Genomic DNA, 273306 nt, shown 5'->3' with positions numbered 1-273306 from the left:
TTTTGAGGATTCTCTCTTGCTCTTGTTCAGTTGTTTATTCTGAGTAATTTCTGCACCATTAGTTTGTATTTCCAGATAGGTCCTGGGTCGAGTTAGTGTGGCTTACACTCCCTCCTTCACCTTCCTCTGTTGTTGTCTGTTTGTGGTTTCTTTGTTGGTGGTTTTCCTCTTCCAGCAGGTATCCTAGTGTTCACAGCTTCCACCTACTCTTTTTTATGATCAGTTGGAGGGGAAGGCAAAATTGTTTAAGACAGCAGGAGTGTATTCTATAATATTTAAAGTATCAGCCCATAGAGGAGAGATAGGGGATCCTTTGGCTATGTATAGTGTTAACTGTGATAATTCACCTAACTAGCCACTTTTTAGAAAGGGTGGAAAGAAGATAAGACTCTTATTGTGGGGAGAGGATTGTGAGTTGAATCTAGGAAGCAGTGAGGTAAAGTGAGATGAAAGGGTGGAAAATAGGTGTAGTGTGTGAGAGAATAGAGTTACCCACAAAAATAATAAAATTTAGGAAACAGTGAAGTGGGCTAAGATCTAGGAGGCTGTGTAGTATTTACAATTGTATAGAACAGTAATTATTTACAATAATAATGCAGCAACAATCATATTACAGAATTTATGTGATTTGAATAGCAAGAATAGGAAGTATAGGACCTAGAATTGTTTGCTAAAGGAATGCAAGTGAAGCGAAAGACAGGAAATTAACAATACACTAGGAAAGAGAGAACAAGGGAAACCAGTCAAACAATGCGATTTAACCAGCCAAGTGAAGACTAAACAGAAAGAACAGAAATACAAAAATACCAATAAAATGAAAGATGTAGGAGTAATAAAACAATAATAAGCAAATATACAATAACTTGCAAGTTCTCAGGAGTAGCAAAGTGAAATTTGTCTCTCTGTCTCAGCTGTTGGGATGCCCCCTGTTTGGTTCCAACTCTGGTCTTTTCACAGTTCCAGATTTAATTGTCTCACTTGTGGGAATTTTTTTTAAAAAAGAAGGAAGAAAGAGATAAAAAAGGGGAAGACAGGAAAGAAGGAAGACAGGAAGAAGGAGTCAAAAAAAATTTACTTAAAAAAAGAAGCCTCCTGCTGGCTTCAAACTGGCCAAGTCAGTTCTGCTGGTTTTCCTGGCTGCTGCAGGCTGAGGGTGGATTGGTTTTGCTTTTCTCCCTTCCTGGGAGACACTTGGCCAGCCTCCAGCTCAGTTCTCCAGTTCACACTGGGCTCTCCCCGCCTTGCCCCTCTGCACCCACCCTAGGCCTTCAGACCACCAGTTTCATTGTCTCTGAGGTACACCAATTAGGGGCAATTCACATCCCCTCCTTCTTGCTCTTTGCTGTCCTAGATGCTAGGGACTCTCAGTGCCCCTTCAGGCCAGTTCAGCCTGAACTGGGAGAGGGGAGTCCACCCCCCCCATTGAGTGAAGTCCCTCTGGGGATTGCTGATTCCCTGAGTCCTGTACAGGGACATCTCCTCTACAGGGGCATCTCTGCCTTCCTCCCAGACAGCCAGTCAGCCCTACAGGGCAGGAGCACAACCATGGCTGCCACTACAGATGCAAGTGCACACCTCCTCTGCTGTTTTCCCAGTGGCACAAGGGTTGGGTGCACTGTACCTCTTTGTGGCATGGTCAGGTACACTCTCCTGAGCCTGCGGGTGTGGCCAGAGGAGCAGTCACTGTCCTGCAGGTGCAGGTTTGGGTGCACACACTTTCCCTGGGGCTATGAGTGTGAGCACACAGGACCTTCCCAGGTGTGTGCACTCCCCAAGGCTACGGGTATGGGCATGGGGCCTTCTGTGCCACTGCAGGAGCACCATGGAGCTGGGTGGGGAGGAGGTGGGAGCAGCTACGACAGGAGAATTCCACAAACAACTGCGGAGTGTCTCTTTTTTTCACTTTTTCTTTTTGAAAAATTTCTCTTTCTCAAGCCTGCCACTCCATATAAGGGCCTGGCCTCTCATGCAACCAACCTCTCATCTGGGGACTATCCAGCTCAGGGCCCACCCATCATTGCCCAACTCTCAATTCTCCCCAGCCGGTGTCCATAGTCTCAGTGGGTGCTCACATCCCCCCGAGTGTTTTCCACTTTATCCTTATTCCCCTTGCTGCAACTTCAAGCAACCAGGTCTTTCCTGCTGCTGCTCAAACCTTGTTTGGCAGGGGAGAGAGCCATTGACCTCGCTCTCTCCCAAGAATCCTGCAGTGGACCTGGCAGAGGCTGGACCTGGGGAGAAGGTTCCTGAGCTGGCCCCAGGGACCTTCTTGTACTTAAGCACTCTCCTTATTGTCTGATTTTTCAATGTCCTCCATAATTTTTGGTCTCCAATCTTTATATACACTGGAGTACTGTTGGCTGTTCACTCTGTTCCTCAGAAGATCCACTACGTGTTTCAACCATATGCAGGAGGAGGTAGACTCCGCTCACACCTGTCTCCCCGCCATCTTCAGGTCCCTCTTTTTCACGTCTTTTTATGCATTTGTCATATCATTGGAACATTTAATCCATTTCCATTCAAAGTAATTGTTGATAGATATGTAGTTATTGCCATTTAATTAATTGTTTTCAGTTTGTTTTGTATTTCTCTATTTCTCTATTTCTATATTTCTCACATCCAGAATCACCAAATGAATGCTTCAAAAAGTGAGAAACCAGATTGGTATTTCTCTCTCTGTCTCACCACCCCCTCCCCTTGTTCTCTTTCTTCATCTTCCTCTTTACATCTAGATCAATACATAAAATTTTTGAAAGAAATATTTTAATCAGGACTTTGGCTTTTGGCCTTTGTCCCTGAACAACATGAGCTTCAGAACCTGTTTGAGATTCTCCACAGATACCAGACCCTGGGCTTCCTCAGTTGCACAGCCACCAGCCTGGCCAGCCAGCAGCTGAAGCAGTATCTGTTCAGGATCTGGGGACCCATGTTCCCAGATCTCCATCCCCCACACCACCAGTGTGTGAGTCAGCTATGAATATGAAGGTCCTGGCTGCAGGGATGACCCGGGGTTTGGCAGGCATAGAGGGCATCCAGAGCCAGAAAGTAACTATGCAATGTGTGCATGACCACCTGCCCTTCTACCTGGAGACAAGCTTGGTGAGAAGCTTCTACCTGGTGAGAAGCTTGAAGACAGGGAGAGAAAAATTTGGAAATATCTGGAGAAGAAGAGATCCCAATACAGAGACTGGGGACATCATTCCAAGACCATTGAGGACCCGAGGGCTCAGGTCTTTGCAGCTTCTGTGGACAATGTGGACATCACTCTGCAGGCTGACAGTACCTGTCTTGCTGCTGAAGACTTCATAGTCAAGCACAAAATGGAGCAGACCCTGCGCCAGTCTGTGGAGAGGGACATCAATGGGCTCAGAAAGTTTAATGTGCCTCTTTTACTTATTTACTAGAATTTCCATTTATTTGAATTCAACTTCTCTAAAAATAGAAGTACTTCAGTTTTTCATGCTTTCTGCTCTAATATACAGACTTTTTCTCTTTTGTCCATCATCTCACTTTCACAAAGCTTTTCCCAATTTTCAGTAAAAAATATTTGGAAATTCCCATTTATTTCCTGGGGTCATATGGACTTCCTAAGAATAATTTCTTCTCAAATGGTACATAGGATCTCAAGAATTTTCTTTTGTGTTACTGAAAGAATATTCATGAGTTGTATTGCCCATATGAAATAAACACCACTTGTTAACTAAATTGGTTCATGTGATGTTTCCACAGAGAAATGCGAAATACAGTTTCCACTTTGGTCTGTCCTTCTAGTCTACTTTACTCCCTTAACTATTCTTCCTGATAACGTGGGTTTTCACATTCTGCAGATTGTTTTTTCCAGTTAAATAGATTTTTAAAGGATTTTCTTTTTTTATTGTGGTTCGAGTACAATTGTCTCCATTTGCCCCCCATCACTTTCTCCAACCCCACCTACACCCACCTCCAATTCTTCCCCCCTATGGCTTTGTCATGGGCCTTTATACATGTTCCTTGATGACCCTCCCCTATTTTTCCCGTTATGCTCCTCCCACCCTCCCCCTGTTTACTGTGACTTTGTTCTTTTTTTAAACATTATTTTATTGTTATTCAATTACAGTTGTCTGCATTTATCCCTCATCACTCCCTCCACACCCCAGCCATCTCCACCTCCCTCTCCTGCTTCCAACCTCCAACCATTGGTTTTGTCCATGTGTCCTTTATTTTCAGGTTCCTGAAAACCCTACCTCTCTTCCTCCCTACCCCCATTATCCCCTTGCATGTCCCCTCTGGTTACTGTCAGGTTTTTCTTAATTTCAATGTCTCTGGTTATATTTTACTTGCTTTTTTTTTTTATCAGTTAGTTCTTTACCTCAGTGTCTATTATATTGTGCTTGTGTGTTTGGTTTTTTTTCTTTTCATATTTTTTAAACATTAAAAAAAATTTATTTTAGTTTATAAACTAGTAGAGTTTCTATTCTTTTTTAACATTTAATTTTTTTCTTTTTTATTTAATCTTTTTTTAATAATTAATTTTATTTAGTTATTTTTCTTTTTTTAAGCAATTTTTTTTAATTTTATTTAGTTATTTTTCAAGTACAGTTTTTTGTCTATTTTTCCCATCCCAGCCTCCCCGCCCCTTGCTCCCCACCTCCCTCCCATTTCCACCCCCCTTAGTTCTCGTCCCTGTGTCCTTCCTATTTGTTCCTCCAAATCCCTCCCCCTTTTTCCCCTTAACTTCCCTTCCTTCTCCCCTCTGGTCACTATCCCCTTGTTCTCTATTTCAGTGTCTTTGTTTTTATTCTGCTTGCTTGTTTGTTTTGTTGTTTAGCTTCCTGTTAAAGGTGAGATTATATGGTATTTATCTTTCAACACCTGCCCTATTTCACTCAGCATAATGCTTTCCAGTTGCATCCATGTTGTTGCAAAGGGTAGTAGCTGCTTCTTTCTCTCTGCTGCATAGAATTCCATTGTGTATATGTACCACAATTTTAATATTCAACAAAGGGGGCAGTAACATAAAATGGAGTAAAGATAGCCTCTTCAACAAATGGTGTTGGAAGAACTGGACAGCTACGTGCAAAAAAATGAAACTTGAGTACAGACTTACACTATACACCAAAATAAATTCAAGGTGGATAAAAGACTTAAATATAAGCCATGACACCATTAAAGTTCTAGAGGAGAACATTGGCAAGAAAATCTCAGATATTCCACGCAGCAACATTTTTACTGATATGTCCCCTAGAGCAAGGAATATAAAGGAAAGAATAAACAAATGGGATCTCATCAAAATAAAAAGCTTCTGCGTGGCTAAAGAAAACAGTATTAAATTAAAAAGACAACCAACTGTATGGGAAAACATATTTGCCAATGATACCTCAGACAAAGGTTTAATCTCCAAAATGTACACAGAACTTACATGACTCCACTCTAAGAAGACATCTAACCCAATTAAAAAATGAGAAAAGGACTTGAACAGACACTTCTCCAAGGAGGACATACAGAGGATCCAGAGACACATGAAGAGATGCTCAATATCATTAGCTATCAGAGAGATGCAAATTAAAACTACAATGAGATACCACTTTACACCAGTCAGGATGGCTATCATAAACAAAGCAACAAACAACAAATGTTGGAGAGAGTGTGGGGAAAAGGGGACCTTAGTTCACTGTTGGTGGGATTGCAGACTGGTACAACCATTATGGAAAACAGTATGGAATTTTCTCAGAAAAATAAAAATTGACCTGCCTTTTGACCCAGCAATTCCACTGCTAGGATTATATCCTAAGAATCCTAAAACATCAATTTCAAAGAACCTATGCACCATAATGTTCATAGCAGCACAATTTACAATAGCCATGAGTTGGAAGCAACCTAGGTGCTCGTCAGTAAACGAATTGTGTGTTTGTTTTATTGGTTTGGTTCCACTTATAGGTGAGATCAAATGGTATTTGTCTTCCACCACCTGCTTATTTTTAACTTGATGCCTGCTTTTATTCTCTTATTCAGTTCAGTATCCTCAATGCCTACCATAGTTCCTGGCAAATGTTGATTATCAAATATGTATCTCCAGGCAGAGTCCACATGGAAAGGTAAATTTGTTGAACAGATTGACCTAATATGAGCTTCAGTCAAAATTAAAATTAAAGGAGGGAAAGCATTACTTATTTGATTACTCTGCAAAATATTTTTTCATGCTGTAATCTCCAGTCGTATAGAAAATGGGTACTATGTGCAACAGCCTGTTTTCATTGAGGTAAAGGGTGGTTAGTATATTTTAAATTTTATTACTCAATTATTTTCCTGTTTGTTCTTCAAAATTATAATTTTATGTACAAATATGATTACCCTATTGCTCTAAACAAAATATCTCCACTCTTCTAAAATTTGGCCTAATTATGAAATAGACAGCAAATGAACTACATCAATATCATTCATTCATATCTCCTCATGCGCTGGAATCTCTTCCAGCTCCATGACCAGAAGGTGATGCACTAGAGGGTTTGAATTGCTTCCCAGGCCTGTGATGCAGGGTCACCAGTTTTATGCTAAACATGCAAATCCTTCCAATCTATCCATGTTACCTGAAAGGAACCTAAATGGAGTCACTTGTGAATCCATTTATCCAAAAAAACTCCAATAATTGAATGATCACAACTGTCTCCAGATCTCAGAACAAACACCAAAAATTTCTTAATAACAGAACATTATTAATAATTGCCCTCAGTTTTGTTTACCTGGATTATTGTACCAATTAGCTAATGCTGTCTAAAAACTTGTCCTAAAAGCAATATTATTGTAACACCCTTTTTCTCAAATGGGTTTATGTAATGGAAGTTTTTCTGATCTCTGCCCTGAATTTCCTGGGTCTGCTTCAGCTGTGAGTCTCTGCACTGAGTGTCTATAGCTCATCCATGAAGTCATGTAAGGCTCACGTGCACCCTGTATTGAACCAATTTATGTCAGTTTGCTCTATTTATATATGTAAGCTAATCTTTTAGTTTACAAAAAATATGTGATTTGCCTTAAATTAATGCTACTTTTTAATATCCATTTAAGGCACATTGCTCTCTACCCAGTGACATTTCTCCCTCCCCCGTTAAAGTGTGACTCAGCTACCTGTGCTCTACATCTTACCTTGAGCCATGCATCATTAGATTTTTTTCTTGCTCGTATTTAAAGTGAAAAGTTTGCTAAATTAAAGGGGCCTTACAAAATTAAGAATATATATTGCATGTGTCCATGTTTACATAATTCAAAGATATGTATGTACAAAGGTTTTAAGTTCATTGTTACATAATTCTGAAAATATTAATCTCCCTAAGCCATTTACTTATTTCTGATGGTAATGTGGGATAATAATAAATCTAATGAATGTAGTGCATAAAACATAAAATGTTTGGAAATATTTTTTGAGTCCAGGACTCTCTTATGGGTTAGTAGGGTGTTTATGTATACATGTATGTGTATATGTGTGTATATATGTAATATTTATATGTATAAATATAATGATTTAATAAATATTCAATTGCATAAATGTACATAAATGGACTCAATAATCCCATCTTTGATGTTGAAAGGAAATTTCAGAGAAAACTGAAGAGGATAGGAAAGAAAATTATGACAGGTTGAATTAAAAGGAAGATTTAAAAATGCACAAACTTACACCAAATATTTTAAGCAGTATGGTTGTCTATAATTTACTTTATCCTCACCTCAGGGCATGTTTCCATTGATTTGAGAGAGGGGGCAGAGAGAGAGGGAGACTCAAATGAGAAAGACTGATCCATTGCCACCCACACATGCCCCAGTGGAAGATCAAACCCCCAAATCCATGCAAGTGCCCTTACCAGGAATCCAATCCACAACCTTTTGATACACAAAACAATGTTCCAACTAACTCAACCTCACGGCCAGGGAAGTTGTCTTGAATTATTTTCCTCTCTCAATGTCCAAACACTTAAAAGTCAGAACCACATTTTCTTTTATATTGTAGGGATCTCTGTACCTGCTAATGGGGCAGAAGCTCCAAATTGACTTTCGATTTCTTTCTTCTACTTATTGGGTGTTTCAACAGAAAATGTCCTTACCCAAGGGATGCAAGTAAGTGAATTGAGGTTCTGATGGTCACTTTCCCCTAAAAATGATTAAATAAGTGTCTGCATAACAGTGCTATTGCCGCTGTAACAATTTACCACACTAAGGGTTTAAAAGAAACAAGTTAATACACCTATAGATCTGGAGGGTCAGAAGCCTGATGAGTCAATGAGCTGAAAGCAAGATATCTGCAGAGCCAGGTTCCTTCTGGAGGCTTCAGGGAGGATCCCATTTCCTCTCCTACCCCAGTTTCTCCTGCCACTAGGCCCTACTCCATCTTCAAAGCCAGCCATGTAGCATCCTTCAGTTTCCCTCAGATTCCAACTACTCTTCCATCCTGTTCCAATGTTAGGACCATGGTGAATACATCAGTCCCACCTACGTAATCACAGCATTTTATCTTAAAATTAGCTGATTAGTTACACTATTCCATCTGCTACTTTAACTCTGTCTTGCATTGAACAGTAACATATTACAAGTTTATGAGAATTATGATGTAAGTATCTTTAAAAGCTCTTCTTTTGCTTACTGCAAATTTTTCTTCAACAATAATTTCCATAGTGTCACACAAGGGTCCTTATGCAAACAAATCAAATTAGATACTTTTCAGAAGCTTATCATATGTCACTCATGAATCTTATATAAAATAATTGAACAATGAATTTTTAACAGCTTCTGGAGTGAGTGAATATACACTATCCATTCAAAGTTACATGCCAATGATTTTTGGTTCTGAAGACCTAAAAGTCACTACACCTGACTCTAACTTAGACCCAGCCATACTACTCAAACTGTGGTCCAGAGACTAGCACCTGCAGCATCAACACCGCCTAGAACTCATTTGATTCTAAGAACCACTGGGCCCACCAGGACTTGATTTGAACAGTAATTTGGGGTGACTTATATGCATCTTGAAGTCGGAGAAGTGCTGGTCTAGGCTAGGCTTTGTCACCTTCTCATGTTAACAATAGGGTGGGATACTTACTTGTGAGGGATACTGTAGGTGGTTAATAGGCTCTTTCCACATGTTTCATAGGCAAAATCATAGGCCCAGAGTTTGAAAACTGAAAGCAACCTGGCAGATTTCAATCAAGGTCCACCCCTAACTTAGTTCATAACTTTGAGAAAATCCCTAAAGCCCTTCCAGCCCCATATCTGCAAAAGGAAATGCAGGTCATGATAGTAATACCTAAAAGAATGGACTTTTCAAAAATTATATCAGAAAAGTCTATAAGGGGACTTCCACCAAGATGGAGGCGTAGGTGGATCCACCTTGCTTCCATGCACAACCAAATCTAAGAACAACTATTTTGAACAATGATAAACACAACCAGACCACACAGAAAATCAACAATATGGAGTCCGAAAAAAAGGACGAAATGCTCAGCTAAACAGGTAAGCCAGCAGCGAAGCCAGTTGACCAAAAAGATCCCTGACCTGGTGGCACGCAAGCAGCCGAAGGCTCGGATCGCGGGCTAGCTACGGGCGCACACAGGGAAGAGGCGCGGCTGGCTGTCTGTGGTAGGTCGCGCATTTGCGTGCAGATAAACCAGTGAAGAGGTGAGCATTGAGACCCCACGGCGCGGGGCAGCAGGCTCGCACAATTCTGCTTGGATAAACAGGCTGGGGTGAGTGGTGGGATGGGACGCACTGGGCTAGTGGAGAGGACTGCTATTGCTCCCTCTCTGACCCCGCCCCCACACACAGCATCACAAACCAGCCACCTGGGTGGCCCCACCCTGGTAAACAACTAAGGCTTCGCCCCTCTTACTTACTTACCAGCGCGAACAGACCAAAAATGGCTCAAGAACAACTCAGAGCCCCAGAGCCGATAAATCTAAGCCATGAGGAAATAGCCAAACTTTCAGATGCACAGTTTAAAACACTGGTTATCAGGATCCTCACAGAACTGGTTGATTTTAGTCACAAATTAGAGGAACATATGAAAGCTAAACTAATTGAAATGAATGGTAATGCAAAGGATACCGATAGTAATGGAAAAGAGTCTGGGACTCAAATCAATGGAGTGGACCAGAAGAAAGCAAATATTGGTCAAACAGAAAAGAATGAAGAAACAAGAATTCAAAAAAATGAGGAGAGGCTTAGGAACCTCCAGGACATCTTTAAACGCTCCAACATCCGAATTATAGGGGTACCAGAAGGGGAAGAGTCACGAGTGGAAACCTTATTTGAACAAATAATAAAAGAGAACTTCCCCATTCTGGCAGAGGAATTAGACTTCCAGGAAATCCAGGAAGCTCAGAGAGTCCCAAAGAAGTTGGACCCAAGAAGAAACACACCAAGGCACATCATCATTACATTAGCCAAAATTAAAATGAAGGAGAGAATCCTAGAAGCAGCAAGAGATAAGGGGACAGTCACCTACAAAGGAGTTCCTATCAGACTGTCAGCTGATTTCTCAAAAGAGACCTTACAGGCAAGAAGGGGCTGGAAAGAGGTATTCCAAGTCATGAAATCCAAAGACCTACAACCAAGATTGCTCTATCCAGCAAAGTTTTCATTTAGAATGGAAGAGCAGATAAAGCGTTTCTCAGATAAGATCAAATTCAAGGAGTTCATCATCTCCAAGCCTTTATTATATGAAATGTTAAAGGGACTTATCTAAGAAAAAGAAGATAAAAAAGTTGAACAGTGAAAGGACAGCAAACTCACAATTATTAACAACCACACCTAAAACAAAAGCAAATTAAGAGGACAGCTGGATCAGGAGTGAATCATAGAAATGAAGATCACGTGGAGGATTAGCAACAGGGGAGTGGGAGAAGGAGAAGGGGGGAGAAGGTACAGAAAATAAGTAGCATAGACAGTAGATAGAAAATAGATAGGGGGAGGGTAAGAATAGTAGGGGAAATACAGAATCTAAAGAATTTGAGACACGTGTTCATGAACTAAAGGGGGAAATGGTGGGGGAGGGGCATGCAGGGTGGAGGGGGGAATAGAACAAATGTAATGGCATAATAAATAAAAAAGTTAACATTTAAAAAAATACATGTTGAAAGATCTCAAATAAATTGAGTTGAAATGACAAAAAAAAATAAAATAAAGTAAAAAATAAAAAGTAAGAAAATAATGCATTTCCTGAATGTGTAACAATGAAGCAAAAAATTAAAATGTACATAGACAATTAGAAAAAAATAAAAATAAATAAAATAAAATAAAAAAGAAAAGTCTATAAGGTACTAAGTTCAGATTATATAGCATAAAATAATCAAAGGGTACCTCTCAAAATTAGCACATAATTTATAATGAAACATTAAATGACAGCTCATAACTTGTGATATTAATTAGAAATTTCTATTTATTTTGAGAAACACACCAGGAAGTCAGGCAGTGTGGTAGCCAGTATTGTATATCAAAGGAACACAGTTCTCCCCTCATTGAAGAGGGGATAGCAATGCTCTGGAGACATCAGAGCAGTGTTGCTATCACAAATAAGTTCTTGGGTATCAAAAGTTCTGATGGGTTTCATAGTCTTAGACTTTGGAGAAAATGTTCACTCAGTGTTGGAAAAAAGTACTAGGAGGTGAGACCTCTGGGAAGCAGATGAGACCCAAGACAAGGAGTCATAAAATCTAAATCCACCTGGCTTCTAACATGGTCTTTTGAGATCTGAGAATCATTAGGAAAAATTCTCTTCCTGTTAGTTAGAGGCCCGAGGGGAAATCACGTACTTAGATGTAGGAATAACACAAGGGAAATGTGTCCGATGTGCCCATATACAGAGAGTTGTGAATATCTACCCATGCAGTACCTGAGCTTGTACATAGATGGTAGACAGGACATGGTTGTTGCTGTTGATTCCTAAGTTTTGCTCGAGAACTGATGCTTCACTCCTTCCTACTGTCTTGTGTGGGACAAAACTTCAGTCTCCATCATCAGCCCTACAGGGAACAATTCTCACTTACACATGGAAACCTTCCTTTCAGAAAACCCATCCAGGGGAGTCTGAGAGCCTGGTAGGTACATCAGGAAAGGGTCAGAGAGAATGGGACCTGAGAACTTTTACTGAGTCACTAGGACCCTAATCATACCAGTCCTGAGACCAGATATCTCTGTATTCTTGGTTAAGGAACTAATTTATACTTAGTTTACTTAATATGTTAACAAAGATGTGTCTGTTTGAATCTGCTCTCCAGGGCCAAGTAATGGGCCTGGGAGTCCAGTTGGAAGATGCTGTGCAATGAATGAGATGCATGAAATGGCTACAGGAAAATGAAAACACTTGTGAGTGATTTTCCTGATTGGGGAGAAAGAAATGGAACATTGGGTGTGGAGAACAGTGCAGTGAGTTGAGAGCATTTGTACTAAAATCCCAAGACAGGATGTGTTTCAGCATGTTTTGTATTCATTGAAAGATCCAGCCAGTAGAAGTAGACAGCATCTTGCAGTAGCAGTTAAGGAGACAGACATTGCAGTATCTTCTCTCATGCTTCATATTCACATGAGAAAATATTTAATAAGTCTAAATGGAATCCTAAATAGTTCTACTTCATTGCTGGTGAGGCTCATATATTTTAGGATTTTGTGTCCTTTTATGTCTCTATTCAAACTGTAGAAATTCCTATCCCACACTCAGCCTTTTTATGCAGTGCACATTTTTATATACACTGAATGAGAGATTCTGTCATGCTCTTGGTAATATAAATTGAGGGCTCACTCTATTCTAGCCAAAGTAGAATGCTGAGAGACAATAGTTTTGAAAATTCAGAAATTAAAAAATTAAGGCCACACATTGTATCTTAAATCTTAATGATACCAAGGCATCCTAGTTCACGTTTATATTTATGCCATGATGACTTCACTGTCCTGCTAATGAGGTGGAAATCTCCAAATATCTTTAAATTTCTGTTCTAATCCCTGTTGATTTTTAAAGTAAAATATACTTTCCCAAGGAAGCTAATCAATGCAGACATTTAAGCTCAGTCCCTCCATCACATGTCACTGACTTTATTAGACTGTTGAGACTGCTGGGAAACACTCCCACACCAGTTGTTCTCAGTGACCACAGTTATGGTCATACAGTTCTAGGTGTCAGAGCTTGCCACAAGTCTCACTGGCTAATCTTAAGGTGTCTGAGGGGCTAGTTTTATCTTAGAGGCTCAGGAGAGAGCCTCCCTTCTTAATTCCAGTTTGTGTTCTGACCACCTGCATTCCTTGGCACAGGGCCCTCCCTCCTTCGTCAAAGCCAGCAGTGGCACATTTTCTCCTGGTCTCCCTCTCGGCATCTAGGGGAGCACTGTGCTGACCTTCTCCTCCTGGATGATCCTACTCATCTTCTACCTTCAAGTCAGCCAATTAGCAGCCCTGTTGTTTCTTCTGCTACCCTCATCCTTCAGCTAATATAAAAAACATCATATTCAAACATACTGTGGATTAGGACATGAATATCCTACAGAAGTTACAATTCTGCCTGCTACAAATTCTTTTTCAGAATACTATGATTATGTGTCACTCAAGGGTCCTTATATAAAAGATACACAGATTTAATGATAGCCTCTGGAATGAGTGAATACACTCTTTTGACAAAACTCTACACAAAGATGATGTTTGAATCACAGGAACTGAAACAACTTGTAATTGAGTCTAACACAGAAGCACAGCCTTTCCTCCCAGAGAGTGGTCCACAGACAGGAACTGCAGAATCAACACCACCTGGGTGCTTGTCAGATACACAGCTTCTCTGAGTCTGAAAGACCTGCTGAGTCAGATTCTGAATTTGAGTTAGAATTCTGGGTACACTATATGCATTTGAAACTGAAGCAATGCTGATCTAAACTAGATTTTGTTACCTTTTATAATTTACATTTGGGGATGGATTATAAATACAGGGGTATTTATTTGTGTGAACATGAATTGTAGAGGTTTAGTGGTATCCCTTCAGGCATTGCTAAGTGTAAAGACATTTCCAGTTGAGACCCACTGACTGGAAGAAACCAGAAAAAATCATAACCAAGGCCCAATATATATTCTGATATTGCCTCTGAGAAAATTTCTAAACACCTTCAGCTTCTCCCTAAGGCCTTGGTACCAGCCATCCTTCCCCATTACCAGATACACACTTGCTCATACAACCTTGATCTCCCTCCCTTTCTCTCTTGAGTTGAGCGTGCAAATGTCACTTGTTGGCAGGTGTTTCCTAAAAAACCATGAGAAATAGAACAGCCTGGATACTTTCCCTTTAGACCTGCTTCATAGAATTTGTCACCATGTGTAATGTCATATTTATTCCTATTTTTTGCTTCTATATTCTTTTTCCAATACTGGCTTGTAGGGACTCGTGTTCTTCAGTGCCATCTACTCATAGCTTAGACAGTGCAGAACACACAATCAGCACTCCATTTGTATTCCGGAAAAATTTGAATAATTTCTCTTTAATACTGTAATTAGACTAACACCTTAGGGAAGAAAAGAGATTGGGACAAAAATTAATGCTCTAGTGAACACAGAAAAATCATAGCAGAGAAGAGATCTATTCCAAAATACTGAAATTAATATTTTAACTACAACATATAAATGGTAGGATTAAAGCTATTTAATACTGCTTTGTGTGAAAATTGCTTTTGTTCTTTTTCTCTTTTTTTGAAAGTCACCTCTACCTCATGGATTCAGGGAACCTTACAAGAGAGTTGGAATTTCTCCTCCTGGGACTATCAGAGGCACCAGAACTGCAGCCCCTCCTATTTGGGCTGTTCCTCTCCATGTACCTGATCACTGTGTTGGGAAACCTGCTCATCATCCTGGTGTTCAGCTCAGACTCCCACCTTCACTCCCCTATGTACTTCTTCCTCTCCAACCTGTCTTTGGTAGACATCTGTTTCACCTCTACCATCGTCCCAAAGGTGCTACTGAATATCCAGACACAGAGCAAAGCCATCACCTATTCAGGATGCATCACTCAGATGGGTTTTTCCTTACTCTTTGCAGTATTGGATGATATCCTCCTGACTGTGATGGCCTATGATAGATTTGTGGCCATCTGCCACCCCCTGCACTACATGGTCATTATGAACCCTCGGCTCTGTGGACTACTGGTTCTGGTGTCCTGGGTCATAAGTGCTCTGCATTCTCTGTTACAATGTTTGATGATGTTGCGGCTGTCCTTCTATCCAGAATTGGAAATCCCCCACTTTTTCTGTGAACTCAATCAGGTGACCCAACTCGCCTGTTCTGACACATTTCTTAATAATGTTGTGATTTATTTTGTAACTATGCTACTAGGTGGTGGTCCTCTGGCTGGGATCCTCTACTCTTACTCTAAGATTGTGTCCTCTATACGGGCAATTCCATCAACTCAGGGGAAGTATAAAGCATTTTCCACCTGTGCATCTCACCTCTCAGTTGTCTTCTTATTTTATGGTACAATCCTAGGAGTGTATCTCACCTCTGCTGGTACCCACAGCTCACACTCCAGTGCAACAGCCTCAGTGATGTACACTGTGGTCACACCCATGCTGAACCCCTTCATCTACAGTCTCAGGAACAAGGACATAAAGAGAGCTCTCAAAAGATTCTTTGTGGTGGCAAGTACACAAGGGACAAAAACTTGAGGGTGAAAAAGTATCCTTCCCTTTTTTGCCCTAAGATTCAAAAACAGAAATTGTGATAATTTAATCAGATTTGGGTTTTGAACTTGCTAATTTTTTATGTCCTGGAATTACCTTTCTTTCAATCTCTCTATACAGTTTAAACCACCATTTTATTAAGCTTTCTACTTTGCCTATTATATATGCAGTTTTTCCCTTTGTCCACTTTTCAAAAGCAAAAAGTTTTTTCCAACCTTGATCAGATATTCTCGGAACTGTTTCTTTTTTTGTTTGTTTGTTTGTTTGTTTGTTTTATTACAGTACTTTTATTTCTCTTTTTTTAAATTTTATTTAGTTATTTTTCAAGTACAGTTTTTTGTCTATTTTTCCCATCCCAGCCTCCCCCGCCCCTTGCTCCCCACCTCCCTCCCATTTCCACCCCCCTTAGTTCTCGTCCCTGTGTCCTTCCTATTTGTTCCTCCAAATCCCTCCCCCTTTTTCCCCTTAACTTCCCTTCCTTCTCCCCTCTGGTCACTATCCCCTTGTTCTCTATTTCAGTGTCTTTGTTTTTTGTGTTTTTTTTTTCTGCTTGCTTGTTTGTTTTGTTGTTTAGCTTCCTGTTAAAGGTGAGATCATATGGTATTTGTCTTTCAGCACCTGGCCTATTTCACTCAGCACAATGCTTTCCAGTTCGGAACTGTTTCTTTACTTCTGAGGCAACATGGGTATCTTTAGAATAACTTCTTCTCAAATGACATGCAGGGCCAGCAGAAGTAAGGACTGCTTGAATGTGCTTGGTACATTACATGAATGCCTCACACGAGATGGACAGCAATTTCAACATTTAACCTAAAATGTCATATGATGTGTTTCACTGTGATACTCATGTTACAGAATTACATGCTTATGGCTTTGTAATAAAAAAGGAGCTTTATTAGTGCCAGACCCTATATATTATTGTAAGTAATTTCTTCTTGTTTTCTAGATAGAGTAGTAAAGTGTTTTTCTAAAAGGGAATTCTATAACATGTAGATTCTTATATAAAATTTACAAAAATTTTATATATATTCCTGTATGTAATACCAAATGAATTTTGATCCCTGGATATATCCATGGATATATCTGTTGTCTAACTTAGTCACTTTGATCTTATTCAAATTGATTCTAATTAAAATAAAAATGCATATCTTTCAAGTTCAAAAACACAATAAATAAATTAAATTAAAAATGAAAAGTGAACTCCTTCCCTTGGGACATAATGAGTGCTTGTGCAGCAGCTGTGCCATGCATGCATCAGGCACTGTAATTACAAAAAAGATCAGGAAACAGACAAGGCAGTCCACTTTTACCACTCCTATTCAACATAGTACTGGGAGTCCTAGCCACAGTGATCAGACAAGAAAGGGAAATAAAAGGCATACAAACTGGACAAAAGGAATCAAAACTGTCATTGTTTGAAGAATTCATGCTAGTGTACATAGAAAACCCTATAGACTCCGCCAAAAAACTACTTGACCTAATAAGTGAATTTGGCAAAACAACAGTAAACATACTAAATATTCAGAAATCAAAGGCATTTTTGTACACCAAAAATAAAATATCAGAAACAGATATCAGGAAAAATATCCCCTTTGCTATAGCAACAAGAAAAATAAAGTACCTAGGAATAAACCTTCCCAAGAAGATAAAAAGACCTGTACTCAGAAAACTACACAACACTGAAGAAAGAAATTAAGGAAGACGCAAACAAATGGAAGCATGTACCATGTTTATGGATTGGAAGAATTAACATTATCAAAATGTCCATAGTACCCAAAGTAATTTATAGATTCACTGCAATCCCTATTAAAGTACCAATGACATATTTCACAGATATAGAACAAACATTTCAGAAATTTATGTGGAACCATAAATGACCCCAAATAGCTGCAGCAATTTCAATAACAAAGTAGGAGGGATCACAATACCTAATATCAAACTGTATTACAAGGCACTGTTATAGGAGACCATTCTGTGTGGCAGTGGGAAATGTAGCTCAGCTCCCACTTGGAAAAGCCAGTGGGGAGTGAGTTCTGGCACACAGGACCCATGCCCACAGATAGGTTCTCCCATGGGGAATCAGACCTACATTATACCTAGGCTGCTATGAGACTTGCTCTTGCTAAAACTCCCTCATCCTGAATTGAGGCAGGAAAGGTTTATTGCGTAACTCTAAAGTAAATTACTGAAATCTGTTCTAAACATCCCAAGTATGGAGTGTAACCAGTTCAATCACTTTTCCCCTTGATCTGAAATATCCTTCTCTTTGAAGGAATTAGCAACATTCTTTCCTTTGTTATCTGTAAAAGGTAATCACCTACAGTGAACCTGTGCATAGCAAATGAGGACCATCCTTGGTGTAATGTACCCAGAAAAGCAATAAAAGCCTGTCCAGGCAGGGGTCAGGGCTCTCTCTCTCACTCAGAGAGTGGCAATGCCCCCCTTTTCCTCCACGGGACTTCTGTAGTCTGTGTGAATTTGTTCATCACAGCCACAACACACAGACTTGGCGGGATGGAGTCTGCATCACACTGTAATCAAAAGAGCCTAACAATGGCATAGGAACAGATACCTAAACCAACAGAACAGAATAGAGCACAGAAATAAACCCAATTCTCGATGGTCAATTAATATTTGACAAAGGGGGCAGAAACATAAAATGGAATGAAAATAGCCCATTCAACAAATAGTGTTGGGAGATCTAGACAGCTACAAACAAAAAAATAAAAAAATAAAACTTGGTCACCTACTTACACCATACACAAAAATAAACCCAAGGTGGATGAAAGACTTAAATATAAGTAGTGAGAACATTAAAGTCCTAAGGAAAACATAGGCAGGAAAATCTCAGATATTCCACATGGCAATATTTTTGCCAATATGTCCCCTAGAGCAAGGTACATAAAGGAAAGAGTAAACAAATGTGATCTCCTTAAAATAAAAGGCTTCTGGGATGCTGGGAAGATGGCAATGGAATAAGACGGAGCTGATGCTAGCTCCTGTACTCATGGGTGAAAATCCTGGCAGATCTATAGAGAAACAACACAATAAACCATCGGTTACCCAGCATTTATGAAATTAAAAGACCAGAGATTGTGACCGATGCTGAAACACCAGACCGCAGCAGAGTCAGCTACTGGAGCTGGGACACACGCGGCCCCTGTGCTGTGGCCAGAGCAACAAGCCTGGAAGCCGGGAGCCGGACACTCCAAGCCCCTGTGATGGTCCTGGGTGACAGAGGAGTCAGGAACCGGAGATGGGACATTCTCGGCCCTGTGCCGATGCCATAGCTACTGGCCTGGGGAACAGAAGAGTCAGTTGCAGGAGCCGGGACACCGGAGGCCGCTGTGACGCCCCCATAGAGATGGGCCTGGGCCCCGAGGAGCCAGTTATGGGAGCCGGGACGTTCCCAGCCCCAGTGCCGCTGCCATAGCGACTGGACTGGACAACGGGGAGTCAGATAGGGAAGCCGGGACACTCCAAACCCCTGTGACGGCCCTGGGTGGTGGAGGAGCCGGCTAAAGGAGCCAGGACATTCCCAGCCCCTGTGCCACTGCCGTAGTAATGGGCCTGGGCACTTGAGGAGGCGGCTTCTAGAGTCAGGACATTCAGCAGTGGTAGGCAACCAACGCAAGGACCAGCGCGAGGACCAGTGTGAGAGTAGGTGGAGATGGAGAACATCAAGAAACTTCAAGGAGTATGCACCACTGAACTTCACAAGGATCATAACACAGAAGTTCACAACATAAACCCAGGGTTTCAGAACAGATCAATTTTAGAAGCAGAGACTAACAAGAAGAGTCTCAAACAATGGGAAGACAAAGAAACAATCCCCAAATGAAACAAAGCAGAAACTTCACAAAGAATGTCAGATGAGATAGAGGCTGATCAACTATCAGATAGTGAATTCAAAGCACTGGTTATTACGAAATTCAAAGAGCTCACAGTGAACTACCAGAAACTACAGGGAAACTACAATGATCTCTCTGCAAACTACAGCAACATCAAAAAGGAAATGGAAACTACCAGCAAGGGACAAGAGGAAATGAAGAATACAATTTCCAAATTGAAGAACACAGTAGAAAGTTTCAAAAGTAGGATAGACGAAGCACAGGATAGGATTAGTGAGTTGGAGGACAAGGTAGAAAGCGTCTCACAGAAAGAACAAGAAAATGAAAAGAGGCTCAGAAAGAATGAAGAGGGATTAAGAGAAATGCAACAGAATATGAAATGTAATAATATCCGAATAATAGGAATACCAGAAGGAGAAGAAGAAGAACAAGGGATAGAAAATGTATTTGAATGAGTAAGGAGAGAAAATTTCCCTAATTTGATAAGAGAAAAAGTCTCACAAATCCAGGAATCTCAGAGAGTCCCAATCAAGAGGAACCCAAGGAGGCCCACTTCAAGACACATCATCATCAAAATGGCAAAATTCCAAGACAAAGAGAGAATCTTAAGGGCAGCAAGGGAGAAAAAAGAAGTAACATACAAGGGAGCCCCAATAAGGTTAGCTACTGACTTCTCAATGGAAACACTTCAAGCAAGATGAGAATGGCAAGAAATATTCCAAGTAATGAGAACCAGAGGCCTACAACCAAGGCTACTTTACCCAGCAAGGCTCTCAATCAAGAGAGAAGGCCAAATAAAGAGCTTCCAAGACAAAAGAAGTCTAAAAACAATTGCCTCTACCAAACCAGCTCTACAAGAAATACTAAAAGGACTGCTTTAAGGGAAGGAAGGATAAGAGGGAGGCAGAGAGGAACACAGGTACAAAAATGGCAATGAATAAGTACCTATCAATAATAACATTAAACATAAATGGATTAAATGCTCCAATCAAAAGTCACAGAATAGCTGAATGGATAAGAAAGCATGACCCACACATATGCTGCCTACAAGAGACCCACCTCAGGATAAAAGACCATCACAGACTAAAAGTGAAAGGCTGGAAACAAGTTTTCCAAGCAAACGGACATGAAAAAAAAGCTGGGGGTAGCAATTCTCATATCAGACAAAATAGACTTCAAAAAAAGGGCCATAAAGAGAGACCCAGAAGGTCACTTCAGAATACTCAAGGGAAGAATCCACCAAGAAGACATTAACATTGTAAACATATATGCACCAAACATAGGGACACCCTAATCTATCAAGAAAATCTTAGAGGACTTCAAGAAAGATATCGACAGCAACACAATTATAGTAGAGGATTTTAACACCCCACTATCTAAAATGGACATATCTTCCAAACAAATTATCAACAAAGATATTGTGGCATTAAACAACACCCTAGATGAAATGGAGTTCACTGATATGTATAGAGCCCTTCATCCCAAAGAAGCTAAATACACATTCTTTTCAAATGCACATGGAACATTTTCAAAGATAGACCACATGATAGGACACAAAATGAGCCTCAAAAAATTCAAGAAAATTTAAATCATACCAAGCAACTTCTCTGACCACAAGGGACTGAAATTAGAAACCGACCCCAAAGAAAAAAACCCAAAACACCCAAAAACATGGAGACTGAATGGTATGCTATTAAACAACGAATGGGTCAAGAATGAAATTAGGGAAGAAATCAAAACATTTCTGGAAACAAATGAAAATGATCTCACAACAACCCAAAACTTATGGGACACAGCAAAGGCAGTCCTGAGAGGGAAGTTTATAGCAATACAGGCCTACCTAAAGAATATAGAAACATTTCAAACAAACAACCTTACTCTATGCCTGCAAGAACTCGAGGAACAACAACAAAGACAGCCCAGAGCAAGCAGAACGAAGGAAATAACCAAGATTAGAGCAGAATTAAATGACATAGAAACTAAAAGCACAATTCTAAGGATCAACGAATCCAGGAGTTGGTTCTTTGAGAAGATAAACAAAATAGACAAGCCTTTAAGTAGGCTCATCAAGAAAAGAAAAGAGAGGACACAAATAAACACAATCAGAAACGAAAGAGGAGAGATTACAACTGATACCACAGAAATAGAAGGGATTGTAAGAAATTACTATGAAGAACTGTATGCCAAGAAATTTGAAAACCTAGGGGAAATGGACACATTTCTAGAAAAATACAATCTTCCAAAACTCAGTGAAAAAGAAGCAGAAAATCTAAATACACCAATAACAGCTAAAGAAATTGAAGGAGTAATCAAAAAAACTCCCATCACACAAAAGCCCTGGACCAGATGGTTTCACAGGAGAATTCTACAAAGCATTTAAGGAAGAGCTAACCCCTATTCTACACAGACTATTCCACAAAATCCAGAAGGATGGAAAACTCCCAAATTCTTTTTATGAAGCCAGCATCATCTTAATTCCAAAACCAGATAGAGACACAACAAAGAAAGAAAACTTCAGGCCAATATCGCTGATGAACATAGATGCTAAAATCCTCAACAAAATATTGGCAAACTGCATCTAACAATATATCAAAAAGATTATACACCATGACCAAGTGGGATTCATCCCAGGGATGCAAGGATGGTTCAATATTTGCAAATCAGTGAATGTAATACATCACATAAACAAAAGCAAAGACAAAAATCATATCATCATATCAATAGATGTGGAAAAAGCTTTCAATAAGGTACAAAACCCATTTATGATAAAAACACTCAGCAAAGTGGGAATACAGGGAGCACTTCTCAAAATAATAAAGGATTTTGGTGATGGAAGTGGGAATACAGGGAGCATTTCTCAAAATAATAAAGGCCACCTATGAGAGACCTACAGCCAATATCATACTCAATGGGAAAAAACTAAAAGCTTTTCCACTAAGATCAGGAACAAGACAAGGATGTCCACTTTCACCACTTCTATTCAATATAGTTTTGGAAGTTTTAGCCACAGCGATCAGGCAAGAAAAGGAAATAAAAGGCATCCAAATAGGAAAGGAGGAAGCAAAACAGTCATTGCAGATGACATAATAGTGTACATGGAAATTCCTATAGACTCTACCAAGAAACTGCTCAAACTAATTAATGAATTTGGCAAAACAGCTGGTTACAAAGTCAATATCCAGAAATCAAAGGCATTTTTGTATACCAACGGTGAATGAGCAGAATAAGGAATCAAGGAAAAAATCCCATTCGATATAGCAAAAAGAAAAATAAAATATCTGGGAATAAACCTAACTAAGGAGGTAAAAAACTTGTATGCACAAAACTACACAGCCCTGAATAAAGAAATCAAGGAAGACACAAACAAATGGAAACATATACCTTGTTCATGGATTGGAAGAACTAACATCATCAAAATGTCCATACTACCCAAAGCAATATACAGATTCAATGCAATACCTACTAAAGTACCAATGGCATATTTCACAGACATAAAACAAACACTTTGAAAATTTATATGGAACCATAATCGACCCCGAATAGCAGCTGCTCTTTTGAGAAAGAAGAATAAAGTAGGAGGGATCACAATACCTGATATCAAACTGTATTACAAGGCCACTGTAATCAAAACAGCCTGGTACTGACATAAAAACAGGCACATAGACCAATGGAACAGAACAGAGAGCCCAGAAATCAACCCAACTCTCTACAGTCAATTAATATTTGACAAAGGGGGCAGTAACATAAAATGGAGTAAAGATAGCCTCTTCAACAAATGGTGTTGGGAGAACTGGACAGCTACATGCAAAAAAATGAAACTTGAGTACAGACTTACACCATACACCAAAATAAATTCAAGGTGGATAAAAGACTTAAATGTAAGCCGTGACACCATTAAAGTCCTAGAGGAGAACATTGGCAGGAAAATCTCAGATATTTCACGCAGCAACATTTTTACTGCTGCGTCCCCTAGAGCAAGGGACATAAAGGAAAGAATAAACAGATGGGATCTCATCAAAATAAAAAGCTTCTGCGTGCCTAAAGAAAACAGTATTAAATTAACAAGACAACCAACTGTATGGGAAAACATATTTGCCAATGATACCTCAGACAAAGGTTTAATCTCCAAAATATACAAAGAACTTACACGACTCTACTCTAAGAAGACATCTAACCCAATTAAAAAATTAGCAAAGGACTTGAACAGACACTTCTCCAAGGAGGACATACAGAAGATCCAGAGACACATGAAGAGATGCTCAATATCATTAGCTATCAGAGAGATGCAAATTAAAACCACAATGAGATACCACTTTACACCAGTCAGGATGGCCATCATAAACAAAGCAACAAACAACAAATGTTGGAGAGGGTGTGGGGAAAAGGGGTCCTTAGTCCACTGTTGGTGGGATTGCAGACTGGTACAACCATTGTGGAAAACAGTATGGAATTTTCTCAGAAAAATAAAAATTGACTTGCCTTTTGACCCAGCAATTCCACTGCTGGGATTATATCCTAAAAATCCTAAAACATCAGTTTCAAAGAACCTATGCACCACAATGTTCATAGCAGCACAATTTACAATAGCCAAGAGTTGGAAGCAACCTAGGTGCCCATCAGTAAATTAATGGATCAAAAAATTGTGGTACATATACACAATGGAATTCTATGCTGCAGAGAGAAAGAAGGAGCTACTACCTCTTGCAACAACATGGATGGAACTGGAAAGCATTATGCTGAGTGAAATAAGCCAGGTGTTGAAAGACAAATACCATATGATCTCACCTTTAACAGGAAGCTAAACAAGAAAACAAATGAGCATCAGAATAAAAACAAAGACACTGATAGAGAACAAGGGGACAGTGACCAGAGGGGAGAAGGAAGGGAAGTTAAGGGGAAAAAGGGGGAGGGATTTGGAGGAACAAATAGGAAGGACACAGGCATGAGAACTAAGGGGGGTGGAAATGGGAGGGAGATGGGGAGCAAGGGGCGGGGGAGGCTGGGATGGGAGAAATAGACAAAAAACTGTACTTGAAAAATAACTAAATAAAAATTTTTTTAAAAGTAAAACATAATAAAATATTTTATTATAAAATAAATTAATTAAATTAAATTTAAAAAGAAAAAATAAAAGGCTTATGCATGACTAATGAAAACATTATTAAAATTAAAAGAGAACCAACCACATGGGAAAACATATTTGCCAATGATATCTTACACAAGACATTTTGATCTCCAAAATATATATAGAACTCACACAAATCCATCCCAGGAACACAAACAACCAAATCACAAAATGGGCTGAAGACCTGAACAGACACTTTTCCAAGGAAAACATACAAAGGGCCCAGAGACATATGAAAAGATGCTCAGCATCACTAGCCATCAGAGAGATAAAAATTAAAACCACAATGAGATTCCACTTCACACCAGTGAGAATGGCAATCATAAACAAATCAATAAATCACAAGTGCTGGAGAGGTTGTGGAGAAAAGGGAACCTTAGTGTATTGTTGGTGGGAATGCAGACTGGGGCAGCCACTGTGGAAAACAGTATGGAATTCCCTCAGAAAACTAAAAATAGAACTGCCTTTTTACCCAGCAATTTCACTGTTGTGATTATATTCTAAGAACACTGAAACACCAATCCAAAGAACCTATGCACCCCAATGTTCATAGCAGCACAATTTACAATAGCCAAGTGCTGGAAGCAACCTAGGTGCCCATCAGTAAATAAGTGGATAAAAACTATGGTACATTTACACAATAGAATACTACACAGCAGAAAGAAAGATGGAGCTCCTATCCTTTGTGACAGCATGGATGGAACTGGAAAGAATTATGCTATGTGAAATAAGCCAGGTGGTGAAAGACAAATACCATATGATCTCACCTTTAAGTGAAACCTAATTCACAAAACAAACAAGGAAGCAAAATATAACCAGATACATTGAAATTAAGAAGATACTGACAGTAACCAGAGAGGTAATAGGAGGGGATAATGGTTGAAAAATGTGAAAGGGTTTTCAGGAACAACTATGAAGGAGACATGGACAAAATCAAGGTGGGATGAAGTCAGGGGAGGGAGGTGGAGTTAGCAGGAATGGGGGAGTGGTGGGAGGAAAGGGCAGACAAGTATACTTAAACAAAAATAAAAAATTCCATTATATGTCAAAAATGTATTAAATATCTAAATTCAGGGATGCTTATATATTAAATAAAATTTTATTTTTAAATACATTTTATTCATTATGCTATTACAGTTTTCCCATTTTTCCCTCTTCCCTCTCCCCCACCCTGCATACACCCTCCCACCCACATTCCCCTTTTTATTTCATGTCCATGGGTCATACATATAAGTTCTTCGGCTTCTATATTTCCCATGCTATTTTTAACTTCCCCTTTCTATTTTCTACCTACCATCTATGCTACTTGTTCTCTGTACCTTCTCCCCCCTCTCTCCCCTTCCAAACCCCACTGATACCCCCCCATGATCTCTATTTTTATGATTCTGTTCCTGTTCTAGTTGTTTGCTTAGCTTGCTTTTGTTTTTGTTTTAGGTACAGTTGTTAGTAATTGTGAGTTTGCTGTCATTTTACTGTTCATCTTTTTTATTATCTTTTTTTTAGAAAAGTCCCTTTAACATTTCATATAATACGGGCTTGGTGATGATGAACTTCTTTAACTTGACCTTATCTGAGAAGCACTTTATCTGCCCTTCCATTCAAAATGAAAGCTTTGCTGGATAGAGTCATTTTGGATGTAGGTCCTTGCCTTTCATGACTTGGAATACTTCTTCCCAGCCCCATTTTGCCTGACAGTCTGATGGGCACTCTTTTGCAGGTGACTGTCCCCTTTTCTCTTGCTTTTTCTAGAATTTTCTCCTTCATTTTAATCTTGGCAAATTTAATTATGATGTGCCTTGGTGTGTTCTTCCTTGGGTTCAACTTCTTTGGGACTCTCTGAGCTTCCTGGACTTCCTGGAAATCTATTTCTTTTGCCAGATTTGGGAAGTTCTCTTTTTTATTATTCTTTCAAATCTGTTTTTCACTTGTTGCTGTTCCTCTTCCCCTTCTGGCACCCCTATAATTCGGATGGTGGAATGTTTAAAGATGCCCTGGGAGTTCCTAAGCCTCTCTTCATTTCTTTAAATTCTTGTTTCTTCATTCTTTTCTGTTTGGTTGTTTTTTTATTCTTTTCTGTTTGATTGTTTCTTTCTTCCTTCCAATCCACTCCATTGATTTGAGCCCCAGTTTTCTTCCCAATACTATTGGTTCCCTGTACATTTTCCTTTCTTTCACTTAGTGTAGCCTTAATTTTTTCATCTAATTTACGACCAAATTCAACCAATTCTGTGAGCATCCTGATCACGAGTGCTTTGAACTGTGCATCTGATAAGTTGACTATTTCTTCATTGCTTAGTTGTATTGTTTCTGAAGCTTTGATCTGTTCTTTCATTTGAGCCATTTTTTTTTTGGTCTTGTCATGTCTGTTACGCAGTGAGGGGCGCAGCCTTAGGTGTTCCCCAGGACGGGACAACCCCTGTCACTTAGCTGTGATGTTGTATGTGGGGGCGAGGTCAAAGAGGGAACACTGGCACTTGTTCCACTCTCTCTCAGATTTCAATCCCCTCTGCTGCTTCCACCAAGCAAACTGGGCCTTTCTGGTGCTGGTTCCTGGGTGGGTGGGCTTGTGTACATTCTAGGACCCTGTGGGTCTCTCCAACAAACTTTTCTGTGAGGCTGGGAGTCTCTCCCAGCACCTAAACCCCCACAAGTGTTTTCAATCAGTACTTTTAGGCTTTATTTCCTGGCGCTGGGGCCCTGAGTTACATGGTCTGTCTCACTCCCCATTTTTGCCTGGTTTATCTACATGCAAATGTGACCAGGATCAGCCAGCCACCTTGTTTACCTCACTGTGTCTGCTTGTGGCATCCCCACACCTGAGGTCTACCAGCCGCTGCTTTTTCCTGCCTTAACCCCTCTGTGCCAGCAGACAACTCTGCCCTTCTTACCAGTCTGGATGAATGGTTGTCATACTTCCATACAGTTCAATTTTCTGTCAGTTCTGATTGGTTTTTTTTTTCTAAATTTTTTTGCCCTTAATTTTGGTTGTGCAAGGTGACACAGTGTGTCCACCTATGCCTCCATTTTGGCTGGAAGTTGGATGTTTCCTTTAGCCATGCAGAAGCTTTTGAATTTGATGAGGTCCCATTTGTTTATTCTTTCCAGTATGTCCCTTGCTCTAGGAGACATATTAATGAAAATATCACTGCATGGAATATCTGAGGTTTTCCTACCTATGTTCTCTTTCAGGAATTTTAGAGCATCATGACTTATATTTAAGTATTTTATCCATCTTGAGTTTATTTTTGTGTATGATGTAAGTTGGTGATAGAGTTTAATTTTTTTGCATATAGCTGTCCAGATGTTCCAGCACCATTTGTGGAAGAGGCTATTTTTACTCCATTTTATGTTTCTGCCCTCATGGTCAAATATTAATTGTCCACAGAGACATGGGTTTATTTCTGGGCTCTCTGTTCTGTTCTGTTGATCTATGTATTGGTTCTTATGCCAGTATCAAAATGTTTTGATTACCATAGCCTTGTAAGATAGCTTAAGATCAGGTATGGTGATTCCTCCTACTTTGTTATTCTTTCTCAAAATTGCTGCAGCTATTCAGGGTTGTTTATTGTTCTATGAAAATGTTTGAAATGTTTGTTCCATATCTGTGAAATATGTCATTGGTATTTTAATAGGGATTGCATTGAATCTATAAATTGCTTTGGGTACTATGAACATTTTGATGATCTTAATTATTCCAATCTATGAACATGTTGTATGCTTCCATTCATTTATGTCTTCCTTAATTTCTTTCTCCAGTGTTGTCTTTTTTTTTTCTTTGAATGCAGGTCTTTTAGTTCCTTGGTCTGGTTTATTCCTAAGTACTTTATTTTTCATGTTGCTATAGCAAATGAGATTTTTTTTCCTGATTTCTGTTTCTGATATTTCATTGTTGGTGTACAAAAATGCCTTCAATTTCTGAATACTGACTTTGTATCTTGCGGTTTTGCCAAATTCATTTATTAGGCTAAGGAGTTTTTTGGTAGAGTCTGTAGGGTTTCCTATGTACACTATCATATCATCTGTAGGTATAGACAGTTTTACTTCCTCCTTTCCAATTTGGATGCCTTTTATTTTTTTTCCTTGTCTGAATGCTGTGGCTAGGACTTCCACTACTATGTTGAATAGAAGTGGTGAATGTGGACATCCTGGCTTGTTCCAGATGTTACTGGGAAACCTTGTAGTTTATGTCCATTTAGTATGATGTCAACTGTAGGTTTTTCATACGTGGCCTTTATTATGTTAAAGTATACTCCCTCTATTCCCACTTTGCTGAGTGTTTTTATCATAAATGGGTGCTGTACCTTATCAAATGCTATTTCCAAATCTATGGATATGATTATGTGATTTTTGTCTTAACTTTTCTTTATGTGATTAATTACACTTATTGATTTGCAAATATTGTACCATCCTGCATCCCTGGGATGGATTCCACTTGGTCATGATGTATGTGGTTTGCCAGTATTTTGTTGAGGATTTTAGTGTCTATGTTCATCAGTAATACTGTCCTGCAGTTTTCTTTCTTTGTTGTCTCTTTGTTTGGTTTGGAGATTAGGATGATGCTGGCCTCATAAAATGGGTGCAAATCTTCCCTCTTCTTGGATTTTTTTAAATAGTCTGAGAAGCATACTTGTTAGCCCTTCCATAAGTGATTTGTTAAATTCTCCTGTGAACCTGTCCAGTTCATGGGCTTTTGTGTGCTGGAAGTTTTTTAATAACTGCTTCAATTTCATCTGCTGTTATTGGTCTGTTCAGGCTGTTTTCTTCTTCTTTATTGAGTTTGGAACATTAAATTTTTCTAGAAACTTGTCCATTTTACCTAGGTTTTCAAATTTCTTGGCATACACTTCTTCATAGTAATTTCTTACAATCCTTTGTATTTCTGTGGTGCCAGTGGTAATCTCTCCTCTTTCACTTCTGATTGTGTTTATTTGGGCCCTCTTTTTTTCTTGATGAGGTTGCTTAAAGGCTTGTTGATTTTGTTTATCTTTTCAAAGAACCAGCTCCTGGATTCATTGATCCTAGAATTGTGCTTTGAGTCTCTATGTCATTTAATTCTGCTCTGATCTTGGTTATTTCTTTCTTTCTCCTTGCTCTGGCTATCTTTATTGTGTTCCTCGAGTTCTTGTAGGCATAGTGTTAGGCTGTTTGTTTAAAATGTTTTTGTCTTTTTTAGGTAGGCCTGTATCACTACGAATTTCACTCTCAGGACTGCCTTTGCTGTGTCCCATAAATTTCGGGTTGTTTTGAGTTCATTTTCATTTGTTTCCAGAAACTTTTTTATTTTCTCCTTAGTTTCATTCTTGACCCATTCATTGTTTTATAGCATACTATTAAACCTCAATTATTTTGAGTGTTTTTGGGATTTTTCCCTTGCAGTTGGGTTCTAGTTTCAGTTCATTGTGGCCAGAGAAAATGCTTGGTATGATTTCAATTTTCTTGAATTTATTGAGGCTTGTTTTGTGTCCTATCATGTGGTCTTTCTTTGAAAATGTTCCATGTGCATTTGAAAAGAATATGTATTTAGCTTCTTTGGGATGAAGGGCTCTATATATATGAGTTAAGCCCATTTCATCCAGGGCGTTGTTCAATGCCACAATATCTCTGTTGATATTTTGTTTGGAAGATCTATCCATTTTTGACAGTGGGGTATTAAAGTCCCCTACTATAATTGTTTGGCTGTCAATATCTTTCTTGAAGTCCTCTAAGATTTTCTTTATGAATTTGGGTGTTCCTATGTTGGGTGCGTATATATTTACAATGTTTATATCTTGTTGGTGAATTCTTCCCTTGAGTATTATGACTTGACCTTCTGGGTCTCTCTTTATGGCTTTTATTATATTTTTGAAGTCTATTTATTCTTATATAAGTATTACTACCCTGGCTTTTTTCCCCTGTCCATGTGCTTGGAAAATTTGTTTCCAGCCCTTCACTTTCAGTTTGTGTAGGTCTTTTGTCCTGCGGTGGATCTCTGGTAGGCAGCATATGTCCGGGTCATGCTTTCTTATCCATTTGGCTATTCTATGACTTTTGACTAGAGCTTTTAATCCATTTACATTTAAGGTTATTATTAATAAGGACTTATTCATTGCCATTTGTGTACCTGTGTTCCTCTCTCTCTCTCTCTCTCTCTCTCTCTCTCTCTCTCTCTCTCTTTCTTCCTTCCTTTCCTTAAAGCAATCCCTTTAGCATCTCTTGCAGAGCTGGATTGGTCGAGGTATATTCTTTTAGATTTCATTGGTCTGGGTAGCTCCTTACTTTGCCTTCTATCTGATTGAGAGCCTTGCTGGGTAAAGTAGCCTTGGTTGCAGGACTCTGGTTCTCATTACTTGGAATGTTTCTTGTCATTCTCTTCTGGCTTGAAGCATTTCCATTGAGAAGTCAGCTGCTAACCTCATTGGGGCTCCCTTGTATGTTACTTCTGTTTCTCCCTTGCTGCCTTTAAGATTCTCTCTTTATCTTCAATTTTTTCCATTTTAAGTATGATGTGTCTTGAAGTAGGCCTCTTTGGGTTCCTCTTGATTGGGACTCTCTGTGTTTCCCAGATTTGTGTGCCTTTTTCTCTCATCAAATTACGGAAACTTTCCATCATTACTTTTTCAAATAGGTTTTCTATCCCTTGCTCTTCTTCTTCTTCTTCCATTATCCCTATCATATAGATATTATTATATTTCATATTGTGGCTCGATGGATTGAGTGTGGGCTGTGAACCATATTGTCTTGCATTTCTCTTAATCCCTCTTTATTCTTTCTGAGCCACTTTTCCTTTTCTTGCTCTTTCTGGGTGTTTTTTTTTCTACTTTGTCCTCCAGCTCACTGATCCAATTTTCTGCTTCATCGATCCTGCTTTCGATTTCTTCCACTGCATTCTTCAGTTCATAAATTGTATTCTTCATTTCCTCTTGGCTCTTATTCATAGTTTCTATTGCCTTTTTCATGTTGATATAATTTGCAGTGTTCATTATAGTTTCCCTGTAGTTTTTGGTAATTCATTGTGAGCTCATTGAGCTTCCTGATAATCATTGCTTTGAACTCAATATCTGATAGTTGACTTACCTCTATTTCATTTACATTTTTTTCTAAGGCTTCCTCCTTTCCTTTGAGGTTTTTTTCTTCATCTTCCAATTGTTTGTGAGACTCTTTTTGTTAGCCACAGCTTCTTAATTGATCTGTTCTGGCTTCCTGGGTTTATGGTGTGAACTTCTATTGTAGAATACCTGTGAGATTCAGTGGGGCAGTGTCCTTAATGTCCCAAGCTCACTGGTCTTGGGCTGTCATTTATGTTGGCTCTGTATTTGTCTTTGGGTTTTTATTGTTTTGGGGTCCTTCTTTGCTCGTTCCTTCCCACTAGTTGGTTAACTGAGAGTCACTCTGTCTATCACCTCTTGTATTTTGTTGTGCTGTGTGGGCAAGTTGTGTTGAAGCTGGTTCTTCTGTGCATACAAGGTTTTGAGGATTCTCTCTTGCTCTTGTCAGTTACTTGTTCTGGGTAGTTTCTCTACTATTTAGTTGTATTTCCAGATATGTCCTGAGTTAAGGTTTGTGGGTTTCCACTTCCTCCTTAACCTTCTTCTATTGTTGTCTGTTGGTGGTTTCTTTGTTGTTGGGTTACCTCTTCTAGTGGGTATCCTTGTGTTCACAACTTCCACCTACTCTTTTGTTGTGATCATTTGGAGGGGAAGGCAAAATGGTTTAATACAGCAAAAGAATATTCTATGATATTTACAGTAGCAGCCAGTAGAGAAGAGACAGTTGATCCTTTGGCTATGTATAATGTTAACCATGATATCCCACCCAACTAGCCACATTTTAGAAAGGATGGAAAGAAGATAAAACTCTTTGGGGGAAGGAAAGGATTGTGAGTTGGATCTAGAAAGCAGTGAGGTTGTGGGAGGTCAGATTCGGAGGTAAGGTGAGAGTAAATCATAGTAAATGGATGTAGTGTGTGAGAGAATAGAGTTAACCACTACAGTAACAGAATTCAGGAAACCATGAAGTAGGCTAAGATTTGGGAGGGGTGTTGTGAAGTATTTACAATTATATGGGACAGCTGTTATTTACAATAATATTAGAGCAACAATTATATGATAGAGTCTATGTGATCTGGATAACATGAATGGGCAGTATAGGACCTTGAGTAGTGTGCTAATGGAACACAAGTGAACTCAAGGACAGTAAATTAGCAAAACACTCTGAAAGGGAGAACAGGGGAAACCTGTCAAATGATACAATATAATGAGTGGAGCAAAGAAGACTATACAGAAAGAAGAGGAATACAAAAATACTATTAAAATAAAAGATGTAAGAATAATGAAAAATAATAATACAAATATGCAATAACTTGCAGGTTCTCTGTAATAGCAAAGTAAAACTTGTCCTACTGTCTCAGCTGTTGGAAACCCCTCTTCGTGTCTAACTCTGGTCATTTCACAGTTCCAGGCTTTTTTGTCTCACTTGTAGGTATTTTTTTTTAAAAGCAGAAGGAGGAAGGAAGAAGAGATAAAATTGGGAAGAAAGGAAGACGGAATAAAACAAGAAGGAAATAGAGGAAAGTGGAATTTAAAGATAAAAATAATAATTTTTTAAAATTAAAAATTACTTTTTAAAAAGCCTCTTGTTGGTTTCAAACGGACCAAATCAGTTTTTCTGATCTTGCTGGCTGCAGCAGGCTGAGGGGCAATTAGTATGGCTTTTCTCCCTTCCTGATCTGCACTCAGTGCACTCTGCCCACAGCTAGCCTGGTGCCTCTCCCCAAACCTTGGGTGTGGAATCTAGGCCTCCCTCAGAGCATACTTTCCTTGGGGTTATCATTGTGGGCTGGGTTGGGAGAGAGGGGCAAGTGTGCACTCTGCCAGGCAGTCTGGGTCCTATGGGTTTGGGCTCGCACCCTTCCCAGTGCTTTGGGGGTGTGCAAGGCCTTCTGTGGAACCTCAGGATTGCTGCCCAGCTGGGTGGGGAGGAGGCCAGAGTGGCTGCTGCAGGAGAATTCCCCAAACTGTGTCTCTCTTTTCACTTTTTCTTTTTGAGAAATTCCTCCTACACAAGCCTACCACTCCATACATCAGCCTAGCCTCTAGCACAGCCCAATTCTCCAGCCAGACTTGGGACTATTAGTGTCAGGGCCCATCATTGTACGACTCTCAGCTCTCCCCAACCAGCATCCACAGACTCTGTGGGCACTCACAGCCCCTGAGTATTTGCCATTTAGTCCTTATTCCCCTCCCTGCAACTTCAAGCAACTAGGTCTCTCCAGGTGCTGCTCAAACCTTGTTTAGCTGGGGAGGGAGCAGTTGATCCAGCTCTCTGCCAAGGACCCTGTGGCAGACCCAGTGGGTGCCTGAGTGGGGCTGCAGCTGCCCTGGCCCCTGTGCTGGTCCCTGGGACCTTATTGTCCTGAAGCACTCTCCTTACTGTCTGTTTTTTAGTGTCCACTACAATTTTTGGTCTCTTATTTTCATATTTGTTGGGGTACTGTTGGCTGTTTGCTCTGTTCCTCTGTAGATTGGCTAGGTTTTTCTCCCAGGTGTAGGGGGGAGTGGAATCTGCTCCCTCCTACCTTGCTGCCATCTTTATCCTCCTAAGCTCCGAGTTTGAATTTTTTCCTTGAGGTTGGTTTCTAGTTTCAAGCACTGGTGGTCTGAGAAAATATTTTATATGATTTCAGTTTTACTGAATTTTCGAAGCTTGTTTTGTGTCCTAGGAAGTGGTCTGTCTTTGAAAATGTCCCATGTGCATTTGAAAGAAATGTGCATTTTGCTTCTTTAGGATAAAAAAGTTCTATATATACCAGTTAGGTCTATTTGATCTAATGTGTCATTCAGTTCCACAACATCTTTATTGATATTTTATTTGGAAGATCTGTCCACTGTTGACAGTAGGGTGTTAAAAATCTCCAACTATAATTGTGTTGCTATCTATATCTTTCTGGAAGTCCTCCAAGAATTTTCTTATATATTTGGGTGCTTCTATGGTGGGTGTATATATGTTTATAATATTTATGTCTCCTTGATGGATTCTTCCCCTGAGTGTTACAAAATGTCCTCCTACAACTCTATGGCCTTTGTTTTGAAGTCTATTTTGTCAGATATAAATATCGCTACCCTGGCTATTTTTTCTTGTCCATTTTCTTGGCATATTTTTTTACAACCCTTCACTTTCAGTCTGTGTAGGTCTTTTGCCCTTAGGCGGGCCTCTTGTAGGCAGCATATTTGTGGGTTATGTTTTCTTATCCATTGAACTACCCTATGTCTTCTGATTCATGCATTTAATCCATCTATATTTAAGATTATTATTGATAGGTACTTTTCCATTGCCATTTTATCCCTTTGTACCTTTCTTCCTCTCTCACTGCTTTTCTTCCTCTTCTTAAAGCAGTCCCTTGACCATATCCTGCAATGCTGGTTTGGTGGGGGTTTATTCTTTTAGCCTACTTTTCTCTGGGAATCTCCTTATTTGGCCTTCCATTTTAATTGAGAACCTTGCTGAATACAGTAGTCTTGGTTGCAGGCCTTTGCTTTTCATTAGTTGGAATATTCTTGCCAGTGTCTTTTGGCTTGTAATGTTTCTGTTGAGAAGTCAGCTGCCAGCCTTATTGGGGCTCCCTTGTATATTACTTCCTATTTCTCCCTTGCTGCCTTAGGATTCTGTCTTTTTCTTTTAATTGTGCCATTTTATTTATGATGTGTTTTGGGGTGGGCTTCCTTGGGTTCCTCTTGATTGGGACCCTCTCTGCTTTCTGGACTTGTGTGGTTTGTTCTGTCAAGTTAAGAAAGTTTTCCATCATTACTTTTTCAAATAATTTTTTTATTCCTTGCTCCTCTTCTTCTCTTTTTGGTATCCCTATTATGCAGATATTATTCATTTTCACATTGTCCTGCAGTTCCCTTAAGTATCTTTGTTATTTTTTAGTTTTTTTTTCCTTTTCTTCATCTTTTTGGAATTTTTTTTGTCTTCCAGCTCATTGATTTGATCATCTGCTTTATCTAGTATGCTTTTGATCCCTTCTACTGTGTTCTTCAATTCAGAAATTGTATTCTTCATTTCTTCTTGACCCTTGTTGATTATTTCTATGTCCTTTTTTCTGCTGATATAGTTTCCAGTAAGTTCCTTGTAGTTTCCCTGTAGTTTTTGGTAATTTGCACTGAGCTTCCTTATAGCCATTGTTTTGAACTCAGTATCTGATAGTTGAATTGCCTCTATTTCATTTAGCATTCTTTTTGAGAATTCTTTCCTTCCTTTAGATTGGGGTTGTTTCTTTGTCTTCCCATTTTTTGGTAAGGCTCTTCTTGTTTGCTTCTGTTTCTTTTTTTTTTTACTCCCCTCTCCCCACTGCTTCTGTTTCTTAAATTGATCTATTTTCACTTGTGTGAACATCTATGGTAGGAGGCCTGTGAGATTCAGTGGTGCAGTCTCCTTGGTCACCTGAACTTGGTGCTCGTGAGATGCACTTTGTGCTGGTTCTATGAATGTAATTGGGTTGATTGTTGTTGTATCTTTCTTTGGTGGGTCCTTCCCTTTTCCTGCTTGCCTGAGGGTCACTCAACCCACCATGTCTTGTGTGATGTTGTGTAGCTCTTGCCAGAATAAAACCACAAAGCCCAGGAAAGAAACCCATAGCCACAAAAATAACTACCACCCACAATCCCACCATCAACAGTAAATGAACCAGTATTAATAATGGTGTAAAGAATTTAAGACTATATAATAAAGGAGAGCAGATATGAAATGACCTACTGAAAGACAAATGATTTGGAGAGGGTAGAGGGAAGAGAACTAATAAGAGTTGGTAGTTGAAACAAGGGAAACAGAGAAGGTAAATTTACATCATGGTTAAAAATAAGGAATGAAGAACGTGGAATGGAGTAGAGAAGGGAAACATATAGTACTGGGCTTAAACACAAATTAAAATAATATGAAATAAAATAAAGTGAGAAAGATTAAAAAAGGAATAAAAATAAATAATTACTAAAAATTTAGGAGCTACAACAGACTGTATGGGAAAACATATTTGCCAATGATACCTCAGACAACGGTTTAATCTCCAAAATATACAAAGAACTCACACGACTTCACTCTAAGAAGACATCTAACTCAATTAAAAAGTGGGAAAAGGGCTTGGACAGACACTTCTCCAAGGAGGACATATAGAAGATTCAGAGACACATGAGAAGATGCTCAATATTGCTAGCTATCAGAGAGATGCAAATTAAAACCACAATGAGATACCACTTTACACCAGTCAGAATGGCCATCATAATCAAAGCAACAAACAACAAATGTTGGAGATGTGTGGAAAAGGGAGCCCTAGTTCACTGTTGGTGGGACTGCAGACTAGTACAACCATTATGGAAAACAGTATGGAATTTTCTAAGAAAACTAAAAATGGACCTTCTTTTTGACCCAGCAATTCCACTGCTAGGATTATATCCTAAGAACACTAAAACACCAATCCAAAAGAACCTATGCACCCCAATGTTCATAGCAGCACAATTTACAATAGCCAAGAGTTGGAAGCAACCTAGGTGCCCATTAGTAAATGAATGGATCAAAAACTTGTGGTACGTATACACAATAGAATTCAATGCAGCAGAAAGAAAGAAAGATCTCCTACCATTTGCAACAGCATGGATGGAACTGGAAAGCATTATGCTGAGTGAAATAAGCCAGGTATTGAAAGACAAATACCATATGATCTCACCTTTAACAGGAAGCTAAACAACAAAACAAACAAGAAAACAAAATAAAAACAAAGACACTGAAATAGAGAACAAGGGGACAGTGACCAGAAGGGAAAGGGGAAGGAATTTCAGGGGAAAAGGGGAGAGATTTAGAGGAACTAGTATAAAGGACATATGGACAATAGCTAAGGGGGGGTGGAAATGGGAGGAGGTGGGGAACAAGGGGCGGGGGAGGCTGGGATGGGAAAAATAGACAAAAAACTGTACTTGAAAAATAACTAAATAAAATTTAAAAAAAAAAGAAAGGCAATTGGAAATAATAAAAAAAATTAATATAGATAGTATCATAAGAGGGAAAAAAGAAACAAAGTGAAGTCCAAGAGATATTTAAAGGAATGGGAAGTAATTTGGAAATGATAGAGGGGGAGGGAATACTAGTAGTGATGAATAAAAATGGGGCTAAGAGAGAGAAAAAATTAAAATTTGGGGTGTAAGGAAGCAAAAAAAAGTAAAACAGAAGAAGAAAGAAAATGAAAAGGTCAGGATAAAAAAGAAATAGAAAAAAGACAAAAAACCAAAACAGGCTAATTTTAAGACAGCAACATTAAAATTTAACAGGAAAAACAAGTAGTAGAAGGTCCAGTAAAATTTCATATTTGAAACACGGTATTAGTAAAGCTCTAGAGATAAAATTGAATATATAATGCAACAACAACTACCCTACCAACAGCCAACTAGCAAAGATTGTTAAAGGTGGAGAAAGAATTGTGAGTATTTTAAGAGAAGGTAAAAAGGATGTGAGATGACCCTTGACAAAAAAATTGGTTTTGTGTGTCTGGTGAGGGGGAAATAGTAAGAGTGCAGAATGAAAACAAGTTATAGCAAGAGAGAAAACAAAATTTGAAATGTAAATAATGCACGGAAGGGGGAAGGGAAAATGGGCTAAGAAGAGGGAGGGGCAAAAATACATGAATTGAAATACATGATATAAAAACACTCAGCAAAGTGGGAATACAAGGAGCATTTCTCAAAATAATAAAGGCCATATATGAGAGACCTACAGCCAATATCATGCTTTCAACGGGAAAAAACTAAAAGCTTTTCCACTAAGATCAGGAACAAGACAAGGTTGTCCACTTTCACCACTTCTATTCAATATAGTATTGGAAGTTTTAGCCACAGCGATCAGGCAAGAAAAGGAAATAAAAGGCATCCAAATAGGAAAGGAGGAAACAAAACTGTCACTGTTTGCAGATGACATGATAGTGTACATGGAAAATCCTATAGACTCCCTACCCAAAAACTCCTCAAACTAATTGATGAGTTTGGCAAAACAGCTGGTTATAAAGTCAATATCCAGAAATCAAAGGCATTTTTGTATACCAACAGTGAAGTCAGCAAGAAGCAGAAATAAAGAGAAAAATCCCATTTGATATAGCAAAAAGAAAAATAAAATATCTGGGAATAAACCTAACCAAGGAGGTAAAAAACCTGTATGGAGAAAAAACTACACAGCCCTGAAAGAACGAAATCAAGGAAGACACAAACAAATGGAGACATATACCTTGTTCATGGATTGGAAGAATTAACATTATCAAAATGTCCATACTACCCAAAGCAATATACAGATTCAAATGCAATACCTATTAAAGTACCAATGGCATATTTCACAGACATAGAACAAACACTTCGTAAAATTTATATGGAACCATAAACGAGCTCGAATAGCAGCTGCTCTTTTTTGAGAAAAGAAGAACAAAGTAGGGGGCATCACAATACCTGATATCAAACTGCATTACAAGGCCACTGTAATCAAAACAGCCTGGTACTGGCATAAAAAAACAGGCACATAGACCAATGGAACAGAACAGAGAGCCCAGAAATCAACCCAACTCTCTACAGTCAATTAATATTCGACAAAGGGGGCAGTAACATAAAATGGAGTAAAGATAGCCTCTTCTCAACAAATGGTGTTGGGAGAACTGGACAGCTACATGCAAAAAATGAAACTTGAGCACAGACTTACACCATATTACCAAAATAAATTCAAGGTGGATAAAAGACCTTAAATGTAAGTCATAACACCATTAAAGTCCTAGAGGAGAACATTGGCAAGAAAATCTCAGATATTTCCACGCAGCAACTACTTTACTGATATGCCCCTAGAGCAAGGAATGTAAAGGAAAGAATAAACAAATGGGATCTCATCAAAATAAAAAGCTTCTGCATGGCTAAAGAAAACAGTATTAAAATTAGCAAGACAACCAACTGTATGGGAAAACATATTTGCCAGCCCATGATACCTCAGACAAAGGTTTAATCTCTAAAATATACAAAAGAACTTACACGACTCCACTCTAAGAAGACACCCAACCCAATTAGAAAATGGGAAAAGGACTTGAAACAAACACTTCTCCAAGGGAGGACATACAGAACATTTAGAGACACACATGTGAAGAGATGCTCAACATCATTAGCTATCAGAGAGATGCAAATTAAAACCACAATGAGATACCACTTTACACCAGTCAGGATGGCTATCATAAACAAAGCAACAAACAACAAATGTTGGAGGGGTTGTGGGGAAACGGGGGTCCTTAGTTCACTGTTGGTGGGAGTGCAGACTAGTACAACCATGTGGAAAAACAGTATGGATTTTTCTCAGAAAAAAAAAAAATCGACCTGCCTTTTGACCCAGCAATTCCACTGCCTAGGATTATATCCAAAGAATCCTAAAACATCAATATCAAAGAACCTATGCACCACAATGTTCATAGCAGCACAATTTACAATAGCCAAGAGTTGGAAGCAACCTAGGTGCCCATCAGTAAATGAATGGACTCCAAAAATTGTGGTACATATACACAATGGAATTCTATGCTGCAGAGAGAAAGAAGGAGCTACTACCCTTTGCAACAACATGGATGGAACTGAAGCATTATGCTGAGTGAAATAGGCCAGGTGCTGAGACAAATACCATATGATCTCACCTTTAACAGGAAGCTAAACAACAAAACAAACAAGTAAGCAGAAAAAAAGAACCCAAAAAAACAAAGACACTGAAATAGAGAACAAGGGGACAGTGACCAGAGGGGAGAAGGAAGGGAAGTTAAGGGGAAAAAGGGGAGGGATTTGGAGGAACAAATAGGAACGACACAGGGACGAGAACTAAGGGGGGGGAGGGAAATGGGAGGGAGGTGGGGAGCAAGGGGCAGGGGAGGCTGGGATGGGAAAAATAGACAAAAAACTGTACTTGAAAAATAACAGTATAAAATCTAGTGACAATACATACAAACTTGCTGGACAAGAAATAAATGTGAAAAAGCTCTGCAGGAAAGAAAATATCACAAATCATGGAGAAGACCACAGTGGTTTTCAACTCAGTAGCCTCTTATATTTACCAGGTGTTTTTTTTCCGGGTCTGCCTCTGGTGATGTCAGATGCTGACCCCAATTGACCTAAACCATCCTGTTTGATACTTCCAGGGATCTGCTGTCCCTGGCTATCTTCTTCAGTTGTTGATCTAACTTTTGTTCTTGGTCTGACTTATTCCCCTTAGCTTTATACCCACTAAGTCCATCCATGTCGTCACAATGGCAAGATCACATACTTTGGGGGACTAAGTAATATTCTATAGTATATATTTATCATGTCTTTTTATGCATTTGTCATATCATTGAAACATTTAATCCATTTCATTCAAAGTAATTGTTAATAGGTATGTAGTCATTGCCATTTAATTAATTGTTTTCAGGTTGTTTTGTATTTCGCTATTCAGGGCACATACAAGAGCATCAAATGAATGCATCAAAAAGTGGGAAACCAGATCGGTATTTCTCTCTCTGTCTCACCACCCCTTCCTTTTGTTCTCTTTCTCTTTCCATCTTCCTCTTTACATCTAAATTAATAAATAAAAATTTTTAAGAAATATTTTAATCAGCACTTTGGCTTTTGGCCTCTGTCCCTGAACCACATGAGCTTCAGAACTTGTTCCAGATTCTCCACGAACTACCAGACCCTGGGCTTCCTCAGTGGCACAGTCACCAGCCCAGCCAGCCAGCAGCTCAACCAGCATCTCTTCAGGCTCTGAGGACTCAGGTTCCCAGATCTCCATCCCCCACACCACCAGTGTGTGGGTCAGCTATGAATCTGGAGATCCTGGCTGCAGGGATGACCAGGGGCCTGGCAGGCATAGAGGGCATCCAGAGCCAGAAAGGAACTATGCAATGTCTGTATGACCACCTGGCCTTCTACCTGGAGATGGTGAGAAGCTTAGAGACTAATAACTGGAGATGGGAAAGAAAATTCCAGAAACACCTAGAGAAAAAGGGACCCAAAAACAGAGACTGGGGACATCATTTCAAGACCATCAGGGACCCGACGGCTCAGGTCTTTACAGCTTCTGCGGAGAATGCTCATCTCATTCTACAGATTGACAATGCCCATCTTGCTGCTGGAGACTTCAGAGTCAAGTACAAGATGGAGTGGACAGCAATGAGCTCAGAAGGTTTAATGTGCCTCTTTTACTTATTTACTAGAATTTCCACTTATTTGAATTCAACTTCTCTAAAAATAGAAGTACTTCAGTTTATCTTGCTTTCTGCTCTAATATATAGACTTTTTCTCTTTTATCCATTATCTTTCACAAAGATTTTCCCAAGTTTCAGTAAAAATTATTTGGAAATTCCCATTTATTTCCTGGGGCCATATGGACTTCCTAAGAAAAATTTCTTCTCAAATGGTACATAGGATCTCAAGAATTTTCTTTTGTGTTACTGAAAGAATATTCATGAGTTGTATTACCCACATGAAATAAACACCACTTGTTAACTAAATTGTTTCATGTGATGTTTTCACAGGAAAATGTGAAATACAGTTTCCACTTTGGTCTGTCCTTCTAGTCTACTTCACTCCCTTAACTATTCTTCCTGATAATGTGGGTTTTCACATTCTGCAGATTGTTTTTCCTGGTCAAATGGATTTTTAAATGATTTTTTTATTGTTGTTCAAGTACTATTGTCTCCATTTGCCCCCCTATCACTTTCTCCCACCTACCCCCACCTCCAAATCTTCCCCACTTTGACTTTGTCACGGTTTGCTTATGTCATGAGTTATGTGATGACCCTCCCTTATCTTTCCCCATTATCCTCCTCCCACCTCCCCTCTAGTTACTGTCAGTTTATTCTTTTTTTTTGAAATTATTTTATTGTTGTTCATGTACTGTTGTCTGCACTTACCCCTCACCACTCCCTCCACGCTTTACCCATTCCCACTTTCTTCCCTGCTTCCACCCTCCTTGGTTTTGTCCATGTGTCCTTTATAGTTGATCCTGAAAACCCTTCCCCTCTCCCTCCTTTCTGTTCCTCAATTATTCCCTCTCACCAACCCTCTGGTTACTGACAGGTTATTCTTAATTTCAATGTCTCTGGTTATATTTTGCTTGCTTATTTGTTCTGTTGATTAGGTTCCACTTATAGGTGAGATCATATGGTATTTGTCTTTCACTCCCTGCTTATTTTTAACTGGATGCCTGCTTTTATTCTCTCATTCAGTTCAGTATCCTCAATGCCTACCATTGTCCTGGGCAAGCATTGATTATCAAATACTCCAGGCAGGGTCCACATGGAAAGACAAATTTGTCAAACAGATTGACCTAATATGACCTTCAGTCCAAATTAAACTTAAAAGTGGGAAGGCATTACTTATTTGATTACTCTGCAAAATATTTTTTCATGCTGTAATCTCCAGTCGTATAGAAAATGGGTTCTATGTGCAACAGCCTGTCTTCATTGAGGTAAAGGATGGTTAGCATAGTTTAAATTTTATTACTCAATTATTTTCCTGTTCTTCAAAATTATAATTCTGTGTACAAATATTATTACCCTATAGCTCTAAATAAAATATCTCCACTCTTCTAAAATATGGCCTAATTATAAAACAGACAGTGAATGAACTACAGCAATATCATTCATTCATATCTCCTCATGCAGTGGAATCTCTTCCATCTCCATGACCAGAGGGTGATGCACTAGAGGGCTTGACTTGCTTCCCAGGCCTGTGATGCAGGGTCACCAGTTTTATGCTAAACATCAAAATCCTTCCAACCTATGCACATTACCTGAAAGGAACCTAAATAGAGTCACTTGTGAATCCAGTTATCCAAAATAAACTCCAATAATTGAATGATCACAAATGCTGTCTCCAAATCTCAGCACATATACCAAAAATTAAGAAACAGAACATTATTAATAATTGCCCTCAGTTTTGTTTACCTAGATTATTGTACCAATTAGCTAATGCTGTCTAAAAACTTGTCCTAAATGCTATATTATTATAATACCTTTTTTCTCAAATGGATTCATGTGATGAGAGTTGTTCTGATTTCTGCCCTGAATTTCCTGGGTCTGCCTCAGCTGTGAGTCTCTGCTCTGAGTGTCTGTAGCTCATCCATGAAGTCATGTAAGGTTCACCTGCATCCTATCTTGAACCAATTTATGTCAGTTTACTCTATTTATATATGTAAGCTAATCTTTTAAGGCAAGTCACATAAATTAATGCTACTTTTTAATATCCATTTAAGACACATGCTCCCTACCCAGTGACATTTCTTCCTCCCCCATTAAAGTGTGACTCAGCTACCTGTGCTCTACATCTTACCTTGAGCCATGCATCATTAGATTTTTTTCTGCCTCATACTTAAAGTGTACAGTTTGCTGAATTAAAGGGGCCTTACAAAATTAAGAATATATACTGCATGTGTCCATGTTTACATAATTCAAAGATATGTATGTACAAAGGTTTTAAGTTCATTGTACATAATTCTGAAAATATTAATCTCCCTAAGCCATTTACTTATTTCTGATGGTAATGTGGGATAATAATAAATCTAATGAATGTAGTGCAGAAAATATGGAATGTGTGGAAATACTTTGTTGAGTTCATGACTCTCTTATGGGTTAGTAGTGTGTTTATATATATGTATATGTATGTGTGTGTATATATGTAATATTTATATGTATAAATATAATGATTTAATAAATATTCAATTGCATAAATGTACATAAATAGACTCAATAATCCCATCTTTGATGTTGAAAGAAAATTTCAGAGAAAACTGAAGAGGATAGGAAAGAAAATTATGGCAGGTTGAATTAAAAGGAAGATTTAAAAATGTACAAACTAACACACAAAGATTTTAAGCAGTATGGTTGTCTCTAATTTTTTTATCCTCACTTCAGGGCATGTTTCCATCGATTTGAGAGAAGGGGGGAGAAAGACAGAGACTCAAATGAGAAAGACTGATCCATTGACACCCACACATGCCCCAATGGAGGAGGATCAAACCCCCAAATCCATGCAAGTGCCCTTACCAGGAATCCAACCCATAACCTTCTGATACACAAAACAATGCTCCAACTAACTGAGCCTCATGGCCAGGGCAGTTGTCTTGAATTATTTTCCTGTCTCAATGTCCAAAGACTTCAAAGTCAGAACCACATTTTCTTTTATATTGTAGGGATCTCTGTACCTGCTAATAGGGCAGAAGCTCCAAATTGACTTTAGATTTCTTTCTTCTACTTATTGGGTGTTTCAACAGAAAATGTCCCTACCCAAGGGATGCAAGTAAATGAATTGAGGTTCTGATGGTCACTTTCCCCTAAAAATGATTGAATAAGTGTCTGCATAACAGTGCTATTGATGCTGTAACAAATTACCACACTAAGGGTTTAAAAGAAACAAGTTAATACACCTATAGATCTGGAGGGTCAGAAGTCTGATGAGTCAATGAGGTGAAAGCAAGATATCTGCAGAGCCAGGTTCCTTCTGGAGGCTTCAGGGAAGATCCCATTTCCTCTCCTACCCCAGTTTCTCCTGCCACTAGGCCCTACTCCATCTTCAAAGCCAGCCATGTAACATCCTTCAGTTTCCCTCAGATTCCAACTACTCTTCCATCCTGTTCCAATGTTAGGACCATGGTGAGTACATCAGTCTCACCTACGTAATCACAGCATTTTATCTTAAAATTAGCTGATTAGTCACACTATTCCATCTGCTACTTTCATTCTGTCTTGCATTGAAAAGTAACATATTACAAGTTTATGGGAATTATGATGTAAGTATCTTTAAAGTTCTTCTTTTGCTTACTGCAAATTTTTCTTCACTAATAATTTCCATAGTGTCACACAAGGGTCCTTATGCAAACAAATCAAATTAGGTACTTTTCAGAAGCTTATCATATGTCACTCATGAATCCTTATATAAAATAATTGAACAATGAATTTATAACAGCTTCTGCAGTGAGTGAATATACACTATCCATTCAAAGTTACATGCCAATGATTTTTGGTTCTGAAGACCTAAAAGTACCTACACCTGACTCTAACTTAGACCCAGCCATACTACTCAAACTGTGGTCCAGAGACCAGCACCTACAGCATCAACACCACCTGGGAACGAATTTGATTCTAAGAACCCCTGGGCCGTTCAGGACCTGCAACTGAACAGTAATCCTGGGTGACTCATATGCACCTTGAAGTTGAACAAGTGCTGGACTAGGCTAGGCTTTGTCACCTTCTCACACTGACAATAGGGGTGGTATAATTATTTGTGCTGAATCCAGTAGGTGGTTAGTAGCCTCTTTCCACATGTTTCAGGGGCAAAATCATCTCAGGAGGAGAACTACAGGCCCAGAATTTAAAACCTGGAAGCAACCTGGCAGATTTCAATCTAGGTCCATCCCTCATTTAGTTCATAACTTTGAGAAAATTCCTAAAGTCCTTCCAGCCCCATATCTGCATAAGGAAATGCAGGTCATGATAGTAATACCTAATAGAATGGACTTTTCAAAAATTATATCAGAAAAGTCTATAAGGTACTAAATTCAGATTATATAGCATAAAACTATCAAAGGGCATCTTTCAAAATTAACACATATTTTATAATGAAACATTAAATGACAGCCCATAATTTGTGATATTATTAAGAAATTTCTACATATTTTGACAAATGCATAAGGAAATCAGGCCCTATGATAGCCAGAATTGCATATCAAAGGAACACAGTTCTCCCTCATTGAAGAGGGGATAGCAATGCTCTGGATACATCAGGGAGGTGTTGCAACCACAAATAAGTTCTTGGGTAGCAAAGGGACTACCTGGTTCTGATGGGTTTCATAGTCTCAGACTTTGAAGAAAATATTCACTCAGTGTTGGAAAAAAGTACTAGGAGGTGAGATCTCTGGGAAGCACATGAGACCCAAGACAAGGAGTCATAAAATCTAAATCTACCTGGCTTCTAACATGGTCTTTTGAGATCTGAGAAGCATTAGGAAAAAATCTCTTCCTGTTAATTACAGAGGCCCTTGGGGAAATCATGTACTTAGATGTAGGAATAACCCGAGAGAAATGTGTCTGATGAGCCAATATACAGAGTTGTGAATATCTCCCCATGCAGTACCTAAGCTTGTACAATGATGGTAGACAGGACATGGTTGTTGTTGCTGTTTCCTAAGTCTTGCTCAAGAACTGATGCCTCACTCCTTCCTACTGTCTTGTGTGGGACAAAACTTCAGTCTCCATCATCAACCCTACAGGCAGCAATTCTCACTTACACACGGAAACCTTCCTTTCAGAAAACCCATCCAGGGGAGTCTGAGAGCCTGGTATGTACATTAGGAAAGGGTCAGAGAGAATGGAACCTGAGAACTTTTACTGAGTCACTAATACCCTAATCATCCCAGTCCTGAGGCCATATATCTTAGTTTTTATTCTTGGTTAAGGAACTAATTTATGCTTAATTTACTTAATATGTTAACAAGAATTTGTCTGTTTGAATCTGCTCTCCAGGGCCAAGTAATGGACCTGGGAGTCCAGTCGGATGATGCTGTACAATGAATGAGATGCATGAAATGACTACAGGAAAATGAAAACACTTGTGAGTATTTTCCTGATTGGGGAGAAAGAAATGAAACATTGGGTGTGGAGAACAGTGCAGTGAGTTGAGAGCATTTGTACTAAAATTCCAAGATGGGGTGTATTTCAGCATGTTTTGTAGTCACTGAAAGATCCACCAGTAGAAGTAGACGGCACCTTGCAGTAGCAGTTAAGGAGACAGACAATGCAGTATCTTCTCTCATGCTGCATATTCACATGAGAAAATATTTAATAAGTCTAACTGGATCCTAAGTAGTTCTACTTCATTACTGGTGAGGCTCATATATTTTAGGATTTTGTGTCCTTTTATGTCTCTATTCGAACAGTAGAAATTCCTGTCCCACACTCAGCCTTTTTATGCAGTGCACATTTTTATATACATTGAATGAGAGATTCTGTCGTGCTCTTGGTAATATAAATTGAGGGCTCACTCTATTCTAGCCAAAGTAGAATGCTGAGAGACAATAGTTTTGAAAATTCAGGAATGAAAAAATTAAGGCCACACATTGTATCTTAAATCTTAATGACACCAAGAGATCCTAGTTCACGTTTATATTTATGCCATGATGACTTCACTGTCCTAGCTAACAAGGTGGAAATCTCCAAATATCTTTAAATTTCTGTTCTAATCCCTGTTGATTTTTAAAGTAAAATATACTTTCCCAAGGAAGCTAATCAATGCAGACATTTAAGCTCAGTCCCTCCATCACATGTCACTGACTTTATTAGACTGTTGAGACTGCTGGGAAATACTCCCACACCAGTTGTTCTCAGTGACCACAGTTATGGTCATACAGTTCTAGGTGTCAGAGCTTGTCACAACTCTCACTGGCTAATGTTAAGGTGTCTGAGGGGCTAGTTTTATCTTAGAGGCTCAGGAGAGAGCCTCCCTTCTTAATTCCAGTTTGTGTTCTGACCACCTGCATTCCTTGGCACAGGGCCCTCCCTCCTTTGTCAAAGCCACCAGTGGCACATTTTCTCCTGGTCTCCCTCTCTGCATCTAGGGGAGCACTGTGCTGACCTTCTCCTCCTGGATGATCCTACTCATCTTCTACCTTCAAGTCAGCCAATTAGCAGCCCTGTTGTTTCTTCTGCTACCCTCATCCTTCAGCTAATATAAAAAACATCATATTCAAACATACTGTGGATCAGGACATGAATATCCTACAGAAGTTACAATCCTGCCTGCTACAAATTCTTTTTCAGAATACTATGATTATGTGTCACTCAAGGGTCCTTATATAAAAGATACACAGATTTAATGATAGCCTCTGGAATGAGTGAATACACTCTTTTGACAAAACTCTACACAAAGATGATGTTTGAATCACAGGAACTGAAACAACTTGTAATTGAGTCTAACACAGAACCACAGCCTTTCCTCCCAGAGAGTGGTCCACAGACAGGAACTGCAGAATCAACACCACCTGGGTGCTTGTCAGATACACAGCTTCTCTGAGTCTGAAAGATCTGCTGAGTCAGATTCTGAATTTGAGTTAGAATTCTGGGTACACTATATGCATTTGAAACTGAAGCAATGCTGATCTAAACTAGATTTTGTTACCTTTTATAATTTACATTTGGGGATGGATTATAAATACAGGGGTATTTATTTGTGTGAACATGAATTGTAGAGGTTTAGTGGTATCCCTTCAGGCATTGCTAAGTGTAAAGACATTTCCAGTTGAGACCCACTGACTGGAAGAAACCAGAAAAAATCATAACCAAGGCCCAATATATATTCTGATATTACCTCTGAGAAAATTTCTAAACACCTTCAGCTTCTCCCTAAGGCCTTGGTACCAGCCATCCTTCCCCACTGCCAGGTACACACTTGCTCATACAACCTTGATCTCCCTCCCTTTCTCTCTTGAGTTGAGCGTGCAAATGTCACTTGTTGGCAGGTGTTCCCTAAAAAACCATGAGAAATAGAACAGCCTGGATACTTTCCCTTTAGACCTGCTTCATAGGATTTGTCACCATGTGTAATGTCATATTTATTCCTATTTTTTGCTTCTATATTCTTTTTCCAATGCTGGCTTGTAGGGACTTGTGTTCTTCAGCGCCATCTACTCACAGCTTAGACAGTGCAGAAAACACAATCAACACTCCATTTGTATTCCTGAAAAATTTGAATAATTTCTCTTTAATACTGTAATTAGACTAACACCTTAGGGAAGAAAAGAGATTGGGACAAAAATTAATGCTCTAGTGAACACAGAAAAATCATAGCAGAGAAGAGATCTATTCCAAAATACTGAAATTAATATTTTAACTACAACATATAAATGGTAGCATTAAAGCTATTTAATACTGCTTTGTGTGAAAATTGCTTTTGTTCTTTTTCTCTTTTTTGAAAGTCACCTCTACCTCATGGATTCAGGGAACCTTACAAGAGAGTTGGAATTTCTCCTCCTGGGACTATCAGAGGCACCAGAACTGCAGCCCCTCCTATTTGGGCTGTTCCTCTCCATGTACCTGATCACTGTGTTGGGAAACCTGCTCATCATCCTGGTGTTCAGCTCAGACTCCCACCTTCACTCCCCTATGTACTTCTTCCTCTCCAACCTGTCTTTGGTAGACATCTGTTTCACCTCTACCATCGTCCCAAAGGTGCTACTGAATATCCAGACACAGAACAAAGCCATCACCTATTCAGGATGCATCACTCAGATGGGTTTTTCCTTACTCTTTGCAGTATTGGATGATATCCTCCTGACTGTGATGGCCTATGATAGATTTGTGGCCATCTGCCACCCCCTGCACTACATGATCATTATGAACCCACAGCTCTGTGGACTACTGGTTCTGGTGTCCTGGGTCATAAGTGCTCTGCATTCTCTGTTACAATGTTTGATGGTGTTGCGGCTGTCCTTCTGTCCAGAATTGGAAATCCCCCACTTTTTCTGTGAACTCAATCAGGTGACCCAACTCGCCTGTTCTGACACATTTCTTAATAATGTTGTGATTTATTTTGTAACTATGCTACTAGGTGGTGGTCCTCTGGCTGGGATCCTCTACTCTTACTCTAAGATTGTGTCCTCTATACGGGCAATTCCATCAGCTCAGGGGAAGTATAAAGCATTTTCCACCTGTGCATCTCACCTATCAGTTGTCTTCTTATTTTATGGTACAGTCCTAGGAGTGTATCTCAGCTCTGCTGGTACCCACAGCTCACACTCCAGTGCAACAGCCTCAGTGATGTACACTGTGGTCACACCCATGCTGAACCCCTTCATCTACAGTCTCAGGAACAAGGACATAAAGAGAGCTCTGAAAAGATTCTTTGTGGTGGCAGGTACACAAGGGAAAAAAACTTGAGGGTGAAAAAGTATGTTTCCCTTTTTTGCCCTAAGATTCTAAACCAGAAATTGTGATAATTTAATCAGATTTGGATTTCGAACTTGCTAATTTTTTATGTCCTGGAATTTCCTTTCTTTCAATCTCTCTATATAGTTTAAACCATTTTATTAAGCTTTCTACTTTCCCTGTTATATATGCAGTTTTTCCCTTTGTCCACTTTTCAAAAGCAACAAGTTTTTTCCAACCTTGATCAGATATTCTCAGAACTGTTTCTTTACTTCTGAGGCAACATGGGTATCTTTAGAATAACTTCTTCTCAAATGACATGCAGGGCCAGCAGAAGTAAGGACTGCTTGATGTGCTTGGTACATTACATGAATGCCTCACACAAGATGGACAGCAATTTCAACATTTCACCTAAAATGTCATATGGTGTGTTTCACTGTGATATTGTTATGATAAAGAATCACATGCTTCTTATTACTTTGTAATAAAAAGGAGCTTTATTAGTGCCAGACCCTATATATTATTGTAAGTAATTCTTGTTTTCTAGATAGAGTAGTAAAGTGTTTTTCTAAAAGGGAATTCTATAACATGTAGATTCTTGTATAAAATTTACAAAAATTTTATATATATTCCTGTGTGTAATACCAAATGAATTTTGATCCCTGGATATATCCATGGATATATCTGTTGTCTAACTTAGTCCCTTTGATCTTATTCAAATTGATTCTAATTAAAATAAAAATGCATATCTTTCAAGTTCAAAAACACAATAAATAAATTAAATTAAAAATGAAAAGTGAACTCCTTCCCTTGGGACATAATGAGTGCTTGTGCAGCAGCTGTGCCATGCATCAGGCACTGTAATTACAAAAAAGATCAGGAAACGGGACTTCCGCCAAGATGGAGGTTTAGCTGGATGTGCCTGCCTCCTCCCACAACCAAGTTTAGGGACAACTAAATACTAGCATCACAAAACACAACCAGAACACGGAAAACTGAATTTTTCGGAAGTCCGCTAACAACAAATTCTTCAGCCTGACCTAGGTAAGGGGCGAAACCGGCCTCCGGTGAGGACTTACAAAGGAGGGCTCGGTCGGACCGGGCGCGCGAATCCGGGCGCGCAAATCCAGTCGCGCCGGTTCCAAACCCAGGATTGGACCTGGTGAGCCGCCGAGCACCCCACCGGGGGAGCGACACAGTGGGGAGGCGGTGGCAACGAATTGACTGTGGTTGCCTGGGTGCGCACGAGTGAGGGAGTGAGCAGTTGGACCAGCCCGCGGCGGCGGCGCGGCGGCGGCGGCGGCGCAGGCGGCGGCGGCCCGCCATTTCCCGCTCTGACCACGCCCCCCCCACATACAGCGTCACAACCCAGCGACCTGGGACTCCAAGGCGCCGCTTGTCCCACTTAAAGGGCCAGAACAGACCAAAAATGTCGCAGGCAGAACTCAAAGCCCCAGAGATAAATCTAAATGACGAAGAAATAGCAAAACTCTCAGACGCACAGTTTAAAAGACTGGTCATCACCTTCCCTTACAGATTTGGTGGATTACAGCCACAAATTAGAGAAACATATGGAGGCTAAATTAAGGGAAATGAATGGAATTCCACAGGAATCCCATAGAGATGAAAAGGAAACTGGGACTCAAATCAATGCAGTGGTCCAGAAGAAAGCAAATAATGGACAAGCAGAAAAGAGTCAAGGAGCAAGAATTCAAAGAAATGAGGAGAGTCTTAGGAACCTCCAGGACATCTTTAAACGCTCCAATATCCGAATTATAGGGGTACCAGAAGGGGGAAAGACACAACCACCAGTGGAAAAACTATTTGAACAAATAATAAAAGAAAATTTCCCCAATCTGGCAAAGGAAATAGACTTCCAAGAAATCCAAGAAGCCCAGAGAGTGCCAAAAAAGTTGGACTCAAGAAGAAACACACCAAGGCATATTATAATTACATTAGCCAAAATTAAAATGAAGGAAAGAATCCTAGAAGCAGCAAGAGCTAAAGGGACAATCACCTACAAAGGAGTCCCCATCAGGCTGTCAGCAGATTTCTCAAAAGAGACCTTACAAGCAAGAAGGGGCTGGAAAGAAATATTCCAAGTCATGAAATCTAAGGACCTACAACCAAGATTGCTCTACCCAGCAAAACTTTCATTTAGAATGGAAGGACAGATAAGGTGCTTCTCAGATAAGACCAAATTCAAGGAGTTCATCATCACCAAGCCCTTATTATATGAAATGTTAAAGGGACTTATCTAAGAAAAAGAAGATAAAGAAACATGAACAGTGAAAGGACAACAAATCCACAGTTATTAACAACCACACCTAAAACGAAAGCAAACCAAAGGACAGCTACAGCAGGAGTGAAAACATAGAAATGAAGATCTCAAGGAGGGTTAGCAACAGGGGAATGGGAGGAGGGAGATGGGGGGAGAAGGTACAGAAAACAGGTAGCATAGACAGTAGATAGAAAATAGATGGGGGGGCGAGAATAGTTTGGGAAATTTAGAACCTAAAGGACTTGAGACACATGGACATAAACTAAAGGGGGGTAATGGGGGGGTTGGGGGGGCAGGGTGGAGGGGAATGGAGGGGGGAATAGAACAACTGTAACAGCATAATCAATTCAAAAAATAAATAAATTTAATTAAAAATAAAAAAAATAAAAAAAAAAAAAAGATCAGGAAACGGACAAGGCAGTCCACTTTTACCGCTCCTATTCAACATAGTACTGGGAGTCCTAGCCACAGTGATCAGACAAGAAAAGGAAATAAAAGGCATACAAACTAGAAAAAAGAAATCAAAACTGTCATTGTTTGAAGAATTCATGATAGTGTACATAGAAAACCCTATAGACTCCGCCAAAAAACTACTTGACCTAATAAGTGAATTTGGCAAAACAACAGGAAACAAACTAAATATTCAGAAATCAAAGGCTTTTTTGTACACCAAAAATAAAATATCAGAAACAGATATCAGGAAAAATATCCCCTTTGCTATAGCAACAAGAAAAATAAAGTACCTAGGAATAAACCTTCCCAAGAAGATAAAAAGACCTGTACTCAGAAAACTACACAACACTGAAGAAAGAAATTATGGAAGACACAAACAAATGGAAGCATGTACCATGTTTATGGATTGGAAGAATTAACATTATCAAAATGTCCATAGTACCCAAAGTAATTTATAGATTCACTGCAATCCCTATTAAAGTACCAATGACATATTTCACAGATATAGAACAAACATTTCAGAAATTTATGTGGAACCATAAATGACCCCAAATAGCTGCAGCAATTTCAATAACAAAGTAGGAGGGATCACAATACCTAATATGAAACTGTATTACAAGGCACTGTTATAGGGGACCATTCTGTGTGGCAGTGGGAAATGTAGCTCAGCTCCCACTTGAAAAAGCCAGTGGGGAGTGAGGTCTGGCACACAGGACCCATGCCCACAGATAGGTTCTCCCATGGGGAATCAGACCTACATTATACCTAGGCTGCTATGAGACTTGCTCTTGCTAAAACTCCCTCATCCTGAATTGAGGCAGGAAAGGTTTATTGCGTAACTCTAAAGTAAATTACTGAAATCTGTTCTAAACATCCCAAGTATGGAGTGTAACCAGTTCAATCACTTTTCCCCTTGATCTGAAATATCCTTCTCTTTGAAGGAATTAGCAACATTCTTTCCTTTGTTATCTGTAAAAGGTAATCACCTACAGTGAACCTGTGCATAGCAAATGAGGACCATCCTTGGTGTAATGTACCCAGAAAAGCAATAAAAGCCTGTCCAGGCAGGGGTCAGGGCTCTCTCTCTCACTCAGAGAGTGGCAATGCCCCCCCTTTTCCTCCATGGGACTTCTGTAGTCTGTGTGAATTTGTTCATCACAGCCACAACACACAGACTTGGCGGGATGGAGTCTGCATCACACTGTAATCAAAAGAGCCTAACAATGGCATAGGAACAGATACCTAAACCAATAGAACAGAATAGAGCACAGAAATAAACCCAATTCTCGATGGTCAATTAATATTTGACAAAGGGGCAGCAACATAAAATGGAATGAAAATAGCCCATTCAACAAATAGTGTTGGGAGATCTAGAGAGCTACAAACAACAACAAAAAATAAATAAAACTTGATCACCTACTTACACCATACACAAAAATAAACCCAAGGTGGATGAAAGACTTAAATATAAGTAGTGAGAACATTAAAGTCCTTAAGGAAACCATAGGCAGGAAAATCTCAGATATTCCACATGGCAATATTTTTGCCAATATGTCCCCTAGAGCTAGGTACATAAAGGAAAGAGTAAACAAATGTGATCTCCTTAAAATAAAAGGCTTCTGCATGACTTATAAAAACATTATTAAAATGAAAAGAGAACCAACCACATGGGAAAACATATTTGCCAATGATATCTTACACAAGACATTTTGATCTCCAAAATATATAAAGAACTTACACAAATCCATCCCAGGAACACAAACAACCAAATCACAAAATGAGCTGAAGATCTGAACAGACACTTTTCCAAGGAAAACATACAGAGGGCCCAGAGACATATGAAAAGATGCTCAGCATCACTAGCCATCAGAGAGATAAAAATTAAAACCACAATGAGATTCCACTTCACACCAGTGAGAATGGCAATCATAAACAAATCAATAAATCACAAGTGCCGGAGAGGTTGTGGAGAAAAGGGAACCTTAGTGTATTGTTAGTGGGAATGCAGACTGGGGCAGCCACTGTGGAAAACAGTATGGAATTCCCTCAGAAAACTAAAAATAGAACTGCCTTTTTACCCAGTAATTTCACTGCTGTGATTATATCCTAGGAACACTGAAACACCAATCCATAAGAACCTATGCACCCCAATGTTTATAGCAGCACAATTTACAATAGCCAACTGCTGGAAGCAACCTAGGTGCCCATCAATAAATACGTGGATAAAAACTATGGTACATTTACACAATAGAATACTACACAGCAGAAAGAAAGATGGAGCTCCTATCCTTTGTGACAGCATGGATGGAACTGGAAAGAATTATGCTATGTGAAATAAGCCAGGTGGTGAAAGACAAATACCATATGATCTCACCTTTAAGTGAAACCTAATTCACAAAACAAACAAGGAAGCAAAATATAACCAGATACATTGAAATTAAGAAGATACTGACAGTAACCAGAGAGGTAATAGGAGGGGATAATGATGGAAAAATGTGAAAGGGTTTTCAGGAACAACTATGAAGGAGACATGGACAAAATCAAGGTGGGATGAAGTCAGGGGAGGGAGGTGGAGTTAGCAGGAATGGGGGAGTGATGGGAGGAAAAGGCAGACAACTGTACTTAAACAAAAATTAAAATTCCATTATATGTCAAAAATGTATTAAATATCTAAATTCAGGGATGCTTATATATTAAATAAAATTTTATTTTTTAAATACATTTTATTCATTATGCTATTACAGTTGTCCCATTTTTCCCTCTTCCCTCTCCCCCACCCTGCATACACCCTCCCACCCACATTCCCCTTTTTATTTCATGTCCATGGGTCATCATATAAGTTCTTCGGCTTCTATATTTCCCATGCTATTTTTAACTTCCCCTTTCTATTTTCTACCTACCATCTATGCTACTTGTTCTCTGTACCTTCTCCGCCCTCTCCCCTTCCAATCCCCACTGATACCCCTCCATGATCTCTATTTTTATGATTCTGTTCCTGTTCTAGTTGTTTGCTTAGCTTGCTTTTGTTTTTGTTTTAGGTACAGTTGTTAGTAATTGTGAGTTTGTTGTCATTTTACTGTTCATATTTTTTATCATCTTTTTTTTTAGATAAGTCCCTTTAACATTTCACATAATAAGGGCTTGGTGATGATGAACTCCTTTAACTTGACCTTATCTGAGAAGCACTTTATCTGCCCTTCCATTCAAAATGAAAGCTTTGCTGGATAGAGCAATCTTGGATGTAGGTCCTTGCCTTTCATGACTTGTAATACTTCTTCCCAGCCCCTTCTTGCCTGCAATGCCTCTTTTGAGAAATCAGCTGACAGTCTGATGGTCACTCTTTTGCAGGTGACTGTCCCCTTTTCTCTTGCTGTTTCTAGGATTCTCTCCTTGGTTTTAGTCCTGGCTAATTTAATTATGATGTGCCTTGGTGTGTTCCTCCTTGGGTCCAACTTCTTTGGGACTCTGAGCTTCCTGGAATTCCTGGAAGTCTGTTTCCTTTTCCAGATTTGGGAAGTTCCCCTTTATTATTTGTTCAAATAAATATTTCACTTGTTGCTGTTCCTCTTTCCCTTCTGGTACCCCTATAATTCAGATGGTAGAATGTTTAAAGATATCGTGGAGGTCCCTAAGCCTCTCCTCATTTTTTTGAATTCTTGTTTCTTTATTCTTTTCTGATTGGATTTTTCTTTCTTCCTTCTGGTCCATCCTGTTGATTTGAGTCCCAGTTTTCCTCCCAGCACTATTGGTTCTCTGTACATTTTCCTTTATTTCACTTAGTGTAGCCTTCATTTTTTCATCTAATTTACGACCAAATTCAACCAATTCTGTGAGCATCCTGATTACCAGTATTTTGAACTGTGCATAAGATAGGTTGGCTATCTCTTCATTGCTTAGTTGTATTGTTTCTGAAGCTTTGATCTGTTCTTTCATTTGGGACATTTTATTTTGTCTTGATGTGCCTGTTACATACTGAGGGATAGAGCCCTAGGTGTTCACCCAGGCAGGGTGTCCATCGTGACTGTGTTGTGAGGTCGTATGTGTGGGAGGGGTCTGAGAAAAAACAATGGTGTTTGCTCTAGTCTCTGCCAGATTTCAGTCACTTCCACTGCTGGTGCTTATTCCCATTTGGGTGCATTTGTGTACGTCCTGGTACCCTGTGGGTCTCTCCAATGAATTCTCCTGTGAGGTGGGAGTTTCTCCCACTGTCTCAACCCCCACAGGTGTTTTCAGTCAGTGTTTTGAGGCCGTATTTCCCCAAGCTGGGGCCATAGGTTGAGCAGTCTGTCCAGCTCCCCAGTTGTTTCTCCCAATTTATCTGCACGCGAATAAGGGACAACCAGCTCCACAATCTGCAGCCTCTCTGGGTCTGCCCGCTGCCACCTTGCCGGCCAATTGTAGCTTTGTGCACCTTGCTGTATAATCCGCTGCCTCACTGGGTCCTCCAGCCGCCTTACCTGTCTGAGTCCTCGAGACACCACCTTGCTGCTGGTCCTTCTGCCTGGCTGACTGTCTCTGCTCCTTCTACTAGTCTGGATGAATGTATCTTCTTCAACTCCTTGGTTGTCAGACTTTAATACAGTTTGATTGTCTGCCAGTTCTCATTGATTTTTGTTTTTAAATTGTTGTAGTCCTTCTTTTGGTTGTGCAAGGAGGCACAGTGTGTCTACCTATGCCTCCATCTTGCCCACAAGTATTATTAAATAGAATTTTAAATAGCACATACCATTCCTATATTATAAGATAATAGTTGTTTAGAAAATGAAATTCCTACTCAGTAAGCCATGAAATAGCAGATAATACAAAATTCTGGGTGATTTAAGACCATTAATGTGATTGATTAAATAAAATATTTTCACAAGACAATAAACATTATAATGAAATCATATCAAGCATATTCTCTGACCACAATGCTATGAAATTAGAAATCACATGAGAACATGAAAAAAAAGACAAAGACATGGAGGCTTAATAACATGTTATTAGACAATGAATGACTGAACAACGAGGTCAAAAAGAAATCAAAGATACCATAAAATAAATGAAAATGAGGACACAGAAATTCAAAATTCATGGGACACTAGGAAAGCAATACTAAGAAGGAAATTTATAGCATTACAGGCCTATATTAAAAAAAATAGGACTTCCGCCAAGATGGAGGCGTAGGTGGAAACACTTTGCATCCTCGCACAACCAAACCTAAAAACAATAAAGTTTTAACAATAATAAATGCAACCAAACCACACAGAAAATAGACAATACAGAGTCCGACGACAAACTGCTCAGCTAAAATGGTGAGAAGAGCGAAGCCAGCATTGGAGCGGGTCCAAGTAGGGAAGATCCCCCAACCTGGGAGGTGCACAGGAAGCTGAGATCTTGGATCCCAGGTGCTGGCTAGCTATGGGCGGACACAGAGAAGAGGCATGGCTGGCTGGCTGCTGTCGAGCATTTGCGTGCAAATAAACCAGTGAAGAGGCAAGCATTGAGACCGGCGTGGCACAGGGCGGCAGGCTCACACATTTGCGCTGTTAAACAAGCAGGGGGCAAGCAGTGAGGTGGACTGAAAGAGTGAACAGAACCGCTATTGCTTCCTCTCTGACCCCGCCCCCACATACAGCTTCACAACCCAGAGACCTTGGTGGCTCCGCCCTGGTGAATGCCTAAGGCGCCTCTCCTAATATGTAACAGGCACAAACAGATAAAAACATTGCTCAAGAAGAACTCAGAGCCCCAGAGCCAATAAATCTAAGCGGTAAAGAAATAGCCAAACTATCAGATGCACAGTTCAAAACACTGGTAACTAGGATGGTCACAGAACTGGTAGATTTTAGTCACAAATTAGAGAAACATATGAAGGCTAAACTAATTGAAATGAATGGTAATGCACAGGAAACCAACAGCAATGGAAAGGAGACTGAGACTCAAATCAAGGTAGTAGACCAGAAAGAAGGAAAAAATGATCAAACAGAAAAATATGAAGAAACAAGAATTCAATAAAAGGAGGAGAGGCTTAGGAACCTCCAGGACATCTTTAAATGCTCCAATATACGAATTATAGGGGTACCAGAAAAGGAGGAGGAACAGCCACCAATGGAAAACTTATTTGAACAAATAATAAAACAGAACTTCCCCATTATGGCAAAGGAAATAGAATTCCAGGAAATCCAGGAAGCTCAGAGAGTCCCAAAGAAGTTGGACCCAAGAAGGAACACACCAAGGCACAACATCATTGCATTAGCCAAGATTAAAATGAAGGAGAGAATCCTAGAAGCAGCAAGAGATAAGGGGACAGTCCCCTACAAAGGAGTTCCCATCAGATTGTCAGCAGATTTCTCAAAAGAGACCTTACAGGCAAGAAGGGACTGGGAAGAAGTATTCCAAGTCATGAAAACCAAAGACCTACAACCAAGATTGCTCTATCCAGCAAAACTTTCATTTAGAATGGAAGAACAGATAAAGTGCTTCTCAGATAAGATCAAATTCAAGGAGTTCATCATCGCCAAGCTCTTATTATATGAAATGTTAAAGGGACTTACCTAAGAAAAAGAAGATAAAGATGAACAGTGAAAGGACAGCAAACTCACAGTTATCAACAACCACACCTAAAACAAAAGCAAATTAAGAGGACAGCTAGATCAGGAGTGAACCATAGAAATTAAGATCACATGGAGAGTTAGCAATAAAGCAGTGGGTGATGGAGAAGGGGGGAGAGGGCACAGAAAATAAGTAGCATAGACAGTAGATAAAAAAAGATGGGGGGAGGGTAAGAATAGGGAAAATATAGAATCTAAAGAAATTGAGACACATGTTCATGAACTAAGCAAGGGAATGGTGGGGGAGGGGTGTGCAGGGTGAAGGAGAATGAAGGGGGGATATAGAACAAATATAATGGCATAATCAACAAAAAAAAAGGAAAAAAAAAATACACGGTCTCACTTTACACTTAAAGGAATTGGGGAAAATGGCAAACCAACCCCAAAGTGAGTAAAAGGAAGGAAATAATAAAGATCAGAGCAGAAATAAATGAAATAGAGTCTACAAAATGGTACAAAAGATTAATGAATCTAAGAGGCAATTATCTGAAAAGATAAACAAGAATGACATTTAACCAGACTCATCAAGAAAAAAAGAGAGAGGGCTCAAATAAATAAAATCAGAAATGATAGAGGAGAAATTACAATTGACACCAACAAATACAAAGGATTGTAAGAAAACATTATGAACAACTATATGCCAACAAACTTAACAACCTGGGTGAAATGGACAAATTCCTAGAAACATACAGTCTCCCAAAATTAGATCAGGAGGAATAGAGATTCTGAATAGACAAAAAACACCTAGAGAAATTGAAGTAGTAATCAAAACCTTTCAACAAACAAAAGTCTTGGACCAGATGGCTTCACAGTTGAATATTAACAAAAATTCTGAGGAAAACAAATACCTCTCTTTCTCAAACTATTGATAAAATTCAAGAGTAGAGAAGACTCCCAAACTCCTTTTATGAGGCCCACATTATCCTAATTCCAAAACCAGAAAAACACACTTGCAAAGAAAGAAAATCATAGGCCAATATCTCTAATGAACATAGATGCTAAAATCCTCAAGAAAATATTAGCAAACAGAGTACAGCAATGCATCAAAAAGATCATACACCATCATCAAGTGGAATTTGTTCTGGGAATCAAGGTTGGTACAACTTTCACAGATCAATAAATGTAATTCACCAAATAAACAAAATGAAAAATAAAAATCACACAATCTTATTAATAGATGCAGAAAAATCATTTGATGTAATTGAGCGCACATTTATGACAAAAAAAAACTCTCAATAAAGTGGGATTAGAGGTAATATACCTAAACATAATAAAGGCCATATATGACAAATCCACTGCCAGCATCATACTCAATGGGCAAAAATTATGTGTTCCCCTTAAGAGCTGGAACAAGACAAAAATATCTTCCTTCACGTCACTTCTTCAACATAGTACTAGAAGTCTTAGCCACAGCAATCAGACAAGAAGAAATAAAGGAATCCAAATTGGAAAGGAAAAAGGAAGGCTGTCATTATTTGCAGATGGCATGATACTGTGCACAGAGAACCCCCAAGATTCCAACAAAAAAACTACTAGAACTGATAAATGAATTCAGGAAAGTAGCAGGATACAAAATTAATATCCAGAGAGCAGTGGCATTTTTATGCCAATAATGAACTAACTAGAAAGGGGAGTTAAGAAAAAATTAATATCCAGAAATCAGTGGCATTTGATATATGCCAATAATGAACCAAGTGGAAAGAAGAATTAAGAAAAAATCCCATTCACAATTGCTACGAAAAGTGAAATACCTAGGAACAGAACTAGCCAAATATATAAGAGACATGTGCTTAGAAAATTATAAGACACTAAAGAAAAAAATTGAAGACACAAATAAGTAGAAACACACACCGTGTTCATGGATAGAAAGAATTAATACCATTAAAATGTCCATATTAACCAAAGCAATCTATAGACTCAGTACAATTCCTATTAAGATTCCAATGATATAGTTCACAGCACTAGAACAAATATTTCAAAAATTTATATGGAACCACAAAAGGCTCCACATAGCAACAGCAATCCTGAGGAAGAAGAATAGAGTTGGAAGAATCACACTACCTGATAGTAAACTATATTATAAGGCTATAATAATAAAAACTGCATGATACTAGCATAAAAACAGACACATTGATCAGTGGAACAGAATAGTGGGCCTGGAAATAAACCTACAACTTTATAGTCGATGAATATTTGACAGAGAAAGCAAGCACATACAAAGGGCTAAACATCGTTTATTCAACAAACAGTATTAGGAAAAATTAGAAAGATATGTGCATAAAAATGAAACTAGACCACATTTTTATACCTCACACAATGATAAATTCAAAATAGACAAAAGACTTAAATGTTAGACCCAAAACCATAAAAATCCTAGGAGAAGACATAGGCAACAAAATCTCAGATATTGCTCATAGCACTATTTTATCAGATTTATCTCCCAAGCAAGGGAAACAAAAGAGAAAATAAACAAATGGGACTACATTAAATTAAAAAGATTTTCTACAGCACAGAAAGTCAATGATATAAGAAGGCAACCCACAGAATAGGAGAACATTTTGGTTATCTTCTTCTTTCATGGTATAAGCCTAGGAATGTATCTCAGCTCGGCTGGTACCCACAGCTCACAGCCAAGTGCAACAGCCTCGGTGCTGTACATTGTGGTCACACCAATGCTGAACCCCTTCATCTATAGCTTCAAGAACAGAGAAATAAATGGGGCTCTGAGAAGGTTCTTTAGAGTATCTGATAAATTAGAGACTATCAAACTGAATCAGAAAATGTGACCTTGATTTCTTTGCTCTCAGAGGAAAACCAGAAAATGTTTCTTTAATCAGATCATAGTTTGCACACTTGCTCCTTTTTTTCTCTGTTGTAATTTCCATTTCTTTGAGTTCTACTTCTCCATACTATTTAAATTACTTTATGCCAGACACTTTTTCCCTTTCTCCCTATTCTAAGCTCAACATAGTTTTTTCCACCTGGATCAGAACTCTTTGTAAATTATAGTTTATTTCACAGCAATATGGGTTTCTTAAGAATCATATCTTCTGAAATGATGTACATTGTTGTAGGTAAGTTGTTCCTCTTTTATAAATAGAATAGTCATAAATTGTATCACCATGTGGAATATTTCACTTTGTTACTCACATAATTTATATATTTTCATTCCAGAAAGATCTGAAACCTCGATTTTTAACTTTTGTGTCCCTCATTCTTTGTACATCAGTACCTTAGTGGCTTTCCCTGAGGATGTAGAGTTGACTATTGTTTCTTGTAATCTCAGCCTCTTGACAGTGATTCTATAGAATAGGAAGGCTGCACCCAACTAGCTTTGGGCCTTGCTACTTGTTCCTCAGACCACACTTAATATTGAGGCTAGACCTCTTGTGCTCCTTATTATAATTGCAACAACCATCTTGGAACTATGAAAACATAAAGTTTATTTCTCATCGATTCTGGAGGCTCACAGCATCCTGAGGGCCACAGAAGATCTCTCAATGGAAGGCAGGGAGGAAGAGGAGGAGGAGGAGGAGAGAGAGAGAGAGAGAGAGGGAGAGAGGGAGAGAGAGAGAGAGAGAGAGAGAGAGAGAGAGAGAGAGAGAGAGAGAGAACAGATTGAGTTGGGTGGGGAGGCTTGGGTGTTTCCCTAGCAGCCTACTTATCACACAGCTGGCAGTAAGATTATATGAGATGGATGTCTTTGAAACAGATGTCTCATACATCACAAGTGTAATGTCACTATGGCTGGTGTGGCTCAGTGGACTGAGCACTGGCCTGCAAACCAAAGGGTTGCCGGTTTGATTCCCAGTCAGGACACAAGCCTGGGTTTCAGGCCAGGTCCCCAGTAGAGGGTATGACAGTGGCAATCACACATTGATGTTTCTCTCCCTCTCTTTCTCCTTCCCTACCCCTCTGTCTAAAAATAAATAAATATAACCTTTTCTAAAAAGTGTAACATCAGGCATTTACACTAGAAATGTGCCACTGGGTTTTACAACTAACCTCCCAGTTTTATTCTCTTATTCAGCTCAGTGTCCAGAAAACCTACCATTATACCTGAAAAAAACTGATTACCACATACACCAGATTTGAACAGAAGGTATTCAGCCATGTAACATGAAAAACAGAGACATTTATTGAAGAGGATACAAGATATAAGAGACATCGTACAGAGGACAATGATACCTCAGTTTCCTTCAAAGTAGGCATCATGGTACCTCACGCAGTTCTCCCAATAGCCATCAGCTGTCCCATCATATTTTCTTTAAGCTCATTGACAGTCTGAGATCTCTTCTCTTTCAAAGGTGATTTTAGCTTGCGAAAGGCCAGAAGTCCTAGGGCACCAAATCAAGGCTGTAGGGGGGCTGAGTAACCTTGGTGATTTCATGTTTTGCCAAAGAACTCTGCACAAGATGTGATGCATGAGTGGGTACATCGTTGTGATGAAGTTGCCAGTCAGCAGTTGCCCATAGCTGTTGCCTTTTGAATCATCCAAATAGTGTCCATGGAGGAGTGTTCCACCTTAAGACAAATTCTGATTGCTCTACTATCTCAGTTACTCTGAGAGTGACAGCCACACAGTGCACATACTCGATGGCATCTACAGCCCCCACTGACCAGTACAGTGAAGTCATTCACACATGCACATCCCACTCCACTCCCTTGACTTCCAGGTTACACTGATGTCACACCAACAATTCTCATTATATTAACAAGGCTGGACATTATCAGGACAGACCTTGTGTGTCTTCCAGTGGCTTCTATTTGGATATGAGGCAGGATAGAAAGGATTTATGAAAAACCCAACAATTGGAATGAAGAACTAGGAGCAGACATCCTCTCACCAGAGCCCACTGACCACCCCCATTCTTTCATAATCAAAGATAAATCAGTTTATGGCAGGGAAACCACTCTGGTAGGTATGGAGTCAATGACAAGAACTGGCTAGAGCCAGATCATTTCCAAGTGGAGGAAATATTGACTACATCCACCCCAATGCTCATTATACCATCATTATAATGAAAACTGACACCAAGTGTAGAAGGGGAGCATATAAGACAGAGGTCATGACACTTCCAGAAGGACCATTTTAGCAACAAGGCCCCCTCCCAAACAGAAGGTAGAGTCAGAATTTGGTCCACCAAAGTTTGGAGAAACCCCTCTTCCAGCTTGGACACACATAGAGCTGAAAGAACTAACAGACTGTGTGCACAAACTCACTTTCCTGTTAGTCCTCACCTACTCTGGTTTGTACTTTTCTCTTTTTCACAAGTGCTCCCTTGCCCGGGACTCTTTCTTTTTCTTCACTGGAATAAAACTTGTTTTATTGTCACCCTCATTTGTCCTTGAAATCTTTCCCAGGACAGTCAAGGACCCAGAGGGCACCTGACACACACAATTTCCCCAAATGCCCCAGGGCAAGTGAAGCTCCTTGTGCAGAGGAAGTTCAGGAACAGGTCCATACATAAGACTGACAGTGACAAAGAGACAATGAGGTATATGTGACATTCTGAGCTAAAAGTGAGGTGAGGCACCTGGAGCATCAGAGAAGAAAAAGGTCATTACCAGGGGAGTAAGGTAAGCAGATGTTCAATTAAGAGTTTATCCTGTTCTTTTCTTTGGTCGTTAGAGTCACCTCTGATGATTACTTGTATTATGGGCAGGCCCTGAATTTAAAATTTTTCTTATATTGTAGTGGTGTTTATTTTTTATTGCTTTGCGGTTTATGCTTTTATAATTGCTCCATTTTTAGCTCTTCTGGCTCCAGCACCCAGCCGGGGCCATACTTCCACAGTCAATCTCCACATCGTTATCCATGTCCATGAGTCCTTTGCATGTATTCGTTGACTAATCCCTCCACCTTCTTTCAACCAGTCCCCACCTCCCTTCTCCCCTATACAGCTCTTCAGTCCCCTATTCAGTCTGTTCCGTGGTTCAATGCCTCTGGTTCTATTTTGCTCATTAGTTTATTTTGTTTATTAGATTCCTCTTAAGTGAGATCATATGATATTTGTCTTTCACCAATTGGTTTATTTCACCTAGCATAAGAGTACCCAGTTCCATTCCTGCTGTGGTAAAAGGTAGAAATTCCTTACTTTTCTGCTGTGTAGTATTCCATTGCATAAATGTACCACAGTTTTTTAATCCATTCAGCTGCTGATGGATTTGCCTACTATGAACACAGAGGTGCATTAATTCTTCTGAATTGGTGTCTTGGGATCATTAGGGTATAATCCAAGCAATAAAATCACTGGGTGAAAAGGCAAGTCCATTTTTAAATTTTTTAAAGATTTAATTTATTTATTTTTAGAGAGAGGGGAATGGAGGGAGAAAGACAGGGCGAGAAACATCAATGTGTAGTTGCCTCTCACATGGCCCCCACTGGGGACCTGGCCAACAACCCAGGCATGTGTCCTAGACTGGGGATCGAACCAGCAACCTTTTTTGTTCACAGCCCACACTCAATCCACTGAACTACACCAGCCAGGGCCATTTTGAATTTTTTCAGAAACTTCCATACTGTTTTCCACAGTGGTTAAAACAGTCTGCATTCTCACCACAATGCACTGCAGTTCCCTTTCCACCACATTCTTGCCAGCACTTCTTATTTGTTGATTAATTAATAATAAGCATTATGGCAGGTATGAGGTGATATCTCATTGTGGTTTTCATTTGCATCTCTCTGATGGCTGATGGCATTCAGAATTTTTGCATGTGTCTATGGGCCATTTGTATGTCCTCCTTGGAGAAGTGTCTATTCAGGTCCTTTGCCCATTTTTTTTTCAGTTATTTTTTTTTTATTGTGGCTCAAGTACAGTTTTCTGCCTTTTCCCCAGCCCTCCTCCCCACCCACCCCAACCTTCCCTGCCACCCTCCCCCATTTCCACCACCCCTTGTTATTGTCCATATGTCCTTTATAATTGTTCCTGTAAACCCTTCACCCTTTCCTCCCATTATCCCCTCCCACCTCCTCTCTGATCACTGTTGAATTGTTTGTTTTCCTGTGTCGAGTCATATGAGTTCTTTATAAATTTTGGAGATTAAAACCTTGTCCAGTGTATCATTGGCAAATAGGTTCTCCCATCCAGTCAGTTCCTCTTTTGTTCTGATGGTTTCTTTAGCCATGCAGAAACTTTTAAATTTGATGTAGTCCCACTTGTTTATTTTTTCTCTATGTTCCTTGCCCTAGGTGATATATCTGCTAAAATATTGTAACATGACATCTCTGCAATTTTACTGCCTTGTTTTCTACTAGGATTTTTACGGTATTTTGACTTATGTTTAATGCTGTTATCTAATTTTAGTTTACTCTGGTGTATTATGTAACATGGTGGTTTAGTTTCCTTTTTTTTTTTTTTTTGCAAGTACCATCCAGTTCTCCTGACACCATTTATTTAAGAGATTATCTATACCATTTTAGATTTGTGCTCCTTTTATCAAATATTAATTGACCATAAAGACATGGTTTTATTTCTGGACTCTATTCTGTTCCATTTATCTATGAGTCTGTTCTTATGCCAGTGCCACACTGTTTTGATCACAGTGACCTTGTAGTATAGTTTTGTATCAGGTATTGTACTCCCTCCAACTTTGTTCTTTTCAAGATAGCTGAGACGATTTCAGGTCTTCTTTTTTTTTTTTGGTTGCATATATGTTTTTGAAATATTTGTTCTAGTCTGTGAAATATGCTATCGATAGTTCAATAAGATTTCCATTGAATCTATAGACTGCTTTAAGTAGCATGGATATTTTAGTGATGCTAATTCTTCTAATCCATCAACATGGTATATGCTTCCATTTATTTGTATCTTCCTCGATTTTTTTCTTTAGTGTACTAAAGACCTGCTCCAAGTACAGGTCTTTTAACTCCATGATTAATTTTATTTCTAGGTATGTTTTATTTTGTTGTTGCTATAGTAAGGGCGAGTTCTTTTCTTTGTCTCTCCTCCTGGTAGTTCATTGTTGATGTACAAAATGCCATCAATTTCTGAGTATTGGCTTTGTATCCTGCTACTTGCTGAATTTACTTATAAGATTGAGTAGTTTTTTTCATGGAGCCTATAAAGTTTTCTGTGTACACTATGGTGACCTCTGTGAATAATGACAGTTTTACTTCTTTTTTTCCAATTTGGATGCTTTTTATTTCTTCCCCTTGCCTGATCACTGTGCCTAGGAATTGCAGTACTCTGTTAAATAAGAGTCGTGAAAGCAGACCTTTTTTCCTTGACCTTGATTATAACAGAAATGCTTGTGGTTTCTGTCCACTAAGTATGACACTGGTAGTTGGCTTTTCGTATATGGCCTTTTTCATGCTCAGATATGCTCCTCCTATTCCCACTCTGTTGAATGTTTTTGTCATAAACTTTTTTGCATCTATTGACATGGTCATGTGATTTTTGTATTTCACTTTCTTTATGTGATGTATCATGTCCAAATTTAAATGTTTTAGACTTCCAGCCAAGATGGAAGTGTAGGTAGATACACAGTGCCTCCTTGCACAACCAAAAGAAGGACAACAACAAATTTAAAAACAAAAAAACCCCACAACTGACAGAAAATTGAACTGTATGGAAGCCTAACAACCAAGGAGCTAAAGAAAAAAATATTCATCCATACCAGAAGGAGGGTGGAGATGCACAGCTGGGGTGGAGAGGTCTCACAGCAACGAGGCAGCTGGAGGACTGGGGACAGGCAAGGCAGCAGCTGGTGGAGCAGGCAGTCCCACATCTGTGTGCGGTAAACCAGGAGGAATAACTGGGGCACAAGACCATGCAACCCAGGGTTCTAGTGCAGAGAAATAAAGCCTCAAAACCTCTGACTGAAAAAACTTTATGGGGTTGTGGCAGCAGGAGAAATTCCCAGCCTCCCAGGAGAGTTTGTTGGAGAGACCCAGAGTCCTAGAACATACACAAAACCACCCACCTGAGAATCAGCAGCAGAAGGGCCCAATTTGTTTGTTTGTTTGTCTGTCTGTTTGTTTGTTTGTTTGTAGAGGAGGAAGAGACTGAAAGCCGACCAAGAGCTGAGCAAGCAGCACTGTTCCCTCTCAGACCCCTCCCCCCTACACAGTGCCACTAAACAACATGGCTTGCCCCACTCTGGCAAATACCTAAGATTCTGCCCCATAAAATGTCTGGAAATATTTCTTGAGTACAGGGCTCTCTTATGGTTTAGTAGGGTGTTTATGTGTATATGTATATATGTGTGTGTATCTACATATATAATATTTATAAGTATAAATATAATGACTTAATTAATAAGCATTCAATTGCATAAATGTACTCAATAATACCATCTTCGATGTTGAAAGGAAATTTCAGAGAAAACTGAAGAGGATAGGAAAGAAAATTATGGCAGGTTGAATTAAAAGGAAGATTTAAAAATGTACAAACTACACACAAAGATTTTAAGCAGTATGGTTGTCTAAATTTTTTTTATCCTTACTGCAGGACATGTTTTTATTGATTTGAGAGAGAGAGAGAGGGACTCAAATGAGAAAGACTGATCCATTGACACCCACACATGCCCCAGTGGAGGAGGATCAAACCCCCAAATCCATGCAAGTGCCCTTACCAGGAATCCAACCCATAACCTTCTGATACACAGAATGATTCTCCAAATAACTGAGCCTCATGGCCAGGGCAGTTGTCTTGAATTATTTTCCTGTCTCAATGTCCAAAGACTTCAAAGTCAGAACCACATTTTCTTTTATATTGTAGGGATCTCTGTACCTGCTAATAGGGCAGAAGCTCCAAATTGACTTTAGATTTCTTTCTTCTACTTATTGGGTGTTTCAACAGAAAATGTCCCTACCCAAGGGATGCAAGTAAATGAATTGAGGTTCTGATGGTCACTTTCCCCTAAAAATGATTGAATAAGTGTCTGCATAACAGTGCTATTGATGCTGTAACAAATTACCACACTAAGGGTTTAAAAGAAACAAGTTAATACACCTATAGATCTGGAGGGTCAGAAGCCTGATGAGTCAATGAGGTGAAAGCAAGATATCTGCAGAGCCAGGTTCCTTCTGGAGGCTTCAGGGAAGATCCCATTTCCTCTCCTACCCCAGTTTCTCCTGCCACTAGGCCCTACTTCATCTTCAAAGCCAGCCATGTAGCATCCTTCAGTTTCCCTCAGATTCCAACTACTCTTCTATTCTGTTCCAATGTTAGGACCATGGTGAGTACATCAGTCTCACCTACGTAATCACAGCATTTTATCTTAAAATTAGCTGATTAGTCACACTATTCCATCTGCTACTTTCGTTCTGTCTTGCATTGAAAAGTAACATATTACAAGTTTATGGGAATTATGATGTAAGTATCTTTAAAGTTCTTCTTTTGCTTACTGCAAATTTTTCTTCACTAATAATTTCCATAGTGTCACACAAGGGTCCTTATGCAAACAAATCAAATTAGGTACTTTTCAGAAGCATATCATATGATGTCATTCATGAATCCTTATATAAAATAATTGAACAATGAATTTATAACAGCTTCTGGAGTGAGTGAACATACACTATTTATTCAAAGTTACATGCAAATAATATTTGGTTCTGAAGACCTAAAAGTACCTACACCTGACTCTAACTTAGACCCAGCCATACTACTCAAACTGTGGTCCAGAGACCAGCACCTGCAGCATCAACACCACCTGGGAACGAATTTGATTCTAAGAACCCCTGGGCCGTTCAGGACCTGCAACTGAACAGTAATCCTGGGTGACTCATATGCACCTTGAAGTTGAACAAGTGCTGGACTAGGCTAGGCTTTGTCACCTTCTCACACTGACAATAGGGGTGGTATAATTATTTGTGCTGAATCCAGTAGGTGGTTAGTAGCCTCTTTCCACATGTTTCAGGGGCAAAATCATCTCAGGAGAAGAACTACAGGCCCAGAATTTAAAAACTGGAAGCAACCTGGCAGATTTCAATCTAGGTCCATCCCTCATTTAGTTCATAACTTTGAGAAAATCCCTAAAGCCCTTCCAGCCCCATATCTGCAAAAGGAAATGCAGGTCATGATAGTAATACCTAATAGAATGGACTTTTCAAAAATTATATCAGAAAAGTCTATAAGGTACTAAGTTCAGATTATATAGCATAAAACTATCAAAGGGCATCTTTCAAAATTAACACATATTTTATAATGAAACATTAAATGACAGCCCATAATTTGTGATATTATTAAGAAATTTCTACATATTTTGACAAATGCATAAGGAAATCAGGCCCTATGATAGCCAGAATTGCATATCAAAGGAACACAGTTCTCCCCTCATTGAAGAGGGGATAGCAATGCTCTGGAGACATCAGGGAGGTGTTGCTACCACAAATAAGTTCTTGGGTAGCAAAGGGACTACCTGGTTCTGATGGGTTTCATAGTCTCAGACTTTGGAGAAAATGTTCACTCAGTGTTGGAAAAAAGTACTAGGAGGTGAGACCTCTGGGAAGCAGATGAGACCCAAGACAAGGAGTCATAAAATCTAAATCTACCTGGCTTCTAACATGGTCTTTTGAGATCTGAGAATCATTAGAAAAAAATCTCTTCCTGTTAATTACAGAGGCCCTTGGGGAAATCACGTACTTAGATGTAGGAATAACCCGAGAGAAATGTGTCTGATGAGCCAATATACAGAGAGTTGTGAATATCTCCCCATGCAGTACCTGAGCTTGTACAATGATGGTAGACAGAACATGGTTGTTGCTGCTGTTTCCTAAGTCTTGCTCAAGAACTGATGCCTCACTCCTTCCTACTGTCTTGTGTGGGACAAAACTTCAGTCTCCATCATCAACCCTACAGGCAGCAATTCTCACTTACACACGGAAACCTTCCTTTCAGAAAACCCATCCAGGGGAGTCTGAGAGCCTGGTATGTACATTAGGAAAGGGTCAGAGAGAATGGAACCTGAGAACTTTTACTGAGTCACTAATACCCTAATCATCCCAGTCCTGAGGCCATATATCTCAGTTTTTATTCTTGGTTAAGGAACTAATTTATGCCTAATTTACTTAATATGTTAACAAGAATTTGTCTGTTTGAATCTGCTCTCCAGGGCCAAGTAATGGACCTGGGAGTCCAGTCGGATGATGCTGTACAATGAATGAGATGCATGAAATGACTACAGGAAAATGAAAACACTTGTGAGTATTTTCCTGATTGGGGAGAAAGAAATGAAACATTGGGTGTGGAGAACAGTGCAGTGAGTTGAGAGCATTTGTACTAAAATTCCAAGACGGGGTGTATTTCAGCATGTTTTGTATTCACTGAAAGATCCAGCCAGTAGAACTAGACGGCACCTTGCAGTAGCAGTTAAGGAGACAGACAATGCAGTATCTTCTCTCATGCTGCATATTCACATGAGAAAATATTTAATAAGTCTAACTGGAATCCGAAGTAGTTCTACTTCATTACTGGTGAGGCTCATATATTTTAGGATTTTGTGTCCTTTTATGTCTCTATTCAAACAGTAGAAATTCCTGTCCCACACTCAGCCTTTCCATGCAGTGCACATTTTTCTATGCATTGAATGAGAGATTCTGTCATGTTCTTGGGAATATAAATTGAGGACTCATTCTATTCTAGCCAAAGTAGCATGCTGAGAAATAATAGTTTTGAAAATTCAGGAATGAACAAATTAAGGCCACACATTGTACCTTAAATCTTAATGACACCAAGACATCCTAGTTCACGTTTATATTTATGCCATGATGACTTCACTGTCCTAGCTAATGAGGTGGAAATCTCCAAATATTTTTAAATTTCTGTTCTAATCCCTGTTGATTTTTAAAGTAAAATACTTACCCAAGGAAGCTAACAAATACAGACACTTAAACTCAGCCCCTCCATCACATGTCACTGGATGACTGACTCTATTACACTACTGAGACTGCTGGGAAGCACTCCCACACCAGTTGTTCTCAGTGAGCACAGATATGGGTGCACAGTTCTAGATGTCAGAGCCTGGCATGAGTCTCTCTGGCTAATCTCAAAGTGTCTGCAAGGCTGGGTCCATCCTTGAGGCTCAGGGAGAACCTAAGAAAGACAGGGGAGAACTGTCTTCTCCTTAATTCTAGTTTGGGTTCTGACCACCTGCATTTCTTGGCCCACCTCCCTCCTTTGTCAAAGCCAGCAGTGTCACATTTTCTCCTGGTCTCCCTCTATGCATCTGTGGGGGCACTGTGCTGACTTTGTCCCCCTGGATGATCCTACTCATCTTCTACCTGCAAGTCAGCTGATTGCAGCCCTGTTCCTTCTGCTACCCTCATCCTCCAGTTGATATAAAACACATCATATTCAAACATACTATGGATTAGGACGTGAATATCCTACAGAAGTCACAATTCTGCCTGCTACAAATTCTTTTTCAGAATACTATGATTATGTGTCACTCAACATCCCTTATATAAAGAATACACAGATTTAATGATAGCCTCTGGAATGAGTGAATACACTCTTTTGACAAAACTCTACACGAAGATGATGTTTGAATCACAGGAACTGAAACAACCTGTAATTGAGTCTAACACAGAACCACAGACTTTCTTCCCAGAGAGTGGTCCACAGACAGGAACTGCAGCATCAGCATCTCCGGGGCACTTGTCAGATACACAGCTTCTCTGAGCCTGAAAGATCTGCTGAGTCAGATCTTCTAAATTTGAATTAGAATTCTGGGTACTAGGTACACTATATGCATTTGAAACTGAAGAAGTGCTGGTCTAAATTAGATTTTGTTACCTTTTATAATTTACATTTGGGGATGGATTATAAATACAGGGGTATTTATTTGTGTGAACATGAATTGTAGAGGTTTAGTGATATCCCTTCAGGCATTGCTAGGTGTAAAGTCATTTTCAGTTGAGACCCACTAACTGGAAGACACCAGAAAAAATCATAACCAAGGCTCATTATATACTCTAACATCACCTTTGAGCAAATTTCTAAACCCCTTCGGCTCCTCCCTAAGGCCTTGGTACCAGGCATCCCCACTACCAGGTACACACTTGATCTCCTTCCCTTTCTCTCTTGAGTTGAGAACACAAATGTCACTTGTTGGCAGGTCTTGCCTAAAAACCCATGAGAAATAGAACAGCCTGGATACTTTCCTTTTATACCTGCTTTTGTTTTCTTCATAGGATTTGTAACCATGTGTAATGTTATATTTATTTCTTTTTTTTCTTCTATATTCTTTCCCCAATATTGGCTTATAGGGACTTGTGTTCTTCAGCACTATCTACTCACAGCTTAGACAGTGCGGAAAACACAGTCAACACTCAATTTGTATTCCTGAAAAACTTGAATAATTTCTCCTTAATATTGTAATTAGGCTAACACCTTAGGGAAAAGAAAACAGACTGGGACAAAACTTTGTGCTCTGATTAACACAGAAAACTCCTAGAAGTAAACAGATACATCTCAAAATACTAAAATTAATATCTTAACTACAACATATAAACTGCAGCATTACAGCTATGTGAGTAATACTTCTTTTTGTGAACATTACTCTTGTTCTTTATCTCTTTCTTGAAAGTCACCTCCACCTCATGGCAGCAGGGAACCTTACAACAGTGTCAGAATTTCTTCTCCTGGGACTATCGGAGGCACCAGAACTGCGGTCCCTCCTATTTGGGCTGTTCCTCTCCATGTACCTGATCACAGTGTTGGGAAACCTGCTCATCATCCTGGCAGTCAGCTCAGACTCCCACCTCCACACACCCATGTACTTCTTTCTCTCCAACCTGTCCTTGGTAGACATTTGTTTCACCTCCACCACCATCCCAAAGATGCTGGTGAACATCCAGACACAGAGCAAAGCCATCACCTATGCAGGATGCATCACTCAGACATGTTTTTCCTTACTCTTTGGAATGTTGGATGATATCCTCCTGACTGTGATGGCCTATGACCGCTTTGTGGCCATCTGCCACCCCTTGCACTATATGGTCATCATGAACCCCCAGCTCTGTGGACTGCTGCTTCTTGTGTCCTGGATCATAAGTGCCCTGAATTCCCTGTTACAATGCTTGATGGTGTTGAGGCTGTCTTTCTGCCCAAGCTTGGAAATACCCCACTTTTTCTGTGAACTGAATCAGGTAACCCAACTTGCCTGTTCTGACACATTTCTTAATAACATTATGATTTATTTTGTAACTATGCTACTAGGTGGTGGTCCCCTGGCTGGGATCCTTTACTCTTACTCTAAAATTGTGTCCTCTATACAGGCAATCCCATCAACTCAGGGGAAATATAAAGCATTTTCCACCTGTGTGTCTCATCTCTCAGTTGTCTCCTTATTTTATTGTACGAGCCTAGGAGTGTATCTCAGTTCTGCTGTTACACACAACTCACAGTCAAGTGCAATTGCCTCAGTATTATACACTGTGGTCACACCTATGCTGAACCCCTTCATCTATAGTCTCAGAAACAAGGACATAAAGAGAGCACTCAAAAGATTCTTTGTGCTGGCAGGTACACAAGGGACAATCACATGAGGCCAAAAAAACTATACTTACCTTCCTTGCCCTAAGATTCAAAACCAGAAATTCTGATTCTTATACATATTTTGGGTTTTGAACTTGCTCATTTCATTTCTGTCCTGGAATTTCCTTTGTTTGTTTCAACTTCTCTAGACAGTTTAAGCCACCATTTTATTAAGCTTTCTACTTTGTCTACTTTGTCTATTATATACATAGATTTTCCCTTGTCCTCTTTCCTAAAATCAAAAAGTTTTTTCCAACCTTGATCAGATATTTTTGGAAGTGTTTCTCTACTTCTGTGGCAACATTGATGTCTTTAGAATAATTTCTTCTCAAATGACATACAGGGCCAGCAGAAGTAAGGCTTGCTTGAGTGTGCTTGGTACAGTATGTAAATGCCTCACACAAGATGGACAGCAATTTCAACACTTCACCTAAATGTCATATGGTGTGTTTCACTGTGATATTGTTATGATAAAGAATTACATGCTTATGACTTTGTGATAAAAAGGAGCTTCATTAGTGCCAGACCCTATATATTATTGTACATAATTTCTTCTTGTTTGGTAGATACACAAGTAAAGGGTTTTCTAAAAGGGAATTTTATAACATGTTGCTTCTTGTATAAAATTTCCAAAATTTTTATTTATATTCCTGTGTTTAATTCCAGATGAATTTTGATCCCTGGATATATCCATGGATATATCTGTTGTCTAACTTAGTCCCTTTGATCTTGTTCAAATTGCTTCTAATTAAAAATAAAAATGCATATCTTTCAAGTTCAAAAACAAAATAAAAACACTAAGTTAAAAATAGAGTTCCAAGAGAACTCCATGTTTGGGCACAATACAAGTGCTTATGCAGCAGCCCTGACATGCATATGGCACTGTGATTACAAAAAAGATCAGGAACAGGACAAGGCTGCCCACTTTCACCACTTCTATTCAACATAGTATTGGAAGTCCTAGCCACAACAGTCAGACAAGAAAAAGAAATAAAAGACATCCAAATCAGAAAGGAGGAATCAAAACTGTCATTCTTTGCAGAATACATGATAGTGTACATAGAAAACCCTATAGACTCCACCAACAAACTTCTTGACCTAATAAGTGAATTTGGCAAAACAGCAGGATACAAAGTCGATATTCAGAAATCAAAGGCATTTTTGTACACCAACAATGAAATATCAGTAACAAAAATCAGGGAAAAAACACCTTATTTGATAAAGCAACAAGAAAAGTAAAGTACCTAGAAATAAATCTTCCCAAGAAGACAAAAGACCTGTACTCAAAAAACTAAACAATTCCGAAGAAGGAAATTAAGGAAGATACAAACAAATGGAAGCATGTACCATGCTCATGGATTGGAAGAACTAACATCATCAAAGTAGCCGTACTACCCAAAGTAATTTATAGATTCAATGCAATCCCTATCAAAATACCAATGACATGTTTCACAGATATAGAACAAACATTTAAAAAATCCTTATGGAACCATAAAAAAAACCATATAGTTGCAGCAATTTTGAGAAAGAAAACAAAGTAGGAGGGAAGACAATACCTGATATCAAAATGTATTACAAGGCAACTGCAATCCAAACAGGCTGATATTGGCACAAGAATAGACACATAGAACAATGGAACAGAATAGAGAGCACAGAAATAAACCCTAGTCTCTGTGGTCAATTAATATTTGACAAAGTGGACAGAAGCATAAAATGGAGTAAAAATAGCTTCTTCAACAAATGGTGTTGGGAGACCTGGACAGCTACATGTAAGAAAAAATAAACTCGATCACCAACTTACACCATACATAAAAATAAATTTAAGGTGGATGAAAGACTTAAATTTAAGTAGTGACACCATAAAAGTCCTAGAGAAAAACATAGGCAGAAAAATCTCAAATACTCCCCATAACAATATTTTCACCAATATGTCCTTTAGAGCAATGGACACAAGGGAAATACTTAACAAATGGGATCTTCTCAAAATTAAAAATCTTCTGCATGGCTAAAAAAACTCCATTAAAATTAAAAGAGAACCAACCATATAGAAAAACATATTTGCCAATTATACCGTAGACTAGGTATTCATCTCCAAAATAGATAAAGAGCTCACAAACACTTCAAAAATTTATGTGGAACCATAAACAACCCCGAATAGCAGCTGCACTTTTGAGAAAGAAGAACAAAGTAGGAGGGATCGCAATACCTGATATCAAACTGTATTACAAGGCCACTGTAATCAAAACAGCCTGATACTGGCATAAAAACAGGCACATAGATGAATGGAACAGAACAGAGAGCCAAGAAATAAACCCAACTCTCTATAGTCAATTAATATTCGACAAAGGGGGCAGTAACATAAAATGGAGTAAAGATAGCCTCTTCAACAAATGGTGTTGGGAGAACTGGACAGCTATGTGCAAAAAAATGAAACTTGAGCACAAACTTACACCATACACCAAAATAAATTCAAGGTGGATAGAAGCTGCTGTTTTGCCAAATTCATTTATTAGGTCAAGAAGTTAAATATAAGCTGTGACACCATTAAAGTCCTAGAGGAGAACATCGGCAAGAAAATCTCAGATATTTCATGCAGCAACATTTTTACCGATATGTCCCCTAGAGCAAGGAATATAAAGGAAAGAATAAACAAATGGGAGCTCATCAAATAAAAAACTTCTGCGTGGCTAAAGAAAACAGTATTAAATTAGAAAGACAACCAACTGTATGGGAAAACATATTTGCCAATGATACCTCAAACAAAGGTTTAATCTCCAAAATATACAAAGAACTTACACGACTCTACTCTAAGAAGACATCTAACCCAATTAAAAAATGGGAAAAGGACTTGAACAGACACTTCTCCAAGGAGGACATACAGAAGATCCAGAGACACAAGAAGAGATGCTCAATATCGCTAGCCATCAGAGAGATGCAAATTAAAACCACAATGAGATACCACTTTACAGTGGTCAGGTTGGCTATCATAAACAAAGCAACAAACAATAAATGTTGGAGAGGTTGTGGGGAAAAGAGGTCCTTAGTTCATTGTTGGTGGGATTGCAGACTGGTACAACCATTATGGAAAACAGTATGGAATTTTCTCAGAAAAATAAAAATTGACCTGCCTTTTGACCCAGCAATTCCACTGCTAGGATTATATCCTAAGAATCCTAAAACATCAATTTCAAAGAACCTGTGCACCACAATGTTCATAGCAGCACAATTTACAATAGCCAAGAGTTGGAAGCAACCTAGGTGCCCGTCAGTAAATGAATGGATCCAAAAATTGTGGTACATATACACAATGGAATTCTATGCAGCAGAGAGAAAGAAAGATCTTCTACCATTTGCAACAACATGGATGCAATTGGAAAGCATTATGCTGAGTGAAATAGGCCAGGTGTTGAAAGACAAATACCATATGATCTCACCTTTAACAGGAAGCTAAACAACAAAACAAACAAGCAAGCAGAATAAAAACAAAGACCGTGAAATAGAGAACAAGGGACAGTGACCAGAGGGGAGAGGGAAGGGAACTTAAGGGGGAAAAAGGGGAGGGACTTGGAGAAGCAAATATGGAGGACACAGGGATGAGAACTGGGGGGGGGGTGGAAATGGGAGGGAGGTGGGGAGCACGGGGTGGGGGGCTGGGAGGGGAGAAAGGCAAAAAAACGGTACTTGAAAAATAACTAAATAAAATTATTGAGAAAAATAAAATAAAATAAAAGCAAATTTAATTGCAAAAAAATAAGGAACTCACACAAGTCTACATCAGGAAGACAAACAAGCCAATCAAAAAATGGGCAAAAGACCTGAACAAGACACTTCTCCATGAAGGACATACACAGGACCCAGCAGTATGTAAAAAGATATTCAGCAACACTAGCCATCAGAGAGATGCAAATTAAAACAATAGTGACACTTCTGCCAAGATGGAGGTGTAGGTGGAAGCACTGCACCTTCTCGCACAACTAAGTTTAAAAAGAACAAAGTTTTAGCAACAAAAACACAGCCAAACCACAGAAAATTGAACTACATGGAAGTCTGACAACAACGAACCCTTCAGCCAAACTGGTAAGAGGGGCAGAGTCAGCAGCAGAGCAGGGTCGGGCAGGAAAGATCCACTGGACCAACCCGGGTGTGCAACCCAGGTGCGCCAGCAGCCGTGGGCAGATCCCAGGTGTGGAGAAGCAGGTGGACCCACTGAGGGCACAAGGCTGCTGACTCACAGGGCTCTTCGGGGCCACACATTCACATGCAGATAAACCGATGAAGGAGCAGGCAGTGAGACAAACCATGCAGGCCCCAGCAGCAGGAAGCAGCAGAGGGAACCACTATTGTCCCTCTCTGACCCCACCCCCACATACAGCGTCACAAACCAGTGACCTGGGTGGCCCCTTTCTGACCACGCCTCCACACACAGCATCACAAACCAGCAACCTGGGTGGCCCCACCCTGGTGTACAACTAAGGCTCCCCTCTTCATACCTAACAGGCACAAACAGATCAAAACATGGCTCAAGAGCAACTCAGAGCCCCAGAGCCAATAAATCTAAGCGATAAAGAAATAGCCAAACTTTCAGAGGCACAGTTCAAAACATTGGTGATCAGGATCCTCACAGAACTGGTTGATTATAGTCACAAATTAGAGGATCATATGATGGCTAAACTAATTGAAATGAATGGTAATGCACAGGAAACCAATAGTAATGGAAAGGAAACTGGGACTCAAATCAAGGGAGTAGACCAGAAGGAAGGAAAAAATGACCAAACAGAAAAATATGAAGAAACAAGAATTCAAAAAAAAGGAGGAGAGGCTTAGGAAGCTCCAGGACCGTGACATCCAACATCCAAATTATAGGGGTACCAGAAGGGGAAGAGGAACAGCCACAAGTGGAAACTTTACTTGAACAAATAATAAAAGAGAACTTCCCCAATCTGGCAAAGGAAATAGACTTCCAGGAAATCCAGGAAGCTCAGAGAGTCCCAAAGAAGTTGGACCCAAGAAGAAACATACCAAGGCATATCATCATTACATTCGCCAAAATTAAAATGAAGGAGAGAATCCTAGAAGCAGCAAGAGATAAGGGGACAGTCACCTACAAAGGAGTTCCCATCAGATTGTCAGCTGATTTCTCAAAATAGAACTTCCAGGCAAAAAGGGGCTGCAAAGAAGTATTCCAAATCATGAAATCCAAAGACCTACATCCAAGATTGATCTATTCAGCAAAGCTTTCATTTAGAATGGAAGGGCAGATAAAGTGCTTCTCAGAGAAGATCAAATTCAAGAATTTCATCATCACCAAGCCCTTATTATATGAAATGTTAAAGGGACTTAGATTCTAAGAAAAGAAGAAGATAAAAAAGATGAACAGTGAAAGGACAGCAAACTCACAGTTATTAACAACCACACCTAAAACAAAAGCCAACTGAGAGGACAGCTAGATCAGGAGCAGAACCATAGAAATGAAGATCACATGGAGGGTTAGCAACAGGGAAGTGAGAGAAGGAGAAGGGGGGAGAAGGTACAGAATATGAGTAGCATAGATGGTGGGCAGAAAATAGATAGGGGGAGGGCAAGAATAGTATGGGAAATATAGAATCTAAAGAACTTGAGACACGTGGTCATAAACTACAGGGGGGAATGGTGGGGGAGGGAGTGTGCAGGGTGGAGGGGAATGAAGGGGGGAAATAGAACAACTGTAATGGCATAATTAATAAAATATATTTTTAAAAAACCATAGTGAGATGCCACTTCACACCACTGAGAATGGCCATTATAAACAAATCAACAAACAACAAGTGATACAGAAGATGTGGAGAAAAAGAACCCTAGTGCACTATGGGTGGGAATGCAGACTGGTACAGCCATGGGGAAAACAGTATAGAATTTCCTCAGGAAACTGAAAATGGAACTGCCTTTTGACCTGGAAATTCCACTGCTTGGATTATATCCTAAGAACCCTGAACACAAATCCATAAGAACCTATGCACCCCAATGTTCATAGCAGCACAATTTACAATAACCAAGTGCTGGAAGCAACCTAGGTGCCCATCAGTAAATAAGTGGATAAAAACTATGGTACATTTACACAATAGAATACTACACAGCAGAAAGAATGATGGAGCTCCTATCCTTTGTGACAGCATGGATGGAACTGGAGAGCATTATGCTACGTGAAATAAGCCAGGTGATGAAAGACAAATACTATATGATTTCACCTTTAAGTAGAACATAATCAACCAAACAAACAAGCAAGAAAAATATAACCAGAAATATTGAAATTAAGAGGAAACTGACAGTACTAGAGGGGAGGGAGGAGGGGATAATGGCAGAAAAATGTGGAAGGGTTTTCATGAACAACTATAAAAGGCACAAGGACAAAACCAAGGAGGTGGGAATCAGGGGAGGGAGGTGGGGATGGCTGAAGTGGGGGAGTTGTGGGGAGGGGGGATGGCAGACAACTGTACTTGAATAACAGTAAAAAATTTGCATTATGTGTCAAAAATTTATTACATATCTAATTTCAGGGATACTTACACATTAAATAGAATTTTAAATAGCACTTACTAATGCTATATTATAAGATAATAGTCATTTGGAAAATAAAATTCCCATTCAGTAAGCCATGAAATAGCAGATAATACAAAATTCTGGGTGATTTAAGACCATTAATATGATTAGTTAAATAAAATATTTTCATAAAGACAATAAAAAAGAATATTGAAATCATATCAAGCATATTCTCTGACCACAATGCTATGAAATTATAAATTACAAGAGAACATGAAAAAAACACACAAAGGCATGGAAGCTTAATAACATGTTATTAGACAATGAATGACTGAACGATGAGGTCAAAAAGAAATCAAAGACACCATGAAACAAATGAAAATGAGGACACAAGAATTCAGAATCTGTGGGACACTGGGTAAGCAATATTAAGAAGGAAATTCATAGTATTACATACCTATCTCAAAAACCAGAAATAAACAATCTAACTTTATACTTAAAGAATCTGGGGGACAAAACCAGAAAACCAACCCCAAAGTGAGTAAAAGGAAGGAAATAATAAAGATCAGAGCAGAGATCAATAAAATAGAGTCCACAAAAATTGTCGGGAGCTGGCCAGCAACCATTCCTTGACAAGGTCAGGATAGTTGCGATGCATCTGCAAGGCAGAGGCAACTGTGGCTGGATTTCCTGTATATCTCTCTTTACATGTTTGTTTTGGTGATTAAAAGGTGCTGGGATTGTTAGACACTTGATTTCAGGTTCATTGACTAGCATAATTCTAATGAAGTTGTACAAAATAATTTCTTGACCAGAGAACAAAGTCCCTATATGTCTGAAAGTTGTTGGAGTAATAGCCCCTCCTTTGTCTTGAATAAGAATATATATCAATTAGACAGGCAAAGAAATATCAAAAGCTGGCTAGTTATTACAAACTAAACATGTAGAAACAGTTACTAAAGAAACAGAGTTTATAGTACACAGAGAAACATTTTAGACAGAAAAGGATAGATAACTAAGTTAGACAAAGGCCTTATAATAAATTTCCTATTACCTCTACTCAATCTAGTGTATCCTTTTGCCCCATGACAAATTCTGAAAAACTTTAATATACAATAAGATATTTAAATTCTGTACATACAGCTACTTTCAATTGTCTGATTAATGGCTCTCCTGGTCAAAATAATCTTTGTTTATTATAACTGAATCTATGGGAAATTTCATATTTTTCCTGGTTACCTTTGTATTGATTTTTCTGCTTAACTGATCATGCTATACTGCAAATGTTAATCACTACCTAAAATGAAAATATAAAAACCTGCTTGTACTTGCAATAAACGGAACAAACAGTACTTGCTTCACTGTCCTTTGAGGCGTGTTGTCATCTGTTACCCATCGCCAACTCCTTACCCACTTTTGGGAATCCCTGGACCCTGCTGCAGCTGGTCCACAGCAAAAAATGGCACAAAAGATCAATGAATCCAAGAGCTGATTCTCTGAAAAGATAAACAAGAATGACATTTAACCAGACTCATCAAGATAAAAGAGAGAGGGCTCAAATAAATAAACTCAGAAATAAAAGAGGAGAAATTACAATTGACACCAATAAATACAAAAGAATGTAAGAAAACATCATGAACAACTATATGCCAACAAACTCGACAACCTGGGTGGAATGGACAAATTTCTAGAAACATAGTCTTCTAAAACTAAATCAGGAAGCATAGAGAATCTTAATAGACAGATTACACCTAGAGAAATTGAAGTAGTTATCAAAACCTTTCAACAAACAAAAGCCTTGGACCAGATGGCTTCATAGGTAAATTTTAATAAAAAGTCTAAGGAAAACTAATACCTCTTATTGTCAAATCATTTGGTAAAATTCAAGAGTAGGGAAGAGTCCCAAACTCTTTTTATGAAGCCCACATTATCCTAATTCCAGAACCAGAAAAGCACACTTACAAAGAAAATCATAGGCCAATATCCCTGATGAACACCAATGCTAAAATCCTCAAGAAAATATTAGCAAACAGAGTACAGCAATGCATCAAAAAGATCATACACCATGATCAAGTGGGATTTGTTCTGGGAATGCAAGTTGGTACAACTTTCACAGATCAATAAATGTCATTCACAAAATTTAAAAAAAGGATAAAAACCACATGATCTTATCAATAGATGCAGAATAAACATTTTATGTAATTGAGCACCCATTTTTGATAAAAAGAAACATCTCAGTAAAGTGGGATTAGAGGTAATATACCTAAACATAATAAAGGCCGTATATGACAAACCCTCTTCCAGCATCATACTCAATGGGCAAAAATTATAAGAGCTGGAAGAAGACAAGGATGTTGACTTCACCTCATTTATTCAACATAGTACTAGAAGTCCTAGTGACAGCAATCAGACAAGAAGAAAAAATAAAGGCACCCAAATTGAAATGGAAGAGGTAAAGCTGTCATTATTTGCAAATGACATGATACAGTACATAGAGAACCCCCAAGATTCCACCAAGAAACTACTATAACTGATAAATGAATTCAGGAAAGCAGCAGGATACAAAATTAATATCCAGAGAGCAATGGCATTTTTATATGCCAATAATGAACTAACTAGAAAGGGGAGTTAAGAAAAAATTAATATCCAGAAATTAGTGGCATTTGATATATGCCAATAATGAACCAGCTGGAAAGAAGAATGAAGAAAAAATCCCATTCACAATTGCTACAAAAAATAAAATACCTAGGAAAAGAGCTAGTGAAATATGTAAGAGAAATGTGCTTAGAAAATTATGAGACACTGAAGAAAAAAATTGAAGATACGAATGAGTAGAAACACACACCGTGTTCATGGATAGAAAGAATTAATACCATTAAAATGTCCATATTACCCAAAGCAATCTATAGACTCAGTACAATTCCTATCAAGATTCCAATGATGTAGTTCACAGAACTAGAACAAATATTTCAAAAATTTATATGGAACCACAAAAGGCCCCACATAGCAACAGCAATGCTGAGAAAGAAGAATAGAATTGGAAGAATCACAATACCTAATAGCAAACTATATTATAAGGCCACAATAATCAAAACTGCATGATACTAGCATAAAAACAGACACATTGATCAGTGGAACAGAATAGTCAGCCCGGAAATAAACCTACAACTTTACGGTCAATGAATATTTGACAGAGAAAGCAAGCACATACAAAGGGCTAAAGATAGTTTATTCAATAAACCCTGTTGGGAAAATGGGAAAGATATGTGCATAAAAATGAAACTAGACCACATTCCTATGCCTCACACAATGATAAATTCAAAATAGATGAAAGACTTAAATGTTTGACCCAAAACCATAAAAATCCTAGGAGAAGACATAGGCAACAAAATCTCAGATATTGCTCATAGCACTATTTTATCAGATATATCCCCCAACCAAGGGAAACAAAAGAAAAAATAAACAAATGGAACTACATTCAACTAAAAAGATTTTCTGCAGCAGAGGAACTCAACAAAATAAAAGGGCAACCCCCAAAATAGGAGAACATTTTCACTGATATATCTGATAAGGGGTTAATATCCTAAATTTATAAAGAACTTACAAAACTCAACACCAAAAATAACAAACAACCCAATTAAAAAATGGGCAAAGAACCTGAAGAGACACTTCACTAAAGAGGACATACAAGTGGCCAACAGACATATGAAAAGATGCTCAACATCACTAATCATCAGATAAATGCAAATTAAAACCACAATGAGACATCACTTCACACCTGTTAGCATAGCCATCATCAATAAAACAGTGAAAAATATGTGCTGGCGAGAATGTGGGAAAAGGGTAACACTTTTGTACTGTTGGTGGGAGTGCAGATTGGTGCAGCCACTGTGGGAAGCAGTATGGAGATACCTCAACAAATTATACATGGACCTGTATTTCAACCCAACAATTCCACTTCTGGAAATATATCCAAGAAACCCAAAAACACTAATTTGAAGGAACATAGGAACCTCTATGTTCATTGCAGCATTATTTACAATCACCAAGATATGGAAGCAGCCCAACTGGCCATCAACAGATGAGTGAATGAAACAACTATGGAACATTTACACAATGGAATACTACTTGGCAGTAAAAAGGAAGCCAATTTTACCCTGTGTGACACTATAGATGGACCTAGAAAACATTATGGTAAGTGAAATAAGTCAGTCAGAACAAGACAAACACCGTATGATTTCACTCATATGTGGAATCTGATGGAAAAAAAACTGATCTAACAAGCAAAACAAACTCATAGATGGAGAGCAGAAGACAGCTGGTCATGGTTGGAGGTTAGGGGGTGGAGGAATTGAGCAAAAAGGAAAAAGGATTCATGGACATGGACAAAGAAGTAGTGGTAGCTGGGGAGAGGAGGGTATAAGGGGACTAAAGGGTAATGGAAAACAAATATGATAAAGATTAAATGAAAAAATACAGGACTAAAGAAGAAAAATAAACAAAAGAAAATAAGCAAATTAATTCGCCTGTAGTGTTGGGAGTCAGAAGCCTGATGAGTCAATGGGCTGAAATCTACAATCTGCAGGGCTGGGTTCCTTCTGAAGGCTTCAGGGAGAACCCATTTCCTCTCCTACCCCAGTTTCTCCTGCCACTAGACCTTTTCTCCATCTTTAAAGCCAGCCATGCTGCACTTTTCACTCTCTCACTGATTCCAACTACTCTTCCCTCTTGTTCCAAATGTTGGGACTATGATGAGTACCTTAGGTCCACCTACATTACATGATCATGGCCTATCTTATCTTAAAGTTAGCTGATTATCCACATTATTTCATGTGCTAATTTAATTCTCCCTTGCAATGAAAAGTAATGTATTACAAGTTTCTGGAAATCATGGTGTAGACATCTTTGTTAATGTAGAATAAAGGCTCTTATTCTGCCTACTAAAAAATGTTTACAACAATATATTTCATAGCATCACATGAGAACCTTTATGTAAAAAATTCAAATAAGGTATTTTTCAGAAGTATATCATATGATGTAATTCAGAAGTCCTTATTTAAAATAATTGAACAATGATTTTATAACAGCTTCTGTAATGATTAAATGTCCGTTCTGCATTCAAAATTGCATGGGAAATGATTTTTGGTTCTGAAGAACTAAACCAACCTACCCCCAACTCAAATACAGCCACAGCCTTATTACTCCAAGTGTGGTCCAGAGACCAGCACCTGCAGCATCAACACCACCTGAAGCTCATTTGGTTCAAAGAACCCCTGGGCCCACCAAGCATTTGAACTATAATCCTGGGTGACTTATATGTACCTTGAAGTTGGAGAAGTGCTTGTATAGGCTACGCTTTGTCACCTTCTCAGGTTGACAATAGAGTTTGGATAATTATATGTGATGGGTACTGTAAGTGATTAGAAACCTCCCTTCACACATTGCCAACTGTCTCCAGGGGCAAAATCATGTCAAACACTGGCCCAGAGTTTGAAAACTGGAAGCAACCTGACAGATTCCAATCAAGGCCCATCCCTCACTCAGTTCATAACTTTGAGCATATGACTAAACCCCTTCTAGCCCCATTTCTGCAAAGGGGAATGGTGTTCAGATCAGTAATACCTCACAGAATGGATTTTTCAAACATTTAAATCAGACAGAATCAATAAGGTACTAGGTTTTGATTATATGGATCAAAGTGTACATCTCATAATTAACAAATATTTTATCATGAGGTACTAAATGACAGCTCATAACATGTGATATAAGTAAGAAATTTCTAATTATTCTGAAAAAGGGTCAGGAAGGAAAAATGTGGTGGTCAGGATTGCATATCAAAGGAACAGAACCCCCACCCCCACTTTGAAGGGGAATAACAATGCTCTGGAGACATCAGGCCTGTGTCCCCACCAAAATTCAGTGCTTTAACAATCAAAGAAATCTGGTCCTGATGGGTTCCATAGTCTTAGACTGTGAAGAAAATCTTACCTCAGTGTTGGAATAAGGTAGTAGGTGGTGAGACCCCATGGAAGCAGGTGAGATCCAAAACAAGGAGTCAAAATATAAATCCAGACTTCCGCCAAGATGGAGGCATAGGTGGATGTGCCGTGCCTTCTCACACAACCAAGTTTAGAGACAACTAAATATTAGCAACAGAAAACACAGCCAGAACACGGAATATTGAACTTTTCGGAAGTCCGTTAACAACAAATTCTTCAGCCTGACCTGTAAGGGGCGAAACCAGCGGCTGGTGAAGCAGGGTTGCACAGGAGGACTCGGTCAGACAGACTCAGGCGCTCGGAATCCAGACGCGCAGAATCCAGACCTGCGGAATCCAGGCACAGGGTTGGACCTAGTGAGCGACCGAGCGAGCGACCAGGGGAGCAACAGCGGGGGAGACAGCGGGGGAGCAGGGCTGCGTGTTGACTGTGGTCACGCATTTGTGTGTGGGTGGACAGGCGAGGGAGTGGGCAGTTGGACCGGGTCCCGGCGGTCCCTGTGGCTAGCGACAGTGGAGGGCGCAGCCATTTCCCTGCTCTGACCCCACCTCCACATACAGCGTCATAACCCAGCGACTCTGAGTGCCCCAGCCCTGGTGAACCACCTAAGGCGCTACTCCTCTCCCAGCTGTGAGAAACAGCAGAGGGGGTCGCCATTTCCCCGCTCTGACCACGCCCCCACATACAGCGTCACAACCCAGCAACCTGGGAGCCCAAGGCGCCGCTTCTCACACTAAACAGGTGCAAACAGACCAAAAATGGCGCAAGAAGGTCTCAAAGCCCCAGAACCTATAGATCTAAGCGATGAAGAAATAGCAAAACTCTCAGACGCACAGTTTAAAACACTGGTCATCAGGATCCTCACAGAACTGGTTGATTATAGCCACAAATTAGACAAACATATGAAGGCGAAACTAATTGAAATGAATGGAATTGCACAGGACACCAATAGCAATGAAAAGGAAACTGGGACTTAAATAAATGGAGTAGACCAGAAGAAAGCAAATAATGGCCAAACAGAAAAGAGTGAAGAAGCAAGAATTCCAAAAAATGAGGAGAGGCTTAGGAACCTCCAGGACATCTTTAAACACTCCAACATCCAAATTTTAGGGGTACCAGAAGGGGGAAAGGAACAGCCACCAGTGGAAAACTTATTTGAACAAATAATAAAGAAGAATTTCCCCAATCTGGCAAAGGAAATAGACTTCCAGGAAATCCAGGAAGCTCAGAGAGTCCCAAAGAAGTTGGACCCAAGAAGAAACACACCAAGGCACATCATCATTACATTAGCCAAAATTAAAATGAGCAGAGAATCCTAGAAGCAGCAAGAGCTAAGGGGACAGTCACCTACAAAGGAGTCCCCATCAGACTGTCAGCAGATTTCTCAAAAGAGACCTAACAGGCAAGAAGGGGCTGGAAAGAGGTATTGCAAGTCATGAAATCCAAAGACCTACAACCAAGATTGCTCTACCCAGCAAAACTTTCATTTAGAATGGAAGGACAGATAAAGTGCTTTTCAGATAAGATCAAATTCAAGGGGTTCATCATCACCAAGCCCTTATTATATGAAATGTTAAAGGGACTTATCTAAGAAAAAGAAGTTAAACAAACATGAACAGTGAAAGGACAACAAACTCACAGTTATTAACAACCACACCTAAAACAAAAGCAAACTAAAAGGACAGCTAGGTCAGGAGCGGAAACATAGAAATGAAGATCTCAAGGAGGGTTAGCAACAGGGGAGTGGGAGGAGGAGAAGGGGAGAGAAGGTACAGAAAATAAGTAGCATAGACAGTAGATAGAAAATAGATGGGGGGGGCAAGAATAGCATGGGAAATACAGAATCTAAAGGACTTGAGACACATGGTCATAAACTAAAGGGGGGGTAATGGTGGGGATGGGGGGTTAGGGTGGAGGGGAATGAAAGAGGGAATAGAACAACTGTAACAGCATAATCAATAAAAAAATTTTTTTAAAAAACCAAAATATAAATCCACCTGACTTCTAACCCGGTCTCTTGAGATCTGAGAATCATTATGAAAAAAAATTTCTATTTATTCCAGAGGCCCAGAGGGAAATTGTGTACTTGGATGTTAGAAAACACGAGGGAAATGTGCCTGATGAGCAGATATTCAGAGAGCTGTAAATATCTCCCCCACTCCTGCTGTCCCTCAGTTTGTACAATGTTGCTGGGAAAAATGACTGTGGCTGTGATTCCTAAGTCTGGCTCAGGAATGATGCTTCTTCATTTCTCCCTGCTGTTTTGTGTGGGACAGAGCTTCAGTCTCCATCATCCACCCTCCAGGGACCAATTCTGACTTCCAAACAGAGACCAGAAAACCTGTCCAGGAAAGTCTGAGAATCTGGTAGGTACATCAGGAAAGGGTCAGAGAGAATGGAACCTGAGAACTTTTACCTGAGTCACTGTGACCCTAATCAGCCTAGCCCTGAGACCAGATATCTCTGTATTCCTGGTTAAGTAACTAATTTATACTTAATTTACTTAATAATATATTATTAATAAGGATGAATCTGTTTGAATCTGCACTTCTGGACTATAGCTGACAGTTCGGTGATGGGTCTGAGAGTCCAGTGGGAACTCGCTGCACAATGACTGAGATGCAGGAAATGGTTCCAGGAAAATGGAAACACTCCTCAGAGAGTTTTGCTGTTTTCAGAGATGAAATGGAGCCTTATGTGTGGAGAGCAGTGCAGTGAAGTGAGAGTGTGAGTAATAAAATTCTAAGCCAGGGTGCCTTTGAGCATGTTGTGTATTCATTGAAAAGATCCAGACCAGTGAGGCAGACAGCACCTTGTAGCAGCAGTTAGTGAGGCAGACATTGCAGTATCTTCTCTCATGCTGAGTATTCACATGAGAGTATATTTAATAAGTCTAAAGGGGAATACTAACTAGTTTTATCTCATTACTGGTAAGGCTGCAATATTTTGAGATTTTGTGCCCTTTTACTTTCTATATTAAAACAGTAGAAATTCCTGTCCCACACTTAGCCTGTTCCTGCAGTGGTCATATCTCTATGCTTTGCATGAGAGATGCTGTTGTGCTCTTGGGAAATATAAATTGAGGATTGATCAACTTCTACATGAAGAGCATAGTGTACTGAATAACAAGTTTTGATAATTCAGTGATGAAGAAACTAAGGTCATACATTGTACCTTAAATTTTAATGACACTAAGATGTCCTAGTTCACAGCCTTTACTTTACATTTTACATTTACGTCATGAAGACTTCGCTGTCCCACCTAATGGAATAGAATATCTCCAATCATTTCAAAATTTCTTTTCTAGTTTCCTTGGATTTTCAAAGTAAAATGCCTACCTGAAAAAGCTAATGAATGCAGAGACTTAAACTCAGCCCCTCCATCACATGTCACTGGATGACTGACTATTAGACTGCCAAGACTGCTAGGAAGTGCTCCCACACCAGTTGTTCTCAGTGAGCACTGAGATGTGGGTACAGTGCTAGGTGTCAGAGCCTGGCTGGAGTCTCACTGGCTAATCTCAGGGTGTCTGCAGGGCTGGGCTCCTCCTAGAGCCTCAGGGGAGTATCTGTTTTCTCCTCAATCCCTGTTTGTATTCTGACCACCTGCATTATTTGGCTCAGGGCCCTTCCTCCTTCATCAAATCCAGCGGTGCTGCCCTTTCTCCTGGTCCCCCTCTTTGCTTCTAGGGGAGCACTGTGCTGACCTTAGTCCTTTCGGATGATCCCAGCTCACCTTCTGTCTTAAATCAGCTTAGCAGCCCTGTTCCTTCAACTACCCTCATCCATCCGTTGCTTTTAAAAAATAACGTATTCAAATGTACTGGGAAATAGGATGTGTACATCTTACAGAGATCCAAATTCTGCCTGCTAAAAGTTGGTTTTCAGATGTGTATTCTTTACAAGTCAAGGGTCCTTACATAAAGGAAGCACAGATTCAATCATAACTTCTGGAATGAGTGAACATGCATTTCCTTCAAAATCCCATGCAGAGATAATGTTTGGATCACAGGAATGAGAGTGACTGCAATGGAGTCTAACACAGAACCACAGCCTTTCTTCCCAAAGAGCAGTCCACAGATCAGGACCTGCAATGTCAACACTACCTGGGTGCTTGTCAAAAACACAGCTTCTCTGAGCCTGAAGGACCTGCTGAATCACACTCTCCATTTGAACTAGAATCCTGGGGACTCTATATGCATTTGAAACTGCAGAACCACTTGTCTCAACTAGGTTCTGTCACCTTTTACCATTGTCATTTGGGGAGGGATAATGATTTGGGGGAGATTTGTGTGTGTATATTTGTCAATCGTAGGTATTTAGTAGTATCACTTCAGACATTGCTAGGCGTAAAGTCATTTCTGGTGGAAATCCACTGCCTAGAAGCATCCTGAAATAATTATAACCATGCTCCATCACATGCTCTGATATTACCTTTGAGCAAATCACTACACCCCTGCAGCTGCTACATGAGGCCTGGGTACTAGCCATTCCCTCTGCTGGGCACATACTTGCCCACATAAGCTTTATCTCCATCTCTTTCTCCCTTGAGTTCTGTGCTCAAATATCACCTTGTTGGCCAGTCTTGCCTAAAAGCCCACCAGATATAGAATGGCCTACTCACTTCCTAATTTAGACATGCTTTTGTTTTCTTCATAGGATTTGTCACCATCTGTTGTTATATTTATTTCTATTATTTGCTTCCATATTCTTTCCCCAATATAGGCTTGTAGGGACTTGTGTTCTTCAGAACCCTCCACACACAGTGCAGACAGTCCCCAAAACATGGTCAATATCAATTTGTATTCCTGAAATACATGATATATTTCTCATTAAAATTGTGAGACATTAGGCAGCAGAAAGAAGGAAGGAGCTCCTACCCTTCCCGACAGCATGGATGGAACTAGAGAGCATTACACTAAGTGAAATAAGCTAGGTGATGAAAGACAAATACCATAATGTCTCACCTATAATTGGAACCTAATCAATAAAACAAACAACCAAGCAAAATACAGCCAGAGACATTGAAATAAAAAATAAACTGACAGTAACCAGAGAAGAGTGGGGAGAGGGGGGAGGGCCATCAAGAAACATGTATGAAGGACACATGGACAAAGCCAAAAGGAGTAGGTTTGGAGATGGGAGGCAAAGAAGGGTGGGGCATGGGGCCCATTGTAGAATGAAAATGGAGGCAACTGTACTTGAAGAACAATTTTTTAAAACTTAGTATTCCTGATACCTTAACAAAAACTAGGTTGGGACAAAACTTCCTACTCTCAGATGACACAGAAAACTCTTAAAGCAGAACAGATCTGTCCCAAAAGATGAAATATATTTCTTGATTACAAAATATAAATACTAGTATCAAAGCAATGTAACACTGGCTTATATGAAAATAACTTCTGTTCTCTTTCTCCTTCTTGAAAGTCAGCTCCACCTCATGGCAGCAGGGAACCTTACAAGAGTGTCAGAATTTCTTCTCCTGGGACTATCGGAGGAACCAGAACTGCAGCCCATTCTATTTGGGCTGTTTCTCTCCATGTACCTGATCACAGTGTTGGGAAACCTGCTCATCATCCTGGCAGTCAGCTCAGACTCCCACCTCCACACACCCATGTACTTCTTCCTCTCCAACCTGTCCTTGGTAGATATTGGTTTCACCTCCACCACCATCCCAAAGATGCTGGTGAACATCCAGACACAAAGCAAAGCCATCACATATGCAGGATGCATCACCCAAATATATTTTTTCATACTGTTTGGCGTGTTGGATGACTTCCTCCTGGTGGTAATGGCCTATGACCGATATGTGGCCATTTGTCACCCCCTGCATTACATGGTCATCATGAATCCCCGGCTCTGTGGACTGCTGGGTCTGGTGTCCTTTACCATGAGTGCCCTGGATTCCTTGCTACAATGCAAGATGGTGTTGCGGCTCTCCTTCTGCACAGACTTGGAAATCCCCCACTTTTTCTGTGACGTCAATCAGGTGACCCAACTTGCCTGTTCTGACACCTTTCTTAATAACATGGTGATGTATTTTGTAACTGTGCTACTAGGTTGTGGTCCCCTGGCTGGAATCCTTTATTCTTACTCTAAGATAGCGTCCTCTATACGGGCAATCCCATCAGCTCAGGGGAAGTATAAAGCATTTTCCACCTGTGCATCTCACCTCTCAGTTGTCTCCTTATTTTATGGTACAATCTTAGGAGTGTATCTCAGCTCCGCTGGTACCTACAGCTCACAATCCAGCGCAACAGCCTCAGTGATGTACACTGTGGTCACACCCATGCTGAACCCCTTCATCTACAGTCTCAGGAACAGAGACATAAAGGGGGCTCTCAAAAGATTCTTTGGGATGTCAGGTAAAATAGGGACCATCATCATGAATCAGAAAATGTGACCTGACCTTGCTTTCTTGGTTCTAAGACGAAAACCGGAAAGGTTTTCTTTAATCAAATTTTGGTTTGAAAACTTGCTCCTTTATTTCTCTATTGTAATTTCCACTTCTTTGAGTTCAACTTTTCCATACAATTTAAGTTACCATTGTATTAAGCTTTATACCAGACACTTTCTCCCTTCCTCCATATTCTAGGCTCAACATAGTTTTTTCCACCTGGATCAGAACTCTTTGAAAATTACAGTTTATTTCACAGCAACATGGATCTCTTAAGAATCATTTCTTCTGAAATGACACACATTGTTGTAAGTAAGTTGTTCTTGTTTTATAGATACAATGGTCATAAGTTGTATTACCATGTGAAATAATTTCACTTTGTTACTCACACCATTTATATACTTTTATTCCAGGAAGATCTGAAACCTCAATTTTAACTTTTCTGTCCCTCATTCTTTGTACATCAGTAATTTAGCAGCTCTTCCTGAGGATAAAGACTTGATCATTGCTTCCTGTAAGTTCAGCCTGTTGACAGTGATGCTGTAGGATAGGAAGGCCTGGGCACTGGTGATGGGTCCTGCTACTTGTTCCTCAGACCACAGTCAGTGTTGTGGCTGGATGGCCCCTTGTGGTCATTATTATCATTGCAAAAACCATCAGGGAACTGTGAAACAAAAAGTTTATTTCTCATTGATCCTGGAGAGTCACAGCATCTTGAGAGCCACAGAAAGTCCCTCAATGGGGGGCAAGGAAGAAGAGGGAGAGAGAGACAGACAGATTGAGTTGGGTGGGGAGGCTTGGGTGCTTCCCTAGCAGTCTTATCACACAGCTAGCAGTAGGATTATTTGAAATGGATGCCTTTTAAACTGATGCTTCATACATCAAAAGTATAATGTCACTCTGGCTGGTATGGCTTAATGGACTGAGCACCGGCCTGTGAACCAAAGGGTCGCTGGTTCAATTCCCAGTAATGGCACATGCCTAAGTTGTGAGCCAGGTCCCCAGTAAGGGACATACAAGAGACAACCACACATTGATGTATCTCTCCCTCTCTTTCTCCTTCCCTTCCCCTCTGTCTAAAAATAAATAAGTAAAATTTTTTCTAAAGTGTAATATCAAGCATTTACACTAGAAACATATCATTGGGTTTTATGACCAATCTCACAGTTTTATTGTCTTATTAGGCTCTATGTCCAGAAAACCTACCATAGTACCTGAAAAAAAACTGATTATTTACATAATAAAAATATGAAATCTGTCCAGAAGGTATTAAGCCATATAACATGAAAAATAGAGATATATATTGAAGAAGATACAAGAAACATTGTACATAAGACAATGACACCTTAGTTCTCTTCAAAGTAGGCACCTTGGGACCTCACACAGTTCTCCAAAGTGTCATTAGCTGCCTTGTTGTATTTCCCTGAATCTTGTCAATGGTCTGAAACCTCTTTCCTTCAAAGGTGATTTGAGTTTTGGGAAAAGCCAGAAGTCACAGGGCACCAAATCTGGGTTGTAGGTAGGCTGAGTTGCCTGGGTAATTTGATGTTTTGCCACAAAATTCTGCATAAGTTGTGATGCATGAGGAGGTGGGTTGTCATGAGGAAGCTGCCAACCACCAGATACCCACAGCTGCAGCCTTCTGAATCATCTAAATAGTTTCTATGGAGTAATGTTCAAGCTTAGGGCAAATTCTGATGCAGATTCGTTGCCCTACTATCTTAGTCATTTTGAAATTGACAGCCACGCAGTACAAATGTTCACTCAACAGCGGCTACTGCCCCCACTGACTAGCACAGTGAAGCTGTCATTGTTCACACATGTGCATTCCAGTCCACTTCCTTGGCTGCCAGGTTACATTGATGTTGCACAAACCTTTCTCATTATATTAACAAGGCTGGAAGTTTTCAGGACAGACCTTGGGTGTCTCCCAGTGGTTTCTATTTGGATATGAGGCAGGATAGAAAGGAGTTATGGAAAACCCAACAGGTGGAATGAAGAACTAGGAACAGACATCCTCTCACCAGAGCCCACTTATCCCCCCATTCTGTCATAATCACAAAGAAATGAATTTATGGCAGGGAAACCACTCTGGTAGGTGTGGAAGTCAATAACAAAAACTGGCTAGAACCAGATCATTTCCAAGTGGAGGAAAAATTGACTACATCCACCCCAAAGCTCAATATACCATCATTATAATGAAAACTGACACCACATGTAGAAGGGGAGTATATGGGGACAAAGGTCATGAAACTTCCAGAAGACCATTTTAGGAACAAGGCCCTCTCCCAAACAGAAGGCAGAGTCAGAATTTGGCACCCCAAAGCTTGGAGAAACCCCTCTCCCACCTTGGACTCATATAAAGCCGCAAGAACTAATGAACTGTGTGTACAAACTCACTCTCCTGTTAGCCCTCATCCACTCTGGTTCATACTTTTCTTTCCCAGGGGCTCCCTTGCCTGAGTCTCTTTCTTTTTCTCTACATAAATAAAACCTGCTTTATTGTCACCCCTATTTGTCCTTGAAATCTTTCCCAGGACAGTCAAGGACCCAGAGGTCACCTAACACACACAATTTTTTCGACTGCACCTGGGCAGGTGAAGCCCCTTGTGCAGAGGCAGTTCAGTAACAGATCCATACATAAGACGGACAGTGACAAAGAGACAATGAGGTATATGTGACATTCTGAGCTAAAGGCGAGGTAAGGCACCTGGAGCATCAGAGGGGAGAAAGGTCATTAACAGGACAGTAGGATGAGTAGATGTTCAGTAATTAGAGTTTGTCCTGTCCTATACTTTGATTGTAAAGAGTTGACTCCACAGATAACTTTTATTATGGGCAAGGCCCTGAATTTAAAATGTTTCTTATATTATGGTTCTGCCCCTGATCTAGCTGTCCTCTTAGTTTGCTTTTGTTTTAGGTGCGGTTGTTAATAACTGTGAGTTTGCTGTCCTTTCACTGTTCATCTTTTTTATCTTCTTTTTCTTAGGTAAGTCCCTTTAACATTTCATATAATAAGGGCTTGGTGATGATGAACTCTTTGAATTTGATCTTATCTGAGAAGCACTTTATCTGCCCTTGTATTGTAAGTGAAAGCTTTGCTAGATAGAGCAATTTTGGATGTAGGTCTTTGGATTTCATGACTTGGAACACATGGAGGGTGAGCAACAGGGGAGTGGGAGAAGGAGAAGGGGGGAAAAGGTACAGAAAATAAGTAGCATAGATAGTAGGTAGAAAATAGATAGGGGGGAGGGCAAGAATAGTAGGGGAAATATAGAATCTAAAGAACTTGAGGCACGTGGTCATAAACTAAAGGGAAGGGAATGGTGGGGGAGGGGTGTGCAGGGTGGAGGGGAACGAAGGGGGGAAATAGAACAACTGTAATGGCATAATTAATAAAATATATTTTTTAAAATGTTTCTTATATTGTAGTAGTGTTTATTTTTTTATTGTTTCATGGTTATGCTTTTACAGTTATCCCAAATTTTCTCCTTCTGGCTTCACCACCCAGCCCTCCCTGCAGTTCCATAGTCAATCCCCACATCTTTGTCCATGTCCTTTGGTCCTTTGCATATATTCTGACTAATTCCCCACCTTCTTTCAAATGGTCCCCACCTCCCTTGTCCCACTTACTGCTGTCCAGTTATTCCATGATCCTATACCTCTGGTTCTATTTTGCTCATTGTTTATTTTGTCCATGACATTTCTCTTATAAGTGATATCATATGGTATTTGTCTTTCACCAATTGGCTTATTTCACTTAGCGTAATAGTCTCTAGTTCCATCCTTGTTGTGGCAAAAGGTAGGGATTCCTTATTTTTTTCTTTTTGCTGTGTAGTATTTCATTGTGTAAATGTACCACCGTTTTTTAATTCATTCAACTACTGATGGGCACTTAGGCTGTTTCCAGCACTTGCCTGTTGTAAATAATGCTGCTATGAACACAGGGGTGCATAAATTCTTCTGAATTGGTGTCTCAGGATCCTTAGGGTATAATCCCAGCATGGGAATCCCTGGGTGAAAAGGCAGTTCCGTTTTTAATATTTTGAGAAACTTCCATACTGTTTTCCACAGTGGTTATACCAGTCTGTATTTTCACAACAGTGCACTGGAGTTCCCTTTCCTCCACATCCTTGCCAGCACATGTTGCTTGTTGATTTATTAATGGTAGGCATTTTGGAAGGTGTGAGGTGATATGTCATTGTGGTTTTCATTTGCTTCTCTCTGATGGGTAGTGTTGTTTAGCATTTTTTCATATGTCTCTGGGTCATCTGTATGTCCTCCTTGGAGAAATGTCTATTCAGATTCTTTGCCCATTTTTTACTTGGATTGTTTGTTTTCCTGGTGTTCAGTCATATGAGCCTTTTAATATGTTTTGGAGATTAAAACCATGTCCAGTATATCATTGGCAAATATGTTCTCCCATATAGTTGGTTCCCTTTTCATTTTGATGATGATTTCTTTATTCATACAGTAGCTTTTTAATTTGATGTAGTCCCATTTGTTATTTTTTCTCTATCTCCCTTACCCTAGGTGATATATCCACTAAGATATCACCACATGAGATATCTGAAATTTTATTGCCTATGTTTTCCACTATGATTTTCATGGTATCTTGACTTACATTTAAGGCTTTTACCGCTTTTTAGTTTACTCTGGTGTATCATGTAATATGGTGGTCTAGTTTCATTTTTTTTTAAGTACCAGTCCAGTTCTCACGACACCATTTATTTAAGAGATTGTCTTTATGCCATTTTAGGTTTGTGCCCCCTTTGTCAAATATTAATTGACCATAAAGACATGGTTTTATTTCTGGGTTCTCTATTCTGTTACATTGATCTATGTGAGTGTTCTTATGCCAGTACCAGACTGTTTTGATTACAGTAGCCTTGTAGTGTAGTTTTGTATCAGTTATTATTCTCCCTCCAAATTTGTTCTTCTTTTTATGATAGCTAAGGCTATTCAGGGTCTTTTTTTTTCTTCCATATATATTTTTGGAATATTTGTTATAGTCTGTGAAATATATAATTGGTATTTTAATAAGATTTCCATTGAATCTATAGATTGTTTTGAGTAGTATGAATATTTTAGTAATATTAATTTTTCTAATCCATGAATACAGTATATGCTTCCACTTATTTGTATCTTGTTCAATTTCTTTCTTCAGTGTGCTCTAGTTTTCCAAGTACAGGTCTTTTACCTCCTTAATTAATTTTTTTTCTAGGTACTTTTTATCTTGTTGTTGAAAAAACAGGAGTAAAAGTGAGTTTTTTTTTCTTTGCCTCTCCTCCTGATATTTCATCACTGGTGTACAAAATGCCATCAATTTCTGCATATTGGCTTTGTATCGTGATACTTGCTGAATTCACTTATTAGGTCAAGTAGTTTTTTCATGAAGCCTATAGGGTATCCTTTTTTAATTTTTTAAAATTGTTTTGTTGTTGTTAAAGTACAGTTGCCTGCATCCCCCCACTACTCCTCCCGACCCCATCTAACCCACCTCTCTCCTCTGATTCCACCCTGCCTTGGATTTGTCCATGAGTCCTTTATAATTGTTCTGGAAAACCCTTTCCCCCTTTCCCATCATTACCCCTACCCACCTCCCCTCTGCTTATTGTCAAATTGTTCTTAATTTCAATGTCTCTGGTTATACTTTTCTTCCTTGTTTGTTTTGTTGATTGGGTTCCACTTAAAGGTGAAATTATATGCTATTTTTCTTTTACTGCCTGGCTTATTTGACTTAGCATAATGCTCTCCAGTTCCATCCATGCTGTCACACAGGATAGGAGTTCCTTCTTTCTTTCTGCTGTGTAGTATAGGGTTTTCTAAGTGCACCATCATGATATCTGTGAATAATGACACTTTTATTCTTTTATTTCTAATTTATACTCTTTTAATTTCTTCCCCTTGCCTGATCACTGTGCCTAGGACTTGCAGTAGTCTGCTGAATAATGGTGGTGAAAGCAGACCCCCTTGTCTTGATCCTGATCTTAAGGGAAACACTTGTAGTTTCTGTCCATTAAGTATGATACTGGTAGTTGGTCTTTCATATATGGCTTTTTTCATGCTTGAATATGCTCCCTTTATTCTCATTTTGCTGAGTGTTTTTATATCAATGGGTGCTAGATAATATCACATACTTTTATTGCATCTACTGACATGATCATGTGATTTTAGTCTTTCACTTTCTTTATATGATGTATCATGTCCAAATTTAACATTTTTGGACTTCCAGCCAAAACGGAAATGGAGATAGATATACTGTGCCTCCCTACACAACCAAAAAAGGACAACAACAAATTTAAAAACAAAAACCAACCAGAACTGCAAGAAAATCAAACTGTATAGAAGTCCAACAACCAAGGAGTTAAAGAAAAAAAACATTCATCCAGACCAGTAGGAGGGGCAGAGATAGCAGCCAGGGCAGTGAAGTCTCAAGGCAAGGTGGTGGCTAGAGGACCAGGACAGGCAAGGTGGCAGGTGGCCGACAGGCAGTCTCACATTTGCATGCAGATAAACCAGGAGGAACAATGAGGAGTGAGACATACCAAGCAAACCAGGCTTCCTGCACAGGGAAATAAAGCCTCAAAACCTCAGACTGAAAAAACTTGGGGTTGTGGCAGCAGGAGAAACTCCCAGCTTCACAGACGACTGTCTTGGAGAGATGCACAGAGTCCTAGAACATGCACAAAACCACCCACCCAGGAATCAGCACCAGAAGGGTCCAATTTGTTTGTGGGTAGTGGAGGAAGGGACTGAAAGCCAGCCAAGAGCTGAGCAAGTGGCACTGTTACCTCTCAGGCCTCTCCCCCACATGAAGCCCCAGAACACAGGAATGTGGCTTGCCCCACCCTGGCAAATACTAAAGCTCTGTCCCTAACTATGTAACATACACTGAGACAAAAAAAAAAATATGGCCCACACGGAGAACAGATCAAAGCTCCAGAAAAAGTACATCTAAGTGACAAGGAGCTAGCCAATCTATCAGATGCAGAGTTCAAAACACTGATAAGCAGGATGCTCACAGTATTGGTTGAGTTTGGTCACAAAATAGAGGAAAAAGTGAAGGCTATGAAAAGTGAAATAAAGGAAAATACATAGGGAACCAACAGAAAAGAGAAGGAACACAGGACGCAAATAAATGATTTGAAACAAAAGGAAGAGATAAACATTCAAGCAGAACAGAATAAAAAAACAAGAATTCAAAACAATGAGGAGTGGCTTAGGAACATCTGGGGAAACTTCAAACGTTCCAACATGAAATTATAGGGGTCACAGTAAGAGAAGAATAACAGCAAGAAATTGAAATTTTATTTGAAAAAAATAATGAAGGAACCACAAAAATACAAAGTATTGTAAGACATTACTACAAAGAACTGTATGTCAAGAAATTTGAAAACCTAGGTGAAATGGACAAATTTCTAGAAAAATATAATCTTCCAAAACTCAGTGAAGAAGAAACAGAAAACCTGAACAGACCAATAACAGCAGATGAAATTGCAGCAATAATCAAAAAAACTCCCAAGACACAAAAGCCCTGGACCAGATGGTTTCACAGGAGAATTCTGCAAAGCAGTTAAGGAAGAGCTAACCCCTATCCTTCACAAACTATTCAAAAAAAAAAAATTATAGAAGACTCCCAACCTCTTTTTATGAAGTCAGCATCATCTTAATCCCAAAACCAGACAAAGACACAACAAAGAAAGAAAACTTCAGGCCAATATTACTGATGAACACAGATGCTAAAATCCTCAACAAAATATTACCAAACCACATCCAACAATACATTAAAAAGATCACACACCATGACCAAGTGGGATTCATCTCAGGGATACAAGGATGGTACAATATTTGCAAATCAAGAAGCATAATACATCACATAAACAAAAGCAAAGACAAAAACCACATGATCATATCAATAGATGTGGAAAAAGTATTTGATAAGGTACAACACCCATTTATGATAAGAACACTCAGCTAAGTGGAAATAGAGGGAATATTCCTCAACATAATAAAGACCATATAGAGACTTCCGCCAAGATGGAGGCATACGTGGAAACGTTGTGCCTTCTCTCACAATCAAGTTTAGAGACAACTGAATATTATCAACAGAAAACACAGCCAGAACACAGAAAATTGAACTTTTCAGAAGTCTGATAACAACAAATTCTTCAGCCTGACCGGTAAGAGGGGCGAAACCAGCAGCTGGCAGAGTGGGGTAGCACAGGAAAACTCGGTCAGATGGACTCAGGCGCACAGAATCCAGGCGCAGGGTTGGACCTAGTAAGCGACTCAGCGAGCGACCGCTGGGAAACAGCGAGGGAGCAGGGCTGTGGGTTGACTGTGGTCATGCTTTCCTGCGCAGATAGACAAGCAAGGGAGTGGGCGGTGAGACTACGGCACCACCATTTCCCTGCTCTGACCCCGCCTCCACATACAGCAGCATCATAACCCAGCGACCCGAGTGGCCCTGCCCTGGTGAACCACCTAAGGCTCTGCTCCTCACCCAGTGGTGAGAAACAGCAGAGGAGGTCGCCATTTCCCCACTCTGACCACGCCCCCACATATAAGCATCACAACCCAGCGACCTGAGAGTCCAAGGCTCCGCTACTCATACTTAACAGGTGAGAACAGACCAAAAATGGCTCATCTCAAAGCCCCAGAGCCTATAAATCTAAGCAACAAAGAAATAGCAAAACTTTCAGATGCACAGTTCAAAACACTGGTGATCAGGATGCTCACAGAACTGGTTGATTATAGCCACAAATTAGACAAACATATGAAGGCGAAACTAATTGAAATGAAGAAAATTGCACAGAAAACCAATAGTGATGAAGAAGAAACTGGGTCTCAAATCAAGGGAGTGAACCAGAAGGAAGAAAATAATGGCCAAACAGAAAAGAGTGAAGAAGCAAGAATTCAAAAAAATGAGGAGAGGCTTAGGAATCTCCAGCACATCTTTAAACACTCCAACATCCAAATTATAGGGGTACCAGAAGGGGGAAAGGAACAGCCACCAGTGGAAAACTTCTTTGAACAAATAATAAAGGAGAATTTCCCCAATCTGGCAAAGGAAATAGACTTCCAGGAAATCCAGGAAGCTCAGAGAGTCCCAAAGAAGTTGGACCCAAGAAGAAACACACCAAGGCACATCATCATTATATTAGCCAAGATTAAAATGAAGGAGAGAATCCTAGAAGCAGCAAGAGCTAAGGGGACAGTCACCTACAAAGGAGTTCCTATCAGACTGTCAGCGGATTTCTCAAAAGAGACCTTACAGGCAAGAAGGGGCTGGAAAGAGGTATTCCAAGTCATGAAATCCAAAGACCTACAACCAAGATTGCTCTATCCAGCAAAACTTTCATTTAGAATGGAAGGACAGATAAGGTGCTTCTCAGATAAGATCAAATTCAAGGGGTTCATCATCACCAAGCCCTTATTATATGAAATGTTACAGGGACTTATCTAAGAAAAAGAAGTTTAAAAAAACATGAACAGTGAAAGGACAGCAAACTCAGTTATTAACAATCACACCTAAAACGAAAGCAAACTAAAAGGACAGCTAGATCAGGAGCAGAAACATAGAAATGAAAATCTCAAGGAGGGTTGGCAATAGGGGAGTGGGAGGAGGAGAAGGGGAGAGAAGGTATAGAAAATAAGTAGCATAGACAGTAGATAGAAAATTGATGGGGGGGCAAGAATAGTATGGGAAATATAGAATCTAAAGAACTTGAGACACATGGTCATAAACTAAAGGGGGGGTAATGGTGGGGACGGGAGGTAGGGTGGAGGGGAATGAAGGGGGGACTAGAACAACTGTAATGGCATAATCAATTAAAAAAGAAATTTAAAAAAATAAAATAAAGACCATATATGAGAGACCTACAGCCAACATCATACTCAATAGGCAAAAACTAAAATCTTTTCCACTAAGATCGGGAACAAGACAAGGTTGTCCACTTTCACCACTTCTATTCAACATAGTATTGGAAGTCCTAGCCACAGCAATCAGAGAAGAAAAGAAAATAAAAGGCATCCAAATCAGAAAGGAGGAAACAAACCTGTCATTGTTTGCAGATGACATGATAGTGTATATAGAAAATCCTATAGACTCCACAAAAAAAAAAAAATGCTTGACCTAATAAAGGAATTAAGCAAAACAGCAAGATACAAAATCAATATCCAAAAATCAAAGGCACTTTTGTATACCAACAATGAAACAGAAGAAGCATAAATCAAGAAAAAAATCTCATTTGATGTAGCAACAAGAAAAATAAAATACCTAGGAATAAAACTGGCCAAGTAGGTAAAAGCCCTGTACTCAGAAAATTATACAACACTGAATAAAAGAATCAAGGTAGACACAAACAAATGGAAACATATACCGTGTTCATGTTATCAGCAGAATTAACATCATCAAAATGTCCATACTACCCAAAACAATTTACAGATCCAGTGCAACACCTATTAAAGTACCAATGGCATATTTCACAGACAGAAAAAACAATTCAAAAATTTATATGGAACCATAAATGACCCCAAATAGCTGCAGCAATTTTGAGAAAAAAGAGCAAAGTAAAAGGGATCACAATACCTGATACCAAACAGAATCTTACAGGTTTCAATATACAGGTTTTTCACTTCTTGGTTATGTTCACCCCAAGTTTTATTCTTTTTGATACAATTGTAAATTAGATTGTTTTTCTCGATTCCTCTCTCTAATTCTTTGTTATAAGACACTACAAATTTCAGTAAACTGATTTTGTATCCCACAGAGGTACTGAATTCACTTACCAGTTCTAGCAAAGTTTCATATTTTTTTAAGATTTTATTTGTTTACCTTTAGAGGGGAAGGGAAGCAGAGAGGGAGAGAAACATCAATGTATGGTTGCCTTCGTGCATCCCCTGCTGGGAACTGGCCCGCAGGGAACTGGCCTGCAACCCAGGCATGTGCCCTGATTGGGAATCAAACCGCGATCCTCTGATTCGCAGGCCTGCGCTCAATCCACTGAGCTACACCAGCCAGGGCAAAGTTTCATATTTTAAATAATTTAAAATAATTGGAGTTAATGACTGAAATGAATTGAACATACTTAAAATGCAAAATTTGTTGAATTCAAGGAGGCATACAAAAATTATGGGTTCAAATACATTTTTTCTTGAATAAATCCTCTTTGGTGACAAAACCCCAGTCAATACTATTTTTCAGTCCATAATAAAACTTTGAATTTAGAGAAGGACTGGTCTCAACTAGATTATAGCACCTTCCTAATTTGAAATAATTATTTGTGTTGAGTATTATAGGTATTGAACAGCCTCCTGCCAGACATTGCCACAGAGCTGGAGGGGAAAGCCATCCCTGGCTGGGAACTGCTGCAGTCTGTGAGAGCTGGAAGCAGCCTGACATTCCAATCATCCCCCATTTCTTACTCTGATTATAACTTTGAGCAGATTACTGAACTCCTTCCAGCCCCATTTCAGCAATGGAGAATGGAGTTCGTAATTGTTCCACCTCACAGAAGAAATGTTTATAGGAATTAAGTTAGGCAAGGCTAATGATAGGTACTAAAGTCAGATTATGTAGTATAAAATTGTATAAATATGTCCCATAATTAAGAGAGTTTTTCTAATGAGGGACTAAATGGCAGCCCTTCATGTCTAAGTGTGAAATTTCTCAATGATTTGGCAAATGAAGCTAAGGAGTATAGTCCCTGAAGATTTACATCAAGTTACACAGTTGTCTCTCTTGTTGGAGAGAAATAGAAATTGCCTGGAGGTATCACAAGCTGGGCCCCACCACAAGTCCATGAATTGAAGTCCCAGAGGTTCTAGTCAGGACAGTGTTCTCAGTCTTAGTCTTTGAGAAACTTTAACTCAACGTTGGGTAAGGTGCTGGGAGGTGACAGGATTCCCCTGACTTCAAATCTAATCCCTTAGAAACAGAGTGTCAGCAGGGAAATTTTCCATTCACTTTACACAAGTGTCCCAAAGGGAAATGAAGTGCTCAGAGAAGGGAATAACAGGGGAACAGAACCTAATGAGCAGATGAAGGGAGAGGTAAATATCTCCTCTGTGGCAGACTCTCAACGTGGGCATTTTAGGACTAACAGAACATACTTGTTTCTTCAGGGACCTGACTCTGGTCCAGAGACCAATGTTTGACTTCTTCCTGCTCTTTTATCTGAGGACAGAGTTTCAGTCTCCAACTGAAGAGGAGACTGAAGCCATCCCCCCTTAGCCATCCAGGGGGGGATTCAGACTTCTACAGGAGACCTTCCTTTCAGAGACGCTGTCCACGTGAGTCTCAGAGTGCAGCAGATGGTGCGGAGAAGATCTAAAGAGAAGGGATCTTAGAATTTCTAGTGATAATAACCTAAGAGACTACCCAGGCTAGTTCAGAGCACAGAGATTACCATATCTGCTTGCTAGGTGAACTAATGACCATAAAATTAGCTTTGTATATTAAATTCAAGTATTTTTTGCTTAAAACAATAAAAAAACAATGCTACTTGGCATAGAATTCCTTTATATAAGTATACATGATATAGGGAAATGTGTGAAAATGTACTAATTTTATGTGGTCATTCAGTCATATGGTGTCTCCTCCCCTTACTTCTTTTTTTTTAATATACTTTATTGACTATGCTATTACAGTTGCCCCATTTTCCTCCCTTTATTTCCCTCTGCCCCACCCCCTCCCCCACATTCCCCCCCTTTAGCTCATGACCATGGGTCATACATATAAGTTCTTTGGCTTCTACATTTCCCATACTATTTTTAACCTCCCCCTATCTATTTTCTACCTACCATTTATGCTACTTATTCTCTGTACCTTTTCCCCACCTCTCTCCCTCCCATAACCCCACTGATAATCCTCCATGTAATCTCCATTTCTGTGATTCTGTTCCTCTTCTACTTGCTTGCTTTGTTTGTATTCATTTTTTGTTTTTAGGGTTGGTTGTTAATAGCTGTGATTTTGTTGTCATTATACTGTTCATATTTTTTATCTTATTTTTCTTAGATAAGTCCCTTTAACTTTTCATATGATAAGGTGATGATGAACTCCTTTAGCCTGACCTCATCTGGGAAGCACTTTGTCTGCTCTTCTATTACAAATGATAGCTTTGCCCGGTAGAGTAATTTTAAATGTAGGTCCTTTCCTTCCAGGACTTCAAATACTTCTTTCCAACCCCTTCTTGCCTGCAAGGTTTCTTTTGAGAAATCATCTGATAGTCTGATGGGAACTCCTTTGGAAGTAACTGCCTCCTTTTCTCTTACTGCTTTTAAGATTCTCTCCTTCTCTTTAATCATGGCTAATATAATTATGATGTGCCTTGCTATGGTCCTCCTTGGGTTGAACTTCTTTGGGATTCTCTGAGCTTCCTAGCCTTCCTGATAGTCTATTTCCTTTGTCAGATTGGGGAAGTTCTCCTTCATTACTTGTTCGAATAAGTTTTCGATTTCTTGGTCTTCCTCTTCTCCTTCTGGCACCCCTATGATTCAGATGTTGGAACATTTAAAGTCATTCTAGAGGTTCCTAAGCCTCTCCTAATTTTTTTGAATTCTTGTTTCTTCATTCTGTTCCGGTTGAATGTTTTCTTCTTCCTTCTGCTCCAAACCATTCATTTGAGTCCTGGTTTTCTCCCCTTCACTGTTGATTCCATGTAGATTTTTCTTTATTTCACATAATGCAACCTTCATTGCTGCCTGGGTCTTTTTTATGTGGTTGAAGTACCCAATGAGTTCCTGGAGCATCTTGATAGCCAATGTTTTGAACTGTGCATTTGGTAGGTTAGCTACCTCTTTGTCACTTAGTCATAGTTTTTCTGGAGCTTTCAAATGTTCTTTCATTTGGACCATTTTTTTTTGTCTCTGTGCACCTGTTACGTAGTAAGGGGTGGAGACTTAGGTGTTTGCAAGGGCAGAGCAAACCTTGTCCCTGCGTTGTGACACTGTATGTGAGGGAGGGGTCTGAGAAGGAACAATGGCACTTACTCAGCTCTCTGCCAGTTTTCAGTCACTTCCCCCACTACCCACAAGCAAATTGGGCCCTTCTGGTGCTGATTCCCAGGTGAGTGGGTTTTTGTACAATATAGGACCCTGTGAGTTTCTCCAACAAACTCTCCTGTGAGGCTGGGAGTTTCTCCCACTGCTGCCTCAACCCCCACAGGTTCTTACAGTCGGAGGTTTTGAAGTTTTCTTTCTCCATACTGCATTCCATGGTTGTGCAGTCTATCTAACTCCCTAGTTATTCCTCCCAGTTTATCTGCATGTGAATATGGGACCACCCAGCCTGCCAGCCGCCACGTCACCCCAACTATCAGGTGCTGCCCTGCCACAAGTCCTCTTCACCCAACTGCCCATCTCCACCCTGCCTACCGGTCTGGATGAATATTTCTTCTTTTACTCCTTGGTTGTCAGACTTTCATACAGTTGGATTTTCTGTGAGCTCTGGTTGTTTTTTGTTTTTAAATTAGTTGTTGTCCTTGTTTTGGTTGTGCAAAGAGGCACAGAGTGTCTATCTACATCTCCGTCTTGGCCCTCCTCCCCTTACTTCTTTTCTTTTAAGATTTATTTATTTATTAGAGAGGGGAAGAGAGAGAGAGAGAGAGAAGAACATCAATGTGTGGTTGTCTCTCACATGGCCCCCACTGGGGACCTGGCCCACAACCCAGGCATGTGCCCTGACAGGGAATTGAACCTGTGACCTTTTGGTTCACAGTCCGCACTCAATTGACTGAGCTGCGCCAACCAGGGGCCCTACTTCTTTTTTTTTTTAATTATTGTGCAAGTACAGGTTTTTTAAATATTTTATTTATTTATTTTTAGAGAGAGGTGACAGGAAGGATAAAGAGTGGGAGAGAAACATCAATGTGTGGTTGCCTCTCATGTGTCCCCCACTGGGGACCTGGCCTGTAACCCAGGCATGTACCCTGACTGGGAATCAAACCGACAACCCTTTGCTTCACGAGCCCCGCACTCAATCCACTGAGCTACACCAGCCAGGGGTCAAGTACAGTTTTCTGTCTTATACTCCCACCCAGCCCATCCCCCCCACCAGTGCTCCCCACCTCCTTCTCATCCCCCCACCTTAGTTTTTGTCCATGTGTCCTTTATACTTTTTTCTGTGAATCCTTCCCCTTTTCCCCTGAAATTCTCTCTCCTCTTCCCTCTAAGTCTCTGTCAGCCTGTTCTGTATTTCAGTGTCTTTGGTCATATTTTGCTTGCTTCTTTGTTTTGTTGTTTAGCTTCCTGTTAAAGGTGAGATCATATGGTATTTGTCTTTCACTGCCTGGCTTATTTGACTCAGCATAATGCTTTCCAGTTCCATCCATGCTGTTGCAAAGGGTAGGAGCTCCTTCATTCTTTCTGCTGCATAGAATTCCACTGTGTAAATGTACCATAGTTTTTTGATCCATTCATTTACTGATGGGTATCTAGGCTGCTTTTAACTCTTGGCTATTGTAAATTGTGCTGCTATGAACATTGGGGTGCATAGGTTCTTTTGGATTGGTATTTCAGGGCTCTTAGGATATAATCCTAGCAGTAGAATTGCTGGGTCAAAAGGCATGTTCATTTTTAGTTTTCTGAGAAAATTCCATTCTGTTTTCCATTGTGGTTGTACCAGTCTGCAATCCCACCAACAGTGAACTAGGGTTCCTTTTCCCCCACAACATCACCAACATTTGTTGTTTGTTGCTTTATTTATGATGGCCATTCTGACCAGTGTAAAGTGGTATCTCATTGTGATTTTAATTTGCATCTCTCTGATAGCTAATGATATTGAGCATCTCTTCATGTGTCTCTGGATACTCTGTATGTCCTCCTTGGACAACTGTCTGTTCAAGTCCTTTGCCCACTTTTTAATTGGGTTGCTTGTCTTCTTAGAGTGGAGTCATGTAAGTTCTTTGTATATTTTGGAGATTAAACCTTTGTCTGAGGTACCATTGGCAAATATGTTTTCCCAAACAGCTGGTTCTCTTTTTATCTTAATACTATTTTCTTTAGCCGTGCAGAACTTTTTATTTTCATGAGATCCCATTTGTTTATTCTTTCCTTTATGTCCCTTGCTCTAGGGGACATATCAGTAAAGAAGTTGTTGTGTGAAATATCTGAGATTTTCCTGTCAATGTTCTCCTCTAGGATTTTAATGATATCATAGCTTATATTTAAGTCTTTTATCCACCTTAAATTTATTTTGGTGTATGGTGTAAGTTTGTGCTCAAGTTTCATTTTTTTTGCACATAGCTGTCTAGTTCTCCCAACACCATTTGTTGAAGAGGCTATTTTTACTCCACTTTATGTTACTGCCCCCTTTGTCGAATATTAGTTGCCCATAGAGACATGGGTTTATTTCTGGGCTCTCTGTTCTGTTCCATTGGTCTATGTGCCAGTTTTTATGCCAGTACCAGGCTGTTTTGATTACAGTGGCCTTGTAATACAGTTTGGTATCAGGCATTGTGATCCCTCCTACCTTGTTCTTCTTTCTCAAAAGAGCAGCTGCTATTCGGGCTCGTTTATGGTTCCATATAAATTTTTGAAGTGTTTGTTCTATGTCTGTGAAATATGCCATTGGTACTTTAATAGGTATTGCCTTGAATCTGTAAATTGCTTTGGGTAGTATGGACATTTTGATGATGTTAATTCTTCCAATCCATGAACACGGTATATGTTTTCACTTGTTTATGTCTTCCTTGATTTCTTTTTTCAGTGTTGTGTAGTTTTCTGTATACAGGTCTTTTACCTCCTTGGTTAGGTTTATTCCCAGATATTTTATTTTTCTTTTTTTGCTGTATTGAATGGGATTTTTTTTCTTTGATTTTAGCTTCTGCTGTTTCATTGTTAGAATATAAAAATGCCTTCGACTTCTGGATATTGATTTTGTATCCCACTGTTTTGCCAAATTCATTTATTACATCGAGCAGTTTTGGGGTAGAGTCTATAGGATTTTCCATGTACACTGTCATGTCATCTGCAAACAACAACAGTTTTTGTTTCCTCCTTTCTGATTTGGATGCCTTTTATTTTATTTTCTTGTCTGATCACTGTGGCTAAAACCTCCAATACTATATTGAATAGAAGTGGTGAAAGTGGACAACCTTGCCTTGTTCCTGATCTTAGTGAAAATAATTTTAGTTTTTGCCCATTGAGTATGATGTTGGCTGTAGGTCTCTCATATATGCAGAACCCCTTACTCCTTAAAATAAAAATTCTCCATCTTCTTTCACCGTGACAAAAAATTATTTTCTTTTTTTAATATATTTTATTAATTATACCCTTACAGTTGTTCTATTTCCCCCTTCATTCCCCTCCACCCTGCACACACCCTCCCCCACCATTCCCCCCTGTAGTTTGTGACCACGTGTCTCAAGTTCTTTAGATTCTATATTTCCCATACTATTCTTGCCCTCCACTCTATCTATTTTCTACCTACCATTTATGCTACTTATTTTCTGTACCTTCTCCCCCCTTCTCCTTCTCCCACTCCCCTGTGGCTAACCCTCCATGTTATCTTCATTTCTATGGTTCTGCTCCTGATCTAGCTTTCCTCTTAGTTTGCTTTTATTTTAGGTGTGGTTCTTAATAACTGTGAGTTTGCTCTCCTTTCACTGTTCATCTTTTTTATTTTCTTTTTCTTAGGTAATTCCCTCTAACATTTCATATAATAAGGGCTTGATGATGATGAACTCCTTGAATTTGATCTTATCTGAGAAGCACTTTATCTGTCCTTCCATTCTAAATGAAAGTTTTGCTGGATAGAGCAATCTTGGTTGTAGGTCTTTGGATTTCATGACTTGGAATACCTCTTTCCAGCCCCTTCTTGCCTGTAAGATCCCTTTTAAGAAATCCGCTGACAGTCTGATGGGGACTCCTTTGTAGGTGACTGTCCCCTTAGCTCTTGCTGCTTCTAGGATTCTCTCCTTCATTTTAATCTTGGCTAATGTAATGATGATGTGCCTTGGTGTGTTTCTTCTTGGGTCCAATTTCTTTGGGACTCTCTGAGCTTCCTGGATTTCCTGGAAGTCTATTTCCTTTGCCAGATTGGGGAAATTCTCCTTTATTATTTGTTCAAAGAAGTTTTCCACTGGTGGCTGTTCCTTTCCCCCTTCTGGTACCCCTATAATTCGGATGTTGGAGCGTTTAAAGATGTCCTGGAGGTTCCTAAGTCTCTTCTCATTTTTTTTTTTAATTCTTGCTTCTTCACTCTTTTCCTGTTTGGCCATTATTTTCTTCCTTCTGGTTCACTCCCTTGATCTGAAACCCAGTTTCTTCTTCACCACTATTGGTTTTCTGTGCAATTCCCTTCATTTCAATTAGTTTAGCCTTTATATGTTCCTCTAATTTGTGGCTATAATCAACCAGCTCTGTGAGCATCCTGATCACAAGTGTTTTGAACCGTGCATCTGAAAGTTTTGCTATTTCCTTGTTGCTTAAATTTATGGGCTCCGGAGCTTTGAGATCTTCTTGAGCCATATTTGGTCTGTTCGCACTCATTAATTATGAGGAGCAGAGCCTAAGGTGTTTACCAGGGCGGGGCCTCCCAGGTCACTGGGTTGTGAGGCTGTATGTGGGGCAGGGTCAGAGCGGGGTAATGGTGGCCTCCTCTGCTGCCTCTTGGCACTGGGGCCTGCTCGGTCCATTGTCTCACCACCCACTCCCTCGCTGGTCTATCTGCCCACAAATGCAGGACCACAGTCAACCCGCCACCCTGCACCCTCATTGGGTACGCTGGTCGCTCACTGGGTCGCTTTTTGGGTCCCTCACTGGGTCTGCCCATTGCAATCGCATGCCTGGGATCCATGTGCCTGAGTCAGTCTGACCGAGTTTTCCTGTGCAACCGCGCTCCTCCAGCTGCTGGCTTCACCCCTCTTACTGGTCAGACTGAAAAATTTGTTGTTATCAGACTTACGAAAAGTTCAATTTTCTGTGTTCTGGCTGTGTTTTCTGTTGCTAATATTTTGTTGTCTCTCAACTTGGTTGTGGGAGAAAGCACGGTATCTCCACCTATGCCTCCATCTTGGCAGAACAAAGAAATTATTTTCCATTCAATTAATAGTCAGTTGATGTGATTAAATTATTGTATTTTATAACTTTGTTTTTTGAAATCAGTTTTACAATTTTATTCCATTTCATTAATACCATTATTAAAATCCTTCATTTTTTATACTATGAATATTCCATACTTTAACATTTTTTCTATGTAAGAGCACATATTTACAATACCACATGAGTGAACAAAATCCTTGAATGTCCAGCTCATTTTATCTCACATCATACAAAGAAGGCCCCATACCAGGAAGGGTAAGTGTGCTATGATATCATATCCTGAGGGAGAAATATATGAAGAAAAGGGATCTATAATTGTCCCATAAGCAGGATATACATATTTTGTTCATGGGGGACTTTGCATGTTGGCAAGGTACAGAACAAGGACTAGTGTGCACCTATCAGATGTGTCACACAAGAGATCAAAACTCAAAGCCAAGAACAGCAAAGAAAAGATGCTACAAAGATAATGAGAGAAGGGACAGCCTCATCTGCTGCTGGGCCATATAAACACAAGGTGATACAATAACCATGAAAGATGTGCAGGAATGACAATCAGACCAGAGGTCAGTGGAGCAATAACAGACTGGTCAGCATGTGGTCCCTTCAGTCTGAGGTGACTTAAACACCTGAAGTCTTCTTTCTGCACCTGGCTCTCACCTGGGCTCTTCACACTTACTGCTTTCCCTCATTAACAGGAACTGGGCTTTTAAACTGTTGTTGCATTTTTTAAGGGTCTTTTTTTCGATTTTTATTTATTTATCTTTAGAGGGGAAGGGAAGGAAAGAGGGAGAGAAATATCAATGTATGGTTGCTTCTCATGTGTCCCCTAATGGGAACTGGCCTGCAACCCAGGCATGTGCCCTGACTGGGAATCTAACCATGATCCCTTGATTCACAAGCCCCTGCTCAATCCACTGAGCTCAACACACCAGCCAGGGCCTGTTATTGCATTTACTGCATTGAATTAGAGATTCTTTTGACTTGTCCTAAGGGCATGCCTTTTACACTGTGACCCAGCATTTTTGCACACAGGCCCAGAAACACACACACACACACACTCATACACATGCATGAACAAAGGGAACAATGAAATGATTATGTAGGTACCCTCACTATGTATGGCGCACTCTAATATTTTCTTTTGTGCCCCCTAAATTCATTCTATTTCATTCTTATGAACTATAGTCTAACACCCTAGTTTATGCTGATCTCAGAATATGAAGAAATATTCCTCCACCATGTCCTCCTCACTTAGGTTGATACAGAGCACATTCTCTCATTCATTCCATCACAGAATACATGTTTATTCAGCTACATCCACTAAGTCTGGTGGGGGAGAAGGAATTTGAATGACATGCTTCATGCTTCAGGCACTCACTCTATAGCAACTAAGAAAGACATGAAAATAAATAAAAATCACACCAGTGGTGCTGTAACACCTCAGTTAGGGGTGTGGGAAGTGTCCTTTTCCTGCGCTAATATTAGGTAAAAGAAAAGGCTCAGAAAGAATCCAGTCTCTCTGAAAGGGGAGATGGAGTTTGAAGGATGGAGAGGGAGTGAACAGTTCCAAAGAGACCAGTGGGGAGACTCCAAGCAGAGGAGGATGAGTGAGTGCATCAAGGCCCTGGGCCTGAGGCTGTGGTATCAGGTGCAGCAGAGAGGCAAGCCCAATGTTTAGGATATCAGTGTGGGTGAGGACAGGGCTGTATGGAGGTGAAACTGGCAGAAAGGTCACAGAGACTTGAGCCATGGAATTTTGGCCTCTGTCTCCCCTGAGCAGTCACTAGGGAAGGCATTTAATTCAGAGAGTTCCATGATCTGCTCTGAAATACAGAAAGTTCTCTCTGAGTCCACGTGAGCATTTAGCTAGAGGGGTGCCAGCCGGGAAGATGGGAGAGACGACGAGGAACAGAAAAATGGCTGTAGAATTGGGGTCCAACATGTTGGGAAGCAGTTGGAGACATTTGAGATTCAGAAGGAAATAAGTAGCTTCATCTCATCCCAGTGGTCACCACTCACTTACCAACAGGAAGGAACTAAATGCAGCTCCTTTCATATAGTGTATTGATTATCTGTCCACGGTAGGCAGACAGATGCAGCAATGCCCACTATCAGGTAAGATCATTAACAATTTTTATGTTGTGCATCTGAAAAGTTAATGTCATAAACCAATGTTACCTCATTTTTAAAAAAAGGGAGCATATGAAAAAACATATAGGCTATACCAAAAAATACAATTAAATAAAAAATAAAATGGTTCAGATGTCCTGCAAGTTCAAATAGCTGATTTGTGGTAAATGAGTTGAAATCGGCCATGTAATCCAAAAGCTTGCATATACTATCATTTAGAAACTGGTCTCCATTTCATCTTTAAGAACCTCCACTATTGTCATTGTGTTTGCTGATACTGATTGCGTTTGTTTAATTTGCTTGTTTTTAGTAGGATGTTTCATGTGTATGGCATCTTGACAATGTAAAATATTACTCCTTTCTCTTTCATAAATTGGTTTTTGCTATTTTATCAGTCATTCTGGGTGTGAAGGGGATAGAACTGGGGTTAGGATGCTGACAGAATCAGGGAGTTTTGCCTCATCTCAATCATCAAGTACCACCTGACCCGTTAGATCTTCCCCCTTCACATGCACATTTTTCTCTGTTTTTAACCAATTTTTAAATTTCTTTTAAAAAGGACACAAACTGGCCATATGAACATGGAGTCCAATGATTATCTATTTGAGGTTTAACAACTGGAATTTGGATACTGGTTTTTTTTTATTGTGGTTCAAATACATTGGCCCCTCTTTTTCCCCTCATTACTCTCCCCAGCCCTAGCCACCCCAACCTCCCACCTTTAATCCTCCCCCACCATTGTCTTCCTTAAGAATCCTGAAACACCAGTTCAAAAGAACCTATGCACCCAGTGTTCATAGCAGCATGATTAAAATAGCCAAGTGCTAAAAACAGCCTATGTGCCATCAGTAAAAGAGTAGATAAAAAAGCTGTGGATACTATTTCTCTACTCATGAGAGTAAAGATATAGTCTGATGTTGACATCATGACTTGCATCCTTCCTTTTCCAATTACTGTGACAGGGTGAGAACAGCTTGGTGATAACAAGGCCCCAGGAAGTAGTCACCATGTGTGTGTGTGTGTGTGTGTGTGTGTGTGTGTGTGTGTGTGTGTGTAGGGCAGATTGACCTGAGCCCATATACTCCAAAATGTGTCCTTTAACAAACAGAAACCAGAATATTAACCAACCCATGAAAATAAAAGGGGCATCTTTACTTACCAGATTTTTTTGAAACAACTTTAATAAAATGCAGGGAATTGCATGTGAACAAGGGATTCTTCCTGTCTCTGTGTTTCAGCAGCAGCAGGGAGACCACCTCACTCTCCCTCATTCTCTGACAGCATCTCTCATCACTCTGCCCTTGCTCCTTCTATTCCCTATGCTGCGTCCTTTCTGAGTCCTGAATCTCTGAAACAAGTGTCATCTCTGGGCCTCTGCACTGACTTTTCCCCACACAACCCCCAATTTCCTTGTGTCTCACACTCTGTCTTCCTGGAAGTCGCTACTCGGGTGTCATCCTGTTTGCAGGGCTTCCTTGGGAGCCCAGTTTTTTTTTAAAAAGCCATCCACTCCCTTTTATACCTACTTTGTTTTTCTTCACCTGACACCATCTAGCATCATGTATGATATAAATACATACTATATATTGCTTCACTATCATTATATTCTAAGGATTTTGTCACTTACCATCCTAAACTTTTACCCTAGAATTTGGGATATCAATAAATATTCCCCAAGTGCATGAAAGTACTTCTCATTAAAACTATGTAACCATGACAACCTTGGGCAAAGGGACTGAAGAGGACAAATTCCTAATCAGAGATGTCATGGAAGGGGATGCCATAAATAACATGATACACACAAAAAATAGATATTATTTTGCTGCAAAATACAGTTGTAGTAATTGAACTATGCTAGTAAAATTTTCATTTGTATGAAAACTAATCATGCCATTTTTTTCCAACTAGCCACGTCCACCAATGGTACGAGGCAATAATACCTCAATTTCAGAATTTCTTCTCCTGGGACTGTCAGAAGAACCAGAACTACAGCCCATCCTATTTGGACTGTTCCTCTCCATGTACCTAATCACTGTATTGGGAAACGTGCTCATCATCCTGGCCATCAGCTCAGACTCCCACCTCCACACGCCCATGTACTTCTTCCTCTCCAACCTGTCCTTGGTAGATATTGGTTTCACCTCCACCACCATCCCAAAGATGCTGGTGAACATCCAGACACAGAGTAAAGCCATCACTTATGCAGGATGCCTCACCCAGATATATTTTTCCCTACTCTTTGCATTGTTGGACAACTTCCTCCTGACTGTGATGGCCTATGATCGGTTTGTGGCTATCTGTCACCCCCTGCACTACATGGTCATCATGAACCCACAGCTCTGTGGACTGCTGGTTCTGGTGTCCTGGATCTTCAGTGTTCTGGAATCCTTGCTACAGTGCTTGATGGTGTTGCAATTGTCCTTCTGCCCAGACTTAGAAATCCCCCATTTTTTCTGTGACCTCAATCAGATGACCCAACTTGCGAGTTCTGACAATTTTTTAAACAACATTGTGATGTATTTTGCAACTGTGTTACTAGGTGGTGGTCCCCTGGCTGGGATCCTTTACTCTTACTCTAAGATAGTGTGCTCCATACGAGCAATCCCATCAGCTCGGGGGAAGTATAAAGCATTTTCCACTTGTGCATCTCACCTCTCAGTTGTCTCCTTATTTTATGGTACCAGCCTAGGAATATATCTCAGCTCTGCCAGCACCCACAGCTCACAGTCAAATGCAGTCATCTCAGTGATGTACACTGTGGTCACACCCATGCTGAACCCCTTCATCTACAGTCTCAGGAACAAAGACATAAAGGGGGCTCTGAAAAGATTCCTTGTCATGGTAGTTACAAAGGGACAATCATTCTGAGGCCAAACAAAGTACCCTTGCCTTCTTGGCCCCAAATCTCAAAACCTTAAATTGTGATTCTTTAATCAGATTTTGGGTTTTGAACTGGCTCCTTCTATTTCTGTTCTGGAATTTCCTTTGTTTTTTTCAACTTCTTAGTACAATTTAACCCACCATTTTATTAAGCTTTTTACTTTGTCTATTATATATAGTTTTCCACATATATGACTTGGGGTGACTCATTCTGAACCCTTACAATAGTGACCCAGTGTCATCCTTTTGCATGTAGCTGTCCAGTTTTCTCAGCATCATTTATTGAAGAGACTATTATTTCCCCATTGTATATTCATGTCTCCTTTCCCTGGATTAATGACCTTATGTGTGTGGGTTTATTTCTGGGTCCTCTGTTCTCTTCCATTGATCTCTTTGTCTGTTTCTATGCCTGTACCATACTGCTTAAATTACTATAGCTATGTAATATAGTTTGCAATCAGGGAATGTGTTACCTGCAGCTCTGTTTTACTTTCTCGAGGTTGCTTTGGCTATTGAAGGTGTTATGTGGTTCCATGCAAATTTTAGGATTGCTTGTTTTATTTCTGTGAAAAAAATGACATTGGAATTTAGTAGAGATTGAATTAGACCTGTTGATCATTTGGGGTATTTTTTTTTTTAGATTTTATTTTTATTTATTTATCTTTAGAGGGGAAGGGAAACTTTAGAGAGGGAGAGAAACATCAATGTACGGTTGCCTCTAGTGCATCCCCTTCAGGGAACTGGCCTGCAGGGAATCTACCTGCAACCCAGGCATGTGCCCTGACTGGGAATCGAACCGTGATCCTCTGGTTTACAGGCCTGTGCTCCATCCACTGAGCTACACCAGCCAGGGCATGGGGTATGTTTTAAAACAAAATTCAACCTAGTAGTTCTGAAGACTGAATTGGCTTTGTTAAGTAATTTATTCTTGGAGTCATAAATCAGGCAGCATCCTATGTAGCAACCAAGAGGGACCTCCAAGAAGATGTACAGAATAGGCATTTTTTGTAGAAAAAAGAGGGGGCCAGAAAGGTATTAACAACAAAAAATAAAGGATTATTTTAGGGCCATGATATCTTTTCTTTGGGGAAGAGAAGGGGAAGGATTTGTATCTTACAGATTTTCTCTTCTTTCTATGGTATCAAGGGCCCATGTGACAGATTTAAATATCTGTACTGGACCAGAAAATTCCAGAGTGGTTGATTAAAATTAAGCTTCTGGGGAATTAAATCTAGATTCATCATCATGGCTTTTAATTCCAGCAATGCCATTTTGGGCCTGTGGTTTTCCCTTCAATGGTAGTATGGATATTTTAACAATATTAATTTTTCTAGTCCATAGACACAGAATAACTTTCTTTTTGTTTGTGCCTTTATCAATATATTTCAGCAATGTTTTATAATTTATCTCTAGATATTTGATTCTTTTTGATGCAATGGGAAATGGAATTGCTTTCTTAATTTCAGTTTATTATCTAGTGTATATACACAATAGATTTTTGTATATTGATTTTGTATGCTGCACCCTCACTGAATTTATTAGTTCTAACAGATTTTTAAAAATAATTTATGAGAGTGTAATAACATAGAACAAACAGGACATATTAAAAATGCAGGTTCTGGAAGATGTCGGGCAGATAGGTAGGAGCAGAGTCCAGTTCCCCTTGCCCACAGGTGGAACACCTAGCTGATCTTCTGAGGAAGAATGAACAGCCAACAGTACCTCAGCATATATGAAGATTGGAGGCCAAAATTGTAGAGGACATTGAGAAATCAGACAGTAAGGAGAGTGCCTTGGGACAATGAGGTCCTAGGGACCAGAGTGGGGACCAGGGCAGCTGCAGTCCCAGGCTCGGCGCTAGCCAGGTCTGCTGCAAGATTCTTGGGAGAGAGCCGGGTCAATGGCTCCTCCCCTGCCGAACAAGGTTTGAGCAGCACCAGGAGGCACCTGGATGCTTGAAGTCGAAGTGAGAAGGTATAAGGACAAAGTGGCAAACACACATGGGCAGTGTGCACCTGCTGAGACTGTGGGCACAGGCTGGGAAGAGTCGGCGGGAGAGACCCTGACCCAGACAGTCCCAAGTCTGGTTGGAGAGTTGGGCTGTATGAGAGGCCAGGCCCTTGTATGTAGCAGCAGGCTTGAGTAGGAGGACCTTTTCAAAAAGAAAAAAAGAGACAGTGGCTATTTGGGGAATTCTCCTGGGACAGCCACCCCTGCCTCCCCGGCTGTGCCTAAGCAGCCTCCACAGACTCAGCCCCTGGGCCTACCTCTGCTGCCAGGACTGTGACTGCACCCTGAACCCCGGCCCTAGTGGCAAAGGGCGCCCAGCTGCACCCGAGATCCCAGATGCAAGCCACCGACCCTGCTGGCTCCCCAACCAGTCCGGCTGCGGGAGCAATAACTGCGTGCTCACACCCCAAACCTCAGGGAAGGTGCGAGCCCAAACCCGTGGCCCAGTACCAGTCCCACGCCAGCAGCAGAGGCTCAACGCCCATTCCCACAGCCCCCAGGCCTGAGTGCACCTGTCCCCGCCCCCAGCCGTAGTTGCAGCTGTGGCTGAGGTGCTACTCCCACCTGAGGCCCTCACTACAGTGCACACCCGAACTGGGGCCCAGCGGCTGCTGGTCCCACCCTAGCCACGGAGGCCCTGGGCTCACACTCACAGACCCCAGGAGGAGCAAGCCTGACCCTGCCGCCCAGAGACACATAGCACACAACCCCACCAATCCCCGCTCACCTTGCTACAGCCAGAGAGACCAGGAGAACTGGTGTGGCTTGTTTAAAACCAGCAAGAGGTTTTCTTTCTTTCCCCCTTTTTTCTTTTCATTTTTATTTGTTTCCTTCTTCCTTCCTTTCCTTCTTTATTCCTCCTTTCTTTCTTTCTTTATTTTTTTTCAATTCATTCTACCTTCCTTCACTTTTTTCTTTTTTTTTATTCCCACAAGTGAGACAATAAACCCTGAAGCTGTGAAAGGACCAGAGTTGGACCCAAAGAGAGGTCATCCCAACAATTGAGACAGTGAGACAAATTTCACTTTGATACTCCAGAGAAATTGCAAGTTATTGTATATTTCTATTATTTTTTTCATTATTTTTACATCTTTAATTAGTATGGTTTTATTGCTCTTCTTTCTGTTTAGTCTTGCTTGCTTGCTTTGTTAAGTTGCAGTGTTTGACTGGTTTCCCTTGTTCTCTCTTTCATAGTGTCTTGTTAATTTTCTGTCTTTCACTTCACTTGTGTTCCAATACCACACTACTCTAGGTCCTGTACTTCCTATTCTCGTTATTCAGATCACATAGATTCTATCGTATAATTGTTGCTCCATTAGTACTGTAAATGATTGCTGTTTTATACAATTGTAAATACTACACAGCACCTCTCTCAGACCTCATTTCACTTCACTGTTTCCAGAACATCAACACTGTTGTGATTAACTCTATTCTCTCTCACACTACACCTATTTTTAATCCTTTATTCTCAGTTTACCTCAAAATCTGACTTGCCACAAGCTCACTGCTTTCTAGATTTAACTCACAATCCTTCCCCCAACCCCCTCAACAAGAGGCTTAGCTCTTTTCCACCCTTTCTAAAAAGTGGCTACTTGGGTGAAACATCATGATTAACACTATACATATCCAAAGGATTTCCTATCTCTTCTCTGCGGGTTGGTACATTAAATACCATAGAATACATTCCCGCTGTCTTAAACAATTTTGCCTTTTCCCTCCAACAGAACACAAATAAACAATGAAAAAAACAAAGAAACAATCCCCAAATGAAAGGAAAGGAGGATGCCTCAGAAAGAATGCTAAATGAGACTTCATTCAAGATGGAGGCATAGGTAGACACACTGTGCCTCCTTGAACAACCTAAATAAGGACAACAAAAATTTAGAAACAAAATAACAATCAGTCCTGAGAGAAAATTGAACTGTATGGAAGTCTGACAACCAAGGAGTTAAAGAAGACACATTCATCTAGACCGGCAGGAGAGGCAAAGTCGGGCAGCAGGGCAGAGAGGGGTCATGGCCAAAAAAAAAGTGGTGGCTGACAGACCCCGGCACATAAAGCAGCAGCTGGCAGACCCAGTGAGGCAGCAGATTGTGGAGGGGCTTGGCGCCCAAGGTAGCTTGCAGAACCAGGAAGTCTCACATTCGCGTGCAGATAAACCAGGGGAACCTGGGGAGCAAGACAGACCACTCAACCCAGGTTCTCAGCTCAGGAAGATAAAGCATCAAACCACCAATTGAAAAAACCTGTGGGGGTTGAGGTGCCAGGAGAGACTCCCAGCCTCACAGGAGAGTTTGTTGGATTGATCCACAGAGTCTCAGGACATACACAAACCCACCCACATGGGAATCGCACCAGAACGGCCCAGTTTGTTTGAGGGAAGTGGTGGAAGTGACTAAAATCCAGCAGAGAGTGGAGCAAGTGCCATTGTTCCCCCTTGGACCCTTTCCCCACATACAGAGTTACAACACAGCCACTGGGTTGCCCCACCAGGGTGAACACCTAAGGCTCCATGACTCACTACGTAACAGGAGCATCAAGACAAAAAGAATAGCCTCCCAAAAAAAGAACAGATCAAAGCTCCACAAAAAATATAACTAACTGACAAAGAGATAGCCAACCTATCAGATGCACAGTTCAAAACACTGGTGATCAGGATGTTCACAGAATTGGTTGAATTTGGTCACAAATTAGAAGAAAAAAATGAAGGCTACACTAAGTGAAATGAAAAAAAATGTACAGGGAACCAACAGTAATGGGAAGGAAACTGGGACTCAAATCAATAGACTGGACCAGAAAAAGAAAGAAACATCCAAACAGAAAAGAATGAAGAAACAAGAATTCAAAAAAAAATGAGTAGAGGCTCCAGGACATCTTTAAACATTCCAAAATCTGAATTATAGGGGTACCAGAAGGGGAAGAGGATGAGCAACAAGTAGGAAAGTTATTTGAACAACTAATAAGAACTTTCCCAATCTGGCAAAGAAAATAGACTTTCAGGAAGTTTAGGAAGCTCAGAGAGTCTCAAAGAAGTTGGACCCAAGAAGGAACACACCAATGCACATCAAAATTACATTAGCCAAGATTAAAACAAAGGAGAGAATCCTAGAAGCAGCAAGAGAAAAGGAGGCAGTTACCTACAAAAGAGTCCCCATCAGGCTGCCAGCTAATTTCTCAAAAGAGATCTTACAGGCAAGAAGGGGCTGGAAAGAAGTATTCCAAGTCATGAAAGGCAAAGACCTACATCCAAGATTGCTCTATATAAGCAAGGCTTTTATTTAGAATGGAAGGACAGATAAAGCACTTCTCAGATAAGGTCAACTTCAAGGAGTTCATCATCACCCAGCCCCTATTATATGAAATGTTAAAGGGACTTATCTAAGATAAAGAAGATAAAAAAAAACCCTGTACAGTAAAATGACAGCAAACACAATTATTAACAACCACACCTAAAACAAACAAAAAACTAAGCAAACAACTACAATAGGAATAGAACCACAGAAATGGAGATCACATAGAGGGTTATCAATAAGGGAATGGGAGGAGGAGAGGGGGGGAAAAGGTACAGAGAACAAGTAGCATAGATGGTAGGTAGAAAATAGACAGGGGAGGGTAAGAATAGTATAGGAAATGTACAAGCTAAAGAACTTATAAGTATGACACATTGGGCATGAACTAAAGGGGGAAATGTGGATAAAAGAAGTGAAAGGGGGGGGAGTGAAGGGGGGAAATGGGGCAACTGTAATAGCATAATCAATAAAATATATTTTTAAAAATGAATGTTACATGAAATAGAGGCAAGTCAACTATCAGATACTGAGTTCAAAGCAATGGTTATCAGGAAGCTCAATGAGCTCACAAAGAATTGCCAAAAACTAGAGCAAAACTACAATGAACTCACTAAAAAGTATATTAACATGGCCCTGGCTGGGGTAGCTCGGTAGATTGGGTACGGGCCTGTGAACAGACTATTGCAGTTTGATTCCCAGTCAGGGCACATGCCAGATTGCAGGCCATTTCCCAGCAGGGGACTCACGAGAGGCAACCATACATTGATATTTCTCTCCTTCTCTCCTTCCCTTCCTCTCTAAGAATAAATAAATAAGATCTTTTAAATATATATATATATTAACATGAGAAGAAACATAGAAACTATCCACAAGAACCAAGAGGAAATGAAGAATACAATTTCTGAATTGAAGAACACAGTAGAAGGAATCAAAAACAGCCTAGATGAAGCAGAGGAACAGATCAGTGAGCTAGAGGACAAGATAGAAAGAAACCTGGAGAAAGAGCAAGAAAATGAAGAGACTCAGAAAGAATGAAGAAAGTTAAGAGAAATGCATAACAACTTGAAACATAATAATATCAGTATAACATGGATATGAGAAGGAGAATAGGAGAAGCAAAGGATAGAAAACCTTTTTGAAGGCTCAAAGAAGCCTAAAGAAGACAAAAAATACACCTCCACGAAGCCAGCATTGCAAGATATGCTAAAGACACTGCTTTCAGAAGAGGAAGAAAAGAGTGAGAGAGAAAGGAACACAGGTACAAAGGGGAGAAATCTCAATGGATAAGTACCTATCAATAATAACCTTAAATGTAAATGGATTGCTCCAATCAAAAGACATAGGGTAGCTGAATGGGTAAGAAAACATAACCTGCTTGTATGCTGCCTATAAGAAACCCACCTCAGAACAAAAGACCTACACAGACTAAAAGGGTGGAGAAAACTATTCCAAGCAAATGAACAGGGAAAAAAAGCAAGGGTAGCAATACTTATATGAGACAAAATAGATTTCAAAAAAAGGTCATAAAAAGAGACACAGGAGGACACTTCATAATACTCAAAGGAGGAATCTATCAAGAAGACATAAACATTATAAACATATATGCATCCAACATAAGAGTACCCAAATATATAAGGAAAATCTTAAAGAACTTCAAAAAAGATATAGAGAGAAACACAATCAGAGTAGGGAATTTTAACACCCCCTGTCAACAATGGATAGATCTTCCAAGCAAAATATCAACAAGGTCATCTGGCACTGAATGATGCATTAGGTCAAATGGACTTAACTGATATGCCACGGTCCAGCCGCAGCGGGTCAGGGGGTCCCACAGGTGAGGGCAAGGCGTCGGCGCTGGGTAACAGACGACATCACGCCTCAAAGGACAGTGAAGCTCTGTTCCGTTTATTGAAAGTACAAGCAGGTTTTTATAGTTTTCATTTCAGGTAGTGATTAATATTTGCAGTATAACGTGATCATTTAAGCAGAAAAAATCAACACAAAGGCAATCAGTAAAAGTACAGAAGTTCCCAGAGATTCAGTTAAAAATTATTTTAACTAGGAGAGCCATTAATCAGACAGTTAAAAATATCTTATTGTATACCAAAGTTTCTCAGAATTTGGTATAGGGTATAAGGATACACTAGACTGAGTAGAGAAAATAGGAGATTTATTATAAAGCCCTCGTGATGTCTAACTTAGCTATCTACCTTTTTTTGCTTAAAATGTTTTTTCTGTGTACCATAAATTCTGACTCCCTAGTGACTGTTTAGTTTGTAATAACTAACTAGCCTTTGTTATTACTTTGCCTGTCTAGTTGATATATATTCCTATTCAAGGTAAAGGAGGGGCTAGTCCTATGTTGCAGGGGGCTTTCAAGGGCACTTCTTTTAAGTTTCTCTAGGAGTTCTTTTTATAGACATGTTTTGTACTTTAATTCCTTCTAAGAAAGTAGTGAGATTATCTCATGATTTCCTAGAGTATTCTATCTTATCTTGGGTGTTTTTCTAATGATTGTTATTGATTAAGCTTGAATTCTCAGATTGTTCTGATTGTTTCCTTGTGCCTATATTCCCTGACGTTCTAGTATGATATTATTATTCTGTTCATTGAGCCGGGAAAGGTCCAGGCACACTATCTGAATCACTGCCAGGGTATTCATAATGATTAAAGCAAAAAGGTCATGATCCCCAAAGCAAGCACAATCACAATAGGTATTGCAGGGCCTTCCATGCCACGTCCACCAAGTTGGAAACTGCTTCCTTGAAGTCTTACACCCCCTCTCAGGACCTTGTCACGGAGAGAGGGATCCAACAGTGGACGCGGCAGTGGACGTGGCACTGATATACACAGAACCTTTCATCCCAAACAAGCAAACCCCACTTGGGATGATCTAGTGGGATTCATGCCAGGGGTGCAAGGATGGTATAATATTCACAAATCAATACACATAATACATCACATAAACAAAAGAAAAGACCAAAATCACGTGATCATATCAATAGACCCAGAAAAAGCATTTGATAAGGTGCAGCACACATTTATGATAAAAACACTCAACAAAGTGAGAGTACAAGGAACATACCTTAACATAATAAAGGCTATATACAAGAAACCTACAGTCAACATCATACTCAATGAACAAAAACTAAAAACTTCCCACTAATATCAGGAACAAGACAAGGATGTCTGCTTTCACCACTTCTATTCAACATAGTATTGGAAGTCCTAGCCACAGTGATCATACAAGAAAAAGATATGAAAGGCATTCAAATTGGAAAGAGGAAGTAAAAGTGTCATTGTTTGCAGATGACATGATAGTGTACATAGAAAAGCCTCTAGACGCCACCAAAGAACTATTTTACCTAATAAGTGAATTTGGCAAAACAGCAGGATACAAAGTCAATATTCAGAAATCAAAGGCATTTTATACACCAAAAATGAAATATCAGAAACAAAAATCAGGAAAAAATCCCACTTGCTATACCAACAAGAAGAACAAAGTACTGTTGGGAACCACCCTGCCTGATTTCAGAAGCTTTAACCCCACCATGGCTAAGGCTGAGTGAGCAACCTTCAGACCATAAGCCACCAAGGAGACAAAGCTTATCTCCCTGGCAGGAGCACCACTTCTGATCCTTTTACTTCATCCATAACTGGCTCCCAGTGCTTGACCAGTTAGCCAATGATGAGTAAGATTCCCCAAGGGGGGAATGACCTAAGACAGGCACAATCACAGGGAGGCCCCAGGAAAGAACGTGGGGAGCTATAGCAAAAGGAGGTGATGGACCCTTGCCCCTCAGCTTTGACATAGCCTGAGTCCTCATTCTGTCTGCAGGAAGTCCCCTAATCTCTTGGCTGCCTGACTTAAGCCTGAAACAATGGCAGAGGGCAGTGCAGCCCTGTGCTGAAAAGGGTGGGTTCCCCAGGTGATCACACCTAAGAAAGAATACATAAACTCTTGTGAAACCTGCTTTGTTTAGAATGCTCTCTTTGTTTAAATGATACAGGTCCGAGCAAGAAATGAGTTTGTTTCCCAAAGTTTTGTAGCCCTTTAGCTAACAGATCCTGACTCAGAAAGGCCCTCTTAGTTCTTTGTATGCTATCTATTGTTTGATCCTTACTGCCTGACAATGATTAATGAACTTTACCTTTATTCCTGTGCAAACTGAGCCCAATAAAAGACTGTCTGGGCAAGGGTCGGTGCACTCTCCCCTTGAGAGAGTAGCTGTGCCATCCTTTTTCCTCCACAGGACTTGGTGGTCTGTGTGAATTTGTCACATATCTCATCCATAACGCCGCCAACACTCTGGGCCAGTGTCCAAGTCAAAGTACCTCAGAATAAACCTAACCAAGTAGGTATGAGACTTGTATTCAGAAAACTACACAACACTGAAGAAAGAAATTAAAAAAGACATAAACAAGTGAAAACATACCGTGTTCATGGATCAGAAGAATTAACATTATCAAAATGTCCATACTACCCAAAGCAATTCACAGACTCAGTGCAATCCCTATTAAAATACCAATGCCATATTTCACAGATATAGAACAAATATTACAAAAATGTATATGGAAACATGAATGGCCCATTTGAGAAAGAAAACAAAGTAGGAGGGATCACCATACCTGACATCAAATTATATTATAAGTCCACTGTAATCAAAACAGTCTGGTACTGGCATAAGAACAGACCCATAGATCAATGGAAGAGAATAGAGAGCCCAGAAAGAAACCCAAGTCTCTATGGTCAATTGATATTCAACAAAGGTCATAAAATGGAGTAAAAATAGTTTTTTCAACAAATGGTGTTGGGAGATCTGCACAGCTACATGTAAACAAATGAAATGCGACCACCAACTAACACCATACACAAAAATAAACTCAAAATAAATAAAATATTTAAATATAAGTTGTAACACCACAGCCCTGGCTGGTGTGGCTCAGTGGATTGAACACTGGATTGCAAACCAAGGGGTTGCTGGTTTGATTCCCAATCAGGACACATGCCTGTGCTGCAGGACAGATTCCCAGTGGGGATGTGTGAAAGGCAACTACACATTGATGTTTCTCTCCCTCTCTTTATCCTGTCCTTCCCGTCTCTAAAAATAATAATAAAATATTTTTTTTAAAAAGCTGTGACACCATAAAAGTCCTAAAGGAGAATATAGGGAAGAAAATTTCAGATATTCCATGCAGCTATATTTTCACCAATATTTCCCCAGAGCAAGGAATAAAAGGAAAGAATAAATAAATGGAACAATATCAAATTTAAAAGCTTCTGCACAGCTAAAGAAAACATCAGCAATTTTACTCCATTTTATGCTTCTTCCCCCTTTGTCAAGTATTAATTGACCATAGAGACATTGGTTTCTTTCTTGGATCTCTATGCTGTTCCATTGACCTATGTGTCTCTTCTTATGCCAGTACCAGATTGTTCTGATTACCATGGCCTTGTAATATTTTGATGTCAGGTATTGTGACCCCTACTACTTTGTTCTTCTTTCTCAAAATTGCTGCAGTTGTTCAGGGTCATTTATGGTTCCATATAAATTTTTAAATGTTTGTTGTATATCTGTGAAATAAGTGCCCTGAGTTCCTTGGTACAAAGCAAAGAAACATGCCCCAGATGAAAGAACAGAAAAAAAACTCCAGAAAAATAACTCAACAAAGTGGATACAAACAATCTACTAGATGCAGAGTTGAAAATACTGGGTATAAGGATGCTCAATGGACTTAGGACCTCAACAGCATAAAAAAAAGATGCAGTCAGAAATGAAGAATCACTAAGTGAAATAAAGGATGATTGACAGAAATCAACATTAGTGTTGATGAAGTCAAGAATCAAATGAGTGACTTGAAATATAACGAAGAAAAAACACCCAATCAGAACACCAAGGAGAAAAAATAATCTAAAAAAATGAGGATAGACCAAGGAGCCTCTGTAACAACTTCAAGCACACCAACCTTCACATCTTATGTTAAAATTAGTCAACTAGCCAAACTACTCCTTGAGCTACTTTAATTCTCCTGTGCAATGAAAAGTTACATATTACAAGTTTCTGGGGATCATGATGGGGATGTCTTTGGAGGCCCTTCTGCCTACTATATAAAATGTTGTTCAATAATATATTTCATGATTTCACACAAGGGCCCTTATTTTAATGAATCAAATGAGGTATTATTCAGAAGTATATTATATGATGTCATTCATGAATTCTTATATAAAATAATTAAGCAATGAATTTATAACAACTTCAGAATGAGTGAATATGCACTCTACATTCAAAATAACATGCAAAATGATTTTTTTTGGTTCTGAAGTCCTAAAACTACTTATACCCAACTCTAACACAGGTTCAAGCTTACTACCAAGTATGGTCTGCAGACCAGCACCTGCAGCACTGACACTGCCTGGGAACTCATTTGATTCAAAGAACTTCTGGGCCCACCATGACCTGCATTTGAGTTATAAGCCTGAGGGACTTATATGTGCCTTGAACTTTGAGGAGTGGTGATCTAGACTAGGCTTTGTCACCTTGTCATGTTGACAATAGGTCTGGGATAATTATTTCTTTTGGATATTGCAGGTGCTGAGTAGCCTCCCTCCACACTTTGCCAAATATCTCTAGGGGCTAAATCAAACCACTGACCCAGAGTCTGAAAACTGGAAGCAACCTGACAAGGCCCATCTCTCACTTAGTTCATAACTTTGAGCAAACTATAAACCCCTTAAAGGCCTATTTCTGAAAATGGGAGTGAAGTTCATAATAGTAATACCTTATAGGATGGACTTTTAAAAATTGAATAAGACAAAGTCTATAAGTTACTAAGTTCAATTAACATGGCATTAAACTATCAAAATACATCTCTTACAATTAACAGATATTTTATAATATATAATTAATGACAGCTCTTAATTTATGAAATATGTACAAAATCCCTAATTATTTTGACAAATGTGTCAGAGTGTGGAAAAGAGTGTGGTGGTCAGGACTGCATGTCAAAGGAATCCAGCTTCTCCGGTCATTGAAGGGGGATAGCAATGCTCTGCAGACATCAGGGCTGTGTCCCCACCACAAATCAGTGCTGTAAGGGTCAACGGGGCCTGTTTCTGATGGTTTCCTTAGTCTCAGACATTGGAGGAAATGCTAAGTCAGGGTTGGGATAAGGTAATAGGAATTAGACCTCTGGGAAGCAGGTAAGATCCAAGACAAAGAGTCATAAAAACTAAATTCAATTGACTTTCAACCTGGCTTCTTGGGGTAGAAGAATCATTAGGAAAAAATTTCTTTCTGTTTATTCCAGAGGCCCAAGGGAAGGCAATTCTCAGAGGATAGAATAACACAAGGGAAATGTGCCTGATATGCAGGTATAGAGAGAGCTGCAAATCTCTCCCCTGCACAGTCTCTGAGCTTTTGCAACCTTGGTGTACAGGACATGGTTGTCACTGCAATTCCTAAGTCTGGCCCAGGAACTGATGCTTCACTCCTTCCTGCTGCCTTCAGCGAGATGAAACTTCAATCTCCACCATCCACCATCCACCATCCAGGGAGCAATTCTAACTGGCACACGGAGACTTTCCTTTCAGAAAATCCATCCAGGGTGGTCTGAGAGCCTGGTAGGTACATCAGAAAAGAGTCAGAGAGAATGGAACCTGAGAACTTTTACCTGAGGCACTGTGACCCTAATCAGCTGAGTACCAAGATCAGAGATCACCATATCTGTATTCTTGGTCAAGTAATTGATTTATAATAATTTATTGAATACATTAGCAATGCTGTTTGAGTCTGCAACAGAGGGACCATGTTTGACAATTAAGTGATGTGAATGGAAGTCCATTCATCAGTTGGAAGACACTTTAGAATGAATGAGATGTACAAAATTGTTGCAGTGAAATGAAAACATTCCTGAGAACTGGTCTTATTCAGGGAGAAGGAATAAAGTATTAGGGGTGGAGAAATTCTGTTATGCACTTGGAGAATATAAATTGAGGACTGACCAACTTCTAGACAACAGCACATGGTGCTGAGAAACAAATTTTTTACAATTAAGTGATGGATTATTTAAGGTCGCACTTTGTACTTTAAATCTTCCTAACACAAAGCCACCATAATTTTCCATGTTTACATTTATGTAATGAGGACTTCCTTGCACCAGCTCTTGGGGTGGCTAGTATGAAAATCAATTTAAAATATCTTTTCTATTTCATGTGAGTTTTCACCCTCAAATGCCCTTACCTAAGCAAACTGATGAATAAATTGAGAAGCTGAAACTCAGTTCCATCAGGACAGTTTACTGTTAGATTCTATTGCTGCTGTAAAATATGCCCACAGGAGCTGTTTAAAAGAAATAATTATGTGCTAGAACAAGTCCAGATATCAGAAGCCTAGAATGGCTCACTGGGAAATCTCAAGGTGCCTGCAGGACTGAATTCCTCCCAGAGACTCCGAGGAGAATCTGTTTTCTCCTTATCTCCACTTTGTATTCTGACCACTGGCATTCCTTGGCTCTGGGCCCTTCCTCCTTCCAGCAGTGTCCAATTGAAGCCAGCAGTGTCCAATTTTCTCCTGGTCTCCCTCTCTGCATCTAGGGGAGCACTTTGCTGACCCTAGTGCCCCTGGATGATCCTGATCATCTTCTACCTTAAAGTCAGCTGAGTAGCCCTGGCTGGTATGGTTCAGTGGATTGAGTGCCAGCCTGTGAGGCAAAGGGTCACTGGTTCAATTCCCAGTCAGGGCACAAGCCTGGGTTGCAAGCTGGTCCCCAGTAGGAGGCGCAGGAAAGGCAACCACACTTTGATGTTTCTCTTCCTCTCTTTCTCCCTCCCTTCCCCTCTAAAACTAAATAAATAAAATCATTTTTAAAAATTCAGCTGATTAGCAGCCCTGTTCCATCTGCTGACCTCATCCCCCCTTACCATAAAAAAAATTTTATTCCAAGGTACTGGGGATTAGGATTTGAACATCTTTAGAGGCCTTTATTCTACTCACTACAAAGTCGCTTTCAGAAATACTCTGAAATTTTGTGTCAGGGATTCAGAATTTACAGTCTCTGGAGGAAGTGAATACACTACTCCTTCAAAACTACAGGTAAAAACACTACTTGGGTCATGAGACCTAACATACTATACCTGACCCTAACACAGAACCACAGCCTTGCTGCACAGAGAGCAGTCCACAGACCAGGACCTGCAGCATCAACACTACCTGGGAGAATGACAGAAAGGCAGAGTCTCTGAGCACAATAGGACCTGCTCAGTCAGATTCTGCATTTCGGGTAGGATCCTTGTTGGTTCATAGGCATACTGAAGTTGATTGAAGTGCTTCTATAGAACAGGTTTTCTCACCTTCTCACTGTTGGCTTTAAAGGCTGGAAAATAATTGTGGGGAGTGTGAGGGGGAGGCGGTTTCTTGTGAATTGTAGGTGTTTAGCAGTATCCCTTCAGACATTGCCAGGTACCATGGGAGCAAAATCATTTCTGGTTGAGACTCACTGACTAGAAGTAACCTGAAAAAAATATTAACCAAGGTCCACTACATACTCTGATATCAACTTTGAATAAATCATTAAACCCCTGCAGCTTCTTGCTATGGCCTTGTTACTGGCCATTCCCTCTGCTGGGCACACACTTGCTCACATAAGCTTGATCTCCCTTTCTTCCTCCCTTGAGTTCTGAGCTCAAATGTCACCTTGTTGGCAGGTCTTGACTAAAAACTCATGAAAAATACAACAGCCTAGTAACTTTCTCCTTTAGACCTGCTTTCATTTTCTCCATAGGATCTGTTACCATTTGTAATGTTAAATTTTTTTCTATTATTTGCTTCCATATTCTTTCCCCAGTATTGATGTGTAGGGACCTGCGTTCTTCAGCACCTCCATTCACAGCCCAGAAAGTGGCAAAAACATGGTCAGCACTCAATTTGTATTCCTGAAATACATGATATATTTCTAAGTAAAACTGTAGTATACCAGACACCTTAGGAGAAAAACAGATTAGAACAACAATTCCTACTCCGAGATGACACAGAAAACTCCTAGAGCAGAACAGATCTGTCCTAAAATACAAAATTAATTTCTTGACAACAAAATATAAACTGTACCATTAGAGTTGTGTGAATAATGCAGGTGTGTATGAAAATTACTCCTGTTCTCTTTCTCCTTCTTGAAAGTCAGCTCCACCTCATGGCAGCAGGGAACCTTACAAGAGTGTCAGAGTTTCTTCTCCTGGGACTATCAGAGGAACCAGAACTGCAGCCCCTCCTATTTGGCCTGTTCCTCTCCATGTACCTGATCACTGTATTGGGAAACCTGCTTATCATCCTGGCCATCAGCTCAGACTCCCACCTCCACACACCCATGTACTTCTTCCTCTCCAACTTGTCCTTGGTAGATATTGGTTTCACCTCCACCACCATCCCAAAGATGCTGGTGAACATCCAGACACAGAGCAAAGCCATCACTTATGCAGGCTGCATCACCCAGATGTATTTTTTCATACTCTTTATGGGGTCGGATAACTTCCTCCTGACTGTGATGGCCTATGACCGCTTTGTGGCCATCTGTCACCCCCTGCAGTACATGGTCATCATGAACCCCCGGCTCTGTGGACTGCTGGTGCTGGTGTCCTGGATCATCAGTGTGTTAAATTCCTTGCTGCAATGCTTAATGGTTTTGAGACTGTCCTTCTGTACAGCTTTGGAAATCCCTCACTTTTTCTGTGAATACAATCAGATGGTCCAACTGGCCTGTTCTGACACCTTTGTTGAAAACATTGTGATGTATTTTGGAGTTGGGATGCTGGGTGGTGGTCCCTTTGTTGGGATCCTTTACTCTTACTCTAAGATCGTGTCCTCCATACGAGCAATCCCATCAGCTCAGGGGAAGTATAAAGCATTTTCCACCTGTGCATCTCACCTCTCAGTTGTCTCCTTATTTTATGGTACCAGCCTAGGTGTGTATTTCAGCTCTGCTGGTACCCACAGCTCACAGTCAAGTGCAACAGCCTCAGTAATGTACACTGTGGTCACACCCATGCTGAACCCCTTCATCTATAGTCTCAGGAACAAAGACATAAAGGGGGCTTTGAAAAGATTCTTTGGGATGGTAGGTAAGCAAGGGACAATTGTCCTGGGCTGATGAAGTCCCCATTATTATAGGACTCAAAGCCTTGTAGTCGGATTTGCAGTTCTTTAATCAGGTTAAACACAGATATCTGTATAAACACAGATTGCTTCTTTTATTATTTATTGGAAGTTTTATTCAATTTCTCAATTTAATTAACTCCTTTCTTTAAATTTCTTCTTCTGATATCTGATAGTTTTCCTTGATATCATTTTTTTCTTCCTAATCTTCCAAATTTATTCTCAATCTTGGATATAAAATTTTTGAAAATTTTCATTTATCTCATGAAACTGCTTAGATTAGTTGAGAGTAATTTCTTCTAGAATGAAAAATATCACCCATGTAATAATTCTTTAGTTTTACTAATAAAATAGCCATAAATTTTACCACTCCAATGGAAAAAGCTAAGCTTGGCAACTAGGCCATTTCTATAATTTTCAAATGAAGATAATCTGAGACCACAGTTTTTTACATTTGTGTCTGTTAATCCTTTTGTTATTAACACTTTAACTGCTATTCTTGCTAACATGGACTTTAACATACTAGGATGTTTTATAACACATTAGGTTTTATTTTCCTTGTTTGAATGATATTGCCTTATTCAGCTCTATGTCCTCATTGCCTATCATAGTCACTGGAAAAACCTGCTTGTCAAAGATGTGTCTCCTAGTGGCATCTACATAGAAACAGAAATTTGAATAAACAGATTTAGCAAACACTTTGATTCTGACAAAGCAAATGTCAAATTATACTTTACATTACTATACATTATTTTCTTTTCAAGCTGTACCTCTACTTTCTGAAGTATGAATATCCATGTTGATATGAAGAAAGTCATTGCAGTAAAGGGTTGGTTAGCAGGTGTCATGCTTTCTCATGGAATTATCTTACTGTTTCTGCTTCAAAACCTTCAGTGATGATACCCTGGCTGGTGTGGCTCAGTGGATTGAGTGCTGGCCTGTAAACTGAAAGGTTATCAGTTTGATTTCTGATCAGGGCACATGCCTGGGTTGCTTGCCAGGTCCCCACTAGGGGACATGCAAGAGGCAACCCATCAATATTTCTCTCCCACTCTTTCTCCCTTCCCCTTCCCTCTAAAAATTAAATAAATAAAATCTTTTAAAAATTAAAATTAAAAAACAAATTTCAGTGATACTACAAATATGACTTTTCCATTGCCCTAAATAAAATATCTCATCTTTTTCTAAATTTTATCATAAACACCAAAGGGGTATGAATAAACAATATCATTCATTATAAACAAAAGAATTTCCTCAGTTTTCATGATCAGAAATAAAGCATAAGAAAATTTAAATTACTGTTTATTCATAGAGTCAGGGTCACCTGTTTTAATTTACAAGCATGTATGTCCTTGCAAGGTCTCCTGGGTACCCAGAAAGGAGCCTCACTGTAGTCACTTTTAATTGAGTTATCTGAAATTAATTTAAACAACATACTCATCTGAAATGATGTTAAAATATCAGAATAAGTGCCAAAAATAAGAAGCAGCAGACACCCCAACTGATGTGGCTCAGTGGTTGGGCACCATCCTTCAGGACCGTGTTGCTGGTTCAATTCCCAGTCAGGGAACATGCCTGGGTTACAGATTTGGTCCCTCGTCAGGGCACATATGAGGGGCAACCAACTGATGTTCCTCCCCCACATTGATGTTTCCCTTTCTCCCTCCCTTTACCTTTCTCTAAAACATAAATAATTAAAATCTTTTAAAAATAAGAAGTAGCAGATTATTGTAATTGCCCTCAGTTCTGTTTACATGGATTACTATATCAGCTAGCTAATGCCACATAACAAGCCATTATAAAATAAAATGGTTTAACACAAGTCCTTATTAACAAATGAAATGGTGTGGTGAGGAGCTGTCCTGAGCCCTGTGGGATCTCAGCTGTCAGTCTCGATATTGTGCTTCTCAGATTCATCCATGATTCTGTGCAAGTTCTAGAGATCTGCTGTGCACTGTGGTTAACACTATGGTATCATACACTGCAAAATTTGTTGAGAGGGCAGATCTCATCTTTAACATTTTACCACCAACAAAGGAACACAAGGCAAATTTAGGAGATGTTGGCTATGTCTACTACCTTGATAGTAGTGATGGTATCACAGGTGTTTACCTATACATATGTTAAATGTGTACAGTTTTGTAGAGCATTTTTAAAAAGCCAATTACTCCCAGTCTCTGTGACACCCAAAGTGACTGGAGAAAACCACACACTCACACCAACAAGGATCTCCATAAGGGGATGATCGCAAATCCTCAATGCACTGGTCCCCCTTTTCTGCAGTTTCACTATTCATGGGTTTAGTTACTTGTGGTCAACCATGGCCCAAAAATATTAAATAGCAAATTCCACAAATAAACAAATCCTGAGTTTTAAATCATGCTCCATTCTGACTAGTGTGATTAGATCTTGTGCCATCCCACTCAATCCTGCCCAGACGTGAACCATCTCTTTGTCCAGTGTCTCCAGGCTGTAGACACTCCCTGACGGTTTGTCACTTACTAGCAGTCTCAGTGATCAAACTGACTGTTGTGCTGTCACAGTGCTTGTATTCAAGTCACACTTACTTTACTTAACAATGGCCCAAAGCCATTCACATAACTTATTACAGTATTCCATTATAAATGTCTTATTTTATTTTTAGTTATTGTTGTTCATCTCTTACTGTGCTACTTTATAAATTACATTTTATTATAATTATGTACGTGTGTGAAAAAACAGAGGACATATAATACTTGGTGCTGCCCTTCTGGTTGAAAAGGTGTCATCCTGTTGATGACCTTTTCAGGCTGAAAATGGTCCCTCAAAGAGGACACCCTAAGTATTCTATTGTTCTTATTTTTTGGAAATGTTTTAATAATGTATGACTTAGGCTCTAAAAATAAGCCCCCTGTGATGGAGGTGTAGATAGACACACTGTGTCTCCTTGCACAACCAAAAGAAAAACAACAACAAATTTAAAAACAAAAAACAACCAGAATTGACAGAAAATTGAACTATATGAAGTCCAGCAACCAAGGAGTTAAAGAATAAACCTCATCCCCACTGGTAGGAGGTAGGAGGGGAGGGGCGGAGATGGGCTGCCCAGTGGAGAGGACTTGGGGCAAGATGGTGCCTGGAGGACCTGGATAAGGCAGGAGCTTGAAGACTGGGCAGTCCCATATTTACTTGCAGAAACTGGAAGGAACAACTAGGGAGCAAGACAGATGGTGCAAACCAGGGCTACAGCTCATTGGAAATAAAGCCTTCAAGCCTCTGACTGAAAACACCTGTGGGGCTTGAGGCAGCAGTGGGAGAAACTCCCAGCCTCACAGGAGAGTTTATTGGAGAGACCCACAGGGTTCTAAAACATACACAAGCCCACCAACCCGAGAATCAGCACCGGAAGGGCCCAATTTGATTATTGGTAACAGGGGAAGTGACTAAAAACCCATAGAGAACTGAGCAAGTGGCCTTGTTCCCCCTCAGGCCCCTCCCCCACATACAGCGTCACAACACAGGGACAAGTGTTGCCCCACCCTGGCAAACACCTAAGGCTCCACCACCTACTATGTTACAAGCATGCCAAGACAAAAAAAATTGCCCAAATGAAAGAACAGATCAAAGCTCCAGAAAAAAATACAACTAAGCAATGAAGAGCTGGCCAAACTATCAGATGCACAGTTCAACACTAGTTATCAGGATGCTCCAGGAACTCACTGGGTACTTCAACAGCATAAAAAAGACCCAGGCAGCAATGGTCTATTATGTAAAATAAAGAAAAATATACAGGGAACCAACAGTGAAGGGAAGAAAACCAGGACTCAAATGACTGGTTTGGAGCAGAAGGAAGAAAGAAATGTTCAACCAGAACAGAATAAAGAAACAAGAATTCAAAAAATGAGGAGAGGCTTAGGAGTCTCCAGGACATCTTTAAACATTCCAACATCTGAATCATAGGGGTACCAGAAGGAGAAGAGGAAGGACAAGAAATTGAAAACTTATTTGAAAAAATAATAAAGGAGAACTTCCCCAATCTGGCAAAAAAAAAAAAATAGACTTCCAGGAAGTCCAGGAAGCTCAGAGAGTCCCAAAGAAGTTGGGCCAGTATTCCAAGTCATGAAAAGCAAGGACCTACATCCAAGATTACTCTACCCAGCAAAGCTATCATTTAGAATGGAAGGGCAGATAAAGTGCTTCCCAGAAAAGGTCAAGTTAAAGAAGTTCATCATCACCAAGCCCTTATTATATGAAATGTTAGAAGGACTTACCTAAGAAAAGGAAGATAAAAAATATGAACAGTATAATGACAACAAACTCACAGCTGTTAACAACCAAACCTAAAAACAAAACAAAAACAAACTAAGCAAACAACTAGAACAGGAACAGAACCACAGAAATGGAGATCATGTGAAGGGTTAGCAACAGGGGAGTGGGAGGAGGAGAGAGGGGGAAAAGGTACAGAGAATAAGTAGCACAGATGGTAGGTAGAAAATAGACAGGGGAGGTTAAGAATAGTATAGGAAATGTAGAAGCCAAAGAACTTATATGTACCACCCATGGACATGAACTAAATGGAGGGAATGCAGGTGGGAGGGTGTGTGCAGGGTGGAGTGGAGTAAAGGGGGGATGGCACAACTGTAATAGCATAATCAAGAAGATATATTTAAAAAAAAAGAGAGAAACAAGAAAAATAAGTCTTCCGTGACTTGACAATGGTGTCTGATACTCAGTGGACTGAAATATAAGGACTGCCCAATGGACTTATTTTTCCCCTGAAAAGCTGTAGATACCCACATATTCCTGCCTACACAGTTAGCTCATCCACCTCTCACCATTTTTCTGTCATTGTATACTTAGAAATTTTTCTAAGTGGCACTTTCAATAGTAAGAATAGAGGCTATAGGAAAGTCATTGGAATGGTTTTGTTGGAATTTGGATGTGGTTCAGAACCCCGTCCACAGCTTCAAGGCAAGGTGCTTGGAACTCATGTGGTCTTGAAAAATGTGCCTGCTCTTGTCTTTGGTAGACAAAGAAATTCCATCTCAGATCCTGAGGAAATTCTCATGGGAGAGGGCAATGAAAGTCAGACCCATAGAGAAAAGAACATCATGACTAAGTGGCCCAGGGGAGGAAATACATGTAGCTGGCATCAAAATAGTCCCCAAGGACACAAAACTAGCAGAAAAAAAGTTCCTTTCTGTTTGGGCTCTTTCATGAGAATCAAATTGCTCAGAGACTAGAGAAACCATGGAACAATTCATTTAATGAGGAGCTGTGAGAATTCAAACTCTAAGGCCCCAGAAACAGTAACTATGTCCCTTACTCCTCTCACCTACAGATCAAAGGAAGGAGGGAGTTCAACTGATGCTCGCTCCACACCCTTCCTTGCAGCTGAGTTGACTATGTATCACCCAGACAAGAAAGGACCAAGGGAACTAGAGATTCAGCAGTGTCACCAGAGCACCTGCTGGGCGAAGATGGTATGGAGGCAGGCAGAGCTCTCAAAGGATGAACTGTGATGGTACAAATGGGGATAACACAATAGCGAGAATCCCTTTACTTAAAACATTTTACACAATTCAATTCCTGTGTCTCTCTCAATTTCTCTTCCTCTCAGTTTCCTTCCTCTTTCTTCTGGAACCCAATTCTGAGGATGTCTCACCTTTCTAGTGGAAATTGACCTTCTCTCAATTCCCAACATCTATCAAGAGTTTCATACCCAGCCACCTTAGCCATATTATTAGGAGCCAAAAGTTCCTCTGTTCTCTTCTTTCAAAGATGCACCCATATTCTTTTCTCTACAAAAGCTTATTCAGTCATTTGTTCTCTCATTTATTCAAACAAGGAACAGTCCCTTGAATTCCACCTTATTAGCACTTACAAGTTCATTCACGCCTCTTGTAATGTTGTTACTTAATGTTTCTGTTCCTTAGTTTCCACATTTGTAAAATGAATATGATAGTATCCTCTTCATAAGGAGAATTGAATTAAAAGAGATAAAGAATGGGAAGTTTATTAACTGTCTGCATGGGAAGTTGTCTCTTTTACCTAGTGAGCACCTATAAATGTTAATTATTATCACTGCATTATTGTAAGCACATATTCATTGTTAAGTCAAAAAAGAGTGATAATGGACTTCCACCAAGATGGAGGCATAGGTGGATACGCCGTGCTTTCTCACACAACCAAGTTTAGAGACAACTAAATATTAGCAACAGAAAACACAGCCAGAACACAGAAAATTGAACTTTTCAGAAGTATGATAACAACAAATTCTTCAGCCTGACCAGTAAGAGGGGCGAAACCAGCAGCCGGCGGAGTGGGATTGCACAGGAAAACTTGGTCAGACAGACTCAGGCACGCGGAATCCAGGCGCAGGGTTGGACCTAGTGAGCAACACAGCGAGCGACCTCGGGGAAACAGCAAGGGAGCAGGGCTGCAGGTTGACTGTGGTCACGCATTCATGTGCAGCTAGACAAGCGAGGGAGTGGGCAATTAGACAGGACCCAGCAGGCCTTCGGTGGCAGCAGAGGGCGCCGCCATTTCCCCGCTCTGACCCCGCCTCCACATGCAGCGTCATAACCCAGCGACTCTGAGTGGCCCAGCCCTGGTGAACCACCTAAGGCTCTGCTCCTCACCCAGCAGCGAGAAACAGCAGAGGGGGCCGCCATTTCCCCGCTCTGACCATGCCCCCACATACAGAGTCACAACCCAGCAACCTGGGAGTCCAAGGCGCTGCTTCTCACACTTAAAGGGTGCAAGCAGACCAAAAATGGCTCAAGAAGATCTCAAAGCCCCAGAGCCTATAAATCTAAGCGACGAAGAAATAGCAAAACTCTCAGATGCACAGTTTAAAACGCTGGTCATCAGGATCCTCACAGATCTGGTTGATTATAGCCACAAATTAGACAAACATATGAAGGCGAAACTAATTGAAATGAATGGAATTGCACAGAAAACCAATAGCGATGAAAAGGAAACTGGGACTCAAATCAATGGAGTGGACCAGAAGAAAGCAAATAATGGCCAAACAGAAAAGAGTGAAGAAGCAAGAATTCAAAAAAATGAGGAGAGTCTTAGGAACCTCCAGCACATCTTTAAACGCTCCAACATCCAAATTATAGGGGTACCAGAAGGGGAAGAGGAACAGCCAGGAGTGGAAAACTTATTTGAACAAATAATAAAGGAGAATTTCCCCAATCTGGCAAAGGCAATAGACTTCCAGGAAATCCAGGAAGCTCAGAGAGTCTCAAAGAAGTTGGACCCAAAAAGAAACACACCAAGACACAACATCGTTACATTAGCCAAGATTAAAATGAAGAAGAGAATCCTAGAAGCAGCAAGAGCTAAGGGGACAGTCACCTACTAAGGAGTTCCCATCAGACTGTCAGTGGATTTCTCAAAAGAGACCTTACAGGCAAGAAGGGAATGGAAAGAAGTATTCCAAGTCATGAAATCCAAAGACCTACAACCAAGATTGCTCTACCCAGCAAAACTTTCATTTAGAATGGAAGGACAGACAAAGTGCTTCTCAGATAAGATCAAATTCAAGGAGTTCATCATCACCAAGCCCTTATTATATGAAATTTTAAAGGGACTTATCTAATAAAAAGAAGTTTAAAAAAACATGAACAGTGAAAGGACAGCAAACTCACAGTTATTAACAATCACACCTAAAACAAAAGCAAACTAAAAGGACAGCTAGATCAGGAGGGAAACATAGAAAGGAAGATCTCAAGGAGGGTTAGCCACAGGGGAGTGGGAGAAGGAGAAGGGGGGAGAAGGTACAGAAAATAAGTAGCATAGACAGTAGATAGAAAATAGATGGGGGGCAAGAATAGTATGGGAAATATAGAATCTAAAGAACTTGAGACACATGGTCATAAGCTAAAGGGGGGTAATGGTGGGGATGGGGGATAGGGTGGAGGGGAATGAAGGGGGGGAATAGAACAACTGTAATAGCATAATCAATAAAATATATTTTTTAAAAAGAGTGATAATAATAAAATAAGCCAAGATACATAAAATATGGTGCAAGAGCTCAACATATGGAGCCTCTCAAGAAACTAGCTAATTCAGTAAATGTATAGTTTCATTTTTGTATATTTGGAAGTTTCCAATCCCTGTTCCAAGATACTTATATTTTTGTTAATATTTGAAATAACTGTAATCTACTTTCTAAAAGATCTAACAAGATGTGAACACTGCTGGGTTTTTTGTCTAACACCCGGGGGGGGTTGTTAATTTTAATTTTTGAATAATTTTAGATTAACAGAAAAATTATAGAGCACAGAGAATTTCCATAGTGATGGAATGTTTTGTAACTACATTTAGGCAATGGTTGCAAAGCACTCTGAAAATACTATATGCCACTTTTTTATTGTTGTTCAAGTACAATTGTCTCCACTTTTCCTCCACCATCTCACCACCCCAGCTATCCCCACTCCCCACCCTTGATCCTACCCCTCTTTGGTTTTGTTCATGTGTCCTTTGTACATGTTCTGAAAACCCTTCCCCCTTTCCCTCCATTATCCCCTCCCATCTCTCCTCTGGTTACTGTCAATTTGTTTTTAATTTCAGTGTCCCTGGTTTTATTTTGCTTGCTTGTTTGTTTTGTTGATTAGGTTCCACTTATAGGTGAGATCATGGTAAATGCTACTTTTAAGTTGCTACTGGTTTTACATTTGTTTTGTGTTAACTGCCTTACTAAAATTATACACAGTCCAAAGAGCTTTTCAGCTGCCAAATTATTATCTACAGCAAGTGCATCATCTGCAAACAGTGAAGAATTGCCTTTTCAGTACTTAGGACTCTCATATCTTTTTCTCCTTGCATTGCATTGGTTGGAGCTTCCCAAGAGTTAATAAATAACATTAGCAATGGTAGAATCTCTTCTTTTCTTTAATACTTAAAGGGGAATTCTTCTATTATTGTTCCTGCCAGAAGATCCAACCAGGGCATTTTTGGTGCTAAGTTGTAGTGTTTATTTAATTCCCTCCTAATTATTAATCTGTTATCCTCCACCCTGAATCAGCTTTGGACACTCATATTTTCCCCCAAATAAATTTATTTCTTAGAGATTTTCAATTTTTAAAACTTTTTTTATTGTTGTTCAAGTACAATTGTCTCCATTTTCCTCCCACCCTCAATCCTACCCCCCTTTGGTGTTGTCCATGTGTCTTTTATACATGTTCCTGAAAACCCCTCCCCTTTTTCACGTAGCTGTCCAGTTCTCCCAACACCATTTGTTGAAGAGGCCGTTTTTAGTCCATTTTATGTTACTGTCCCCTTTGTCGAATATTAATTGACCGTAGAGAGTTGGGTTAATTTCTGGGCTCTCTGTTCTGTTCCATTGGTCTATGTGCCTGTTTTTATGCCAATACCAGGCTGTTTTGATTACAGTGGCCTTGTAATACAGTTTGATATCAGGTATTGTGATTCCTCCTACTTTGTTCTTCTTTCTCAAAAGTGCAGCTGCTATTCGGGGTCGTTTATTGTTCCATATAAATTTTCGAAGTGTTTGTTCTATGTCTGTGAAATATGCCATTGGTACTTTAATAGGGATTGCATTGAATCTGTATATTGCTTTGGGTAGTACGGACATTTTGATGATGTTAGTTCTTCCAACCCATGAACAAGGTATGTTTCCATTTGTTTGTGTCTTCCCTGATTTCTTTCTTCAGTGCTGTGTAGTTTTCTGCATATAGGTCTTTTACCTCCTTAGTTAGGTTTATTCCCAGATATTTTATTTTTCTTTTTGCTATATCGAATGGTATTTTTTCTTGATTTCTGGTTCTACTGATTCATTGTTAGTATACAAAAATGCCTTCGATTTCTGGATATTGACTTTGTATCCTGCTGTTTTGCCAATTTCATTAATTAGTTTGAGCAGTTTTTTGGTAGAGTCCATAGGATTTTCCATATACACTATCATGTCATCTGCAAACAGTGACAGTTTTGCTTCCTCCTTTTCTATTTGGATGCCTTTTATTTCCTTTTCTTGCCTTATCACTGTGGCCAAAACTTCCCAAACTATATTGAATAGAAGTGGTGAAAGTGGACATCCTTGGCTTGTTCCAAAAGAAATATTGAAGGAGACAATGATAAACCTTTCTCGTCTGACATTACTTTTGATAAAAGTTGGTAGGTGGTATTAGGGTTAAATTAGAATTGATGTCCACTAGACAATAAAAACAAAATAGAGCGCTCAAAAAAAATGTCATGCTTTTAAAATATTATATCCTCTGGAGTGATGAAATGTGTACCTATTTTTGTAAGGTTGCCCTGCAAACTCTTTTAGAGATGATTTCTGAGGTTATGCAAAATTCAGGAAAGTTGCAGAGTACAGAATCAATATATAAAAATTGTTGACCACATGAACACACAGGGAGAAGACAGTCATCTACCAACCAAGGAGAGAAGCCTCCAAAGAAACCAGCCCTGCTGGCACTTTGCTCTTGGCCTTCCAGCCTCCAAAACTATGAGAAAATTAATTTCTGTTGTTTAAACCACCCAATCATCCAGCTCTAGCAAAGTAATGCACACTGCTCCCACCAGGAGCCCTCTAGGGACACAGTCTACTATGGCAGGGAGAAGTCAGTGGTTGAAATTCTCGTTTGAGACAGGGATCCCAAGCAAAGTTCCAAGTGTGGAGTAGGTTGTTTTACAACGTAATCCTCAAGAAAGACTATATCTGCTGAGATAGACTCCTTGCGGTTAACTGGGCACAAATTCATAACCATGGTCTTAGCAGCCACTGCTGACAGAGACCTCTTGTGCACTCTGTGTTTCAGGGAAAAGCCAGACTGAGCTGCCAGCCTTTTGCACTGTGTTCCTGTTGTCTGAGTTACCCTTTATGAGGGCGTTCCTGCTATAATCTTCCAAACACTGAGCTGAGGCCTGCCCCAGTTTGGAACTGCACAGTTATAGTCTCATTTGCATCTAAGATTTTATTTATTTTTAGAGACAGGAGAAAGGAGGCAGAAAGAGAGGGAGAGAAACATCAATATGAGAGAGATACATTGATCAGTTGCCTCTCACATATGCCCCAACCAGGATGAACCCACAACCCAGGCATCTACCCTGACCAGGAATTGAACTGGCAACCTTTTGGTCTGCATACGATGCCTAACTACCTAAGCCACAATAGTCAGGGCTCATTTGCAACTATACTGGCCGATAAGAGCAGGTTCATAATTATCAATCAGAACATGTGATGCTAAACAATCAGGATAGTGCTGTTTGGACCAATCAGACTGTGCACATATGGATTCTTCATTTGCATAAAAGTTGACTAATCAGAAACTAGGGCAGGACATTTTTATATAAAAGGCAGACTCCCTTTGTCTTCACTGACACTTTCAATTACCAGGAGAGGCTGTGTTTCCCCAGTTTTCAGTGTTCAGCTGACTAAAGTCTCTCTTTTTTCCACACCTGAGACTGGGGACTTTGGTTAAAAATAAGCAGAGGAGGCTCTTGCCTTTGCACGGATTACTTCTAGTCTCTGGCTGTATATGTCTGGGTGGTAACCACAAATAGGTTGAAGAATTCTTGAGCCCTCTTCCAAGTTCCCTCACTTGTTTATGTTCAATGGTTCTCTTAGGATCCTAAAGAATGGGGCTGAAGAGCACCCAGAAACATACCTGTGCTTAAATTTCCCTCATCTTCGAGAGGCATAGATCCTCAAATGAAGTTTAATTTGACTCAGAAAAAATTAATGTCATGTTTCATGGACAAAGGGGTCATAGAGTTGAGTTACCTGATAGCTAGAAGCATGTTACTCTTGTGTTTTCCCCAAGCCTTTGTTAAGGCCCCATTTAATGTCCCATCTGGTTCACTAGACTGCAGGAAAATAATACTAACAGGCCAACATCTACCTTTGTTTGGTAAGAAGACACAGAACCCCCTGTGGTTGGCATGGGGATGGTGCGTCTGGGCCAATTGGTATTAGGAGTCAAGAGTTGGGGCTACAAGTTCCAGTTACTCATTGCCCTTAGAAGCTGCTTTCTCTATCCCCAACTGTGGAGTGTGTCAAGTAAAGAGTTAAGTCAGAGAGCTAGGGGTGCTCAAACTCTGCACATCCCAAAGAAAGGACTGGACCTTGATTGATTCCTGAGAGGTGACCTTTGAGCCCTTGGGATATCTTGTCTAATAAAAGTATCTGTATAGTTGGAGTCTTGAACCATGCCAGGTAGTCTATGCTGACAGGGTAATTTATAGTGAATGCCTGTTCTTGTTCACTGGGGCCCTGGGCTATGCTGTATTAGTCTGACCTCAAGGGGTACTGAAAGATGAGTAATTAAGGTCAGCAGGCACTCCATGGCTACACAACCAGCCCCCAGTAAAAACCCTGCCCTGGCTGGTGTGGTTTAGTGGATTGAGTGCTGTGAACCAAAGGGTCACCAGTTCAATTCCTAGTTAGGGCACATGCCTGGGTTGCCTGCCAGGTCCCCAGTAGGGGGCACATGAGAGGCAACCACACATTGATGTTTCTCTTCCTTTCTTCCTCCCTTCCCCTCTCTAAAAATAAATTAAATTAAACTAAACTAAACTAAACCCTGGACCCCAAGGCTCAGGTTAGATTCCCTAACTGGCAAAGCTTCGTGTGTTGCCATGCATTTATTGGTGGGAGAATTAAGCACCAGCCATACAATTCCACTAAGGAGGGACCATTGGAAGCTCACATCTGATATCCCCTGAACCCTGCCCTATGTGCTTCTTGCCTTTAATTTTAATCTGTATCCTTTCATTGCAATAAACCATAAACGTGAGCACCACAGTTTTTCTGAATTTTGTGAGTCCTTCTAGCCAATCATGGAACCTGAATGTGGTCTTGGGGATGTCCCAACACAGAGGCCATGGATATTGTTTGATTATAAGACACAGTGGTTTGTTTTCCTTTCACCTGCTTCAATTATGCTGCTCCTTCAGAAAATAAGGAACATGAGATGACTCCTCACCTTGTTGAACCTTAAGCTTCCTGTACTCACAACCCCAGGGAAGACATTTCCACCCTGTTGCCCACCACCCTCCCTCAGTCCCCTCCCACTACCACCCTCCCAAGTTCTCAGCATAGGCTCAGAGAGAAACAAAGACCATGGACATCCTTTCATTACTGCTCCTTTATCTGTTTCCCCAAACACACCAGACAGAGCATGTGTTCAGTGCATAGTCATTCAGGCAGTGGGTCTTTCCCAGGATACCCCTCACATGGCACTCTCATTGCCACCCCGTCCCCTGGATGCCCCCTTCTCTTGTGCCATGAGTGACTTGTAGGGCTTCCCCAGGCTTGGGAGAGTGAGCTCAGCTTCCTGCAGCTCCAGCTCCCGCTGAGACAAATGCTCAATGACGGCTGCTCCAATGGAGTCCCCCAGCACATTAGTCATTGTGCGAAGTCGGTCACTGTGGAGGGGAGAGAAGAGAAAATTAACCATTAAGCTCCACTAACCAAGGCTTAAAGAGCACCACAGGGAGAGGATGAAGCTTAGGGGGGTTTCAGTCTCAGAAAACTGGGGGTTCACATTCCAGCTCAATCCCTGACCAATGCCCTATCCCCTCTCTCTCTCCTCCTTTCCCCTCCTAACAGATATAGAATGGACCAGCTCTGGAATGCTCAGATTTGATATCAGCAACACAATTTTTTTAAGGATGTAAATATCCAATATAAAAAATTAGAGATTGTGAGCTAAACAGCATACAAAATGAGAAAATCCAAACTCATTTTATATAAATTTTTTTATTTTTCTTTTTTAAAGAAATTTTGTTACATTTACTTATTTATTTTTGGGGGGTAGGGAAGGAGAAAGAGATGGAGAAAAACATCCATGTATGGTTGCCTCTCGCACACCTGCTGCTGGGGCCTGGATGGCAACCTAGGCATGTCCCTGACTGGGAATCGAACCAGCAACCCTTAGGTTCACAGGCCGGTGCTCAATCCACTGAGCCACATTAGCCAGGGCTTTTCTTTTAAAATATGTTTATTGAGCCCTGGCTGTTGCGGCTCACCAGCCTGTGAATTAAAGGGTCACTGGTTCAATTCCCAGTCATGGCACATGCCTGGGTTGCCAGCCATGTTCCTGGTTGGAGGCATGTGAAAGGCAACCAATGACATGTTCATGTTTCTCTCCCTCTCTTTCTCCCTCCCTTCCCCTCTCTACAAAAGTGAATAAATAAAATCTTGAAAAAAATTTTAAATAAATAAAATATGTTTATTGATTTTACAGAGTGAGCAAGGGAGAAAGAGAGAGAGAATACTGATCAGCTGCCTCCCAAATGTGCCCCAACTGGGGACCAAACCCACAACCTAGGTATGTGCCCTGACCAGAAATGGAAACCCCAACCTTTTTGTATACAGAATAATGCTCCAACCAACTGAGCCACACCAGCCAGGGCTAAACCTCTTGTTTTAAAGTTGAAGACTTCTAAAAAATATGTTTGCAAGCCAGCTCTATCCCCCAGATCACTTTTCTGACTTCTACATAAAACAGGTAAAAAAGGGGGGGGGCCTTTCTAGTTGATAGAAAAAACCCTCCATCATCTGACTCCTCTGCCCTACTTCCCGGGGTTAATTTTATGGAATTTGGGGTCCACAGGCCATGATTTGGAGCATTCTCCAAGGGCCCCTTTCACTCTAAAATTCCAGAACTCTGTGTGCTGGCTGGAAAGGGAGCCCATAGGTTCGGGGTCCTGAAGGGAAAGCAAGAGCTGGAGGAGAGACAGCAGCAGGGTCTGAAGGACACTCACAGGAACCAGTCCACAGCTATGATCAGCGTGATGTCTTCAGTGGGCAGGCCAACTGATGTGAGCACAATGACCATGGTGACCAGACCTGCCTGGGGAATGCCAGCAGCCCCAACGCTGGCTGCAGTCGCTGTGATACTGCAAATGGAGAGAGAACATAGAGAGGCAGGAGGAGGAAAGGGAGAGATAAGAGAGAGGGAAGAAGGGTACACAGAAAAAAAGGACTGAGTTCCCAGGGCATCTTAAATTAAAATCCCCCAAATAAAGGCAAATCCAAAGTGACTTTCATTAAATGCCAGTGCAGACAGGTCTTCTCAGCCTTTGCTGGGATCTGGTTGGAAGTCCATCTACAATGGACTTTTGAACATTGAGACAATTCATATTGTAGACGCAAGAGTAAGCATTTAACTCAGCTGCCTTGTGGGCTGGAAGAGAGCAGAAGAGTCACAATGGGCAGCACTGTGAACCAGAAGATTGAGGCCCCTGTATGCACATATACCGTAAGGAAGTAGGTTAGGACAGCCAGGTCCAGCTGCCAGGAATGGAACTCCATAAAAGGGGCCAAGTTTAGAATCAAAAGAAGAAATTGTCTATGATGCTAAGCAAACAAGAAAAATTATATATGGTTTTGAAAAATTGAAAGATAAAACCCGTGGAAAATGAGATAGTGGTCCAACCTCCAGTACAGATCTGACTGGATCAAGAGTAAACTTGATTTTAGCTCCTGCATCATGACTGCCTGGCAATTCTAAATCCACTGAGCTTACCAGGATAGGCATTAGTGCCCTGAAGCTGACAATCCTCTTCCTGGTGGCCTCTGAATACCTTTCCCAAATTTTATCATTATGAACATGGAGCCACTCAGGACACTTAGCCCAGATTTGTCTCTATCAGAACAGAGATTGAGCAAACACTTGGGTTAGTGGACAGAAAATGGACTTTGTGGTCCAGCAGACTCCATTCATTAGCCATACCACCTTTTACATAAACTCAGAGCCTCTATTTCCTCATCTGTAGAAGGGGAGACATATACCTACCTTAGGGGGTTATTGTGAGCAGTAAAAGAGCGCAGTTCTTCATGAAAAGGACCATTATTACCATTATTTTAAGTAAGAGAGACTATCTATCTCCCCTAAACACGAGCCCTAGCATGTGTGTGCCCTTGGGAGGCATGAACACACTCTTAGTGGGATGAGCTAACTCCAGCTGGATCCAAGAAGCCAACTCCAACTGCTTTGGGTTACATTCAGATCAGTTCTAAAGTAGGCATTCCCAACCAGCCAAGAAACTGGCCCTTGGACCTCTATCAACACAGGAGTCCCACTGAGTGTCTTCTTCCTCCAAAAAAAAAAATCCTGAATAACAGCAGAGCCTTGGAGAATTGCATCCAGTACATCCCAGTCAGCCTTTGCTAGGCATCCATGTGTAGTCCTTCCTGCTAGAAGCCCAAGCCATGATGAAAATCCTCAATGGCACCTTCTCAGGACCCTGAGTCAGCTGTGTCATCTGATTTCCAAAAGACCCAGTGCAGAACCATGAGTGTGTTGCTCACAGCCATATTCCAAGCACCTGGAACGAAGTCAGTACTGCTACAATAAATATTTGCTGACTGATTGAACAAGAGGCTATTCTTTAATGTTGAATACTTATGAAACCTATTACAGGGGCCACAGGAAATAGAGAGCCCCTGCCCTATAAGCTCCAGGTACTTCCTGTGCATGTGAAGGCAAAATGGGGTTGCTGAGTGTGAGACAGACTCAGACTCTACCCTTGGACAAGAGAATCTCAAACCATTGCCTACATATATCTCTGCTTCCTAACTCAGCTTCCTTGAATGCCTGGTTCTTCCTCCCACCCATCCATCCCCCTTCCGACCCTATGCTCTGCACTTACCAGACTCCTGGCTCAACCTGTTTCCACAAGATGACCTTGGGCAAGAAACTGAACCTGCCTCAATTTGCACTTCTTCCTCTCAAAAAAAAAAATTTTTACCCACCTCGGAGAGTGTTGTGAGGATCAAGTAAATGGGCACAAGACTTTCCAGAGCCTTCAGTAAGTTAACTCTCTCAACTCATACTTACTGAGTATCTGCCATGTGCTTGACACCTAATACAAATTCCTATAGAAGAAAATCCCCACCCAAACAGAGTTTTTAATGGGGGGGGGGGGTGCGGGGAAGGCCACAATAAGCAAGATGAATATGTAAAACATATACTAAGGCAGATGGTGCTCTGGAGAGATGGTTCAGCCTAAAAAAGTCCAGACATACAAATGTAAATAGGGTATTCAAGGACTGCTTCCCTGAAAAGGTGACATTGGAACAGAGACCTGAAAGAGATGGTAACATCTGCTGTGATTTTTGTAACAACTAAGTTAGAACCTCTGAGTAATGGGGCCCAGGATACAAGTTTATAACAAGAACCTCAGGTGGTTAGGTTGCATCAGCCATACTTTGGAAAATACTGGACAAAGGGATCTCCCACAACAGTGAGAGGAGATTTGAGTGGAATACCCTGCCAGCTCCTGACAGCTTCAGGGTGCAAAGTCTTACCTGAAGCCTCATCTGACATGGGTGACTGGCCTCTACCCACATTGCTCCTCTACCATCCAAGGCTTCTCTTGACCTTGAGCTGAGGCTGTCTCCTCCCCTAGCCAAGCTAATGATATCTTAGGTCTCACCTGCTGGCACGTCCCACCAAGACCATCTCACCTAATAGTTGTGATCTGGCCCAGGTTGAGCTCGTAGTTGTTGACTTGAGCAATGAAGATGGCAGCTAGGGCCTCATAGAGGGCGGTACCATCCATGTTGACAGTGGCCCCCACAGGCAGTACAAATCTGGTGATGCGGCGATCCACACCCAGGCCCTCCTCCAGGCAGCGGAAGGTAATGGGCAGTGTTGCAGAGCTGGAAAAGAGAGCCCCAGGGGCTGAGAGCAGGGGATGGTGGCACAGGGCTGGTGCAGCAATGGGCCAAAGGAGCATTCCCCTTGAGAACATTGGAAGGCCAGGTGGGAGCCTGAGCCAGGGGTGGGGGGCAGGTGTCTAACATTTCAGAGGCTGATAGCTGCATGGAAAAGGTACTTCTCACAACACATGGAGCACACAGCAACAGTGTCCTCAAGGCTGATGGTTCCTTGTCCCCTTGATGCCAATAACTTAAAGTTAATTACTATACTAGTTCATGACACTAATTCCCTCTATCTATCCACCCCAAGAAGGAAGAGCACTAGGGGTACTCTGGCTTCCCTTCTCTGAGACCTGAGGGCTGTTTCTGAGGACCACTATTCCTCCCTCCCCTGTCTGGTCAGGGAGTGACCTCAGCTACACTAACACTCTCCATCTCTCTCCCCACCACTCCCCAGAGGAGGAAGACTTAAATGATTGGTGAATTTCACCAAAACAGTGGGCATCTTATTTGGGATCAGCCTGTCCACAAAACAAAACATGGGTTCTGTCTGGTCAGCTTTATGCCATGCAGTGAGAAACCTGAACCCACAGAGAGGCCCTTTGGGTGTGCAGCCCTGTGAGGACCAAGGGGATTTAATTCTGGGGCACAATGGCATCAGTCCTACTTGGCCACATATCAAGAGACATTCCCCAATCAGCATTGTTATCGGCAATTTTTAAAATGACATTTTTCTTCCATCCCATTGGTGTTTGTGATATTTCTCAAATTGTTTTGAATTTGGATAGGAGAAAAGGAGAACTTTTTATTAACCACCTGAAAACCACCCCCCAAAAAGAGAAGGAAGCCAAGAGAGTTTCCAGATACCATCTCAAAGAGAGTAAGACCATCTGAACTAGAAAATGACTGAGAACAAGGGGTATGTTGGAACCCTCATCCTCACCTCAAAAATGACAGCTGGTTCTCCTCCATATAAAATAGAGACATAGGAAAGGAGAAAAGGGGGTCAGGGGAGTCATCCAGGACAAAGGTCAGTGCCCAGGTGAGGCACCTTCAGGAACCCCTGACATTATTGAACAACTGAGAACAGGTTCCGTAGTGAAGGGAAGGCAGGTATCCCAGAAGAGCCCATGAAAAACAAAGAATGAACCCAGGAAGGGTACCAGTGGTGGAGACTAGGTCATACCTGGAGGATGTGCCCATGGCAGTGATAAGAGCCTGCAGCATGCCCCCAATGAAGGGGAAGGGGTTCCGGTGGGTGATGAGAAAGTAGATCAGAGGCAGGACACCACCAGCATGGAGAAACAAGCCCACGATTACAGTCAGGGTGTACATGCCCAGCTGACCCCCCAGAACGGCCATGTCTTCCATCTCTAGGATCTTGCCAGCAATCAGGAACAGGATGCCCACAGGTGCATACCTGGGCCAAACCAGACACCTGTCAGGGCTTCCTCATCACTTCCCCTATAAGCCCAGAGCTGGCATCCCCAAGGCTTTGCCCATATAATACCCTAGAGCCAGGCAGTGCCCACCATTCAGCACCCTACTTTACCCCAAATCTTCCCCACACATTAACAAATGGGACTAGGACCCACAAACATATCCTGCCTTCTCTCCCTGATTACCCACAGCTCAACCCCACGCAGCAGAAAAGTTTCTAAAACTCCAGGACATGAAATCTTGTAAAGCCTCTCCTTCATCCACACCCATTCAAGTTCTCCCCAAATTACTGTCTTCAGGACTCTTTCCCTAGACATCGCCCAGATGACCCCTGGCTCTGGTCTTCCGACTCCCCTTATTCACTGCCCCCAATTCTTTGTTCTCCATTTGTCACTTTTATGCCCCTATTCTCTTTCCTATAAGTGCAGATTCTCATTCACCAGCCATGAGCTGTTTCACCTGGATTTCCCACAGACATCTCAAGCAACCTATCTTATCAAATCATCTATTTACTTATTCATTCAACAAATATCTACCGAGCACCTACTGTGTTGCCATCACATGGTCCCTGACTTCATGGTTCTTACATTCACACAGAAGTGTGTAATTAAAAGCTTCAGGTGGCGAAAACTGCAAAAGAGAATCATTGAGCAGGGCTGCTTAAGCATGAGTGGTCAGAAAGGGCTTCTCTGAAGAGGTGACATTTAAGCTGAGGCCTGAATGCTGAGAAGAAACCATGTATATCTGAGAGGGAAGCATTGCAGGCACAGTGCACAGACCCTGAGATGAGTGTGAACTGGGCATTACTGGAAGAGCAGAAGGAAGATCAGTGTGGCTGGAGTGATGAGTGAAAAGGAGAGTAGAGGAGACAGAGTGAGTTCTTCAAGGGCTCACCTGTTTCCCCACAAACCAGCCCTTTGCTTAGTCCTGTGAGTTTCTGCCAGCAATGCCATCATTCACCCATTATTATTGTTATTGTTATTGTTATTGTTATTGTTATTACTCTCTCAGTAACAATATTGTTATTGCTCCCTCTTTAGAAATTGAAGTCTGTGCTTGGTCATTATTATGGTGGATGTACTGGAGGAGACTGGGGTCTCTGGGGAATTTGATGCAATAGGTTGGGTCAGAAATGGTGAAACTCTAAGTCTGTGGGAATGAGGATGTGGCATCTTCTCCAACCACAGGGATCCCCGACTTGGGCTTAAGGTTAGCCCTTGTCAATGGTTGTTGATTTATCTCCAAGTCTACAGCTACCTCTATGATTACTCCTGCACACCCCTTTCCCAGCTCTCTCACCTCCATCCTTTCAGCTCATCCTCTGCAAAGTTCCTCCTAAACCCTGAATCCATTGCACACGACTTCTCTCCAATATTCAGCCACCTAGTGCATATGGATATAAGCTCTCACCATGCCAATAACACCACTGTAAACCCTGGTTTCAAATTCAGTTGAGCCTTCAAATACCCCTTGTCAATTTTCTTGCTTAGCCTTAATAAGCTCCCCTCCCTTTCCCCTCAGCTGCTTTTCCAAGCTCATAACTGGGCCTCTAATTCTTTATACAACTTCCAAGTTATTTTGGATAATGTAAAGTCTTCCTCAACTTGGAACCAGAAAGTCTTGTTAACATCTTCCACCCCTACTCCCAAATTAGCATATGCTCCCACCTTCCTGAACTCCTCACCATGCTCCAAACAACTCAGGTTCTTTCAAACTTTGCATGGTCTCTTTCCTCTGCTTAAAGAGCCTCTCCCCTGCTTCTGTCCTGTTGGATTCCTGCTCACCTCTCAAGGCCCAGCTAATAGATGACCTTCTTCATTACTCCCTCCTCACCTTCCCAAGCATAGTTCACTTCATGTCCCTCCATTGGCTCCCTTGTTCATGTTCACACTTTTTAATACCCTTTTACTACAGACCCTCCCCTTTTGTATTACACCAATCTAGTATATATGTCTGTCTCCCCCAAGACTTTGCAAGCTCCTTGAGGACAAGGAGTAATGCATCCCTGTATTCCAGAGTTCAAGACAAATTCAATCTGGGAAAATATCTGCTAAGTAAGTGAAGAAATTAGTGAAGGTGTGAAGGAATTTAAAAATGAATGAATGCATCAATTAAAGAATAATTAGTGAGTGGATAAATGGGTAAGAAAATGAGCAAATGAAACATGAGGGAATAATAAACAAATGATTGTATTAAGCAAATGGATGAATGAGTGCAGGAAATATCTGAGAGAGTAAATGCAGAGATGAATAAGTGAGTCAAAATGAGTCCAAATGAATAAATGACTGAGTAAGCAAATAAATTCATCAATCAATGGCTTAACTCATGAGTGAGTTTATGAGTGAATGAATGTATGAATGAGTAAATTAACCAATGCATAGAAGAATGAATAAGTGAGTGAGAAAAATAAATGAACCTGTGCATGACAGAATGAGTATAATGAATAAGTGAGTGAATGAATAGATGAACAAGGAAGTAAATGAGTGACCAAATCATTACAGAAAAGAGTGAATAGATGAGTGATCAAATGAGTACATGAGTGAGTGAATTAACCCATACATATATAAATGATGTTGGTCAAATGGTCCCAGTGACCTTGTCAGCAGCTACCCCAATGCCTGACTTCCCAACCCTGGCTCCATCCTTCCCTGTGCCATCACCACTCACCCTCTCACAGTCCAGCACTCACCAGATAATGATGCCCACCAGCCTCATAATAGCCTCATTGAGGCTGTCAAAGAAGTCCCGCAGGACTCGGCCCTTGTGTTTCATGCCACCAATGACCAGCCCAAAGGCCACAGAGAAGACCACAAGGCCCAGGGCATTGATGCCATTAGCTGAGCCAGACACAGGCACAGTCTCCTCGAAGGTCAGCACCTCCTGCAGAGTGCCCAAGGCCCGTGTGACATTTTCCAGGAGGCTGGTTCCATTCTCCATGGAAGATGGAGGAGGCATGGAGGCGCTCTGCTCAGATCCATTCTCTGTCCTCACCACGGTCCTGGTTACCAGCCTTGTGCTGTACTGCGTCTTGAACTGGAATATGGAAAGATTGGAACCAAATTCAATTCAGTGGGTGCATCAGTCACCTGGAAAAACATCTTTCTAACACCAGTTCCAGTTTTCCACACCCTAGAGACATGAATGAATGAATGAATGATTTGGCCTATGCATAGAAGAATGAGTGAATGAGTAGATGAGTGAGTGAGTGAACAACCAAGGCATGGAAGAATGAGTATAGGCTCTGCATTTTTTACAAACTCCCTGGCCAATGCTCAGACAAATTTGGGGGATTGTGTTCTCAATCAACTATAGTCAGAGCCTTGGTTCCTCCTCTAGTACCACACCCAGGAAGCCCTTGGCCTATGTTCTTCTCTCTAACCCTCCCTTGAACATCATGCCAATAGCCATTGCTCTGCCAGGCCCTTCTTCCAACCCCTCACCCCTGAACCACTCACTTGTCAGCAAGCTCCCCCCACCCTCCAAACCTCCTTGATCAAACTGTGTACTTCCCCCTGACCTGTTTGAAGCAGGCCTCCACAAGGTTAGGTGGAAACATATTTCTGCAAAAAACATCACAGGAAAGGAAGGGGTTAGATGTTGGAAAGTTATCTAGGATGATGATGATGATGATAATAATAATAATAATAATAGCAAGGGCAACAGTAATAACGGTAGCCAACATTTGAACACTTATTCTAGTCCAGGTTAAGTAAGCTAGCTAAGTGCCTTACCTATATGATCTGATTTAAACACTATGGTAACCCTAAAAGTGAGTGCTATTGATGTCCCCATTTTATACACATTCCAAAAGAAGGACAAAATATTTAGGTAAGTTACCCAGCCACACGGCTGCTAAGGGGTACAGATGGACCTCAAATCTAGGTCTTTCTAAGCCCTTTAGTAGGACCCTATGCCACCATAGGGACTTCAATTCATATAGATATGCCTCAAAAAAATAAAATAAACCAAACTTTTCCTGCACTCTTCCAACTCACCCCAAGTCAATGGCTAGGGTAAAACTGTAGCTTGCCTTGATCTAGCCAGCAAAATCTTGCTGTTCCAAGAGATCTTGGGAAGACCAAACACCACCTGTCCTGAGCCTATCCCAAGACATAGCTTCTCTAGGCTAAGGATCAAAATATCCTCCCCTAGGAGTCAGGTGTTCTCAGAGGAATTGTGCAAGGTTCCAAGCCAGAAAATGGGTACCAATGAAGCTAGGTTCAACTTGGAGGTTGCATTTCCAGGCTGGATTGGCCTGTCCCCTTTGTCTCTCCTTTAGTATAGGTTGTTGCACATAGGGTCAGAATTCCCATCAAAATTAGAAAGGACATCACCTGACGAGGTCCATGAAGGCATCGGCTGTAGGAATGGTCTCGATCCGGCCCTCACGGTGCAGCCCCTCCTTGGAGCCCTTCCCAGGATGGATTATGGTGACCATGAGGATGCCAATGAAGACCGCAATGACGGTAGTCACCATGTAGTACACAGCTGCCCGCATCCCCATTCGCCCTGTCGCCTTGTTATCCAGGGACGCCATACCTGGAGGACAGGTGGTGCAGCCACAAGCATCTCCCTCCACACCCCGCCACTCACTCTCCCATCCATCCACTCCTTCCTTCCCACTCCACCAGCTCTACAGCCATTCCACCAAGCACTCCTTCCTCCTGCACCCACCCAGCACCCACACCATTACCCTTGACATATCCCGTCATTCTTCAACTCCATGCTATTTCCCATATAGGTCTTCCACTCCATCCTATGCCCCAAGCACTACATCACTAAGTTTCCCTCTACTGCAAAACAACCTTTTTAACCCCATACCATCCTCCACTTACCCCTATTTTGCACTGTAACTTCACTTTCACTCTATTCTTCATCCCACTATTTACCCCATAATGACACCTCCCTGCAACCCAGGCACTGTGCACTCTCTGTAGTGGATGTTTTTGGTGTCCTCTCCAGACACTTTCACAAGGCTGATACACCCATCCTTCAGCTGCAGAGTGTGTTAGCAGCTAACAGTTCATGCTCTGTCCCCTTCCCCTAAGAACTGCACTCAGCTAAACAGGAATTGCCTGACCCAGAAAGGCCCCAGGGGAGACTTAGAGCCAGTGACTGGCTGCTACAAGGATTCAAAAATGCAGCTCCTTTGATCCAGTGGGACCAGAGTTGGGAGGAAAAATTCAACAGCATGGCTCTTGCTCCAGAGCTCCCTGTGGGATCAGGCCAAGGGGCCAATCTTCTTCAAAACCCACATCTCTGCTTAGCTTTTTTCCCCACCCCAAACTGTTCCCTCATTTCCTCATGAGTTTTGAGAGCTGTCCTCAAGAAATTGCTTGAGCACATATAACCATCTCAGGCCCTGCTTCCAGGAAACCTAACCCAGAAACCATTCTTTCATGCCCTTATCTTAATGCCTATCCCAAAATCTGGAGATTGGCAATCAACCACCCAGGGGCCATATCTGGCCCACTGCTTGCTTTTATAAATACAGTTTTATTAGAACATAGCCACACCCTTTGTTTGCATATTAATCTGCATCTGCTTTAGTGCTATAAAGGAAGAATTGAGTAGTCACAAAGGAGACCCTACGGCCTCTAAAGTGGAAATATTTACTATCTGTCCCTTTACAAAAAGTATGCTGACCCCTGCAGTCCATCCATGCTTCCATCCCACCCCAGCCCACCTCTATGTCCAACGCCTTCATCCATGTCACTCCCTGACCATCCATGCCACATCCCAGCTGCCTTCCCGGGCTGCCCCACTGTAGCCTTCCTTTCACCTTTGCATGATACTAAATTCCTGGCAGGCTGGTATTTTGTCTTCAGTGGAAATTATAGGAAAGTGGTTGAGATAAAAGGTGTAAGTCATATGGGCTTTGGAACCTGGGTCTGATCGGGATCCAGGCTTTGGCCAAGGACTCTGGGCTAGGTGTACACTCAGTGTTTGAGGTCGCTTGGGACCACTTTGGCTCCAGGTTTGACCTTGGGCTGTGGGTGGGTGTTGATGGCCAACACTGGCCTGGGCTCTCTCACCTGTGACCAGGCTGGAGACGATGAGCGGCAGCACTAGCATTTGCAGCATCCTCATGAGAAGCTCTCCAGGGAAAGAAAAGTACTTGATCTGGCGGTAGGTGAGCTGGTATGGACGCAGGGCAAAGGCCAGGCTGACCCCTAGGGCCAAACAGGTCCAAGGAGTGGAGTTTGGGTCACTCAGGCCCAAGGAGGGGCCGTCCATCCCAAAAAGAGTGTGTGTGGATGGGGGTGAGAGAAAAAAAGAAGCATTATATGTGTATGTATGCACATTGTAGAAATGTATGGATTTATGTGTTACCATGTTGACAGTGTAAATTTGTGTGTAAAGATATACACACGTGCATGCATGTGACAGCACTCAGTCATGCATGTGTCTGTGCTTGTATATGTGGGCCCATGCACATGAGATGCCCATGGTTTTCCTATATGTGTGTATAGTGTGACCATATGTATATAGTTTTCAAACATGCAAATGTTTGTGTATTTAAGCTCATAAGTGTGTTGATATGTGTGTAGAGGAATGCATGTGCTTGTGTGGATGTGTTTGTAAGTTCCAGTATGTGTGCACTGTGTGTTTACATGTTTGCAACTGTAAGTTCTGTGAATGCATAAAAATAATGTGTTCATGTTTATGTTCATATACAGAAGTGTGTTTGTATAGTGTGCACATGTGTAAACATACATATCCGTGTAATGTTGTGTGTACTGTGGGAGTGTCCTGACCTGGGGAGTGGGAGTCACTAGTAGGACAAGATGTTTGCAGGTGAGAATGAGTCTGTGGAATGAAGAAATGTGAACCCAAGGAATTTTCCTGCAGTCCCTGCCCTCCCAGCTCACTCACCTATGATCACGGCACTGACGGTCAGCAGGATGAAGGCGTTCCTGCGCAGGAAGCGCAGCACGTGCTCCCGGGTCATGGTCTGCAGGCGCAGGCGCGTGCGCAACGCTCTCTGCTGCATGTTCTCCTGTAGCTGCTGCAGCCAGCCCACCCGGCCCAGCCGCTGGCCACTCTCCCGCAGAAACAGGCTGTTGCCGTGGCTGCTCATTGTCTATCTGCTGGGGACAGAGGGCCAAAAGACCAGGGCCTGGTGAGGAACAGGACAGAGGATGGATGTGGGTGAAGGGCAAAGGGTGGGTAGGGCAGAGGAAGCTGGTGAGAAACTCAGAGAGTATCCCAAAAGCAGGGGAGGGATGATGTCTTTTGGCTGGGATGTTCTGAGGTCTGGGACATCTAAGAATACTGCCTGTGGTTCAAAGGTCATGTCCTTGAAAGGGTGAAGGTCTCAGAATTGCTTCCTGGCTTGGCTGGGAGAGGCAGGAAAAGAGACCATAATATAATAGGCTCTTTTACCATTTCCTGGCTCACAAACCAACCTAACAACACTTTGCTGAATGCCAACTGCATGCAGAGGCCTGGACATGGTACCTTGGGGCCAGACACAAAACCGAATTAATATGGTTTCGTGTCTGGCTTGGAGGTGTTGACAAATGGGCTTTCAACAACAAAATCAATGACAGCAAGTACCTGGTAAACAGTGGGTGCCCAATAAATGCAGCTGCTTGCCTAAGTGTCTGAATGAGCAACAGGAAGAAGGGGGAGTCCCTTGGGAAGGAAACAGTGACAATCCTTGACCCCAGTGGCTCTTTAGGATCCACCTTTGAAGGGAATGTGATGCCCCCTTCAGAGTCTCTCTGGGGCGCCAGGCACGGTTTCACCAACTTCTGGCCTTGTGTCTCCTCTTTAAATTTGCCCACATCCATAGAATCATATTTACATTCTAAATATATGTATCTAAAATGAAAACTTTAGATACATTAGGTCTTTAAGTCATTATTTGAAATGCTAATTTTGTATTAGTACACGTTAAATAAAATGCATATAAAAATAAACACCTGCCTATTCTTTTCCCAGCTACACACCTCACATGTATAGGGCGGCTTGGCAATTGTGACTGGTATGGGCCTGAGGAATTTTACCTCAGAGACTTCTTCCTCCATTAAAAAATGTTAAAATTATATTTTACAACTCCTTTGGTATAAAGGTGAATATATTATCTTGGAACTAGGTAGAGGTGATGGTTGTACAATATTGCAAATGTACCAAATGCCACTGAATGCCACTTTGAAATGGTTGGTTTTCTGTCATGTAATTTTCACCTCATTATACAGAAAAACATTTTCTTTGAATCAAAAGTTTAATTCTTTCTCCTGATTTTAAAAGAAGTGAAAACATGTTTGTGGGCGCTGGGCCCTGGGCCTCCAGTTCCTGAAGGGTAGGCGGCCTTGCCTGTACTGATCTCACAGCAAAAATGTGGCAGTTCCCCCGTTCCGCTGGGGAATGTTAGTCCTCCAGATGCATTCCAGGTGCAAGGCTGGCCACTAGAAATGACATTGCCCAGGCTCTCTTACTCACTGGCTCCCCTCTGGGTCAGGCCACTGAAAGGGAAGGGGAAAGTGGAGGATGGGGAAGAGATGGAACACTGATTCTCCCAGCGTCCCTGGCCACACCCTGCCTGGCAGGGGCTGTGTCCCTCTACCCACAGCTCCCATCACACAGTCCTCTGTGCCTGTTGGCCATTTGGATGCCTTCCCTGGAAAAATGTCTATTCAGGTTGTCTGCTCATTTTTTATCAGGTTTGGGGGGGGTTGTTACTGAATTGTATGAGTGCTTTATATATTTTGAATATGAACCCATTTTCTAACATAGAGTTTGTAAAACTTTTCTCGCACTCTGTAGGTTGCCTTTTTGTTAACAATCTTTCTTTTGCTGTGCAGAAGCTTTTAAGTTTGACATAGTCCCATTTGTTGGGTTTTGTTTTTGTTACAAGTGCTTTTGGTGTCATATCCAAAAGTCACTGCCCATTATCAAGGAGAGTCTTTCCTGTGTTTTCTGCTAGGAATTTCATGGTATTGGGCCTTATGTTTAAGTCTTTGATCCATTTTGAGTTAATTTTGGTGAGTGCTGTGAACTAGGGGTCCAGTTTCATCATTCTGCGTGTGATTATTCCATTTTCCCAATACCATTTGTTGAAGAGACTATCTTTTCCCCATCGGATGTTCTTGGAACCCTTGACACTACAAGTTCTGACTCTCACAATAATGGCAATCATATTATAACATATAAGTGTATCAAAACAACACACTGCACACCTTAAATTTTCTCAATGTTACATAGCAAATATACTTCAGTTTTAAAAAATGATAATTCTGTTACAGCCACCACTGTCCTTGGGTCTCTCTCCCACTCTCTCCCCGAGAATCCCTACTCCTGCTACCCCAGCCATATTGGTTTCCCTCAACCCTGCTCGCCCCTTTGTAAATAGTTCTTATCTTACTCTTTTTAATCCCCCCCTTCTGAGTGTGCTGCTTCCTGACTGATACACCAGATTCGCCTCATTGTTAGAAAAAACTCTCCAAGCCAAAGGAAGGCAGTAAATGTTGTGTACTGTGTAGAACTCTGAGCAAGTTTGTCTGGGATTGTGGCACCAGGAAGAACTTGGCCTTGCCCAGCTAGTCTCTAAGGGATCGCAGCTTCAGATTCCCTGCCTTACCCCACCCCCACTGACTAAATTCATACAGGTCAGAACTGGGAGCCTATTGGAAGTCTCAGTTCCACCAGCAGGTAGGTGCCTGGACCTTTTGTTTTTCTCCTGCCACTGGCTGAGCAGCTACTTTTCTGAGGTCATCATCTATCTTGCCCTCCCCATATCTGAGGGATAAGTCATCTGCCTCAACTTTCCAGGTCTAAGCTCCAGGTCCCTGGTGCCAAACCCCAGTCGGGGTCCTGGTCCAAATAGATCCATTGATGCTGCTTCTTACCTTGCTGTAAAAAATCCCAGACCACACACAACACAGGAAGCTTGTAATTTCTTCCTCTCCTCTAGGATGTACATTTCCAAGCACTGAGTGGTAACTCCAAGTTGCCCATGGGTCCCATAGAACTGTTCGGCTGAGATCTAAATTAGTCACAACAACTGCAGAGCTAGTTTGTCTCTTTCCTTTCTCTTCCTTACAAAAAGTAGCATGGTATAAAGCAGGGATTGACAAATGACAGTCTAAGGACCAAATCCAGCCCACTGTTTGTTGTCATAAATAAAGTTTTATTGGAACACAGCCACAATCATTCCTTATGTATTGTCTATGTGCTATAATGTCTGAGTTGAGTTGTTGGCACAGACATTATGTGGGCTGCAATACAGTTTCTCTGGCCATTTAATGAAAACATTTGCTGACCCCTGACCTGGTAGGAAAGAATACCTGAGCCCTTATTTCAAACCCCGCTCCACCTTGCAGGGACAAGTCAACTTCTATGTGGATTAGATGGCCCAATTGAGGTGATACTCAGAACAGCGCCTGGTGAGCATGAAATGGATGCCAACTGCGGTGCATGAAAAGGAAAAACCCAACAGACTCATGACTGAGACCAGAGAAAATGCTGAAGCCGGAGGGTGTCTTCCTATCAACTTTTCTCAGTCCCATCTGCATCAGCTGTTAAGCAACAGTTGATCTGAAATGGTTTTTCTAGGATCCTGGCTTACATGGGCCTTTCTCAATCTCTCTTGGACTCCTGGGGGCTTCTCTCCTTACCCTGAGTTCTCTCTTTTCTATGCTCTCCTGATGCTAGGCAGTCTTTTTACTCTCTTTCTTGGGCTTCCTGCTCAGGAAATGGCCCTTCTAGTGCCCCAAATCTCTGCACAGATTCAAGGATTGGTCTCCCACCGGTTCCCCCAACCTCCAGACTCAAATGAGAAGTGCTGGTGGCCCCTGGGAGCCAAGGTGGGAAGAAAGAAGCTCTTATGTTCTAATGCTGGGAGCAAGCTATGGGGAAAAGCACATTTGCTTTCCATACGTTTTATCTCAGCACTCTGCTAGCCTAACAGGAGTGAGTGAGGGGAAAGAGAGGTCAGAAATCACACACATCACACACTCCTCCTGTGTGCAGTTGACACACGCACAGCCACACAGGCACACAATCACACACAAAGAACTGTCAGACACATAGCCAAATGCACACCTTCGGAAATGCAACGGCACTCATGCAGCATCAGATTCCTACACAATTCCTACACACACAAACGCATGCACACACACTCACCACATTCATGCACACCATCCAACACACAACCCCACATTCCTCTTCAAGCATACAACCCCCCACACACTTTTGCAGCCCTACACAATGCCCTTTGTAAATGAAACTCCAGACATGCAGTGACAAACAATTCCTACACACACACACACACACACACCACCTTGGGACACAGTACTACAAACTTCAGGCATTCAAATTCATTCCCACATTTAAATATTCAGGCACACGCACTTCCTTCTTTAAAAAAATTCTCACCATAGAATATGTTTTTATTCATTTTAGAGAGAGAGGAAGGGAGAGAAAAACACTGGTGTGAGAGAGAAACATTGATTGGTTGCCTCCTGCAAGAGTCTAGTCAAATGGTCGAACTCACAACCTAGGTATGTACCCTGACCAGGGATAGAACCCACAGCTCCTTGGTGCACCAGATGACGCTCCAACCAACTAAGTCACCAGGCCAGGGCAGCACACATCTCTTTCTTTTGGAAGGCAATCCCACTCATAAATTGTCCCAAACACGCACACATCACCACCACCTCCCACATATCTTTGGACCCAGCCCCCCTGCCGCGGTAAGCAAAGTCTCAGTCACAATCAGGTCTGTCCGAGTTGGAGGAATAAACCCTCCGATAAGGGACCTAGCCCTGGAAAGGGTCGAGGCATCAGGCGTAGAGTTGGAACTTGCCCAGGAGTGGAGGCCACAGAAAGAGGAAAGGAATGTGGGCGAGGGAGATGGGCAGCGAGACCCTTGGGTAGGTAACTAACGGTAGGAAACGCAAAAGGCCACCCGGAGGTGAGCGGTGGCAACTAGTCTTAAGGGGCATCGAGGCGCTGGCTGCATCAAAGAGCGGCCAGAGATGGCGCCTCACTCGCCTGACCCCAAGGTGGGCCCACCCCGCCGAGGATCCCGCCTGGGATCCCGCCTGCCTGGAACCCCAGGGCCCCTGCACGTGCGGGGCCGCGGTATCCCCACTCACCAGTGCCCGCAGCAGCGGGGACGGCTGCCTGCGCCTCGGCCTGTACGCTGCGTCCGAATGCGGGAGCCGGAGCACCGCAAAGCCCCCGGCTCGGGCAGCGGGGACCGCCAGGGACAGCACAGCGCTGGCTCTGGGACCAGACAGCGGAGGCACCGGCGGGGAGCCGGGACGCGCTGTGCAGCTGGGGGTTCGGGGCAGGCCTTGCGCTCACGTGGGTGCGGGGGCGCCCGGAGGCCGGGGGAGGGGGCGGAATCCCCTCCGGGATGCCCCCCGCCTCCCCCGCGCCCAGACTCCGTAGCAGCTCAGGAGAAGGGGCACCGTACGTTTGCGGTAGGAGGGGGATCCTGAGGTGGGCCGGGCGGGTGGCCTCTCCGGCGTCCAGCCCCCGCCCCCAGCGCAGAGCCGCGCCTCCGAGCTCCCGCCTCCCGAGACCTCCTGAGGCCTGAACATCCCTGGAGAGAGCGTGGGACCAGCCCCTGGCACCACCGGACTGGACCCGCTCCTGCATCCTGGGCGTAGGCCTGGGGAAGCGCTGGTGTCAGTGTCCCAGTGACCACAGCCGCCGCGGGGGCTCCTCGGCCCAGCTTCTGCCTTTGGGTGCACTTTCTGGCCTCAGCCGCTGTGTGCCCTTGGGCCAGCCCTTCTCCCTCTCACAGCCTGGCCTTCTTCTCTAAATAAACAACGGATATGACTCTGCTGACCCAACAGAAAATTAAAGCGCACCCGTGTGGAAATGGGCCGTGCAGCCGCTGTGCAAAAGGGAGACGAATAATTCCTGTTACTCTTGTAATTAATATTATTCTCAGGTAATGTTGACCCTGCTTTTCTTCTCAAATGGTACTGATTTATGGCTTCCAACATCTCCCACCTCTCTGAAGGCTAATTGCTAGTTTTAAAGGGTGAGCGGAGCCATGCACCTGATGTAAAAATCAATATGTATTTGCTATTAATGTTAATGTTAGTGACCAATTGTTGATGGCATCTTCCTAGTCTACGCAGGCTCTTTTACTTATATTTAACTGCACATGGCAGTGAAGTAGATATCACTACCCCCAATCGCAGAGAGTTTCGGTAACTGGCCCAAGAGAGAGCCAGAAAGCAGCCGCCTCACTTCCAACTCTGTACATACAGCCCCGACTCGCCTCCTGGACAAAACCTCCTGTCTATCAATAGGTGGTTCTCAAACTTAGCAATGCCATAGAATCACCAGAGGAGCTCTTGAAAATTCTGAGTCCCCAGATGGCTCCCAGACCAGTCTCATCAGCGTGCCTGGGCTCAGGGCTCAAGCACAGCTCACGTTAATGATCCCCAAGTGATTTCAATCTGTGGCTAAGGTCGAACCCTGCACTAGATGTCAGGTTCTCCTGCAACCCTCTCAAAAGCCTCTCACTCCCTCCGCCTCAGTCTCGGGCTGTGCGAGGATGATTCTACATCCTTTTCTGAGCCTAGAGCTGTCTCTGAGCTCCTGGCTCTTGCAGTCACTCCCTTCACAAATATTTCCTGTGCCTCAGTTGTGCACCAGGCTCTGCTAGAGGCCGGAGACTGAGCAGGGAAGACAGATCACCCTTGCTCTTTTACAAACTATTGGGTCTCAGGACCCCTTTACACTCTTAAAAGTTATAGAGGACCCTCACAGTCACAACCCCAGGCTAATCATGACCTTTTTTCAATCAGACAAATTCCATAAGGTGCACCCTACAGTAAATCTGATCAGCACTCCTCAAAACTGTCGAGTCACCAAAAACAAAGAAAGTCAGAGAAACTGTTATAGGAGACTGAAGGAGACATGATGACTAAATAATACAACAGGGGGTCCTACAGGGGCTCCTGGGACAGAAAAAGGAGGTTAACAGAAAACTCAGGGAATCTCAGTAGAGTATGGACTTTAATAATAATGTATCAATATTGGCTCATTAATTATAACAAACATATACTAGCAGACAGTGTTAATAATAAGGGAAATTTGGGGAGTGGAGAGGATATAGGAATTCCCCATACAATCCTGCCAAATTTCTTGTAAATCTAAGATTATTCTAAGAAATCATGTCTGTTGATTGAAATGACCCTAGACAGTACAGGGAATAAAGTCAATAGTGCAATAACTTTGCATGGTGACAGATGGTAACTAAACTTATTGTGGTGATCAGTCGCATCATAAGGTATATAAATGTTGAATCACTATGCTGTATACCTGAAGCTAATACAATATTGTATGCCAATTATACTTTAATTTAAAAAATTAATGAAAGTAAAGTAAAGTAATAAGACCCTGGATGACCAAGAATTTGTATCTAGATAGGTTACACCTGTTCATCTTTACTATATTAGAAATTAAAACTGAGAAAGTTTTAAAATATTTACTCATTTTAACATAATATAAAGAGAATATTTTAATGAAAAATAACATTTCCAAAAACAATAAAAAATTACTGACAAGCAAGATATCACAGTTTTGCAAACTGCTTTGATGTCCAGCTTAACAGAGACAAAGTGAGGCTCTCACACAGCTGGCCCTTATTACATGCAGAGTCCGTGTTAGCACCTTCATTCCAACCTGCTTGGAACCCAGGATCACCGCTCGAGGCACTTCTGTGGCCATGAGTGAGCATGCGCAGAGCGATGCCGGGTTCGAACTGGCCCACAGGCGTGTTCCCATTGAGGTGAAGCAAGGCCACGCTCTGCCTTCTTGGTTCAGTTGTCATGCTGTAAAAGATGTCATTTTCATGGTCTATTTGGTGCCATGTTTTTCTCATTTTTGTGCTTTTTGTAGATTTTAAAATGGCTCCCAACCATAGTGCTAAAGTTTGTTGGCATAAGAAGGCTGTCCTGTGCTTGTGGAGAAAATGTGTCAGACAAGCTTCATTCAGGTGTGAGTCATAATGCTGTTGGCTGTGAATTTGATGTCAGTGAACCATATAGAGATATTTATGAATTATTACCTATGGTGTATATGTGTGTGTGTGTATATATATATATATATATTTTTTTTTCTTGAAACAGAAACACCCGTAAAACAGAGGTAAGTAATGATTAGCTGATGACTGCTTGATAAAAGTTTTGTGAGCAGAGGCTCACAGCATCCTAACCCAGTGTATCTGCCTAGGAGCAATACTTTCTCTGCTAATTCAGTGTTTGCCCAACTTTATAGAATAAAACTACCATGAATAATGAGAAGAAAATGTATCTTATGCATTGAATCTGTCAGGATATGTTGTTTTGATTAAAGTATATGAAGAAAGTTTAACCTCACATGAACAGGTACCTTGAAAAGGAAACAGAATATTTTGATCAGCTTCTCAAGTAAGAGTGACTATTCTTTGAGACCACACCAAAACTCGACACATTCCAGTTTCCTAAAGAGCAGTTGCAGTGTGAGGTCTGAATTGCCAGTGGAGTTTTTGTACTTTTTAAGTTAACATTAAAATCCATTGAGTGCATCTTTTCACCTGTGCATGATTTTAAAACATTATGCACTAGTCATTTAAAAAATATCAGTTCACTGAGATAGATCCTCCAAATATTAAAACATTTTCTTATTCAGTATCCAAAATGAGTGCAAAAAAGTCCAAAGTTAACAAAGTATCAACATTTCCAAAGAAAGATGGGATCAGAATTCCTGATTTTCCTTTTGCTCCCGGCTGCCATGTGGCTTCACTCAACACTCACTGATTCTGTCTTTAAATTTTTATAACACAATTTTCATTAAAAAATTCCAAGGGTTTTTGAGGGATTCCCTCCTCGCATTTCACTGCTTTGAAATGAGACATAAACCTAGACTTCTTGTCTATCTCATTACCCTATTCATTTATTTTTTGTTTGTTTTTTGGTTTTTTTTTTAAGATTTTACTTATTTTTAGAGAGGGTAAGGGAGGGAGAGAAACATCAATGTGTGCTTGCCTCTAGCGCGTCCCCCCCACTGGGGACCCTGCCAGAATCCAGGCATGTGCCCTAACTGGGAATCAAATGGGTGGCCCTTTGGTTCAGAGGCCTTCACTCAACCACTGAGCCACACCAGCCAGGGCCCTATTCATTTATTTTTAAACCATTTTATTGAGGTATAACTGACATGTAAAAAGCTGAACACACTATATACAACTCGATGAGTTGGGGGATAAGTATACACCCAGGAAACTATTGCCACCATCAAGGCCATAAACATACCCATCACCTCTCAAAGTTAATATCCCAATGTTACTTATTTTAATCACAGAACTTGGGGCACTCCCTTGCACCTTGCACCCAAACAGAGTGCCCCACTCTTACCCTCACCCTGGCCCTCTGAGTCTCTCTCTCATTATCTCAATAAGGGAAAGGCTTCTTGCTTCCCTTTTACAGATGTAAAAGGGACTCACAAGCTACCTCATTAAGCCAGAGTCTGAGCCCACCCCACTCTGACCAGTGGCTCTGGCTGTGGCCCTGGCAGAAGGCAGGCAGGCCAGCCCAGATGGAGCATCCCCAGGCTGTCCCAGATGACGGCCCTCTCTGCAGGATGGGGCCTGAGCAGGGGCTGAGCCAAGAGGAGCCTGAGACAGGAGGAATCGAGGCTAATTCCTCTGTGTGAAGAACTCCCTATTAATTAATTAGGGCAGAGCTTGCCTAAGGCATCCCCGCAGCCCCCAGAGTCATTAAGGAAGAGGGGGGTCTCATTATCAACTGTCAGATTCCCCATCGTTCCCAGGGCCCCAGAGGGAGCAAAGGAGAAGGGAGAGAAGGCCAGGTCCCTCCTTCTCCAACCAGCGCCCCCACCACTCCTTATTACCAGAGTGGCCTGATATGCAGGTAAAATGTCTGAAACTGCAAGCAGAATTTCAGGGGAGAAAAGAAGAGAAGAGTCAGAGATAAGGGCGTGTTTATTCCACACCCCACCCCCAAATTCAGCCTGCATTTATACTGATGTGAGATATTTAGAATAGGTGAATCTACAGAAACAGAAAACAAATTAGTGGCTGTCAGGGGCTGGAGTGAGCAAGGGATGGAGAGTGACTGCTCATGGGTGCAGGGTTTCCTTTGGAGTAATGTATAAAGTTCTAGAACTAAATGTTGGTTGCACAATATCATGAATGTAGTTAATACCACTGAATTGTGACTTTTAAGTGATTGCAGTGGCTAGAGTGGTAATTATTTGCAACACACAGATATATCAAATCATCACATTCTTAAATTTACACGTTATATGTCAATTATACCTCAATAAAGCTGGAAAAATGGTTACAATAGTAAATTTTGTTATGTGTACTTTACAGTAAAACATCGGTCTCCTTCTAGCTCATGATTATTTATTCAACATTTATGAGCACCTGTTCTGTGCCCAGCGTCATTCTAAGCAGGGAAGCATGGCCCTGCCCTCAGAGCTCTGTCTCGATGACAAATGGCACCAGAGGCCTTCCCTCTGGCCTGCTGGAACACTCTCCTTCCTCCCCTGCTTCTGTGTCCTAGGAGGAAGACGCCCGAACTAGTGGGTGCCTGAACCATTCATGTACTATTTTTTCTATGTATGCACACTGTGATAAACTTTAATTTATAATTTAGATACACTAAAAGATTAACAATAATAATAAAATAGAACAAGTATAACAATATACCGTAATAGAACTCATGTGAATGGTTTTGGGGCCATGATTAAGTGAAATCAGGGTGACTTGAATGCAAGCAGCACAATACCATGACCGTCATCCTGAAAACCCAGATGGCTACTCAGCGACAAATGTGAGGGAGTGTCTACAGCATGCAAACCAGGAACAAAGGGATGAGCCGCATTCCTGCTGGGGCACAGTGGGATGGCTCAAGATTTCATCATGCATGCTACTCAGAAGTGGAACACAGTGTAAACCTTATAAATTGTTTATTCCTGGAATTTCCCATTTAATATTTTCAGATCACTACTGACCACAGATAACTGACACTGCAGGAAACAAAGCCATGGATAAAAGAGGACTACTGTAAATTAAATTAGCCATCAAAACTTGAAAATAGAAACTTCCGCCAAGATGGAGGCATAGGTGGAAGCACTGTGCCTCCTCCCACAACCAAGTTTAAAAACAACAAAGTTTTAGCAACAAAACCACAGAAAATTGAACTTCACGGTAGTCTGACAACAACGAACCCTTCAGCCAAACCAGTAAGAGGGGCACAGTCAGCAGCAGAGTGGGGTAAGGCAGGAAAGATCCACTGGACCACCCGGGTGCGCAACACAGGCATGCCAGCAGCCTTAGGAGGATCCCAAATGTGGAGAAGCGGGCGGACCCACTGAGGGCGCGAGGAGGTGGACTCACTGAAGGCTGACCACAGTCACACATTTGCGTGTAGAAAAACTGGTGAAGGAGGGAGTGGTGAGACAGACCGTGCAAGCCCCAGTGGCAGAAAGCGGCAGAGGGGACCACCATTGTCCCTCTCTGACCCCGCCCCCACCTACAGGGTCACAAACCAGAGACCGGGGTGGCCCCGCCCTGGTGAACAACAAAGGCTCCGCTCCTCATACCTAACAGGCACGAACAGATAAAAACATGGCTCAAGAAGAACTTAGAGCCCCAGAGCCAATAAATCTAAGTGATGAAGAAATAGCAAAACTTTCAGATGCACAGTTCAAAACACTGGTGATCAGGATGCTTACAGAACTGGTTGATTTTAGTCACAAATTAGAGGAACATATGAAGGCTAAACTAATTGAAATGAATGGAAATGCACAAGAAACCAATAGTAATGGAAAGGAAACTGGGACTCAAATCAAAGGAGTGGACCAGAAAGAGGAAAAAAATGACCAAACAGAAAAGAATGTAGAAACAAGAATTCAAAAAAATGAGGAGAGGTTTAGGAACCTCCAGGACATCTTTAAACGTTCCAACATCCGAATTATAGGGGTGCCAGAAGGGGAAGAGGAACAGCCACGAGTGGAAAACTTACTTGAACAAACAATAAAAGAGAACTTCCCCAATCTGGCAAAGGAAATAGACTTCCAGGAAATCCAGGAAGCTCAGAGAGTCCCAAAAAAGTTGGACCCAACAAGGAACACACCAAGGCACATCATCATTACATTAGCCAAGATTGAAATGAAGGAGAAAATCCTAGAAGCAGCAAGAGCTAAGGGGACTGTCACCTACAAAGGAGTTCCCATCAGACTGTCAGTGGATTTCTCAAAAGAGACCTTACAGGCAAGAAGGGGCTGGAAAGAGGTATTCCAAGTCATGAAATCCAAAGACCTACATCCAAGATTGCTCTATCCAGCAAAGCTTTCATTTAGAATGGAAGGGCAGATAAAGTGCTTCTCAGATAAGATCAAATTCAAGGAGTTCATCATCACCAAGCCCTTATTATATGAAATGTTAAAGGGACTTATCTCAGAAAAAGAAGATAAAAAAGATGAACAGTGAAAGGACAGCAAACTCACAGTTATTAAGAACCACACCTAAAACAAAAGCAAACTAAGAGGACAGCTAGATCAGGAGCAGAACCATAGAAATGAAGATCACATGGAGGGTTAGCAACAGGGGAGTGGGAGGAGGAGAAGGGGGGAGAAGGTACAGAGAATAATTAGCATAGATGGTAGGTAGAAAATAGAAAGGGGGGAGGGCAAGAATAGTAGGGGAGATATAGAATCTAAAGAACTTGAAACACATGGTCATAAACTAAAGGGGGAGAACAGTGAGGAAGGGAGTGTGCAGAGTGGAGGAGAATGAAGAGGGGAATAGAACAACTGTAATAGCATAATCAATAAAATATATTTTAAAATAAATAAATAAAACCTATCGGAAAAAGAAAATCACACAACTATGGGTTACCTTCTTTTAAGACATAATCATTCATGGATATGAAGAACTTAAAGGACTCTACTGTTGCAAACTGACTGATAATTCACATCTCATAGAACATAAAATAAAGCAAGTAAATGAAGAAGTATCCAAGATATAACAAAGAGAGGGATTCTTTTGTATTGATTTGTCTAAACTAACTTTCTGGTTGCCTGGAAATACTGGCGTTTCAGAGGCAATTGTTGTTTTTATTCTTTTCATCTCTTTCAGTTTTATAAGCTGTTGTACACAATGTGCCCCCTCTTATGTGGACCTGCAATAAAGGAGAAAGAGTGGGAGAGAAACAAAAAAAACTTGAGAATAAATAAAATTCAAATAACAGGCAACGAGAGGAGTTGTCTAACGTCCTTGGTGGCGAAGACAGGAGGTGGAGAGCCCTAGAAACAGATACACAAAAAAGCAGCCTCACTGTCAGGGAAAAGGGTGAGGAACAGCGGACAGAAATCTTAAACTTTTCTTATGATCAAGGTAATTTATGTTCATTGTAGAAAATTTGGAAAATGCAGAATGTGTAAAAGAAAACAAAAGAATCATGCAAATCCATTTTTATACACCAATAACAAACTATCAGAAAGGAAAACTAAAAGAGCAATCCCATTCACACTGTATCAGGAACAATAATAAAATACCTAAGAATAAATTTAACCAAGGAGGTAAAAGACCTCTACTCAGAAAACAGAAGACATTGAAGAAAGAAATCATAGAAGACACTAATAAGTACTATATCATGCTCACAGAGGTGAAGAATTAACATCATTAATGTGTCCATACTAACCAAAGCAATCCACAAGTTCAACACAATTTCCATCAAAATATCAATGGTATTTTTCACAAAACTAGAACAAATAATCCAAAAAATGATCATGGAAACACAAAAAATACAAATAGCAACAGCGATCTTGAATAAGAACAAAGTGGGAGGTATCAAAGTCTCTGATGTCACTGCTTTGTGATAGAAGCCCCTGCTTCAAGATTACAGTAATCAGAACAGCACGGTGCTGGCATAAAGACAGACACGCTGATCAGGGCAATGGAATAGTAGCCCAGAAATAAGCTCATGACAATATGATCAATTAATCTACGTCAAAGGAAGCAAAAACACACAATGGGGTAAAGACAATTTACTCAATAAATGATGTTGGAAAAATTGAACAGATATGTGCAAAAACGTGAAGCTAGACCACCTTCTTACATCATAGACAAGAATAAACTCAAAATAGATTAAAGACTTACATGTAAGACTTGAAACCATAAAAACCCTAGAAGAAACCATAGGCAGTAAAATCTTGGACATTTCTCATAACAATATTTTTTTCTAATATATCTCCTCAAGCAAGAATTTACACAAAAGAAAAAATAAACAGGTGGGACTACATCAAACTAAAAAAAGTTTTACACAGCAAAGGAAACTGTCACCAAAATGCAAAGACAACATACTGAATGGGAAAAGATATTCACCACTGATACATCTGATAAAGAGTTAATACCCCAAATTTATAAAGAACTCATATAAAGAACGCCAGAAAAAGAAACAACCCAATTAAAAAATGGGCATAGGACCAGAATAGACATTTCTCCAAAGAGGACATACAGGTGGCCAACAGATGTATGAAAACTTGTTCAACATCACAAATCATTGAAGAAATGCAAGTTAAAACCACAGTGAGATACCACCCCACACCAGTCAGGATGGCTGTCATAAAAACTGAACAAACAAGTGCTGACAAGGATGTGGAGGAAAGGGAACACCGGTGCACTGTTGGTGACAATGCAGACTGGTGCAGCCACTGTGGAAAACAGCGTGGAGGTTCCTCAAATGGAACTGCCTCATAACCCAAAACACTAATTCAAAAGGATACGTGCACCCTCGTGTTCATTGTCGCAATATTTACAATCGCCAAGATATGGAAGCAGCAAGTGCCCATCAATAGATGAGTGGGTAAAAAAGCTGTGGTACATACATACGATGGAATATGCTTGGCCATAAAAAAGAGTGAAATCTTACTTTTTGCGACAGCATGGATGGACCTAGAGGGTATTATGCTAAGTGAAATAAGTCAGACAGAGAAAGACAAATGCCATATGATCTCACTTACATGTGGAGTCTAAAGAACAAAATAAGTAAACAATAGAAACAGAGTCATAGACACAGAGAACAGACTGATAGTTGCCAGTGGGGGTGGAGTTGGGGGTGCTGGGTGAAAAAGGTGAAGGGATTGAGAAGCACAAATGGGTGGTTACAGAGCAGTCACAGAGATGTTGATTACTGCACAGGGAATATAGTCAATAATACGATAACAACTGTGCACAGGGCCAGCAGGGTACTTGAAATACGGGCGACCATTCTGTGAAGTACATGATGGTTGTCCAATCACTGTGCAGTACATCTGAAACTAATACAGAATAATATTGAACCATAAACTATAATTGAAAATTGTTTTAAATGTCCCACAAGTCCTGTTCATAACCTGCACTAAAATGTTGGATTATTTTCGAGTGGGGATATTTTTCCTAGTTTGAAATTAGAATCATGCCTACATGCTACAGCACTGATAAACCATGAGGACGTTAACTGAGTGAATAAGCCAGGCACAAAAAGACAAGTGCTGTGTGACTCCACTTCTAGGAGGTCCCTAGAGGAGTTGGACTCAGAAAGACGGGAAGGATGGTGGGTTCCAGGAGCAGTGGGTGGAGGAGAGAATAGGGAGTTGTATTTAATGGGGACAGTTTCATTTATTCAAATGAAGGGAGTTCTGGAGGTGGCGGTGGTGCGGCTGCACACAGAATGAATGTACTTACTGCCCCTCAACAAAACATTTTAAGATGGTTAAGATGGCCAGTTTTATGTTATGTATATTTTACCATGATTTTTTAATTCTTTCGTTGCTTTTTTTTTTTTTTTAGAGAGAGAGATATTGATGTGAGAGAGAAACACCAACTGAGAGAAACATCGATTGGTTGCCTCCGATACGCTCCCTGACGGGGGATTGAACCCTCAGCCGAGGTATATTCCCTCACAGGGGATCAAATCCTCAACCTTTCATTTTATGGGATGACTAACTGAGCCACACCGGCCAGGGCTTTACCATGATTTTTTTTTTTTTTAATAGAATCATGTGCCCTGGCTGATGTCACTCAGCAGATTGAGTGCAGCCTGCAAGCCAAAGGGTCACTGGTTGATTCCCAGTCAGGGTACATGCCCAAGTTGCAGGCCGGGCCCCCAGTAGGGGGCACTCGGGAGCTAACCACACATTGATGTTTCTCTCCCTCTCTCCTTCTTTTCCCCTCTTTCTAAAAATAAATAAATACACTCTTTTAAAAAATAAAAATAGAACCATTTTTTTGGCAATTTGTTTTCCTGCTTATGATATTTATTAGATGGTGATGATGATGAATTATTAATTCAATCAGACATGATCTTAGTGGTTTATTTTTTTTTAACAGAAAACAAAAGTAGCCCTGGCTGGTGTAGTTCAGTGGATTGAGCAAGGGTCTGTGAACCACACGATCACGGTTCAATTCCCAGTCAGGGTATATGCCTGGGTTGCAGGCCAGTTCCCAGCAGGGAACTCATGAGAGGCAACCATACATTGATATTTCTCTCCTTCTCTCCTTCCCTTCCTCTCTAAAAATAAATAAATAAAATCTTAAAAAAAAAGAAAACAAAAGTAAAGGTAATGTTACTATTATAGATTGGGACATAAATCATATTTAAGCACAAACGTAAAAACAATACATTCATTGCTCATCTTTAACCTGTTTTGTTTTCACTTGTTTTTCCATAACAAACGTGAATTGTTTGTCATAATCCATTAGATGGTCATAGTCTTCAGGGATTTGCAGAGACCTGTATTAACTAACACTGCTTTCGTTTTAGCATCAAATGTGGTAAACACATGTGTGCTGTTTGGAATCCTCACCACATTCTGGTAAAACACTGTCCACGTTTCTCAAAGACGTTATAAGTAACAGCTTTATAATTAATTGTCTGCCGGGGCCCCTAGTGCAACCGAATGACCTAGCCTTTTGTCACAAAGGGCAGCGGTGCTGGGGTGGTCACTATAAAGCTTTCTCTGATGCCATAAAATGAGAGCTGCAAAGACAGGTTTTCAAATATGCATGATATTATTTTTTGCAAAAATGTGTGATGGAAATGCAAGGCTGATACCACTTGCCTGATGAGAGGAACATTTCATACCAAACAGTGTTGGGGCCAGATTCCCAGTGTAAATCAGCCTTCCATCTTCTGAGTTTTCATCTTCGGTACGTAAGCATCGAACACCTGTCTCCTAGCAGAACTGTTGGCCGGGAATGCCAGGAGAGTGGCTCCTAGCAGCCGGAGCTCCCACCGCGAGGAGCCCGGGGGCTTTCACCACTGACCCTGTCCCCTGCCCAGCCACAGTCCGGCGCCCAGGGCCGCTAGGCCACCGCCAGGAGCAGTATTCTGGCGAGAAGTAGCAACAAACAGCACAGCGCTGCCGCGGCCACAAATGCTGAAGGCCTGCTCCTCACCCAACCACTTATGGTTTGTTTCACTTTCTCATTTTCCATCTCCTCCACTGCATGAGAAACTCCTTAAGGGAAGGAACTTTGCCTCTTGTCACTCTCGGCTCCTGATTCTTAGCCCAGTGCCTGACACAGAGCCGGGGCTCAGTTACACTTGTCCAATAACTTGATCAATCAATCCACCATCAGGAAAGAGATTTTTCTGATGGGTACCCCAGTCCATACTTCACTCACCTCCAACCTGCTCTGACCCCGGGAGATGGCTCCTTGCTCCTGGAAATCTGGCAATTGGGGTGGACTTAAAGGAGGCTCCAGCAGGAGGCAAGAGGAGTGTTGAGGTTGAGGTGGGAAACTAGCATATAAAAGATGAGCTCAGAAAGCCAGGAGAGGAAACAGCTGCCTTTCTCTGGTTCTGCTCTTTGAGCATTGAGGAGGTGCCCCAGGTGTGCACAGGTGACAGGGATTGCCACATGGAGAGACAGGCCAGGAGTAGGCAAGGGACCTCAGACTAAAGAGACAGATGTCATTATATTAGTTTTCTAGGACTTCCGTAACAATATACCACAAACTGGGTGGCTTTTTAACAATAGGAATGTATTCTCTCATAGTCCTGGAGGCCAGAGTCTGAAACCGAGGTGTCGACAGAGTCATGCTCCCTCCAAAGGCTCTGGGGGAGAATCCTTGTATCTAGTAGTGACCAGCAACCCGTGATGCTCCTCAGCGTACAGATGCAGCCCTCCAGTCTCTGCCTTCTTCTTCATGTGGCCATCTCCCCTGCGTGTCTCTGTACCTTCACATAGCCTTCTTATAATGCAAGGACAACAACCATTGGATTACCGTCCCACTCCACTCCAGTATAACCCTGTGTTAACTGATGACATCTGCAAAGACCCTCTTGCAAACAAGGCCACATTTACCAAGTACCTGGAGTCAGGACTTCAACGTATCTTTCTGAGGGGAAACAGTTCAACTCATAACAGTGGGTAAGGCCTCCCACCTAATTGGGCTTCCCCCATTGAAAAAAAAAAAAAACATGCTTGTAAGTTGATTAGCCAGAACATGAATGTCCATGGTAGAAGCAGCAGAAAGTTTTGGTTAATCCACACATGGACCATGTCCAAGCATGGCAGAGCCTATCATTCAGTCATTCAACAAATAAGGCCTGCTTTATGGCAGGAACTAAGCTAGGCAGCATAGATTCAGTGAGGACTAAGAGATAAGAGCCCCATTAAAGAGCTGATATCTAGAGACAGAGATCACCCACTGAGGAGTGCTATGAGGGGAGGAATATAGCATGGCATGGCAGTATGACCCTTAGACCAGATGGTCAGGGAAGAGCCCTTTAGGATATAAGGCTTGAGCAGAAACGTAAAGGATGAGAAGGAGTAAACCATATGAAAATACAGAATAATTACAGTCAGGGGACAGCAAACACAAAGCCCATGAGATTAAACAAGTTTGGTAAATCAGAGCACCAACATGGCTAATCCTTAATGATGTAAGGACAGAGTGTTGGGACGTTGGGAAGGAAAGGTGGACAGAATGTACACCTTTACATTATGGTAAGGAACTCAGATGCTATTCTAACTTGGCATTTGCCTCACTAAACCTGCCCATTGGTCTTAAAGCCACAGTCACTCTAATCTGACAAGTAATACCTAAATCCAGGGAGAGGATGAGGAATGAGAAGTGAATGGAAGACAGAAACCTAATGTGTTAGTTAGCAATGGTGCCTAACAAGCTATCACAGAACTTAACAGCTTAAAACAACAAATATTTATTTTATGGGTACCTGTGGGTCAGGAATCTGGTCTTGCATTAGCTGAATACTCTCTCCAGGCTGCAGACAAAATGCCAGCTGGCACTGCTGTCTCATCTGAAGGCTGAACTAGGGAAGGCTGTGCTTCAAAGCTCACTTGTGTGGTGTTGGCAGGACCCCGTTCCTCACAAATATTGGACTGAGGATTTCAGGTCCTTGCTGGCTGAAGGCCAGAGGCTCCCTCAATTGCTTGCCACATGGGTCTCTCCATCTCTGAAAAAGCAAGGAAGATAGAAGACATGATCTCTTATAACCTAATCTTAGAACTAGCACTCTTTAATTTTTGTCATATTCTGTTGGTTAGAACTAGATCCTGTCCATGTGCAAAAGGAGGGGATTACACAGGGCTTGAAGACCAAAAGATGGGGACCACGTGGGACCAACTTTAAGGCTGGAGAACACTCTGTTTGAGGGGGTAGATGGCAGACAACCAGCCTGTGAAGGAACAAGACCAGAGGCAAAAGGAAAAAGTGTGAAAGAGTACAGGGGAGGAGATTCACATTTCAGGTGGCAGATAATTTCAGATTCTATCTACAGGTCAAATTGAATGGCATGGAAAAGAAATTATGAAATTTGTCCATTGCAGGAGAACATGAATAACTTTTGCCTGAACCATTTTAGGGGACTGATGGGGACTAAAGCCATACAGACCAGTCCTTTTTCCTTACCAACTAGCAGGGTCACCACCTTTGCAATAGGTGACTGGGAAAAGCCAGGAAGAACCCCCTCTCCCAGCCTGGGGCTTCCCACTGTCTCCTGACCCTCCCCCAGGAAAGCGACCTCATTTCTCAAAGACAAAACTGATTCTAGGTCACATCCCCCTGGAATGAGAGACCAACTGATGTGATTATCTCCAAGAGAAAGGGGGGCACCTACTAAAAGTAGGACCTGGTGCCCCAGAAGGGAAGACATCAGGGAACCGGAAAAGGGGTCTCTGATAATTACTTGCCAAGCTTTCGGAGTGAAGGGCATCACCATGCAATACCAAAGGAAAAAAGTAAAGAAAAACTAGAAGTTTTAGAAGGTTTTTCCCCCTCATATACCCTGCATTTTCACCCTATTTAATCCAAGAGAATTCTGCCCCCCATTTTGTAATACTCATTATATAGAATAGGTGATCCTAGCAAAGACGGCCACAAAAAGGAATTTCTGTAAAGCAACCTTTATTAGGAAAATCAGAGAGCTGATTTCACAAATGTGATGCCCCACTGGCCTCAGTTAGAAACATTTGAGCTTCAGGATACAGAGAGGAGGGACATGTGCATAATTTTATTTATTTATATATATATATATATATATATATATATATATATATATGTACGTGTGTGTGTATGTATATACATGTGGATAGATACAAATATGTATAGTAGTGGGGAAAAGTAGGTTTAGAGTTGTGAGTATATGAAACAGTTTATTCTTGTATTATTGACCCCATGAACCACTGTAAACCTAATTTTGCCTATGCCTGTACATGTGGGGAGGGGAATTTAGAGAAACGGCTAGAGCAAAATCAAAATATGTTTAGAATAGATATCACTGGGTAACAAAAATTACAGCTGGTTCTTATTGTCTTCATTATATTTTTCTGCATTTTATACAATGTGAATCATTACTTTCACAACATAAAAATGGGCTTGTTAGCTTAAGAGAGGTATTTGAGTTGGAGGAATAGTGAAAATTTTTCCCAGCCTTGGCTTATGTATATAAATGTTTCTGTACATTTTTCTGAGCATCATTTCTGTCCAGCCACATGTAGTTGAATCTCTTGGCAACTGAGAGTTAATCCCAACCCTACTATGGTTCCCTCCAGGCACCTGCTGTTTTAGTCTGTTTGAACCACTGTAACAGAATAGAAGACTGGTGGCTTATAAACAATGGAAGTGTATTGCTCACAAGGCCAAGGTGCCAGCCAACTTAGTGTCTGGTGAAGGCCCACTTCCTGGTTCACAGATGCCGTCTTCTCACTGTCTTCACGTGGCAGACGGGATAAGGGAGTTCTCTGGGGTCCTTTTTATGAGAGTCCTAGTCCCATTCATGAGGGCTCCACTCTCATAGCCTAATCACCTCCCAAAATCCCCACCTCCTATATCCTCACATTGGGCATTAGAATAACATGAATTTGGGGGGGGGGGGGCAGGAACACAAACATTCAGTCTACAGAACCCGCCAACCCAAGCTGTGACCAACAGGCTTTGAAAGCAGAGCAGAAGATGGTTTACCTATTCCTCAAACACAGGCACACGTCTCAAGCTACGGAAAATTTTCCAAAATCGGCCATAAAAACCAGGGATGGAGGTGAGTTTTAGAAGTAGATAAAAACTGGGGTTGGGAGATGAAAATGAGAAGTTGGTGGACTGAGCAATGGGCAGTAGTAAGTAAGCATTGATTTCATGCTCAGACCGTAAGAATGGTAGATACTGGGAGTGTGTTGGTATGAATAAGTTGAACCAATTAAAGGCCAGAATAGGACAGACCACACCTCCACCTATAACCATAATGAATTTCACCATAGACCTATGTTGAAACCAAAATCATCCTTATATAGGTCTGACACAAGAGCAGGAGGTAGTTGGGCACAACAACACTACCCGGTAAAGGTTCTCCATACACCCAGAAGCAAACCAAGATGGTGAAATCCCCCAGCTGGGAAGATGAAAGCCCTAAATGGGAATTAAAGTGAATGCGGATGGTTGAATGCAGAATGTTGGCCCAAGTAAGCTGTCTCCCTAGTTCTTTGTGAACCTCTCTCTGCATCTATTGGTATTAGAAAAGCTCATTCATCTACTCATTCAGATAATAAAAAAGAAAAGTAAGCACTTGCACAGTGCTTACTCTCTGTCAGCCACTATTTAAGCACTTTACTCTTATTAACTCACTTAATCCATGCCACAATCCTATTATGTACTTCACTAGTAAGAAAACAAAGGACACAGAGAAGTCAAGTGACTTTCCCAAGGTCACACAGATGGCAAGTGTCAGAATCATAATTTGAACCCAAGTTGCTTGGCTCTAGAACCTTAACCATGGTTCAAGGGGCCTACTAAATGTCTAAGTAAAGATGTCACTGCTAGAAGGAAACAAGGTGGAGTATGACAGGGGAGGGATAGAGAGCAGCTCTCCCTTTTGTCTTCCCCAGACTCTGACCTACTTCCTATGTTGGAGGAATTCCCCATACGAGTCTCAGTGGAAAACAAAGTCTTTCTTCACCCATGGAAACAGGAAATTCAGACGTGACACATTTTTCCCAGCTTTCCTTGCAGCTAGAGCATAACCATGTGGCATGAGTTCAGGCAATTAGATGCAGCCACCCTGGAGCCTGGGAACTAAAGAGACAAAGAAGCAGGTACCATGGAGAACCCACTCAGTTGCTGCTACAGGGACATCACAGGGACAGCAGATGCAGCTGAGAGTTTTGCAGTACTAACCATGGTGTCCTCAAGAGCTACCACATGTATTTGTTTTGTTTCATTTTGTTTTGGCTGTGATGGTGAGGTCATCTTTTCTGTGTCTTGCACTAAAAATCCTGAGTAAAGGGAGAGAGTGAAGCTTAGCTATATAGTGCTAAGGAAAAATCCCTTGAAGATGGTGATATATGATGTCTGTCCTGAAGATATCCAGCCATGCAATGTGACAAATAGACATTTATTGAAGAAACTTCAAAATACAAGAAGCATTGCACATAGGACAGCGACATCTCAGTTCCTTTTAAAGTAGGCACCTTGGGACCTCACGCAGTTCTCCCAAGCACCATCAGCTGCCCTGTCATATTTTCCTAAATCTAATCTATGATCTGAAATCTCTTCCCTTTCAAAGGTGATGTTAGTTTTGGGAAAAGTCAGAAGCCACAGGGCACCAAACCTGGGCTGTAGGGGAGCCAAGTCACCTGGGTGCACAAGACCTGAGGCACGAGCAGGCGTGTTGTGTGATGAAGCTGCTTATCACCAGTTGCCCAGAGCTGTGGCCTTCTGAGTCATCTGAATAGCTTCTGTGGAGGAATGTTCAAGCTTAGTTTGATGCAGATTTGTTGCTCTACTCACTCAGCCATTTTGAATGCAACAGCCACACAGTACGTGTGCCCACTCCGTGGTGTCAACCACCCCCACTGACTAGTACAGTGAAGGCGTCACTGTTTTCAAATGGGCATTCCAGTCCACTCTCCTTGGCTACCAGGTTAAATGGATGTTGCACAAACTCTTCCGGTTATAACAATGGTTGGACTTTTTCCAGACAGACCTTGTACAAGTGGTGCTCTGAGGACTGAAAAGCAGCCAGACGTGGAAAAACATGGGAAGAGTATTTTACACAGAGAGAGCAGCAAATCCAGAGCTTTGAAGTGCACAAAGGCCTGTGTTACTGGAGGGTAAGAAGCAACAGGGAGAGGTGGGTTAAGGGAGGCCATCTTTCTGAAGGAGCCAATGTTCCAAGCCGCCCCTGCTGACCCCTCCCCCACTTCTGGAACTCCCAGTCTGTGCTCTTGTCCCCGTGGTCATGGTGATGGGCACTCTGTTGCACTCTCACTCTTCAGGCCAGGAAGGAAGTGTGAGTGGTTGGGTGGGGGGTGAGGAGTCCCTGCCTCTCCCTGTGGATGACTCAGTCCAGGCCAGGGCTCCAAGCAAGGGACCATGCCCGTGTTGACACCGCCGGTTGAGAACAGCCAGAACACACGCATTGGGGCTCCGGCATGGCGCGACGCGACCTTGGCCCAGGCGCTGAAAGCACACCAGCTGACAGACCGCTGCGGACAGGAGGCAGTGACCATGTGGCAACCCAAAGACAGCGTGTGGGACCCACACGTGGCACACCACCTCCGCCGGGCCGCCTACATCCGGCCCTGGCGCTTCCGTTCAGAGATGGTTAAAGGCGGCGGCACGGTGGAGAAGCCGCCGCCGGACGAGGGAGTCACGCTGTGGAAGAGCAAAATGAAGCCGCCCGCCTGGCACGCACACCTGCCGCTGCCCCTGAATCGCGATGCGCGGGCTCTGCAGACCGCAGAGGTGGTGCAGGCGCACGCACGCGGGGCTCGCCTCACCGCCGCGCGTCTGGGCCGCGCGCAGCAGCAGATCAATGGGCAGCTGCGGCTGCTGCAGCGCCAGCGCGAGGCTACTGACCACAGGCTCAGCGAGGTGCGCAAGGGCCTGCTAATTAACCAGCAAAGCGTCAAGCTGCGGGGCTACCGGCCCAAGTCTGAGAAGGTGGGACCACCTCCCCACGCCCTGCCCCAAACCCGGTCTCTGAGACCGAGGCCTTCGCTCAGCCTGGAGAAAACCCGCCCCTAGGAAGAACGCCCCTCCCAAGCCCCAGTTCCAGGGAGTAAGGGCACAAGAAGACAGGACACCCCCAAGATGAGGTTCCCTGGACCCCAACGCCAGAAAAGGAGACCCCCCCCACTATGGGGATAAGAACCTCAGCCCCCTCACCTCAGAGGGAGTATGTTTCCCAGTCCCCCAGACAGGAAGAGAAAATGGCACCCCAATGTCAAACTAGATGAAATTCTTCCCAAAGAGTGAAACTCGAAACCCCGAACCCAGGCATGGAGTTACCACCCCACCCACAGGTCCACAGAGTGAGACCCCGTGGGGTCATGAACTCTCAATGCCCGAACCCAGTGACATGCACAGCTGAGAAAAGGGGGCAATGTTCTGGTCCCAGCACATAAAATTCTCCCCAAAATGTTAAAAAATAAAATAAACAAAAATTTTAAAAAACAGCCTCAGTGAGTGACAAACCCTTCCCAGTCCTCATCAGGGGAGAAAAGGTCCTGCCTACAGATTGAGACCCTCAGACTCCCAGCCCTTACACCCAAGAGTTCAATTAAGCCCAGCCAGGGAGAAAGAGAGAGACCACCTACCTAGTCCCCATCCTGTGCAATCTTCCTCTAAAGTGAAACCCTAGACTTGTACCCCAAGGTGGGGGGGGTCTCCCACCTTCCCTAAGGAGGGATGAGACCCCACTCACAGGATGGGATTTCTAGTTCTGGCCCCTAAATTCAGTAAAACCCTAAAAAGGCAATCTCTCATCAGCCCTACAATGAAATTCCTCACATCTAGCTTGGGAGAGGGGATAAGACCATTACCAAGGAAGGGGGACCCCAGACCTAGAGACACCCCCCAAGGTAAAGTCACCTTCACCCTTGCTCACTGAACTCCTACCTATAAATGGAGACACCCCAGCCCCACTCTCTAGCCCCTAAGTGGATAAAGAATTCTCAGAGAGACCCCCACAGGATGGGACTGCCCCCAACTCCATTCTCCAAACCCAGAGTTTATGAGGTTGGCAAACCCTCTACCAACCTGGCCCTCTCCTAAGAGTGTGAGATTCTTTCTTCACTTTCCAGATCCCTGATAAAGCTGACAGTATGCTTACCTGGGAGAAAGAGGAGTTAATGAACATGAAGAGGAAAATGGAGAAAGACATGGAAAACTCAGAGGCCTTGCTCAAGGTCGAGAATACCTGGGACCCAGTGAAGAGGGCTGGAGGAGGACCCCTGGCTGCCCAGCGGGCAAACCGCTCTGACCTTGGGGACTAGCAAGGACAAACGTCTCCACCCACCCACACTGACTTGAAATTACTGTTTCCACTTTGCCCTGAGGGATGGAGCTGGGCCTGAGAATAACAGTGAACACCCTCTCTGTGCCAAGCCCTGTGTGAGTCATTGAGTTAGCTCCTTAAAGCAGTCCTGTGAAATAGAAACTGTGGTCCCCTTATTGAAAATGGGGAAATCAAGGCTCAGAGAGTGATGGCTTCAACCAGGGCACAGGACTGGCCAGTGGCAGGATTATGGTTTCAGGTCAGGTGCCTTTTACTCCCAGCTTTAGTGAGGTATAATTAACCGTTTTTAATTGGATGTATATTTAAAACGCACAACCTGGTGGTTTGATATATGTATACATTGTGAAATCATCACCAAAATCAAGGTAATTAACATATCCATCACCTCACGTACTTTTGTGTGTGGTGAGAACCCTTAAGATCCACCCTTCCAGCAAATTTCAATGATAAAATACATTGTCCCATTGTTGTGCATTAGATCCCAGGACTCACTCATCTGGCATAACTGAAACTTTGTATCTCTTGACCAACTCCCCATTTCTTCCTCCCGTCAGCCCCTGGCAAACGTCATTCTACTATTGGCCTCTGTACATTTGTGTTAGATTCCATATATAAGAGAGATCATATAGTATTGGTTTTTCTACATCTGGTTTACTTCACTTAACATAATATCCTCCAGGTTCATCCATGTTGCCACAAAAGGCAGGATTTCCTTTCTTTTTAAGGCTAAATGATTTATTTTGTAATGATAGGAATTGGATCTGGACAGGGGGTGAGGGTCCAGATGCAATAGATCTGGGGAGAGGGACTGTGAGACCCACTGAGACCTCCTGCTACTGATTAGAGAAGAGGAAGGCAGACCTGAGGCTAAGGATGGGATGAATGCAAGTCAGGGAGGAAAGGGATGGCGCCAGAAGACAGAGATGTGGGTATAGCCAGTGCTACCTCTCCCCTTTACAGATGTCCCCATCGATAGGGCATGGATTTTCTCAGGGTGCCAAGGCAAAGCCAGACACAGAACCTAAGCAATTGACACCCAGCCCACACTGCTCCTCCCCACCCCACTTCCAGTAGTCAGTGGAGGCTTCTGGACAGAGGCTGAGAAGGTGGGATGTCTGAGCCTTGACTTGGAAATCCTTCCTTTCCCACCCCAACTAGGACTGGAGAGTGTCAAAAACGATTTGCAGCCCGCAGCAAAAAGATCAATTCCAGCCACCTCCCCCAGCCTCCCAGCACACTGTCTGCCTTCATCTCTGCCTCTCTCTCTCCCCTTCCTTGCCCCCAGAGCCTGGCCTCTTGCCGAGACACTCTGGCCTTCTATTGTAAGGAGAGGCTCCAAGCTGTGGACTTGATGAACAAGCCATTGGACAAAGTTCTGGAGCAGGCCGGCCGCCACTCCTGGGTGAACCTCTCCCGCGTCCAAACCCCCAGCACTCAGGGTCAGAAAACGCCTCCGCCAGACCCAGTGGGCACGTATACCCCAGGTAGGCCCCCACAGAAAGGAATCCACTATAGTGGGTGCTCACCAGCTCCTCTCCACTTCTCAGCTGCCCCTTTTCTGGAGAACTTTGCCCCGAGACCAAATGAGAGGGCTGAGAGCCAGCCCGCGTCTGGATTAGCTCTCACCCTGCCTGCTCCTGCTTCCCATGCGCTCTCAGTCACTCCTGGAAGCCCCTGACTTTCTTCCAGTCCCTCAGTAAAGCCCCTCACCCATGGCCCACCGTCGCGTGACAATAGAGGGACGCAGAGAGCCAGGGTAGGAGAAAGGAGGGTTTGGCGCCCCATGCGCGTCCCACCCTCCCGCAGAGTGCGCCTCGGCGCTGTGTGAAGCCAAGCAACTGCTGATGGAGTCCAAAGACACCCTGCAAGAAATGGCAAAGGAGGAGAGGGAGATTCGGGAGAAACAGCGGCTGATAAGCGATCGCGTGTGCGCCTCGCTGACCCAAAAGATGCGTGAGACCTCAGAGCTGAAGGTGTGCGTGGTCGCGGTTCACAGGCGGTGGCTGGGGGCTAGGGCGGGGGAGCATCAAGGCCAGAGAAGGGGGACGCAGGAAGAGAGGGGACCGGAAGCCAGCTGATCCCCCTGCGTTCCCACCCACCCAGGAAAGAATGAACATGACCTTGGGACTAATGAGGGGAACCATCCACCGGTGCCAGAAATTCAACCAGGAGATGTATATCACCCACGACCTTGTCAAAGTACGGTTTGAGACAAGGGTCTTCGGGGAGGAGGCCGGGGACACCTGCATAGGCTGGACCTCACTGTTCGGCAAACCGCACTCCGCCAGGGTCCGCTGTCAAAAAGTCACCTGGAGACTCGAGAGAAGCTAGACAGACCCACGGTTCGTGTGTACCAGAGACACGTGGGCACCCAACTCCCCGAGGCCACGCGCCTCGCCCAGGTACGCCCCTCTCGGTTCCCCGTTCTCCTCTCTCTGCCCTGTCTGAGGGGAGGCCCCGCCCTGGTAAGACTTCTTCCTCAAGCACACCTGGCCCAGGTATGATCCTCTCACCCAAGCTTGTCGTTCCTTCAACTACCGCCCAACTGAGTCCCCGCAAATAAGTCCCGGGTCTCAAATAAGTGCCCTCAACCTCTGCCCGCCTCACACCGCCCCAGTTGCTCATGACACGACTCCTCTCTCAGTCTCGGCCTGAGTGGCTCCTTGCACATTTTGCCCAGATGCTCATCCGCATCCCACGCCCAACCCCTCTCTTAACCCTGTCCGGTCGCTGGTTCTTTTGCAGGCACATCTGGCCCAGGTGTGTCTCCCTCAGTCCCAAGCAAGGCCCGCTCCTCCCCAGCTATGCTCCTGTCCAGGCGGGGCCCTTCAGTATGCACACCTGGTCCAGGTGTGCTCCCCCCCCATCCGAGGCCCACCACTTCTTCGCCGCGCTCTTTCACACGCGTACCTGGCCCAGATGTGTCTGCCCACTTCTCCCCCTTCTGGCTACGCTTCGCGGGTCTCCCAGCATGGCCCCGCCTCCTCTCCAGGGCACTGACAAGCTGCAGCGCCACATCTCACACTTAGAAAAGAACCTGGAGGATATGCTCACCACGCACAAGAGCCTCGCCAGCAACCTCCACTGCAAGAAGATCGGGCATGACGTGGACTACAACGTGGTGCGCCTGCGCCTCCGCCAGCGGCACCCGCAGGTGTGCTACCAGCAGGCACAGAACCTGGTCAGAGACTGGGACCCACGCACGCCGCCGCCACGCGTGTAGTCCGGCAACACTGCGGAATAACAGGTGCACCCCCTGCCCCAAAGGCAGGTCCCGCTTGCATGGGCTGGGCCCTTGGAAACACACAGCCTGGTGGCCTTCCCTGTCCCCTAACTTACCCTCCTTCCAAGTGTCCTCTAGCAGAATTATGATTAAAAATAATCATTACATTTATTAGAAACCTGTCATATATCAATCACTTACCCTACAGCGTGTAATGGGTGGTGTATCCTGGAAATTAACAGGATGGATTTGGAACTGACCATGCATGTGCCAAAAATGGCCCTCACGAATATTATCTTTTTGGCAAAGGCAACTAGTCACATGGACACATTTTACACAGAAGGAAATGAAGTTCAGGAAGGTGAACTCATTTGCTCAGGGTCACAGAGCCAGAGAGGGACAAGGTGGAAGTAAACTTGTGTCTGCACTCTCCTTTGCTCCACACTGAGAGTGTCCACCGTGGGTTCATCATGATCTTCACTGGTCTCCATAACAACCAAGCAAAGATGGGGTCAGTCATGGCCATTTGACAGGAAATACACAGAAAATAAGTAGCTGCCTGCAGGGGATTACAGAGCTGAGAAAGAGTGGGGCTGAGGGGTTCAAATTAATCATCTCTGACTCAGAACCATCAGGCATTATAGCCAGCTTCCTTATCTCAAGAGGAACTTCACAGACTGGGGGTCACCAGAGACTCCTGGGTGTCCAGAAAGTTCTTCCTCCCTGTACCAATCAGGGTACCAACAGGAAGCAGATAGCACATGCAATTGGAAGGAAGTTTAACAAAGAGATGATAATCCTCATTACTTGAAGATTCTGTATTTGTGAATTTGCCTAACTCACTGAAATTTATTCATAACCTCCCCCAAATCAATACTCTGGTTGCTTTCATGGTCATCTGCAGATGTGCACAGAACAGCAGATTTTAGTGGCCCAACATGGTCAAATAAGCCACGGTCAAACAAGCCTTCTTGTTTTAGCTCTCCTATTTAAACAAGCATCCAAAAGGAATGTTACTCAGCCTTTTAAAAATAGTGACATTTTGCCCTGACCAGTATAGCCTAGTTGGTTACAGCATCGTCCCATAACCAAAAGTCTGCAGGTTCAATTCCCAGTTGGGGCTCATACCTAGGATGCCAATCAAAGTTTCTCTCTCACATCAATGTTTCTCTCTGTTCCTTCCTCTTTCCCTTCCTCTCTCTCTAAAAAGCAATGAAAAAATATCCTCGGGTGAAGATGATAAAAATGTTTGAAGACTCCTTGCCATCTGTGACAACATGGATGGGCCTAGAGGGTATTATGCTAAGTAAAATAAGTTGGACAGAGAAAGACAAGTACCATACGAATTTACTTATATGTGGGATCTAAAAAACAAAACTAATGAATAAATAAAAAGGAAACAAACTCACCCAGATAACCAACAAATTGATGGTTTTCAGAGGGGAGAGGGGTGGTGGATTGGCAGACAAGTGGAAGGAGATTAAGAAATACTACTTTCCAGTTATAAAGTCAGTCATGGGGATATAATGTACAGCATGAAGAATAGAGTTGATAATATCGCTATAACTTTCCACAGTGACAGATGGTTAATAGGCTTTTTTGTGGTGATCACTTCATAAGGTATATAAATGTTGAATCACTATGTTGCACATCTGAAACAAATAAAATATTATATACCAACTATGTTTTTTTTTGAAACCAAGCATCCTCTGGAGGTGTAATTAATGCCATGGGGTGTTGGTTTGTTTGTTGTTGTTGTTGCATTTTGTTCTTTTCATTGATGATTTTGCTGTTTAAAATTACCCCTAAGTGGATTTCTGAAGTGCTAGCTAGTGTTCCGTAGGCCAGAAGGCTGTGATGTGCCTTACAGAGAAAATGCATGTGTGAGATAAGCTTCATTTGGGAATGAGTTATAGTGCTATTGTCCTCGAGTTCAAGATTAGTGACTTGCTTTAATATGTAACATATTTTTATTGAACAATATGTATTAACGAAAGCATCTTTAGACAGAAACACACATAAAACAAGGTTATGTATTGAGAGGTCGACAAAAACTGCCCCTAGAGCACAGTTCTACCTTCTCAGTCCATTTAGGCTGCTCTAACAAAATACCATGGCAAACAAACAGCTTATAAACAGCCAACATTTACTGCTCAGAGTTCTAGAGGCTGGGAATTCCAAGATCAAGATGTCAGCATGGTCACATTCTGGCAAGGGCCTACTTCTTGACTCATAGCCAGTGCCTTCTCCCTGTGTCCTCACATAGTAGAAGGGGCCAGGGGCTCTGCGGGGCCTCATTTATAAGGACCTCAATCCCATCCATGGCAGCTCCACCCTCATAATCTAATCACCTCCCAAAGGCCCCACATCCTAATACCATCATCTTTGGGGATTAGGATTTCAACATATGAATTTGGGAAGGGGACACAAACGTTCAGACCATATGTATGTGACCTAGCCATCTTCTGCTCCCCCATCAACTCAGGCAATTTCCCCTCCCCATGTTGACACTTTGAGCTTTGAGCGTCAGCCATTTTCATTTCCATATGAGTTTCCTATTGCTACTGCAATGCCACAAAGGTAGTGGCTTAACACAATGCAGTTTTAGCTCTTACAGTTCTGGAAGTCAGAAGTCCTAACTGGATGTTACTGGGCCCAAATCAAGGTCTCTGTAGGACCACAGTTCCTCCACAGCAGAGACTCTGGGAAAGAACCCATTTCCTTGCCTGTCCTAGTTTCTAGGCTCTGCCTGCATTGCTTGGCTCATGGCCTCTCCCTCCCTCTGCAAAGCCAGTGGCAGCATCTTTAAATCTCTGACTCCAACTCTTTGCTTATATCACATCTCTTGTCTTCTAACTTCTGACTCTTTGCCTATCACAAGGAGCCCTGTGATCACATTGGGCCCACCCCGGTAATCCAGGATAATGTCCCCATCTCAACATCATTAATTACCTCTACAATGTTCCTTTCTGCCATGTAAGGTGATATATTCACAAGTTCCAGGAATTTGGACACAGACATCTTTGGGGGTGAGAGGGGAGCATTTTCAGCCTGCCCCAGTTTTATCCACATTTCAAACTTTCTTTATTTTTTCTTTTTTATTAAATTTATAAGGGTGGCATTGGTTACTAGAATTATATAGGTTTTAAGTGTACAATTCTATAATAACATCAACTGTATATCATATTGTGTGTTTGTCACCCCAAGTCTCCTTCCAGCACCATTTATTCTCCCTACACCTTCTTCTATATCCCCCACCACCCTTTCCCTCTGGGGAACACCATCCTGTTGTCTGTGTGTATAAATTGGTGTTTTGGTTTGGGTGGGGTTTTTTTTGGCTTAATCCCTTCTTTTTTTTTTACCCAGCCTAAAATCCCCGTCCCCTTTGCCAGCTGTCAATCTGTTCTCTGAGTCCATTTCTATTTCTAATTATATTTTATTGACTATGCCTTTACAGTTGTCCTGATTTTCCCCCATAGCCCCCTTCCACCCAGCACCTTCACTCCCTCAGGCAATTCCCCCACCATTGTTCATGTCCATGGGTCATGAGTATAAGTTCTTTGGCTACACCATTTCCTGTATCATACTTTACATGCCCGTGGCTATTCTGTAACTACCTATTTGTACTTCTTAATCCCCTCACCTCTTCACTCATTCCCCCTTATCCCCCTCCCATCTGGCAACCATCAAAATGTTCTTTTTATCCATGATTCTGTCTCTGTTCTTATTTGTGCAATTTGTTTTTTAGATTCAGTTGTTGATAGATATGTACTTATTGCCATTTTATTTTTTGGTTTTTTAAAGATTTTATTTATTTATTTTTAGAGAAGGGAAGAGAGGGAAAAAGAGAGGGAGAAAAATATCAATGTGTGGTTGCCTCTCATAGGCCCCCTACTGGGGACCTGGCCCACAACTCAGGCATGTGCCCTGACTGGAAATCGAACCAACGACCCTTAGGTTCATAGGCCGGTGCTCAATCCACTGAGCCACACCAGCCAGGACTCACTTTATTGTTCATAGTTTTGATCTTTTTCTTAAATAAATACGTCTCTTTAACATTTCAAATAATAACGGTTTGATGATAATGAACTCCTTCGGTTTTTTCTTGTCTGGGAAGCTCTTTATCTGTCCTCCAATTCTAAATGATTGCTTTGCTGAGTAGAGCAATCTTGTCTGTAGGTCCCTGCTTTTTGTGACTTTGAATATTTCTTGCCGGTCCCTTTTAGTCTGCAAAGTTTCTTTTGAGAAATTAGCTGGTAGTCTGATGGGAACTCCCCTATAGCTAACTAACTGCTTTTCTCTGACTACTTTTATGATCCTCTCTTTAGCCCTGGCTAGTGTGACTCAGCAGATTGAGTGCCAGCCTGTGAACCAAAGGGTCACCAGTTCGATTTCCAGTCAGGGCCCATGCCTCAGTTGTGGGCCAGGTCCCCAGGAGAGGGCCTATGAGAAGCAACCACCCACTGATATTTCTCTCCTTCTCTTTCTCCCTCCCGTCTATTCTCTCTAAATATAAATAAATGAAATCTTTTTTTTTAGCTTTTAAAAAAATATATTTTATTGATTATGCCATTACAGTTGTTCTATTTCCCCACCTTCATTCCCCTCCCCCCTGCACACCCCTCCCCCACCATTCCTCCCTTTGGTTTATGACCACGTGTCTCAAGTTCTTTCGATTCTATATTTCCCATACTATTCTTGCCCTCCCCCCTATCTATTTTCTATCTACCTTCTATGCTACTTAGTCTTTGTACCTTCTCCCCCCTTCTCCTCCTCCCACTCCCCTGTTGCTAACCCTTTGTGTGATCTTCATTTCTATGGTTCTGCTCCTGATCTAGCTGTCCTCTTAGTTTGCTTTTGTTTTAGGCGTAGTTGTTAATAACTGTGAGTTTGCTCTCCTTTCACTGTTCATCTTTTTTATCTTCTTCTTTTTCTTAGATAAGTCCCTTTAACATTTCATATGATGAACTCCTTGAATTTGATCTTATCTGAGAAGCACTTTATCTGCCCTTCCATTCTAAATGAAAGTTTTGCTGGGTAGAGTAATCTTGGTTGTAGGTCTTTGGATTTCATGACTTGGAATACCTCTTTCCAGCCCCTTCTTGTCTGGAAGGTCTCTTTTGAGAAATCTGCTGACAGTCTGATGGGAACTCCTTTGTAGGTGACTGTCCCCTTAGCTCTTGCTGCTTCTAGGATTCTCTCCTTCATTTTAATTTTGGCTAATGTAATTATGATGTGCCTTAGTGTGTTCCTTCTTGGGTCCAACTTCTTTGGGACTCTCTGAGCTTCCTGGATTTCCTGGAAGTCTATTGCCTTTGCCAGACTGGAGAAGTTCTCCTTTATTATTTGTTCAAATAAGTTTTCAATTTCTTGCTCTTCCTCTTCTCCTTCTGGCATTCTTATGATTGGGATGTTGGAACATTTAAAACTGTCCCAGAGGTTTCTAAGTCTCTCCTCATTTTTTTTTAATTCTTGTTTCTTCTTTCTGTTTCAGTTGGATGTTTATTTCTTCCTTTTGTTCCAAATCATTGATTTTAGTTTGGTTTTCTTCCCTTCACTTTTGGTTCTCTGTATATTTTGCTTTATTTTATTTTGTGTAACCTTCATTTTTTTCATCATTTTTCTACCAAACTCAATCAGTTTTGTGAGCATCCTGATTACCAGTGTTTTGAACTATGCATCTGATAGGTTGGCTATCTCTTCATCACGTAGTTGTATTTTTCCTGGAGCTTTGATCTATGTTTTCATTTGGGCCATATTTCTTTGTCTCAGTGCATCTATTATGTTGTAAGAGGGAGAGGTCTTAGATATTCACCCAGGCAAGGCAACTCTATATGCTTTGTTGTGGTGCTGTCTGTGGGAGAGAGGTCCAAGAGGGAACAATGTGGCTCACTTGCTCAGCCCTAGCCCCACTTTCCAATGAACCCTCTCATGTGAGACTGGAAGTTTCCTTAGCTGTGGCAACCCCTGCAGTAGTTCACAGCTAGCTCTGAGTCTTTGGTTTCTCCGTTCAGCCAGCCCTGCCTTGCCTATGCAGTTCACCATCATGCCACATGTCCCCCCCACTTTGCTGCCCATCTCCATCCCTCCTACTGGTCTGGGTGATTGTTTCTTTAACTCCTTGGCTGTCAGTGTTCCATGCAGTTTGATTTCTGGCACTTCTGCTTGTTTATTGATTTTAGATTGGTTGTTATCCTTCTTTTGGTTGTGCAAGGAAATGAAGTGTTTCTACCTACACCTCTATCTTGGCCAGAACTCTCAAAAATTTCTTGTAACAATATATTTTTGATCTATCTCCTTGTGCAAGAAAAACAAAAGAAAAATAAACAAGCGGGGCTACAACAAATTAAAAAGGTTTTGCACAGCAAAGAAAATCATGAACAAAATGAAAAGACAACCCACTGAATGAGAGAACATATCTTCCAATCAGATGTATATCTGATAAGGGGTTAATGCCCAAAATTTATAAAGAACTTATACAATCCAACAACAAAACAACAAACAATCCAGTTAAAAATTGGCAAAAGGCTGGAATAGACACTTCTCCAAAGAGGACAAACATGCAGATGGCCAATAGACATTTGAAAAGATGCTCAACATCACTAATCATCAGAGAAATGCAAATGAAAATCACAGTGAGATATCACCTCACACATCAATAAATCAACAAACAACAAGTGTTGGTGAGGATGTGGAGAAAAGAGAATATTTGTGCACTGTTGGTGGAAATGCAGACTGGTGTAACCACTATGGAAAATACTGTGGAGTTTCCTCAAAAAGTTACAAATGGAACTGCCTTATGACCCAAAACTTCCACCTCTAGGAATATATCCAAAGAAACTAGAAACACTAATTCAAAAGAATTAGCAACATGTGTTCATTATTGCTATGTAACAAATTATCCAAAAACTCAGTGGCCAAAAACAATATTTATTGTCCCTCAGTCTTCTGTCAGCCGAAGTCATCATGGCGGCTGGGGCTGTGGTCTCATTGGAAGGCTCCCCTGGGGGAGGCTGAGGCAGAATTCTATTCCTCAGGGGCTGTTGGCCAGAGGCTACCCTCCATTTCCTGCCCCACCGGCCTCTCCTACCTGGCAGCTCATGTCTTCAACATGTGAAAACCAAAGCAAGTGAGACAAGCCAGAAAGGAAGAACATAGCAGAAGTCACAGGCATTTGTTACCTAACTCAGAAGTGATATCCTGTCGCTGTTGTCATGTTTGATTCGCTAAAAGTGAGTCACTTCATTCACCAGATAGCTAAGCAGGGATACTCGGTGAAATATAGCCTGAAACAATGAAACAGACATCAGTGCATCAATGGAGTGAGAAAAAACAATGAGTAACAAAATGCTTCATGAGAAGAAATAGAAGATGGGAGAGGCTCAGTTAGAACAAAGGAGCTGCACTGATTGAAAGAGTGGTCCTAGAGACTTCCACCAAAATGGAGGTGTCAGTGGAAACACCTTGTGTCCACACACAACCAAATCTAAAAACACAAAGTTTTAACTACAATAAATGCAACCAAACCACACAGAAAATCGACGATACAGAGTCCAAAAACAACGAAATGCTCAGCTAAACCGATAAGAGGGGCGAAGCCAGCAGCGGAGAAGGTTGGCCAAAAAAATCCCCAGCAGGGGTGGTGCACAAGCAGCCGAAGGCATGGATCCCAGGAGCGGGCTAGCTATGAGCGGACACAAGGAAGAGGTGCGGCTGGCTGTCTGCGGTCGGTCGAGCATTTGCGTGCAGATAAACCAGTGAAGAGGCGAGCATTGAGACCAAATGGCACAGGGCAGCAGGCTCCCACATTTCCACTCAGATAAACAGGCAGGGGCAAGCGGTGGGATGAACTAGGCGAGCAGAGAGGACTGCCATTGCTCCCTCTCTGACCCCGCTCCCACATACAGCATCACAAACCAGCGACCTGGGTGGCCCCGCCCTGGTAAACAACTAAGGCTCTGATCCTCATACATAACAGGCACAAACAGATAAAAACATGGCTCAAGAACAACTCAGAGCCCCAGAGCCAATAAATCTAAGTGATGAAGAAATAGCAAAACTTTCAGATGCACAGTTCAAAACAATGGTGATTAGGATCCTCACAGAACTGGTTGATTTTAGTTACAAATTAGAGGAACATATGAAGGCTAAATTAATTGAAATGAATGGTAATGCACAGGAAACCAATAGTAATGGAAAGGAGACTGGGACTCAAATCAAGGGAGTACACCAGAAGGAAGAAAAAAATGACCAAACAGAAAAGGATGAAGAAACAAGAATTCAAAAAAATGAGGAGAGGTTTAGAAACCTCCAGGACATCTTTAAATGTTCCAACATGCAAATTATGGGGATACCAGAAGGGGAAGAGGAACAGCCACCAGTGGAAACCTTATTTGAACAAATAATAAAGGAGAACGTCCCCAGTCTGGCAAAGGAAATAGACTTCCAGGAAATCCAGGAAGCTCAGAGAGTCCCAAAGAAGTTGGACCCAAAAAGGAACACACCAAGGCACATCATCATTGCATTAGCCAAGATTAAAATGTAGAAGAGAATCCTAGAAGCAGCAAGAGCTAAGGGGACAGTCACCTACAAAGGACTTCCCATCAGACTGTCAGCTGATTTCTCAAAAGAGACCTTCCAGGCAAGAAGGGACTGGAAAGAGGTATTCCAAGTCATGAAATCCAAAGACCTACATCCAAGATTGCTCTATCCAGCAAAGCTTTCATTTAGAATGGAAGGACAGATAAAGTGCTTCTCAGATAAGATCAAATTCAAGGAGTTCATCATCACCAAGCCCTTATTATATGAAATGTTAAAGGGACTTACCTAAGAAAAAGAAGATAAAAAAGATGAACAGTGAAAGGACAGCAAACTCACAGTTATCAACAACCACACCTAAAACAAAAGCAAATTAAGAGGACAGCTAGATCAGGAGTGAACCATAGAAATGAAGATCATGTGAAGGATTAGCAACAGGGGAGTGGGAGAAGGAGAAGGGGGGAGAAGGTACAGAAAATAAGTAGCATAGACAGTAGATAGAAAATAGATAGGGGGAGGGTAAGAATAGTAGGGGAAATACAGAATCTAAAGAACTTGAGACACATGTTCATGAACTAAAGTGGGGGGATAGTGGGGGAGGGGTGTGCAGGGTGGAGGGGAACGGGGGGAATAGAACAAATGTAATGGCATAATCAATAATAAATAAATAAATAAATAAATATTCAAACAAAAAAAAAAAAAGAAAGAGTGGTCCTTATGTGGTGAGTACCAGATTATGTATGCAGCAGATGCACTCAGAATGAAAAAGTAATGAATTCTTGTCCACTTATTGGCCTTTCAGCCTCCAAGAACCTACTTAGCCAACAGTTCCATTATCGGAAGCAGAGGATAAACACATGCTTTACTCACACCATTTAAAATTTAGTAAATATTTTTATCAAACAACAAAAAAATAAGGGAGTCACCAGGTGCAGTCCACGTTCAAGGTGAGCAGGTCCCACAGCGGAGTGAATACCAGGAGATGGAACCTCTGAGAGTGATGTTAGAAGCTGCCCACCACGAGACCCAATATTTAATATACTTAGTGTTTAATGCTAAGCAAACTTACTGAGCAGTTTAAGAAAAGATCAGGTGCACTTTTTGTGTGTGGTTTTCTCAGGATGTAAGGGGTTTTTCTAATAGTCATGTGTGATTTGCATGTTTAGCTATTGTGGGAATTTGGATAAGCTAAGGATGGATTGAAAGTGTTCCTTTCCCACTTCATTCTTCTCTTCTAGAGAAATTTCCTGGTCCACTGTCCTCCATGACTTCTGGCTTTGCCTCTGGAGGGTCTTCCTTGTACATCTCTCTCCAAAAATACATCGTAGGTATTTTTGCATAAGAGATGAAACCTTGGGGAAGGAGGGTGCTGAGTTCAAAGTTTACTTCCTGCTAGGTTAGATTTAGAGCCAGAGATGTTTCAGGATTTGAGCAATCATAGGCTTTTTGACACAATCGCATTGCAAGCATTTCCGCTGCAATCCCTTTTCCAGCAGCAGTTTCCACCCAGGCTCCTTTCACACACTGCCTTCTGTCTGGGATCCTGTCACTCATTCGTTCCCACCCCTTTCCTCATCCACTTCTGAACATTAAAAAAAAAAAAAAAAAACATGTTTGTGATTCCTCCTTTTGAGAGTAACCACAATTGCCATTTCTGCTGGATCATGGCATGAACACATGGTAGTTATTTTGACAGTCCATGAAACAGTCCATTCTTCCCACCAGCCCTTACACCAAGACTCTGATTCATTCTGTCTCTGTGGTTTGCCCTGTTCTTATTTATCTCATGCTTCATTAATAGCACAATAGCCATCATTGATTGTTATTAAATCATTGTAAGCCAGGTCCTTCCCCAGGAGACTTGGCTCAGCTCATTGATAGTATCAGCTCACAGCCAGCTCCATTCTTCTCCTTTCCTTCACCTCCATCATGAAAAATGCATGCTGTTCCCCATGCAGCTTCCAAAACACTAGACACTGACCAGAACCAATCTTCCAGTGTAGACTGAGGAGGCTGGTGTCCTGGCTGTGGCAGGGGTTTGTCTAGGTCACCAGCCAGCTCATGAAGATCAATTAGGAGTCTGAAGCTGCTGTCCAGATCATTGATATTGGCCACCTCAACGAGGATGAGATGTTGGAGAGAATAGGACAAATCCAAGAGGTATTTAGGAAGTAAAATAGAATACTTTCTAAATAACAGACACTTTTCTAAGTACTTTTGAATATATTAACACTCAAGTGAGGTGACAATTACTAGCTCTACTTTACAGACAAGGACACTGAGCTACCAAGCAGTTTCATAATTCAAGTCACAACCCAAACATTCTGATTCTGAACCCTATGTCTTCTGACCATTATGCTATCATGCCTTCTGCTCAGTTATCTGCTTGCTGTAGAGTGAAGATTACCCACTTATTTGCATCTCTTCCAACTGTACCCCCTTATACACATACACACACATAATCAGATGCAAATACAAACACATCTACAGAAAATTGGTGGGATGGAACTAAGACATAGATGCCCAAGGGATGGAGCAGGCTGGAGAACGCCTTGGAGCACAGTGGGCCCAAATGGAAATCCCAGGCCATTAAACAGTCCACTTTTTCCTATCAGCCCTTGCAACCATGACTCTGATTCAATCTGTCTCTGTGGGTTGGCTTTTTTTTTTAGATTTTATTTATTTTTAGAGAGAGGGAAAGGGAGAGAGAAAGAGGGAGAGAGAAACATTGATGTGTGAGAGATAACATCAGTTAGCTGTCTCTCACATACCCGCAACTGGGGACCTGGCCCCCAACCCAGGCGTGTGCCTTGACCGGAAATCAAACCTGTGACTTTCTGGTTTGCAGGCCGGCACTCAATCCATTGAGCCACACTGGCCAAGCCAGATTAGCTTATTCTTATTCACAATAGCCAAAGGTGGAAGCAACACAAATATCCATCAATGGATGAATGCAAAAGCAAAATGTGCTCTGTCCATACAAAGGTATATTATTCCAAACACAGAAAAGAATGAAACCCCAATATATGTCACAGTATGAATGGACCGTGAAAACATTATGCTCAGCTAAAGGAGCCAGACACAAAGTGTGTCACAGGATTTTTAAAAGCCCCAGATGTCTGTGATGTGTAGCAAAGCTTTCAAACCACTGCCTTGTACTATACAATAAAAGAAGTGTGCCCAGCCCACACACAGAAGGTCAGGGAGAGAGCTCTCTTGCTGGGCCTGATTCAGGTCATCCTGAGCAGCTCAGGCTGGCTCCCTTACACTGCTGAGCTCACATGACCTTCTCAGGCTAGAGTGGGAGATTAGCTAAGACCTTTTTTTTAATTTCTTTTTCTTTGATCTGACCCTTGGACCATGAAGGAAGGAAGGTAAGAGAACTCAGGAGTCTAAGAGAGCTGCCTTCTGAGCCCAGCTGTGCTACCTTTAAGCCAACTTAACTTCTCTAAACCTGTCTTTTCTGTGCAATCTCACAATCGTCGGGACAAGAGTTCACATCATGCCTCTGCTCCCCATTGCACTGCAAGCTCAGCAACTTGCAAAATTTCGATACATTTTGAAAGGGAAGGAGCTCCTGGGGCCCTTGGGCGTCTTCCTCAACTGTAGCCAACAAAATCCTGTTGGACAAGATACCAACTCGTCTCATCTTGCTGGGCACCCATGGGTTGTTTACCTTCCAAAAGAGCCTGAGATAACAAGAAGTTGCCAAGTCTTTGAGCAACACCACCTCCTTTCATTACAATGAGATCTCACTGCTGCCACTCCATAGCAAAGGGGGCCCCAGAGGTCAGGGCCTGAGGGCTACATGAAGCCATGGGTTGATGACACAGATGAGAACAGAGATGTCGAACAAGGGAAGTGTTCCATTGCTGCAAAGATGAGTTCATGTGAGAGTCCAGGGGGCAAGCATGAGTTCCTTGGATAGGTGTGTGTGAAAGAAGAATGTGCCAACCATACCTATAAACTCACAAGAAAATGGTGCCCGGGAAGCATGTGCATGTTCAGTGAAGCCTCTCCCCTCACTTTTCTGCACAGTCAGAGGGACTAAGCAGCTTGGGGACAGCATGTCCTCAACCATATCTATGTGCCTGAAATGCTTGTTTTAGGCTTGGGATGCCATTGTTGACTATAATTGTGAGCAATGTCACCCATATCTGGCCATCAATCTTTTACTGATTGAAACCCAGTACGGTATGAGGCAATGGTTTGAAAGCTTTGCTGCACATCAGAGTCACCTGGGGCTTTTAAAAATGCTGTGACACCACATACTATGTGGCCCTTTATGTCTGGCTCCTTTATCTGAGCATAATGTTTTCAAGATATATTCATACTGTTACATATATCACAGCTTCATTCTTTTCTATGTCTTGAATAATAACCTATCATATGGCTGGAGCATTTTTTTATGAATTCATCCATTCATCCATTTAGGTGCTTCCATCTTTTGGTTATTATGAATAAGAATAGTTTCAATTGTATATTTATGTTATACATAGCTTGGGCCCCAACTGATTATATCCCTGGGGATAGGAGCCAGGCATTAATATTTTTAAAACTCCCTCAGTGATTTCAGTGTGCAGACAAGTCAGAACCCCTGGTGTAAGCAAAGAGGCAGAAGCCCTGTGAATTGAGCACCTACACTTCCCAGAACTTAGTTTGAGTGCCATCTCCCCTAAGACCCACCCCAACCATCCTGATCATTCTCCATCACCTCATCTTGTCTATTTCCATTTCCAATGCATGTCACCATCTAAATTATCTCATTTATTCATTTGTTCAGTTATTCTCTCTCCCTTCTCACAAAACCAATTATATTCGATTTTATAACACATTCAATTCACCTGAGTCCTTTTTAAAAAAAAAATGCCAATGTCAAGACCCAACCTTGATAACTTAAATCAGAATCTTCTGGGAGAGGATCCAGATATCTGCATTTTTAAAGGCTCCCAAGTAATTGCATTATGCAGCCATGAAAAAAAACCCTGCCCTAATACACAAGTTCATGAAGACTGTGTGCTCACAGCTCCAAAAGTAGGGTCTCACCCAGCACCTGTCCAATGATCAAATGATGCTAGGTCACTTTACAGTCATCATTTTGTTTTACCCTCAGAGCAGTTCTCAAAATAGGTTTTAACAGGTAAGGCAATTTTGGCTCAGAACAGTTAAGATCAGCCTGCAGCCAAGACAGAATGGGAACATAGTTCAGAAACAGTCCAGCCTCCTTTCTGTGCTGTGCCAGGTCAAGGGTATCCTCTAGGCTCCCAGAGCCCCAGTGCCCTTACCTCAGCACTGGTCACCTTAAACTCTGTCTAAGGGCTGTCTGGATCCCCCCTGAGAGCTCTATGAAGTCAGTTCACTACCAGAAAATAAAACAATCACATTTTGTCAAGTGGTAAAATTAGGCAACTATTAAATTAGTAATAATAAATATATTTCATCAATTTAATTAGTTGATTAATTAATTAATGGTTGTTCCAGTCCATGTTGACTTAGTCTTTTTCCCTTACCACTCTTGTTCATACTCCACTAAGATTTCTTGAGCACCTATTCTCGAGCTCCCTTCCCACACCCAAGTCTTGTGCTAGATGTTTCCATACTGCAGTTGTGTTGATGGAGGTAGTATTATTCCCAGTTTCTACCCATAGGGTTAGGGGGCACATGGATCAATTCTGACAACACTGGGCATTTGTTCCTGATTCACAGGTGTTTGTTGGACACGTTCCATGAGCCATGCCAGATGCCGAGTAAACTACATGTGTGGCTCGTGATCTCACCAGCCAACTGTTCTTTGGAGAAAGCAAACATCAAATCAGCATTATATTAGAATGTGGCTGCCCAGGAGAAGTGGAGCAAGCCCTGAAGCTGGGCTCTGACCTGGTCCAGGGAGAGTTCAGAGACAGCTTCTTGCAGAAGCTTCATTTTACCTGAAAGCCAATTCATCTTTTAACAATCAACTCAGAATTCCTCAGTGGCTCCCCATTGCCTATCAGATAGGGGACCAACTCATTACACTTTGCCTAGGACTTCTCTGAGTTTTTAGCACTGAAATCCCCACATCCCAGAAAACCCATAAGTCCTCGGCATACCAGGATGGCTGATCTCCCTACAACCGAAACAAACTCAAACTCCCTAGAGTGGCTTCAAGCCCCTTCATGATCCCACCCCTTCCTGAACTCACTTCTCACCACCACCATCCCTGTGAACCAAAAGGTCACCAGTTCAGTTCCTGGTCGGGGAACATACCTGGATATTATATGCCTTGACCAGGATGATTCCATCTCTCCCATATAGGGGTGCACAGAGGCAACCAATCAAAACTAAATAAATAAAAACTTTTAAAAAATGCCAGCTCCTCTTGGAAGCCAATCTGCCACCTTATAATCTCTAGGCATACATTCATCCACAGAGTCTTCTCACCCAGTTGTCTTTCTCTGGTGCACTAATTATCAGATAACTCTTATTTTTTTATTTTTAATATATTTTATTAATTATGCCATTACATTTGTTCTATTTCCCCCCTTCATTCCCCTCCACCCTGCACACCCCTCCCCCACCATCCCCCCTTTAGTTTATGACCCCATGTCTCAAGTTCTTTAGATTCTATATTTCCCATACTAATCTTGCCCTCCCCCTATCTATTTTCTACCTACCGTCTATGCTACTTATTTTCTGTACCTTCTCCCCCCTTCTCCTCCTCCCACTCCCCTGTTGCTAACCCTCCATGTGATCTTCATTTCTATGGTTCTGCTCCTGATCTAGCTGTCCTCTTAGTTTGCTTTTATTTTAGGTGTGGTTCTTAATAACTGAGTTTGCTCTCCTTTCACTGTTCATCTTTTTTATCTTCTTTTTCTTAGATAAGTCCCTTTAACATTTCGTATAATAAGGGCTTGGCGATGATGGACTCCTTGAATTTGATCTTATCTGAGAAGCACTTTGTCTGTCCTTCCATTCTAAATGAAAGCTTTGCTGGATAGAGCAATCTTGGATGTAGGTCTTTGGATTTCATGACTTGGAATACTTCTTTCCAGCCCCTTCTTGCCTGGAAGGTCTCTTTTGAGAAATCAGCTGACAGTCTGATGGGAACTCCTTTGTAGGTGACTGTCCCCTTATCTCTTGCTGCTTCTAGGATTCTCTCCTTCATTTTAATCTTGGCTAATGCAATGATGATGTGCCTTAGTGTGTTCCTTTTTGGGTCCAACTTCTTTGGGACTCTCTGAGCTTCCTGGATTTCCTGGAAGTCTATTTCCTTTGCCAGACTGGGGAAGTTCTCCTTTATTATTTGTTCAAATAAGGTTTCCACTGGTGGCTGTGCCTTTCTCCTTCTGGTATCCCCATAATTTGCATGTTGGAACATTTAAAGATGTCCTGGAGGTTCCTAAACCTCTCCTCATTTTTTTGAATTCTTGTTTCTTCATCCTTTTCTGTTTGGTCATTTTTTTCCTCCTTCTGGTCCACTCCTTTGATTTGAGTCCAAGTTTCCTTTCCGTTACTATTGGTTTCCTGTGTATTTTCATTCATTTCAATTAGTTTAGCCTTCATATGTTCCTCTAATTTGTGACTAAAATCAACCAGTTCTGTGAGCATCCTGATCACCAGTGTTTGGAACTGTGCATCTGAAAGTTTGGCTATTTCTTCATGGCTTAGATTTATCGGCTCTGGGGCTCTGAGTTCTTGAGCCATGTTTTGATCTGTTCGTGCCCCTTACGTTTGAGGAGCAGAGCCTGAGTTGTTTACCAGAGTGGGGCCACCCAGGTCGCTGGTTTGTGATGCTGTATGTGAGGGTGGGGTCAGAAAGGGACAATGGCAGTCCCCTCTGCAGCTTCCTGCCACTGGGGCCTGTGCAGTCCATCTCACTGCTCGCTCCTTCACCGGTTTATCTGCGCGTGAATGTGTGACCACGATCAACCCTCAGTGGGTGCACCGCCTTGCACCCTCAGTGGGTCCAGCACCTTGGGCCTTCAGTGGGTCCACCCGCTTCTCCACACCTGGGATCCGCCCACAACTGCTGGCACACCTGGGTTGTGCACCCAGGTCGGTTGGGTGGATCTTTCCTGCCCAACCCTGCTCTCCTGCTGGCTCTGCCCCTCTTACTGGTTTGGCTGAAGGGTTCGTTGTTGTCAGACTTCCGTGTAGTTCAGTTTTCTGTGGTTTGGCTGTGTTTTTGTTGCTGAAACTTTATTGTTTTTAAACTTAGTTGTAGGAGAAGGCGCAGTGCTTCCACCTACCCCTCCATCTTGGCGGAAGTCCAGATAACTCTTTTTTTTTTTAAATAGACTAATAAAATATGAATTCTCTTGATTTATATCAGGTTTTCTCCTTTTAAAATATTCATTTTTTCATTTTTTTATTGATTTTGCTGTTACAGTTGTTCTATTCCCCCTTTCATTCCCCTCCACCCTACCCCCTCATCCCCACCATTACGCCCCTTTAGTTTATGACCATGTGTCTCAAGTCCTTTAGATTCTATATTTCCCATGCTATTCTTGCCCCCCCATCTATTTTCTATCTACTGTCTATGCTACTTATTTTCTGTACCTTCTCCCCCCTTCTCCTCCTCCCACTCCCTTGTTGCTAACCCTCCTTGAGATCTTCATTTCTATGTTTCCACTCCTGATCTAGCTGTCCTTTTAGTTTGCTTTTGTTTTAGGTGTGGTTGTTAATAACTGTGAGTTTGTTGTCCTTTCACTGTTCATGTTTTTTTAACCTCATTTTCTTAGATAAGTCCCTGTAACATTTCATATAATAAGGGCTTGGTGATGATGGACTCCTTGAATTTGATCTTATCTGAGAAGCACTTTATCTGTCCTTCCATTCTAAATGAAAGTTTTGCTGGATAGAGCAATCTTGGTTGTAGATCTTTGGATTTCATGACTTGGAATACCTCTTTCCAGCCCCTTCTTGCCTGGAAGGTCTCTTTTGAGAAATCTGCTGACAGTCTGATGGGGACTCCTTTGTAGGTGACTGTCCCCTTAGCTCTTGCTGCTTCTAGGATTCTCTCCTTCATTTTAATTTTGGCTAATATAATTATGATGTGCCTTGGTGTGTTCCTTCTTGGGTCCAACTTCTTTGGTACTCTCTGAGCTTCCTGGATTTCCTGGAAGTCTATTTCCTTTGCCAGATTGGGGAAATTCTCCTTTATTATTTGTTCAAATAAGTTTTCCACTGGTGGCTGTGCCTTTCCCCCTTCTGGTACCCCTATAATTCAGATGTTGGAGCGTTTAAAGATGTCCTGGAGGTTCCTAAGCCTCTCCTCATTTCTTTGAATTCTTGCTTCTTCACTCTTTTCTGTTTGGCGATTATTTGCTTTCTTCTGGTCCACTCCATTGATTTGAGTCTCAGTTTCCTTTTCATTGCTATTGGTTTCCTGTGCAATTCCCTTCATTTCAATTAGTTTCGCCTTCATATATTTGTCTAATTTGTGGGTATAATCAACCAGTTCTGTGAGGATCCTGATCACCAATGTTTTAAACTGTGCGTCTGAGAGTTTTGCTATTTCTTCATCGCTTAAATCTATAGGTTCTGGGGCTTTGAGATCTTCTTGAGCCATTTTTGGTCTGTTCGCGCCCTTTAAGTGTGAGAAGCGGCGCCTTGGACTCCCAGGTCACTGGGTTGCGACGCTGCATGTGGGGGCGTGGTCAGAGCGGGGAAATGGCGACCCCCTCTGCTGTTTCTCACAGCTTGTGAGGAGCAGCGCCTTAGGTGGTTCACCTGGGCGGGGCCACTCAGAGTCGCTGGGTTATGACGCTGCATGTGGAGGTGGGGTCAGAGCAGAGAAATGGCGGCGCCCTCCACTGCTGCTTGCCGCGGGGACCCGCCGGGCCCCGGTCCAAATGCCCACTCCCTCGCCTGTCCACCCGCACACAAATGCGTGACCACAGTCAACACGCAGCCCCGCTCCCCCGCTGTCTCCCCCGGGTCGCTCGCCTGGTCGCTTGGTCGCTCACTAGGTCCAACCCTGCGCCTGGATTCTGCGCACCTGAGTCCCTCTGACCGAGTCCTCTTGTGCAACCCCGCTCCACCAGCCGCTGGTTTCGCCCCTTACCGGTCAGGCTGAAGAATTTGTTGTTAACGGACTTCTGAAAAGTTCAATTTTCCGTGTTCTGGCTGTGTTTTCTGTTGCTAATATTTAGTTGTCTCTAAACTTGGTTGTGTGAGAAGGCACGGCACATCCACCTATGCCTCCATCTTGGTGGAAGTCCTCCAGATAACTCTTATTAATATAATTACTCAATTTAACTAATTGATTAATTAACAGTTACTCCAGCCAGGAGAACACATCCTCCTCTCACACACAGACACTGTGTAAATACATGTTTCATTAAAGGAGCCAAGACCTTCTGAAGTCTTGTCTGAGGAGAAACTGATAGAGTCACCTTTGCCACGTTCCATTTCAAGAGATGATTAGACATCCCAACTCATTAACCTGCTCAGCTCTTCCTTCCTGCACACCTACTATGTGCATGACTCTAAGGAAATCCTCCACCCCCAGAGACTGGGCTGTTCAGACCCCCTTGCTTTCCTGAAGAAAGGATGCCTCGGGAAATACTTTCCTGAATCCTGGGCACATGAGGTTGGGCTCTCCTCTCACAGACTTCCTGTGAGACACTCAGTGGTATGCTGCAGCCAGCTTTTCCCAACTCCGCATTCAGTGACACTGTGCTGGTAACTTGAACCAGCCAGGAGAGCACTTACACCATGAAAGGTGGCAAACACTACAAATCAGGACTTTTTTATTTGTTTGTTCAGAGAAAGCCACTTGTTAAACATTTTCCAGCACACCATTGCAAACAGCCATATTCCCAATACCTTCCTCTTAGATTCAGTCATCTTAGCTGACCAGACTCTGTGAGAGTATGAAATTTCAAGAAGGAAGAGTGTGGTAGAAGCATAGTTTAGCTAAACTGTTGGGCATTGCAGGACTGGGTATTGGGTCCAGTTGGATTAGGTCTTTCTCTGGTTTTTCACTTTCAATGGATAATGTATTCTTTTCATACCATCACAGAACCAAGCAACATCATGTCTCCCAAACTCAATAGATGATTCCAGCACTCCCAGTAGTGCTGTTCTGTCATCTCCTGGAACAGCCAGACCTTACCTGGGTCATTGAGAAGAAACATGAGAGGGAATGTTTTCCTACATCTTTGCATACATGACCCAACAGCCCCCAAAGCCTACCTGTGCACATAAGATTCATGGGTGGGGCATGATCTGTAATTAACACTTGTTACAGTGCTAGGGTTAATGAGGCACTTTGCAAGATCTGTGAGTGCTGTTGGTGGCAGTGGAAGGGGAGGAGGAGAAAGAAAATGAGGAAATGACGTGAGTTGGTAATCTCCACAAAGATCAAGGCTACCTCAGGTTTATTCAGCAATGTTAACCTAGCAACAGACACAGTGCTCAATAAATATTTGTTTAATAAAGTAATTGAAGGAGAAGAAAAACTAGAAAGAGGAAGAGAGATGGAAAAGAAGAAAATACAACATTCTCTTATACGCCAAGAAGTGGCATTGCTGGGTGCTTTATGTACAGGATGCCTCTCTGAATCTCCCCAGCAGCCCAAATAGGTCTTCATTTCTCATGTGAGGAAACCGATGCTTCATGGGAATATCTCGTATTATTGATGATGCAGAGATACCAGGCACTCTCTCATGTATTGCTTGAAATGGAAAGTGAATTGCTAAAGGCTTGTGGCAGTTAATTGGCAAGTCAGAATTTACCAGATATTTTATGCCTGTCATTTGAACCAATAAGTCTACTCCTAAAAGCCTCTCCTCTGAAAGAAGGCTCAAACTTTTGCCTAAAGAGAAACACACAAGGTTGCTTGTAGCAGCAATACTTATCATGGCAGAAAAACTGAAAACACGTGAAATGCCCGTCAGCAGAGGCATGACTGACCACATAATTGTGCATCTATTCTATGGAATATTGTGCAGCTCATAAGACTAATGATAGAGCACTGGGATAGTTAAAATGAACAAGATGGGAAATACCAAATGTCTGCATAGATGTGGTACCCCCCTTCACTGCCGGTGGGAGGGTATAAGTAACAAAACCCCTTTGGAAAATGGTTTGGCAATAGCTACTAAAGCTATACATATGCATTCCCCACTACCCAGCAATTACCAACAGAATGTGTACCCAACAGAAATGCGTACATATATCCACCAAAAGGTATGTACTAGAATATGTATTTTTACATGGCTAGAAAAAAAACTAGAAACAACCCAAATGCCCATCAATGATAGATTGGATAAATAAGTTGTGCTGTATTCACACAGTGGAATGCTACAAAGAATGTGTCCTCAAGTGGAGCAATGTTTTACCTCTACGTGGGGCAAAAACTGGTTTTAGGGAGTAAAAACTGTATGGATATACCTACAATATGTAGATTAAGTAGATGCCGATAAATGGGTGGATGATACATAGATAGACAGGTGGATAAGACCATGAATAGATGTAGTCTCACAGCATATCTGTGGTATTAAATTTCACAAGGGATAATTAAAATGGCTTCTTGGAGATGATAATGAAAAAATGATTAAGAAATACTGTTCTTAATAAGATGAAAGACCTACAGACACATGGAAAAAAATTGACTCTCACAAACATAATGTTGAATGAACAGAGCAAGATTTTTTTAAAAAGAACCACTGTGTTATTTCATTTATGTGAAGTACCAAAATCAAGAAAAGTTCATCTATAGTATTGTATATCGACAGAGTGTTTCCGGAAGGTAGGGGTGGGGTAGTGACAAGAAAGGGAGCAGGAGAGGAAATCCAGGGGCAGGGACCAGGTCACATTCTTTCTTCATCAGGTTCTGGTTCATGGGTGTGTTAAGTCTGTGGAAATTCATCAGGCTTCATACTTATGAATTGTGAGTTTTTTCTTGCATGTAGTTATTCTTTGATAAAAAGCTTTTTGAGAAAATAAAAATGAGTTTGTTCCATATATACCAACATAGGTGACTCAGACATATAATTAAGTGAATAAGGCAAGTAACAGAAAAACTCAGTAGAATGAGCCAACATACATAACAAACAGCTACAAATGTATAAGTTAATGCAGAGATGGGTGCCTGAGCCATCTTGAAACAGAAGAAAAACTTGGGAGAATGAGAATGTCACAGTTTTTTTTAAATTTTGTTATTGTGGTAAAATAGACATAACATAAAACTAACCAGTTTTGCTGAATCCATTTCAGTATTGTTTGAATAATTCCCTCCTACACATAAGCCCAAGAAAAATTAAAACATACATTCACACAGAGATCTGTGGGCTTAAGAGGAGTGTCCAACCCATGTCCTGCAGGCCACATGCGGCCCAAGATGGCTATGAATGCGGCCCAACACCAAATCGTAAAATTACTTACAACTTTTTTTTTTGCTCATCAGTTTTTGTTAGTGTTTGTGTATTTAACGTGTGCTCCAAGACAACTCTTCTTCTGCCAGTGTGGCCCAGTGACGTCAAAAGGTGGGACACCTCTGGACAGCAGCATCATTCATAATAGCCAAATTGTGAAACAATCCAAATACCTATTTATGGATGGATGAATAAACAAAATTAGGTATGCCTATACAGTGGAATGTTATTCAACCATAAATAAATGGCATACTTATATATAGGCTACGACATGGATGAACCTTAAAAACATTATGCTTAATGAAGCCAAACACTTAAGACCACAATTGTATCATTCCATTCATGTGAAATGTCTATAAAAGGGAAATTTATAGAGATAGAATACAAATTAGAGGTTGCCAGGGGCTGAGACATTTGGATGGGGTTTGGGGGCAATAACTAGAGGCCATGGGTTTCTTTTGGGGTTTGGGGGTTTTTTTGGTGTTGGGGTGTTTTTAAACACCTACTCTAACTAAAAGGTCAGTAAGGGGGGAAGCCTTAAGGATTTAATATTTTAAAGATTTTTTTTATTTATTTATTTTTAGATAGAGGGGAAGGGAGGGAGAAAAACATTAGTGTGTGAGAGAATGAGAGAAACATCAGGCAGTTGCCTCTTGCATTCCCCCAACCGGGAACCCAGCCCTGAAACCCAGTCTCATGCCCTGATGGGAAATCAAACCAGTGACCATTTGATTCACAGGCCAGTGCTCAATTCTCTGAGCCACACCAGCCTGTGCAAAGTTGGTTTTTTTTTTTTGAAGTGATGAAAAATTTCTGAAATTGTGGGGATGGTTACACAGTTCTGAATATAGTAAAAACCATTGAATTGTGCACTTGAAATAGGTGGGTTGTGTGACATGTGATTTATATCTCTAAAGTTGTTACAATAAAATGAAGTGAAGTGCAATAAAAACTGAGAAAGACTAGAGGAGGAAAGTCTTGAGGAAGAGAAGAGAAGAGCTGAATCAGCTGTGAAGCATCAGTTGAGGCAGCCAGATGGGCTCTCTGGGGCTGAGCCCTCCTGTATCTGAATGCCGACTGTGCCAGGTGCTGATTGAGTGGCCTTGGGCAGTCATTTTACCTCTATGAGTCTCGGTTTTCTTTTCTGCAAAATGAGAGCAAACAATGCTGATCTCTTGGAGATGTTGAATACTCAGTGAGATAATAAACAACTGAAGTTGGCATTATTTGCACAGTTGAACATGGAAGAGATGGAGGTGGATATAATTATGGAATGATGGATTGATGATGGCCAGCCCAGCTGGGCCTGGGGATGCTTCATGGGTTGTTGGTGCAAAAGCTCTAGCTGGTGGGGATGCTCTGCTTCAGCCTCCTCAGCCACTGGGTGTTGGCTGAGCTTTGCCATCACCCATTCTGTGGGTGTTTGGCTCCATTTCCTCATCAAGGGTGTGTCCTCCTGTCATGAGGTTTCTTGAGAGACTGGAGATTTAGGGACAATAAAGGCCCAGACAGCTGTGCTGCCCAATTCATACAGGACCCTCAGGGAACACCTGGGAAGATTCTGTACTGTCAGCCACTTCTCTGAGGTCATCCTGTGGGCCAGATTCCTCTTTGGTGCCCAGCTCTGTTGGCAGCTAGGAGAATTGGAAGACGGCCTGGCTTTAAGGAGCAGCTACTTCTACAGAGAGTAAGTGATTTGACACATGCTGCGCTCTTGCTCTCTCTCTCTCTCTCTCTCTCTCTCTCCCTCTTTCTCTCCCCCTCTCACTGCATGAATGCATATTCTGGCCAGTTTTACACCCATCCTTTCTTTTATTTGTTTACTTGTTTACTTAACATATTCTCCCCAACACCTCCTCTGTACCCACTCACACACTGGTAACTCTGATGGAGACGGAGATAAAGAATTCAGGCTTTTAGTCCTAAAGAACTGAGCTTCCAGCTCAGCCACATGAATAAGAATCAAAAGCACTGCTGTAATGCAAGTCTAAACAGGCAGAGCTGTGGGAGTCTGAGGAAGGGAGAGGCAACTTCCAGGGGGCCTAACAGGGATCATTAAACCTAACTTGCTTACTGTGACTGTAAAGCATCTAGTGCTCTTTCAAGCCTCTTTCAGATGGGAAAGTTGAGTCTCAGAGAGGAGAGTGAGACGCTTCAGGTCCCACAGCTGGAAAGAAGCCAAGGCAGGACTTGGTTCTGGTTTATCTGGCTCCTGAATCCATGTTCCTCCTATCTACCTACTTTCTCTTCTTCACAGTATTTGGCTTCCCTTTCCTTCCAGCACTGGCTCCAGCATGTGTGTGTGTGTGTGTGTGTGTGTGTGTGTGTGTGTGTGTGTGTGCGCAAATGCATGTGTTTGTGTACATGAGTAAGATAGAAAGAGTGAAAGAGATTTCATGTTCATTCCTGTCCTAGACTAGACCTACCTGAGGGCCAGGAGCACATTTATCTTGTATAGTTATACTCAGCATGTAGCTCATAACAGACACTCAGAAGGTATTTGCTGGAGAGATAGATATATGGGGATTAGTTGGATAAGTAGATGGATGGATGGATGGGTCAATCGATGGATAGATCAATGGATGCATTGATGAGTGGACAGATAAATAAAGAGATAGTGGGGGGGAAGACATAGAAGACATGATGCCACCCAAATTGGCAGAGAAGGGCCTTGACTGGTAAAGAGGTGTAAGAAAAGGCAAGAAGGTGGGAAAACACCAAGAATATGGCAAAAGTCATTCTGTTCAGCCAGACTAGAACAGGACTCAGATGAGAATGAAGAGCGTAAAGGTTCAGGCTCAAGGCAAAAGGGGGAGTGCTTCAAAATAGTATTCTCCACTTAGATGATCTTCTCATTTTAAACCCAACCCCGAAGCATCTCCCTGTTGATGCCTCTTCAACCAGTCAGCTCCTGGGTGGCAAAGGGGAGTACCTGGGGCCACTCACCCTGCTTATTGGTCCAGTAAAAGGAGTTCAGTCTGTCATGGGCTGGTGAGTGTCCTGGGAAAGGGAGAGGGAAGTTTCCAGATGGTTGGCCCTGTGGGGATGGGCCTAGCAGGAGTTCTGGAGACATCCAGGCATGGGAAACATCACTGGAGTGTCACACTAGAGAAGACATACTTCTACCTCTTACTCAGCTTTGACCATGCAACAAGTTCTCACCACTGGGGTCCCATTCAGTCTCAAAAATCCATGTGTACAAGCTAGTCTGTACGTACCCTGAGACAGAAGAGCTTCAATCCCTCTTCTCTTGAACCCCCAGGGTCATCCAAGGCTTCAGAGAACCGGACTTGGAATCAGAGGAGCCATGAGCAACCCTCAGCCTTTGGAGGAGGTGGGCTGGGTGCAGGTTTTGGGAGAGGGGTGAGAGTCTCTGAGAGGAGGGAAAGTGAAGAGCTTAATGTTTCAGAGACAGAGGTGGAGATTAAAAAAATTATGACCCGAATGCAGAGCTAGAAGTTGCTTTATAATAGAACCTGAGTCCAGGGCAGGGAGCCCAACTACCTCTCTCTCAAAGTATCCTGCTTCTCTTCTGAAAAGAAATTTTGACCCAAACATTCTTCTTCCTCAGATGGGATGAGGTGGGATCTCAGTATTAGCTTCAGAAGTTCTGGGACCTCTGCAAGTGAAAAAGTCATACTTAGAACACTCATGGGAAGGATGGAGAGACAAAGCCACCAACTATAGCAACTGGAGGGGACCTTCGAAGATTGTATTTATTTATTTTTAGAGAGAGCAGAAGAGATGGAGAAAGACAGGGAGAGAAACATCAATGTGTGGCTATCTCTCATGTGTCTCCTACTGGGGACCTGGCCCACATTGCAGGCATGGGGCCTGGCTGGAATCAAACCTATAACCCTTTGGTTCACAGGCCAGCACTCAGTCTACTGAGCCACATCAGCGATGGCTGGAGGGGACCTCCAAAATCCTTCACACACACACTTACTGTCTATATTTGGAAACTGAGGCTCAGATAGGAGGAGTGACTTGCCCAAGTTTGTATAGGACTAAAACAGAGCTGGACCTCTGGAAGAAAACTAGATTTCTGGTGGTGAGCACAAAATATAGTACACAGATACAGAATTATAATGTTGTACACCTGAAATTTAACAAATGTTAAATTTGTTAATTTAACAACATTTAATCGTGTTATTAACAAGTGTTACCTCAATATGTTTAATAAAAAAATAAAGGCTCCCAAGTCACATTAGAATTTCACATCAATAAAAAATAAACTTACAGCATAAATATATTGCATGCAATCTTTGGGACATACTTATACCAAAAGTGTTATTTATTCATGTGAAACTTGAGTATGACTAGGCATCTGGTGTTTTACCCAGAAACTCTAAGCCCAGGCCTCTTTGGACCACACCCCCGGCTTCTCCTTGACCTCCCTACCCCTTTGATGATTTTTGTCATCTCCTGGTCCAGGAGGCATATGACATGTCCGGCGCCCGCCTAGCCCTGACACTGTGTGTCACCAAAGCCCGTGAAGGTTCAGAAGAAGACCTAGGTGCCCTGGAATTCATGTTCCAGCAGCTGGGATTTGAGAGTACCATAAAGAGAGACCCCACCTCCCAGGTATGGTGCAGCCACTCAGGCTAACAGAGGAAGGGCTGGACCGGAAGATGGGCTCTGGGGATGTGCCTGAGTCTGGCCATTCCTCTTGCTCTAGCAATTCCAGGAAGAAATGGAAAAATTCCAGCAGGCCATCGATGCCCGGAAAGACTTCGTCAGCTGTGCTTTCGTGGTGCTCATGGCACATGGGCAAGAAGGTCACCTCGAAGGGATAGACGAACAGATGGTTGAACTGGAGAACCTCTTCAAGGTTCTAAATAACAAGAATTGCCAGGCCCTGAGAGCCAAGCCTAAGGTGTACATCGTGCAGGCCTGTCGAGGAGGTGGGCACAGGGCCAAGGACACAGAGCTGTGGCCCTGCTCCAGCCCTATCCCAGAGCTAGAGCCCCAGCTGAGTCTTGAGTTGCTACTCTGTCTTATGACCTCCTCCTTTCCCCAGCTTTCTCTCTGACTTCAACTTTATCTCTTTTTGGTGTTTCAGAACGAAGAGACTCCGGTGAAACAGTAGATGGAGACAATATTGGGATGATCACAAAAGAGAGTCTCCAAACTATCCCAACATACACAGACACCCTTCATGTCTACTCCACAGTGGAGGGTATGAGCTCCCAGCTGAACCAGGGTGGCCTCTGTTCACTCCCCTGACCCCACAGCCTCTGATTCCTGAGATGTACATCCAGGACCCACCCTCTTCCAGGCCCTCTTGCAACCCATAGACCACCTCCCTCCCACCTCCATTGGAGTTCCCCTGAGCCCATTTCTCTGCAATCCTCAGGGTACATTTCCTATAGACATGACGAAGAAGGATCCTACTTCATCCAGACCCTGGTTGATGTGTTCACGAAAAGGAAAGGACCCATCCTGGAGCTTCTCACAGAGGTGAGTTGGGACAGGGTACCTAGAACCCCCACCCAACCAGATCAGGCAGCAAGCAGAGCTGGCTAAGCCTCTTTCAAACTTTCTGCATTTCACCCTCTCCTGCTCCCAGCCCGAAATCCAACCCAGATTCCAACGCTAGGGACCTAACTCCTAGCAATGACTTTCCCTTTCCAGGAAACTCCAAAACCCACAATATATGAGATAATTTAGAGAAAATAGAGATAAATTTCTGTAAACAAAACAAAACTTTCTGTATGCTTTTATGGTGGATTAGAAAAAAACATCTAACAAGAATGTCACCGATGATTCCATAGAGATGATGGCATAAAGATGACATGATAAAGGTCACCCATCTGAGGACAGGAATACCCACCTGCTTTCTTCTCTAAACTTCTCACCATAAGCCCATTATACTGATTCCCTCAAGGGCCCAGCCCCAAGCTGACCTCACCTATTGCTACAGGTAACCCGGCGGATGGCGGAAGCAGAGCTGGTTCAGGAAGGGAGAGCGAGAAAAGTGAACCCCCAAGTTGAAAGCACCCTTCGGAAACGACTCTATCTGCAATAGAAGTAGAAAGGGCAGAGAGGGGCTTCCTTTCAGGTGCTCTCTCTGCCCCTCAGATGTTTAAAGGCAGCTCTCCCTACTCCCTCAAAATCTTCTCTCCCCGAAACTGACTGGTATTCGGCCCTTCTTTCATCACACATCTTATACAGTCCTCCTTCCAGCTGTCCCTGTCCTCCTTAAAGCAATCCAGCTAAAACTGAGCACATGGCACAATGGTAGTAATAACATCACCTCCCTCAGACTGGACTCTTTACCTCTACTAACAAACTAAGGAGGTAATCACTTATCCCACTTTCTGCTCCTATGCTTATCAGAAACCCTCTTCTATCTTTTATGCATCATACCCATACAAATGTAACCAGATAAAGCTCAAGATTTTTTGCTAATAAACCTCTCCCATCTCTATCAAACCTTTGCTAGCTCCTAAATCTCACCCTGACTTATAATGTCTTCCTGAATCCACAACCATTCCTATCTTCCAGAGATTCTATCCTAATTCCTAAAAATTCAGTAAGGCAAGAATCATCCTCTCTATGAGACTCTTCCTTGGCTAACAAGCTGGTGCCTTAACACTGTTCTAGTTCATGGGTTCTCTCTGGCTAATGGAGACGCCGCCTCCTCTTCTGGATCAACACTGCCCCCACCACCACCACCAAGCCCTGGACTCTGCCCTCTCTCCAGAAACTCCACCTATTCCTCCACCATTCTTACTTTTTCAGTTTGCACCACTCTGAATCAGAGCATGCTGGAACTATGGCAGGTACCCTAGTGTCACCCTGTTGTTTTGTAGACAACATGATAGAGACTCAGGGAGGTTACATGGCTTGTGAAATACTACACAATAACTCAAGGGCAAGATCAAGGTCTAGCTCCCATCCCAGCCCCCTTCCCAGTGCCTTAATCCATCAGAACACTTTTCTAATTACAGCGACCACCTAATGAAAAGTTCTCCTACCTTGGATATTGGCACTCCCTGGAAGACTTCTAGAAATCCTTGGCCGGGGGGTGGGGGGGGGGGATGCACACAACTGTAATTGAACAATGAAATAGTTTTTTAAAAAAGAAAGAAATCCTTGATAACCAGCATTCAAGGTTGCTTGCATGGAATTCCAGCACTGGGTTGGAAGCCAGATCAAACGTGCTGCCTTCCAACTCTGAGATGCACGTCTCTGTATCTCCAGCCTGAACCTTTCCCATGGAAATAACCTATAGTCATATCTGCCATCATTGAAAACTCATGATTAAAGATGAGTCTTTTCCTCCTGGTCCATCCTCTAGTTGTTTCCTGTCACCCCTCAACCTCAGGCCCCAGATTCAGAAATCTGAAGCTTTCTTTAACACCCTACTTCTTGCGACCTTCCTATGTCACCATGTCCAGCCCAGCCTGACTTTGAAACAGTTCTCATATCTGTCTTCCCTTCTCCAACATGTCACTCCCTAGTTGCAGGTCCCACCCTCACATGTTTGCACCTTCCTTGCCTCACCACTTGAACATCTCACCACTCCTCTGCCTCCATACCATCTACAATTCTTAAACTTCCTGGAATATCCAAGAAGACACAATGGCACCCCATCATTTAGAGAACAAGGCCAAATTCCACATCCTGATTTCTCACACTTTTATAATTCCACCTCCAGCTAGCAATCAGCTCAATTCATCCCTCACCTTTTCTGTCATGAATTCACTCTTCCAACAAGACTAATGTCCTCTTATTCATCCCTACCGCTAACCCTTTGCTATCACCATTTTCCCAAACTGGCACGCCCCCTCTCTCCCTTCACCTTCTTTCTGCTACCTCCCATCCATACTTATTTCAGAAAGTCATTCCTAATAATTGGTTCTACTCTCTTACCTAGGATGAGACACTGACAATTACAATTTCTTGAGGGCAGGGAACAAACTTTGATTATTGTAATGGGCTTTCAATAAACAATTGTCAAACTAAAAGTATGTGTTGGAATCTTTGCTGTGAATGTAAACCATGAGGCTAATGTGAAAAGCATGATGGATTTGGTTTCTTTCTCCCAATGCCCAGCTGCCTGACAGGTGTGTCTATCATGAAAAGAGAATCAGGATCTCATCCTGTCTCTCTCATAAAAGCAGATGTGTTAGGAATTTGTAAAGTCACAGGTCATACTTGCATGCCAAGTAGCTATATTTTACAAGGTCATCCCATCCCCAGAATATTCCCAAGAAGGTACTGGGACACAGAACTGTAGATTTTCAGAACCATAAGGGACCTGGGAGATCAGCTAGTTTCAGGATCACCTCTCTCTATTTGGGTGCCCATTGCAGACATAACTAATCAATGACATCTTCTTTCCTATTTAACTGGGGTGTAGCTTCAAAGTCTTTCTCCTCACAGCACCCCAGGAAGCATAGGCACATCATCCCTGATCCCACTGAACCCCATCATGAAGGAGCCACTTGTCTAGAGTCACCAAGTTCTTAAGGAATAGACCCAGGGCTTCTCACCTATCATGCAGGGATAACCATGACAGCAGTCAGGACTTTATCTATAGGGAACAGAAGAGCAGGTGGCCAAGGAAGGGTGAGTAGACACAGGACAAGTACACAGGACTAGTAGACCTGGGGTGATGCATATACTGAGCCCTGTAGACCCACCCATGTACAAACTTGTGCTTCCAACACCCAACAATTTTGGAGTCTCCAAATGCAGGAGTCAGCATGTTATGACCCACTCACCCAACCCAGCCTCAGCCTGTTTTTATAAATAAAGCTTTATTGGCACACACATTCATTTACATATTGTCAATGGCTCCTTACATTCTACAACAGACAACATATGGCCCAGAGAGCTGAAAATAACTACTATCTGGCCCTTCACAGAAAAATGTACCAACCTCTGCCCTAATATTTTTCCAACAAATGTTCATTTTGTTTAAATCAGCCAGAGTATCTCACAACCAAGAGCCATACCCCATTCAACAGGCAACACAGTGCTGAAATCCATGACTTAATTCTTCAAGACTCCTGAGTAAGGGTCTTTCTCAATCATTTAGTAAGGATTTAAAAATTTATCCTGAAAGTTCATTTTTAGGTATCAGGGGCAGATACAGAACCTGTATGATTGATGTAGAAGTACTTCCTAAAAAAAAATACACTCACAACTGTCAACAACTGAACAACAACAACGAAAAAACCCTAAACAAACAACTAGAACAGGAACATAATCACAGAAATGGAGATCACATGGAGAGTTATAAGTGGGGAGGGGGCAGGAGGAGAATCAGGAAAAAGGTACAGAGAATAAAAAACATAATTGGTACATACAAAATAGACAGGAGGAGGTTAAGAATAGTATAGGAAATGGAGAAGCCAAAGAACTTATATGTACAAATCATAAACATAAACTTGGGGGGAATACTGGAGGGAGAATTAGTGCAGGGTGGAGGAGAATAAGGGGGAGAAAAAATGGAACAACTGTAATAGTATAATCAATAAAATATACTTTAAAAAAAAGAAAGAAAAATACAAAAAGGCGACTTCCGCCAAGATGGAGGCATAGGTGGATACGCTATGCTTCCTCACACAACCAAGTTTAGAGACAACTAAATATTAGCAACAGAAAACACAGCCAGAACACAGAAAATTGAACTTTTCAGAAGTATGGTAACAACAAATTCTTCAGCCTGACCGGCAAGAGGGGCGAAACCAGCAGCTGGTAGAGCAGGGTAGCAGAGGAAAACTCGGTCAGACAGACTCAGGCACGCGGAATCCAGGCGCAGGGTTGGACCTGGTGGGCAACTCAGCAAGCAATCACGGGGAAACAGCGAGGGAGCAGGGGTGCGGGTTAACTGTGGTCGCGAATTCCTGTGTGGATAGACAAGCGAGGGAGTGGGCGATTGGACAGGACCCAGCAGGCCTCTACTGGCAGCAGAGGGCGCCGCCATTTCCCCGCTCTGACCCCGCCTCCACATGCAGCGTGATAACCCAGCGACTCTGAGTGGCCCCGCCCTGGTGAACAACTTAAGGCTCCGCTATTCACCCAGCTGCGAGAAACAGCAGAGGGGGCCGCCATTTCCCTGCTCTGACCCCGCCTCCACATACAGCATCACAACCCAGTGACCTGGGAGTCCACAGTTCCTCTCCTCATACTTAATGGGCACAAACAGACCAAAAGTGGCTCAAGAAGATCTCAAAGCCCCAGAGCCTATAAATCTAAGCGATGAAGAAATAGCAAAACTCTCAGACGCACAGTTTAAAACATTGGTGATCAGGATCCTCATAGAACTGGTTGATTATAGCCACAAATTAGACAAACATATGAAGGCGAAACTAATTGAAATGAATGGAATTGCACAGGAAACCAATAGCAATGAAAAGGAAACTGGGACTCAAATCAATGGAGTGGACCAGAAGAAAGCAAATAATGGCCAAACAGAAAAGAGTCAAGAAGCAAGAATTCAAAAAAATGAGGAGAGTCTTAGGAACCTCCAGGACATCTTTAAACACTCCAACATCCAAATTATAGGGGTACCAGAAGGGGAAAAGGCACAGCCACCAGTGGAAAACTTATTTGAACAAATAATAAAGGAGAATTTCCCCAATCTGGCAAAGGAAATAGACTTCCAGGAAATCCAGGAAGCTCAGAGAGTCTCAAAGAAGTTGGACCCAAGAAGGAACACTCCAAGGCACATCATCATTACATTAGCCAAGATTAAAATGAAGAAGAGAATCCTAGAAGCAGCAAGAGCTAAGGGGACAGTCACCTACAAAGGAGTCCCCATCAGACTGTCAGCTGATTTCTCAAAAGAGACCTTACAGGCAAGAAGGGGCTGGAAAGAGGTATTCCAAGTCATGAAATCCAAAGACCTACATCCAAGATTGCTCTATCCAGCAAAACTTTCATTTAGAATGGAAGGACAGATAAAGTGCCTCTCAGATAAGATCAAATTCAAGGGGTTCTTCATCACCAAGCCCTTATTATATGAAATGTTACAGGGACTTATCTAAGAAAAAGAAGTTAAAAAAACATGAACAGTGAAAGGACAACAAACTCGCAGTTATTAACAACCACACCTAAAACAAAAGCAAACTAAAAGGACGGCTAGATCAGGAGCAGAACCATAGAAATGAAGATCATATGGAAGGTTAGCAACAAGGGAGTGGGAGGAGGAGAAGGGGGGAGAAGGTACAGAAAATAAGCAGCATAGACAGTAGGTAAATAATAGATGGGGGGCAAGAATAGTATGGGAAATATAGAATCTAAAGAACTTGAGATACATGGTCATAAACTAAAGGGGGGGAATGGTGGGGGTGGGGGTGCAGGGTGGAGGGAAATGAAGGCGGGGAATAGAACATCTGTAATGGCATAATCAATAAAAGAAAAAAGAGAAGAAAAAAATCCGATCTTTGTCTCTGCTCATTGGGTCTGGTACTGACAGGTAGCACAAATGCTGGCTTTTCCGGTTTCAAATTGGTGAACTCTGAAATCTAGAGTTTAGCTAAGTAGCACTGTGTCAATAAGAGTTTTAACAAAGGCACCCTGGTTAAGTAAGAACACCACAGGAATAGAACAGAAACTCTCTATTATTTTTACAACTTTCTGTAAATCTAACAGGACTCCAAAATAAAGAGTGTGTTTAAAACAAACAAATATAATAACTGGGATAGTCTTTGTTTCCCTGACTCAGCTCTGATTGATACAGGTGTAATCCTCGTTGATTTTAAAATAGGGGAAGTAGACCTACAGTATCTGATCTGTAAATTAACTTGTCAAATTTAATCTGTTGCTGTTAGAATACAATGTAATCTCTCAAGCATAATAAAAGATTGGCAAATCAATGTTAATTCTTTTTAGCATTTCAACATTTTTTCCAGTTTTGTTGAAATATATTTAATGCACAGCACTGTATAAATTTAAGGTGTACAGTATAATAATTTGACTTACATATATTGTGAAATGATTACCACAATAAGGTTAGCTTACATTCACCATCTCATACGCATACCAAAAAAAGAAAAAGAAAAAAATGTTTTTTTTCCTTGTGATGAGATTTCTTAGGATCTGCTGTCTTAGAAACTTTCAAATATCCCCAACAACACTTTTCACTAAGGTGGCTGTGCTGTACAGTACACCCCTAGTACCTCCTTATCTTATAACTGAAAGCTTGTACTTTTTGACCACCTTCCTCCAATTCCCTCTTCCCCAACACCCCACCTCTCGTAACCAAAAATGTGATCTCTTTGAATTCAGTTTTGTTTTGCTTTGGTTTTGCTTTTGCTTTGTTGTGTGTTTTGTTTTGGATTTCACATGTAAGTGAGATCATGTTAAATTTTGACATTATACTTAACCTGAGAAGTTAGATGTTTTCCCCCTAGTGCTTGGGGTTAGAACACTATTGTGTCAAAATGAAGTATCATTCAACCACTCTACCCATCGTGGATGGGTTTACCTCTTTAAGGCAACACAGCTATTCCTTTGGACAGGATGAAAAGGGAGGATTGGAGGAGAACAGGGAACAGACTGAGCATTTCTTGTCCACACCCAACATTTTCCTATTCTGTAGAAGAGGGTGAAACCAGCATTGGTGGGAAGACTGAATGAATGATCCACCCGTCAAAACCACAGGACTAAAGAATGTTTGCACACCCAGAAGACACACCCCTGGTTGTTCTCGTGGACTGTGCATGAATCCAAATGGGGTTTGCATATCACAGTTTCCCAAACTTTGGCCTTTCGCGTGCTACCTTCTTCATCTATACCTACATATCCTTATATCATTATTTCATTGATATTTTTCTTTAAAGCAATTCTATTTTTTATTTAAAAAGAAATTATTATCCATACTATGCCATATTATTTGGCATTAAGAAGAAATGAAGGGCCAATGTGGGATATAGTATGGAAAACATAATGCTAGGTGGAAAAAGCCATGTATTATATGATTCCATTTATGTGAAATGTCCAGTACAGGCAAATCATAGAGACAAAAAGCATATTAGTGGTTGGAGGGGTGAGAGGGAGGGAGAAGAGCAGAGTGACTGCTTAATAGGTATGGGTTTTCCTTTTAGGATGATAAACAAGTTCTAAAATTGAATATTGGAGATGGTTGCACAACTCTTTGAACATACCAAAGACCATTGAGTTGTATACTTTCAAAGGGTGAATTTTATAGTATATGAATTACATATCAGTCAAGCTATTTAAAAATGAAACAGTTACCTATGAAGATAGTCAGTATCACTTGACATAAATAGGAGATAAGCATATAGATTAAAACATGCAATACAAATTTTAAATGTTTCTATAGGAACCACCAAAAGTCATCTCAATGCACCACCAACGTGCGTTCCACGTGCTGCCTCTTGATACCATGACCGGCATCTTTGACTTTTCCTCCACGAGCACAAAGACAAACATTTCCCTGAGAGCAGAACTGCTGTCAAAGCCAAGTGCATTTCTATTTTTGATGGACGTGCTCACTCATTCATTACAATAGAAGAATTCATCAAGCCCCTACCAAGTCCCAAACACTGTTCTCAGTCCTGGAAACAGTGTGACTGACAAAGCCCCTGATCTCACAGCACTTCCATTTTGGTGGGAAGATTGTCAGTAAACAAATAAATAACACAATAGCATGATTTTTATCACATAATATTATTCTCAGTGGTGCTAAGTGCAATGGAGATAAAGAAGGCATTGAGAGGGGTTAAAGAATCATGGGGGAAAGATGGTTTTTAGTGTGGTAAAATGCACAAAACATAAAAGGTACCACTGTAATGATTCCCAAGGGCATAATTCAGTGGCATTTAGCTCGTTCACAACGCTGTGCAACCACCACCTGTATTTAGTTCCAGAATGTTTCCATCATCCCTAAAGGAAGCCCCCTGCATTGTACCTAGACTGCTATGAGGCTTGCTTTTGCTAAAACTCCGTCTCCCTGAATTGAGGCAGAAGTGTTTACCATACCTTCCTAAAATCTGAGCTAAACCTCCCTAGTATGGAGTGTGGCCGGATCAACCACTTTTGCCCTTGATCGGCAACATCCTTCTCTTTGAAGTAATTAGCATCATTCTTTCCTTTGTTACCTGTAAAAGGTAATCCCCTGCAGTGAACCCATACATAGTAAATGAGGACCCTCCTCAATGTAATGTACTCAAAAAAGAAATAAAAGCTTGCCAAGGCAAGGGTGGGGGCACTTTCTTCTTGAAAGAGTGGCTGTACTGTGCCTTTTCCTCCACAGGACTTTGTCTCATGTGAATTTGTCTCGTGTCTCATCCACAATGCCACGGACACTACTTGCCAGTCACTACATCAACTGTACACCCAAAACACCTACAGTTTTTGTCAAACATACATCAATAAATCTGGGAGAGAGAAAAAAACCATGCATAGAGCCTGACCTATGGTAGATGACCAAGAAGCGCTTGATAAATTCATTGATTCAACATACACTTATTGATCATTTATCACTTTCCAGGAGACCTCCTCCGTGAACCCAACAGTATCAATTCCCTTTCCTCGTGGATTTTCCATTAGGATGGAACAAATAAAAGACTGTCTCCAATTGAGGCATCTGAATGCCACTGGGCCTCCACGTCACCCTGCCTGGGAACAGCCAGGCCATTGGCTCAGTCTGAGCCTGGATGGAGCAGCAGGCGGTGTCCTCCTGAGAGCAAACCCCTCATGGCATCTCCATCACCTCATCTACTCCATCATCACAAAGCACACATACGCCGGAGAATACAGGAGTAGACACAAAAATATTAGTGTCTCCTTCTTAACAAGGAGACCCCAAGAGACCCCGAACAGTTAATACCTAGCTGTGTCCCCGATCCCCACTCACCTGCCCCAGGCTGGGGTAGAGGAGACACATGGTCTTCCCTGGTGGGCTTTGGATTTGCCCCAGCGGTCAAAGCTGAGTGGGCTTGGCACTGACCTGGGGGTCCTCCGGCAGCCCGTGGAGGAGGCTCGCCAAGATCATCCTGTGGATGGCACCATCTCGGTAAGTCAGGGAGGGAGGAAGCTGGGAAGGGAGCAGGTGAGGGAGCCGGGTGGGGTGGAGAAGAGGCCTCTTTTTCCTTCCTGGGTGGACAGAGAGCTGGAGAGAAGTGATGGAGGACCACCCGTTCCCCGCTGAGCGGGCAAAGGCACAAGAGGGTAGGCCTTCTGTAGGAGGCCTTGTGTCTGTGGTTGGGGGACACCCGCACAAACGCAAGAGACACTGAGCACCCAACACGGCTTCCTCCGGTGCGGTGTTTCCCCCAGTAGGGCCCCTGGCCAGCATCAGTACCCGGCAGCTTCCCAGAAGTGCTGACTCTCAGCCCCCTCCCCAGACACACTGAGGCGGGGGTCCAGCCACCTGTGACTTAGCCAGCCCTGTGGGTGACCCCCGTGCCTGTGTGCTCAAGGTTGAGGACCACTGCTCTGCGCAGCCACGGTCTGCGGGTCCACAACCGAAGACTGTTCGCAGCAGCACAGGCAGCCCAGAGAAACCTCAGCACCACCTGACAAAAACCTCGAACCCAACTCCAGAAATTCTTGAAAAATAATGTAAGGCTTTGCTGGCCATCTCTTGCGATTACCAAGGTGGCTGCACTGCTAACCTTCCTGAAAGCCCCCACTGTGGAACTTCTTTCACCTTGGAGGGTCCTTCTCGCTGGGAGAGCTGCCTCCCTCCCTTATTCTCCCAACACCTTAGGGTCACCTAGGTAACCTTTTTTAAATCCTCACCAGAGGACATACCTATTGATTTTAGAGAGAGGGGAAGGGAGGGAGAGAGAGAGGAGAAGATACATCAATGTGAGAAGGAGAAACATCTGAAGGGTTGCCTCCTGTACACATCCCTACGGAGCCGGGGGGGTGGGGAGAGACAGGACCCACAGCCCAGGCATGTTCCCTGACCGGGAATCGAACTCAGGACTTCTGGGTTTACAGGACAACGGCTCCAACCAACCAAGCCACACCAGCCAGAGCTAGATAACCCTTTTTTATACAGACCTATCTATATACTATGCTCTCCCATTTACAGCCTGATTCTACTCCAGCAAACCTTAAATCTCTCTGGAGAGCAATGCTGCTTGTAAGGGATGGGAATAAGAATGTGAAATGCTTGCAATCGCACCGTTTTTTCCTAGCACATGTTGAGCTAGCAGAGTATTCAGCTCCTAAATGGCTCTGCTCATCAAGGGGTGTGAGTGGCCGCCCTCAAAAAGGCAGTGGCGTGTGAGAGAGTGAAAATAAATCTCAGTTCAAATGAGAGCTCCAGCACCCACTAGCCGAGCGCCTGGCAGCCCTCTCAGCCTGTCCTCTCACTGCCAGTGGTGGCCAACCCGTCTCCCTCTCAGAGTGCTTGGGAGACCCACACACAAAGAACTGTGGCTCTTTAAAAGGCTCAACAGCCCTGGCCAGGTGGCTCAGTTGGTAGGAGCACCGTCCCGTACACCAAAACGTTGCTGGTCTGTTTCCCAATCAGGGCACGTACCTGGGTTATAGATTCGTTCCCCAGTTGGGGAATGTACGTCAGGCAATGGATACAGATTTCTCCCCTACTCTCTCTCTCCCTCTGCTTCCTCTCTAAGGCTCGACATATCACAGACATCACCACCGAACTCCTCTGAAGTGTTCTTGCCAGGATTAGTTTTAAGACATGGGGACATAAGCAGGTGAGAAATGAGCTAAGCGAAGGAAAGGTCTCTCTTTGCTGGAAGGAGACAATGTTGGGGGTTCTCAAGGACTTGGTGAGTCCTGCCCTGCTGGGTCGATTTTTCCAGATCATCAACACATCATAAGAGATACAGAGAGTGTCTCCACTAACTCAGTCTCCTTAACTGTTTATTTAAGTGAAAGGATGGATAAATACACCAAGAAGGAGACTTAGAAATTCAAATGCAACCAGGCTTTACTGGTCTTGTGTGTATGAAATAAAGACCCGCTTTCTCTGGGCTTTTGACACAGAGCTGCTTCTAAGCCCCAAACTGCTGAAGCGAAAGCAGAGGTCCAAAAGTCGCCTCTGACATTTGATTAAAACAGCCTCACATGGTCTCCAAATTCTCCTCTAAATCGGTGGGGAAGTACAACCAGGGCCACAGTAACTTAAAATGGGTGAACCAGAATATTATAGGAACATGCCTATGTATTCACACTTCATTAAATCTTGCTCTCCTGTATTCATTGCTTTAGTTGCTACTTTCATATTAGTTTATATCAGAATGTTATTTTATTTTTAAGGATTTTTATTTATTTATTTCTAGAGAGAGGAATAGGGAGGGAGAAAGAGGGATAGAAACATTGATGTGTGGTTGCCTCTTGTACACCCCCTACTGGGGACTTGGCCCACAACCCAGGCGTGTGCCCTGACTGGGAATGGAACTGGGGACCCTTTGGTTCGCAGGCTGACACTCAATCCACTGAGCCACACCAGCCAGGGCCCAGAATGTTATTTTACAAACTCTATTTTCCTGTCACCAAATCATCTACAGGGATAAGAACAGGGCACACATGCTTTCTATGAACTAGACATTTGGTCACGCCTTTGTCACTTCTTATGAAAGCAGCTTAGCTTTGAGCAGCCCAGGCTGTGCGTGAGCTTTCATTTTGAACACACGTCTTCAACGGCTGTTTGACATGACGTAACAAGGTACCTTTCACTGAGGGTGCCAAGCTGGTTCAGTTGACAGTGACAGTCTGCCTGGCTGGTAAGAAAATATGAATGTTCCTGTCCTGTAACACTGCTGCTGATGGCAAATGCGTATCCAAGGCCCCATTAGCTTTGGAGTTCCTGTGTTATTTTTCACTACAAAAGCTCACTTTAAATCTTCCATTGAACTAGCTTTCTGGGTTCACCCATGGTTCCTCTTTCCCGCTAGACACACACTGATGCTGTCCCTGCATGCAGAGCGCTCACGGCCAGGAAACCACGTGCAAAGTCACTGCCGCACGTCAGTTCCCAGCCGCTGTGCTGAGTGGTGTTGGGTGCCCCCCAGCCTGGTCATGCTGGTTACAGTTGCTCTTACCAGTACATCATTTTTAGAACTCCTCACCCAAGGATATGTTCATTGATTTGAGAGAGAGAGGAAGGGAGAGAAAAAGAGAGGGGGAGAGAAACATCGATGTGGGAAGAAAAACATCGGTTGGTTGCCTCTCGTATGTGACCCAACAGGGATCGAACACACAGCCTTTTGGTGCGCTGGATAACGCTCCAACCAACTGGGTCACCGGGCCAGGGCTGCAATTGTATCGTTTAATTAAATGCTATCTGAATGAAGGAAATACAAGAAAAAGAAAGGAAAAAGGGAGGGAAAGAGGGAAGAAGAGAAAGGGAACTGTGGTTTTGTGAAATCCAAGCGGAATGTTTTAGAAACACTCAATAAAAAGGCATCACTTAAAAAAACAGTTGCTGTCAAATTAGATGTGAAAACAACTCAGGTGTAAACCTGCAAAAACCGGAAGGATTCTGTACACCGAGTGTTCTGCGAAGGCCCCTCATTTCCTGTTCCACATGAATGAAACAAACCAGTGCACCACCAGCAGCCTGTGCACTTCACTCAGGCAAGAAAGTCGAGTTGGACCCGCCATCGGGGCCTTCACGGTGTGAACGAAACAGCGGAGCCACAGACTAGACCTGGCCAGCTCAGAGAAGGAAGGTCGCCACACAGGACGGTCTGCACATACAGGTTCCTAACTGAAAGCAAGTCACGGAGGGCGGTCACATCCTAGGCCTGAAGCTTCCTTGACAAAGGTCAATCTTTACCTTAACTAAGCATATCGTCTTCTGCATCTAAGACAACCTACCTTGGGAATGTGTGAGTAACCCTCTGCCCAGACTCGCACAGCCAGCCACCAGCGCCAGAGCAGGGGGCCACAGAGCCCTGCAGACACCTTGCTCCCCAAATGCCATCTCTGTGAGCTGCGAATGTTGGTCATCCTGTTCCCACCCGGGTAGAAAGTGTGTCTCTTCACTTTACTCTCTGTCCAACCACAGAGACTTCCCTGCTTTGCCTTCTCTCACCCCCTTCGCCTACCACCAATGGATTTCATGTGACCCTCCTTACGTCTCCTGCTTTGATCTTAAGGCATAAAATAAGCTGCAAAATTGCCATTTTCTAGAGCATTGTCTCAATCCATTGAGATTTTGCCTCCTGGCAATTGTCGTCAGTGTGGCTCAAATAAACTCATAAAAATACTCTGCCCGTTTAGACGTTTCTTACATCCACACCGCTCAGAAAAAGGTCGGGGTCCTCATCAAAGCCTGGTGAATGAACTTACACACATGACTTCAGCTAGAACGTAAAAGGCAAGCCAGTCAGGGAAAGACAAACACCATATGACCTCAGTATAATGTGGAATCTGATCAAATAAACTGACAAACAGAACAGAAGCAGAGGCCTGGACACATGGAACAGACTGACGGCTGTCAGAGGGGAGGTGGGGAGAGCTGGATGGAAGAGGGTGAATGATTAGCCAAAAAATATATATAGACACAGACAAGTGTGCTGGGCAAAGGGCAGGGTGGGGCCGTGGGGGAATGGGGCCATCTGTAATAGTGTCAACAATAAAAATAAAGTTAAAAATATAAAAGGTCCCAGTCAGGGCACATACCGGGGTTGCAGGCCGGTTCCCTGCAGGCCAGCTCCCAGCAGGGGATGCATGAAAGGCAACCGTACTTTGATGTTTCTCTCCCTCTCTCCTTCCCTTCCCCTCTAAAGATAAATAAATAAAATCTTTTAAAAAAATGTAAAAGGTATGTTTCTGCACATCTACCTTCCCACTACTACAGGGTTTTTCAGCACTGGTGCTCATCACCACAAATTCGAGGCATTTGCTGCTGGGAACACGTGGGAGCAGGTCAAAGGGGCCCCTGATCTTCCGGGTCCTTTGGAATCAGAGGAGTGTTATTCGCCTTGATATCCCTACCCGCTAATCCAAAATGGATGCTAAAATGACATCTTGTTGATGGAAAGATGAAAGGGAGGGAGGAGAGAAGACAGAGAAAGATAAGGGGAAAGGCAGAAAAGGAAGGAATACGGCCAGGGTTTCCTTTTAAAGTGTGTTGGGTTTCAGTTTGGGTTTGGTTCCACTTTGCTCAGTTTTTGCAAATCTTTGCTGCACTGAAGAAGCACAAAGATGTTTATGAGCAACATGCAGGTTGTCTCTGAACAACTAAGCTAAGCCTCTGAGAAGCAGATGCTCAGGCACAGATGGCCTTGTTCGGGGAAGCGGAGACCCACCGAAACACAGAGAGGGAAGCTGGAAGGATTCCATGGACTTTCACGCGGCAGAACTGGGACTCTCAGGCTTATGTCCCTTCCCTTTCCCGCCTCCCCCCGCCCCTTTTTGTTTTTCACAGTGGACGCAGGCTGCTCACGGAACCAGAAATTCAAACCGCTGTCTCTGAATTCCTCCTCCTGGGACTCTCAGAAAAGCCGGAGAATCACACCCCCCTCTTTGGGCTGTTCCTCTCCATGTACCTGGTCACCATGTTGGGGAACCTGCTCATCATCCTGGCCGTCAGCTCAGACTCCCACCTCCACATGCCCATGTACTTCTTCTTCTCCAACCTGTTCCTCGTTGATGCCTTTTTCTCGTCCACCACAGTCCCCAAGATGCTGGCAAACCTCTGGTCCCAGAGCCGAGCCACCCCCTTTGCCGGCTGCCTTGCCCAGATGCATGCCTTCCACCTGTTTGGGACCATGGACAGCTTCCTCCTGGCCGTGATGGCCATTGACCAGTTTGTGCCCATCGTCTGCCCTCTGCGCTGCTCCGTCATCATGAGCCCCCGCATCTGTGGGCTGCTGGTGGGTGGGCCATGGCTGATCACTAACCTCCAGTCCCTCGTACACACCTGTCTCATGGCTCAACTGACCTTCTGCGCAGGCTCCGAAATCCCCCACTTCTTCTGCGACCTCATGCCCCTGCTGAAGCTCTCCTGCTCGGACACTCACACCAGCGAGCTGGCGATCTTTGTTTTCAGCCTCCTCATGGGCATCAGCCCGCTCTCATGCAACCCCCTCTCTTACACCTGCATCTGCCGGGCGGTGTTCAAGATCCCTTCAGCTCAGGGCAAGTGGAAAGCCTTCTCCACTTGTGGCTCCCACCTCACGGTGGTGTCACTCTTCTATGGCACCATCTTCGCCATGTACTCGCAGCCCGCATCTCTCACCTCCTCCCAGAGGGACAGGAAGGCAGCCCTGAGGAAGCTCCTCAGCAGACCCACCCCCTTTCAGCCCTAGGGCAGAGCAGGGATTGAGCACCTACTGTGTTCCAACAGCCCAGTTGGGTGCCGGGAAGAACAGGATGCATGCTGTCCCTGACCTCAAGGTATTCAGAGTCTAATGGGGGATAGAGACATGTAAATAAGTCATTACAACCTGACAGATGTGTCACAAAGAGGTGAATGAAGAGCTACGGGAACCCAAAAGGAAAGGCACATATTTCCCTTTGATTTATCTTCCCTGAAAACCAGAGCAGCAGGGAAGATTCCAATTAGCCCTCTCTGGGGTACCAGCCTTACAGGATTGCTATGTGGCTTATACTAGTCAAACAAAGGATCAGCTACTCTCAGGTCAATGTTGTTAAAGATCGAGCATATAAACTGTAGAGCCTGGATTCCTTAGTGACTTGCGGAAGGAATTTGACAGTATCTGATGAGATTAGTTCTCTTTCAATTGTCTACAGCAGCCACCAGGTGTCACTGGCGGCCTCTTGGCCATGACTTTGGGTGGGGGTTGTTGTCAGCAACAGGACTTCCGTGCACTGCCCCCTCCCCCACACTGGACCATAGCAGACCTGACACTCACGGGGAGTGTGACTCCGTGGGCTGGCACTGGACCCCAGAATCTTCCTAAGCTCTCCAGGTGACTGATGTGGGGAGTCCATGGGCCACAGTTTGAGGCCACAGGTATGGACTAGCTCCAGAGTCCATGTGTTTCCTGTGATGTATATCACCTAACTCCAAACCCAGTATAATTCCACAGGCATGATCAGCAAGCAGATGGGGTGGCCTGGAACACACGGAGAGTTTATTATGATTTGTGTCCTCCAAAAAAGATATGTCAAAGCATGACCCCCAGGACCTCAGGATGTGATCATGGGCCCTGATCCAGTGTGACTGGCGTCCTCATGAGAAGGGAGAATTCGGACACACACACAGAGGGAGAACAGCGAGTGAAAATGAAGGCAGCGATCGGGGTCGTGCTGCGACAATTGGCGACAGACCAGCAGAGGCCGGCGGGAGAGGCTCAGAGTAGATGGACCCTCCCTCAGAGCCCCGAGAAGGAGCCAACCCTGCCAGCCACTCTGATCTCAGACTTCAGCCCTCCAGACTGCGAGAGAATGAATTTCTGCTGTGTGAGTCACCCAGCTACTGGTACTTTGTAATTCAGCCGTAGTCGATGCACATGGTTAGTTTAGGAAGGGCCGGCATCATGCAAAACCCATGCCCAGATCCATCCTCTCAAGTTCACGACCTACCGAGTGCACTGGTTCAGGGAGTCTGGGCTGCGACTGGACAGCGAGGTGAAGTACTTGAACACGTGGGCTCGTTTTCCGGCTCTCGGTGTGATGACAATAACGCACCAGCACAGGGCAAAGCCTTGTCAACACATTGTCTCATTAAATCTTCCACAGCACCACAGGCAGGTGATATCACTGCTTACTCTACAGATGACAAAACTGGGTCCTGAAATGGGAAGCTGCTGCTGAGTGGTGTCCGGGGGTGACTCAGAGAACCCACCTTGGAGGCCCAGGTCTTCCTGGCACATGATATTTCTGGAATTCAGTGCCCAGGCCAGGGGCCTTCAAACTGAGGCCCCCTGAGCCAAATCCCATTTGCAGCCTGTTTTGGAACAGCCTGTGGGCTGAGAATGGCTTTTATATTTTTAAATGATTAGAAAAAATTAAAGGAAGAAAACTATCCTGTGAGGATTACTATTATATAAAATTCTAATTTTAACACTAGTAAATAAAGTTTTGTGGGAATACAGCCAAGCTCATTTGTTTACACGTCATCTGGGACTGACTTTTCTCAAGCCACAGGCCGAGTCAAACAGTCTCAACACTACGGCCGGCAAAGTCTAAACTATTTACTGTCTGGCCCTTCCCTGAGTTGGCTGACACATTCTCTACAGAAGAAGCCTGTACTCATGTCGGTCATGAACCAGAAGCATCGACATCAAGGGGAGTTCGCTGAAAACGAAGGCTCAAGGGCTCGCGCAGACCACTCACTGAATCGTGATTTCACCAACAACCCCAGGGGACCTACAAGAGCCTTCAAGCTGGAAGGTCACAGGGATAGATGAGGGGTGGGAGGAGGTGTAGAGATGTAGGACCCAAATAGGCCATCAGTTCAGAGATTTGACAAAACCAGATCTGAGCGTTTTTTTCCCAGTCCTTACCGTGTTCCGGGAGAGAACGGTGCCAGTCCAGGCCGAGCGCTTAAGAATTACGGCTACAGTTTGAGGAAATGGCCACCAGGTGGCGATAGTGCCACTTTATTGTACAAAAGAGGATCTGGAGCTCTTTTCGGAAACTTATCCTAGCTGTGAACTGGCCCAGTTCCACCTCAGGTGATTACACCCCAGGTGTCGTCCGCCCTTGGGAGGGCACAGCATGCGCTGAGCTCCCATGGTGGGAGGAAGCCTGGGTTGTTCAGAGAACCAAGCAACAGCGGGAGGGAAGTGAGGCGGGCAGGGGGCTGCGGAGGGGGCGGGCAGCCCTCACTGCCCGATTGGTCCACAGGGTAGAGGCGGCAGTGAAAAGGGTTAAGCTGGGATACGGGGAGGGCCTGTGCAACAGAACCAACCCGCTAGTGAGCCATACCATGGGTTAGGGGTCAGAAAACCTTTTCTGTAGATAGCTAGAGGATAGCTATCCTCAGCTTTATGAGTCATGCAGTTTCAATCACAGTCACTCCACTCTGCGGTTATGGAGCGGAAGCCACCATTGACAATACACCAAGGAACAGGTATGGCTGAGCACCCGTGAAACTTTACATACACTGGATCTTGAATTTTATAACACTTTACACGTAATAAATATAGTCCTTTTCTTTTACTCTTCCATTGAGAAAATGTATTGGTGTCATCAGAAGGATTCAGAAAGATTTGCAGCTAATACCTGCCTTCTACGTGTTCTTCTCTCCCAAAATGTAGTGATAAAGACTTGTAGCTTTTTTTTAAGAAGGTAAAAAATACTGTAGAAATAGATCTTCTGAAGGTGGCGCCACAGGACCTTTGCACACACTGCTCCCCCTTCCTCACTCCCTCCCAGAGTTAATGCCACCTTGACTTTGAGATTTCAGTGCAAACCCCACTTCCTTGGGGAAGCCTCTTCTCACCCTCTCCCTGCCCCAGAGACATCACAGGCCCTACCGCACTCATTATCACCTCATTCTCCTCATCGCATCAGTGATTCTATATTCATTTGTGTGACTCTTTGATGAATGTCTATTTCACCCACATGACTGAGAGCTGGGAGCTGAGGCCGTGTTCTCATTCATCTTGCCCAGCTGTGTACCCTCACACTTAGTACAGCAGCCTCTCAAAATACATGTCTTTGGTGAATGAATAAATGAACAAATTGACAAATGGATGGATGGATGGTTGCGAGTGTTAGGATGCAGCATAATGGAAAGACTGTAGGATGAGGATGAGGCGACTGGGTAGGCTGGGTTGAAACAGATGCCAAGGTCAAGTTGCTGTGGTATGTGATGTAAATCCTTTCTCCACTCTCCAGCCTCCGGGAAAGTCTGTCGCACATCCAAGAGCCTTAGTGAAAGCAAGGAGGGAAGCAGGAGGAACGGCGATCTCACAGTAGAACTGTTTAATTCAGCAGTAGCAGGAGACCATGGGAAGACAATGGTCTAGGGGTTCTCCAAACCCTCAGCAGGGTGTTGGGAGGGGTTTGAGCCAATTTATCTAGGTCGGAAGGAGCAGAGTACCCCTGGCCAGAGTTTGAGTACAATAAGACTTCTTTTTCTCCATATGGGATTTTATTGGGTGACTCAAAGCAATTTTGGAGATTTAGGCACTGTAGCTCAAAGAGGGAAACTGACTACCACAGGCCACATGCTGAATTTGGGAGGGGGGATGCCAGTCTGGCCTAGTGTGACCCCGAAACGTGAACCCTCTCTCTCCATCGTGATTGGATGGCCTCACAGGTGGGTGACTTGCCCAAAGTCACACTGCAGGTCGGGACAGCTCAAGGCCTGCCCCAGGTGGCGGGGGCGTGGTGGGAGGTAGGAAGATGGGGCAAAAGGTTGATTGCCCGTTGGAAGTGTACGCAAAGCTGCTGCTGGCAAGGCAAAAGGAAGGACTCAGTGAGAGTCCTCGCATGCAAGGTCCTGGAGGGGGCGCTCCTACTCCCAAGTGTATGTCTGCCCAGGACTCGGTGGTCACCACCATCTCTGTGAACCTGCACAGTGGGAGGCCCCCGAGACCACCAACAGGTTCAGTGATTTGCTGGAAGGACTCGCAGAACTCAGCCAAGCTGTTATACTCACGGTTTATCACAGAAAAAAATAACACCTTAAAATCAGCAAAGACAAAAAGCACCTGGGATGAGGTCCAGGAGGGACCAGGCACAAGCTTCCGGTGGTCCTCCCCACAGAGTTGGGTGGGTGGTGCTTCATTCCCCCAGCAGTGACGTGTGACCATACGTGTGAGGTACCACCGGCCAGAGAAGTTCACCTGAGTCTTCGTGCCCAGGGCTCTCCCTGGGATGTGGCCACCACACCGCTTCCCAAGGGCCGCCACAATAAAACACCGCAGACTTGGCGGTTTAAACAACAGACAATTATTTTCTCATAGTTTTGGAGGCTGAAAGTTCCTTCTGAGTCTCTTCTTGGCTCACAGAAGCCGTCTCCCACCTGTGTCTCCACGGGTCCCTCCTCCTTGTGTGAGTGTGTGATGGGGCCCTACTCCCCTCTGCTTGTAAGGAGGCCAGTCAGGCGGGGATGGGGCCCACTCTAAAGACCTCATTTTGATGTGGTCACCTATTTAAAGACCCCCATCTCCGAATACACTTAACATTCTGGGTTCCTGGGGGAGGGAGGTTAAGACTTCAACATATGAAGTTGGGGGTGGGGGACACAACTCAGCCCCTAACAGTCACACAGACATAGCTGACCACCCACGTGGCTCACCTTAGTTACTCAGTCTCTGGGCCCTCCAGAGGGCAAACGGATACAGTGTGGCCAAGGCACCCCCTGAAACTCACACTGCTAGCATAACTCTCTGTAAGCTCTTTGTATTCTTTGTATACTCTCCCCAGGTATACGGAGGGCTTAGAGGCCACCCCTCAAGAGCCAGCAGGGGCCAGACCTTTCTTTGGAATGTGCAGGAGAGCCCAGAGACACAGGAGGGAGAAAGGAGAAGCTGGGAAATGACCTGGGGTCCCTGCCTCCCTGCCCACCTGAGGCCACTTGTTCCCAACAGAGTAGCCACATGAGCACCCCAGTCCCTGCAAGCAAGGCCCCAGGGCAGCTGTTGGCCTGGCTGCTGGGACTGCAGGTGGCCCGCAGCGGGATGTACCCTGGGGCCTGGCCCCGCAGGACAGCCCAGCAGGCCTGCAGATGATGAAAGGAAAACACAGCTCGGTAACACCCTGCAGCTCTACTTCAGCTCCACAGCTGCCTGGCTGGGCTTTTCCAAGGGTCACAAGGAGGCTCTGTCTAAGATAGGCCCCACTGCTTCCTGCCTCCCCGGTGACACCACATCCTGCCTCAGGAGGCTGCCTCAGGGTGACTGGACCACCCTCTCTCCCTCCAGCTCCCCAGTGCTGACCCGTGGACATCTCTGGGCAGCCTCCTCTTCCTGGGTGCTTCCGAGGGCTGGCTCCCAGCTGCAGCACTCACCTCTTTACCCTGGAAGATGCCAGGGGCCGGAACAAAAGGGAATGACAATGCAGGTGGAAGCTAGGACTTGCTGGCCATAACCTTCTCCACCTTCCATTCCCCAGGAATGAAGGACCTGGGAGGCAGAGACAAGGAACTTAGTCCACACACACACACACACACACACACGCCCCACCCTGCAGCCATGAAAACCGGGGGAGCTAGTCTTCCTTTTGGCCTGAGGAGGAAACTGAAGCGAGAACATCTGCATGCTCTGGGCCCCCAGACGCTGACCCTGAGACAAAGATTCAAGTGCAAGTAGTTTATTTGGGAAGTGACCCAGGAAATGCTGGAATGGGGGTGGAGAGGGAATGAGACTGGAAAGGGAATGAAGTTGGTCAAGAGTGTGTTGATATGCAAGTTCCCACAGTGGGCAGCCGACCTCTGGGGGTCAGTGTGGAACATACCCCCCAGTCATTCCCACGAGGGGGAGGGGCCGGCACACTTACCCACTGACCCCGTCGCCCGCCATGGAAACGCAGAGCCCTCACTCAGACTCGCCAGGCCCTCCACCTGCATGTCCTCTTTCAGCAAATCTCGTGTGTGCTGGCGGCTGGTCTGTGTACCCATCAGGGACCATAAGCACAGTACATCCCACCTGCAGCCAGTGAGGACATTTGCAGGAAAGAAAACACACACACACGGGCTCCAAAATCCAAACAGCAAGCACCAGAATCCAGATGAATAACAGTGCAAGTGTCCCAAAGTGGGAAATTTAGCATCATAACCACTGCATTGTATGTGGTTTGTAGATCATTTGTTCTCACTGATCAAAAATGTCCACCCTTACCCGGCCCTGACCAGGTGGCTCGGTTGGTTGGAGTGTTGTCTCATGCACCAAAGGCTGCAGGTCCGATCCCCAGTCAGGGCATATACAAGAATCAACCAATGAATGCATGGTGGAACAAATTGATATTTCTTTCCCTCCTTCTCCCCGCCCTTTTCTCTAAAACTAAATAAATAAATAATTTCTGATTGCTGAGAAAGAACCACAGCCAAGTGTGAACTCTATGAGCTACAACTAGCCAAATAAATGTAACAGACAAAGTACAGAAAACTTCCCAAAAGGTGTACCTTGAAAAATAATAAAATTGATATGACATGTGGCTGCTTTCCCATCATTTGATGTGGCCTGGGTGGGGCCAGGGGCCGCTCTCACCTCATACCAGTCTTCAGTTCCCCTGAGGTTCTGGGGCACCCGCTGGGATCCTCTGCCTTGGACTTGTGAAGAGGTTTTGTTTTGAACCCCAACGTCTCTCCCCACTATCAGCAGCTGCCTCAGAACCACCTGGGCAGGGATCTCATGGGACGCGCTGAGCCCTCTCCAGCCTGACTCCTCCCAGACACACACGTCCCAGGGAAAAAACGGAGCCGTCCTAGACTTGGGGGACACTCCCAAACACATCAACATACACACAACGGCACTCCCAGAAAGAGAGAAGAGAAAGGGACAGAAAGAATATTTGAAGAAATAATGGTCAAGAAACTTCCCAGCATTAATGACAGCTATAATCTGCACATCTAAGAAGCTCAAAGAACTCAAGTAGGATAAGTACAGAGATATGCACTGAGGCATTATAAGCGAACACAGCTTCTCCTGGCCAGGCCTCCTGGCCACTCTGTCTGTCCAAGACTCCATCACCTGGCACCTGACCTCCTGCCTAAACAGTCAGCAGTGAACCAGACAGACAAGCATCAGGTGGAGACTCAGTCTAGACGGGATGCAGATAAACTAAGACAAACCAGAGCAAACTACTACTGGTACTATTAAGTTCAAGCTGCAACAGGTATTCCAAGAAATGCAGAGGTGTAATCATAACTAGATGGTGGTGTGCTGCCAGGGAGGGCCTCCCAAGGAGGCTCCATTGGAACTCAAGGATGAGGAAGGCTTCTGAGGCAGAGGGAGCTGCCTGTGCAAAGGGCCTGGGGCAGGAGCCGTTTGATGTACAGGAGTCCCAGAGACGAGGCTGAGACCAGCACTGAGGACACCAAAGGGGATGACACCAGAACTTGGTTGGGCTGGATTTCACTTGTAGGAATCTGGACTTTATCCTAGGTGGGGTGAGCAGTCACCAGAAGACTGTTCAGCCGCAGGGGGGGGGGGCGGCAATCTGATTCCAACTTTTTAAGTCCACTCTGGGCGCTGAGTGGAGAATGGAATGTAGGGAGGTGGAGGGTTAGATTTCTCAAGACCACCACAAGGATCTCCCGTCCCACAGCCTCTTGCACAAGGTCATCTTGACACGTCACCAGCAGAGAGAGATGGGTCTATGTCCCCTCCCCGTGAAGCTGGTTCTTGAAGTGACACTGTGATATTCGAGGGTGGGTGGGTCAGGAAAAGTGATATAGCTTCTGCCCTGTTCACTTGTGGAGCGGTGTGTGGCTGTGTGAGAAGCCCGCCTACCTCCCAGGTGGCGCGTCAGTGTCCCGCGCGCAGCTGGCGGCAGTTGCGGGCCTGTGCGTGCAGTGCCTCCGGATGCTTCGGACCCCTAGCCGCTGTGTCACCTCCAAACCTCGGGGTCCTTCCCACCGAGAGGCAGGGACGACCCGTGTCAGCTCTGCCCCGCCCCGGTTCCTGAACCGCGGCATCCGTGAGCATCGTGCAATGTCTGCTCGACCACTGCATTTGGGGGCGATTCTTTAAACAGCGGCAGTAACTGGAGTTGGGGAGGAGGCGGGCACCCGGGAGGCACCCAGGACACCAAGGAAGAGCGGTGCCTCTGGAAGGGGCGATGCCAGGGCTTACAACAGGTTAGAGCAGCGGGTGGGGCAGAAGGGAGAGGTGCAGGATCTGTTTTGGAGGTAAAGCCAAGAGAACCAGTGATCACCAAGGAAGAGCGGGAAAGAAGGAAGACGAGGGCCCGACGTGCGCCACCATATATCCCTATAGGAGTCGGAGCCCAGGAAGGCAGCCCAGAGCCCCCTTCCCTGCCCTCCCTCCAGGGCGACTACAACTCCCAGCATCACTCGCTCAGGCCTCGGGAAGGGGAAAAAAAAAAAAGTTTGGGCCAAGCATTCCCGGAATGCGCTTCCTGCTGGCGCTGGGCGCGGGGCTGTCCGGGCGGGGCGGCCGGGCGGGGCGGCCGGGCGGGGGGCGGCGCAGCCGGACCCAGGGCGCACTCGGCCCGGCCGGGGCCCCAGCATGGCCGAACCACTGCTCAGGAAAACCTTCTCCCGCCTGCGGGGCCGGGAGAAACTTCCCCGGAAAAAGTCGGACGCGAAGGAGCGCGGTGAGCAGGACAGGGGGCCGAAGGACAGGGCGCCAAGCCCCGCCCGGTCTGGAAGGTGTCCCGGGCCCGAGGAGAGTCTGCTGGAGGGGCAGGGGAAGCCCCTTGGAGCCCTCTGCGGGCTGGAGTTGGGGATCCGGGGCGGGAAGGGGTCCTGGAAGGAAGGGACTGTGGGGAGAGGGGCGCGGACCGTTACTTGCGTGTAGCCTGGGATGCCAGCGCTGCGGACTCCTTGGGAGGCCCTGGAGGGGGCCTCGCCCCTGACAGGAAATGGGGCCAAAGCGGAGAGCCTCGAGAGTGGAGGGAGGAGGGGATGGGAAGCTGGGACACTGGAGCCCAGTCACTGCACGAGGCACCCAGAGCCCTGGAGACCCAGGATAGACGGGGGAGGAGGGGCGCGCTTCTGCAGGAGGCAGAGACCTGGCGCATTCATCACAGTAGGCAGCCCTCATTCCCCTCTCACCTATTACCCAATGATTGCACTTGCAACAACCTTAAGCAGCCCCAGGAAACTGTCCCCTTGGTACAGGTGGGGAAACTGAGTCACCGAGCGGTTGGGTAATTTGCCCGGGGTTAGTTAAGTGACTTGAACAGCTCTTTGGACTATGCTCCTAATAGAGGCCCGGGAGAGAGTCCTGGGGGCTGGAAATCAGAGGTGAGGGAGGAGGGAGTCCGCCGGCGAGCAAGATGAGACCTTAAAGAAACGGGAGCTGCGTAGGGCAGGAAGTCCGGGGAAGGCAGGAGTTAAAGAAGAGAGGCCAGATGACTCCTGGATCTGACCTTCCCTCAGGCCCTCCCCAAAGATCCCCAGAGTAGAGAGATGGGACTGGGTGCCCACGCACAAACACACACAGGAAACAGCCTGGGGTGTCGGAGAGGGGAGGCGCCAGGGTAGTAGTGACCACAGGATTCTGGTCTGGGCTGAGATGGCCCGCCCCCCGCAGGGGTGGGATGTGGGAGACAGCCATGGTGGGGGCACAGGGGAGGGCATGCCACAGGAAGGCAGAACCTTGTGCGCCCGGTCGTGCCTGCTCCTGTCTTCCGAGCAAGCAGGCCGGCGTCCACTGGGCGCTGTGTGCGCGATCGAACACGGGGGTCCAGGAAGTGCTCCCCACGCCTAGCTCTCTGAAGCTCCCCTGGAGAGAACATCGGATCCCCCCATGTCACAGGACAACACTGAGGGTCAGAGATGGGAGGGGACTTGCCCCAAGCCACCCAGGGAGAAGGGGCAGGGGCAGGGCACTATGCCAGGGTTAACTGAGAAGGGTGGAGAGTTGGAGCTGGGAACACAGGACCCCCTGGGGTGGGAGGCAGAGGGACGTTAGGGATCTCGGGACTAAGGTGGAGTGCACTCTAAGCTGGTAACCGACCCCATTCCAAACAAACATCCCAACTGCTGCTGGGCTGCTGCGGGAAGAGCCTGGGCCGGGGCTTCTCTTTTGTGGGACAGGGGGGCTGGGTCTTACTCCCTCGCTCTCTGTCAGGACACCCAGTCCAGCGCCCGGAGCCCAGTCCTCCAGAGCCAGAGCCCCAGGCCCTCGAAAGGTCCCAGGCTGGAGCAGAGGGGCCCCCCAGCCCTGAGGCATCTCGCAGTCCCTCACGGGGAGCCTACCTGCAGAGCCTGGAGCCCAGCAGTCGAAGATGGGTGCTAGGCGGGGCCAAGCCACCAGAGGAGGCAGCTTTGGGGTCTGGGGCACCTGGCAGCGGGGAGCCTGCAGGAGAGATCTGGTACAACCCCATCCCTGAGGAGGACCCCAGGCCCCTGGCACCTGAGCCCCCAGGGCCACAGCCAGGCTTGGCTGAGCCGCAGGGCCTGGCCCCACAAGGTGAGCACAAGCCTCACCCACCCACCCCCATCCCAACCCTCCTCCCTGGCTCCCCAAGATGACCACAGGCCTCAGCCCCATTCCATGCTGAACCCTGAGGTCTGCTGTTCTCACAGGTGTGGCCCCTGCCAGCTCCCCAGCCAAAGCCTCTCGAACCAAATCCCCAGGCCCTGCCAGGCGCCTCTCCATGAAAATGAAGAAGCTGCCAGAGCTCAGGCGGCGCTTGAGTCTTCGAGGCACACGGGCTGGCCGAGAGCGTGAAAGGACAGCCCCCGCTGGCTCCGTCATCAGTCGTTACCACCTGGACAGCAGTGTAGGGACCCCTGGGCGGGCGGCAGTGGCCGGGGGTGCCCGGGGCCTGCGAGCCGGGTACCTCAGTGATGGTGACTCACCAGAGCGCCCAGTGGGGCCCCCGTCGCCCACCGCCTTCCAGCCCTATGAGGTGGGCCCATCAGCCCGAGCGCCCCCTGCTGCACTCTGGGGCCGCCTCAGCCTGCATCTGTATGGGCTGGGGGGTCTGCGGCCGGCACCTGGGGCCACCCCGAGAGACCTCTGCTGCCTGCTGCAGGTGGATGGGGTGGCCAGGGCCCGCACCGGGCCGTTGCGTGGAGGGCCAGACTTCCTGAGGCTGGACCACACTTTCCACCTGGAACTCGAGGCTGCCCGACTACTGCGAGCCATTGTGCTGGTGTGGGACCCTTGTGTACGGCGGCACCGGCCCTGTGCCCAGGGCACTGTGCTGCTTCCCACAGTTTTCCGAGGTAGGATGCATGGCCCTGGGGAGAAGCGGTGTAGGGTACAGGATTCAGCCCTCCTCCAGAGTGCCCAGGGCGCCATGCTCAGGGTGGGAGTGTGGCTTGGAGTAGGAGGCCAGGGCACAGGAGCCGACTCAAGTCCCCTTGTGTCTTCAGGATGCCAGGCCCAGCAGCTGGCCGTGCGCCTGGAGCCCCAGGGGCTGCTATACGCCAAGCTGACCCTGTCCGAGCATCAGGAAGTACCCAGCACAGCTGAGCCCCGTGTATTTGGGCTGCCCCTGTGTCTGCTGGTGGAGCGGGAGCAGCCCCCAGGCCAAGTGCCCCTCATCATTCAGAAGTGTGTTGGACAGATCGAGCGCCGAGGTCTGCGGGTGAGCCTCTCACCCCACACCCCAGCTAGCCCCCAGACCTCAGATCCATTCCCCAGGACACCCAGGACACAGAGGCCAGGCCTTGCCCCATCCCTACCCTACCTGGGATACTCTGAGCTCCAGTCCCAGCCTAGACAAGGTCAGGAGGCCCCCCCTAGACCACAGTACCTGTCCCGGAACCTACAGGTCATCCACCCACTTAGTGACACAGGATCCCAACCCTCTGGAGCTCAGAGTCTCAAGGCACAAAAGACATGACTCCAGTAATAAGTTACAAATGTAAGATTGTGGCTGGGACAAGAGTGAAGAAGCTGGGACTTAGAGCAGGACTTCACCTGCTGGCTGGGGTAGTCAGGGAAGGCATCCTAAAGGAGGTGACAAGTGAGCTGAGGACTCCTGTCAGAAGTTCGTAAATCAAAGGATGTGGGTATCAAGACAATTGTGATCCAAGCAGAGGGTTTACAGGTCCAGGTTATCCAGACAGCCAGGTGGGAACCCTATGACAAGTGTCAGAGGAGCAGGAAGGCATCCACTGAGGCTACAGCTAGCCCCCAACCTCTTAGCCAACTGCCACCCTGAGCCAGAACTCCAGCCCCTTCCCCAGTGGGCCCTGATCAGTCTGTGGCCCCAGCGAGAAGCCACCCCCCCTCTGCTCCCACACCTAGGTAGTGGGGCTGTACCGTCTATGCGGCTCGGCAGCTGTGAAGAAAGAGCTTCGGGACGCCTTTGAGCGAGACAGTGCGGCTGTCTGCCTCTCTGAGGACCTGTACCCCGATATCAATGTCATCACTGGTCAGCATGCCTCTTCCCCTCCCACCTCATATCTGCCTGCTCCTGATTCAACCCTCACTTCATGGCAGTCCCTGTTGCTCCTCTGGGACCTCACCTCTTCTGTCTGGCCTTGTTTTCACCTTCCTGCACCTGTCCTCCTCTTCCCACACCCCCAGCCCCAGCTGACCCCTCCAGCCTCAGAAGCCAAGGTTGCCCTGACCAGAGTGGGCCCTGTGTCCACAGGCATCCTCAAGGATTATCTTCGGGAGTTGCCCACCCCACTTATCACTCAGCCCCTCTATCAAGTGGTGCTGGAGGCCATGGCCCGAGGGCCCCCGAGCAGGGCTCCCCCCAGCACTGAGGGTACTCGTGGGCTCCTCAGTTGCCTGCCGGATGTGGAGCGGGTGAGTTGGGCCCGGGTAAGAGTGGGTGGGACAGGGAGTGGGCTGACATTAGTCGAACAGTTCACCCATGCCTGGGGCCAGTGATGGCCATTTGTGGCGTCAGAAAGTAGATGCTAAAAAAAAAAAAAAAAAAAAAAAGAAAGTAGATCCTATTAGTATCCCTACTAAATAAATGTGGAAACCAAGACCCAAAGCAGTTGAGTGACTTACCCAAGGTTGCACAGCCAGATCATATCAAAAACGCAGGCTCTAGCCATGGCTGGTGTGGTTGTGTCTCAGTTGGTTGGAGCATCATCCTGTAAAGGAAAAGTCACAAGTTCAATTCCCTGTCAGGGCATATGCGTAGGCTGTGGATTCAGTCCCCATTTGGGGCACCTACAGGAGGCAGCTGATGAATGTTTCTTTCTCTCCCGTCCCTTCTCTATAAAATCAATAAACATGTCCTCGGGTGAGGATAAAAACAAAACAGACTCTGAAAACAGATCTGTCAACATACCACAAGGAAGGTTCCTGGTTATAGGATCCTGGACAAGACCGGACCTTCTCTGTGCTGCAGTACCCTCATTTATAAAATGGGATTAATACCAACCCTTCCTAAAATACAGAAGTGTGGGTTCAAGTTCAAGGTTTGCCATTCCAAAGCTGTTATCTTTGGTCTCCCCTCCAGCAAAATGGGATCATAATACTAATACCTAATGGTTAAGTCTTAGCTCCGTCATCTCCCAGCTTTGAGACCTTGAACCTCAGTTTCCCTATTCTGAGGCGCCTAAGTCTCCCTCATGCCTTCCCAATTCTTTTCTCAGGCCACACTGACGCTTCTCCTGGATCACTTGCGCCTGGTCTCCTCCTTCCACGCCCACAACCGAATGACCGCGCAGAACCTGGCAGTGTGCTTCGGTCCCGTGCTGCTGCCGGCGCGCCAGGACCCAGGCAGGTCCCGCATCCGCACCTCTAGCCCGGGCCTTGCCAACACCGTAGACTTCAAACGTCACATCGAAGTTCTGCACTACCTGCTGCAGGCGTGGCCAGGTGAGTCCGCCCTGGCCGGCACCGCCAATCAGAGCCAGGCCTTCGAGGGAATGCTTTCTCTGGCAGCCAATGAAAATCTCGGGTTTCAAACGAGCCACGCCCCTCATCAGAGTAAATAGTTCAGGTCCAACCAATCCATGCTTGATGCTGCCTCTTTACATGCCAATCAGATTGCCTAAAGCAACCAGCTTAGCCAATGAAGTCGTGATCGGTCGGAGGCTTTGCCTTTCAACCAACCAATCAGGGGCATGGTTACCTACGTAGCCAGTCACAGGCTTGGCTTCCCCTCGCTGTGCGTAATGTCATCACAAGCCCTTCCTCTTCCTCCACAGATCCACGCAGGTCTCCAGAAGCTCCGGGCTTCGACCCGTACCCGCGGCCCAAACCACAGCCCCCGCTGCACTTGCCGCTGGCGGCTCCCGAAGTAGTGACTCGCCCCCGCGGCCGGGGTGGTCCCGAGAGCCCCCCGAGCAACCGCTACGCTGGAGACTGGAGCGTTTGCGGGAGGGACTTTTTGCCCTGTGGGCGGGACTTTCTGTCCGGGCCGGACTACGACCACGTGACAGGCAGTGACAGTGAAGAAGAGGATGAGGAGGCGGGCGAGCAGACCAGCGCCGCCGACTTTGAGGATGATTTCGAGGCGCCCTTCAACCCGCACCTGAACCTCAAAGACTTTGACGCCCTCATCCTAGACCTAGAGAGAGAACTTTCTAAGCAAATCAACGTGTGCCTCTGAGCCTGGTGGGGCAGGACCCCGGTTGCTAAAGGCCCGGCTTCAGATAAGGAGGACCTGAACTACAGAAACGGACCAGACCAGTCTGTCCGGCATAGCTCCTGGTTGCTGGGGAGTTGCCTAGTGACCGACCAGCCAGCCAGATGCTGAGGTTCATTTCTCGTTTCCAGTGCTAAATTATTTGGGTACTGGTTGCAAAGGCCAGGGACTGGATATTTTGGGACGAGCTGTTTTGACTATCTTCGCTAAGTACCAAGGGCTTCTCCCGCTTGCTGGGCTGGCCTCTCTTGCCTCCCCTGTACTGGGGAAACACCAGTTAATGTGAGCGTCACCCTGGGATGATGAGAGACCCCCACTCCCAGTCGGTTCTTTTGCTGCTGCCGACCAAATCAGTATTAGCTTTGAGCACTGCACTCTGCTTCTCCCTCCCTTGGAGGATCCAAGGACTCTGAGGAGGCGCTGTTTGGGGCGGGGTCAAGAACAGCCCCTACCAGACTCCAGCTGGGTAGGGACAGCCTGGAGCTTATAGAAAAACAGCTGTTCCCCCACTCTTTCCCAGGGAAAACCCCCACAATTGCCTCAAACCAGCTGGCCCCTGCCTTCCCCAATTCTTCCTCAATCCTTAAAGAAATTGAGCACTTACGAGACCTCCCTCTTGGAGGGGCCCCACCTGAAGTGTCAGGCTGGGGTCACTTTGGTACGGAACGTATTTATTGCCTCCATGCATGTCTGCGTGTGAGGATGAGTGTGCATGGACACCTTTGCAGCAGGCGTGTGGGGCTCTTTCAGGGACCATGGCGGGGGGTGGGGGGCCGGCGGGCAGGGTGGCCTCACAATGCTGAGCACCCTGAAATCTCCAACACTGGTGTCTCAGTGGGTCCCAGAGTTCCAGTGGGAGAGTAAGGTCCCCTCCTGTCCCCCCCTCCCCCTCACATCTTTGTGAACAATAAATCAATATGCATAGGTTCTGGGGTGAGTACTTGGATCCAGGTTGACCAGATGGTTTATTCAATGTGTAAGAAAAGAGAAAAAGGGCACAACTGGGCCCACAAAGAAAAGCCCCAGGGCTCTCCAGCGCTTCCAGGAAGCTTCAGCCCCTGCCTGTCTTCAGGCAGGGTTGTAGGGTCACTGGGCCTCACAGGGTAGGCCCAGAACAGGCAAGGATGAGACTCCAGACCAGCTTGGTAGTCCAGGGGTGGGAAGGCACCCACAAGGCCCTACACAGCAATGGAGCCCTCGCGGAAGTCCGTCCTCCCAATAAGGATGTTGACTACAACCGGGTGGCCATCTTGGCACTTCTGCTGGGCATCACGAAGCACCTTGACCACCTGATCCTCATTCTCCCGTGACAGCAGCAAGCCCTGAGCCCCCAGGCCCACAGCTGCTTTGTGATAATCTAAAAGGGGAGGTCAAGTCAGATGGTAGCAGGGACCCAGCCCACCATGCAGCCAGCCCAAGGGAAGAACACACACCCAGCAAAGCCGTAAATAGCCCCCCTAAACCAGACCCCTCACCAGTGTAGGCCAGGCCACAGGCCACATTGCTGCCCAAAGAGGGCACCTGCTCCCGAGAAATCTGGGTCCAGCCAGCATCATTCCCTATCAAGGCCATCACTGGGATCTGCAGGGAGAAGGTGAGGCAAGGCCACAACATTCAGCCCCCAGGCTTCACCAGCCAGAGGACACAGAGAGAGAGAGGTCCTCCACCACACAGAAGCAACTCCCTCCCCAGCCCTGATGACATCTCCCAGAACCCCCAGCCTTCCCCTGGGGCAGCCTGGTTACCTTGTGTCTGACAAAGGTGTCAAATTCGATGAGGCTATACCCAAAAGCTCCATCCCCAAACAGGCACCAGACCTGAGGTGGGACAGAAATGGTTGGGGTAGTTCATGGCCCAGAAAGCAGCAAGCCTCCTGCCTCCAGTGCCCTGACTCACCTCAGCATCTGGCCGGCACAGTTTGGCCCCAAGTGCAAATCCTGCACCAACCCCCAGAGTCCCAAAGGCCCCTAGGAAACCAAGAGAAGGTAGTTATTAAGGGGCCTGAGTGGTACAAAAGTCTCCAGGGGTAGGCCCTTCCTTACCAGGATCAAGCCAGCGCAGGGGGCCACGGGCCTGCACCATATGGGCGGCAGTACCCACAAAGTCCCCGCCATCCACCACCAGAATTGAGTTGTCAGGCAAAGTTTCCTCCACCAGCTGCAGCACCCGCACCGGGTTCAAGTGCTGGGCTACAGGCATCATCGCCTTCTCCCTGCAATGGAGCAGTGCAGGTCAGCAGGGCCAGCAGCAGACGCTGCTGGGAACCCACCACCCTCCATGGCCATTCTACCAGCCCCCACCGAAAGGACTGCTCCTTCTGCCAGTCAGCTTGCTGAAGCTCCTCTGCCCAGTCTGAGGCCCACGTCTGGCCCTGAAGGCCCTCCACCAGCTTCAACATGAAGGAACCCACGTCTCCTGGAGAAGGAAGAGGGTACAGCTGTAGAGAGATGGCTTCCTCCTTTCTTTCCAGCACCAGAGGCTCAAAGACAGCAGGAAGCCAACAGCAGCCCTGCAGCAGGAGGCAGGGAGGCAGACCAGGGGCGCTCACTGGGAAAAATGGGCAAAACACACCCCAGAGACTCTAGAACCAGGTTAAGGCAGAAGGGATGAGAGGGAGGGCAAGGCTAGAAAAACAAGATGCGCAAAGCAGACTAGAAACCTAAGCCAATCTCATCGCCTGCCTCCCCATCACACCCTGGACCATACAGTCCTAGCAACTCTTCCTCTGAAAGATATCACTAAAACCACCTCCATCTGCCAAGCACATGTCTACAACCCAGGCATGCAGAGTACTTGTGAACGAATACACGAGCTGGCGATGATATACTTTTCATCATCTCCATTCAGAAATAATATCCTGCCCCTGGCTGGTAGGGCTCAGTGGATTGAGTGCCAGGCTGCAAACCAAAAGCTTGCAGGTTCGATTCCCAGTCAGGGCACATGCCTGGGTTATGGGTCAGGTCCCCAATTGGAGGTGTGCAAGAGGCAACCAATTAATGTTTCTCTCCTCTTCTTTCCTCCCTTCCCCTTTCTCACTGAAAGTAAATTTTAAAAATCTTTTTAAAAAAGAAAGAAAGAAGTAATATTCTGGAGGATCAGAGAAGTTGAGCTTCTCCTTCCATCCATCTCCAATCCAGGCCTTGTCATTTCTTAACCCGACCCTGTTTAAAAGACCCCTTGACCTCCTGGTCTCCTTAAAAGACCACCTGGCCTCCTCCAACTCGCTGCCCACCCAGCTGTTACAGTGGACCTTCCCAAACACAAATGAAATGGTGCCATTTCTCTGCTTGACAAGAGTTCCTGTCACCTACACTGCAGGGAAGTCCATGTCCTTGGAATGATGGGCAAGTCAAAGCAGGGCACAGAAGGCCACGGGGGAAGACTGGACAGTGGTAGCGGGGTTATGACAGGATGACAGAGGCCTCAGGGGCCAAGGAGTGAGCTCTCTGTCCTAACAGCAGCAGGCAGCATGAGACGTTTTGCAGCCAGGGAACATGATCACAGGCACATTCCCAGGCCTGCCCTTCAGTGCACACACACCATTTGTTCGTCCAGAAGCACCCATCAGTCTGAGAGCCAAAAACACATCTCTGGCTGACTGGGTGCCCCCTTAGGGTAGAGTCCAGACCCAGAACCCAGCTCAGGCCAGCTGCAGCAGAAGCCAGGAGAGGGCTCAGAAGGACACTTGCGGGCTCGTTAGGGGCTCACCTTGCACAGCCTCCTGGGGCTTCCAGAACATGTCTGAGTTGATCAACATCTCTTTCCGGTTACGGTTAACAATGATGATCTTGCTGCTGCGGCTGAGGACACGGCCATAGGATAGGCGGAAGTCACAGACGATTCCTGGGGCAGGGGATAGGGGAATAGTGGATGGAGGGCCACTGTCCTGGGGGTGCCCACTACCTAACTTAATCCACCAAGGAAGACTGCATACAAAAGGGTACCCATTCTTCACCTCTCCCTGGACCAGCGCCCCCTGCAATGATTTTGTAGCTCCCCAGCCCTTGAACCTGAGCTGGCCTCAGGATGTGCTCTGGCCAGCAGAGTGTGTCAGGAATGCTGGCATTCATTCCTGAGACCAGACCTCAATATGCCTTGCAGCTTCCACTCCCTCTCTTAAATAACCTTGTTCCCTCAGCCCTACATGTTTCTCATCCTCCACCAATTAAACCAGCCCAGGCCCAGCCTACTGGGTGATGAGGATTACAGAGGAGAAGTTAGGGAAGAATGAGAACTCAGAATCCTAGCTGAATCCATGCTAGCCCAGCTAGAGCCCCAGCCAACCTGCAGGTATCTGAGCCAGCACAACCTGGATCAGCACAGCTGCCCTCCTGCCCCCCTCACCGCAGACCCCTGAATGAGCCCTGCCAAAACGAGAAAAACTACCACCTTACCTGTAGATGGGTCTTGGGAAATAATAACTGCAATTTGAGGCACTGAGGGTAGGAATGGTTATTACGCAGCAATAGGTAACGGATACAAGTACTATGTGTCTGAAAGGTTTCAAGGCACTTTATGTGAAAATGTGTATGCCACAGGTGTATGTGCTGTATAAAGTATAAACACTGTATAACACATACAAATGTAACTGCTGTGCAGAAAGTTCCGCAGGGGCCCACTATCTGTGTCCTCCTTTGTGCAAAGCTGGGTCATATCGTGCAACTACAACCTGGCAAGAGTTCACCTGAATTTCAAATTCAGGGTTGTTCCAAATCCTTGAAAGGGGAAGGGGTGAGACCAATGAGTACCAGACTAGCAGGGGCAGGGTCACAGGGTAAGGCGGGTCCTGCACACAGGGAAAGGGAAGGGCGGGGAGGAGGCCGAGGCCCACCTGCCAGGAGGACGACGTCTGCCTTCTTCAGGGCAGCACTGCGGTTCTGCCGAATGTGGAGAGGGTGGTTTCGGCCCAGCAGTCCTCGTGCCATCCCGCCCAGGAAGCAGGGGACACCCAGGGTCTCCAAGGCAGCCCTGCAGGTCCAGGTAAACAGAGGTAAGAGTGACCAAGGGGCTGCCCATCCCCATAGGGCACCAAGGGACCAGGGACCAGGAAGGTGATAGTTAAGGCAGAGCTAAGGCTTCTCACCGAAGCTTGTCAGCGGGTGTCGGGGGCAGTAGGGCCTGGCTCCCCAGCAGCACCAGAGGCCTTTTGGCCCGGCTCAAGATCTCCACACAGCGCTGAACCTGGGGCGAGAGGTAGAGCTCAAAGAGCTGACCCTGACTCACCATCAGCCCCCAAGATCAAGGCCCCAGTACTGACTAAAGGACAGGCTGTCCCTCCAGGTGGGGATCCCCGGCCAGGGAAGAGAGGCAATTTACCTGCTGGGGAGGTGCCTGGGGAATGTCCAGAGGCAGGGGCCCCTCAGGTTGAGGCTCCCAGGCTCCTGCAAAGAGATTGGCCAGGTGATTCTCTAAGTACCTGCAAAGAGGAGAGGAAGGGGTGGTTACCAGGATTCCTTACTGGGTTTAAGGAACTGAAGCTGAATGGAGGGGCTGAAGGAAGAAAGGGGCCAGGAGGGAAGAGGGATGGGCATCGGGGTGGTCGAGCAATGGCCCAGGGACAGACAACCCCCAGTTACAAAGTCTCTAGTAGCCTGTTTCCCTCAGAAGCTTCTGATGACCACCCAAACCTGACATAGACCCTCAGAAACAAGTGACAGGCATGAGTCCCAGAATCATGGCCATAGCTGCAGGATCAGGTGGAGGTGGCTCTGCTGCTTCCTAGCTGTGCGACTTTCAGCAAGTGACTTAACCTTTCTGAGCATCCTACTCTGTAAAATGTAAAAAGGAACCTCCCTCCCCAAGGTTCAGTGATCTATTCATTCAGGATAGAGAGCACTTAGCAAAAGCATCAGTGATGTCAGTGGAAGCTACTGACATCATCAGTACACTTTCCTCTTTCTCAGGCTTCTGACACCCCTTCTCTGTCTCCTTACTCACTGGGTCACAGGGCCCCAACTCTCCGTGAAGCCCTTTGCGGGGCTCTGGAGATACACATAAATCCTGCTTAGCTCTGCCCTCAAGAACATCCAATCTGGCCAAAAACAGACACGTAGGTGTTGGCAGGAAGCAATCAGAACCAGAAGTTTCTGTTTCTCTTTAGAGGAGTCAAGACTGCAGAGAATGAGAAGAGGCCAAAAAAGGAACCACTGGGATACCAACGTGGAAAGAAATGGCACAGCACTTCTGATCCGGATGGTGGCACAGGTAAACCAGGTTACTCACCTTCTCACACAACCTCATCAAAATTACAACTAAACTACAGAACAACCATCATTTAGAACTGCCTGAAATCTGGCTGAATGGAAGTCCTACAACCACGGAATTAAAGAAGCAGCCACACTGAAACTGGTAGGAGGGGCAGAGATACAAAACAGACTGGTTCCACACCCACATGTGGCAGATAAAAACTGGGAGGGATGTCTCAGCTACAGAAGTTCACCTGAGGAATGAGGGGTCCCAGCCCAGGGTTCCAGTGCCAGGAAGAGAAGTCTCCATAACTTCTGGCTGTAAAATCCAGCAGGGATTATGGCTGAGGGAGACAAGGGCTTCTGGAGCCCTAGAAAGTGCCTCTTAAAGGGCCCACAGACAACTTATTCAGACTCACTCTCTCTGAGCTCCAGCACTGGGGCAGCAACTTAATAGACACCAGAGATATATGGAGAGGAACTAAATTGTCTGGTATCAGGGAAAAGCTAGAGGGTCAGCTTTCTCCCAGACAGAAGTGCTGGCAGAGCCCATCGTTGTTTTGATGAGCCCCCCCCCCCCCCCCCCCCCCACAGAGCCTGCAGACTGGTGCCATATCTGAGACTCCATCAACCTGGCTCCCACGTTTTGCCCCACCTTGGTGACTCCCTGAGGTGTGGCCTCACCCAACTTTTGGGCCCTCCCAATCTGTTTCCAGGGGCTTTTCCATACAAATGGCTCGTCTTGATTCATGCTTCAGATTTTCCTAAAATCTCTCAAACAAGCAGCAAGCCCTGTAAGCCCTTAGTGAGCCCTTCTCACTAAGTGGCCCCAGACTCAGCACTAGTGACAGTCAGCCTTGGTTCAAAGCTTGGCTTCACACGAGCACCTCTAAGCCCAGCACAAGTAACAGCCATCTACATATTGCTTTACAGATCATGCCAGGTGGCCCCGGGGCAGAACACAAGTGGCAACTGACCTTGGCCTGCACCTCCTGCCTGGGGCTTCTGGGATATCTCCAAATGTGCCAACATCCGGATCAGGGATACCAAAAGGAGAACAGAGAGCATGAAATTGAAAATCTATTTGAAAAAATGATGACAGAAAAATTCCCTAACTTGGTGAGGGAAATAGACATACAAGTCCAGGAAGTACAGAGAGTTCCAAACAAGATGAATCCAAAGAGGCTCACACCACAACACATCATAATTAGAATACGAAAGGTTAAAAACAAAGAGATAATCTAAAGCAACAAAAGAACAGCAGGTGGGTACCTAAAAAGCGTTCCCATAAGACTGTCAACTGATCTCTCAACAGAAGCCTTGCATGCCAGAAGGAACTGGCAAGAAATAGTCAAAGTGATGAAAAGCAAGAACCTACAACCAAGATGACTCTACCTATCGAAGCTCTCATTTAGAATTGAAGAACAGAGAAAGAACTGCCCAGACACGAGAAAGCTAAAGAAGTTCATCATCACCAAACCAGTATTATATGAAATGTTCAAAGGTTGTTTTTAAGAAGAAAAAAAAGATCAAAAATATGAACAGTAAAATGACAAAAAATACATATTATCAACAATTGAATCTAAAAAACAAAATAAAAAAGCAAAACAGAAACAGACTCATAGATACAGAGAACATTTGGACAAGTGCCAGATGGGAGGGGGGCTGACGACTAGGTGAAAAAGGTGAAGAGACTGAGAAGTACAAACTGGTTGTTACAGAACAGTCAGGGACAACAGAGTAGAGCGCAGGGAGTGCAGTCAGTATTAGTCTAACAATTATGTACGGTGTCATACCGGGATGACCACAGCAAGTTATGTCATGTCTAATCACTGGGGTGTACACCTGAAACTAACATAATAATGTATGTCAACTGTAATTGAAAACTTTTTTGAAAATTGATTTAATTAAAAAAAAGGCAATAGAAGAGCCAGACTTGCTGGAGGCTGAGAAGGGAAGCCTGAGAGAGAGGAGGACGGGGGAGGCCAGGGAGCAAAGAGGCTGTACCAGCTATGGAACGGAAACACTTAAAGACTCTGCTTCCCAGGTGTGGTAAACAACCACTCCTATGTGTCAGGACCCTGAACCCCCCTATCTATTTCTGGCTGTAAAATCCAGCAGGGAAACCAGACAAGCGCGGTTCGATTCCCAGTCAGGGCACATGCTTGGGTTGCAGGCCAGTTCCCAGCAGGGGATGCACGAAGGCAACCATACATTGATGATTCTCTCTCTCTCCCCTTCCCTTCCCCTCTACCGATAAATAAATAAAATCTTAAAAAAAAAATCCAGCAGGGATTATGGCTGAGGGAGACAAGGGCTTCAACATGGTTCCTTAACATACATGTTGGCATTCCTTAACCAAATGCCTAAAATACCTAAATTCAAAGCGTTGCTATAAAAGACACTGAGTAAGACCGCTACTCCCTAAGCTGCCCCTCAAGGCACACCTCCCATGTTCTAGGTTCAGGACCTGTCTGTCTCATTCGCTGACATCGCCCATGCCCATCCTGGTACCTAGCATACAGCAGCATTTGCTAACCACATGAAAGAGGACTGGAAGAAGCAGGGGCAAGGACAGGCAAAGGAAAGGGATGTGGAGGAAAGGGTTAGAAAGACAAGAATTGATTCTACCTCCGCCTGCTTCAGCCAGGCCCACCTCCACTATGACATACCTCCACTCAAGCTGTGACCCCTTCCTATCTGCTAAACTGGAGGAAGCGCCCCTCAAACTCCTTAGATCTTCTAAGAAAACCTTCAGGCTTGTCCCAGGCCAGCCCCTACTACCCTGCTCTTTCCAGATCCTGGCCACTTACCACCCAAAGCCCCAGAGCGGAGCTGTGCCCATGGCACAGGCAGGCAGGGACCCACTGTCCTTTCTCCAGGAACTCATATGTGGTCCGTCCATGTCTCTGCATCCCACAGCCACTGCCCATACCCAGGCCACCATCACCTCTCATCCCAGGTCCACCACACCTTCTCTTGGCTTCCCGACGTCCACCCAACCAACCACAGTCTGTTCTCCAACAGCAGCCAGAGGGACAAATGAAAACCTGCCTCAGGGTATCCCCCACCTCTTATTAAGGCCCTGCAATGCTTCTCAATGGATCTCAGATTGGAAATAAAACTGCAGGCACTCCCAGTGGGCCATGCTCTAAACTCAGTGGCTACCCTTCTCCTCTTTGCACACCTGCTACTGCCACACAGGCCACCCTGCTTTCCCAACCAAGTTGTTTGTGCCTCAGGACACTTGTATACACTATACTCTCTACCTGGAATGCTATTCCCAGGACTGGTTCCTCTCAACTGATGGGTAAATCAATGAATGGGTCGAAGGTGGGATAAATGCTGGCAGGAGATTGCAGAAGAAGGGAGGGCACAGTGGGAGTGGGGTACGCACCAAGAGACCACTCGGCCCATAAGGCCCTTGGGTGGCTTGGCTGGCACCATCTCCTTCTGGACCATGAAGTAGGGGTACAGCACATCTATGGGCAGCTCCACAAACACTGGGCCTGCAGGGGCAGAAAACACACTGAACCTGCCATGTCTCCCCCAACCCCCAGGCCCTAGGACCTTACCCTGGGACCACTACCCAGCCCTCTACCACCTACCCGGGATGCCCGACTGGGCAACAGCCATTGCAGTCCTCAGAGTGGGCATGATGTCCCGCACCCTACGCACAGAAGCACAGAACTTGCAGAGTGGCCGGAACAAGGACATCTGATCAATGGCCTGGAGTGCACCCCGGTTCTGGTAGAGACAGGGGTTCAGGGAGTTACCATGTAAGTGAGCCCTTCGAGCCCTCCTGGATCCCCCACCATCTCCTGAGGGCAGAGCACCTGCAGCAGAGTACTGGCAGCCCCACCCAGAAGTAGGACTGGGGACTGGGCTATCTGAGCGTTCTTCACCGCCGTCACTGTGTTCGTGAGGCCAGGGCCCGCCGTCACTGCTGCAACACCCACTGTCCCTGGAACACAGACTCTGTCACCCTCTGCACCTATGTCCATCTTCCTGGCCACCCCCCAAAAACCCTGCCCCTGAAAGACTGCCCCCCATCTCAGCCCCCAGCCCTCTCCGTTCTGCCCTCACCGGTCAAGCGGGCCACAGCATCAGCAGCAAACACGGCCGTGACTTCATGGCGCGTGTCCACCACACGGATGCCCAGCTTCTCACAGGCCACCAACACTGGGGAAATATGCCCACCAACCAGTGTGAAAAGGAACCGAACACCGTGGGCCCTCAGCACGACAGCCACATTCTCCCCACCATGCCGGATGCTCTCCTTGTCCACCTGAACCCATGAAGGGGAAGAACAAGACTGTCAAGGACCAGGGCAAGGGTACTGGGGCAGGTGGAAAAAGGGGCGAGGAAGGAGGGAGGGAGCAGATGATGTGACGGGGGACAACACATCATCTTACCAGATCCTCATGTCATTACAGTTGACCCTTGAATAACACAGGGGGCAGGGGTGTTGACCTCCTGCACAGTAAAAAATTCACAGATAACTTTTGACTCCCCCAAAACTTAATTACAAATAGCCTGTTAACTGGAAGCCTTATCAATAATATAAACAGTTAACTAACACATATTTTGTAGGTTATATGTAATATATCCTGTAGTCTTACAATAAAGTAAGCTAGGAGAAAAATGGTGTTGTTAAGAAAATCATAAGGACAATATATTTACTGTATTTACTTTTTAAATAAATAAGTGGGCCCACATTAGTCAAGGGTCAACTGTATACCCTCTCACAACTAAGCGGACAAAGATCTTGCCCAAGCAAGAGTCGAAGCCCCATGAAATCCACACTGTTCAGCACCCCGCTCTGTTACACTGTCTGCCTGGGGATGGTAGGGCAGTCAGGGACAGAGGGGAGGGTGGCTCTGCCACACCCAGGGAAGGCTGGCCAACAGCATAAGGCACCGGTCGTCAGCTCTGACTCCGGAACTGCCTGCCCTCCAGTAACAGGGCTGGTAGCCAGACGGTTGACTCCAGCCTTCCAGGCTCCCTCCCACTTACTGGGCCAGGCCCAGTTGACAGGCTGCCAGCCACCAAGTGCCTGGCAGGGGGAGCAGCCTCCCAGCCCCATATTCCACACAGCCCTGAACACCAGAGGCCTTTGCCTTAAAGCTCCACAAGTCCTCAAGGCCAGTGGCACTGCTTCTGTTTAGATGAGGAAGTACTCAGAAGGGGTCAAAGCTGCTGCTCCAGGCTAGGAAAGACTGGGGAAGGGGTAAATTTCTGAGAGAGGAGCCAAGTAGTTCAGAGCCATGTCTACAGAGTCAGCTCCTCCCCAAAGAGGTCATCTGAAGTGAGCAACCACACAACTTCTCTGAGCCTTGGTTTTCTCTGAGGAAAATGCAGACAGAAACAAGGGCATCTATTCAGGGACTTGTTGGGTACATGAGATAATCCCTCTGAAGCAATGAGCTCAGCAGAAAGCAACTGCCCCGGCCACATCCTCTGGTACTTGTCTTTGTAGCAGCAGCAATGACCCCAGCATGTTCAAGAAGCACTGTTCTGTGAAAAGGACTCGAGCCCTCTAGAGAAGGAGCGTGGTGAAAGCCCTGGCAGCTGTAACTTCCCCATTAACTCTTTCAAAGCAAAGTCCAGGGCCCATATGCTTGGCAATGGGGGCAGCGCCCTGGAAAGAATCTCCCGACAGTCCCTCTCATGAGGAGGTCAGCCCTCTTCTGGCTGCCCCGCAGTTTGCCTCCCATCAGTGCCCCCGCACCTTGTACATCAACCGATTAAAGAGCCCCAGGCGGTGGTGTGCGGCGCCCAGCACTGCAGCCACTAGCGTTCCACAGACCAGGAGTACCAAGGAGGGGAAGAAGTTCCCCGAAGGGGCGGCGGCTGCGAAAGTCTCCATAAGGTGACACCTAAAGGAGAAAGGGGAGTTACAGGGCCTGGACACAAACATAAATTACCCAGAAGAAAGCACGCCCGCTCTCCTACACGGGTCCTGAGCCACGCCTCTTCCCCGGAGTTTCTGCCCCGCCTCTTACACAACTAACCTCAGGCCGGACCCACACCCCTCAGGGTTCAAGGTGCAGCCTCCCGAGAGTCAGACCACGCCACCCGGGATCCAAACCCAGACCTTCGCAAAGCTAGACTCCCATGCTTACATCGCCACCACCACCCAAACTTGGAGCCTACAGGTCAGAGCAACTACCAGGGCTTCATAATAGTTATTTCCCCACTTACCTACTACTCAATGGACCGCCTCTCACGTCAAGGTGCAAAATCTCTGCCCCAGTAGAAAGCCCACCGATCTACTTCACTAAGAACGATAAGGCCACGCCCTCAGCTTGGCCTGCGTTATCCACTAGTTCAGCCAGGCCCCGCCCTCGAACAAGACCCGGAGCCCAAGTCTGAGCTTGAACCCGGGCCGCGAGACGAGGTGAAGTCGCACCAGGATGTTTCTCCAACCCTCGACGTACTTCAACCTTCATCTACAAGACAATGCCCTGATTCCAGGGGAATCCGGCGCCCTAAGTGTCACGTGACCCAGAAGACCCTCCTGGCTCTTCCCCGGGACACTGCAGCACGCTGTAGTCCGGCAGGTCCTGCGGACACAGAGCCGTAGTCACGCTCCCAGACACAAGTACCTCCTTTTCTCGCCTTTCATTGGCTTGCGCTGCAAGCCTCACGCCCCTATCACAGGAGAGGCCACGCCCATCAGCGTCTGCCATTTGCCAAGATCCTCTCGGACCCACCTTCCACGGCTTTCCATTGGCTCACGTTGCAGGCCCTTGTTCCGGGCCTTCCAAATCAAGTCCGTCTTTCACGCCATTTGAGCTATACACCCCTTCAGGTTGGCTGGGTGTGGGAGGTCATGAAACAGCTGTCCGGAGTCTACCATCTGGGGCCAGATCCCAAACAAGTTTCGCCCCCTTTGTAGCGCCAGGTCCCGCCTCCTAGCCTACCATAACCCGGCAAAGGCAGAGGCTCCCCTCCCTCATCCGCAGGTCCACCTCCGCTGTTGGCCCCACCCCACCTCTTGGGGTTTCTCTGTCTGAGTGCTGGGGAATGGACGCTCCAAACCCTATCAGTCCCTGCTTCCAGCCTACGTTCCACCTGTACTCCAGCTGTCTGGCCTTGGCCAAATGATCTCCCCATCAGTAAAGGGGGAGTAATTCTGGCTCCAAACGCCCTGGTTCTGTCCAAGACAAACCCTACCTTTTTTTTTTTTTTTTATTGATTATGCCATTACAGTTGTTCTATTCCCCCCTTCATTCCCCTCCACCCTACCCACCCCCGTCCCCACCATTACCCCCCCTTTAGTTTATGACCATGTGTCTCAAGTTCTTTAGATTCTATATTTCCCATACTATTCTTGTCCCTCCATCTATTTTCTATCTGTCTATGCTACTTATTTTCTGTACCTTCTCCCTCTTCCTTCCTCCCACTCCCCTGTTGCTAACCCTCCTTGAGATCTTCATTTCTATTTCCACTCCTGATCTAGCTGTCCTTTTAGTTTGCTGTTGTTTTAGGTGTAGTTGTTAATAACTGTGAGTTTGCTGTCCTTTCACTGTTCATGTTTTTTTAACTTCTTTTCCTTACATAAGTCCCTTTAACATTTCATGTGATAAGGGCTTGGTGATGATGAACTCCTTGAATTTGATCTTATCTGAGAAGCACTTTATCTGTCCTTCCCTTCTAAATGAAAGTTTTGCTGGATAGAGCAATCTTGGTTGTAGGTCTTTGGATTTCATGACTTGGAATACCTCTTTCCAGCCCCTTCTTGCCTGTAAGGTCTCTTTTGAGAAATCTGCTGACAGTCTGATGGGAACTCCTTTGTAGGTGACTGTCCCCTTAGCTCTTGCTGCTTCTAGGATTCTCTCCTTCATTTTAATCTTGGTTAATGTAATGATGATGTGCCTTGGTGTGTTCCTTCTTGGGTCCAACTTCTTTGGGACTCTCTGAGCTTCCTGGATTTCCTGGAAGTCTATTTCCTTTTCCAGATTGGGGGAAATTCTCCTTTATTATTTGTTCAAATAAGTTTTCCACTGGTGGCTGTGCCTTTCCCCCTTCTGGTACCCCTATAATTTGGATGTTGGAGTGTTTAAAGATGTCCTGGAGGTTCCTAAGCCTCTCCTCATTTTTTTTGAATTCTTGCTTCTTGACTCTTTTCTGTTTGGCCATTATTTGCTTTCTTCTGGTCCACTCCCTTGATTTGAGTCCCAGTTTCCTTTTCATCGCTATTGGTTTCCTGTGCAATTCCATTCATTTCAATTAGTTTCACCTTCATATGTTTCTCTAATTTGTGGCTATAATCAACCAGTTCTGCGAGGATCCTGATCACCAGTGTTTTAAACTGTGCATCTGAGAGTTTTCCTATTTCTTGATCACTTAGATTTATAGGCTCTGGGGCTTTGAGATCTTCTTGAGCCATTTTTGGTCTGTTCGCGCTTGTTAAGTGTGAGGAGTGGAGCCTTGGACTCCCAGGTCGCTGGGTTGTGATGCTGTATGTGGGGGTGTGGTCAGAGCAGGGAAATGGCAGCCCCCTCTGCTGTTTCACGCAGCTGGGTGACAAGCAGAGCCTTGGGTGGTTCACCAGTGCAGGGCGACTCAGGTCGCTGGGTTATGACGCTGTATGTGGAGGCGGGGTCAGAGCGGGGAAATGGCAGGACCTTCTGCTGCCATCCGCCCGCTGGGGCCTGTCCAGTCGCCCACTCCCTCGCCTGTCCATCCACGCACAAATGCACGACCAGTCAACCCGCATCCCCACAGCCGCTCGCTGGGTCGCTCACCAGGTCCAACCCTGCGCCTGGGTTCCGCGCGCCTGAGTCAGTCCGACCAAGTTTTCCTGTGCTACCCCGCTCTGCCAGCTGCTGGTTTCGCCCCTCTTACCGATCAGCTATTGGTTTCACAGCTGAAGAATTGTTGCTATCAGACTTCCGAAAAGTTCAATTTTCTGTGTTCTGACTATGTTTTCTGTTGCTAATATTTAATTGTCTCTAAACTTGGTTGTGTGAGAAAGCACAACATCTCCACCTATGCCTCCATCTTGGCGGAAGTCCCCCACCTTTTTTTTTAAGAGGGAGAGAAACATCCATGTGCGGCAGACACATCGATCGTTTACCTCTCGCACTCCCTAACTGGGGACCTGGCTTGCAGCCCAGGAATGTGCCTGACTGGGAATCCAACGGAAGGGATTCCGACCTCTCGGTTCGCGGGCCAGCACCCAATCTACTGAGCTACACCAGCCAGGTCAAACATTTTTACGTTGGCTCCCCATTCCCTGTCTACTTTTGGCATTTCCCTGAGAAGATTACACTCCATCGTTTTAGCTTCTACTGAATCATTCCTAGGTTTTAATTTCACCCATTTGAAAAAACAACAGCAACCAAAAAAGACTAAAGACAAAAATAAAAATATTTGGCCCCAGATTCTCTGTTTGCTGTCCCTTTGCTCCTCTTTTTAGCAAAATTCCTCCAATGAGTTACCTGAACCTGCTGTCCCCATGAGCCCTCCTCCTTCCCCTCTTGAACTCACTCTAAAACGTCCTCTTCCCCTCCACTCTGAGAGCCGTTTTGGATTATTCCAACAGTCTCCAAACTGGTCCCCTCTCCCTTCTGCCTCTCACCCACCAGTGCAACTGCACGCTCCTGCCTATAACAGGATAAAATGCAAACTTCTGAAGGGGCTTCTGGACCCAATTAAACTCCTAGAGCCAGTAATGAAATAGTGATTATTATTTTTTGTCAAGCACATTTTTTGTGCAAGAGGCTGGTTCATGCACTTTTGACATATAACTCACTTAATCCTGACAACATCCCGTAAGGGAAATGTATTATCATTATCCTATTATACAGAAGAGAAAACTGAAATACAGCAAGATTAAGGAACTCGCCCAAGGTCACAGCTTGCAGGTGAAAGAGGCAGGAAGTGAATTCAGGCAGAGCTGTGGACACCCCAGAGTGGAAGTACCTCGGGAATGGGCACTGCTTTTCAACTACATGGCTCACCCAGGCCTGCAGGTGTAGTGTTTGGGGCCCACTCGGGTCCCCTTGTGCTTACATCAGATTTTATCCTAAGTGAGATGGGGAACCAGATAGGATTTTGAACAGACTAAATTACACAAAACATGCACATATGTCTATAGGGGCCTTGTTTGTAATGGCCAAAAACTAGAAAAGTCAAAGTGCCAATGCTTAGGTGAGTGGTTAAACAATCTGTGGTCCACCCTCACCATGGAACACCACTCAGCAATAAAGCATGTAGGTTCAGAACGAGTCACTGAAAGTTGTGTCTCTGTGATAGGAAGGTCGGTCATTCTGAGCTGACAGCGACCAAGGCTCAGCAGGCTCAAGAGAAAGTTCTGCCCCTACTCCCCTTTAACTACTTTAGAAGAATTTGAATTAGAGGCCTTGCCCACAATAAGAGGTTATCAGAAATAACCTTTTTTGGCCTATCTATAGGGCAAAGTTCTAATGACTGAACATATGTTCTTTATCATCCTGCAGTGACCTTCCTCCCCTCTGAACCCACAGCATATTGTAAGTGCCTTAGCGCAGAATGTCACATGTGCCTCTCTTTCCCTTTCTGTACCCTTTCTGTCTTTGAACTTCTCATGTATGTGGGTTCTCTGACTTTCATGTGTGCAAGGTTCCCACAAATATGTATGTAATTAATTTGGCCATTTCCTCTTGCTAATCTGTCTCATGTCTATTTGGTTATTAGACCTGCTGAAAGAACCTTGAGGGTAGAGGAAAGTTTCTTCCTCCCCCACAAAGAACAAACTACTGAAACACACAACGACTTGGATGAATCGCAAAATATTTACACTCAGATAACAGATTTGTGCTTGCCAGAGGCAGGGGCTGAAGGGGATGGGGGTGAAGGTGGTCAAAAGGTACAAACTTACAGTTGAGAGATAAATAAATCCTAGGGATGTGATGTACAGTATGGAGACCATAGTTAATAATACTGTTTGTATATTGGAAAGTTGCTAAGATCCTACTAAGATGCAGGATCTCTCATCCAAGAGAACTTTTAAGTTACAAAAAACTTTTGTAACTATGGGAGGGGGGTGTGATAAATGTTAACTAAACATATTGTGGTAATTGTTTTACAATATAAACATTATCAAAGTATCATATTGTACACCTTAAATTTATACACTGTGATATGTCCATTACATCTCAGTAAAACTAGAGGGGAAGTATTCTCCATCAACAAGCCCAAGAAAAATTATGCTGAATGAAAGGATCCAGTCTCAAAAGGTTACATACAGCCCTGGCTGGTGTGGCTCCGTGGATTGAGCGCAGGCCTGCAAACCAAACAACTGCGGTTCAATTCCCAGTTGGGGCGCGTGCCTGGGTTGCAGGCCAGTTCCCAGCAGGGGATGCATGGGAGGCAGCCATGTATTGGTATTTCTCTCCTTGTCTCCATCCCTTCCCCTCTAAAGATAAATAAATAAACATTTTTAAAAGGTTACATACAATATGATTCCATTTATATGATATTCTCCAAGCAACAAAACCACAGCGTGAGAGTATAAATCAGTAGTTACTGAAAGTATGGAAAATGAATTGATGTGATAACCACCACACCCAGGCCCTTAAAGGAAGGGGTATGTGCTCCTTTGGGCCCTGTACCCTCTCCTAAGCCTGGGATGTAGATGCAATGGCTGGAGCTAAAAGAGTTACTTTAAACCCAGAGATGGAAGCCATGATTTAACTAAACAGCCCTGAACCAGCCACCTCTAGACTGTTAAATAAGGAAAACATCTATCTATCCATTTTCAGCTATTGTGTTTCAGGGTCTCTTTGTTATAGCAGCTCATAGTGTACAATAACTGTATAAAAGTTAATACCAGAAGTTGGTTCTGCCGTAATAATTGCCAAAAGTGGTGGTCTGCGATAATAGACACCTAAACGATGAGGCATTGACTTAACAACAGGTCATGAAGACAGGGCTACAAGGTGGAAAGCTGGGGATCTACGTTATGTCAGGGCAAACCAGGAGGTAAAACCACGATGTCTTCCATGGCAGGTTAGTGCCTACAGAGTCTGCAGCCCTCTGGCAAGTGGTTGGGAGAAGGCAGGCTATTTGCATGTTTGGTACTTTTTTAAAAAGATTTTGTTTATAAATTTTCAGCAAGAGGGCAAGGGAGGGAAAAAGAGAAGGAGAGAAACATGGATGTGTGAGATAAACACAGATCAGTTGCCTCTCTCACACCCCCAACTAGAAACCTAGCCCACAACTCAGGCATGTGGCCTGACTGGGAATTGAACCAGTGGCCTTTCAGTTTGCAGGCCAGCACACAATCCACTGAGCCACACCAGCCAGGGTGTGTTTGGTATTTCTTGCCACTGTTAAAAAAGAGAGAAAGAGAGGTGTCCTGGGCAAGCAGAGATAGAAGGGACCGTAATCATATTAAGGGAGTCTCTCTCCATGAAGGCTATAATTTACTGAGCAAATTGACTGAGTCTGGTGATTTGGGGTTCACGGGATAGCAGTGATACAAAGATGGCCCTGAGGAGGCAATTATAGCAAGAGATTGTGCCTTTCTCAACACCCTCAAGTAAACACCAAGGTCTAAGCCCAGAGGCCAGGAAATCAATGAGGGCAGCGTTCAGGTTTAAGGACTGTGTCAGATGGATGAGCCTTGAAGACATGATGCTAAGTGAAAGAAGGCAGTCACAGAAAAGCAAATACCAAATGCTTCCACTTGTATGAGGTGGTTAATGCATTCAAAATCATAAAGACAGGCAGGCAGTATACTAACGGTTGCCAGTGACTGGGGGGAGGGGAAGGGGAGCAAGGGTTTAATGGGGACAGTTTCAGTTTTACAAGGTACCCCGGCAGTTAAGTTCTGGAAATAGGTGGTGTGATGGCTGCTCAACCATGCGAACGTATTTTTTCTTTTTTTTAAACTCAGTTTGAGAGAGAGAGAGAAGGGGAGAAAGAGAGAAACATTGATTTGTTGTTCCACTTATTTATGCATTTGTTGGTTGACTCTTATGCGCCCTGGCCAGGGATCGAACCCACAACCTTGGCCTATCAGGAAGACGCTCCAACCAACTGAGCTACCCAGCCAGGGCATGTGAATGTATTTAATGGCACTGAACTGTACACTTAAACTAGTTGAAATGGTCAATTTTGAGTAACGCTGCTGTGAACATAGGTGGGCCACACCTCCTTGAGGCCCTGCTTTCAATTCTTCTGGATGTGTACCCAGAAGTTGAATTGCTGGATCATGTGGTAGCTCTATTTTTTTTTTTTATTTTTGGAGGAGCCACCGTGCTGTTTCCCATGGCAGCTGCACCATTTCACATTCCCACCAGGAGCGCACATGGGTTCCAGTTTCTCCACAGCTTCATCAACACTTGTTATTTTCTATAGCTATCCTGATAGAAGTGACGGCATAACTTTTATTTCATCCTTTTTGCCAACAGCCATTCTTTCTTTAATTCTGCAAGTGCTTCCCCGAGGAAAGAGAGCGAAAGCCCTATCCTGACACAGACGCACACGTCAAATTCTGTTTTCGCAAAGAGGGGGTGAGGTAGTCCAGGCACACTAGAGGAACACGACAACCCGTGTTTCCCAACATGCTATCATGTGCTGTTTCTGACTAACTGGTTTCTAGATCAACCACCCAATCCCCCCAAAATGCTATTAGCTGAAGTGAGCGGAGACGGTTTCAGTGGAGGCCATGGGGACAGAGGACAGTGATGAGCTTCCTGGAGGACAAAGCTGGATATGGAAAGAAAATGAGCCACCTTTACTCCCTATAACTTTTTCAATCTTGCCCATCAGTCTTTGACTTCTGGTAGTAGCAACGGGAGGGGTGGGAAGAAAAACTGTTTCAGCTTGAGGGGTGGGCCTTGGGCTGCAAGTATCGAAAAACCCAAATGCGAGTGGATTTCAATGATACCCATAAATAAAATGGACAATTTATTCTTTTATATACCAAGAAATGTCATGGAGGACAGAGGTTTTTCATCCTTTCCGCTCTGCCATTCTTGGATGTTGTGTCACAAGACAGCTGCAGAAGCGCCATATATCACCCTCTGACTCAGACTCATACAGAGGCAAGAGAAGAAACTGTCACCCTGGCTGGGGTGGCTCAGTGGATTGGGCACGAGCCTGTGAACCAAAGGGTCACCGATCCGATTCCCAGTCAGGGCACATGCCTGGGCTGCAGGCCAGTTCCCAGCAGGGGACGCATGAGAGAGGCAACCATACACTGATTTTTTTTTTTAAGTAAAACCAATAAGTAAATATATAAAGAAAATGTCTCTTCTCACAGCTTTTTAATGCAAGGAAACTGCAGAATCCCCGTTTGCTGATTTTGTTCCCATTCATAGTGGGCAGAACTGAGTCCCGTGTCCTGTGTCTCTGTAGCAAGAGAATGGAGTGATTATGTTTGGCTTATAATAATCAAAGTTCTCATCTCTGGGGCTAGCAAAAGCCCAACTCCCAAGATTTCCCAGAGACCTAATCTAAAGCAGGGTTTTGTTAGCAAGAAGTAAGAGAGAAAATGGATGCTGAGTAAGCCAACCCACATGGTAGGCTCCTCCTCAAGTTCACACTGGGGAGAGGAAAAGAAGGCCCCCAGTGTGCCTCCTCCCCCACCCACACATTTCTTGTTAGTTATCTATTAGTTAACTATTAGTTATGTGTGGCTGCATAACAGCTTACCCACAGTCAGTGATTTAAAAGCACATGTGTTTATTATCTCAAAGTTTCTGTATGGTAGGAATCTGAACACAGCTTAACTGGGACCTCTGCTTCACACTCTCTTATTCCATCCAGGGCTGAGGTCTTATCTGAAAGCCCGAATGGGGAAACTTCTTTTCCAAATTCTCTTCTTTGGTTTCAGAGCTGCTGGGCTAAGAGCCTCAGTTCCTCCCCTGTGGCTGAAGGTTACTCTCACACAGGGCTTGCTCCAGCAAAGCCGATGGGGCGGGGAGGGCGGGGGAGGGGGGGAGAGATGCTAGCAAGACAGAATTCAGAGGCCTTGTGACTTGATCATGAAAGTAACATCCCCTCAATATTTTCATATTTTGTTGGTTAGAAGCAGGTTACTCAAAGGGAGGGAAGCACATGAGGTCATTCACGGGCACCAAGAGGTAGGATCCCTGGAGACCATTTCAAAGGCCCTCTCCTCCCCCTGCCCCCTTTTTTAGATTTGAGGGTGCCAATGTCCTTGTTTCCCCAGCATCCACCTCCACCCTCTCCTCCTGGCACAGGAAGGCTTTCTTTCCCCACCCCTTCCTGAAGGAGGCACCACTCTCTTTCGGTCACTGGACAACAATAGCAGAATAATTCCCTAGTCAGTGGGGGAAAGGAGAGGATTTCAACAAGCATATCTGTTTGGGATTTTGAGACTTTTACCCCTTCGAGAGCCATGTTGTCACATGCACGCCGAGCTATGCCAACTGAATGGCAGAGTTAGAAAGCAAAGAAGCGAGGGGAGGCATCTCCGAGGTGAGGCACAGGGGTCCGCGTGAGAAGGCAGCACTACCACGGCGGGTGGTAGGTTCCCTAACACGGTCAGAGGTGGGGAGAGAGAGAGCTATTCTCAGGTTTTCCCTCCCTTTCTTTATAAAAGAGATTCTACTTGTAAGTTTTTCAGCCAGGATCTAACGGGAAATGAATGACACACTCCTGATGGAAAATACAGGGACAGATTCTTAAAGGGGCTGTTCATAAAGGTGAGAGCAGAGTGAGGGGCTGGCGAAGCAGCTCAGAGCTAGCAAGACTGGAGAGCTATTAACACCCATGTGCCTGAAGCTGCACAGGACAGCTGCCTCTGCTTATGAGAGCGGCCACTCACGGCACCAGGCAGGCAGCGATCTGAGAGAGTAAGACCCTGACCTTTTCTCCTCCTGTCCTCCACCTCCTGCCTGTGCCTGCCATTGGCCAAACCCAACCGAAAGCCAGAGGGCAGAGAACCGTCGGCGTGGTCCACACAGGTTGGCCTCCTGAGACGCGGAGCAGAGTGGAGAAGGGTGGACGAAGGGTCAGGACAAGAGGGAGGTGCAGCGTGTTAAGCTCAGGCAGGAGGTGGAGTTTCCTGGGAAATGTGGCAAAAGACCGACCAGCAGTGTTTAGCTTGATTTTTTTTCTAGTTCCTTGAGGTATAAAGTTATACTATTGATTGGGGATCTTTCTTCTTTTTTAATGTAAACACTTGCCATTATGAATTTCCCCCTGAGCACTGTTTTTGCTATATCTTATAAGTTTTGGTATGTTGTGTTTTCATTTGCATTCATCTCAAAGTATTTTCTAATCTAACTTGTAGTTTCTTATTTGACCCATTGGTTAAGAATGTGTTGTTAAGCCACCAGCCCTTGCTGGTGTGGCTCAGCTGGTTGGAGCATTGTCTAGTACACCAAAAGGTGTGGGTTTGATCCCCAGTTAGGGCACATGTCTAGGTTGCAGGTTCAATCCCTTGTCAGGGCATGTGTGGGAGGCAACCAAGCAATGTTTCTGTCTCATGTAGATCTCTCTCTCTCTCTCTTCCCTCCCCCTTCCTCTCTCTCTAGAATGAATAAACATATACATTAAAAAATTCATTTTGGGGACTTCCGCCAAGATGGAGGCATAGGTGGATGTGCCGTGCCTTCTCACACAACCAAGTTTAGAGACAAGTAAATATTAGCAACAGAAAACATAGCCAGAACACGGAAAATTGAACTTTTCGGAAGTCTGTTAACAACAAATTCTTCAGCCTGACCGGTAAGGGGCGAAACCAGCGGCTGGTGAAGCGGGGTTGCACAGGACTCGGTCGGACAGACTCAGGCGCAGAATCCGGGCGCGGAATCCAGGCGCAGAATCCAGGCACAGGGTTGGACCTAGTGAGCAACCGAGCGAGCGACCAGGCGAGCGACCGCAGGGGAGACAGCAGGGCAGCGGTGCTGCGTGTTGACTGTGGTCGCGCATTTGTGCGCGGGTGGACAGGCGAGGGAGTGGGCGGTTGGACTGGGGCCCGGCAGGTCCCCGCGGCAAGCGGCAGTGGAGGGCGCCGCCATTTCCCCGCTCTGACCGCACCTCCACATACAGCGTCATAACTCAGCGACTCTGAGTGGCCCGGCCCAGGGGAACCACCTAAGGCGCTGCTCCTCACCCAGCTGTGAGAAACAGCAGAGGGGGCCGCCATTTCCCCGCTCTGACCACGCCCCCACATACAGCGTCACAACCCAGTGACCTGGGAGTCCAAGGCACCGCTTCTCACACTTAAAGGGCACGAACAGACCAAAAATGGCACAAGAAGATCTCAAAGCCCCAGAGCCTATAGATTTAAGCGATGAAGAAATAGCAAAACTCTCAGACGCACAGTTTAAAACACTGGTCATCAGGATCCTCACAGAACTGGTTGATTATAGCCACAAATTAGACAAATATATGAAGGCGAAACTAATTGAAATGAATGGAATTGCACAGGACACCAATAGCGATGAAAAGGAAACTGGGACTCAAATCAATGGAGTGGACCAGAAGAAAGCAAATAATGGCCAAACAGAAAAGAGTCAGGAAGCAAGAATTCAAAGAAATGAGGAGAGTCTTAGGAACCTCCAGGACATCTTTAAACGCTCCAATATCCGAATTATAGGGGTACCAGAAAGGGGAAAGGCACAGCCACCAGTGGAAAACTTATTTGAACAAATAATAAAGGAGAATTTCCCCAATCTGGCAAAGGAAATAGACTTCCAGGAAATCCAGGAAGCTCAGAGAGTCCCAAAGAAGTTGGACCCAAGAAGGAACACACCAAGGCACATCATAATTACATTAGCCAAGATTAAAATGAAGGAGAGAATCCTAGAAGCAGCAAGAGCTAAGGGGACAGTCACCTACAAAGGACTTCCCATCAGACTGTCAGCAGATTTCTCAAAAGAGACCTTACAGGCAAGAAGGGGCTGGAAAGAGGTATTCCAAGTCATGAAATCCAAAGACCTACATCCAAGATTGCTCTATCCAGCAAAACTTTCATTTAGAATGCAAGGACAGATAAAGTGCCTCTCAGATAAGATCAAATTCAAGGAGTTCATCATCACCAAGCCCTTATTATATGAAATGTTAAAGGGACTTATGTAAGAAAAAGAAGTTAAAGAAACATGAACAGTGAAAGGACAACAAACTCACAGTTATTAACAACCACACCTAAAACGAAAGCAAACTAAAAGGACAGCTAGATCAGGAGGGGAAACATAGAAATGAAGATCTCAAGGAAGGTTAGCAACAGGGGAGTGGGAGGAGGAGAAGGGGGGAGAAGGTACAGAAAATAAGTAGCATAGACAGTAGATAGAAAATAGATGGGGGGGCAAGAATAGCATGGGAAATATAGAATCTAAAGGACTTGAGACACATGGTCATAAACTAAAGGGGGGGTAATGGTGGGGATGGGGGGGTAGGGTGGAGGGGAATGAAGGGGGGAATAGAACAACTGTAACAGCATAATCAATTAAAAAATTTTTAAAAATTCATTTTGTTTAATCCTGGCTGATGTGGTCAGTGGATTGAGCATCAGCTGGTGAACCAAAGGGTCAATGGTTTGATTCCCAGTCGGGGCACATGTCTGGGTTGCTGGTTTAGTCCCTGGTCAGGGCACAAACAAGAGGCAACCAATCAATGTGTCTCTCTCACACTGATATTTCTCCCCCTGTCTTTCTCCCTCCCTTCCCCTCTTTCTAAAAAAAGTAAATAAATAAAATCTTCTTTAAAATGTTTAAAGGATGTGTTGTTTAATTGCCACATATTTGTGAAGTATCCAATTTTCCTTCTGTTACTGATTTCTCATGTTATTTCATTGGGGTCAGAGAAGATAGTTTGGCTGATTTCAATCGATCACCAGGGTTTAATAACACAAAAGTGAACTACGAAACCACAGTGAGATACCATCTGGCATCTAGTAGTATAGCAATAATTTTTCAGAATTATTAATGGAATATAACAAGAGCTGGCAGCCATGTGGAAAAACTGCAACCCTCACACACTGCTGATAGGAACACAGAGTGCTATGAACAGCAGTTTGGTGAATCCTCATAAAGTTAAACAAATAATTACCTTATGACCCAACAATTCCACTCCTAGGTACAGACCCAAACAACTGAAAACAGGGACTCACACAGACACTCACCCACGAGCATTCACAACAGCACTATTCACAGCAGCCAACAGGTGCAAACAACCCAAGTTTCCTCACAGACAAATGGGCAAACAAAATGTATGTCCCTGCAGTGGCAAACTCAGCCACCAAAAAGAATGAGGTTCTGGTACATGCTACAACTTGGAGGAACCTTCAAAACATAATGCTAAGTGAAATAAGCCAGACACAAAAGGACGTATATCAAATTATTTCGCTTACATGAAATATCTAG

General features: G+C 43.3%; 11 protein-coding genes, 1 long non-coding RNA gene and 2 pseudogenes across 14 annotated transcripts; 10 read left to right on the top strand and 4 right to left on the bottom strand.

Annotated features, from left to right (window-relative positions):
- Positions 1-11922: 11922 nt before the first annotated feature.
- Positions 11923-15647, top strand: LOC128627857 (olfactory receptor 7A10-like). The gene is made up of 2 exons (XM_053668139.1): positions 11923-12056; positions 14687-15647. Exons 1-2 carry the CDS (start codon positions 11923-11925, stop codon positions 15645-15647), a joined length of 1095 nt encoding a protein of 364 aa, XP_053524114.1.
- A 31192-nt stretch (positions 15648-46839) lies between these two features.
- Positions 46840-50565, top strand: LOC119061740 (olfactory receptor 7A10-like). The gene is made up of 2 exons (XM_053668043.1): positions 46840-46973; positions 49605-50565. Exons 1-2 carry the CDS (start codon positions 46840-46842, stop codon positions 50563-50565), a joined length of 1095 nt encoding a protein of 364 aa, XP_053524018.1.
- A 21054-nt stretch (positions 50566-71619) lies between these two features.
- LOC119061729 (olfactory receptor 7A10) lies at positions 71620-75373 on the top strand. Its single transcript, XM_037162381.2, has 2 exons — positions 71620-71753; positions 74413-75373. The coding sequence occupies exons 1-2, from the start codon at positions 71620-71622 to the stop codon at positions 75371-75373; spliced, it is 1095 nt and encodes a 364-aa protein (XP_037018276.2).
- A 14750-nt stretch (positions 75374-90123) lies between these two features.
- On the top strand, positions 90124-94279 carry LOC119061787 (olfactory receptor 7A10-like). The gene is made up of 2 exons (XM_053668136.1): positions 90124-90243; positions 93304-94279. Exon 2 carries the CDS (start codon positions 93317-93319, stop codon positions 94277-94279), a length of 963 nt encoding a protein of 320 aa, XP_053524111.1. The 5' UTR covers positions 90124-90243; positions 93304-93316.
- Positions 94280-117373: 23094 nt separating this feature from the next.
- Positions 117374-118321, top strand: LOC119061723 (olfactory receptor 7A10-like). The gene has a single exon (XM_037162369.2). It carries the CDS (start codon positions 117374-117376, stop codon positions 118319-118321), a length of 948 nt encoding a protein of 315 aa, XP_037018264.2.
- Positions 118322-131113: 12792 nt separating this feature from the next.
- LOC119061714 (olfactory receptor 7A10-like) lies at positions 131114-134772 on the top strand (annotated as a pseudogene).
- Positions 134773-147874: 13102 nt separating this feature from the next.
- SLC1A6 (solute carrier family 1 member 6) lies at positions 147875-166337 on the bottom strand. 2 transcript variants are annotated; one of them, XM_053668182.1, is made up of 10 exons: positions 165948-166337; positions 160720-160934; positions 159879-160016; positions 158178-158382; positions 157361-157403; positions 156533-156876; positions 153590-153823; positions 152209-152403; positions 149502-149636; positions 147875-148160 (listed from the first exon to the last, which is right to left on the bottom strand). In XM_053668182.1, exons 2-10 carry the CDS (start codon positions 160922-160924, stop codon positions 147965-147967), a joined length of 1695 nt encoding a protein of 564 aa, XP_053524157.1. In that variant the 5' UTR covers positions 160925-160934; positions 165948-166337; the 3' UTR covers positions 147875-147964. The 2 variants fall into 2 exon arrangements, with proteins under 2 accessions (XP_053524157.1, XP_037018518.1); XM_037162623.2 differs by having other exon boundaries at positions 160720-160931.
- Positions 166338-177490: 11153 nt separating this feature from the next.
- LOC119061698 (transmembrane protein 70, mitochondrial-like) lies at positions 177491-183250 on the bottom strand (annotated as a pseudogene).
- Positions 183251-184699: 1449 nt separating this feature from the next.
- On the top strand, positions 184700-189849 carry CCDC105 (coiled-coil domain containing 105). The gene is made up of 7 exons (XM_037162324.2): positions 184700-185269; positions 186412-186516; positions 187912-188110; positions 188433-188599; positions 188730-188825; positions 188915-189028; positions 189619-189849. Exons 1-7 carry the CDS (start codon positions 184700-184702, stop codon positions 189847-189849), a joined length of 1482 nt encoding a protein of 493 aa, XP_037018219.1.
- Positions 189850-213419: 23570 nt separating this feature from the next.
- On the top strand, positions 213420-217776 carry CASP14 (caspase 14). The gene is made up of 7 exons (XM_037162449.2): positions 213420-213435; positions 215011-215082; positions 216183-216332; positions 216427-216652; positions 216811-216927; positions 217105-217208; positions 217672-217776. The coding sequence occupies exons 2-7, from the start codon at positions 215056-215058 to the stop codon at positions 217774-217776; spliced, it is 729 nt and encodes a 242-aa protein (XP_037018344.2). The 5' UTR covers positions 213420-213435; positions 215011-215055.
- A 14164-nt stretch (positions 217777-231940) lies between these two features.
- LOC119061685 (olfactory receptor 1I1) lies at positions 231941-232972 on the top strand. Its single transcript, XM_053668058.1, has one exon. It carries the CDS (start codon positions 231941-231943, stop codon positions 232970-232972), a length of 1032 nt encoding a protein of 343 aa, XP_053524033.1.
- Positions 232973-241693: 8721 nt separating this feature from the next.
- SYDE1 (synapse defective Rho GTPase homolog 1) lies at positions 241694-248713 on the top strand. 2 transcript variants are annotated; one of them, XM_037162589.2, is made up of 8 exons: positions 241694-241862; positions 243344-243685; positions 243802-244446; positions 244597-244811; positions 245477-245603; positions 245826-245986; positions 246790-247015; positions 247348-248713. In XM_037162589.2, the coding sequence occupies exons 1-8, from the start codon at positions 241775-241777 to the stop codon at positions 247749-247751; spliced, it is 2208 nt and encodes a 735-aa protein (XP_037018484.2). In that variant the 5' UTR covers positions 241694-241774; the 3' UTR covers positions 247752-248713. The 2 variants fall into 2 exon arrangements, with proteins under 2 accessions (XP_037018484.2, XP_037018474.2); XM_037162579.2 differs by having other exon boundaries at positions 245477-245986.
- LOC119061883 (uncharacterized) lies at positions 245079-246957 on the bottom strand. The gene is made up of 3 exons (XR_005084872.2): positions 246868-246957; positions 246197-246282; positions 245079-246099 (listed from the first exon to the last, which is right to left on the bottom strand). It is a non-coding gene; the product is annotated as an uncharacterized LOC119061883 (long non-coding RNA).
- Positions 248714-248721: 8 nt separating the features above from the next.
- On the bottom strand, positions 248722-260566 carry ILVBL (ilvB acetolactate synthase like). The gene is made up of 16 exons (XM_037162602.2): positions 260177-260566; positions 259704-259851; positions 258059-258260; positions 257809-257936; positions 257581-257719; positions 257370-257481; positions 253104-253203; positions 252871-252968; positions 252619-252755; positions 251496-251630; positions 250088-250202; positions 249830-249999; positions 249684-249754; positions 249533-249604; positions 249263-249368; positions 248722-249144 (listed from the first exon to the last, which is right to left on the bottom strand). The coding sequence occupies exons 2-16, from the start codon at positions 259839-259841 to the stop codon at positions 248966-248968; spliced, it is 1902 nt and encodes a 633-aa protein (XP_037018497.2). The 5' UTR covers positions 259842-259851; positions 260177-260566; the 3' UTR covers positions 248722-248965.
- Between the last annotated feature and the right edge of the window lie 12740 nt (positions 260567-273306).

The sequence above is a fragment of the Artibeus jamaicensis genome, unplaced genomic scaffold, assembly GCF_021234435.1.
Source record: "Artibeus jamaicensis isolate MK-2021 breed Jamaican fruit bat unplaced genomic scaffold, CSHL_Jam_final contig_477, whole genome shotgun sequence".
In the NCBI taxonomy this organism is placed as follows: Eukaryota; Metazoa; Chordata; class Mammalia; order Chiroptera; family Phyllostomidae; genus Artibeus; species Artibeus jamaicensis.
The sequence above is the reverse complement of the archived record's forward strand: the minus strand, read 5'-3'. Positions and strand labels throughout refer to the sequence as shown.

Excerpts from the sequence above, each read along its gene's own strand:
- LOC119061787 (XM_053668136.1), top strand. The coding sequence starts at position 93,317 with ATGGCAGCAGGGAACCTTACAAGAGTGTCAGAATTTCTTCTCCTGGGA.
- LOC119061685 (XM_053668058.1), top strand. The coding sequence starts at position 231,941 with ATGGCCTTGTTCGGGGAAGCGGAGACCCACCGAAACACAGAGAGGGAA.
- SLC1A6 (XM_053668182.1), bottom strand. The coding sequence starts at position 160,924 with ATGAGCAGCCACGGCAACAGCCTGTTTCTGCGGGAGAGTGGCCAGCGG. Across the intron at positions 160,017-160,719 it reads CGTCAGTGCCGTGATCATAG|GGGTCAGCCTGGCCTTTGCC; the intron begins GTGAGTGAGCTG and ends GTTTGGCCCTAG. Across the intron at positions 152,404-153,589 it reads GCCATGGGCACATCCTCCAG|CTCTGCAACACTGCCCATTA; the intron begins GTATGACCTAGT and ends TCTCTTTTCCAG.
- LOC119061729 (XM_037162381.2), top strand. The coding sequence starts at position 71,620 with ATGCCTCACTCCTTCCTACTGTCTTGTGTGGGACAAAACTTCAGTCTC. Across the intron at positions 71,754-74,412 it reads CAGGGGAGTCTGAGAGCCTG|TCACCTCCACCTCATGGCAG; the intron begins GTATGTACATTA and ends CTTTCTTGAAAG.
- LOC119061723 (XM_037162369.2), top strand. The coding sequence starts at position 117,374 with ATGGTACGAGGCAATAATACCTCAATTTCAGAATTTCTTCTCCTGGGA.
- LOC128627857 (XM_053668139.1), top strand. The coding sequence starts at position 11,923 with ATGCTTCACTCCTTCCTACTGTCTTGTGTGGGACAAAACTTCAGTCTC. Across the intron at positions 12,057-14,686 it reads CAGGGGAGTCTGAGAGCCTG|TCACCTCTACCTCATGGATT; the intron begins GTAGGTACATCA and ends TTTTTTTGAAAG.
- LOC119061740 (XM_053668043.1), top strand. The coding sequence starts at position 46,840 with ATGCCTCACTCCTTCCTACTGTCTTGTGTGGGACAAAACTTCAGTCTC. Across the intron at positions 46,974-49,604 it reads CAGGGGAGTCTGAGAGCCTG|TCACCTCTACCTCATGGATT; the intron begins GTATGTACATTA and ends CTTTTTTGAAAG.
- ILVBL (XM_037162602.2), bottom strand. The coding sequence starts at position 259,841 with ATGGAGACTTTCGCAGCCGCCGCCCCTTCGGGGAACTTCTTCCCCTCC. Across the intron at positions 253,204-257,369 it reads ATGGGCCGAGTGGTCTCTTG|GTACTTAGAGAATCACCTGG; the intron begins GTGCGTACCCCA and ends TCCTCTTTGCAG. Across the intron at positions 249,145-249,262 it reads CTGTGGCCTGGCCTACACTG|ATTATCACAAAGCAGCTGTG; the intron begins GTGAGGGGTCTG and ends CTCCCCTTTTAG.
- CASP14 (XM_037162449.2), top strand. The coding sequence starts at position 215,056 with ATGAGCAACCCTCAGCCTTTGGAGGAG. Across the intron at positions 215,083-216,182 it reads ACCCTCAGCCTTTGGAGGAG|GAGGCATATGACATGTCCGG; the intron begins GTGGGCTGGGTG and ends CTCCTGGTCCAG. Across the intron at positions 216,333-216,426 it reads AGAGAGACCCCACCTCCCAG|CAATTCCAGGAAGAAATGGA; the intron begins GTATGGTGCAGC and ends CTCTTGCTCTAG.
- SYDE1 (XM_037162579.2), top strand. The coding sequence starts at position 241,775 with ATGGCCGAACCACTGCTCAGGAAAACCTTCTCCCGCCTGCGGGGCCGG. Across the intron at positions 241,863-243,343 it reads GTCGGACGCGAAGGAGCGCG|GACACCCAGTCCAGCGCCCG; the intron begins GTGAGCAGGACA and ends GCTCTCTGTCAG. Across the intron at positions 244,812-245,476 it reads TCGAGCGCCGAGGTCTGCGG|GTAGTGGGGCTGTACCGTCT; the intron begins GTGAGCCTCTCA and ends TCCCACACCTAG.
- CCDC105 (XM_037162324.2), top strand. The coding sequence starts at position 184,700 with ATGCCCGTGTTGACACCGCCGGTTGAGAACAGCCAGAACACACGCATT. Across the intron at positions 186,517-187,911 it reads ACTCAGAGGCCTTGCTCAAG|AGCCTGGCCTCTTGCCGAGA; the intron begins GTCGAGAATACC and ends CCTTGCCCCCAG. Across the intron at positions 188,826-188,914 it reads TCACCCACGACCTTGTCAAA|GGTCCGCTGTCAAAAAGTCA; the intron begins GTACGGTTTGAG and ends GCACTCCGCCAG.